Genomic DNA, 265,304 nt, shown 5'->3' with positions numbered 1-265,304 from the left:
ACTCTAAGACAGAAGGTCAAGGGCTAGGCAATGGGGGTTAAGTGACTTGCCCAGGGTCACACAGCTAGGAAGTGTCTGAGTCCAGATTTGAACCCAGGTCCTCCTGACTCCAGGCCTGGAGCTCCATCCACTGAATCCCCAAGTTGCCCCTCAGTGTTCTTTCCCAGGGATAGTTTATCCCATCACCTAAGCTTGTGACTACTACAAGGTATATTAATCCCATCTATTCTGCATGTGTTTGAGATTCTAGGACTCTTTTCTATATATATGCCACAAGTTCATTCCTATCAGTGTCAAGTCTTGGATTTTAAGTCCTGGGCTCTTAACTGTTGTGTTTTTTGTTGTTGTTGTTGTTGTTGTTTGTTTATTTCATGGACCTCTTGAGCAATCTGGTGAAGACTATAGACTCCTTTTCAGAATAATATAATAAACAAAATAAAATATGTAGGAGTATAAAAGAATCCAATTATCTTGAAATACAATTATCAAAGATTTGTTTGGGTTTTTTTTTTTAAGTTCAAGGACCCCAGGTTGAAAACTCCTGCGGGGATAGCTGGGTGGCTCTGTGGATTGAGAGCCAGGCCTAGAGACAGGAGGTCCTGGGTTCAAACCTGACCTCAGACACTTCCTAGCTGGGTGACCCTGGGCGAGTCACTTAACCCCCATTGCCTGGACCTTGCTGCTCTTCTACCTTGGAACCAATGCACAGTATTGATTCCAAGACAGAAGGTAAGGGTTTCAAAACAAATATTCAATCTCCTTTGTACAGCATCTTCTGAACCATGCCCAGCACAGTGTCCAATGTAAATGAGTTCTTCATCTATTCTGTTTTTGGGTGGTGGTGATGATCTCATGGTTACCTCCCTGACACTCACTGGTTTCTTTTTCCCCCCTCTTATATCACTCCTTCATCCCTGCCTCAGATCCTGGGCTACTTTGACATCGCCTTCACTACGGTCTTTACTATTGAAATTGTGCTCAAGGTGAGTGCTCTGGAAGAGCTCTGGGGGTTGGGCCCTCATCTGCCTGCATGACTTTTTAGGCTAAGTCAACTAGGTGCCTCTCCCTGGCTAAGGTTTTAGAGAAGCTTGGGGGGTGGGGGGTGGGAATGAAAGGTAGAGACTATGCTTCTGACCACTTTCCCATACAATCATAGATTTAAACTTCAGAGGGACCTTAGATGAGCATGAAATCTAATATTCCCCCATTTTACAGATCAAGAAACTGAGGCACAAAAAGATTTAAGTAACTTTACCCAGAGTCATACAGCTACTAAAGGAGGCAATCCATATCTTGAAGGAAAGATTAAATCAGCCCAAAGGCAATAAACTAGACTTTCCAAATTAAAAAGTCTTGAGTCCCACAGGGGAAAGAGTTCTTATCCAGTTGCCTAACCAGCTAATAGAAGCAGGCTGTAACAGAGCTACCGTGACCCTTTCCTCTTTCACCTTGCCAGGTCACCTACTCCAGGTAGCTTCTCCAGGGGTGCTTATACCCAAACCTTGGTGCTTTCCATTTTCTCTGCTTTCTACTTCCCTAGTCCCTTGGCCTGCTAAACTTTTCCCTAGTCCCTTGGCCTGCTAAACTTTCCTGACTCCTGAACCTGCTTGGTTCCCTGGGCTCAGGAGTCTATTAAATCCAGCCCCTAATTATCTTGTTCCTTGCTTTTGCCATTGGCAGCATAATTAGATGCCTTAGTGTGGTATCTACTCCCTCCTTCCTCATCTGCCATATATTCCAAACCCCAAGAATGGGTTTTCCAGGGTTTATACATGAAAGAAATAGAAATATATTAATTCATAAATTGTAATGCCAGAGGAAGTACAAATAAAATTACTCAACTCCTGCCTAGGGGACACTTAAATTTTCTTCCTGGCTATAGTTCCCAGGGTCTAACCTGGCCTATCATTATTCTCTCTTGTCCTAGAATACCATCTTCCTTGCCCATCCCCAGACAAAAATGGCCTCTCTCTGAATTGAGATTCCGATCCCATGTCCCAAGGTCATTGGTTCCTCTCTAATCCCAGGCCCACACTTAGCTAAGGCTATTAACCAGGAAGTCCCCAAAAAGGGAGAGGACAGAAATAACCATCCCATGGGATTAAAATTTGCATTCAGAAACAGAAAACAACCACCCTACAAAAGTATAGGAGGCAAGGCCCCGTTTGTCCCATGAGTGCCTCAACTAAAACAATACCCTACCATCTCCCCTCTGAGTGGGATGCAAAATGACCACCAGCCCCTTATTGCAAATTATGAATCAAGAGTCAGAAAATGAGAGTAAAAGAGGCAGTCGTTTACTCCTTTCATGAAAGGGACATTTCGGTGGGTTATAGAAGGCCAAATTGACCAGGCACAAGCAGGCAATATGTAGGTTCATAACACAAAGCAAGACCCCTCCTCTCCTCTTCCCCTGTCAGGCATCCACACTGAGCCTTGGTTTACAATCTAAAACACATGCTCTCTAGCCTAATTCAGGTGAGATATAAAAGCATTACTTTAACACTCAAGGGATAAGGGGAGCAACTGAGTGACTTATTGTCCTTGAATCAGGGGTCTTTGGTCTCTTATCGGTCCCTTTCCTAGGCTTGTCCCAGAGGCTTTTAGATAAACGGTCCAGAAAGGGTCCTGGAAATTTAAATCAGAGTAACCTTCCCCTGCCAGATGTTTTCCTTTGAGTATCACACACTTTTATTTCACTCACCTCCCTTTCTTATTATATAGGAGACTACTTGAGGGCAGGACCTACATCTGGTTTGTATTCACAACAGTGCTTAACAAAGGATGTTGTATAATGATAGAGAGTCAGGTCTAGAGTGGAGAGTTCAAATCTAGCCTCAGGCACTTCCTAGCTGTGTGACCCTGGACAAGTCACTTAACCCACATTGCCTAACCCTTGCCACTCTTCTGCCTTAGAACTGATACTTAGTGTTGCTTCTATGACCAAAGGTAAGAAGGGTTTTTTGTTTTTCTTAAAAAAAAAAAGACATTGTGTTTATTGAGCACATAATGAATGAAAAATAAATGGATGATGGATAAGATCTGCATCTCTATTCCCATAATCCAAGAGACAGGAATAGAGTGGATGTATAGAGCCTTTGTTGCCCCTGTAAGTTGCTGTCCAATTTTAGCATACTGGGCAATCTTCAGTTGTACTCTCTCAGTATTCCCAACCTATTATAGGCTAATTGTCCTTGGAGTAGCTCCTGGTATCTATACTGGGCCCTTGACCTTTGTTAGTCACAATTGGGAAAGCTTCTCTTTCCATCAGAATGGCCCATGTGGTCAGGTCTGAGCTTCCAAAAGTTCACATCTGTACAACTCTTCTCTAACCCACCATCTGCTAAATGTCATTCATTCTTTCATTCAGTAAACATTTATGTGCAAGGTACAAAGATAAACAAGGCAACATCTAACCTCAGGGAGCTTGGAATCTAGTAGGAAGGAAAAGCACATCTACAAGTGACAACTGTACAAGAAATAATGCGAGTCCTTGTCACTCCTCCAACTTGCAATTGAGACTAAGACAGAAAGTAAGAGTTGTTGGGGTGGGGGGAGGTTAATTTTCTTAAGGAACTAACTCCTTTCTTCCTAAGGCAATCCATTCCATTTATGGATTGTTGTTTGATCATTCAGTTTGCCATCTCCTTGTCCAGTGGATTAAGGCAAATAGGGTTGAGTGGCTTGCTCAGGGTCACATAGCTAGTGTCTGAGGCTGGATTTGAATTCAAGACTTCCTGACTCCAGGTCCACTACTCTATCTACTGAGCCACTGGCTGCCTGTATATGGATTACTCTATTAGGAACCTTTTCTTTAAATCAAGTCTTATAATTTCCTGTTGGCTCCCAAGTAAAGTACAGACTTCTTAGCCTAGCACTCAAGGCCCTCTGCCATTTGACTCAACCTATTTTATTTCTCACTACTACTTTATAAATATTCTGTGCTTCAAGGGGACAGCTAGGTGACTGGAGGTCCTTAGATTAAATCTGGCCTCAAACACTTCCTATCTGTTGTAAGATTTAAAAGAGTGGATGCCATAAACTGTAGTAATTAAAATAGTTGAAGGTCTTAAACTGTAGTGATTAAATAGTGGAAGACTTAAATTGTAGTAGATATAAGAGTGGGTGAGTAAATTGTGACTGCAGAAAATATGTTTTCACTACAGTGTCTTGTTTTAAATCAAATATAAGGTGGTCGCCAGGGAAATATTCCCAATTATGAATATACCCAAGTCAACTGGGTTTTATAGAGATTTTTAATTAATAATACAATGAGGAATTAAAGAAAGAGAGAAAGAGAGGAAAAGGAAATAAATGAGAAAAGAATAGACCGGCCCAGGCAGCCCTGGCCAACCCAGGCCTAAGCCCTAAAAGAAAAAATCAGTCAGTCCTATTCACTCACCATAAGATCTGTTCAAGTGAGGATTCAAGGGGACAGAGTCTCCCCAGAGGGAGTTCCAGCCAGAGTCAGCCTCCTTTGAAAGACCTCCTTAGAGATTGTCTCTCAAGAGCCTGTGTATCTCCAGAGATTTTCTCAACAGTCTGTCCTTTTTCTTATATAGCGGGTTTTCTCCTATGTTACCTCCCCTAAGTTCTTCCATCTACCAATCACAGTAGATGTTTTCCAAAGGACAGCCCATTCTGAATTCACACCTGAGTAGATTAATCCTTTTAGTAATCCACACCTGAGTAGGTTAGAATCTCTGTGTAAGTTTTTTTCCTCTTTGCTCCTTTTAAGTTCACAAGTTGCCTGACCTTTATAGGTACTTAGCACCCCTTTGTAATTAATTCTAAAAATAGGCATGGCTTAAGTATAGGTTTAAATACTTTTCATTGTTCATCAAGGAGTTTTCTCCCCTAAAGCAGGCTTAAGTATGGGTGGAGTAGAGGTCTTCCCATTTCTGATCTAAGTAGAGTTCTCACTTTCCAAATGGGGAATGGTCCAAGTAGGGAATTGTTCCAATGGAGAATTCCCCAATGGGGAAGTTTTTTAACATTCACAAGTCTGAGAAATTTCAAGACTCACACTGTGTGACCCTAGACAAGTCATTTATCTGCCATTGCCTAGCTCAGTGATGGAGAATCTATGGCATGCATGACAAAAAGAGCCCTCTCTATGGGCATGCCTGCAATCACCCACCAGGGTTCATTACTTGAAAGCTAAAGGACTTGGGGTGGTACTGTTCCCTTCCCCCACTCCATGAGCCTCAGGATATTCCTCACTTCCCTAGCCCCTCTGCCCAGCAGCCCAATGGGAATGATTCTTCCCTCCCCAATCTGGAGTAAGGGGGGAGTTGAGGTGGGGCTCACATGCTTCATGAGGGTGCAGCACAGACTCTGTGGAGAATGTGGTGAAGGTGTGGTAAGTGTGTGGTGAAGGTGATTCCTGTGGTAGGGTTGGAGAGGAGCTAGGTTTGAAGGGATAATAGCTCATAGAGTGGCACATAGCTGGAGAGGAGCAGAGTGCTGGGACCATTCTTCTCCCCCTCTCCACACACCTCTCATCATCTGCCCCTCTACCCAGCAGCCCAGTGGGAGTGCTTTCTCCACACAACCAACCATCTGGGATAAGGGGTAGCTGGGGGGCCAAGTGGAGGGGCAGGATGTAGCACTCAGTCAGGGTGGGGATGGGCCCCTGCATAAAAAGGTTCACCATCACTGACCTAGCCATTATTACTACTCTTATGTCTTGGAACCAATGCATAGTATTAATTCTAAGACAGAAGGTAAAGGTTCAAAAAAGTATTCAAAAAATATATTCAAACAAAAACAATTTTGTCAATGCAGTTTCCTCTACCCAAGATGCCTTCCCTTTTCTTTCTACCAGTTTATCTCCTCTTGTTATTGCTGTTTAGTCATTTCAAATTCCACATGATCCCATTTGGGGTTATTTTAGCAAAGGCCCTAAATTAGTTTGTCATTTGCTTCTTCAGATAGTTTTACATTAGAGGAAACTGAGGTAACCAGGTTAAGTGAATTGCTCAGGATCACACAGTTTATAGGCATCTGAGGCTGAATCTGAATTCAGGTCTATCCACTGTGCTACCTAGCTGTCCCAATTTATATCCTCCCTATCCTGCCAAGTTCAGCTAAAAAGCCACCTCTTTTATGGTAATTAACTTGGTAATAAATGATCTCCCCCTCTTCAACATTCATCTGGTACTTTGTACCATTTGGGGCATACTTCATGCCCTGATTTATGTTATAATTAGTTGTTTGCCCTTACAAGTTTCCCAGCATCCTCGGGGCTCAGTTTCCATCTATAAAAGAACTTCCCAGTAGAAAGAGAAGTTGATTCATAGGTGGGCAGTCTGGAGAGAGATGGCAGCATCGACAAGAAACTTCTTCAAGTCCCTTCCATCCCCTTAGAATCCACTTTTTTTTTTCTCCACAGATGACAACTTACGGTGCCATTCTTCACAAAGGCTCTTTCTGTCGCAACTACTTCAATATCCTGGACCTGCTGGTCGTGGCTGTGTCCCTCATCTCCACAGGCATTGAGTGAGTGATGATTAGGGACAAGGCCTGGGGAAGGAGACTCCAGGGGGTCTACAACACTGACCCACAGAGTAGGCAATTCCTGAAGCTCCTGGTGCCTCTCCTGTAGCCCAGGATACATGAGCTTCATGCAATAACAACAGCTTCTCATTATATAGTATCTTTCTTTAAACTTTTACCTTCTGTCTTGGAATCATTACGGAGTTCCGGTTCCAGAGTAGGGTGGCTCAGCAGATTGAGAACGAGTTCTAGAGATGGGATGTCTTGAGTTCAAATTTGACCTCACCTACTTCCTAGCTGTGTGACCTTGGACAAATCACTTAACCCCCATTGCCTAGCCCTTGTCATTCTTCTGCCTTGCAGCCAATATACAGTACTGTTTCTAAGATGGAAGGTAAGGGTTTTTAAAAAAAGTGATCACAACCTAGAAGAAACAAGATGGGATGGAACTTGAAGGAGAGAGAGGAGTGGACTTAGGGGAAGGGGGCTACTAACCTACTTGAATTCTTAGAAGGAACAAGCCTTGCATGGTTACCCAGACAGAGCACAGAGTTACAGCAAAGGTCTCACTCCCCCTCCCCACCTAATGCTCTGTTCCCCACTTCACTCCCTCAGATCCAGTGCCATCTCTGTGGTGAAGATCCTCAGGGTGCTAAGGGTGCTCCGACCTCTCCGAGCCATCAACAGGGCAAAAGGGTTGAAGGTGAATCCTGAGTGGGCCCTGGACCCTCTTCCCCAGGGGAGGGGAAGTAACACAGAGCTAGTTGGGGATGGATGGCCTAGCTCAAAAACAGTCCCCACCAAAGCTCAGGTGGATACACTGATTCACCAGTGCAACTGGTCATTGCATCTACTCTGGATTCTTATCTCAAGTTCTTCCTGGGACCTTTGAAGTGTCCACTGTCCATTGCTCTCCTTCCAGCAACGGGATCCCCTCTCAGGTCACTCAGCTTTGTTCTTAGGACTCCCTTAATAGCTAGGCAGCTGTGAGGCTGTCCTTACCCTGACCCATTCTCCATTACTCAGCACGTGGTTCAGTGTGTGTTTGTGGCCATCCGCACCATTGGGAACATTGTTTTGGTCACCACCCTCCTGCAGTTCATGTTTGCCTGCATTGGAGTCCAGCTCTTCAAGGTAAGGGACCCCCATTACATCCAGATGCCATAATGGTTTACTTGTTTCCCAACTGATAGGCATCCCCCTTAGTTTCTAGGTTTTTACTATCGCAAAAAAAAGAGCTGCCATCAACATTTTTATATTTGCATGGATCCACTTGCTAAGAGGATTTTTTTTTCAGGGAGTAGGTATAAGAATGAGATAAACTACTTATTTATTGGGAAAAGACAATTTTTTTTAAAGTAAGAGATGCTTCTCTATGATCCAACCCTTAAACACAGGGCAATTAGCCTTTCCTTGTAGAATAGGCCAATCTGATCCAAGGAATATTTAGGGAAGAAGGCAGCAACAGACTCTCTGAAGACAGTGGAGCATTTGTTCCTCCAGGAACCCATATCATTTGCCCTTTTATAGAGGGAGAAGGAACAATAGGACCTAAGTCCTTTGATGTTTTCCTCTGGGGCTAGGGGGGTGCCCAATCTCTGGGAAGCCCATCCTGTTCTGTGAGAGGCACAGTAGTGGAGTAGAAAAATATCTGGATTTGAAGTCATGGAACTTGGGTTCAGATCCTCCCTCTGCCATTTATTACCTATTATTTGGGGGCAAGTCATTTTACTCCTCTAGAGCTCAGACTCCTTACCTGTAAACTGTACAGGTAGGAAATACAGCCTTCAAAAAGAGAAATCAGACTAGATGATATTTGATGGACTTTTGAGACTTCAGATGTATAATTGATATCACGTAGCTTGCCTTCTCAATAGGTGGAGAACGGTCTAAAGACAGGAAGAGAATTTGGAACTTCATTTTTTTAATGTTTTTTTTAAATCAATAAAAAGGAGGCAGCTAAGTAGTACAGTGGATAGAGCACCAGGCCTGGAGTCAGGAGGACATGAGTTCAAATTTGACCTCAGACACTTCCTACTCATGTGACCCAGGGCAAATCACTTAACCCCATTTGCCTGTTTGCCTAGCCCTCATCCTTCTGTCTTAGAGTAGTTACTAAGAGAAAAAAGCAAGGTTAAAAAAAAAGAGGAATCAGATTAGATGATATTTAATGACACTTTACATGTATAATTGACATGTTACTTGTCTTTTCAGCGAGTGGGGGAGGAGCTAGAGGGAGGAAGGGAATCTGGAACTCAAAATGTAAAAAACGAATGTTAAAAAGCCATAAACGAGGTACCTTCATTCCCACAATCCTGTGAGTTATTAGTGCTGTCCCAATGTTATTAAGAACAATGTATATTATATGTAACAATTAGCTCTTAGATTATACATGATATTATGTTACATTGCATTCTAATAGATTGTCATATCATTAACAATGTAATTATTCACTGTAACAATGTTATTTTTAAGCTGTTATTATAATGATCAACTTCATCCCATCCTACTTTCTTCAAAGGCTTTGAGCTTTCCCTTTCTTGAATGTGATAGAGGCAAGAAGACTTGCTGCTCTCAGAATCAGTAATTCTGCACTATTATGATGCCCTTCTCATCCTGTTTTTTAATTCAGTTTCCATGACAAGACCTCTCTCTCTCCTCCTCTGTCTCTGTCTCTTTTTTTTTTCCTCTCTCTCTCTCCCACCTTATCTTTCTTCCCTCTCCCCACCCTTCCTCAGGGGAAGTTCTACAGCTGTAATGACTTATCTAAGATGACAGAACCTGAGTGCAAGTAAGTTGCTTCCCCTAAAACTTCTGAAGGAACCTCCTCACCTGGGCATGATCAAGTGAGGGTTCCCCAGCTCTCCCCCTGGAGCTGCCCAGGAATGTGACTTCAGTGTCAGCAAAGAGGATGTTGGCCTAATGGGTGATGGAAAAGAAAGATCTGATAGCATTTAAAGCCCGGAGGACTGGGGAAATTGGGAAGAAATGAGAGGCAATGTGGTACTGGGAGAAGAATCCTAAATCTGAATGAAGGGATCTTGACTTTTAATTCTGACTGTTTATGTGCATGACCTTGGTCAATCCACTTAACTACCCCAGTCACAGTTTCTTCATCTGGAAAATGGGAATATTAAACAAGATGTCCTCTGAGGTCCCTTCCAACCTTGAATCTATGATCCCACAATCTTATGCAAGAATAAGACCAGGGGAGGGTCAATTAGAACACTCCACCTCCTCTTCCTCACCTAGGCTCTTCCATTTACTAACTCTTTAACCTTGGGTAAGTCATTCCCTTCTTGAGATGTCAGTTGCCTCCGGGTCAAACTAAATCATCTCTAAGGTTCTTTCTGATTCTAAATCTTTTGATCATATAGAAAGCCCGCCCCCTCCATAGTCTCCCTCCAGAATGAGATATGGCATCTGCAACTTCTTTATCATCATTAATTTTGCTGTTATTTTCCAAACCCTCCCCTCTCCCTCAGAGAACTCCCTTGTTACAAAGAAGTACAATCATTGGGGGAGACAGAAGATTATGCATTTGGGAGATTCCTGTGGGCTATAAGCCCTCCCACCACTTTCTGAAGATGGGATATCTGAGGTTCCCTGGGGTGAAGGGAGGCTCCAAAAGAGGACTTTCAGCTAAGCCATTCAAATGACTGAAATTCTCTCTACTCAGGGGCTATTACTATGTGTACAAAGATGGGGACCCTAACCAGATGCAAGTATATCCCCGAGAGTGGCTACACAATGACTTCAACTTCGACAATGTGCTGTCTGCCATGTTGGCACTCTTCACTGTCTCTACCTTCGAGGGATGGCCCCAGTGAGTGTGGGGAGTGGGAAAGGTGGGGTAGGATACAATATGAAAATGGCAATGGCTACATTAGAAGGGTACTAGGTGACTCCGTGGATAAAGAGCCAGGCTTGGAGAAAGGAGGTCTTGGGTTCAAATTTGGCCGTAGACACTTCCTAGATATGTAATCCTGGGCAAGTCACTTACCTCCAATTGCCTAGCCCTTACCCCACTTCAATACTTAGTATTGATCCTAAGACAGAAGGGAAGTAGAAGGAGGAGGAGGAGGAGGAGGTGAAGGAGAAGGAGAAGGAGGAGAAATCCCCTTCCCAAAGCAAGTTGGTAGGATACCTGGGCTACCTAGCCACCAAGCAGAGTGGCCAAGGATTAGTGGCAAAATAAATTGGTTTCCCCTGGGAATCATATGCCACAGGAAGCATTTTATAATTGCTACAGGCCATAAGTGGTGGCATAGAGCTTCATTGCACAAACCTTATAGAATAGTAGGAATATTCCTTACCAGCTACTATTTAGCACAAAGAGCCAGCAGCCCACTAGGGGTGGAGCCAAGAACACCTGAGTTGGAATCCTGCCTCTAACACTCACTAACTCCGTAGCCATAGGCAAGGCAGATAGCCTTGCTAACTCTGAGGTTCCTTATCTGTTTTTTGGAGGTTGTCTTACACTCTAGTACCCACCTCACAGGATAATTGCTTTAGGGGATTTTTTTTTAATCCTTACCTTCTGTGTTAGCATTAGTTCTAAGCCAGAAAAGTAGCAAGGGCTAGGCAATGGGAGTTAAGTGACTTGCCCAGGTTCATATAGCTGTCTGAGGCCAGATTTGAACCCAGGGCCTCCCAACTCCAGACTTGCACTCTAGCCATTGTGCTACATAGCTGGTTCCCTCACAGAATAATTGTGATGTTCAGTGGGCTAATGTATGTGAAGGTTTTGCAAGCCTGAAAGCACTATCTAAATGTTGGTTATTATTATTTTACAAATGTCAATCCCATCACATCATTACCATTCTCACAAACCTCCAATATAGCCCTTTAGTGCCTATGGAAGTACCATTTCTGGAGCACTTTAATGGTTTTCCCTACAATAACCCTGTGATTTTTCAGACATGGCTAAAATGGCAATTTATTTTGTTTTAATATGCATATTTGTTAGAAGGCTTTTTTGTTTTAAACAGAAGACAGGAGGGAGAGGAGCTAGGTGTTGCACTAGATAGAGCCCTGGGCCCAGAGTCAGGAACCTGAGTGCAAATCTGGCTTCAGACACTTACCAGCTGTGTGACCCTGAGCAAGTCATTTAACAATGCCTCAGTTTCCTCAACTATAAAATAAGATCATAATAGCATCTACCTCCCAGAGTTGTTGTGAGGATTAAGAGATAATATCAGTAAAGAACTTAGCACAGTGCCTGGCACATAGTAGATATTTTAAAAATGCAAATAAGTAGTGAAGTGGATAGAGTGCTAGGCCTAGAATCAGAAAGACCTGACTTCAAATCCAACCTCAGACACATACAAGCTGTAGCTTAATCTTGTTTGCCTCACTTTCCTCAACTATAAAATGAGCTGAAGAAAGAAATGGCAAATCATTCCAGTATCTTTACCAAGAAAATGCCAGAAGGGGTCACTAAGAGTCAAACACAACTGAAAACAACTGCAGATGTTTATTCCCTTTCCCCTAAATTTAAGTTGAATAACTTGTTCATTTAAAAGAAATTTAAATATTTAAAACAATCATAGCCTGAATCTTATTGCTATCATTAAGTCCAAAATCAGTCTGGCAATCAAGACTCTTCCCAACTTTGCCTTAGTTTTCCCCATTCCCTCACTTCCCTTCATTCATCCATAGGCTACTCTACAAAGCTATTGACACACATGCTGAGGACATGGGCCCCATCTACAACAACCATGTGGAGATGGCCATCTTCTTCATCGTTTACATCATCCTCATCGCCTTCTTCATGATGAATATCTTTGTGGGCTTTATCATAGTCACCTTCCAGGAGCAGGGTGAGACTGAATACAAGAACTGTGAGCTCGACAAGAACCAGGTACCCTCAATGCCCTTAAAGATGGGATGGAGGGAAAAGGGGGTGGCTTCTCATTACCCATAACCCCAAAGGAGATTAGGTGGGATTAGAGTATGGGACAGATCTAGCAAGAAGATAAAAAGAGCCCATCTAGACAAAGAAGGTGATACAACTAACTACCCCCTCTTGGGATAGCATCAAAGGCTTCATTTGCCCGTAGTGCCCAATCTCCAACTGACTTGTATCCATTGAGATGTGTGGTTAGAAAACCTGGGATGGAACACTATAAATGGCCCAAGATAGAGATCGGGAGGTATTTGGGGAGTTCACCAGCTGGGTGAGAGCCAGAATAACAAATGGGGTGAGACTTCCAATGAAGGCTTCAAAGCCCTCACCAAGATGGCATAACTCCCCCTGAGCAGACTGGGCACCTCCTCAAGCTATCAGACCACAAGACCACAGTTGCCATCATGTAGTTTCCCCCACAAGTATATGCCTATCCCTCACTGCCTCCGGGGGATTTCTTGTCTCTGATGCCTCTGGGCATGATGTATCTCAGCGCCAGTGTGTGCAGTATGCCCTGAAAGCCCGCCCACTGAGATGCTACATCCCTAAGAACCCCTATCAGTACAAGGTGTGGTACATCGTCACTTCCTCCTACTTTGAGTACCTGATGTTTGCCCTCATCATGCTCAACACCATCTGCCTGGGCATGCAGGTAAGAGGCCCCCTGAGGCCAGCTCACTAGCTCTAATCTAACCAGGGGGACCCGCACCACTGGACAAGGCAAAGGGGACATCTGAACGGAGAAGGCTCCCCAAAGGCTTCTAACTTATAGACTGGGGTTCTGGCTTTAGCATGATTGGGTTGGCATCAGGGTATCACTCCAGTTAGGAATGGATTTGATATTCACAGAACATGTATATCTCTAAAGACCCCAAAGTTAGAGACTTCATTATCATGCTCATTTTGAAGCCTTGATTAATCAACTCATTGCTTAAATAATCCTACAATTGTCTGAGGATCCTCAGAGGTCATTTAGCCCATTGCCCTACCTGAACTCTCCTCTGTGCCATCTCTAACAAGTGGCTCTTTTCTACTCTTTTCTACTCCCTTTGTGTTATGTTGGCATAGGATTTTATATCTGAGGAGGCAGGGGATGAAAGGGGAAGGACTATGGGGATTTACTTAAATAGTCACTTGTATTCCCCCAACTTAAGGAGGGGAGGAGGAGGAAGGAGGAAGGGCTTGGACAGAAGTGGATGAGAAGGTTCACACTGGCAATCTTTGGAAAATGGGCTCAGGGCCACCAGATTGCCTCACTTCCTCTTCCCAATCTCTCTCCCCTCCTTTCCATTTTCCCAGCATTACAACCAGTCAGAGGAAATGAACCACATTTCAGACATCCTCAACGTGGCCTTCACAATCATCTTTACTTTGGAGATGATCCTTAAGCTCATAGCCTTCAAGGCCAAGGTGAGTATTGGAGGTTGTAGTCATGGTTGGGAAGCAGCAAGGTTTGAACTGAAAAGGGATCCCTCTCAACTTGGAGAACTGGACTCTACGTTGTAGAATCCAAAGTCTTCTGTCTTAGAGCCCTGGTGCTCTATCCACTGAGACACCTAGCTATCCCCTTTCATATTCCTCCTTCTTAATACTACCAACTAACTAGCAGGAAGCAGATGTCCCTTCTTCGCCCATTGCTTTTCCTCCTGACTCCCTGCCCTATCACTTTTCTTTCACCTTCAGATCATGGGAGTCAAGAAGTCACTCAAACCAGGTCTGGAGTCAGGAGGATCTGGGTTCAAATCTAAATTTAGAAATTTCCTAGCTGAGTTACCCTGGGCAAATCATTTAACCCTGACTGCTTAACACTCACCATTCTTCTAACTTGGAACCAATGCATGTATTGATTCTAAGATAGAAAGTAAGAGTTTTAAAAAAAAAAGTTGGGGATAGCTAGGTGACTCAGGGGATTGAGAGTCAGGCCTGGCCTCAGACACTTCCTAGTTGTATGACCCTGGACAAGTCACTTAATCCCCTTTGCCTAGCCCTTACTTCTCTTCTGCCTTGAAACCAATGCACTGGAGTGATTCTAAGATAGGAGGTAAGATGGGTTTATTAAGTCTCTCAAAATGACCTTTAGGACAGAACAGGACAAATACAAAAACCAAGTATTCCTGCTGTGTGACTCTTTCCTCCTCTTTCTGGAACCAGAGTCTCTTTCCACTTCTTGTTCTCCAATCCTGACTGCCAACCCTCCACCTACCCCTTTGGACTCAGAGGAAAGAAAAGAGAAAACTTGAGGAGATAGGAAAAGAGCAGGATGGCCATGGGAACTCGTGTTTCTTATGGTTGGCAAAGTGCTTTCCTCACAACAACATTGTGAGGGGGTAGTACAAGTATTATAATTCCCATTTTCCAGGTGAAGCAACTGAGGCTCAGAAAATTAAATAGCCTGTCCATTTCTCCATGGGAGCTGAGATTCTCACTTGGGTATCTTTGCTCCAAACCTTTCCTAATACAGATGTGAGGAAGCATCTTAGAGTGCCTGATTTTTTTTAAACCCTTACCTTCCAATCTAGAATCAATACTAAGTATTGATTATTGATATGATTGATAATCCAATACTAAGCATTGATTCTAAGACAGAAAAGCAGTCAGGGCTAGGCAATGGGGACTAAGTGATTTGCCCATGGTCAAATAGCTAGGTAGTGTCTGAGACTGAATTTGAATCCAGGTCCTCCCATCTCCAAGCTTGGCACTCTATCCTACCTTCAAGTCACCTAGCTGCCCTTGGAGTATCTGGTTTAAAATAGGATGATAGAGTAAAAGCCAGTGAAATTGCTCGTTGGCTATGGGAAGGGGAGGAGGGGAGGGAAAGAATGTAAATCATGTCACCATGGAAAAATATTCTAAATTAATTAATTAAAAATTTTCCATTTAAAAAATAAATTAAGTAAATAAAGTAGGTTAGGATGATAGGGGTGAAACTACTAGGAAAAAAAACTGGTCCACAACTCCCCCTCAAGCCCTGGACCCTTGACAATTCTGCTAAGCCATAGCAGGGGGTCTCTGTCACTTCCCTTGGCCCCAGAGGATGCTCTCCTCCTAAGCTGCCTTCCCCTCCTGTTCTTCTTTCCCTTTCCCTCCCTCCTAATGCCTCTCTTTCTCAGGGCTACTTTGGAGACCCCTGGAACGTGTTTGACTTCCTGATCGTCATTGGAAGCATCATCGACGTCATCCTAAGCGAGATTGATGTGAGTTTCAGGAGACTGTAGGTACCCAAAAGGAGGGCAACGTTTCCCAATGAGCAGATTCTTGGGTTTAGCAAGTGAGATCATTGCAGGAATTTCTTTCCATTTTTGATTCAGTCAATGTTTAGTGGACAGCTACTAGGTCAAGAATGCTGGGTGGTTAAGCACAATGGAGATATTTTAAAATGTCAGAGGCAAGTTCCCTGCACTGAAGGATATTACAGTCTTGGAGAGGAGAAGAGACATATTCACAAATAAATATGGCTTCAAACTTCACTAAGGGGGTGACTGGGTTGCTCAGGGGATTGAGAGCCAGGTAGCCTAGAAACCTGGAAGTCCTGGGTTCAAATTTGGCCTTAGATACTTCCTAACTCTGTGACCCTGGGCAAATCACTTAATTCCCATTGCCTCACCCTTACTGCTCTCCTGCCTAAGATGGAAGGTAAGTATTTGCTTGGGTTTTTTAACTGAACTAAGACTTTTGGGACACCCTCTCTCTGATAAGGCAGGATATAGCAACCCCTGACAGAATATTACAGAGTAAAAACTAATTTCTGCAGAATTAAAATATCACCCCAAGGAAAATACACCTCCCTCCCTTCATACAGGAAAGGAGGCTCTGGAAATTGACTATTGAATATACTGTCACACTTGAGTAAAATGTATTGAGTTTGATTTTGCTGAACTGCTTTTCCTTCTTTTGTTAATTACCTGTTAACAGGGATATGTTTTGGGGAAATTAGGTAGTACAGTGGATAGAGTGCCAGGCTTAGATACTGGATGTTCTGGGTTCAAATCTGGCCTCAGATATTTCCTAGCTCTGTGACCTTGGGCAAGCCACTTAACCCCAGTTTGTCTAGCCCTTACTGATTTTCTGACTTGGAACTGAGACTTAGTATTGATTCTAAGATGTTTCAAAAATAAGGTTGTTTTTTTAAAGGATATATTTTTCTCAAATATCAGCTCCTAATGGAATAAAGCTGGAACAAAACTCAGAAGCTATCTGACCAATCTCCTCATTTTGCAGATAAGGAAACTGAACCCTGGGAAGATTAAATGATTTGTCTAAGTAGAAAGCATCAAAGATGAAATTGGAACCCTAGGTCCTTTGACTCTTTGGCAGCTAAGTGACTCAGAGGATAGAGAGCTGGACCTGGAGTCCAGAAGACCTGAGTTCATATCTAGCCTCAGACACTTACTAGCCCTGTGATCCCAGGCAAGTCATTAAACCCTATTTGCCTCAGTTTCCTCACCTATAAAATGAGCTGCAGGAGGAAATGATAAACCACTCCAGTGTCTTTGCCAAGAAAACCCAAATGGGGTCACAGAGAGTGGGACACATCTGAAATGACTGAACAACAAAGGGTTTACTAAGCAAGGGAATGACATGATCGGATCTAGGCTTGAGGAAATTCCAGTGTGGGAAAAGATTCAAATAGGGAGGGGGAAAGAGACCAAATAATAAAGCCAGCATTGAGGAGACAAGGGGAGGAAGAAGAAACAGTAAACCTGAGGAGTAGTCAGAGAGATCCAGGAAGAGAACCAGGATGATACCATATCACAGAATGCACAGCAGGATAATTGTCATTGTTGTTTTAATAAGAGTTTTCCAGAAAAAAAGGCATAGTTGACAATGTCAATAGTATACAGAGGCCAAGAAGGATGCGAACTGACAAATTCTTGGGTTTGGCAAACAAAAGACCATTGCAGAAGTTTCTTTCTTTTTTAAACCCTTTCCTTCCATCTTAGAATCAATACTGTGTATTGGTTCTAAGACAGAAGAGCAGTAAGGGCTAGGCAATGAATGTTAAAGGTCTTGCCCAGGGTCACACAGCTAGAAAGTGTCTGAGGTCAAATTTGAACCCAGGACCTCCTGTCTCTGTCTCTAGGCCTGGCTCTCCATCCACTGGGCTACCTAAGCTGCCGCCCCCCCATTGCAAAAGTTTCAATAGGGATGGAAAGGACATTTCAAAGGTTTATAGAGTAATGAATAATGAAGAAACAGAAATGGAGGTTACAGATATATCCTTTTGAGGCTTTTGGTGTCAAGAGGAAGGAGATAGGATGCCATGTATGAAAGAAGGCTTGAAGGAACATTTTTCAGCATCGGGGAAGCCTGAGCCTGTCTGTAGACACAGGAAGAAACCAATTTATGAAACTGGGATGCAGATGAGATAGGGCGTGATTTGTGGCAACTCAACAGCAACTAGAACCCTGGTCCTGGAGTCAGGAAAAGCTGAGTTCAAATGTGGCCTCAGACACTTACCAGCTCTGAAACCCACAGGCAAGTGGATTAACTTCTGCTTTCCTTGGTCTCCTCAAGTATAAATTAGAGATAATAATACCCTACCTTCCAGAGTTGTAAAAAAAAAATACTTAGCGCAGTCCCTAGTACATAGTAGGCACAATATAAATGGTTCCTTCCTTCCTTATGAAGCCCAGTCCTAGTGGAAAGAGGACAGCTTCTAAGGGAAACGCCTTTGCAGAAGTTGAAGTCCACAGATGTAGAGCATTACTTATGATGTCAGATTGTTTTTCAATGTGTGGATCCATTTTGCTGATTTTTTCTCTTTAAAAAAACATTTCAATCAAAAAATAAATTCAAATTCTCTATTATGAGAGATGGCTTGAGGAATGGGGAAAAAATAGGACTATAGGGGGAAATCTGAGTAATATAAAAATAGTAATAATCTTCCTCCATTTTCTCTTAATATATTTTAATTTGTTTTGTTAAATATTTCCCAATAACATGTAATTAAAAATGTTAGTTCCAAATTCTCTCCCTCAATAACATCCAGACTCATTGGGGTATAGAATCCTGTCTTAGCCTATAGAGAAGCAGGAGGGGAATAAGGAGGATAGTGGTGGAAAGGGGAGTAGTATAAGGAAGGGAGAATGGAGAGAATTAAAACCAAATTTTCTCCCTCATTCCCCCACCCATAGAGAAGAGCAATATAATATTGAATAATCATCTATTTTTTAAAAAGTTGGGAAAGTTGGATGACTTGGTAGCTAGAAAGCCAGGCACAGAGAAAGGAGATCCTGGGTTCAAATTTGGCCTCAGACACTTCCTAGCTCTGTGACCCTGGACAAGTCACTTAACCCCCATTACCTAGCCTTTAGAACCAACACTTAGTACTGAATGAAAGACAGTAGGTAAGGGTTTAAAAAAAGAAGAGTACAAGATGGAAGGATTGCCCTTGAAAGGAAGAAAGGTACTTCCTCCAAAACTGAAGATAAGATGAAAATTGGGCAAAGCTACAGCAAAGTTTTGAAATGGCGCTGTGATAACAGAGAGGTTTTGAGGTAGAGAAAAGGGAAGGTGAGGGACCTCTTGTTAGATAACCCTGCCCTGTGTAGGACAAGTTAGATCTTCTGCAAAGAGTAAGGAAGTCAGGAGTAGATTTAGAAGAGGAGAGCAAGATAGATTTGTCTGGAACTGCTGTTGGAAATGTAGACAGTGAGTCGAATAAATAGATTGTCAAGCAACAGTGAGAACCCAACCGAACCGAGGACAGCAAGTCTGAATTTAGAATGATTCCAGTAGTTCCAGGACTGTCACTGGCAACACGTTACAGTCTAGAAGGGAAATTAAAGAACATGGGTAGCCACCTATGTGTTAACAGAAGGTCAGAGGAATGAGGAATGCTAGGGCCAACTGGCTAACCAAGGCAGGCTGGTAGGGAGGTAAGTGAATCCTGAAGGAGATGAATGCACCAAGAGAGTAGGGAGGGACTGGGAAACTAGAGGTGACATTGAGGGTGAAAGTCAACTTCAGCAGGAAGAAAGAGTAGATATGGGACATGCTCAGGAAGTTGGGGGGGGGAGCAGAGAACAGCAGATCAAAGTAGCAATGAGGCTGACTGAACTGAAGAAGAACCTCTGGGTTGGGAGTTGGGCGTGTTCTTGGTGGGATTGTAACAGGGTATATCTAGTTTGACCATGAAGTCAAGGAAGAGGCCCGAAGGCTTTAAAAATAGACAGGGATTCCCTCTGAACTTACCACTGCCTGGTTGAAAATTGTTTCAACTGCTTGACTCCAAGGGGTAGAGGTCCTGAGCTTTTAAGTTGGAAGTTCCAGTGGAGCTGGGTGAGAACAAAGCCACGATTAGAATGGGGAACTGACCCTTTTCCTTAGAGTTCCGAAATTCCTCAGGGTGCTAAAGCACCTGCAGTCCTTTGAGAGCGATGGGACAAACAGGCGTGCACACACACACACTTACCATCACCTATACACACTCACACACACTCATACACATATACTCATACACAGCATACACACTTACACATACAGACACACACATTCCCCACACACAGACTCCCACAGACTCACATTCACACATTCTCACACACAGTCATATACATTCACACACAGACATACACATTCATAGACATACATACTCACACAGATACACTCACATTCACATTCACACATATGCACTCACACACGTACACACACTCTCACATACATATAATTCACACACGCTCTCACATACATGTACTTCACACACACTCACACATACAGACATACACATAGACACATTCACACACACATACTCACATACACTCACATATACATATACTCACACATACACGCTTACATTCATATACACTCACACACAGACATTCACACACATATACATTCATACATACTCTCACATACACTCACATATACATATACTCACACACAGACACACACATTCACACATACACACTTACATTCACATACACTCGCACACAGACATTCACACACATATACATTCACACATACTCTCACATACACTCACATATACTCACACATACACGCTTACATTCATATACACTCACACACAGACATTCACACACATATACATTCATACATACTCTCACATACACTCACATATACATATACTCACACACAGACACACACATTCACACATACACACTTACATTCACATACACTCGCACACAGACATTCACACACATATACATTCACACATACTCTCACATACACTCACATATACTCACACATATACGCTTACATTCACATACACTCGCACACAGACATTCACACACATATACATTCACACATACTCTCACATACACTCACATATACATATACTCACACACAGACACACACATTCACACATACACACTTACATTCACATACACTTGCACACAGACATTCACACACATATACACTCACACATACTCTCATAGACACATATACTTCACACACACAGACACACTCACACACATTCATATATACACTTCCTCCCTCAGGGGAGCTCCTCCTTGACCTATCCCTGGTCATTATACCTTCCCCCAACCTCCTGGTGACAGTTTCCAGATAGCCTGAGGTCTCCATCACTAGCCTCACTTAACTGAAATGAAGGTGGGAATCGTGCTGAGTGCCCCGGGCACAAAAGTTGTTAGTTATGACTCTGTGTGAGAGAAAATCAGTAAGATGAGTAGACATTCTGCCACAGACTCTAGAATATGTAGATCTGGCCCTGGGCCATGGATGGAGGGCACAAGGTCAGGCAGGTAAGGGACTGGTGGATGGTGGGAGAGAGAGAGGAAGCTTCTAGGGTCTTGACTGCTGGGATGTTCTGTTGTTCACCAGACCCATGCTGAGGTTCCAGTTGAACTGAGCATGTGTAGAATGGACACTGGCAGCAGAGTGGCAGATGGAATCCACCGATGAAGGGGGCTGCCAAAGGGTATAAGAAAGCTTGGATTCTGGGCAGGACGTGTATACGATATGATTGCAGACTTGGACTTTTCTGGTGTTGTATCTTCTCTGAGGGCAGTGAGACTGGGAAGGAGACTTTGGTGGGGCAGAGGAGGGAAAGGTTCGTGTCTGAATACATTTTTCTACACATGGGAATTATTATATACAGCTTCCAGGGGAAATAGAATCCCAGAATAATCCTCTAGCTTGACTATCCACAGACCTCCTGGAGAGCAACAGTCTGAATAAAATCTCAAAGTCCTTCTTGGTTCTGCAACAACTATAATCATGCCTTGCCTTTTTATTTTTTTTAAGCATCAAAAAAGGACACTGGCTTGGATATTCTACAAGTTATTTACTTGGTTTTTTAAAGATCTGTTAGATGGCTTTTATTTTTTATTTTTACTTTTATTTTTTAGCAACAGCAGATTTCACTTCCTAACAATGCTTTCTTCAGCTCATGTGAACATTCATTTTAATTCCTTGAGCACAAGCCAGCTGAGTATAGAGGGAGGCAGCCTAGTCCTATACCATATGGCAGAAGGAAACCAAACTGGTCTGGAGTAATAATAGCTAACATTTACATAGCACTTTAAGGTTTTTAAAGTGCTTTACAGATGCTATCTTACTTTATCCTCACAACAACCCCAGGAAGTGAGTCCTGTTATCCCCATTTTATAGATGAGGAAACTGAGGCTGAGAGAATTTGACAGGCCCAGGGTCATATAGTAAATGTCTGAGGTCATATTTGAAGGCCACATCTTCCTGATTCCAGGTCCAGCACTCTATCCATTGCACCAATAATTACAATAGCAGTAACAATGCCTGGCTCTTTCCAAGGGTCTATGATTTCACTGGCATGTCCCCCACACCTGATCTTAATCCTCTTCCTGAGCTGTAACCAAAAGACTTCCTCTCCAATAGCTGCTGACCTTTTGGTGATTAGCCTCACCAAATTCAGCCAGGTTGATCCCATACAAGCCCTCTGGGTCTCCCAGCTAGTAGGGACTATTCAATTTATTGCAGTTCTATACCCAGCACACCCAGTGCCTAGCATACAGTAGGCATTTAATGAACGCTTGTTGGTTGATAGTCTTTGAAAATTCAAAATCACCACTGTGCCAGGAAGAGCAGGATTTGGGCAAAAGTATAATAATAATAAAATAATGAGAATCCCATGTAATATGCCTTAGGGTCCAGACAGTCTTCCCTCTGGCAGCCTGCCTTGGAGGACTGCTTATATGTAATAGCAGCTTTCATTTGTATAATATTTTATGGTTTACATAGGTTACAGGTTTCATAGACAAATATAAACTTCCCTTTAAAAGAAACCTTATTTTCTATCCTAGTTACAACTCTAGGACAGAAGAGAAAGGGCTAGGCAAATGGCAATTAAGTGACTTGCCCAGGGTCCCCCAGCTAGGAAGTGTCTGAGGTCAAATTTGAACCCGGGACCTCTCTTCGAAAGGCCTGGCTGTCTGATCCAGATTCACTGAATCATCTAGATAACCCCTCCTAGATCCATTTTCAAATGAAAAATCAGGCTCTCCCTGAAGCACCCACATCAAGAATGTAATTTGCACCAAAGCAGCCTCTTATTAGGTGAAGAATTCAGATTGAGAGGTATAAATATGTCTGAGAGAAAGCAGAAGCATCCAACTCTTCTCCCACCTCGTCTGTTGATTGCCCAAACCCTGTCCCTCGGCCAGTCCTGCCACACTTCTCCCTTTTGAGCTTTATTCTTTGCCATTTAGAAACAGATTTGGAATCATCTGGTCCTACTGGTTTAGAACCCAAACTGAGTTAGCTGTACCTTGTCTTTATCTCTCTCTTACCCCATCACAAGCCCCAGGTCTTTCCCTCATCTCTTCCTTCCTCCCTGCTCTGTCCCATCTCTCTGATTTGTTCCCTTTCCCTCATCTCTTCTCTCCACAGACTTTCCTGGCTTCCAGTGGGGGACTATACTGCCTGGGAGGAGGCTGCGCCAACACTGTAATATGCCCAGCTGCATTAGCTTGCCCTATGCCCTGCATGATATTTTCTTCCTTATCCTTCCCCATCCTGCTCTCCTTGGGTCTTGCTGGATACAGTGGATGGGGGTGGGTCCTGGAACCCAAGAGGCAGCCAGGCAAGGAAGCACAATGGTAGAAGCTGGTGATGATGTTAAAAATGTGCCTGGCTTTTTCTCAGTGCACACAATAACCCTCACTGGAGAAGCCCTTCCCTCCCACCAACCCCTAATTTTATAGATAGGGAAACTGATACACAAATAAATGTGCCTGTCAGTAGCCAAATGCGAAATAGAATCCAAAACCCCTGACTCCCAGGCTATTTTTTTATCTCTACACATGCATTTCATAGAGTAAGAGCATTGGGACACAGGCAGCAGGGAAGAGGTATCTCATGACAGAAGCCATAGAAACTTGGAGCCTGACACTGGTTGGGGGATATGGGTTCCCCATAGAGGAAGGGAAGAAATCCCCATGAAGCAGAATCAGATCAGCCTTCCTCCAAGGGGGGTGCTCCAAAAGTCCTACATCAGAGCCCAAGGAGAAAGGCTTATTCCTTGGAATAATTTCTGGGACTGCTGCCCTGGCAGGACCCCGATGAGAGTGCACGAATATCCAGTGCCTTTTTCCGCCTGTTCCGAGTAATGAGACTAATTAAGCTGTTGAGCCGGGGTGAGGGTGTCCGAACATTGCTGTGGACCTTCATCAAGTCCTTCCAGGTAAGTTTCTTTCAGCCCCACAAAATGCCCTCAGAGGGCCTATGACTAGGGCGGGGTAAGAGACTCCCATTACCTGGCTAGCTCATCACAGCCAAGTGAGGGGCAAGGCAGCTAGATGGGTCAGTGGATAGAGAGCCAAGCCTAGAGACGGAGGTCCTGGGTTCAAATCTGGCCTCAGATACTTCCTACCTGTGTGACCCTGGGCAAGTCACTTGATCTCCATTGCCTAGCTCTTCTGCTTACTTATACAAGTTGATTCTAAGACAGAAGGTAAGGGTTAAAAACACTAGTCAAATGAGGGGCATCAATTCTGTGTCCCCCAAACTTGAAACCCCACTTCCATCAGGAAGTCTCCCTTAAAGGAGAGAGGGAGGAATAGGCATTATGGTAATGTAACATAGTAGATATGCTGGTCTTGGAGCCAAGAAGACCTAAATCTCTGACTGATGTATCTTAGCTGGGTAACAATGAGAACTATCACCTACCCTCTCAGAGCTTTCAAGCAACTAAGTTATTCCAGGAGTTACCCATCTGTATCAGTGGAATGAGTTTCCACATTGGGAGTATAGAACCCTACTGAAATCAAGCCTGTCCAGAAAAACATTGTACACAGTAACAGCAATATTGTGAAATGATCAACTGTGACAGACAGCTATTATTGGCAGTACAATAACCCAAGACAATTGTGAGGGGCTTAAATAAAGAATACTACCAGTCTCCAGAGAAAGAACTGGTGGGATCGGAATGCAGATTAAAGCATACAATTTTTCAATTGTTTATTGGGTTTATGTTTGGGGGATTTCGTTTTATAAGATTACTCACAAAAATGAACAATATGGAACTATGTTGTTTTTTTTTTTTTGCGTGATACTACATGTATGACCCAAATCTAATTTCCTGCCAACACCAATATGAGGAGGTGAAGAGAGGGAGATAATTTCAGTCATATAACTTGGGAAAACTTGCATGGAAATTTGTTATTAAACATAATTGGCAAAAATAAATAAATTAATAAAGCAGGTCTATAGTGAAAAGGAGAAGGGGTAGGGAAAAAGTTTGTCCCCTGGAAGGCCCCCATTCTGGAACACAACATTTCTTTCCTAACTATTCTGTGCTTGTCCCTTAGGCTTTGCCATATGTGGCCCTGCTGATCGTCATGCTCTTTTTCATCTATGCAGTTATTGGGATGCAGGTGAGGAAGGGGCTCAGGTAGGAGCCTTGGGGATAACCAAATGACTGGGGGCCCAACTCTTAGAGTGAGGCCCCAAGCTTGTCCTGAGAAGAAAGGAGGGGGAAGAATGAGCAATTCTCTGCCAATAACCTAGGGTAGGACAGCTAGACCTTGGCAAGGGAAGGAGCAGGAGCAGGCCCTAGCGACTGTAAAGCCCAGGAGAGCATTATCAAGGTGGGACTTGTCTGCTGTGCCTCCTCCATACAAAACATGCTCAGATTCTTGACTCAAACCCAAACATCATTGCTTCCAGTTGTATTTTTTAACCGCCTGGTGATTAAATGGGTGAAGGAAGGTCTCAAAAAGGAAATTCTTCTATATCGCTTCAGATCCATACCTTCTCTGTAATTTATAGCCTTAGAGAGTGGTCTGAGGCACCAAGAGATGATGACTCACTCAGGGTGAGTGTTCAGAATCTGTTTTAAGGAGGATTTGACTCTGGGTCACTCTCTATCCACTACATGATGCCATCCAATGTTATGTAGCATAAGAATGGCCCCTTCTTCATCCTTACTCCTTCTCTCCCTGCTGCTTCCTCCTCCTCACCAGTCCCTACCATTTGAGATTCACTCTGCCCAGCTTGAGCAAACTGGGGGAGTTCTATTCAGGTTCACTTGGATTCAGGACCAACAATGACTCTGAAAGGAATCAGGAGGAAGCAAGACAAAACAATTGTCTTGGTGCCCACCCAATGCACTGTTAGAAGTCATCCATCAGCCCTTATAAATCTATCTGATCTCAAGAGGGAACCAAAAGAAATCCTGGAAGACAGACAGACAGATTGGAGACCAGAGCATCCCTTAAGAAGACCATGGAAGGCCCAAGAGGTCTGAGTTTTTTTCCATACACAAACCCCAAACAAACAAGCCTGTACCCTGAAATACTTCCCATTTTCCTGAAGTGCTGCCTCAGATTTCTATTAGGAAAAGCAGTATTTAAATAGAACATTACCCTAGGTGATGCAGTGGATAGAGAACTGGGCTTGGATTCAGGAAGACTCATCTTTTTTAGATTAAATCTGGCCTCACACTTACTAGCTGTGTGACCATTGGAAAGTCATTTTACCTTGTTTGCTTCAGCTTCCTTATCTGTAAAGTGAGCTGGAGAAGGAAATGGTAAACCATTCCAGTATTTTGGCCAAGAAAACCCCTAAATGGGGGTTCTGAAATGACTGAACAGAAACCCTTAAAGAAGCACTTCTGCATAAAGGTTAGAGAACTGGCCTCCAAGCCAGGAGGACTCCCAGTTTCAAGCGTCATCTTTGGAACATACTGGCTGTATAAGCCTGGTCAAGTCACTTAGCTGTTTTCTTCTCTGGGTAGCTCTCAAAGCCTATATGTATTATTTGAATTCCAACTGCATGTTTCCATTAGACTAGAACCAATTACCATCTTTTATCATTTCAAATAGTGCATATTTGAATGCATGAGATTCATTCACACTAATCAGAACCTAGTGATAAATCAGAGAAGGTGCCTACCTGCACTGCTATGAGTTTCCTCACCTGGTAGTTTCTTACACAGTTTCACAGGTTGAGTCCCCATCCACCTTGTCCTCTGAAGCCTTGTTCTATGAGCTTATAGGAGGAAGATATCCAAACAACTTCTCTTTGGACTTTGAGTTCTCAGGTCCTGAAAGTAAAGAAAATGAGGAGAATGGAGAAGTGGGGAGAAGTTAATGTGGGTGAGGAGGCTGGGTGGTGGGAAGCAGGAAATAAGGTTAATTGGGAGATCTTTACATGCTGAACCTGGAAACCATAGATAGCTCTTTTTGTCCTGCAGATGTTTGGGAAAATTGCCATGGTAGATGGGACACAAATCAATCGCAATAATAACTTCCAGACGTTCCCACAAGCTGTGCTTCTACTCTTCAGGTAGGAGTTGTTAGAACTTGAACTAGGATTTTTTTTTTCACCAAAAACAGGAGAATGATGGGAAGGATAGTGTTTAGGAGGGAAGGGGATTGGCTACACCACCACAGTTCTACAAATTGGGAGACTTCAAGATAGGGCAAGATAGTAGTTATAAAAAGGAAGTGAGTCTTCTGAGGAAGGAAAAATATCCCTTGTCCCTTGTTGGCATCCTGGGGCAAAGTCTCATTTGCCTAGGCTAGGTATACTTTGGGGAGTCTTCACCTTTCCATTCCTACCTACTAAAAGATCTCCCTAGGACAAGGAAGCTGCTTCCTTTGCTCCCCAGTCTTCTCCCATTTAAGCACATGGCATGTTCCTCTCTATTACTGATTAAACTCTTGTTGAGACTGGAATCCCAGCCAACCCAGCCTGGAAGTCCTTGGGACAAAGACTTCAAGCTTCCATCCTAGAAAAGGAGTGAATATCTTTAATTCTTAAAACCTGAACCTCCTTGATTATGACTCCATACAATTCATTCTCCCACAGTGTTCCTAAGTTTCCCCTTTGGTGAATTCAGTCCTGAAAAGCATAGCTTAGTTTGGCTCTTAGGACCCTCCATAATTTGAAGCCTTCCAGAATTCTCATGAGGATTAGAGGTATTGATTGACACTCCAAAGGGAAAAGGATAAACTGAAGCATAGCAGGAGAAAAGACTGTGATGAATCCTGGTTACAGGGCAGTCAGGAGTGGGATCTTAACATCTTGGCAAAGCCCATTTATTCCAGGTTTCTAAAAGCTAACATGAGCCTGTCCCCACCTAGGTGTGCAACAGGAGAGGCATGGCAGGAGATCTTGCTGGCCTGCAGCTATGGAAAGCTCTGTGACCCCAAGTCGGACGCTAGTGTTGGGGAGGAGTATACCTGTGGCACAGGCTTTGCCTATTTCTACTTCATCAGCTTCTACATGCTCTGTGCCTTCCTGGTAAGTTGTCAATTTAGGCATTGTGAATACCAGGGACAGGAATGAAAATGAGAACTGAAGACAGGGACTTACCTAGACTTTTCTTTCTTTTTAAATTTTTTCCTCTTTTTTTTGTAATTTTAAATTAAATTTTATTTTTTAATTAATAAGCATTTCTTCTCTCTCCTTCCGACATCCATCCCCTCCAAAATAAGAAAAGAAAAAAAGAAATTGTAACAAATATACATCATCAAGCATGACTTATTCTTATATTGGCCACACCCCCAAATGGGTGTCTCATTCTGCACATTGAGTCTATCACCTCTCTGTCAGAACATGACTAGTATGCTTCCTCACTGCTCCTCTGGAATCATGAGTGCTCACTGGACTGGTCACTTCCTAACCCTAGAGCTTTCTGGCTCAGTCTATATTCAATCCTAGTCCTTTTACAAACACCAGAAAAGGGAAGACAATCACCTTCCTTTTATGTAACTCGTCTCCCCGTGGGTCAATCTGGAGTTTCTATTAGATATCTATTTTCCCCTTTATATGAATCAAAAGTGTCCTGATTATTATGTGTGTGTGTGTGTGTACAAACCTATATAAAATATTCACCCATTCTCCCCCATCTCTACAAAGATGGAGAGAGGTTCGTTTTCAACATGTCTTCTCTAAGACTGTGTGGTTATTATAATTAAATAGCAGTCAGTTTTGATTTTTGTTCTTTCTATGTATTTTATTGTTGTCTCTCTATAGATATTTTATACATCTTATACATGTATATGTTCCCATGTATAAATATGCATACATATGTGCAGATAGATAGATAGATAGATAGATAGATAGATAGATAGGTAGGTAGGTAGGTAGGTAGATAGATAGTTGTTGTTCAGTCATGTCCATCCATGGGGTTTTTCTTGGCAAAGATACTAGAATGGTTTGCCATTTCTTTCTCCAGTGTATTAAGGCAAACTGTGGTTAAGTTACTTGCCCAAATCACACAGCCAGTAAATTTCTGAGGCTAAATTTGAACTCAAGTCTTCTTGACTCTAGGCCCAATGCTCTATCCACTGCCCCTATGTGTGTATGGATGGATGGATGGATGTACTTTTTTTCCTTATTTCATTGTTTCAATTCATAAAAGTCTTCTCGTGTATCCTTGAATTCTTCATCTTTTTTTAAATTTTAACAAAAAACAATATATTTCAAGCTGCATTCAGTTGAATTCTTCATCTTCATCATTTCTTATGGTCATTATCTTCATACACCACAGACAGTTTGTCTTGCTGTTGTTTTCACCGTCTATGGCCATCTACGTTGCTATCACGAAAAGTGATGCCATGAATTCTAGTGTGTGAGAGATGCTATCCTTTTTAAAAGGTTAGCCTTCAGAACATCGAACACAGGAGCAACAATACCATAAGGATGATCAGTAGTGACACACTCAGCTACTCCAATTAATATGATGATCTGAGATGATTCCAAAGGATGGGAATTTCCATGATGGAAAATGCCGTTCACCTCCAGAGAGGAATCCAATGACCTCTGAGGGTATATTGAAGCATAATTTTTTCACTTTATTTTTCTTACTTTTTTGCAACTTGGCTAATATAGAAATATGTTTTCCATGTCTTCACATGTATAATAGGCATCATGTTGTTTGCCTTCTCAAGGAGGGAAGAAGGAAGGGGCTAGAGGCAGGGAGAAAATTTGGAACTTTAATTTTTTTTTATTTTTAGATTTAAAATTATTTAATTAAATTGAATTATTAATTAAAGTAGGAAATCCAATTTAATTTAAATAATTTGTTTAATAAAAATAAAAGTAAAATAGAGGGTTCTACATAAATAAAAGGGTATTCTAGTGAAAACTGCTCTTCATAAATGTCATTATCCAGGTTTTCATTCTCTAGTTAAGTTTACAAAAAGAGGCAGCTTGGCATAGGAGATAAGAAGTGCTAGAACTGGAGGCAGGAAGACCTGGGTTCAAATCCCTTCTCTGCCACTTACTAGTTATGTGATCATGGGGCAAATCACTTGGTCACTCCAGTCTTCAGTTTCCTCCCCTATAAAATGGGCATAATAATACCTATAAAAAGTCAGGCATGATAACATCTTCTCTGTTATAGGAAGCTTGGGAGTTCTAAGAGGCTATAGAGCTAAATTGATTGAATGTCCACACTGTCTGGCACCAATATGATGAGCCTCTGGAAATGGGGATTGCCAGGCAGCCTAAAGGGAATGGAGAGGGGGGTACCTAACTACCTTTGGAAATAGAGTCAATTGGCCATGGGATCAGGTCCATGAATCATTTTACCCTTTGCCATAATCTAATTTTTTAAAAAAGGCAAACCATTCCATTATCTTTGCCAAGAAAACCCAATGGACAATATGGTCCATAGAGTTGTGAACATAGACATGACTGAACAACAGCAATATATACACATACATACGTGTGTGTATAGAAATATATATGTATATATGTGTGTGTGTGTGTATATATATATATATATATATATATATATATATATATAGAGAGAGAGAGAGAGAGAGAGAGAGAGAGAGAGTGACTACAACAAAATAAACAGAAGAAACAAAACCCCAAACTGAATGCTGTTTAATTATAATAACCAAACTTGGTCTTAAGAAGGGATGAGAAAATGTATCTTCCTCCCTTCTTTGCAGAGGTAGAGGGCTATGGATATGAAATATTTATACATATTTCATACTCACATGTCCTTCCAGCCTGAGTAAGATCAGGAGACCCAGTTAAAATTTTTTTTCAATTGTTATAGTATCTACCTCACAAGGTTTGTTAATCTCAAATAAGAAAATGTGTCAAATTTTGTCTTGTTATGAATTATTACTTTTATAGGGGATTTAATGAGACCTCACACCTGCAAAGGGAATTCCTACAAAAAAGTCTTTAAACATGATTTCACTCATCCCAAAAACACTGTTAGAAAAGTAGCAGGGGTAGCTAGGGGGCTCAGTGGAATGAGAGTCAGGTCTAGACATGGGAGGTTCTGGGTTCAAATGTGACCTCAGACATTTTCTAGCTGTGTGACCTGAGCAAGTCACTTAATCCCCATTGCCTAGCCATTAGGATCACTTTTCTGCCTTGGAACCAATAAACAGTTTTGATTCTAAGATGGAAGGCAGGGGATTAAAAAGGGGGGGGGGGGGGAGGATAACAACCCTCCCCACCACCACAACTAAAGGGATGCTGGACCTAGAGAGCTTAAGTCATTTGTCCAGAATCATAAAAGAAGTCCACCAGAAGGAAAGAGACAAAAGCTAAGTCTCCTTGACATCCGGCCCAGCTCATAGGGAAGACCAGAGGGAGCTCTTCAATACCTCAGTCTTTTTCTCTTTACCAGTGGCTCCTGTCCCAGCTTCCCCTTTCCCCTGTTACTTCTTTTGCTAGTTGTTTAATTTGTAATGCTATCTTACACTTTATATCATCTTCATTTCCAAATATCTCTCTTCCCAGAGAGCTATTTTGGTAACAAGAACTAAAAATAGAAGAAGAAAAAAAGGCAAACTAATTTAAACATCAATTGAGTCTGACAGTATATGCAAAGGGAAAAGGACATAACCATTTATGTAATACCTACTATGGGGGGTAGCTGGGTAGCAGAGGGGATAGAGTGCCAGTCCTGGGTTCAAATTTGGCCTCAAACACTTCCTAGCTGTGTGACCCTGGGCAAGTTACTGAATCCCATTTATCAAGCCCTTACTGCTTTTCTGCATTGCTACCCAATACTCGGTGTCATCAATTCTAAGACAGAAGGTAAGGGTTTTGTTTTTTTTTTTAAACCACTTACTGTATACTAGGACCTATATTAAGTGCTTTACAAATATTTTCTCATTTGATACAACCTTCCACAACTGTAGTCCACCACCTCTTCTAAGGAGTCTCCCCATCACTTCTGATTTTTCATGCTTGGGAACTTTTGGTTCTGCTCCTTGCAGATCATTAACCTTTTTGTTGCTGTCATTATGGACAACTTTGACTACCTCACCCGAGACTGGTCCATTCTGGGCCCGCATCATCTGGATGAGTTCAAGAAGATCTGGGCTGAGTACGATCCTGAAGCTAAGTGAGTACAACCAGAGCGAGGGACTTCGGTCTCAGACTAGTCCCTAAAAACTCCATCTCTAACTTCTAGTTGGCAGCCTAGTCTGTTATGGTCTATTTACTGGTCTATTTAGATTTATCCTCCTGTTGAGTTTCCATTTATCCATGCTCCCTTGTGTATGCCTACCTCTAAAATGAGTTTCTTACTCTGGAGGAAAGAACTCCTGAAGTCTAGGAAGGGAAATGTCTTAACCCCTGGATAGAGCAACTTCAGGCTACCTCAGTTCAATCATCCCCAACCCAGAGGTAGGTAGCACTTTGCCCACTGAGTCCTCTAAGGAGCACCAGTTCAGCCTCCCTCCTACCAAATCTGGACTTTAGAGAATGGTCTTTGGACCCAAGAGCAGGACACTTCCACATAGCCTGGACTTCTTCCCCATCTCCAGCTCCCTGAGGGGAGAGGGGAGTTCCAGGAGGGATGGGGAATCCAGGAAGCTGTGCTCTCATCCTCTAGGGGCAGAATCAAACATCTGGATGTTGTGACCCTGTTGAGACGAATCCAACCCCCTTTGGGCTTTGGGAAGTTCTGCCCTCACCGGGTGGCGTGCAAGGTAACCAATGTAACTTATACATTTTCATGGAGACCCAGAACTGGAAGAGAAGGCTAGAGAGTTGTAGAGATTCTCTGAGTGGGAGACATGTAGGTCAACTCTGGCCAGTTTTTTCCAAGCTTTAGAGTATCTGTGGGGAGACTTGTATGTTCTCAAGTAAGATGGAAAGTGGGCTGGACTGGTAATAGGAGACCTAGGTTATAGTCCTAGAAAAAATAGTGTGGCATAATGGATAGTTCTCGGTTTGGACTCAATGGTTCCTGGGTTTGGGTCCCAATTCTGACACTTCCCAAATGTATGCCCCTGTCTCTCTTAGTCTCAGCTTCCTTCTCTGGACTGGACTTGATGGTCTCTAAGAGCCATTCTGATTCTTGATCTAAGATCTCATTAGTCTAAATCAGTCACTAATTCTCTATGTGACATTGAGAAAGTCACTTCAAATATCCTTATTTCTCAAATCACAAAATTGAATCAAATAGTTGAAAAGGGCCCCTTCAACTCTAACTTTCTAGAATTCTCTAGCTATTTTCCCTGAAAACCATCTTTCTACCAATCCACAAAAATTTTCCTGATCAGTCTACAATGCCTGAGCCTTATCCCCATTTGCTCAGAGAGCTGAAGATAGTGTCCACCATCCAAATTTGGCTCCCAGTCCAGTCAGTTCCTGCAGTCCCATAGGCCATTTTCTTTCTCTGTGTAGCGATTAGTAGGCATGAACATGCCCCTGAACAGTGATGGCACTGTCACCTTCAATGCTACTCTCTTCGCTCTGGTCCGAACAGCTCTCAAGATCAAGACAGAAGGTGAGAAACCCTCAGCCCTTCATAGACCCCCCTTTCTCTTGCTAATAGATAGATATTTCTAGCCCATATTTTCCCTGATTCTCTGACCTTGTGGCTGAAGAAAGAGCTATCCTTTACCCTTGGCCTCCCATTGGTTTATACCATGAGAAGAGAAATAGTGGAGAGTGGGTACAGGGGAAATTCCCCAAGCCATATGGCCCTTTACTCCACAGCACTCAAAAGAAGCTGGGTCATCTTTGGAGAAAGAATAATACAGTCCCTGAGGATTCACTCATATATGTATGTGTGTAGATATATATTTAATGTACATATAATAGAATATATAATATTTATATATTTTAACTGAATCTCTCTTAAGGATGTTCTGGAAAATATCACTGATAGCAACTGTTTGGGCTCAATTTAAGAAAGGAATAGAAAGAGGGAACAGAGAGTGTGCCTAGGAGAACAACTGATGGGAAACCAACCACCTCCTCAGCTCTTTCATATACTCACATAGTCATTCCCTTAATTTCACATACTCTTGACTAATGTGTGAGCAAAGGACTTAGTGACATTCATCAGTCAGTCAACAAGCCTTTATTATATGCCAACTCTGTGCCAGGTACTGTGCTAGGTGCGTTGAATCACTCTAGTTCTGTGCCCCAGAATGCAGATGTCACCATGAATTCCTGTCTTTGGGTATCTGCTCCCTTCTTCTCAAATCCAAGAGGATTAGAAAAGTTTACAGAGAAAAGGTATTATGTTATTGTATCACACTATATGTACAGATAAAGGATAAAATCACCAACCACTCACAAAATTATATGAAGATTTAGTACAGAAGTTAAATAACCCAGAATTAGAAACCAGAGCTAGATTAGTTTGAGCCCTGATAACCAGAGCAAAAGGCAGGGATCCAAGAGATGAGCTTTAGACCCAATAGAAAGACAGTAATGTAAGAAAAATGAACTGTTCTTCCAAGAATGGCTCACTGACCCTAGAGTTTCTGGAGATAGTTGGGAAGCCATTTTGTCTGAAGGAATTGGCATGGTATGAATGGGAAGAAACTATTCCTACCTCTCATTTGCCACTAGGTAACTTTGAACAGGCCAATGAGGAACTAAGAGCCATCATCAAGAAGATTTGGAAGAGAACTAGTATGAAGCTCCTGGACCAAGTCATTCCACCTATTGGAGGTAGGTATGCCCTTAAGGAACCAGAAACCAGTGGTTACTTTTTTAAAACTTTTATTCTTAACAAGTGGCAAATAAAATATGTATTTTCCTATATGTGTGTGTGTATGTGTGTGTATCTAGGCATATATTATATTTATATATAGCTTGCTTTTCTTTTTAAGTGTGAAATAAATTCAACCTCTATTTTCCAAAGATGTCCTGCTTCTCTGTTCCCCCTTCTGGATTTCCTTATACTCTTTATCTGAATTTTAAAAGTGGCCTCAATGACTCTTCTTTCTTTTCTTTCCTTTTTTTGGCTATGCTATCCTTATTCTCCCTCACTCTCCCATACTTTCCCCTGTTAAAAGCCTTTGTAACAAATATGCATAGTTTCCCCCCCAAAAAAATCTCACATTAATTGGGGCCAAAAATATAGCTTTTATTCTCCATCTTGATTCCACCACTTCTCTGTCAAGAAGTGGTTATCAAGGAAAAGCTAGGTTGCATAGTGGTTAGATCACTGGACTTGGAATCAGAGAGATTCATCTTCCTGAATTTACATCTGGCCTCAGACACTTACTAACTGTGTGGCCCTGGGCAAGTCACTTAACTCTGTTTGCCTCAGTTTCCTTATCTGTTAAAAAGTGGGTAGCCTATTTCATTGGGGCCCTCTGGAATCAAAATTGAGACCAACATTATTGAAAGAGAGGAGGGATTGGGATTTCCAAGAGTGCCAGTCTTTTAAAATAGCTTTCCAGAATAGAATTGCCTTGCTATCAAATGCTCAGAATGCTTTTGAATTCATCAAAGTCTATTAGAACTATGACATTCAGGATAGTGTATTTTCATTGGCCCAAATAAACATGGGAAATGAAGTTTTATAATGGCTAATCCCAGTCCTTTCACTGTAATTGGGGCTCCTGGCTCTATTCGTTAACTCTCTAGATGATGAAGTGACCGTAGGAAAATTCTATGCCACCTTCCTCATCCAAGAGCATTTCCGGAAGTTTATGAAGCGCCAGGAGGAGTACTATGGATATAGACCCAAAAAAGACACTGTGCAAATCCAGGTGAGTAGCAGGATGGACCCAGAAACATCTGCACGTGCACACACTTCCCCCACTCTTCTCAGGAGGCATCTCCCCCTAAAATCCAGAGAGGAAACTCTAACTTTCATTATCATAGTATCATTATGTTAAAGCTGGAAGGAACCTTAGAGGCCATTTGTTTGAACTCCCTCATTTTATACATGGGGCAGGTAGATGGCACTGTGGATAGAATTCCTAGAATTCCTGGAAGACTTGAGTTCAAATTTAGCCTCAGACACTTACTGGTTGTGTAATTCTGGGCAAATCATTAACCCTGTGTGCCTCAGTTTCCTTATCTATAAAAGAAGCTAGAGAAGGAAATAACAGACCATTCCAATATCTTTGCCATGAAAACCCCAAATGGGTCACAAAGAGTCAGACAAGACTGAAACAAATGAACAACAACAACATTTTACAGATGAGGAGACAGACACAAAGTAATTTGCCTGTGGTACAGGTAGTGTTCCTGCAGTATCAACGATGGAGAGATGAAACCAGGAAAGGTGAATATGTCATTTTTGGATGGTCAAAGGTTAAAAAAAAACGTTGTCATCCAAAAGAAAGACCAGTTAGCTCTTCTCCATCTTAGGTCAGAGCAAATGATAATTGGCATAAATTTGAGCCAGAGAGAGTTGCATTAGACCATAACTAACTTATCAAGGGTCAAGTCCAGGGGCCAACTAGGTGACTCAGTGGATAGATAGCCAGTCCTGGAGATGGATGGTCCTGAGTTCAAATCTGCCTTCAGATACTTCCTAGCTGGGTGGCCCTGGGCAAGTCACTTAGCCCCCATTGCCTAGCTCTTACCACTTTTCTGCCTTGGAACCAATACACAGTATTGATTCTAAGATAAGGGTTAAAAAAAAAAGAGTTGGGTCCAGGCAACCCAGAAAAGATGTGGTGTATCCCCTGGACTGATTAGCGTGAGCCTAGATAAGATGAATCAGACAAGCTCTCTGAGAGCTCTAGGATTTTATGCTCAGGGAACTTGATGAGCCAAAAGGAAAGTGAGTGACATAGCAGCAAAATGAAAAGGTGACAACATTATGGAGACTTTGGCCCCCAATGTTGGAAACCCTGGCCAGAGGAAGGATGCCCCACTGGAGCTAGGAGCCCTCATCTCTTCTCCTCAGCTCCATTCATCATGGCATCTTTTGTCCTACCTAAGGCTGGGCTTCGGAGCATTGAAGAGGAAGCAGCTCCTGAGATCCACCGAGCCATCTCTGGAGACCTGACAGCTGAGGAAGAGCTAGAAAGGGCCATGGTGGAGGCTGCCATGGAGGAGGGGATCTACAGGGTAAGTGGGAATCAGACAAAGCAGATGGCTTGGGAGCAAAGGAGCAACATTGCCCCATGGAAACCAATAGGACAGAGTCTCATCGGTATCATATCTAGTAGTATCAGATTGATACATGCAAAAATAAACCTAGCCTGGGAGATAACTGGCCCCTCCTCTAATTATCCTCACCTTTTGTGGCTCCTTGGCTGGAAATCTTTGCCTTTTAACTAAGCAAGCCCATTCCTAATCCCTTACACAGCCCTTCCTGTCCCTCTTCTGAGTCCCCCCTTCTTTTCTATGCAGTCATGTCCCTCCCCTCTGCCTCCACTCCCGGAAGCCTTTATATCCATCGACCTATCCAGCTGATATCTGTGCCTTGCTTCCATGTCTCATCATTTGTGGCTTGTCTTGTCCCCCATCAGGCTAGGGCAGACACTGTGCCTCATCTTTCCCCATCTCATTTCCAGCTTCCAGGATAGCAGTCCACCCTGTCATCCCCAGGAAAAGAAACAACTCTATAAGGGCAGCCTTTGGGAGGGCTAAAACTAGATGTGTCGGGTCAGAGTAATGATGGAGCTGGCGAACCTCAGAAATATCCCACTGCCCAGTTCATTCTCCTATAAACCCATTAGATGACAGAAGAGGACCATTTATTTCCCAAGGGGTCTTTGCCTCCATGACCTACCCTCCTCTAGCCTTATCTGCCCTAGCCGGTCACTCCCAGCCTGATTCCTAGGAATTGCTTTCAGCCTTGTTGCTCTTTCTCCTCGACTCCAGAGGACAGGAGGCCTTTTTGGCCAGGTGGACACCTTCCTAGAGAGGACCGACTCCTTGCCACCCAGTGTTGCCAGCCAGAGGCCCCTGCAGTTCACAGAGATGGAAATGGAAGATATTGACTCCCCTGTCTTCCTCGATGACTTCCCTCCAGAACCACCTACCAACCCTCTGGCCAGGACTCACACCAACACAAATGCCAGCAACGCCAATACCAACAATGCCAACAGCTGTGTGCTCTCCAGGTAGTGATTGGAAACTGTTGGTCCTAGTGTTTGGGGATGGTACTCTGGGAGAGGAGAGGACAACAATAATCAGCCAGCATGGGAGGGGGAAAGTAGGACCATTCACTTCATTTTTCCCATGAAGGAAGGAAACAAAGTGGTCCAGTTGAAAAGGATATTTTTTTAATTTTATAGTATTTTATTTGATCATTTCCATGCATTATTCATTAAAGACAAAGATCATTTTCTTTTCCTCCCTCCCACCCCCTGTAGCCGACGCGTGATTCCACTGGGTATCACATGTGTTCTTGATTCGAACCCATTGCCATGTTGTTAATATTTGCATTAGAGTGTTCGTTTAGAGTCTCTCCTCTGTCATGTCCCCTCAGCCACTGTAGTCAGGCAGTTGCTTTTCCTCGGTGTTTCTACTGCCTCAGTTTGTCCTCTGCTTATGGATAGTGTTTTTTCTCCTAGATCCCTGCAGATTGTTCAGGGACATTGCATTGACACTAATGGAGAAGTCCATTACATTCGATTATACCACAGTGTGTTTGTCTCTGTGTACAATGTTCTCCTGGTTCTACTCCTCTCGCTCTGCATCACTTCCTGGAGGTCGTTCCAGTCTCCATGGAATTCCTCCAGTTTATTATTCCTTTGAGCACAATAGTATAACATCACCAACATATACCACAATTGGTTCAGCCATTCCCCAATTGATGGGCATCCCCTCGTTTTCCAATTTTTGGCCACCACAAAGAGCGCAGCTATGAATATTTTTGTACAAGTCTTTTTGTCCATTATCTCTTTGGGGTACAGACCCAGCAGTGCTATGGCTGGATCAAAGGGTAGACATTCTTTTGTCGCCCTTTGTGCATAGTTCCAAATTGCCCTCCAGAATGGCTGGATCAGTTCACAACTCCACCAGCAATGAATTAATGTCCCTACTTTGCCACATCCCCTCCAGCATTCATTACTTGAAAGGGATATTTTATTTGGAGTCAGAAGACCTGAGTTCAAATCCTAGCTCTATCATTTATCACCTGTGTGACCTTGAAAAGTCATCTAACCATTTTAGACCTCCACATACTCATCTGTAAAATGGAGATATGTGACTAAATGCCCCCTCCTGTGTCTTCCAATTCTTTCTCTAGGATCTTATGAATTCAGTTGTGACACAGTTGACTAACTTGGCCTGCAGAGACTCTTTAGACCAGGAGAGGGCATCCCCATTTCAGAAGTGATACTTTAAACCAGAATGATTTGCTCATTCCTCAGACTTTCAGACAGATGGTCTCCAGGGAGCAGTGAAGTGAATAGATGTTTATTGAGCAATTTATTGAAAATGTTATTGGTTAAAAGATAGGATCTTGTAATAACCCAGACTCAGGGGAGAGGATGGAAAGGAGTTTTGCAGCCAGGTCACTAAATACTTCAGAAAGAGGAAATCTCCAAGGAAGGAAGGAAACGAGCATTTATTTAGTACCTTTTATATGCCAAGGGCTTCACAAATATTATATTATGAAAGATAAGTTCTATTATTATCCCTATTTTGTAGTAGAAGAAACTGAGGCATTCAGAGGTTAAGTGATTTGCCCAGGTCATACAGTTAGCAAGTATCTTTGGCCAGATTTTAACTCAGGCCTTCCTGATGCCCAGCCTGGTGCTGCCTGGCTGCCTTTGAAAAATTTAGGCTGTAAGATAATGGAAGTGTGCTAGATTTTGAGACAAAGGGCCTGAGTTCAAATCCAAACTTTTCCCCTTGTTACTTTGTGTGACCTTGGGCAAATCACTTAACCTCTGCCTGCCTCTGTTTCCTTAAATACAAAAAAGGGTTAGACTAGTTTAGAGGCATCAAAAAACTGCCCTGCAGCTGCCCTGCAGCATGGTCTAACATACCCCAGTGCAGCTTGAATCAGATTAAGTATAATTGGGAAATATTTGACAAAATAAATAAAAATACAATAAAATATACTATTGACGTGTGGTTTTCTAAGGCCATATGCAGCCCTAAGAGATCATTCTGTACAGTTTAGTGGCCCCACTTCTATTTGAGAGTGATACCACTGGACTACCTATAATCCCTCTAATATCCCTTCCATCTCTAAATCTATGACTTTAAATTCAATGACAGTGGAAGCTGGACTGGTCTGCTAAAAGAGCAACAATGTCCAGTGACCCATGGAGAGAGACAAAGCCCCACACATGTCAAATATTTTCTTTCTTTTTTTTATCTTTACCTTCCATCTTGGAACCAATACTGTGCATTGTTTCCAAAGCAGAAGAGTGGTAAGGGCTAGAAAATAGGGGTTAAGTGACTTGTCCAAGGTCACCCAGCTATGAAGTGTCTGAGACTAGATTTGAACCCAGGACCTCCCATCTCTAGACCTGGCTCCCTCATTCCACTGAACCACGTGCCTATATTTTCATTGGATCATCCTAAGAATACAATGATTTTGATGTACCCTTAGCCTGAGCATCCTGAGATTGGATTGGTCTCCATTGCCTAGAAAAACTGAGTTTCTCTGCCAGAAACCCAAGATTGGTACAAGGGACAAGTAACAAGAATTTGGGCATGAGCTCAGTTTCTCAGCCCCCTCCTATGAAGAGGAATCTCTCTCCTACTTCTCTGCAGGGAGATCAATCCAATTTTTAAAATATTTACTGAGTGCCTAGTACATACTTGGTAGAAGAGAAAATGGTGTTCCAGGTGGAGGAATAATGGGAGTAAAGGTAAGGAGACAGAGGTGAGCTGTACTATGGAATTATGGGGTGACAGTGAGAAAAAACTGACCAGGTTACAGGAGAAAGTAGATGCTAATGAGTGGTGAGACATGTTGTTCTTTGACCACCATCTAGACCTCAACACTGCGGCCAGATCCATGCAACAGGTCAAGAGCCATCAGAAAAATGTATGGTGGGAGGAATAGAATCTCAAGATGGTAGGAATGGTCATGATGAGGAGCAGGTAGACCGATAATCTATTTCCTGCTTCTGTTTCAGGATCCATCATGAGAATGAGCTCCCAGGATCTCTTTCTCCAAAGAGGAATGGCCTTGGCCACCCTCATTCTCCCCCAGGTCAGTCTCCCTTTTCTTTGGGCCAATGAGAAACCCAACCTTGGCTCTGACCATCCCCATTCCCAGCTTCCCCACCCCTTCTGCTTCCACAGGTGGGCACTCTTCTGCAAAGAAGTACATTAGTCCCTGCTCCAAGGCTGCTCCTTCTTGCCTGGGGAGCAGGATCTCAGATTTCATGTGGTAGGCAAGATGAGGAGGTTGCCTTGGAGCTTGTTGCCAAGGGAACCGTGTGGGGCAGCGGGATGGTGTAGCCTCAGCCTGTCCATGTGGGCAGAGTAGGAGGCTGCCTCCTAAATGGTGTGAAAGGAGGGAAGTTTTATAAAGGAGCACCACTTGTGAAAAACAGCTCTCCTGTCTTCCCATTAGCATTAGAGAAAATGTTTGTGGTTATGCTATCTGTCTCCAGGAAGCTCTGATAAAAAATTCAATTCTTTAACCCAGTTCTTGAAGACCTTGGCTGGAATTAGTTTATAAGATTCATAAGAAGGCAGCTGTGTGGCTCAGTGGATTGAGAGCCAGACCTAGAGATGGAAGGTCCTGGGTTCAAATCTGGCCTCAGATACTTCCCAGCTATGTGACCCTGGGCAAGTCACTTAACCCCCATTGCCTAGCCCTTACAATTCTTCTGTCTTAGAACCAATACACAGTATTGCTTCCAAGACAAAAGGCATGGGTTTAAAAAAAATAAGGTTAGCTAGTTCTCAGCAAGCAAGGCTCAGAGGGAGGTGAATACAGGTAAGTGTGTGTGAAGGGAAAGCATCATGGGGCTGCTCTGAATGAAAGATCACAACATAGGGCTACAGAGTGACATGAGGACTCTGTGGGGCAAGGCTGAGGCGTGAGAGTAGAGGAGGGTGGGCTCCTTCCAAGAAGCGATTGCCAAGAACAGGTTGCCTTGGACCAGCCCTGATCCCTGATGTCTTGCCTTCCCAAACTTATAAAGGATAAGACCAGGGAAATGGGAGATGCCTGATCCTGGTGCTGAGGCCAGGGCATGTACTTTTTGGTGAATTGTCTTTGCTTGCTCTTGGTTTCCTGAAGGCTTGGCAGAGGTTGCCAAGGGCCCTACCAGGCCCTAGTGGGGTTGTTGACTTGGCTTCATATCACTGGTCTCTCCCCAGTAGAACGTCAAGGTGCCGTCTATCCAGAAAAGCAGAACATCAGAAGGACCAAGAGGCAGCCAGTCAGACTGGCGGCATCCTCAGAGGCCCAAGCTGCCTCTTCCCCTGACCAGGTAATCGAGGGCAAAGCCCAAAACAGAAACTGAGCCATGGGACAGTGTGTGTTGGCTGGGAGGGAATGAGGAGGTAGGGAAGGGGAAACACTACCGTAATGTGTCCTTCATCAAGAATGGACCAGAAGTCCTCAGCCTTTCCTTCCTGTGATGGGTGACTAAGATTCCCTCCAATGAGCTGGTCTCCAAAGAGATCTAGTGCCCCTCCTGACATCCATTCCTCTGTCCATCTGGGATCAGCCTCACAGGAAGGAAGATGGCATCTCCAGGGAGAGAGCGAGTCCCATGCCGGAGTCCCAGTGTAAAGAAACAACAGGTGACTCAGAAACTCCTGCACCTTCTACGCCAGCTACCACCCTGCTGATCCGGAAGGTGAATATGGGACTGATGACAGGTCCAGAATCAAGGGCATGAGGAGGGAAGAAAAACCTCATCTTGTGGAGGGGTTGATAGCATAAGGAAAGAAAGTAGCACTTAGTGGCTAGGGGGCTAGCCTCGGAATCAGGGCGCCTTGGGTTCAAGTTCTGCCTCTGACACTAACTGAGTGGTCCAGTGCAAATCATTTAACCCCTTAGGACTCCTAGACAGCTCTCTCAAACTTTGCAATGCAGAATAAATGCCCTATTTTCATTGGCAAAGGATGTTCCCTATGCTATTCATATGGCAGGTCTAAACCCCTGTGACATCCTGGTACAGTGAATAGAGCACTATTTCTCAAGTCAGAGTATTGTGCAGGTGTGAGTCTCTGGCTCTCTTTGCTCTGCTCACTTGACTGAAAGAATCCTTTTTCTTTTCCCTCTCTTTTTGATTATGATTAAAATCCCATATATTTTAAATACTAGGAGCATTTATTCATTTTTACTCCTATGATTTTTGGTAACCACAAAGGGAATTCAGAACTAGAAGGATCAGATTTCTTCTCCTGCCATGGTTTTCCCTTTCCCATCTCCCCTTTCCCCTTTTCCTTCTCCCTTCTCCCTCCGGGGAACCCTTCAAAGCTTTCTCAGGCTCACTGCCTACACCTGCACAGTATGTAGGCTCAAGTTAAGCCTCTGATGTTTAATAATAATAATAACTACTTTAAAGTTTACAAAGCACTTTACAAATATGTTCTCATTTGGCCTCTACCACAACCTTGGGAGGTAGATGCTATCATTATCTCCATTTTACAGATGACAAAACTGAGGCTAAGAAAGAGCTAAGTGACTTATACAGGGTCTGGAGGTGGATTTTAACTCAGATCTTCCTCATTTCAAGTTCAGTATTCCACTTAGCTTCCTGTATGATTTTTTTGAGCCCATATATTTTGTCTTACTATCATTTATAAGACAGCAGAACAGTAAAGGCTGGGCGATTGGGGTTAAGTGACTTGCCTAGAGTCACATAGCTAGGAAGTATCTAAGGTCAAATTTGAACTCAGGTCTTCCCAACTCCAGGCTTGGTTCTCTATCCACTGTGCTATTTCACTGCCTGTATGATTTTTAAAGAAGTCATTTAACCACCAGGGTCTTCAGTTTTATCATTTGGACTAGTTGACTTCTGCGGTCCCTCCCGGGTCTATATTTATCTCTTCCACATACTCTCCCAGATCTTCAATTTCTTCACCTACAAAATGAGTATGATAATAATAGCACCTTCCTCCCAGGGCTTTTGTGAAATCAAATACTATTTGTAATATACTTTGCAAACCTTAAAGTGTTGTTATTATAATGATAACAATAGTTATTATTAAATTATATATAAATTATAAATATTAAAATTATTGTTATTATTATTAAACAGAGGTTTGATTTGAACCTACATCTTCTAGCTTGAGAACTGATGCCCTGTCCACTGTGCCATAACCTGCTATTTATTTATTTGTTTGTTTGTTTGCTTATTTATTTATTGAAACCCTTTCCTTCTCTCTGAGAACCAATACTGTGCACTGATTCTAAGGCAGAAGAGTGGTCAGATCTAGGCAGTGGGGGTCAAATGACTTGCCCAGGGTCACACAGCTCATAACCTGCTATTTAAATAAGAACGAGAAGGTTATAGAGCGCCAGACATAGAGACAGGAGGTCCTGGGTTCAAATGTAACTTCAGATACTTCCTAGGTGTGTGACCCTGGCCAAATCACTTAACCCTGATTGCCTAGCCCTTGTCACTCTTCTGTCTTAGAACTGATACTAAAATAGAAGGAAAGGTTAAAAAACAAACAAACAAACCAAAAAGAATTCCCAGTAAAGGGGCAGCTAGGAAGCACAGTGGATAGAATGCCAGGTCTGGAGATGGAAAACTTGGGTGCAAATCTGGCCTCAGACATTTCCTACTTGTGTGACCCTGGTCAAGTCACTTAATCTCATTTGCTCAGCCCTTGCCGTTCTGTCTTAGAGTTGTTATTGTAACAATTAATTTAGTTTCTCTACTAAAAGTATTATATTTTAGAGGTTTATTAAAGATTATTAGAATTAAGAAATAAAGAAATACAAAATAAGGAAAGTACGTTCAACCTACATCTTGCCTGCCTGGTAGACACATGGACCTAGAAGCAGAAGCCTAGAGAGAGCAAGTAGGCAGTACAGTCAGTTTAAATACCCATTTTGTTCTCTGCCCAGGTGAAAACCTCCGGTGAGATTTTAGGGAATTCTGGGAACTACCAAGGACTTCTGGGAATTGAAGTCCAGGGTTCAAATCTCCATTTTTACATTACTAAGACAGAAAATAAAGGGTTTAAAAAATGAGAATAGGATGGATCGTTAAGGGCTGGGAAGGACAAGTGAAAACAGGGCAGTCCCAGCATCAGATGACTAAGGAGTGCCCATTCTGAGAAGGACCAGAAGTCATCGGTGCCTTTGCTTTCTCTTGTTCCCGGGCAGGCTTTGACTCGGGGTGGCCTGGGTACCCTGGCTGTCGACAGCAGCTTCGTGATGGCAACAGGGCAGGCATTAGCTGATGCCTGCCAGATGGAACCAGAGGAAGTGGAGGAAGCAGCGAATGAGCTCCTGAAAGGACAGGAGTGTCCAGAAGACAGGAACAGAAGCCCTTCACCCCTGGAGCCTCAGCCCATAGGGCCCTCCCCAGGCAGCTACAATGGGTTGTGGGGCTCCCGAGAAGCCCTCATCTCCACCCAGCTGTGAAGCTCCTCATTGAAGCACCCCTTTGGAATGGACACAATAGAGTGGCTCTGGCATGGGTTAAAGCTGGGAACAGAGCATCTTCCCACCAGGATGGCTAGCTAATTAGCTCCGTGACAGGTGGTCAAGAAACATTGTGAAAAATGATGAGGGAGCAGCTCCCAACTGGCTCCCTTCCCCTCAGGAGCCTGCTGAAGGGGAGTCCCCCCAGATCATTCACAGAGGCCTGGGCACACGTACGTCTGTGCCGGCCTGGCACGGGGTCATTACTATTGGCAGGGCATTAAAGACCCCCAAGTGGGACACCAGCACTCAGCATCTGCCTGTCTCCTTTCTTAGACCCAAATCCTCTCACTCCTTGGCCAGGAACGCCCCAGAGATCCCCACCTCCCCCCAGACCCAGAAGCCCGCTGGTTTGACATCAGGAGAATCTGTCTGTCGGACTCTAATAGAAATCTAAGGCAGTATCGCCAGATGATGCTACTTCAGCTCATTTCAGTGCCTCTAGCTTTTTCCTATTGTAAGGTCTCTGACATAAAATCCTAGAATGGAGCCAGTGCTAGGAGGAGAATTCAAGCGAGGAGAAGTACTGGGGGGGGGGGGTGCTGTTAAGGGGCCAGACAAATCTTCCCTGATTATAGAAACAGAAATGGAGACAAGCGAAGAGGCAGACTGTGGGGTGGGATTAGGCCCAGCTCCCCAGCAGGACTGTCTGACAGGGCAAGCTTAAAGGGCTCCCAAGGAGCCTCCGTCTGTCACCTGAGCAGCCCAAAGAAGGGCAGTGTCTGTCTCAGACACCCTGACATCCCTGTACCAGCCCGACTGCCAGCCACAGGAAGCCTGACTCCTGGGGTCTGAAATCCATTTAAGGGTTTAGCCAGAGAAAGGGAGGGAGTGTGTGTGTGAGTGTCTGTATGTCTGTCTGTCTGCATTTGTCTGTGTCTGTGTGTGTCTGTCTGTGTGTCTGTGCGTCTGTATCTGCATGAGTGTCTGTGTGTCTCTGTATGAGTGTCTGTCTATGTGATTGTGTGAGTGTCTGTGTCTATGTATCTGTCTGTGTGTCTGTATCTGTGTGTCTGTGTGTCTATGTGAGTGTCTGTGTCTGTCTGTGTGTCTGTATCTGCGTGTCTATGTGTCTGTGTCTGTCTGTCTGTCTGTGTGTCTGTGTCTGTGTGAGTGTCCGTGTGTTTGTGTCTGTCAGTGTCTGTGTGTGTATGCTCGCAGGCACTGAAGGGGGGGGGCATCACTATTCTGTCCTGTGCTCAGCACAGGTTTCTGGCAGCTGGTAGAGCTGATCAAGGAGATGCCTAGCAATATGCCCTGTGAGTCTTGCATGCAAAGGGCCTGAGCTCTTGTCTCCAACACAATGGTCTTCTTGAAGAGTAATTTAGATATTGTCCTCCAACTAAGGAGGGTCCCTCAATTTGCCCAGAAGGAGAGATGCTGGGAGAAGAGGCAGAGAAATACCTGGGTTCCCACCCCCCTCCCATTTCTCCTGCCTTACCCATGTGGGATTTCCATCATCAATGACTATAAACCCAAGAAGCTGTGCATTTTTGAGGAGAAATATGGGTTCATGCTACTTACTATCTGTGCAACCTTGAGCAAGTCCAATTCGTCTCTCTGGGACTCCTTTTCTCACTTCAAAACAAGGGGATTGGACAAGAAGAGCAGCTCTAAATCCTATAATCCTAAATTCTGTCTCCAATACTAACTAGCCGTGTGACCCCCAGCAAATTACTTGACTGCTGATGCCCCAGTTTTCTCATGGTCTGAAGACAGGGAAGCCTCAGAGCCCCAAAGTTCCGAGTTCATTTTCTGCCTCTTACTGAGTCACCTGGCTGAGTAACCCCTAGTAAATCACTTAACTTCAGCAGAATGCCAGGCAACTCTCCAGGACTAAATTGCAGAACAGTTGTGTAGCTGCTTCATTAAAAATTCTCTATTCTTTTTTCATAACCCTTATCTTCCATCCTAGAACCAATAGTATATATTGGTTCCAAGGTAGAAGAGTGGTAAGGGGCTAGGCAATGGGGGTTAAGTGACTTGCCTAGGGTCACATAGCTAGGAAGTGTCTGAGGCCAACTTTGAACTCAGGACCTCTCATCTCCAGGTCTGGCTCTGAACCACCTAGCTCTCCCCCTAAGAATTTCCTTTTCTGATGAAATTACAAGTCAGCTTTAAGTTTCCCTCCTCCAAAATGAAAGGAACTGTATAATTTCATTTAAGCCTGGCAACCACTGGTGAGATAGGTTCTATAAAGCAAGACACATCTACTGCATGCTTACCATATATTATGTGTGTATATATTTTTTCAACCAAAATCCAAGTTTATTAAACCAAACATCCCAAATTTAAACCTGTGGTAGTAGTAGCTAGAGATATAAAGACAAAAATGAAACAGTCCCTGTTCTCAGGGAATTTACAGTTGTACACTTTAAATTGATTATCCTACCCATTTAACCTTTGTTCATTAGAACTCTTCTTGACTGCATCAATAAGAACCTAGTGTGAACAGGGCCTGTATATCTCCCTGAATTGATCAAAGTCACTTCTGTGTAAGAGATTTGGTTATCCCCTAAAGAATTTGTGCAAAATGGAAGCACTATATCTGAAGCAGATAGAAATTGTGAGGGGTAGGCGAGGACTTATAGAACTGAGTCAAGAACCTGAAGAACCAGGACAAGCACCAAAAGGAGAAAGAGAAGTTTAGAACTGAATTTTGGCAAAGAAAGGCATTATCAATGAGAGCCATCCTACAGGCATTTCAGAGAAGATCATGCTGATGCCACCACCTATTCAAGAATTGAGTGAAGTCCTGAGAAAGATCAACTTTGTCCCCAACTTTCCCTCTAGATACCTATCTATCCATAGATGCTAACATAATCTACTATTCTTTTACACATAAATTTCAAGTTGCTTCAACTATCACAAAGCCAAAAGTTAACTGAAGATATATTTTAAAGAAAATTTAGGCAGGGAACCCAACCTCTGTTTAAATATTGGGAATTTTCCCCAATATTTATATTCTCATAGTAATTGTGATTTAACTTATAATTTTTATCTAAAATAAACTCCTAAAAGCCAAAGAGGAGGAAAATCCATGAATCTTAGAGGCAATTCTGTTGTTCCCTGGGTTTAAATTTCCATTAGTTACTTTAACAGAGGGTTACATAAGAATAAAGAAAAATCATACACTCATAATAAATATAAGGCAGGTAGAGAGAAAGGGCATGAGTAAATAGGAGGATCAGGAAAGAATCTGAGTAGAAGATGGTACTTGAACTGTACCTTAAAGGAAGTAAAAGATTCTCTGAGGTGGAGGTGAAAGAGGAGTACATTCCAGTGGGCTGGGGAGACACCCCCTGTAAAGGCTGTGAGAAGGCAGAGTATTGTGTGTGAGGAACTGAAATAAAAACAATTGATTGGACTATTGAGTTGGGGAAGAGTGTATGATGGTTCTGGAAACGTAGATTGAGGCTAATTTGTAAAGTGTTTGAAAAGCCAAATGGAAGGGGCAGCTAGGTGACAAGGTAGAGAGCCAGGACTGGAGTCAGGAGGACCTGAGTTCAAGTCTATCCTCACACACTTCCTAGTTATATATGATCCTTGGCAAGTCACTTAACCACATTTGCCCAGCCCTTGCCTTTCTGTCTTAAAGTTGTTACTAGGACAGAAGGTAAGATTTTTTAATGCCAAATGTAAGTATTTATATGTTATCCTAAAGGCAATTAGGAAGCTCTGGAGTTTATTGTTCAGGTGTTATCCCTGTTTTACCAATGAGGAAACTGAGGCTTAGAGGGCCTGAATAGTTTGTCCAAGATCCCATTGCCCGGAGATATCAGAGGTTAGATTTGAATCCAAGTGTTCCTGATGCCAAGGCTGGTACTCAGTCCCCTGTAGTCTTGCTTCCTCTCTGCAAGTATGTATGAAGCATTTCTTATCTCCAAGACCTTATGCTAGGTCTTGGGGACCTTTGGGACCTTTGGGACCTTGGGGACCTTTGGGACACCCAAAGAATTAAAGGACATTGAGTTGCACATGTTGATGCTGTTCAATCATATTCTGATTCTTTGTCATTTCCTTCTGCAGCTCACTTTACAGATGAGGAAACTGAGGCAAGCAGGGTTAAATGACTTGCCCAGGATCACATAGCTAATAAGTTTCTAACGCACTTTCTGAATTTGAACTCAGGAAAATAAGTCTTCCTGACTCCAGACCCCGTGCTTTATGTACTGATTTGTACGGAGTAAACACTTGAAAAGTGACCATTGTGGATGGGGGGAAGAACCCAGTTGCTGCTCTCAAGACATTTAAAATCTAGTTGAAGAGACTAGGCATAAGGAAAAATGAAAATGATATAAAGGTGAAGTCTAGTTAAGGAGCAACATGATAACCCAGGGTGACCCTATGCTTACTTGCCATCCAATGACTAGTAGAGACAGTTAAGTTCTAGAAGTTCAGAGAAGGGATAGATCAGTGGAAGAGCTCAGTCCACACTATGTGAGGAGTATAGCCCATGTCATTCATCAAACCAGTAGCAGGAGGTAGACAGAAAACACTACTGTGGAGGGAATCCCTGAGGTGGAAGAAGTGATTAAGTGACAATTAAGGGGATAGATGAGTCTCCCTTGTGATAACATACAATCCTGGAGGGCACAGGCTGCTGGACCCCTTTAATTCTTTAAAATGAGGAGGTTGATCTAGATGCTTCCAAGGTCCTTTCCAGCTCTAAATCCTACAGACATTTAAGAGACTGAAGTATTCCAGGAGGGGAACCAAGGTGGATGGACATCATTTCCAGAAGCATAGCATAAGGACAGATTGAAAGAATCAGATTTGTTTAGCCTGGTAATGAGAAGACTGGGGAGGAGAGGACACCTCTTTTAAAGTCCTTAATGGGTTATAATGTGGGAAAGAGAGGAGGCTAATTCTACTTGTCCCAAAAAGGCAAAAGTAGAAGTAGTGGACCGTAGTTACAGAGGTTGAATTCCCATTCAATTTAAGTCAGTTTCTTAACAATTAGAGCTTCCTCAAAGAACAGTTGGGCATTCTCATTACTTGAGGAATGTTGTTAACTGAGATTTCTGCTCAGGTGTGAGTAGGACCAGATGATAATAATTATAATAACTAAATCTATGTAATGTTTTAAAGTGGTCAAAGCACTTCCCATACATTAACTCACTGTCTTCATAAAAGCTCTGTGAGGTAGGTGTTATGATTATCTCCATTTTACAGATGAGGAAACTGAGGATGAGAGATTAACCTTTTCTTCCCATGGTCACACAGCTTCCAACTCAGGTCTTTTTGACTCTAGGTCAGACGTTTTATCATTTATCCACTGTACTACCTCTTTCCTGACTTCTAAGATCCTTTTTAATGCTGAAATTCCACAATTTTGTTCTGATTTCCTTCAACCCTTACAATTCTACCCAAGACCCAGTTTTGAAATGTTGTCAACTATTCCAGCATGATCTAATCATCCACACCTTCCCTCCACCACCCCCCAAAACCTGATACACTCATATGGAGTTTAGCCATTGCCTTACCTTTAAAAGAATTCTCTTAGGAAAGGCAGCCTGGCAGAATGGATAGGGAACTGGCCTTGGAGTGAAGACCTGGGTTCAGATCTCACCTTGGATACATAACTGTACTGTCTGTGTGACAACAGCTGAGTCCCTCACATTCTCAGTGCTCCCAGGACTATTCATTGAAGAGCAATTACTAAGCTACATTGGTAGAAGAAGTTTCCGCACCAAACAAATCTTATACTTTGTAGTCATTGAATAATAGAGTTCAAATCCAGCCTCAAAAGTTCCCTAGCTGGGTGACCTTGGGCAAGTCACTCTACTTCCCTCCCATCTGTAATATGGGGATAATAAGAGCACTTACCTTCCAGGATTGTTGTGAGGATCCAATGAGATGTAATTGTTTAGTGCTTAGCACAGTGCCCAGCACACAGTAAGGGATATACGAATGGAGGTTGTTATTGTTATCATGCCAATGAAATCATAGGTCCAGAGCAAGAAGTAATTCCTGATCCAGCCAGTCCGTGGGAGTTTCTGACAGTTAGCAGGTGGGCGGTGCATCTCAGGCAGTTTTCCCCCTCCTAGCCACCACCTCTTCCTGCATCTCCAATCCCTTGCCTAGTTCTCTTTATTTTCAAAGTGTTAAATGCTCATTAGTCTCCCTGCCAGCACTCTGCTAGGCAGGGTCTGGCTGGAATGAATATCTATTAAAATACAGAGAAATGATGCATCCCTCGAGACTGAAAATCAATAGTTCCCAGACCGGGCTGGATTGGGCTGGGCTGGGTGTTTATTTGTTAACTTAATCAAAGGGAAGTGGCTTGTGTTGGGCAACATCTGGGCTCCAGCAGCCCGGGAGTGAGAGGGTCCCCAGAGGCAATGGGGGAGGGGGCGGGAGCTCACAGGAAGACAATCTGGTGGTTCTTTTGTGGGGCCAAGGGGGCGCTCAGCCAGACAAAAGCTTCCCCTTCATTCGATTCTTCTTTCCTCTTTCCCCTCTCGATCCTTCCTTGCTGCCTTCTTATTCGTTCAAAAAACATCATTAAAAATTTACTCTGTGCAGAATGTGTCTTTTTCCCTTCTATCTTCATAACATCTCTTAAATAAATCTCCTCTCCACTCACACATTGGTGCAGGACTTCCCTTCCTCACAATCAACTATGGCAAAGCTATAGCTTTTGGACTGGTCTTCCTGCCTCAGGTCTGTCCCCCATTACATTCCAGCTTCAACTTGGCTGCCAAGGTGACTTCTCCAAAGTCCGGTTCTTCCCATGTCAGAGACATACATATAAACATCATATAAATGTACATACGCAGTCCCTAATCAATACACTCCTGTGGCTTCCTATTACCCCAGAGATCACTGATAAAAAATCCTCTATTTTATTTCTAAAGCCCTTTCCAACCTCCTCCCTTCCCACCTTTGGGGTCTTAAACTTCCCCAGCCATGAAGAGACACCCGCCTCCTTGTTGTTCCTCTTCTGGGGGGATTCATCTCCCAAACTCCCTGCCTTTTCATTGATTGCCTGTTCCCTATCCCTGGAAGACTCTCCCTCTTCTAAATTTCCTGACTTCCTTAGAGATAGAGTAGAAGATCAGTCTTCTGCAGGCATTTCCTGATTTCTATGGCTAGTGCCTTCCACTTGCACTATATATCTTATTCAGTTTCTGCATGTTGTTTCCCCAAGTAAAATGTAAGCTCCTTGAAGGCAGGGACATTGTTTAGGGCTTTCCTTGTATTTTCAGTACTCAGGACAGTTCCTGGCTCCTAAGAGTTTAATAAAGAATGGCATGAGTGGCTGTTGCACACCATACTAGGTATAGGGCAAGATCCCTACCTCAGGAAGTTTGAAATCTGGCAGGAGAAATAAGATATGCACTTCAATAAATATAAAATTAGAACATGAGCTTATTAGAGTGCCAAGAAATCAGGTGAGGGAAAGGCCACTTCTAGCTTTGTGGATCAGGAAAATGATGAGACTCAATGGGAGGCATGGAAAGATCCCTGGAATCTGGAGTCAGAAGATCTGAGCTCAATCCTGAGCTGGATGACCATGAACTTGACTTTGGCAATTTAAACTTCTCTGAGGATTAGTTTCCTCATCTGTAAAATAATGATTTTCCCTCACTGAGTTGTGGGGGGAAACATTTTGTAAAACTAAAGAGAACTCTTTGATGTCTTTCCAATCTTCAGTTTCCTCTCTTCCTCTAACAATCCTCTGCATCTCTCTCTCACCATTGTTTGCTCTTCCCTTCTCTATGCTCTTCTTTTTATCTTTCTGTATCTCTATTTATACCTCCAGCACTTTCTTTTTTCACTGTGGCTTTTTTTTCTGATAGTGAGACCTCACAGTTACATGTTTCTTTAAGATGGAGAGAGCTCTCTCCAGATGTAAGGTTTCCCCTTTTTCTGTCCCCAGACGTAGCCCCTTCAGTTGGGCAGACTCAGATTACTTCCCCTGCCCCCATCTTTAACATGCAGCTGAGTGAGGGCTGAAACCTGGCATCTCCAGCTTTGAAGTTGATAGCTTTGGTTACAAGGAGCAGAACCAGATCACCTGTCCCTGAAGAGATTGGGTGAAGTGGTTTCATGTTGTTCTGATGTTAAGTGGGTGCTAAGAGCTCTAAGTAATAACCAAGATAAGGAGCAACTAGGTGGCACAGTGGATAAAGTGCAGGCCTGGAGGCAAGAAGAGTCAAGAACAGCCCCATACACTTACTAAATGTGTGACTCTGAGCAAGTCAGTTCACCCTGGTTGCCTCAGTTTCCTCATCTGTAAAATGAGCTGGAGAAGGAAATGGCCAACCACTCCAGTATCTCTGGCAAGAAAACCCTAAATGGGGTCACATAGAGTCAGGCATGACAGAAACAACTGAATAACAACAAGCTAAGGTAAGTATCTGTCCATCTTACCCCCGCCTCCATCTTGATATAGAGGAATTATACCAGAGACAGTCAATCTGGAGTTGCTAGGCATGTTGCTATAGTAATCCCAAGAACTGGAGGCAGCTAGGTAACTCAGTGAACAGCAAGTCAGGCCCAGAGAGGGAGATAATGGGTTCAAAGCTGGCCTCAAATACTTCCTAGCTGGGTGACCCTAGGCAAATTATTTAATCCCTATTGCCTAGCCCTTACCCCTCTTCTGCCTTGGAACCAATATATAGTATTGATTCTAAGATGGAAGAAAAAGGTTTAAAAAAAAGAAGAACCAATGCCCTTCTCAACTCCTATTCCTTACACAATTGGTAGGAGAGGAAATTGGATAGTTTTTCCTAATTGTTTATTGGAGGTTATCTCAAAGATTCCCAGGCATATGTTCACCATAGTCAATCTCTTTACCATCTGGTCAGCCTAAAGGGTTAACAAGACCCCATACACACCCTCTCAGTTCCCAGGGACCATGTCAAAATCTGAGTTAAACAAAGGGGCCCTCTTTCCTGGTTTCCCAGCCTCTGGAACAGGTGGCCAAGGCTGGAGGCTGCAGAGAGCAAAAACACTGGAACTTTCTCCCCAGCAGCAAAGCATCCCAATGGGGGTTGTGGGAAGAGTCTGAAAGACCTGTAGCTCTTTCCTGTCACCTCTGGTTAACCAGGGTAGGGGTCATTACAGGGTTCCTGGTTAGTCCCTGGAGAATAGTGGGGGTAGGCAGGAAGTAAAAAAGGGACCTCTTTTGTCCTAGTCAGAAGAACTCTTTCAAGGAGATTGGGGTGAGACTGAGGGTTACAAAAACTATACAAGGCAGGAAGAAGATGAACTCTCAAAACCGCCCCTCCCCCAACTCCATCTCTTTTTTCCCCTTCTTCTACTTTGGAATAAGGTCACACACATACACAACCCAGCTAGTAAGTACCCCTTCTGTTCTTCCATTAGTCCAAGATTCTGCATACTTGGGGCCTGACCAAAGAGGAGCCACTTCAGAATTTTCCCGAGAGACTGCCCACTGCCAACACATGAGAAGGATTTTGTGGGTTTGTTTCTGAAAGGATTTGATGATACATAATAATGGTGTCCTGTCCCTGATTTGGAAAATGCTAAAATAATTTATGACTTCTTCCCAACCTTCATGGTGAAGAAAAGCCTTTAGATTGGCTGCTTAACTGGAAATGAAAGCATATACAGAAGGCTACAGACTCTAGCTCTCACTGGTGGTGAGTGAGGTAAGAATTATGATTATCCTCCAGGTAGTGATAAAAGTAGCTCCTGACTTACGTAGTCCTTTCTTTTTAATTACATTTTATCTTTTTCAATTACATGCGGAAACAATTTTTGACAATTGTTTTCTAATACTTTGCAATGCAGATTCTCTCCCTCCTCTCTCCCTTTCCCTCCCTGGAGCAGTTAATAGCCTGATATGGGTTATACAGTGCTTTCTTACAATATATATTTTTATATTCCCAATGTCATAACTGAAAAATGCATATCATGCATGCAATAAAATAGTCATGAAGGAAATGAAAGTGAAAGATAGAGTACTTTGATCTGCAATCAGATTCCAAAAGTTCCTTCTCTGACAGTGAGTAGCATTTTTTTTAGTCATGAATCCCTTGAGTTTACCTCAGAACCTTATTTTGCTGATCATAGTTTAGTACTTCACAGTTGATCATCATACAATGTTTCTGTTACTGTATACACTGTTGTCCTGGTTTTCTCCTTTCACTTTGCATCAGTTCATATTAATCTTTCCAGGTTTTTCTGAACTACAGAGAAAGTCAGCCAGAAGCTCCCAAACAATTGGAAAGGTCCTTCTCCCACAAAAGTTCCCTTCCCCCCAATCAGAGACAAGGATCCCATAGTCTTCAAGTCTCTCTGTCTGGAGGCAGCAAGAGAGAAGGGCTCTTCTAAGAAATAGCTAGAAGAGTCAAACTGCCAGAAGTTAGTGTGGGGGAGCTGCTTAATCTGCCTTCTGTTGAGGTGTTCATCTTGACAGAAAGTCCCCTTCCTCCTCTGCTATTTGGGCAAGCTGCTTTACCTCCAACATTGGTTTTTCCATCAGTAAAATAGAGATAATACCATTTGTGCTATGTATTTCATGCTGTTATTGAGAGGAAAACAACTTGCAAACTATGAAGAGTTTTATATCTATATATGGGTTATCATTATTCTCTTAGTTGCTGTTAAAGAAAAACCCAACCTTTGTTTTAAGTATTTTAAGGGGAAGAAATTAATTATACGTGTTATGGGGGCTTGGGCAGTGGGGATCTAGCCCTCAAACCATGTACAGTTATCTCTACCTACTGCCAAACTCAGAGAGATAGATTTGCTGAACCAGAGTGTCCCTAACTCAGGCCCAGAAGTTCCAAAGTCCCTAACACTTTGTCCCAAGATACTAGAGAAGGTATATTCAGCACTATGAACCTCAAAGATCCAGGGGAACCAAACCCTGAGAGGTAGAGATCAGTACAAGAACCCAGAGTATGACAAAGCAGATAGCCCAGAAGTGCAGCATTGGGACAAAGCCCAGCCTTGACACTAATCCCCAATTTAAGAAGCTGAGTAAATAAAAGGAAATACTGAACAGCATAAAAATTTACCTCAAATCAAATTCCATAGCAATTGTAAGCAAGAGATTCAAAGGAAAATAAAAATTTTCTAAAAGGACTACACAAATTAATAGAACAAATGAGGAAATAAAAGGTCTAGAGGAAAGAATTGGAAGAATAAATAGCTAAGAAAAGAAAATGTGAATTTTAACTAAGAAATGGAATCCAGAAAACTAGAATAGACCAAATAGAAATCAGTGATTTCATGAAACAGCAAAGAGTATTTAGAACAGAATCAAAAATTGAAAAAATAAGAGAAAAATGTAAGATGTTCAATATCAAAAACAATTGACCTAGAAAATAGATCAAGGAAAGGTCATTAAAGAATCACTGGACCCTCTAAATCTAAGATTTTTTTAAGCCTAGATACCATAATTCAAGGCATCATAAATGAAAAATATTTAGATCTATTAGAAGCAGAAGGCAAATTAAGATAGAAAAAATCCAACAATCACCTAATGAAACAAAACTCAAAAGGAAAAATCCTAGGAATGTCAGATAGCCAAAATCCAGTATTTCCATGTCATGGAAAAAATAGATGAGCATCAAGGAAAGACATAGTTCAGATATCAGAATCACACAAGCCCTGGAAGCTTTAACTAAAAATAATAGGGAATCTTGGAATATAATATTTCAGAAGATAACAGATATAGTCTTATAACCCAGAATAACTTATCCTGCAAAGTGGAGTATGAACCTAGGGGAAATTGGGGACAGATATGACTGGGAAACATGTGGAAATAGAAATGGAACAGAGGATTTCCAGGTGATTTGAAGAGAAGACCAGAGCCAATAAGGAACTTTGAAATACAAATATGAGTCCAGAGAAACCTAGAAAGGTGATTTGATTTGAGTAATTGTAAGGATCTTTATGATGATGTAGGCTAACATTTTAATAATGAAGAAAAAAGTGTCCCATAAGAAATTTATTATCTTCAAAAGTTATTGAAGAAACTAAATAATAAAAACAGAAGTCCTTGGAGTAGATTAATTCTGTTCTGACAGTTTGAACAGGAAAAGACAAGAGAGAAACAAAAGAGCTGATACATTAGTGTTCCTGATAATTGGGATATTTGAGAAGAGTAATAAATATTTAGTAAGAAGTAGAGGGAGCAGGAATCATATTTACCTCATTCTTATTTGAAATAGACAAAGGAATGTTGAATGGACACATATACACTAATAATTTGGTGTAGAAATACAATAAAACTCAACAGTGAAACAATTTGAGTTGGAGGAGGGATTAAAAGGGAGGAAATAGTAGCAAGCAAAATAAACTTCCTAATCTTTGGGTACAACTTAAAAGTCAAAGGGGAAAAAAAGAGCTAACATCTAAGTGGAAGTACGATTTGGGGAATGACTGAACAAATTGTGGTATATGAATGTAATGGAAAGAAAAATGAAAGAGATGATTTCAGAGTCCTGGGTGGTAGGATTTGAAGCAGAATTAAGAGAGCAAAATTAAAAGAACATTATACAAAGACAACAAAATGGTTAGGAAAAACAACTTTGAAAGGCAAGAATTCTAATCAAAGCTATGACCTACCATGTCTGCAGAGGACCAATGATGAAGTTACCCACCTTCTGACAGAGAAGTGATCAGCACAAAATACAGAGACATATATTTTGGGGTATGGCCACTATGTGAATTTGTTTTGCTTGACTATCCCTTTTTCTTCTCCTTTTTTTTTTTTAACTTCCATTGACTGGAAAGAGGAAAAGAAGGAGGGAACTAGTAATAATGATGCCAATATGATCATCAAAACTTTTTTTAATACACAGAAGGAAGTTCAAAAGGAAGTTCAGACAGGGAGGAAAGATTTGAAACTTACATGTGGAATTTATATATAATACATATATTACATATATTTTAAGAAGCAGAGCAAAATGAAGATTTATGGCTTGATTTAGAATCCCTTTTGGATTATAGAAATATTCTTTTCTGGTATTGCCAAAACACTCGTGAAGCTAATATGTCTCTTTTGCATAAGTTTACCTTTATCATACAGATACACTGGACACAGAGTGAGCTTGTTTGTAGAAAAGAACCAATCAGGAGCCTACAGTGAACCAGAAGTCTTGGTCATTACCCAGACATCTTTGCCAAAGTCTTGCTCACTCCTAGACTATTTCCCAGTGTTTACTGTTTGACCTTGCTAAACTATCCATCACAAATTCTACCTGAAGCAGCCCAAGCTGGACTGAACCAGCCTTGTGGTCAACTATTGCTACAAAACATCTTGAAACATCCTGCTTCTGTGTTCCACCTGTTCCTGAAAGAGACTGCTCATCCTTCATCCACAGCTCCTCCTCAGACCATCCCCAAGCACCCACTGTGGTCTGTGAACTTAAATTCCCGTTACCCAACCCCATCTCCCACTCCCACCCCCACCCAACCTTAAGCTCTGAGCCCCATGTTCTCAGTTCTCTGGCTGCTCCAACATGCATTATCAATCCTTTCCCCTTTTGATAAGTAATCTCTTTGCTTCTTCTGACTCGACCAGGACTCCTCCCTATTTGAAGGTCATGTTTGGAAGCCAGGAGGTTGTACCATTTGTGCTAAGTTTTCCCTTTTCCTATGTAGGAATAAATCTGTTCCATACAGAATTCATGGGGTTTTTTTGTACTCCTCTTTTGTGGGGAAACCCTAGAGAAGAACCAAATTCTTCCTGGAGTACCTGGGTATGGGGGAATGAGCCACTGAATGTAAGAACTGGAGGGACCTGATACCCTTACTGAGAAGTCAGGCTTTTCCAGCAATGAGCCAGGTATATGGTACTTGGCTGTGTACAGTATAGGGAAGGAATGCATAGCCTGAGCCTGTGCAGGTCCCAGAATATCCTCTCCCTTCTCCTTTCTCAGTAACCAAGAGCAATGTCCATTTAATAATAATAATAAAGTAATAATTACTATTATCATATCTAATACAGCATTATTTTGTATATTATTGTTATTATAACAGCAACAGCTAGCATTTATACACCTTTAAGGCTTTATTTTATTTTATGATTATTTTATTTAATTATCTCTTATATGGCTTGCTTGGTATACATTTGTTTACATATCTCCCTCATTATATGTTAAGCTCTGTGAGAACAGGTATGGTTTTCCACCTTTTTGTGCCCCCAGGGCTAAGTACAGTTCATGGCACAAAGTAAGTACTTCATAAATGTTGATTGATTGATTGATTTGCCCAGGGTCACTCAATCAGTAAGTAACTGAGGCTGCATTTTGAACTTGGGTTTTCCTGAGTACAGGATCAGAGCTTTATTTGTTTATTAAAGAGTCAGTTCTTGGAATCAGAGACTGAGTTCAAGTGCCGTGCCACCATATACAGAATATAGGGCCCTCTCAGGACCAAAGGAAACTATAAATTGCAGAACAATCTTTTCCAAAGTCCTAATACCCTTCCCTCCTCTCCCCATTCCCCCTTCTTCCAGTTTGAGAACCATGATTGAATTAATTCTGCCATGGTCCCTGGATGGAGTGAGTCAACCTATTCCCCTTTCATCTCAATCACAAGGGGAATGAATATATGCTGTGTCACTTTAATAATCATTATTGCTCTATAATCTATCCTATTCCTCAGTTTGTCAAACTCTCCCAGTCCAAACAAAAGATCTAGCTGGATAACGTGATCACTCCTCTCTTCCCTCCAGCCCCCACCATCTGCCTATAATTAATCTAACCAGGGACCATGACTTCATTTACCCTGTAAACAAAGAACCTGCCTGGCTCTCTTGTCCTTCCCTCTCCTTGTCAAAGTTCAGGGTGATTTAGTCTCCAAGGACAAGGCCAAGAACAAAGAAGGTTCTGATTACTAGAGAGGGCATAAAACAATTAGCATTCCTTAATTGTCAGAGATGGCCAGTGATCAGTAGCACTTGAATGCCAACCCCCTCCCAATCCTATCACCCCAGGATTACTCAGGTTCCCAACTAATAAGGAAGATCTGAGATAACTCTTATTACTTCCTTCCTCATTCAAAAGTTTGTCAGTCTTACCTTTTTGCCAGGGAGGTCCAAATAATGTACCATCAGGTCCATCAGAAGGAAGCTACACTTAGATTTAAAAGATCTTATCAGCCCTCCCTTGGGGTCTTTGGTCATTGGGAGAGGCCATTGACCAATTTATTGGTTATTACTAATTAATAAACTAATAAATCAGGTCCCTGGTTTTGATTAGGTGGCCAGTGACTCCCTTTGCTAATAGTCATACCAATCACTGTTAACAAACTGTTATCTTGCCTGGAAAACTTGCCTCAGTTTACCTTTGTTCCTTTTTTTTTACTTGCCACATTACCATTTCCTTCTAACTAGAGTGACTTTGATCACCTCTCTCATGGATACAGGAAACCAGCATTTATGGTGAGCACAACACTAACTGCTTTACAAATATCTCGCTCCATCCTCACAAGGAAGCTTACAACAACTCTGAGATGCTATTATTATCCTCTTTTTGCAGGTTAGGAAACTGAGGCAGATAGAGCTTAAGTGACTTTTCCAAGGTCACACATCTAGTTAAGGGTCTTTGAACTCAGGTCTTAACTGAGTCTAGACCCTGACTGTCCAGGGTGAGGGGTAAATGGAGAGAAGCGAATAGGAAAGGATGGGATGAGAGCCAGTCTTTTGCCTCCAAGGCTTGGTGTTCTGTAGTAGAAACATAGCTAGACTGAGAGTTAAAGGACTTGGGTATCAGTCCTAGGTCAATAAAAAAGTACCTGATGGACATGTACAAGTCAGACACCCTTTGGGGGCCTCCCTTTCCTCATCTGTAAAATGAGGGAATTGGGGTTAGATCAGGAGTCTGGTTTTTTGTTTGTTTGTTTCACAGACTCCTTTGCAAGGCTGTTGAAGAATTCCATGATCCCTTTTTCAGAATTTTTTTCCCTCTATTCAGAGTGGAAGGAAAGATTCAATTTCAGTTAGAGATCAGTGAAAATAAAGATGCCGTTTCTTTCCCTTATAAAGTTCAGAGACTCCTCAAAATCTCCCCCTGGATCCCCACACCTCCCAGCTGAAGAATCCTTGGGAGGAGAGTCTCTAATGTCACTTTCCTGCTCTAACATCTATGACTTTGCAGAAGGGTCATTGTCTCTGCTGTCTACCTTTCGCCAAATTTTCTGAACCTGAAAAGGGTTTGGGGGACAGGAAAGTGGTTTAAAATCCTCTTTTTGAGATTATACAGAGGGCTAATTAAACCCTCATTAACACTTAAAACTAAAAATACCCCCTGAGGCTGCTTGGATGTTTGTGATTTATCGCAGCTATTTTCTCTTCCTTGCTATTTATAACAAAGTCTGGTTTCCTTTGTGGGTGAGCCTTGCCTCCTCCTCCTGCTCTGACTGTAGCGGAAGTGGAGCTAAACTGGGGACTGAGGGGTCCAAAACTCCCGAGTCTTCACCCCAATGCTGTCAGCAATATATAGGATTATAAATCACAGAATTTTAGTGATCATCAGTTAGATCTTAGAGACCATCTAGTCCCTCCTCTCTCTCTCTCTCTCTCTCTCTCTCTCTCACTCTCTCTCTCTCTCTCTCACACACACTCTCTCTCTCTCTCTCTCTCTCTGTCTCTCTCTCTGTCTCTCTCTCTGTCTCTCTGTCTCTCCCTCTCTCTCTCTCTCTCTGTCTCTCTGTCTCTCTCTCTCTCTCTCTCTCTCTCTCTCTGTCTCTCTCTCTCTCTCTCTCTCTCTCTCTCTCTCTCTCTCTCTCTCTCTCTCTCTCTCTCTCTCTCTCTTTGTCTTTTTTCCTAAGCCCTTACCTTCCATCTTAGAATCAATCAGTTCTAAGGCAGAAGAGTGGTAAGGGCTAGGCAATTTGGAGTTAAGTGACTTGCCCAGGGTCACACATCTAGGAAGTCTGAGGTTAGATCTGAACTCAGGACCTCCTGTCTTTTGGCCTGGTTCTCTAGCTACTGAGCCACCTAGCTGCTCCCATAACAGAATTTTAATGACATGTATTTATTTATTTAATTTTTTGTTTATTTTATTATTCATATAATTTTATTTATTTTTATTTTATTCATATAATTATATATAGTATTTATTATTATTTATTTTATTTATTTATTTTTAAGCTCTTACCTTCTGTCTCAGAATCAATATTGATTCTGAGGCAGAAGAGTTGTAAGGGTTCAGTAATTGGGGATAAATTACTTGCCCGTGGTCATACAGTTAGGAGGTATCTGAGGTCAAATTTGAACTCTGGACTTCCCATCTCTGGGCCTGGTTTTCATTCCACTGAGCTACTGTCCCCTTTAGTGACCTTTAGATGGACCTTGGAGACCACCATCTAGTCCTATCCTCCCATTTTGCAGATGAGAAAACAAAAAGTACAAGTGACTTGCCCACAGTCACACAATGAATAAGCATGATTTGACTGGGGATTTAAACCTAGGTTTCTTGACTCTAAATCGAGTTCCTTTTCCATCATATTGAGACAGCTGTGCTGCATAGTCAATAGAGTGATGGACCTGGAGTCAAGAAGACTTCAAATCCTGCCTCAGACATTCAACTTAACTGTATATCACAAGGTAATGGCTTAATCTCTATCTGCCTCAGTTTCCTCATTTGGTAAAATGAGGATAAAAAAGGCACCTATTTCCCAGGGTCATTTTAAGGATAAAAATAGGATTCTATTTGCAAAGTTAATTCCAAACTTTAAGGTGCTAGCAGTTATTATTATTTCCCTGATTTTCACAGGTAAATTTGGGAGAGTTTCTAGGCATATATTTAAGGGTAGCAAAGGGGTGACCCCTGTTTAACAGAATCAGCAAATACCCATTTTCCACAACATTGAATGGAGCTTAATATGAGTAATAATAATAATACTATACTAACAGAGGAATGTGGGGAAGTTTCTGATTCTGAGGACTCAAAGCTGAGATAACCTTAAGGCAAGAGAGAGACAATCAGGTGTTCTTTTGCCACTATTTGCAAGAATAGGCTAGTTACTCTACAGAGCCCCTATTGGTCAGGGACAATTCAATTCAATAAACATTTATTAAGGAGACAGCTGGATGGCTCAGTGGATGGAGAGCTAGGTCCAGAGATGGGAGGTCCTGGTTTCTAATTTGGCCTTGGACACTTCCTAGTTGTGTGACCTTGGGCAAGTCACTTAACCCCCATTGCCTAGCCCTTGCTGCTCTTCTGCCTTGGAATCAATACACAATATTGATTGTAAGACAGAAGGTAAAGGTTTAAAAAATAAATAAATAAGATAAACATTTATTAAGTTCTCCTGAGTGCCAGGCACTGTTCCAAGTGCTGAGAATACAACTAGGAAAAAGAAACACAGTCCCTGCCCTCACTGAGCTTAGGATCATTTTTTTTAGTCCTTATGTTCTGATTTGAACTCAGGACCTCCTGCCCTGACTGGCTCTCTATCCCCTGAGCCACCTTGCTTCTCCAACAGCTAATAGGTTGTGGAGAGCAGGCTTCTCCCATGAGATCCCTTCCAGTAAGCTGTTTATCTGGAGCTGGAGCTGGGGTAGGATTAGAAATAAAACAGCAAGTGGGACCCTCCCTCCTCCATAGTCCCCACAATACTTCTGCCACTCTGCCCAGCTTCCCAGCTTCAGGAGCCCCAGTCTACTTCTTGAGCTGTCTTGAGGGTGAGATGAGAGGAGCCTCAAAAGAAAGCTGGACTCAGACCCTATTCTCCAGTCAGCTAAAGTCTCAAGTACACATTGGGGGGAGGGACATAGGGGGCTTGGTAAAGATAAAACTGGAAAGAATCAATTTAGTGGCTCCACCAGAGCTGTGGGAACTGAGAGAGAGGGAATATGAGAAAGGAGGAAGAGAGCGGGGAAAGGAGGCATAGAGATGCAAGGAGGAAGACAGAGAGTGATAAACATTCATATGTGCCAGGGATCTTAAAATTGTGCTCTCACCTGACAACAATCTTGGAAAATAGGCAGTATTGTTTTTTATTTATTGTTGAGGAAACTGAGGCAAACAGAGGTTAAATGACTTGCCCGAGGTCACACAGCTGGTAACTTTTCTGAGGTTGAATTTGAGCTCAAATGAGTAAAAACAGTAAAATTCAAATGGTCAAAATGATAGCATCTGTTCCATTTGTCTAGAGACGTCAGTAAATGACTTCTATATGGTCCAAATAAATCCTATAGTGCTTAGCAAGAACATTTCCTTTCTTTGGGAAAGAATTGTAAAAACTCTTAGTACACATAAGGTCTAAAAAAAAAATTCTCCTGGACCAGGGCTCTATCCACTGCACAACCTAGCTAGGAGAGAAGGAGAGAGATGGTGATAATGGAGGGAGGGAGATGAGGGAATGTAGGGAAGGAGAAAGAAGGCAAACTTTGGTGAAGGAGAAAGAATTTATGGTAAAGGGAGAGAGGCAGAGAAGCTGGGAGAGAGGGAGGAGAGGAGAAAGGATGGGAATAAGAATGGGGAGGAAGAAGAAAGACTTTAAAGCCCTATGTAAATATGAATGTTCAGAGGGTGACTGTTTTGTCTTAAATGGTTTTCCTCTGTTATAAGGGATGGTTCTATAGACTGACATGGGAGGAGGTGTTATCAGAAAATGATGGTCTTTAAAAAAAGGCATAAATCAATTAAAAGAAGGGATTGGAGGGAGGAAAGGAGAAAGGTGAAAAGTCAGAAGGAATAGAGGCATATGGGAGGATAGGAAATCCAGTGGAAACCAAAGTCAAAGTGGGGGGCAGCTAGGTTGCTCAGTGGGTAGAGAGCCAGGCCAGAAGACAGGAGGTCTTGGATTCAAATGTAGCCTCAGATACTTCCTAGCTATGTGGCCTTGGGTAAGTCACTTAACTCCCATTGGCTAGCTCTTACTGCTATTCTGCTTTGGAATCAATATATAGTATTGATTCTAAGATGGAAGGAGAAAAGAGAAAGAAAGAAAGAAAGAAAGAAAGAAAGAAAGAAAGAAAGAAAGAAAGAAAGAAAGAAAGAAAGAAAGAAAGAAAGAAAGAAAGAAAGAAAGAAAGAAAGAAAGAAAGAAAGAAAGAAAGAAAGAAAGAAAGAAAGAAAGAAAGAAAGAAAGAAAGAAAGAAAGAAAGAAAGAAAGAAAGAAAGAAGAAGGAAGGGAGAGAGAGAGAGAGAAGGAAACAAAGAAAGGTCTGTGGGTGTACTGTCCTTTCAGCATTTTCTTCCAAGTCTCTCTTGTTTCAATCTCAGTATTTCCCAGGATGCATTGGTCAAGTCTGACTTGGCTATCCAGGCACCTCCATTGCACCCCCTCAGAGCCCTCTACCTTCTGCCCAGCTGTAAGGACGTGTATTCGACCAGTTCCAAAGTTAGATCTCTGGTTGCTCAGGAAGGATAAGGGGCTGAGGCAACAGAAGCTTCCCAAGTCTTGACCCTGATGGGCCTTCACGTTTCCTGGGGAGTTTCTTTCCTTGAGTCTTTAGCCATTGGTGCTTCCGTTTCCTTTCTCCCGGTCCCATGCCCTAACTTACCTTCTTGTGTGCTTTAGAACTCTAAGGGATGAGGAGGCGTCGGGAGCAGTGATTTGGAGACATTTCCCAGCAAAAAAAAAAAGACATTTCCCAAGCTGACTGTGAGTCAGCTTGCGTTGGAGACTTTCACCTTCTGCCCTGTCAGAGGGGACCTTCTATGCATCGTGGGGAGCAAAAGAGCCAGGAAACCCCAGTTTGTCTTGGGTCAGAGAAGCCAAGGGAGGAAACCAGAACTCACCAGTAGCTTTAGCAGGCACTGAGCCAGATTCCTGGTAACAATATTAAAATATTTCACATCTCTACAGCGTTTTAAGGTTGCAAAGTACTTTCTTCATAGCGGCCTCTTTTCTGTGTTGTCATCTCATTAGGCAGATGAGGAAACTGAGGCTTAGCTTGCTTGAGCTTCCATAGTATCTGCAGCTGAGATGCTAAAGTTTTAACTAGCTACCCTCTCCGAAGCTCCTCGGTGTCCCTGTCCCCTAGAGGAGAGCTAGAAACAAATCTAAGGATTTGGGGAGGATGGAATAGAAGGGACTCCAGATTGTGTTTCCCTATCAGCCTGGGTGCTTCTTAGGATTGGTTAAGTGATCTGAATGACACCTTTCCATTTGGACATCTCATAGGAGTTTCTTTTACACTCCTCTAATTTAGTTATCCCATAATGTATTCTGGTTATTGTATGTCTTGTTCCTTTGTCAGGCAATGAGCAGCGTCAGGGCAGGACACTGAATCTTATTCTTAAGTCTTATATAAATGTTGTATCTTTCTCAATGGTTAACATGGTTCTTCAAGGAGATGTTCAGTACTAAAATGGTTCAGGGGATATTATAGAAGGTAGGACTTGGAATCAGGAAGATTCATGTTCAAATTCAGACTCAGTCACTTCTTAGTTGCTTAACCTAGGGTCAGTCACTTAATCCCTCTGTGCCTCAGTTCCTTCATCAGTAAAATGGGTATAATAATAGTGTCCTCCCTAAAAGCAAGGATGAAATGAGTTTTCTTATGCAAAGCACTGTATAAATGCTAACTAATACCATTGTTGTTATAATATGCTTGTCCCTTTCTGAGGAAAAGCTCCTCTTGGGAATCCTAGATCCTGAGGATATACCTGGTTTGGTGTCCTTTTTCAAGATTAAGCTAGAAACTGGAAGAATGGGCAGCCAATCCTCCCTACCCATACCTACCCCTACTTTGTAGGCAGCATAGAGCAAATTCAATCCCCCATGGAAGAGGGACTCTATAAATAAATAGTTCTTTTCTGGGTCTCAGTGATGGGCAGTATATCTAATACTAGCTGATTTCTGGGTGATTCTCTCATGCCTCCTTAGTGGGAGAGATGTGAAGACAAGTTCTTAAAGTTCTTATCATGTGGAATGATGGGCATCCCTTCAGTTTACAGTCTTACATGATTTAACTGGGGTCTTATTGCTTAAATATGCAAGTAGCAGCCTCGAATTCCATTTTGCTCTTCCTGTCTCAGAGGTTACCTTTCCTACACTGATTCATATAGCAGTCCTATCATCCCCTAGCAGAGGGTGACCTCCTTGAGGGCAAGGAGAGCATCTCAGATGAGGAAATTTCCCCTAGTAATGCTGATTGGCATCCCTTCGATTTATAGTTTTAGAGAAATGCCTATAGCACTAAAAGTTTGACATGCCCAGTCACATAGACTTTATATTTCAAAGGCAGGGCTTAAATGTAATTTTTCCAGGCTCTGAGTCCAGTTTTCTACCTGCTACACCATCCTTCTCTGTCTGTTAGCAAGAGTATATGAATTCATTTTTGTTGTTACTGTTTTTTAACATTGGATAACTATTTGGTTTTTTTTTATTTTTTATTTTAAAATTTCTTTTTATTTGTAGACCTGCACCTTTCTTCTTAAAATCAATACTGTGTCTTAGTTCTAAGAAAGACAAGCGTGGCAAAGGTTAGGCAATGAGGGTTAAATGACTTTCCCAAACTCACCCAGTTAGGAATTGTCTGAGGTCAGATTTGAACCCAGAATCTCCTGTCTCAGGACCTGGTTCTCTATCCACTGAGCCACCCAGCTGCCCCCTGATTGTATTTCAGTGTAACTGATTTCCTCTTTGATCCTATACATTTTACTTTACACTTTTAAAACATATTCTGAGATAATAAGGAAAAGTACCTGTACAAAAAAAAATTTTTATAGCTGTGCTCTTTGTGGTGGCAAAAAAAAAAAGGAAAATGAGGGAATGTCCCTTGATTGGGGAATGGCTGAACAAATTGTAATTAATTTCAGTATTTGATGACAATGGAATACTATTGTGCTGAAAGGAATAATGAACTGGAGGAATTCCATGTGAACTGGAACGACCTCCAGGAATTGATGCAGAGGGAAAGGAGCAGAACCAGGAGAACATTGTATACAGCGAGTGATACACTGTGGTACAATCAAATGTAATGAACTTCTCTACTAGCAGCAATGCAATGATCCAGGACAATTCTGAGGGACTTATGAGAAAGAACGCTATCCAAGACATATTCTGAGTAGGGACCCATAAGTTTTACTAGATTGCCAAAGAGATTCAAGACAATATAATGACCTCAGATACTTCCTAGATGTGTGACCCTGGGCAAGTCATTTAACTTCTTTTTGCCTCAGTTCTTCATCTGCAGAATATGGACACACTGGAAAAGGAAAGAGCAAATCACTTTAGTGTCTTTGCCCAGAAGATCCCATGGAGTAGAGTCAGAAATGACTGCACAACTGAATAACAACAATGCCCCAAGTACTGTGCTGTGACATTGTGACACAGAAAAGAAGGTTAAGCACCCCCAAGCAAGGCTTCCAGCTATTAAAAATAAAAGATAAAAAAACACGAACAACTCTGGTTTTGACTTTGAGCAATCTGAAGACAGAAAGTTGAGTAGGGGGGTGGGGAAGAATGCACTCCAAGTCTGTATTCTGGTCTGCAGCAGTGCTGACTGGCCAGAGAAGGGGCTGACCTCCAGAGACAGCCTGGAATTCTGCTGATGTGAATGACAGGCTGGAGTCACCCTCAGAGCCACCGAAGGCCAAGTTGTAGGTGGGCACTGAGTCTTGGGCGCTGGCCAAAGCCACTTCCTTGTTGGATGGATGGAATGACTCCAGCTTCTCTCAGGGCTGTCTTTTTTCTCTGACTCAGAACGTTGAAGAGACAGCAGAGGGGCAGAAGGAGAAGATGAGGCAACAGCTACAGGGGATAAGAGATGAGGCAGCAGAGAGTCAGCAGGAAGAGATAAGGCAACAGCTCTGGGGGATGGGAGACTTCCTTGCTTTGGTCATGCTCCTCCCTAGTGATGGTAACTGGAATCGGGGTAGGGGTAAGGGTCAGGAGGACTGTACAATGAGGAGATTGGACTCCACGATCTCAGCTGTCCCTTCTACTTCGAAATTCTACAATCCTGTCATCCTGAGAGAGGGAAGATTTAGCCTCATTTCCTAACTCGTCCCCTTGCCAAAATCTCTGACAGAATTTCATCAGCTGAGGGTGATGCAAGAGGCTCTGAAGTCAGGTCCTACAGCTGGGGGAAAGTATCTCTCTTCTCCAGCCCATCCCCACCCCCTCCAACCCACCCCGGGGAGCACTGGCTACATCTGGAACCCGCAGCTGGGTTCTTCTCTTGGTCTGGATCCAGAGCAGGGAGTCGAGTGAAGAGAGAGGCAGCTGGTTAAGAAGCCATCTGAATGACCCCAATGTGTTGGGAGATTTGGGGGTGTGGGAGAGTGGGGAGGGGAGGAGGGGGAGGAGTCCGGGCTGAAAGGAGCCAAAATGCTACCAGTCAGGCCTGGAGAAAGAGATCAGATCCCAGTGGTAGACAAGGATTCCAGCACCAGGGGCTTCCTGGGGACCCCAAACTCCATGTATACTTCCAAGGTTTCCTTTTTTCACATCCTGTGTCCTGACCTCTTCCTGGGCTCCCCTTGTCCCTCGATAGCTCATTCTAGCTGTTGCCTCCTCTTTCATTTCTGACACCTCCCTCAGCTCACTTCCTAAGCCTTGGTCCAGGTGTTGGGGCCCCTTGTTCTAAGTACAGATTGTTTCATTTTCTGCATTTGTATCACTCTGGGTCAGCACTCTTCCTGACAGAATAGGTACTTAAATGTTTGTGGAATGATTTCCTCCCTCCCTTAGGGCAGCTTCCCTCCCACAAGATGACCCCCCTTCTTTGCAACAACTTTCACCAGGTCCTACTTAGGGACAATAAGAAGAGTCATCCATAGGTTATCAAAAGAGGCAGATCTGGGCTTGAAGTTGGTGGGAAGAATAGTTTGGAGCTGTTAGAGACCCTGATGGACAAAAAGCAAAGAACTTTAAACAAGAAGGAAGAAATGAACTTTAAACTAATATGCATTGCTGGAGGGAGGAAGGGTCTCTGGAGAAGAGACAAAGAGACTGAGAGAGATTGAGAGGAGAGAGGGGGAGTCTCTAAGTTAGACTAGAAAGAACTTAGATAAAAGCTCTCGACTTTCTCTGCTTCAAGTTGTACTCTTTCCCTACATGTGAATATCTCTTGTTTTCCCTTATGGTGTGATCTCCTTCCCTTTTGTGGGATCGGTTTTCCTCTCTATGTAGATGATTCCTCAAACCTACATATACAACCCTAATTTCTCCCCTGAGCTCAAATCCTGCGTTATTTACTGTCAAACTATACATCTCACCTGGATATCTTTTTTGAACCTCAAACTTAATATGCCTCAAATTAGATTTAAAGGAAGCTAAGTGAAGTGGGTAAAATCCTGGACCTGGAGACTGAAAGGTCTGAGGTTCAATTTAGATTCACACATTTAATAACTGTGGATCTAGGGCCAATCACAACCTCAATTTCCTCTTTTGTAAAATGAAGATAGCAGCACCTTCCTCCCAAAGTTGTTGTCAGGATCAAATGAGATCATAAAGCCCAATAATAAATAAATAATAAATCAAATGAGATAATACAATTATTAACCCCTAATCATAATTCTTGGCACATAGTAGGAGCTATGTAAATGTTAGCTGTTATTATTCATCATCATCTTCCCACCCCCAACTTGTCTATTTCTGTTCATGTTCTCCATCCTCCTATGTACCTGGGTTCAAAACTGGAGACATCTCTGACTCTCCCTTCTCCCTCTACATCCAGTCAAACCCCTCACATTGAGTCTCTTTGCTCAGTGTCTTTTTCTGCAAATCCCTTCATTTGTACTTACAAGTTTTATCCTACATTAGGCCCACATGACTTTGCACCAAGAGTATTATGATGGCCTCCCTACTGACTAACCTGACTCCAGTCTTTCTCCTCTCCACCCAGTTAGCAAAAATCATCTTATACAAGAAAAAAAAAAAACACATGAAAGAGAAAGTAAAAAATAGAATGCTTCAATCTGCATTCAGCCTCCATCAGTTTCCTTCTGTGTTGTAGATAGCCTTTCCCCCCATGAGTCCCTTGGAGTTGTCCCGGATCCTTGCATGGCTGATAATAGTTAGGTCATTCACAGTTGATCATCATACTTTATTGCTATTACTGTTTACAAGGTCCTCCTGGTTCTGCTCACTTCCCTTTACATGAAGTCCAGACTCTAAGCTTATCATTAGAGACCTTCATTAGTCAGTTGCCAACCTACCTTTACATACTCCCTTCTCTCACACTCTCTATGTTCTGGCCAAAACGATCACTGTTGATCTGGCCTTGTTTCATAGACTGGATCTGCCCCCCTTAGACTTAGACTCTTGGGTCAGCATAAGCTATCCTTTATAGGATATGTCCATGAATTTCTTCCATCCCTCCATCTAGAATAGAATCACTTTCTTCCTTGGGTCCTGCCTCCTCAATGAAACCTTCCCTGATCCCTTTCCTGATTCCTCCCAGCTAGAAGTACTTTCTCTGTCCCTATATCCCCTTTGTTTTGTCAAGGCTTGAGGTTTCTTTGGGATTGGGAAATTCTAGGAAATTCACCTTTGTTTTTAGTCCTTACCTTCCTTCTTAGAATTAATACTATGTATTGGCTCTGTTAACATGGAATCTAGAAACCCCAAACTTGTAGCCTAGTACAATCTGATGAACGCCAAGTTTTAGGACTAGATTGTAAATTAGAGACCCCAAAGCTTGTACCTATTCCCTGATGGGGAGAATCCATCCTGAAGGGAATCTCAGGCTAGCAGTTTCAGACTGAATAATGGACCCTAAGGTAAATGACAATTCCAGTTAGGTAGAGCTAAGCAAATGCTAAGTACTCTTTTTGTCTTAGGTAGTCTTCCCTGTTGTATCAGAGTCCCCTTCCCAAGAAGACCCCCACCTGGGCAAGGACCATCCTTTTGGTGTCCATAGTAAGTAGCTCCTTCCCTTACACCCTAGCTTCTAGCTATGATTTTTTCCCAAGCTTGATTGTCAGTATAGTTTGAACACTCATTTTCTTTGTAGCTATAGTGATGTAAATCATCTTTTTCCTGCCCCCTGGATCTCCCCAAATGGTATATAGGTTCCCCAAATTCTTTTGTTCGTTGGAGTTGTCAATCTAGCTCAGTTGGTGTTCCCAGGGGTCAGTGACCAGAGCATCCAGATTTCCATCCTTGGACTCTGCATAGGCGTGTGGCGCACACTTAGCACTGTACCTCTTTCCTTAATTAAAGAGTAGTTTCTCTGACTATTTAATACTTCTGTGTTTTTTTTTTCCAGTCAACAGCTCTAAAGCAGAAAAGTGGTAAGGATTAGGTATGAGGGGTTAAATGACTTGCCTGGGGTTGCCCAGCTAGGAAAGTATCTGAGGTCAAATTTGAACCCTTGTCCTCAGGTCTCTAGGTCTGACTCTCTAACCATTATGCCACCTAGCTGCCCTTGCACCTAGTTTCTTAGAAAGTTGCCCGGGGCACTAAGAGGTACTAAGATATTTGTCCTGTGGAACATTGCCATTGTGAATCAGAGTACTTGTGCCCAGATCTGCTCAGCTCTCCAGCTTTCTCTCCCATGCCAACTTGTATGATAGAATGATATAGTGCTGAAAAGAAATACCATTATTTGAACCTGTCTCATTTTACAGATGAGAAGGGAGTAGGTGATTTGCTCAAGTTCATTTTAGTAGTAATTGGCAAGATCAGGATTCAAACTCCAGCCCTCTAACTTAGGGCAGTTAGGTAGCTCAGTACTAGGTCCTCCTCATATTTCTGTAGCACTTTGTCTAGCTCTCTCCTTTGCCCTATTGTACTTTCAGAAAATTGTTTGCTTGTCTTCCCTCCTCTCTTTTTAGAGGGCATAGATTGATTTTTTTTTTATCTTTGTGTCTCCACTATATACATGGTGCCTTGCACCTGGTAGCTTAATAAACATTTGTTGAATTCCCCTCAATCAGGGTTGTTGAATGCCCACTAGAATGAGAGAAAGGTTATGAAATAGCCTTGGGAAGGGAGATGAGGTGGTCTAGGCTTTAAGTAAGATTAAGTTCATCCATCTAGGTTGGGAAGATTTTATGTGCTTGTCACACAGTAAATACTTAATAAAGATTTTTCATTCAGTCAGTCATTTCTCTAGAGTTTGATCTGTGACTCTGAACTCTAGGACCGGGAGTCAGGAAAACCTGGGTTCTAATCCTGGCTCTGTCAATCAATAGATATCTATTAAGTTCTTATCTTGTGTCAGGCCCTAGGAATACACAAATGTAAAAACAAAAAGTAGTCCCTGTCTTTGAGGAGCTTACCATCTAATCAGATACTTTTGTTGTTTCTTTTTCTTTTTGTATTTATTATTTACTTAATTATTTTTTCAGCCCTTACTTTCTATTTTAGTCTCACTTCTAAGAAGAATGGCAATAGGGATTAAGTGGCCTGGGGTCCAATGACTTGCCCAGGGTCACACAGCTAGGAAGTGTCTGAGATCAGATTTGAACTGAGGTCCTCCCTGGTGCTCTATCCACTGTGCTACTTTGATACCTACTTTAGAATATTTTTCTCATTTGTAGAATAAGGGGACTAGGTTAAATGATCCTTAAGGTAACATCCAGCTAGGGGTGTGCTGGAACCAGCTCAAATAGGCTTTGGAAGAAAGAATTAAATTTTCATTGTGAGCCTTTACACCTCAGAAATCTGCAAATGCTTCAGATCATGGGTTGGTGAATTGAAGTGAATAATGCAGATAAAACAGAAGTGGGTCAGTGGTTATGCGTTCCATCTCCCATCCCTTCCCATCCCCCTTCCTCCCTCCCCCCCCCCCCCCCAATAGCTGGTCGTTAGAGACAATTACTAATCTCCCAAGATTCCTTCTAGCATTAACCGCCTGGTGGAGTGGCCGAGCCCTGGATGGAGCCTTGGGTTTGATTCAGTCAGGCATCCTTTCTAGCCACGAGACCTTGGGGAAATCGCTTGTTGTCTCCTCCCGTAAGATTGTAAGCTTCTCGAGCTCTTGGATTGTCTTTCCACACCTCCCCCAAGGTAATTTCATGATCCCTCACACTCATGGATTTGGGGAAATTTTTATTACGCTACTAGTTACCAGACCCTGTGTAGACGCTGGAGATACAAAGATTTTTTAAAGTCTCTGTTCTAAAAAATGATTTGGGGAAAATGAGCTTAGCCCAGTACCTGGCACCTAATAGAGCCTCAGTTTCCTCCTCCGTAAAATGGGATTAATAATACTGGCCCTCCCTACTCGGCTGGTTGCCGGTGGTGAAATGTGATCTGTGATTATGGTTATTAACGAGTGCCATCCGGAGAAAGGATAAATAATCCCTACGGGAGAGGCGGGGGAGGGGAAGGAAGGGGGCAACCGCCCCAGAAAGACAAGAGGAATGGAAGAAAGCCAAGAGGTCCCTTTAAAGGAGGAGGCCCCGCCCCTTCTGTTCTCTTTGGCGCCTGACTGGTCCCCGCCGGTTAAGGGGCGGGGCCTGGCGCGGGCTCTGCGAAGGAGGTGGGGGCGGGGTCTGCAGCCCGCCCGGCCCCCGCCCCCTTTGTTCCCGCTGCCGCTGGAGGTGGCTGGAGAAGGGTGGTAGGTGCGCGCGGGGGTGCGGGGTGCGTGTGAGTGTGGGAGCGAGTGAGAGGGAGTGGGAGCGGGTGAGAGGGGGTGGGAGTGGATGCGAACGCGTGCTGGAGAGGGGTGTGGATGGAGCTGGTCAGTTTCGGCCTCAGCTGTCAGGTCGATTTCACCGCAGTGCCTCAGGGCCCCTGCCACATGGAGGGCGCACGGGCGAGAGGGGAGCTCCGGGGTTCTGCTGCTGGCTCCCCATGAGCCCCGTATAAGCCGCCGCCGCTGCCGCCTCGGGGGAGCATGTCACCTCCCGCCGCAGCCACAGCAGCCGCAGCAGCAACAACAGCAGAAGCAGCAGCAGCCACCGCAGCGCACAACTCCAGGGCCACCACCGCCGCCTCCTCCTCTTCCTCCTGCATCCTCAGGCACTGGCTCTCTGATTCGATCCCCTGATCCATGCCCGAGATCCCCGGAGATCTGAAAGAGCCATGGCAAGCCAAGGTGACTGCTGTGTCAAGGTGGCCGTCAGGTAAGAGCCTGGGAGGATGGGGGGCCGTGCATGGGGGAGAAAGAAGACGTATGAGTCAGTATGTATATGTATGAGAGAGATGGGGGGGGGAGGGGGCGCCGGGGGTGCGGTTCCTCATCTCAGCTTTGTCTCAGGTGGGTAGCTTGGACCACCCATACCTTCCCCCGCTCCCCCAGTTCGATATTCTCCTTTCGTTCTGCAGCACCGGGATTCATGAATGACTCGAACCCTTAGGCTTGATGTTCATGGGGTCCCCAGAAAAGAGACTGGAGGGTGGCTTTGTTTGGGAGATAATATCCACCTCTTCTCTTGGGAGCTCTTAATGAACAGAAAATCGAATAAACAAGGAAATCCGGTATTTCACACCCAACCCTGGCCCAGGCCGGGGCATCTATGTGTTTCCTCTTCACCGCCCCACTAGTTGTCTCATTAGGGATTATTATTTTTTTTAAGAATCTTTTTTTAAATCAACAAATTCCAGGCTCTTGCCAATCTAACACTGCTGCAGCTCTTGCTGCTGCTGCTGCTGCTGCTGCTGCTCCTGGACACTGATCCTTCCTCCACCCCACCCCACCCCCATGCCTGCCCCAATGCTGCTGCACAGTTCCAGACAAAGATCCCTTTTCCTGATTGATGCTGTCTCCTTGGATGGAGTGGAGAGGGAAGAGGGAGGCTGATTTGGTTTCTAATTAGGATTGTCGCTTAGATGGGATCCAGGTCCTTGCTGGAGAGACCTGGGTTTAAGTCATTGTTATCTAAGCTGGGAGTTGGTCAAACTGACAGTTTTCATTTTCCCCAATCTTTGGGCCCATTTCAGTATTTTTTAGGACAGGGGAAGCTACCTGGGGATCCATTTTGTATGGATGATATGAGGTAAAATATTGACAGATTGGGATGGAGGTGGAGACGAAATAGTAAAGAAGGCTTGTCTCAGAGGAGAAGAGGATACATGTCTCCCTTTCTCTGAGGTGAAGACAGGAAATGCTGCAAAGTTGAACCATCTGCCTTTGTACTGCTCTCTGATGGGATAGTGAGGGGTTTGTCTGACCTTTTTTCTCTACCACTTTTTTTCCTTATCAAATCTGTTAATGGGTGTTTCCACTAAGGCTGGGAAAATCAAAGACCTGGCAGAGATGATGCTAAATTTTTTTATTTCTATTCCTCTCCCCTGCATGCCTTGCTGACCTGAACTAGAGTATCAGCCAAGCATCCTAGTATATATACTTGGAATGGGACTATCCCAAGGTCTTTTGAATCTCTCAACCAACCCCCTCCTGGTAAAGGAGATACCAGGGTCCCAAAGACTCTATCTGCCTACCTGCAGACAGAGCTGAAGCTGTGTAGTGTGAATAGGCTTCTTGCTGCCCACCCCACCCCACCCCAACCCCAAGTCTGATGGATACCTGACTTAACATGGAACCATGACTATTGGGATGGAGATGACAGTTTAGCTCAGGCTGGAGCAACTGCTAGGGACAGGGGAGAGTAAAGACCAGTTCTGTGCTTCATTGCCTCTGGGCTCCATTTCTGAGCATCACTTATACAGAGATTTCCTGACCCAGGCATAGGGCTGTGTTAGACAAAGAACATCACTGCAGGTGTCTACACACACACACACACACACACACACACCCCTGTGGGGTGGGAGTGGGGGTCATGGCTGCTGCCTGGTAAATGCTCTTGCAGCCTTAGCAATATTCTAGGGAGGTCGAAAGGGGGAAGGTCCACCAGGGAGAATAGGAAATATAAATACAGCATCTGGAGTGGGCTAGAGGCAGAGAGAAACCACCATAAAAGGAAAATGAGGCCCAGGCCTCTGCTTGGCCCCCTTCCCCTGAGGTCTTCCCCCCACCCCCCATTATGAGCTCAAGGGTCTGAAAAGAAGGGGATCTGTGAGAAGAGAGAAGCAGGGGGTGAGCTCATTCCTTATAGTCATTCCCTTAGGTACCACTTTGAAGGATGACCCTCAACAAAATCTCTTTTCCCCCTTCCTACCTCTATTCAAGCTTTCTTTTTCAAGGGGAAGGCTGAGCTCCTTTGGGGTTGCTACTCGTCTTGTAGAAGGAGGAGGATCATCCCTGCTTTGGAGTGAGATGAACAGGCTGGGGAAGAGACCCCACCCACCCAGACTCAGCTGGGGGGGGGGGGATGAAATCAGTGAGGGAGGATAGGAAGGGGCTGTGTCACATGTTAGGTACTTTGTACATGAGAGCCAAGGGCACCCCCTTTCCTTGGTAGCAGCTGGTTCTGTTCCCTAGCTGGGTATCAGTTAAAGGAGAATTCAACCGAAAGGAGTGGGTGTAGGAGGGCATGCAGGAAGATCCATAGGCACCACTTTCACTAGCCTTCAGAACACACTGGGACCTGAATGGGCAGCCAGCCGTGGAAGGCAGAAAATGCTGCCCAGAACCCAGTTTCTAATCCAAGATCTAAGAAAGGGTTGAGAGTATGAGGCTGGGACTGAAATGGAGGGGAGAAAATGACCCCATGGGGGACAAAAGAGAAGATAGGCAAGTTATTTGATTTCCTTTCCTGACAAATTGAAACTTGATACAGGAAAATCAGAATTGCTGAGTAGTCATAGCCCACCTGGGGTCATCTTGGCCATGCTCCTGCCTCTTTAAAACCAGACAGATTGGTGGCAGGGGTTGGGATAGGGAAGGCTGAAGTTTCTCAAAGGGGAATCAGACATTCAGTCATCTCTTTTATGTTCTGCAAGTGCTGGAGCTCAGATCTGGGGCTGGAGAGGCTAGGGGTTTGCCAGATATGGTTTGGCATGTGGCTCTGAGGGGTAAGTGGAAGGGGGATAAACTGATTGAGAGACACTAGACTAGGTGCTCCTGGCCCAGGATTGGCTCACGATGAGGAAGATCAAAGCTGGGTTATCTACCCAATTCCAGGATGAATTGGAGGAAGGAATGAAAAGAGAGGGGCAAGAAGAACACTTAAGAGTTCCTGGGCTGGGAGTGGGCATGAAGTGGTTTGAGCTGTCAGCAGATCCCAGGAGGTTCCTGGCTCAGAGCAGCTGCAGGGTGCCCTTCCTCTCCCTAACCTCCATCTCTCTTCTTCCCCACCCCCACTCCTAACCATACCCCCTCCCCCTATCAGTAAGGGCCCAGTCTAATCTAACTGACTGGCTGTAGTGAGGGTAAGGGAGGTGAAATGACTAGCAGCACTTGGGCAGAGAGCTCTGAGGAGAGCCCCTGAGCCCGGCCTGGGTCAGAACAGGATCATTGTACAAAAGCCCTTTTTCTCCTCTGGGGCCCCTGCCTGCTTGGCCTGGGATCATCCCTTTATCCTCTAATCTCTTCATATTATAAGGGCTCCCAAGCTGCCTTGGTCTTGCTGGTCCTTTGGGGACTAGATCTTACCCCTGGGGAAGGCAAGGAGGAAGGCCAAGCTGACCCTATGAGGACAGGATGCTGTCATAGCCCCCAGGCTTCAGAGAAAGCAGGTCTGACCAACAGAGATGGTTAAGCAGAAGGCTGGCTCTTAGAAAGCTCTGTTAGAGGCCTGAAATTGGGGAAGGAAGCTGAGTCACGTGATGAGTTTATTTAAGCCCCTTCTAAGCCCCAGGCCTCCCTGGAAACACCCCCACTGAGAAGGGGCCCCTGCTCCTGCTTTCTCCTCTGAGTCTCTGTTTGTTATCTCTGTTCACATTTCCCTGAGCTTCCTTTCTTTGCCCTGGGGATTCAAGGGACAGAAGGTTCCTCAGAGGATGTCCCCCTCATTTTACAAATGAGGAAACTGAGGCCAATAAAGGTTAAGTGATTTGTCAGGATCAGAAAACCAGTAAGGGTCCAAGGCAACAACTGAACCAAGTCTTCCTGATCCCAGGTCCAGGGAACTATACTCTCTTGGTATAGGTGGGAAAAACACTGAATTTGAGGCCAAAAGACCTTAGGTTCAGGTCCTGGTCTTCTCATTTATAATCCCAGTGACCTTGGGAAACCAGTAAGGATTGAAGTTACTAAGTGATGAAAAAAATGTCTGGAAATGGAGGTGGGGGCGCAAACCAGCATCTACCTCCTTTTCCCCTCCAATATTCCAATTTTGAGCAGCAGAAATGAGAACAACTGAGGCCAGTTCATTCATCAGGCAATACTTAAAGCACTTATTATATGTTAGGTACAGACCATAAAATCATAAGCTGAGGAATCCTTGCCCTCCAGGAGCCAGCATTCTCCTGGCATGAAAAGATACAGAATGTTCCCCCCATGTAAGGAGGAATGATGGCACTTAGAAGTGGAGGGAGACTAAAAAAGCTGTCAGTAAGGACGATGCAGGAGAAACTAAATGTGAGCCCAAGAGAGAACACCAAAGCCCAGAAGCTGATCTTCCCACCATATTCTCCCATTAGACTGTGAGCTCCATGAGGGTAAGGACTGCTCTTATCTTTCATTGTATTTGTTGCCCTTAAGAAATGCTTTTGAATTTTCATTTAAAAATATATGACATTTTAATGTGTATCAGTAATAATTTAATATATACAATGTAATAAATTATAATAAATATGCTTATCCAAGAGAAACAAACTCTCACATTAGCTATATCCATCCAAAATTATTTTTTTAAATGCTTGCTGAGGGGCAACAAGGTAGCTCAGTGAATAGAGTGCCAGACCTAAAGATGGGAGGTCTGGGCCTCAGAAACTTCCTAGCCCTGTGACCCTGTGCAAGTTACTTAACTCCCATTGCACAGCCCTTACAACTCTTCTGCCAGGAAGGATACTATTGATTCTAAAGAAGGCAAGGGTTTAAAAACAAAGAAGGAAGAGAGAGACAAAGACAGAGAGAGAGACAGAGACAGACAGAGAAAAGAAAGAGAGAAAGAAAGAGAGGAAAGAAAGAAAGAAAGAAAGAAAGAAAGAAAGAAAGAAAGAAAGAAAGAAAGAAAGAAAGAAAGAAAGAAAGAAAGAAAGAAAGAAAGAAAGAAAGAAAGAAAGAAAGAAAGAAAGAAAGAAAGAAAAAAGAAAAAGAAAGAAAGAGAGAGAGAGAGGGAGAGGGAGAGGGAGAGGGAGAGGGAGAGGGAGAGGGAGAGGGAGAGAGAGAGAGAGAGAGAGAGAGAGAGAGAGAGAGAGAGAGAGAGAGAGAGAGAGAGAGAGAGAAATGCTTGTTGATTGACATTGTCAGAGAAGTCAGGCTTGTATTTGGAGGAGGAAGTAAACCATAGTAACCACAGTGCCCCGGAAATTGCTCTGACTGAAAGGCCCAATTTGAGCCTGAATTTTCCTGCTTCTGTTTGGATCTGGGTATTTGAACACAGCAGCGGTTAAGAGAAGTCAAAATAGCTACTAAGACTCCCATTTTGCTCATCTAAGATTGGGACCAATGAATGATCCCTCTAGTAAGAGAAGCCAATACCTTCTTGGGTGTGTTAGCTTCTCCTCCACCTTCCTTCCTCACTTTTAAGTAATCTCCGGGACAAGATTCAGTACCATCGACCTCTTATGTTCTCAGATTCTAGATAGTTAAGGCTGAAACAAGACACAGGGATCAGGGCTGGGGCCAACCAGATTTTTATTTCTTTTCTGTTCTCTAAGGCAGGCTCTTCCTCTACACAATCAGGTGACCTTGGGGCAGACAAATCACTTGACTAATTTGATCCTCCTTTGCCTAGCCTGTAAAATACAGAGGTCATGTCTGATGAACTCCAAGGATTTTTCTAGTTCTAATCCAATAGGAATGCAAGTCCCTTGAAGGCAGAGATAGTTCTATTTCTGTCTTTATAACTCCAGTACCCAAAGTCTTTCTGGGCCTTAGGTGCTACATAAATGTTGAATTGAATGGAGCATTCCATAGTTCCATGTTTAAATTCTATCTTAATGAACCATGAGTTCCCTCTTTAAGTAGAGGGAACTAGAGTACATTCTTTTGAAAAGAATTCTCTTTCAATAATAACTCACAATTACAATTTATTAATTTTTATTTTATTAGTATTTATATTTACTTATTTATATGCTGCCCTTCAAGATTTGTATAGACACCATAAATTTATAAATTATATTATAGTTTCACATAAAAGTAGAGTAGACACCTAAAAATCCTGAAGTGAGAATCCAAAGCTTCCATTCTCACATTGTCTCAGTCTCAATTCAGATAGTAACTAGCTGTATGACCTTGAGTAAGTTATTTAACTTCTGGGCCCCTCTATTTTCCTATCTGTCAAATAAGGATCATCATTGCTCAGTAAGTTCAGTCATATCCAAACCCATTTGGGGTTTTCTTGGCAAAGATACTAGAACAGCTTACCATTTCCTTCTCAAAGCCCATTTTATAGATGAAGAACCTGAGGCAAACAAGGTTAAGTGACTTGCCCAGGGTCACACAGCTAGAAAGTGTCTGAAGCCTGGTTTGAACTTGGGAAGATAAGTCTTCTTGATGCCAGGCTGAGCCCTCTATCCCCTGTGCCACCCAACTGCCCTCATTAAGTCCTTTTGTTATTGACAGTCTTTTCAGTTGTTTCAGACTCTTCATGACCCCATTTGGGGTTTTCTTGGCAGAGATACTAGAGTGGTTTGCTATTTCCTTCTCCAGCTCATCTTACAGATGAGGAACTGAGGCAAACAGGGTTAAGTGATCATTAACAAGTCCCTGTTCTGGAACCTAACTCTGCCTACCTCATAGAATAATTGGGATGAGGAAATGTGTTAATGGATGTAAAAATGCTTTGAAAGATAGACAGTGTGTATATATGTGCAAGAGAACATTGGGAGTGAGTCCAAATGTTCATATATTGGAGTTCTTAAGAAGGGAGAGTACCCCTAATCAGCCAGGACCAGGACATTTGTGCTCCCTAGGCAAGATTCGGCATTTTCATCCCCTTGCAATTTGGAATTAGGTCTCTCTCCTCACACCACCTCTCTTCCCCAGAGGTGTGACCGGTGGGACTCAATGTGTCACAAAATAAACGTCCATAGCCCTCGAAGAGGAGGATTTTAGAAAAGATGTACATTTATAGTCATGTTAAAAAGGTTCCTTTACTCACAGTCCCTCTCCCACCCTCAGCACCTTCCTGTTACACGAAGGCAGCCGCTAGCCTTTGGTCTCAACCACTCTGGGTGGGAAACTTCACCTGTCCCATCTCCAGTGATATGCAGATAGATGCTCCTTTGCTGCATTGCAGTAGTCTCTAGGCCTTGTTTCCCTGGCCACACACCCAATCTTCACGAGAATATAGAGGCTAGCTGCAATGGAGCATATGTAGCCCTCTCCCTAGGGAAGGGATTGGGGGGCCATTGGGGAAAGGCCATCAATGGATCTTTGTAGTTGTCCTTCCCCTTCTCCAGCCAATTTAGAGATTCCCCTGTGAAGTGTGCTTCCTCAGCCTTTTCTTCTCCTGGACCTTAGAAAAGGAAATTGATCATGGGTCATACAGTCCAAGAGCTGGGGGGACAGCACCTTCCCTACATCCCCTTCCCGCTTTGGCCCCCTGCCTTCTGTTTTCTGTACGACTATTGGGAAGAGAAGGGAGGGGGGACTATGTGGGGAAACTGCTGGCAGCACTGGGGTTTGGAGAGAGTAAAGGTAGGGCCACCCTCTCAGAGCCCCAGCTGGTTGAATTGAGACAGGGGGCAGCAAAAATGAATGCGATGACACTCTGGCCCATGGGTAGGCAAGGGTGGGATGGGAATTTGGGTAGGAGGAGAACTTGGGGACCAGGGGAAGAGCCTACCCCTTTTGGGTGGAAAGCAAGGATCTGAGCTGTATTCTAGTCCTGGGAGGGAAAAGAGAAGAGGGATCCAGGGCTCCTCACTGCTCTCTGGGATGCCTCCATTTCCTGCCCTGTGCTCTCTTCTTGGTTGGAGGTCTGTGGCAAATGCTAGAATAGAGGCCAGCCTTTTCCTTCTCTAAGGGTCTCTTTCTTTATAGGAGCTGAGGAGCTATTAGAGATCTTCCAGTCCAACTCCCTCCTATTACAGAAAAGGCAACTGAGGCCTCAAGATCTTTGAATCTCAAAGGTGGCCTGGGGTGACTCTCAGATGCCATCTAGGCCAAGTGTGGCAGAACAAGAATCCTTTCCATTTAGCAAATGGTCTTCTAACCTCTGCTTGAAGCCATCCAGTAAAGGGAAACTCAGCACCTCTTATGGTACCATTCTTCCAGCTGCCTCTCCTCAGGCAGTAAGGAGCAGAGTCTGGCTTCAAACGAAGGTCCTCAGATTCCAAATGCAGTGCTCTTTCTACCTGACCACATTGCCTGGTCCATTCATTCTCCCCTGTAGCCACCAGTAGGGGCTGTGAACCTTGTGGGGAGCAGAGAGTTAATATACAAACATCAGAGAGATTAACATCTCCTGATCTCTTTCTGAGTCCATAGCTCCAACACTATTAGTAACTGGCCTGCAGCACTACCATCTGGGACAGCTACCCTGGTAGCTGTAGTCCAGGTTTGGGAGACAAGCAGGAAACTGGAGAGATCTAGGGGCCCATGTTCACTGCTTTCTGGGGGCTTTCTCTAAGCATACCAGGCCTGCCTGTTGCTCTGCATTCCTGAACTATGGAGCCATCCATCCCTAGGGGACCCTGGGGCAGCTCCCAGCCAGATGCTTTCACTACTCAGGGTCTCTCCCAGAACCAGACTCGGGGCTGGATCTCCAGGGAGGTCATGGGAAACCCTGGGCCAGATGCCCTTAAAGCCTAGGGACTGGTGGGATCTGTCGACACGGGGTGAAGTTAGAGACAGCTGAGCCTGGGCTTCCCCCAGAGCAGGGCCAACGGATCTGCCTAGTCCCCTTCCTTGCCTCTCTATTTTTCATAATTAGCTGCTCATAGTTTTTTGGGGAGGAGTATAGACTTTTAGGATCCCAGAGACTAAATTGAGGCGCCAATCCATTTTATAGTTTTTTCTTCATGTTCTCCCATGGTCGAAAATGGAGATGTGGGTAATAGAACTAACCTGAGTCAGGGAGACCTCAGCTCAGATTCTGCCCCAAACTCTAAAAAGATCTGTGATTCTGCAAAAGTTATTTAATCTCTTTCAGACTTAGTTTGCTCATCTGTAAGATGGGGATCATAATAGCACTTACATCACAGGGTTGTGAGAATCCAGTGGGATAAGACATGCAAAGTGCTCTGCAAACCTTCAAGTAATGTCTAATATTAGCTATTATTACTCCCTTCACCCACCTGTCCTTTATAAATACCTTGAAAGCCAGTGGCCTGGACCCTTTTTTGCCTGATTGTCTCAAAATCTTAGCGAGTTGAGGGATTGGCAAGTCCTTTTTCCTAAGGGTTTGGAGTATGGGGAAAAAATAGATGATTTGGATTTTAGGATCTCACCAGGTACCCTCCTGTGTGTGTGGTACTCTAAGATTCCCTATAAGATGCCTCTATTTCCTCCTGTTGTTGCTCAGTCTCTTTGGTCATGTCTGACCCTTCATGACTCCATTTGGGGGTTTCTTGGCAGAGATACCGGAGTAGTTTGTCATTTCCTTCTCCAGCTCATTTAACAGATGAGGAAACTGAGACAAACAGGATTAAGTGACTTGCCCAGGGTCATTCAGAACTAGTAAGTAAGTGTGAAGACAGATTTGAACTCTGATGTGGTATTCCTGACTAGGCCTGGTGCTCTCTGCACTGTACCATCTTGCTACCACTCCCTTCTGTCCTCCCCCCCTCCCCAGTTAATTTTGCAGAGAGTAAAGGGCAGAGAGCCAGGTGGGCACAAAGAGGGACCCTGAACTTGTCCTTAGTTCCTCCTCTTCCCCATGCCTTCTTCTCCTGCCTCAAAGTCTATACTGAAGCCATAAGGACCTTTTAACCCCATAGTACAAAGCCACTAGTCAGTGGGGTCAGAGCGGCTTCTTTCTTTTCTTTTTCAGAAGGCAGTCACTGTGGGATGGGTGGTGAGTGTCTGTAGGGAGGGCCTGGGGCCAGGGGACATGTTAGGGTGGGAAGAAAAAAGAAAGTCCTTAAAAGGAGAAGGCAGACTCTCATCGTGAAGACAAAGGACCAAGCACTGTCCAGACCTCAGTCCTGAGGTGTGTTGATCGCTGGGTAGAATGATGGAAGCCTTCTCCTCCCCCCTCACCCCATCTCACTCCTATAAAGAGCCACTGTTGCTCTGAAGCCCTAAGAATTTGTGCCTCCTTTAGAAGTTCTCTCTCTACCCTAGCTCCTTTGGGGCTGAGACAGCTCAGGGCCCCTGGGGTGTCTGTGAGCCAGACCCCCCTGGGAGACCAGGGCTCCTTCTCTAGCCTCTTGTGAGAGACAGAGGGGGAGGAGTAGGAGGAGGAGGAGAGAGAGAGAGAGAGAGAGAGAGAGAGAGAGAGAGAGAGAGAGAGAGAGAGAGAGAAGGAGGGAGAGAGAGAGAGAGAGAGAGAGAGAGAGAGAGAGAGGGAGAGACAGAGAAGAGAGGCAGAGAGACAGAGAGAGAGAGAGAGAGAGAGAGAGAGAGAGAGAGAGAGAGAGAGAGAGAGAGAGAGAGAGAGAGAGGGAGAGACAGAGGGAGAGACAGAGAGACAGACAGAGAGAGAGAGAGAGAGAGAGAGAGAGAGAGAGAGAGAGAGAGAGAGAGAGCGCACATTAAGCAGCTGAGCTGGCAGGAGGCCAAGGGGAGGAGTAGGACAGGATGCTCATTAGAGTGGGGGATGAAGATATACACTAGTTAGTGTGTCTGCATTGAGGGAATACTGTGTGCCACGAGTTGAAGGCTTAGACTCCTTGGATCCTTTTCTCAGCTCCTTGAGGAATCACAGGATCATAGATTTAGAAGTGAAAATGAGGCTTTTTTTTAAAAAAACCTTCTCTTAGAATCTATACTAAGTATCAATTCCAAAGCAGAAGAGCAGTAAGGGCTAGGCAACTAAGGTTAAGTGACTTGTCCAAGGTCACACAGCTAGGAAGTATCTGAGGCCACATTTGAATTCAGGACTCCCATCTCCAGGCCAAGTTTTCTATTCACTGAGCCATCTAGCTGCCCTGTGGAAGGGACTTTCAAGGTCATCTTGTCCAGAGGTAATGGCACCAACATGGTAATCAGCCCCAAAGATGTACTCTGATCCAGATTAAAATGTAATTGGGAAATATTTAACAAAATAAAATAAAATAAAACCTACATAATGTTTGCATTTTAAAACTAAGTCAAACTGTGTCCTATGGGAATCCTTATGTTCATGGCCTGGTTTCTATTAGAGTTTGACATCACTGCTGTAGTCCTACCCCTTCATTTTCTAGATGAAGAAATTGAACCCCAAAGAGGTTGAGATTTGACTAAGGTAACACAGATAGCAGTGATGGAACTGGGTTTGGAATCCCATCGAATTCCAGATCCAGGCCCTTTTTCATTGGACCATACTGTGGACTAAAGCCTGATACTTTTCCATACCATCGACTAGAGATGCCAAGCCAGATTAAAATGGAATTGGGAGTGGGGGGGGGGGTAGCTAAGTGACTCAGTGAGTTGAGAGTCAGGCCTAGAGATGGGAGGTCCTGGGTTCAAATGTGACCTCAGACACTTCTTAGTTGTGACCCTGGGCAAGTCACCTAACCCACATCACCTAGCCCTTTTGTCTTGTCTCTTTTGTCTTGGAACCAATATGCAGTATTGATTCTAAGACAGAAAATATGGGTTGGGGTTTTTCCTTAATGTAAATGGAAAATATTTAGTGAAATAAATAAAAATACAACTGAACATAGATAATGTGAATATATAGTTTTTCATGCAATCTGCAGGAATCTTTGTATCCTGTTCAGGGGGCCCCCACTTCTATTTGATTTTTATCTCACTGTTGTAGACCTCATTTCCTCCTCTATCAAATAAGGAGGAGTGTCTGTACTGCTTCCTGGGCCTGAGAAGCTTTTGGCAAGCTGGGAAGGCTCTTTGGTAGCCATTTAGTCTCATCTGATAGTTCAAGATAGGTTTTATAACTCAACCCAGCCTCTCTAGGTTATATGGAGATGGATCTCTCTCCTTGGACATCTTCAGTCTTCTCCAACCACTCCCCTCAAGGGTTAATGACCTGCCCACAGGCAGCTCTTCCTAGTACTATCTAACTTTAAGTCCCTTCCTAGCACAGTGGAAGCTGGTTTCCTTCACCCAGTAAGATAGGCAGGGTGGCCAAATAGTGAGAATGGGAGAGCAAGAGCCAATAGTGGACAATGGAACTGCCTATATCCAGGAGAATTTGTTTGCCTGGTGTTCTAGTTTGCCCTTTACAGAATTGATCATGGTTGCGGGAGAGACAGACAGAGGCAGAGAGAAGATAAGAGAAAGAGAGGGAGTTTGGAAGAGAGAGAGAGACAGACAGATAGACAGATGGAGAAAAGAAAGAAAGAAGAGAAGAGAGACAGGAGAAAGAACAGTGAAAAGTAGGAGAGAGAAAAACTAAGATTAAAAAAACCAGGAGAGAAGAAAAAAAGAGCAGAGAGAGATAGGGAGCATGAATGGGAGAGAGCCATTAAGAGACAGCAAAGCAGGCAGAAAAAGAGAGTTGAGACAGAGATAACAGAGAGAGGTAGTAGGGGGTGGGAGAGAAAACAGACCGAAGAGATTCTCAGAAGAGAGAAAGGTAGGGATGGGAGTGTGTGTGTGTGTATGTGTGTGTGTGTGTGTGTGTGTGTGTGTGTATGTGTGTGTGTGAGAGAGAGAGAGAGAGAGAAAGAGAGAGAGAGAGAGAGAGAGAGAGAGACAGAGAGAGAGAGACAGAGAGAGAGAGACAGAGAGAGAGAGAGAGAGGGAGAGACAGAGAGACAGAGAAGGAGAGAGACGAGTTGGGTGGGAGTGTATGTGTGAGAGAAAAAGGGAGAGACAGCAACAGAGAAACAGAAAGAGATAAAAAGAGAGGGTGGGGGGAGAGAGAGACAGAAAAAGATAGAGAGTGGGGTTGGGAGTGTGTGAGAGAGAAAAGGAGAGAGAGAGAAACAGACAAAGAGAAGAAAAGGAGATAGAAACAGAGAGAGGGAGGAGGAGAGGGACAGAGAGAGCAAAAGGGAGGGAGAAACAGAGAGGCAGAAAGACAGAGACAGAGAGAGCTTCAGAGAGAGCTTGTGCTCCAGGAAGGGACTTCATTGCTGGAACAGTATGGCCACAAGGGTCAGATGTTCTTAGATGGCTCTCCTGGTGGGGTTCTGTGTTCCCTCATATGTGCTCCCACAGAAGTTTTGTTTGTTGGACCTTGTTGGGAGCTGCCTGAGGCCTGGTGCACCAAAAATACTGAAAGACTTAGCAGTGATTAAAGTCTGCCAGGAGGGCAGAAATTGCTTTCGACAGTACCTCCTGAACAAAGGGGTATTCTACATCCATGACCTTGGGACCCTGGCACTCCAAGGTCAAGAGACCCTAATAAATTTCATTCTGGTCTATAATGAAGATGAGCTGGTCAGTGAACCAATTACTAGCCTTGAATGAGTGCCTATTCTGTGCAGATTAGAGGTTCTAAGATCCTATCTAATATTCATTGGTAGACCAGAAGTTTCTCCTCTGGAAAGCTTTAGTAACTAGAAAGCAGTGATTTTGATCCCTACCAAATCACTCTATGCACAAGGCCCCAGGCAGTCCCCAAGAAGTTCTGATAGGCAGAACTTTTGAGGGAGCCCAGAAAGCAACATCACCTTCACATGGTTCCATTTCTATCATTCTAGATCTTAACTCTCTAGGAAGGGAACATAGGTCTTCTGAGTAAGGATGAAATTTGAGAAGAGACTAAAAAAGGAAGGGTTTTTGGGGGGTATTCAAAGATATTTTATTTTCCCAATTACCTTTTCCAAAATTATAAGATCCAAATTGTCTCCCTCCTTTCTGTCTCTCCACTTTTCAGAGATGATAAGCAATTCGATCTGGGTTATATATGTATTAACATGTTAGCAAAACATTCTTCCATATTGGCCATTGTTGTCAAAGAATACTTATATAAAACTGAAACCTCAAAATAAAACCGTAAATAATGTGAAGGATAATATTCTTTGACCTGCATCTGACTGCCAACAGTTCTTTCTCTGGAGGTGGAAAGCATTCCCTGGCACAAGTCCTTCAGAATTGTCCCAGGTCATTGCATGGCTGTGAGTAACTAAGTCTTTCACAGTTGATCATTCCACACAGTATTGCTGTTACTGTACACAATGCTCTCCTGGTTCTGCTTATTTCATTCTGCATCAGTTCGTGTAGATCCTTCTAGCTAAAAAGAAAGGTTTTCAGCCAAGCATGGTAGCTAGCTCATAGTCTCTACAGGATCCTGAGTATCTCCACGCTAAATATGGCCCCACTGTAGTGAGGGGGTGGGCTGAGGGTGACCAGATTGCCTGAAGAAGAACAAACTGGCCAAAGTTTAAAAAACAGAACAGAATAAAGCTGCTGTGCAGACCAGGATTGGGATTGGGACAATGAATGATCACCTCACTTCTAGCTTGACCAAGATGGAATGGCCCAGTCTCAAAAAAAAAAAAGGTAAAAGGACTCCTTTCAGATTTAGTTAGGAGAATGACTTAGAAGAACACTTGAGATCCCCTCTTCAAAATTCTTGTACAGAAGGGAAAACTGAATCCTATCAGCATTCAGCAAAAGAGCTGAGCTTTCTCTCCCAACCATGGAAAATGCCCTTTGAGGGCTTCTTCAGGAATAACAGACTAGCACAAAATATAGATCTTCATGCTGTCATTCAGTGTAATAGAGAGGAAATAGCTTTGGATTTGAAGGCAGAAGAGCTGAGTATGATTCCTGGCTCTGACACTGACTGTCACGTTGGGCAAAAGTGTGATACATAAACCATTGAACTGGATGACCTCTTTGGTCTCTCTCTTCCAGCTGTACAAATCCTATGATCTATAAAATGGGGGAATACTTGCCTGCTCTAAAGAGACCCTTACAACAACCCTGTTGTTGTTGTTCTCCATCATTTCAGTCATTTCTGACTTTTTGAGACCCCATTGTTTTTGTTTGTTTGTTTTTAGTAGAGATAACCCTTCTCTAGCTCAATTCACAGATGAGGAAACTCAGGCAAACAGGGTTAAGTGACTTGTCCAAAGTCACACTTCTAGTAAGTGGCTGAGGCTGGATTTGAACTCAGGTTTTCCTGATTCCAGACCTAGCACTAGCATCTACTGTGCCACCTAGCTTCTCACAACTCTGGGAAGAGCCTAGTAAACTAAGATAATATATTAAAATCTCTTTGTAGCAGAAAGCATGTTCATGAGTATAACCTCTTATTGAGTGAGAAATCCTTTTAGCTACAGCTGACACTTTCTAGAGAGAGAGATATTGTTTGGGGGTTCACCACTCCAGGCAAGGCAGGAGAGGGAGACCTTCAAGACCTTCAAAGTGGACACCCTCTAGAGTCCTCAGATCTACCTCTACTGTTTTCTTGGGTCCCTTCTGGCTTAGCTTCAGGACTGGAATTGAAGGTGTATGATTTGGATGTGATGGCCATTGAGATCACTTAGATTCTGTGAGTCATGCTCTGCTGCCTCCCTGCCCACCTCCCATCCTCAGCTCATGCTGACACCACTCACAGTCTCCTTTTTCTCTTCTGCCCACATATTAGCTTCTCAGCTTTCAGTCCCAGAACTCAGGAAGGGCATTGACCCCTGGAGCTGGGAAGATAAATGGATTAGATCTCTCTCTGGTGGCCCTTGGGCACTTGACATTTCAATTCATCAGTTCCCCCCTTCTGCAGGAGGCCTTTCACTATCCCCTACCCCCATTTCCCTTTGAGATGACCTCCCATTGGCACTATCTATATCTATCTGTTTATCCAGCTATCTATATTTTCATAGTAGCTTCTGCATTGTCTCCCCAACTAGAAAGTGAACTCCTTGAGAACTGGCAACACAATTCTCTTTTTTGCCTGCCAGGAAAACAAAAGGTTTGTTGATTGACCAAACCTTTATTAATCACTTATAAGTCCCAGACACTGCTGAGTGCTAGGGGGTACAAAGAAGGCAAAAAAAATGGTGCCTGGGCTCCAGCAGTTTACATTCAAATGGGGGAGCCAATATGTACTTTAATAGGTATATAAAAGGGAACATGGAAGAGATGGAAGGTTGGTGGATCTCTGGAGCCAGGAAAAGGGTGCAAGGTGGGTAGGGATTTGGAGAAAATGAGGAACCACCCATGGGGCACGGATCCAGCCAGGGCTGGACTAATTAGATTGTTAGGTCCCACTGTAAGGAGCTTTTGGAAGCCAGGAATCTCTCCCTGGATGGGGGACGGAGATGGCCGCTTCCTTTCCCCTCTCCCTGCAAGGTGTCGGCTGTTTGCAGGTCCCGAGGCCCCTTTCCACATGCCAGAATTGGGATGGGGGTGGGGAAGGTTGGCCACTCATTTCAGAATGGCCTTTCATGCATTTCCTCCTGGTCCCCTTTGCCTGCTGCCCTCCCTGCCTCTGCCTCCAAGGAGCTGTGGGAGTGCTGAGCTCAGCTATTTCCCCCTCCTAAAGCTGCTGCCTTTGTCTCTGAAAGGCAGGACGCTGATGGCGCTTGCCTATTAGCCTAGGTCTGTGGTGTGTATGTGTGTTGCTGGAGGAGGAAGGGCCATTCCCACATCTGCCCCACTCCCTCTTCATTGTGGACGGAGGAAGTTTGTGAGCTCTCGCCGCCGTGCCAGATCCTGCTCCTGAAAAGACTCCGTCTCTCTCTCTCACTTCAGGCTGCCCATTGCCAAGTGAGGAATAGATCGGGCTCTGTTCTGGGAGGTTCAGGGGGCTTTCTGTGCTGGCCATCTTCTCTGAAGCCAGAGGGAAGCCTCCCAGCCCTTTGCCTGAGGGACTCACGCCTTCCTTCTCCTCTTCCATCCCTGGGTGACATGGGCTCAAGTGCAATGTGGGAGTGGGAGCCAGGGCCCCCAGATCTCCATCAGGGTGCAAGGGGGAAGGTGTATGCTTAGGGGGGCATCTCTATGCCCTCCCAGGGTACAAAGGGGAAGGTATATGCTTAGGGGGGCCTCTCTATGCCCTCCCAGGGTACAAAGGGGAAGGTATATGCTTAGGGGGACCTCTCTATGCCCTCCGCTTTGCTGGGGTGGTGGCTGAGGAGGAGGAGGAGGAGGAGAAGGAGGAGGAGGAAGAGGAGGAGAAGGAGGAGGAGAGGTCTAGGTTTCCCTTCCTCTCCTTCCAGCCAGACTTACTATGCTGACCTGCTGAATGTTTTTCTTCACCCAGACTGACTCCGGTGGGGTGGAGAGACTGGTGCTTATCTACTGGGTACCTTTCTGCTAACAAAACCTTCCCCAAGTAACCTCACCCTCGGGGGATCCCCTAGTGCAAGGGGCAGTTCAGAGAACTTCGTTGATTGTAGAAATTTAGAACTCTGAGATAATTTCATCTGACTCTCTGTCCCCTCTACCCCAGCCAACCATCCCAAAAAGTGAGGCTCAGAAATGTTGACTTTCCCAAGATGGCACCACAAAGCTAGACTATTTCCTGATTGGTGCTCTTTCCCAGGCAGGTGCCCAATGCATGAGTCTGGGATCTGGGCCTGGGTGACCTAGAGGAAGGGGCAGGTCCTAGGCTGGGTCTCAGTTTTCTCGTCTGGAGATGAGAAGTGGGAGTATGGCAGCTATCTTCCATTATTTAAAGGAATGTTACATGGAAGAGGAATCAATTTATTCTGCTTGGCCTCTGAACTGGGATCTATGGATGGAAGTTAGGTTTGGATATCCATAAGGAACAACTTCCTAAAAATTAGAGTTCTGCAAGTTATTGTCCTTTAAGCAGAGGCTGGAGGTCTCCCAAATAGGGGTGTTAGTGGGGGGTGGGCGCTGGCTCGTCTGTGCTTTGGTTTGGATGATCTCCGAGGATTCTTCTGACCCACAGTTCATTGATTCTTAGAAAGTGGAGGAAGGGAATCCAGAAGGCACATAGGTTGCCTCACTGCCAGAGAGGTGGACAAGCCTAGGTTGGGGATCAATTAGTGGCCTTTGGGGTTTCAGAACTGCTTTAGTTGCCTCATATGAGTCTATTATCTCTCCCTGGAGGACCTAGGAGGAGACAAGGAGTCCTGGCTCTGGTGGCCAGGCGCACAGACACCCAGGGATGTAATGAGTGGAAAGATAGCACTACCTTGCAGGGATATTGTGAGACCAAGTGAGATCATATTTGTCAAAGGCTTGGAAACATTAAAGTGCTGCATAAATGCTCATTATTATTGTTCTTATTGGGAAGTGGAGCCCCAGAGTGGTTCATAGATATGCCCAAAGCACAATGCAAGTAATAAGCCTATCTAGAATAAGATTTAAGACAAGGCCTTTGCTCTAGAACCAGAAGAGGCTTAGTTCAACCTCTTCAACTTTACAGATGAGGAAACTGGTCCAGAGAAGTGAAGTGACTTGCTTAAGCTCACTCGGGTAGCAAATGTCAGAGTTGAGAATGAGAGGAGTCCCCTGGGAAAGAGCCAATACTCCATCCACTGTACCTTACTGTCTTCTTTTCTTGAACAACTGAGTGGCTCAATGGATAGAGTGTCAGGCCTAGAGATGGAAGGTCTTGGGTTCAAATCTGGATTCAGGCACTTTTCTAGCTGTTTGGACCTAGGCAAGTCACTTAACTCCCATTGCCCTTACCCTTACCATTGCCCATAACCCTTACCACTTTTATGCCTTGGAACCAAAACTTAGTATTGATTCTAAAACAGAAGTAAAGGGTCTAATTTTTTTTTAACTGTCTGCTGAGAGCTAAGGATTGGGAATCTGAATACAAGCAAGCAAGATTGGCCCCACTGCCTTCAAAGAGCTTACATTCTTTTTTTTTTTTTAAGATTCTTACCCTCTGTCTTAGAATCAATACTAAGTATTGGTTCCAAGGCAGAAGATAGGTAAGGTCTGGACAGTGGGGGAAAAGTGACTTGCCCAGAGTCACCCAGCTAGGAAGTGTCTGAGGCCAAATTTGAACTCAGGGCCTCACATCTCCAGACCTGGCTATCTATCCATTGAACCACCAAGATGCCCCAAAGAGTTTTCCTTCTAACAGAGGAAGATACCTTTGAAATTGATTAGAAATGATCATGAGTGAGTGGCTGGGAGTTGAAACCCAGAGTCTTGAGTGGGTGGGATCTGGGACCCAGAATCTTGAGTGGCTGGGAGCTGGGACCCAAAGTCTTGAGTGGCTGGGAGCTGGGACCCAAAGTCTTGAGTGGGTGGGAGCTGGGACCCAAAATCTAGGTAGAGGAATGGTGGTCTGAGCCCTGGTAAGTAAGACAAAAGCCCTGACTTGTCAGATCCCAAGGGCCCAGGGCCTGAGTTATTCATGGGGAGGAGGTTTAATAACATGAACATGGCATCCTTTCCCCCTAATGACATTGCCTGATCTAGGCAAGTAGAATTCTGTAGGGTTGAGCTCTCACCAGAATGGGGCACTTGGAGGGGAGACGTCACATGAATTCTTGTTCCTAGCTGGGGGCGAGGCAGAGGGGATGGTTTGAATTAGGGACCCCTGGGATCATGGAGGGCCCCAAAGCTATCTGAGCAATTGCTGAGCAGAGCTGGCCCTGAACACAGGACGTTCAAAGCCTCTAAGAGCCTGACTCCTTTGTATTTATCTTCCTCTTCTCGGACAGGTGGGCCTCTTGGGGGTGGTCAAAGTAAACTCAGCAGTTTATAACCAGTCAGGAAGGCTGCGTTGATCTCCCACCCCCACCCGAGCAGCCTGTCCTCAGGGAACCTGATTTGATTTCCTCCAATCGTTAGAGCTGCCATTTGCTAGTGGTAATTAAATGGTATTTGAATTGGATCCAGAAAATCTTAGCATGAAAGGAAGAAAGCCTGGGAGGGAGGGAAGTGCATTTTTTTGAAGCTCGGGGGTTGCTGTCCACAGTCCTAAGGAGGGATGGGAGCCCCCTTTCTTCTTTGGAACAGAGAGAGGATCGCCAGACTTTGTGAGGCCAAAGGATCCTGAACCATGTTTGCTCACCCAGCTCTCATCTCTGATAGTTCAAGGTTGTTGAAGTATTAGGTCTATGCTCTCTCTCTCTCTCTCTCTCTCTCTCTCTCTCTCTCTCTCTCTCTCTCTCTCTCTCTCTCTCTCTCTCTTTCTCTGTCTCTCTGTCTCTCCCTCTCTCTCTCTCTCTTTCTCTCTGTCTCTCTGTCTCTCTCTGTCTCTGTCTCTCTCTCTCTGTCTCTCTCTGTCTCTCTGTCTCTCTGTCTCTCTCTGTCTCTCTCTCTGTCTCTCTCTCTCTGTCTCTCTCTGTCTCTCTCTCTCTCTCTCAACCCTTACCTTGCAATACTAAATATGGGTTCCAAGGCACAAGAGTGGGAAGGGCTAGGCAATGGGGGCTAGGAGACTTGCCCAGGGTCACACAGCCAGGAAAGTTGAATGACTTGGCCCAAGGCCAAAAAGTAAGTGGGGTAGTCCTGAGTGGAATCTCTAAGTCTTGTGACTATGAGTCAGAGTTTGTCCCAGTACACTCCATTGCCTCTCTGGTCACTACCTTATCTCATCTCAGTAAGAGTGTGACCCCTGGCAGCCTGTGAATAAGAATGATCTGGAGTTTTATTGTATTGAGGCCCACATCATAGACTTAGAGCTGGAAGGGAACTTGGATGTGTTCCTTCTTACAATGCAATGGCAGCCCTTCTGTGTCTGCCCATGCTGTGCCGCTCTTCCCTTACCTGAGAGTAGGAGCCAGAGATAAGACATTCAATGACCAAAGAGCCTTCCTCTCTTACAGTTTTGTTTTATTTTTAAATTCTAACCTTCTGTCTTAGAATCTTGGTTCTTAGGCAGAAGAGTGGTCAGGGCTAGGCAACTGGGGTCAAGTGACTTGCCCAGTCACACAGCTGGGAAGTGTCTGAGGCCAGTTTTGAACCCAGGATCTCCAGTCTTCAAGCCTGGATCGCTATCCACTGAGCCACCTAGCTGCTTCTCCCTGTCTCCCCTTCTTCTTAATATCCTTAGGATACTAGTAAAGCCATTGGGCTCCCAGCATCTGGCCATGTGGCCAGCCCATTTTCTTTGTTGATCATGCATTGCTCTGTTGACATCTTTCATTACCAAATCCTAATTTTGTTTGTGTGGAATTAAAAGATGAGCCTGCATTTCAGGGAGAAGTTAACGTTGAAGGTCGTTAAGGGAGCCCAGTAATTTCCCATTCCCATTTCCTAAAAGGGAAGTGATCTTTGTTGAAAAAATCCTAGTGATTCATAGTGCTGGCTTTTCTTCTCTTTTGTTTGGGTTATTTGTCAATAAGAATCATTTTATGAGTTCCAGCTAAGTGTGAATGGTATCTGAGCCAGCCAAGGTGATAGTCCTGTTCTTGTAACCTTTGGGCACCACCTTCCCCAATATGGTTACCAGTAAGTTTCTTTTCTTCTGAGCCCATCTGGCCCATCTTTATCTTCCTGACACCCCTGGTCCATTCTACCCTAATTTTGCAAGCTTTTTAAACGTCAGAGGTCCTGGGTCAGAGAGAAGAGAGGTGCTGGCTTGTCTTCCAAAGCCCTGAAGCTCTAAGTTCAGGCTCCACTGGGCTCTGACTCTGGTTCCTCTCAGTCTTTTCATCTCTAAATGTTGGCTTAGGATGAGAAGTCTGACAGGCAGTTCATTGTGAGGGACCGGAGCAGGCAGGAGGGGTTTACATGAGCTGATGGGTGGCAGAGCCCAACTTCCCCCTCCCTCAATTTATTTGGTGGGGGGGGTGCTTCCTCCTACCCACCCCAGACACCTCAGCAGGCACTCCGTTGCCATGGGGATATCACCATGGTGCCAGCTGCTTTGGTGCCAATAAAAAGGGAGGGAGTGGGACCTAAGAGGGAAAGGCCTTGTTGATGGCTCTCTCCCTGCTCATGCCAGATGGATGCTTGTTTCTCCATTCCATCCCCTTGCTTTAGGGTTCATGCTGCTAGCCCCTTGGACTTGGGCCCAGCTTTGTATGTCTAGCCTATGGTCCCTTTCAGAGAACCCTGCCCTTCTCTGAGACTTCTTGAACATTTCTTGGCTCATAAGACTTTCTCTCTCCTTGGCCCATCTCTCATGTCAGAGATAGAGCCCTGAGATGCCTGGCTGCCTCCCAGGGCTTGTGCCTCAGAAAGTCCCACCAGCTCCAGGGGCCTGGGTTGAGGGCTTCTGGGAAAGAGAGAACATTTGATGCCTAGAGGAAGTGAAATGCAGCTGGGAGGCATGATAGACAGATGGTAATGCCTCTTGGCCTTTGTTGCTGGTTCCCTTCCTAGCACTGTGACCTACTAGAGAATGAGATTTCATTTATGCTTTCTTTCTGAGAGTCTTAGCCTACCCAAGGGGCTTCCCTTCTCTCCTGAACCAAGGAGATGAAGGGGACATAGTAATTCTAAGAAAGTTTGGAGGGAAAGGGAATACAAGGAATTCTTTATTTCTGGACTAGAAACCTAATTAAAATTCTCCCTCTCCTCTTCCTCATCTTCCTCCTCCTCCCTTCTTCTTTTTCTTCGTCTTTTCTTTTTCTCTTCTTCTTCTTCTTCTTCTTCTTCTTCTGCTTCTTCTTCTTCTTCTTCTTCTTCTTCTTCTTCTTCTGCTTCTTCTTCTGCTTCTTCTTCTTCTTCTTCTTCTTCTTCTTCTTCTTCTTCTTCTTCTTCTTCTTCTTCTTCTTCTTCTTCTTCTTCTTCTTCTTCTTCTTCTTCTTCTTCTTCTTCTTCCTCCTCCTCCTCTCCTCTCCCTCTCTCCCTCTCCCACCTCTGTCTCTGTCTGTCTCCCTGAACAGGATCCGGCCCCAGCTATCCAAGGAGAAGATTGAAGGCTGTCACATCTGCACCTCAGTCACTCCTGGGGAGCCCCAGGTGCTATTGGGGAAGGACAAGGCCTTCACCTATGACTTTGTCTTTGACCTGGACACTTGGCAAGAGCAGATCTACACAGCTTGTGTGGGCAAGCTTATTGAAGGCTGCTTTGAGGGCTACAATGCCACAGTTTTGGCCTATGGACAGGTAAAGTCTCCCTTCATCCCCAAGTCAGCTCCTACTTTGATAAGAGATACACAAGACAATGAATCTCAGTAGCAAGTGCCAGTCACAAAGTTATGCTGTCTAAGGATGCTAGCATGAAAGGAATTCTCTGGAGAATGTGAAATGACTTGAAAAAGCCTTTCTGGGAGAGATGAGAATCTTGAAGGAGTGGGGAACCATGATGAACAGAGAGGAAGAGGATGTATTGACTGGTTTGGGGAAGGCTTCAGATTCTTGCCTTTTGGCCCACTAGCTCAGGTTCCTCCTAGAACAGGATGCTTTCAAAGTGGCTCACAGTCCTGTCCCATCTCTCCCTCCACAGACAGGAGCTGGGAAGACATACACCATGGGCACTGGCTTCGACATAAACACATCAGAAGAGGAGCATGGTATCATCCCAAGGGCCATAGCCCACCTCTTCAGGGGCATTGCCCAACGCAAGAGACAGGCCCAGGAGCAGGGAGTACCTGGGCCTGAGTTCAAAGTCAGTGCACAGTTTCTGGAGGTAAGACCAAGAAGGCAAGTAGAGGATCCAAGGGGAGACCCAGAGCTGGCTAGGGGCTGGCTGCTTTGTTTGGGGAAGCAGGTGGGCATGGCAGGCAGAACATTGGACTTGGAATCAGAGAACCTTGGTTTGGATCCTGACACTTCTACTTACTTCCTGAGTCACCTTGGGCAAATTGCTTCATGTCTCACATCCTCATTTATAAAACATGGGTGAGGGAGAAGCTGGCCTAAATGGCCTTTAAATTCCCTTCTAGCTCTAATTCTCTAATCTGATTGCCCAATAGGGGACATTTGGGCCTTGTGCACTGGGGCCTGCACAGAGAACCTGTCCTATTTGCCTTATTTTGGAGGAGGGGGTGGGCATAGAAGAGAAGGGGGAAGAAGAAAGGGTGCCCCAGAGCCCTGAGCCTGGATTTCTGAGTTTGGGCCTGTCCTACTCTGGCAAGGTTGTTCTACCACCCCTCTTGGTGGCAGAGGATGGCTGATACCTGAGTTTACTGGCCTTGCTATGAATGGGATTGTGGTTATTGGGAGAGAGGAAGGTTGAGGCTCATGAGTAGATTATCCCTAGCCCAGCTAGGGCTGAGGGAGGAAAAGGAGATAGAGAGACAAGGGTTGCTGGATACAGTCAAGCTTGCCATCTTGTTGCAATGGGCCATTGATCCTGAGGAACATTTTGTCTGGGCTTAAGATCAGAAGGCCAGAAAGATGCTTTGAACCCAACATCTGTTCCCTCTAGGCCAGAACTAAACTTCCCATGGATGGGAAAAATAAAGCTAGTACTGGGCTGGGTCAGGAGTCCTAGCTCAGGAGAAAAGCCACGTCTGGAGCCAAATCCTGGTAAAACTTAGACTGGGGAGTTAAGAGGTTTATGTTTGAATCCTCACTCTCTTATGACACCTTTTAATTTCTCCAATGAGCTTCTGTTGTAGTCTTTGAAGGTACCTAGGATTTAAGAGGTGAGGGAACAGTACAAAGGAGAAATGTGAATCACAACCTTCCCAGGAGTCAAAAAACAGATTAGGTGATCTTGATGGGTGAAAAACAACAGCTCATCCTCTTTACAGAAGAGGGCAAGCCATTTAACTTCAGTTCCCCCATATCTGACTTCCCTTGTCCCTTTGCTTTTGGCCATTTGCTTAATCTGCCTCACTTTCCTTAGATTTGACATGGGGGAATTTCCCTTTCTCTGGAATAAGACTTCTTTAGGCTCCTGTCAGCGGCTGCCCTTTCGGACCTTATCCTGCCTAAGATCAGTTATTGTCTGTCCATCTAATCCTGGTCTGAAGAAGGCAGATGTCTGGACAGGAAGCAAGACATTAGAGTTTCCTGGTGGAAGCAGAAGTGTGACCTTTCTATGGCACTGATGAGTAACTCCCACAAGAAACCCCAGGACCCTGGAGAGACCATTCCCAATCAGAGGGGGGGGGACTCTAGAGGGGTCTAGAAGGGTAGATCTAGGTTCATATAATATTTTGACACAAGTCTGTATGACCTTAGTTGATGAAACTTCTGACCTCAGTTTCCTTATCTGTAAAAAATAGTTCAGAAGGAAATTGGCTTAGATCAGTGGTGTCAACTTCAAATAGAAAAACCATAGGTAAGGATCTCAGTCAACCCCATATTCACTTAGAAAACCACATATTGCATTACCTATGTTCCTATTATACTTTTTAATATTTCCCAATGACATTTTAGTCTGGTTCTGACCTCATTTGACAGGTCTGGTCTAGGTGATCTCCAAGGTGTCTTCCTATCTGGAATTTGTACCCTGGTTGAGAGAGAATGACTTAGGAAGTCCCCTTCTGCCTCTTCTCCCCCAAGCCTTATCCCCCCTGCCCACAGAATGTCCTCTCTCCTTCCCTTCCCATCAAAGAAAGGGCTTGAAACCTGTAAACCGCCCCCCCCAGCTCTGTCTGCTTGGATTTCTGTCTGAGAGAGGAACAGAAAGCTGGGGAAACCAGAGCAGCCAGGAAAACAACTCTGCCAGCCTTTGGCCCTTCTCCCCAGGGGCTGTTGGTTAATTGCTCCCTCCTGGGTCTGCTGCTGTCTCCTTGGTGTCCTTAGACCAGAGTGTGGTTCCTTTGCCCTTCAGGGACTCTGGGCTCCTTTCAGATTCAATGGATTTGTCTTTGTTTTATTGTCCCTTTGCTTTTCCTTCTCCAGCCTGTTGCCAGGGAAATAAGATCCAAAGGGAGGGGAACTAGTTGCCTCCTGGAAAGGCTGTGCCAAAGACAGAGCCACTGGTTAGAATAGTGCCCTCAGAGTGAAAAGGGTTAAAAGAGTCCAGGTTGTCTGTTTATAAGACAGACAGATGTGGGAGGACAGGGGCATTAATGGCACCCAAATCCCAGTCAGTCTTTTCCTGTTCTTCTTCCCTTTCCTGCCTTGATATTTCCGTCCTTTTGAGGCTCATCAAAGCCTCGGATGTCCAGGCTATCAGAATTCCCAGAGGCAGGAACCCAGTGGCTGCAACCCTCAGCTGTCTCCTTCCGTATTGTCCTCTAGGGTCCACCTGTCCATCTTCTGGGTTCCTGGCTCCCAGATCCTGGTTGGGGAATGTCCCTGCCCCTTAGCAGGTGGTACTTTCCCTGGCGGTGACTATAGAGGAGAACTTACCCTGAGCTTTGGGAAATATTCTAGACTGGGTTGAACTATTCTAGAAAGCAGGACGCTACAGGATCCCTACATAGAAGCAGACACAAACCTGGGACATCAGACCAGTGATGGTTCACCTATTGCCACACAAAGCAAGCCCTAGTTTCTCCTAGTTCTAATTCCCACCTCTATCCTCCAGTCAGGGCCATGTAAAGAGGAAGAACAGAACCTGCCCAAATGTACTTAGAGAATATCTGAACTTTTGCCCTTAAAGGTAAAGGGTGCTAAATTAAAAAATAAATAAAATGTTATTGATATCTTTTGTGTTCATATCACCTCTATTATTTAACATGTCCCTCCTTTCTGCCTTTCCTATAGAGTCATCCCTTAAACCAAGAATAAAAAAAGAGGGAAACAACAGATTGGCAAAACTGACATAGGGACAGCTAGCAAGCACAGTGAATAGAGTGCCAGACCTGGAGGAGCAAGAACTTGGGTTCAAATCTGGCGTTGGATACTTCCCAGATGTTTGACCTTGGGCAAGCCTCTTAGCCTTGATTGCCTAGTCCTTGCCACTCTTAGAAGTGATATAAGACAGAAAATAAGGGTTTAAAAAACAAAACAAGAAAAATATCTGACATATAGAAAGTCTCATATCATGCTCAAACTCAGTCACCTTCCTCTACAAAGAAGCATGAAGAGATGCATCCTTATGCCATTTGGGGGCAGGGGGCTAAGCTTGGTCATTATAGTTTCCCAGATTTCAGATTTTATTGTTTTGTGGTCATTCTTTCATTTACATCATTGCAATCATTATATAGATATAAAGATAGATAGGTGGATGGGTAGATAGATAGATGGACGGATGGATGGATGGATGGATGGATGGATGGATGGATGGATGGATGGATAGATGGATAGATTATTAGATTCTGCTTACTTCACTTTGTGTCAGTCTACAAAAGTCTTCCTAAGTTCCCATCTGAGCTCATCTCCACATAAGAAGCTTTGCCCAGTAGTCTGATATCTTGGTACTGGCTCCGCCTGAAGTGGAAATCCCATCCTATTCTATAACCTGAATGGAGCCTGTTGTAAAGTCTCTGGATTCTCAGCCCTTTGACCCTCTTGGGAACCCTGCTCAAGTAGGACACTGAAGTCCTACCAGAAGAATATACAGTGCTATGAAAGAGAAAAGTTGGCATGGGAGGGGTCATTGAGTCCCTTCTTGTCCTCTAGGGAATAACCCACTCTTTCCTTCTTTTCTACTCTTCTTACATTCAGCTTTACAATGAGGAGATCCTGGACCTGTTCGACAGCACCCGAGATCTTGACTCCCGCCATCGAAAATCCAACATTAAGATCCATGAGGATGCCAATGGGGGTATCTACACCACAGGCGTCACCTCCCGTCTCATCAATTCCCAAGAAGAGGTGGGAGTTTATTAGGACAGACAGCTAGGTAGCATAATGGATGGATCACTGAACCCATGTCAGAAAGATCCGAATTCAAATCCAGCCTCAGTCACTTAACTAATTTTGTGGTCCTGGGCAAGTCATTTCATCTGTCTGCATCAGTTTCCTTATCTGTCAAATGGAGATGATAGTAGCACTTACTTCCCAGGGGTGTCATGAGGATCAAGTGACATCGGTTCTCCTGAGTGATGCCTGATTGGCATGAGCATAGGAATACTAGGGCCATTAAACAAAGTGTCTCTGCTTGTGGACAGTTTTCATTTCTGCCAGATATAGCTCCCTGGAAGGACCCCTGTATACACTATCCCCTTTCTCTGCAGCTGATCCAGTGTTTGAAGCAAGGAGCTCTGTCCCGGACAACAGCCAGCACACAAATGAATGTGCAGAGCTCCCGTTCTCATGCCATCTTCACCATCCACCTGTGCCAGATGCGAGTCTGTGCCCAGCCTGAACTGGTAAGCAGCCCCAAGACAGGCATAAGGAGTGTGCTATGGTGAGAACCAGTCTGGTGCTTCTAAAAGTCCCAGGGAGGGCAGGAGATGAAGCAGGTGATGGTGAAAGAAACAATGCTGGGTTTTAATCCTGCTTCTGCCCTTTGCCATCTGGGGGGATCTTGGGCAAACCACTTAACTTTGTTGAGCTTCAGTTTCCTCCTATATAAATTAAGAGGATTGGAGAACATGATCTCTGAGATCCTTAAAACTCCATCTCTGTGACTCTATAGCCTTAGTGACCATATGTTCCGTGCCTGCCTCATCTCTTTACCCAGACATCCCAGGGAACTGAAGCCCATGATCTAGGAGTGACTCTTGGGCACAGGGAAGGGATTGGGGCTTTCAGTAATGCCCGCTTCATCTCCTTACCCAGACATCCCAGGGAATGGAAGCCCATGATCTAGGAGTGACTCTTGGGCACAGGGAAGGGATTGGGGCTTTCAGTAATGCCCGCTTCATCTCCTTACCCAGACATCCCAGGGAACTGAAGCCCATGATCTAGGAGTGACTCTTGGGCACAGGGAAGGGATTGGGGCTTTCAGTAATGCCCGCTTCTCCCACAGGTGAATGATGAGGTGCCCGGCCTTACTGATGGTACAGCCCCTACCAATGAGTATGAGACACTCACGGCCAAGTTTCATTTCGTCGATCTGGCAGGTTCTGAGCGGCTGAAACGGACAGGGGCCACAGGCGAGAGGGCCAAGGAGGGCATCTCGATCAACTGTGGCCTGGTACGGAAGCCCTTACCCGCTCTAGCAGCAGAGGTTGCTCCTGTGACCTAGATCTCCTTTCCCCACACCACGCTTCTGTTTCTGTACCCTTCTCCTGTGTTTCTTTCTGTTATCCTCTTGCCTTAGTTTTCAATAGAGTCATGGTGCCCAGCCTGCCCTCTACTCTTGGAGCGTGGGGGCAGCCAAGGACAGTAGAGAACGAGAAGGCTCGGGGACCTGGCTCTGCGGGGTGCCCTGCTGAAGGTCAGGGTCTCTTTCTTGCAGCTGGCGTTGGGCAACGTGATCAGTGCCCTTGGAGACCAGAGCAAAAAGGCAGTACACGTGCCCTACCGGGACTCCAAACTCACTCGACTCCTTCAGGACTCACTCGGGGGTAACAGGTAACCGGAGCAACCATTTTGGGGAAAGGGTTCCCATAGAGACCAGTGCACCCATTTACTGCGAGCTCCTATCCAGCACAACTGGTTGTAATTGAGCATAGTTTGATAGAAAGAGCCCTAGGCATGGCCAGGTGTCAGAAAACCCAGGGCTTTCAGTGATCTTGGACAAGTCATTTATTGTGTTCTATTGGCTCGGCCTCTCCATGAGCAATGAATGTTTTCCCAATCGTTTAAGTCTGACTTTATCTGTGTGAAAAGCGTTTTGTAATTGTTTTCCTGGGTTTGTCTTGGCAGGAAGACCCCCAGGTATTTTAGATTGTCTCAAAGTTATTTTAAATGGAATTTCTCTTTCTGTCCTTGCTGCTGGACTTTGTTGGTAATACAAAGCAATGCTGATGATTTTTGTGGACAATCATGTATTCTGGCCCAGTGTCAGTTTCTCATGTGTATTTCGTCATCACCATCATCATTATTACCCAGTGGCAATAATAATAATTAGAGCCAACACTGATATGATGCTTTAGGGTTTACAAAAGACTTTACATCTATATGATCACATCTGAGCTTCACAACAACCCTGTGAGGTAGGTGCTATTCTCATCCCCACTTAACAGAATAGATAACTGAGGCATTGGGAGATTAAATGACTTGCCCAGATTCGTGCAGCTAGTGCCTGTCTGAAGCACGATTCAAACTCAGTTCTTCCTGACTCTTAAGTCCAGGGTTCTAGTTTCCACACTTTCCAGCCGTCTCATTGTGTATATGTACAATGGAGAAAATAGATCCTTTCCCCTTTTTTAACTCACAAGGCATCTGTAATGCTAAAACTAGATATTAAGACTAGCAATATAAAGTCTTGCTATTATTTATTTCTTAGATTGATCTCTAAACAAATGAGCCATAACCTCACTGACCCCATTAGCTAAGTAAATTGTAAACATAAACTGTTGGAATAGAAGTCTCATGGTCATCTGAGTCTTGGAATTTGTGGCCAGTGGCTTTCAGATGGCATCGGGAAAGAAGACTTGGCTCAAATGTGATGTTTCCTGTGGGGCTGTCTGTCTCTGCCCCATCTCTTCTCCATCCCTACCAGCCAGACAATCATGATTGCCTGTGTGAGTCCATCAGACAGGGACTTTATGGAGACCCTGAACACGCTCAAGTATGCCAACAGGGCCCGGAACATCAAGAACAAGGTGATCGTGAACCAGGATAAGACCAGCCAGCAGATCAGTGCCCTTCGGGCAGAGATTGCCCGCCTGCAAATGGAGTTGATGGAATACAAAGCGGTGAGTGTGTTGGGGGGTGATAGCCCTTGCCTACGGGCTAGAATGAGCCCTGCTTCTCTAGACTGGGCCCTGAGAGTTTAACTTAGCAGTGCCCATAATTCACTACTTGGTCCATGCCATCCTGCTGGCTGCAGTTCTGCCTTCATTCCAAGCTGTAGCCAGGTGGGGTCCAGTTTCTCCCTTTGACTTTTCAGCTTGCTCCTCACCTTTTCTTTCCTCCCCAGGCAGAGCAGGAGAGGAAGCAGGCAAAAGTGAAAGAAAGAGTGCTTGGTGGCATGTGGTGTGCCAGCTGCATGCAAGCAGGACATAAAAATGAGCACTTGCCTCTGCCCTCAAGGAAGGAGCTAGAGAGAGAGAGAGAGAGAAAGAGAGAGAGAGAGAGAGAGAGAGAGAGAGAGAGAGAGAGAGAGAGAGAGAGAGAGACTGAGAGAGAGAGAGAGACTGAGAGAGAGAGAGAGACTGAGAGAGAGAGAGAGAGAGAGAGAGAGAGAAGACTGAGAGAGAGAGGGAGAGAGAGAGAGAGAGACTGAGCTAGAGAGAGAGAGAGAGAGAGAGAGAGGGGGGGGGGGGAGAGAGTAGGAAGCACGCAATATGGATGAGCATCACCCAGTGATGAAAACAACATGCCACATGAGTCCAGAACCAAGAAAGACCCTTGTGTTTGGGGCGGTCGAGAGGCTTCCATGTAGGAAGCAGAATTAGTGTTGGTATGAAAAATCACGTAGGATCGTGAGAGATGGAGATGCCCAGGGGCCAAAGGTGGACTGGGGCGATTAGACATTTCATGAAGACAAAATAAATAGAAACAAGAAAGTGATTTGGAGTCTAGTGTAACAGGAGTGATGAGGGTTGGTAAGAGGATAAGATAAGACTCAAAAGGAAAAAGAAAAATATAAAAAGCCTTGAATATAAGGATAAAGAATTTGGACTGAAAAAAATGTTTTCTGTTGTTGAATTTAACAAACCTGAATATTCTATAGTCAAAGAACAACATATATATATATATATGTATATATTATATACATCTATACATACACAAAACCTCAAATCTCACTGTGTACAACTTGTTTTTTTCCTTTTAAAATCTGTGCTAAATTTAGCACATTAGTTCCCAGAGCTGTCCTATTTGCCTGTGTTGACTTCTAAAGTGCCTTCTGGCTTCTTCTGTGCATTTTTTCTGTTTTCAAAAAGGGAGAGAGTAGGGTCATCAGCAGGCTTTAAGCAGTTTAATCTGAGAGTGGTGGTCAAGGAGGCCATTTATGAAAAAAGGGCAATCCTTCCAGTGAGAGATGGGCTCCTCAGGCCTTTCCCTTTCTTTTGAGCCAGACTGCTGACCAATTCCCATCTGCCTCCTCTTCCTCCTCGTCCTCCCAGGGTAAGCGAGTGATCGGCGAGGATGGCTCAGAGGGCTACAGTGACCTGTACCGGGAGAATGCCATGCTGCAGAAAGAGAATGGCACACTGCGAATGCGGGTGAAAGCCATGCAGGAGGCCATTGATGCCATCAACAATCGAGTCACCCATCTCATGAGCCAGGAGGCCAGCCTGCTCCTGGCTAAAGCTGGTGAGTACAGGGGGAATGGACTGAGCCCAAGAGAGAGAACACGGCTGCTGTCCTCCTTCCCTCCCTCCCTAACCACGTTGTATTGACTCTTGATATTTTTCTAGGCACTTCTTGTCTCCCTTGACAAATGTAAAGCCCTCAAGAGTAGAAACTCTTCCATTTTTGGTCTTTCCATTCCCAGTACCTACCACAGTTCTCAGCACAGAGTAGGTGCTCTTGAATGACTAGAGAGATCTTGCCCGCCCCAGATGGCATTGTCTAAGCACTGAAATGCCTATTCTTTCCTCCTTTTGCCCCTGCACAATCAGGTTAGTTTGGCCCAAGTGGTAAAAACACTCCTGGTTGCTAGTTTGTTGGCAAAAGCCTAATGTCCATTGCTAACCCTTGGCAGACCCTGAGAACCTAAAACCTCCCTTAGGCTGGCTCCAGCCTTCCATTTGGGCTTCTTTCAGATTTTTCTCCTTTAGACTTTCTTCCAGCCAAATCTCCTTTCTTTCCTTCAGTTTCAACATCCTGTCCACTGTTACTGAACCTTTTCACAGGTTCTCCCCTATGCTTAGGACATACTCCTTCTTCACCTTCACCTCCCACCTCCCATCTTCCCTAGAATTTGAGCATCAGCATATGTGTCAACCCTTAGGAGATCTTTTTAGTTTGTTTTGGGGGTTTCTTTGTTTGTTTGTTTGTTTTTGTTAAGCCCTTACTCCTTTCCTGTTATTAATTCTAAGAAAGAAGAGCTGCAAAGTCTGGGCAATTGGGCCACACAGCTAGGAAGTATCTGAGGACAGATTTGAACCCAAAATCTCCTCTCTCTAAGCTTGGCACTATCTACTGAGACACCTAGCTACCCCCCTCCTTAGTTCTTAATGCTCTTTCCCTACTTTATATCCATAAATCAACAGATAGAGGATTTGTTGTTTTTCTATCCCCAGCATTTAGCACTGTGCCTATTGTATTAAAAAAAAAAAAAGATCCTTAAATAGTTTGTTGAACCAGATAGGAGCATAGTGTGTTTAAGTCATCCAGAACAGACTGACAACCAACCTAAGGCAGGAAGAGGGCTGAGAATCAAGAAACCTTGGGCTCTAGTTCTACCTCTCTTTCTCATGATCTGGGCAATCTTGGACAAGTCCCCCAGTTATTGTGTTTGTTTCTTCAGTAATGACCTCTGCCTTACCCATCACACTGATTCATTCTGAAAATCAAACAAGATAATGGTTCTTAAAGTGCAAAATGACAGTAAGATGACTACTTGAGTCCCCCTTGGAGGCTTCAGGCCCCCGCACAGATTCTTAAAGTCAGAAAGACATTCAGAGGCCATCCACCCATACCTGAAAAGGAATCTCTTTTCTAGAATCCCTGACAAGTGGTCATCCAGGTTCTGTTTGGAAATCTCCAGTGAGTGAAGCCCCCATGTGCCCAGGCAGCCCTGTCCACTCTGGGTTAGCTCTAATTTTTAGGGAGTTGTCCCCCAACCGAGATGTTGCTGCAGCCTCTGTCCTTCGTTCTATCTCTCCTGGCTCCTCCAGCTAAATAGAACAAATCCAGGCATCTTTCCACTTGTTGGCCTTTCAAATCCTTAGAGACAGTGATCACATTCCCTTCAGTCTTCTCTTCTTTCAGGCTAAATAGTTGCAGAGGCTCAGGTTTAGAAGAGACTTGAGAGTCTCACCTAAGCCTGGAAAAGGATCTCATTTATGAGCTGCCCCTTACAGACATCCATTGAGTGAGGGAAAACATCCCAGCTTCCTTCAGCCAATTTGATCCTTCATGTGCCTCGTCATTCTGTTTAGACAGAGTGTGTGATGGCCAATGGTTTGTTAGATATGGTATGACAAGCGGATAGTAAGGTAGCAGCTACTTTCTTCAAATTCAACACTGGACTAGTGGATTTTGTTTTAGTTTTTATTCCCCCCCCCATTTTCTTTATACCTCCAGTGTCTAGCATCTAGTAGGTGCTTAATAAATGCTTGTTGACTTGTCCATGACATGACTCAATGCAAATTTAGTTTCATCCTAAAGAGTATCCACTTCCTCCTCCGGACTGTGATTTCTTTCACTAGTCATTGCTACCATGTGAGTAGCACCGCCTTGCCCCCTCCTTGGGTAAGGCAGTTTAGGCAACAGCTCGGTTTGGGGCCTGGAAAACTACAGTCCTTGAGTATATGCCACTGGACATTGATTGACCAGTCTTTATAAAGATTGTGATATTGGCCTTTATGATAACAAAACACATTTTTACCTCCTCTTTAAGTATAAATAAATAATCCATGTAGCACCAAATGGGACAAAGAAGAGAAAGGATGAGGAAAAAAACCCTCTAAGGTATAACAAGTCACTTCTTAACTTTGAATGATCCTAGCCATAAGTTTCATTGGGCATTTCGTTATTTTTAAGCCGTTATCTTCTGTCTTAGAATTGATACTAAGTATTGGTTCCAAGACAGGAGACAGGTAAGGACTAGGCGATGGAGACTCAGGGACCATGCCCAGGATCACTCACACAGCTAGAAAGTGTTTGAGACCAAATTTGAACCCTGGTCCTCTACCCACTGTGCTGCCTAGCTGCCCCTGACCTTCTGTTTCTTTTCCTTTTAGAGCAGAGGCATATAATGTCATTATGTCCTACTTGTTTCTTAGCCCACTCGAGCTATCTCTGAATCGCTGGATCGCCCCTTTTTTTGAAGGTGCCACTCTATATATGAAATAAAGTGACCCACCTCACAGTATTATTGTTGTTGGGAGTGTCACCAATGTCTTGAGACATCTCTTTCCTGTTCCCCGCCAGGAGATGGCAATGAGGCCATTGGTACTCTGATCCAGAACTATATCCGAGAGATTGAGGAGCTTCGGTGAGCACTTGGGATGGGGAAGACCCCAGGGGGGCATCTGGGACTCTAGCAATGGCTGGGCTAAGGGATAGCCCTTCCAGTGGACTTCATTTCCCTACCCTCCCTTCCGCTTCAGAACAAAGCTTCTGGAGAGTGAAGCAATGAATGAATCTCTGCGCCGTACTCTCTCACGGTCCGCCATGAGGCCCCCCTACTCCACAAGCAATCCCACTCCCCAAACCCAAGGAGGCTATATGAGTAGCCCATCAACTTCCATGGAAACAGAAGCCTTTGAGGTGATCCGCAAAGCCAAACAAGACCTGGAACGACTAAAGAAAAAGGAGACCAGACAAAGAAGAAAAAGGTAAAGGAGAGTCCACCACCACCACCATCTGACAACGGGGCATTGGTGAGAGGTGCAGGGCAACTGAAAGACCAGGCAGGTGTCACTTCTTTCCTGTGGGGGTGGGGGTTCTTCCCCTGGAGACATTCACTCCTTCTTGGACTTGGGTCTGAAAGGAGGGAGACTAATAGTGGCTGTTTACCAAGCTCCATCTCTGTACCAGCCCAGGCCAACGCCCTGGTGACTTCATGCCCAATGGCACCAGGCTCTAGAAATCTCTTTCTCTGGTGGCCTGCTGTCTCAGGGAGTTATTCAACTGCATATGGTCAAAGGTTACGTTGCCCTGTCTCATGATCTCAGGTGTGGAGGAAAAAACAGAGATTCATTAACTGTTTATTTTGGGCTTCTTGGGTTAAAGTTTAAAAACCAATTCACTGGTAAATGAAGATTACTGGCTGACCTCACCACCGTGTCTACTACGATTTAGAGGGAAATCATCCCTTCTCCCAAACTCAAGAATAGAAGTTTTCCCTACTTCTCCTCCCCCTAACTTTCTTCACTATGAACCGTACCCCTGGAGCAGGAAGATGAAGGAATAAATAGAGTGTTGACCTGGAGGTGGTTGGACCTTGGATGTGGGTTCAGATCTCCTCTCCAATATTATACTAGCTGTGTGTCCAGGGACGAGTTACTTAGTATCTCCAAGCTTTACTTTCCTCAACTATAAACAAGGAGTTTAGGTACAATGGCCCCTAAGATCCATAACCTAGGATTCTGGGCACCATATTTTAATACCCTTATCCCCCTCTCCATCTCCATCCTGTGGGCAGCCCAGAGAAAGAGGCATTTAAAAAGAGAGCAAAGTTACATCAAGAGAATGGAGAAGAGACAGATGAGAATGAAGCTGAGGAGGTAAGGGTGGCCCCCTCACATTTCCTCATCCCCCACATATATATGTGCATATGTATATATACATTTTATACCCATATTTACATAGATATTCCTTCCTGGGGTTCACCAGACATCAGTCTCTTGAAAAAGGGGTGGAGAAGGGCCATAGATGGAAGTCTCTGGAATATCCCCAGCCTCAATCAGAGCCAAAAAATGGTCCCTGTTTTTGTATTTGCCCCCTCCCCCCAATCTCACCCACAAAGAAGGGGTTCCATGAGTGCATAAAGGGCCCTTGACCTCTGGAGGCAGCTCTAATTTTTTCAGAATGGGGAAGGGTCACAAAGATCCAGCCACAGTTCTGTGTATCAACCTCTTCCCCTATTGATTGCCTTCCTCACGGAATATGTGTGTTTATGCACGTAAGCACAACCATGAATGAACATCCTCTCATCCCTCAGTCTCAGAGTACCTCTCCCATCCTGGTCTGGCCTCATGGGAACTCACTCAGTCCTTTGGGGGGAGCCTTCTGACCCTGGGTCAGAGCTAGCAGCTGGGTGGGGGTGGGGGGGACTATCATGGTGTTACATGCCCAGGAGGAAGAGGAAGATCGCGATGAAAGCGGTTGTGAAGAAGAAGAAGGACGAGAAGATGAAGATGAAGATTCAGGCAGCGAGGAGAGCGTGGTAGACTCAGACTCAGATCCTGAAGAGAAGGGTTAGTTGACCCCCGGGCTGGGAATGGGAAGGTCTGTGGGAAGATTGAAGAGATAGATTTATTTAGAACTGGAAGGGTCCGAAGAGGCCACTGGTGAGAAATGGTCATGCCAGGAAGGGAAGCTCAGCTTTCCAGCCTTCCAGGTCATGAAATCAAAGACTAAAGAACCCCTTATTCTACCCAGGAACTCTTCATTCTTATCAAGAAGAAATCAGGAATGGGGCAACTAGATGGCTCAATGGAAAGAGAGTCAAGTCTAGAGATGGAAGGTCCCAGGTTCAAATGTGGCCTCAGACACTTCCTAACTGTATGACCATGGGCAAGTCACTTAACTCCAGGTTAACTCCAGCCCTTATCAGTCCAATACTTAGTATTGATTCTAAGATGGAAGGTAAGGGCTTTAAAAAAAAAGATGAAATCAGGTTGAGAGTCATACCTAGTCTTGCCAATGAGAACCCCATAGTCAGGAAACATATATTGAGCACCTACTATGTGCCAAGAGGAGAAGAAGGCATCACTCCATTATGATGGGCTTTGAATGCAAACAGAATTTTGGATTTGATCCTGAAAGTAATAGGGAGCCACTGGAGTTTATTGAGTTAGAGTATGACAAGACCAGACCTACGATTTGGGAAAAGCACTTTGGTGACTGAATAGAGGGGAGTGAGGAGAGACTTGTGGCAGGCAGACCTACCAAGCAGGGTTATAGATCATAAATTTAATTCTGGAAGGGACCACCAAATCCAAACCCCTCATTTTTTAAACTCTTTATCTTCCATTTTAGAATCAATACTGTATATTGGCATAAAGGCAGAAGAGCAGTAAGGGCTAGGCAATGAGGGTTAAATGAATTGCCTAGGTCACATAGCTAGGAAATATCTGTGGTCACATTTGAACCCAGAACCTAGCTTTCAATCCACTGAGTCACCTAACTACTCTCAGATCCTACATTTCTAATAATAATAGCTATCATTTATATAACACTTTTAGGATTTGCAAAGCTCTTTACAGATATCTCATTTCATCCTTGCAACAACCCTGGGAGGTAGATACTATTATTATCCCCATTTTACAGCTGAAGAAACTAAGGCAGACAGCTAGGAAGTATTTGAGGGCCAATTTGAGCCCAGTTTTGCCCGAGTCCTGCTTCAAGACCTTTATCCAATATTGCCTTCTTCTCTTTTGTCTCTCTCTCTCCCCCTCTCCCCAAATTCCCATCTCTCCCCCAATACCCTCCCACAGAGGTGAACTTCCAAGCTGACCTGGCTGACTTGACCTGTGAGATTGAGATCAAGCAGAAGCTGATCGATGAGCTGGAGAATAGCCAGCGACGACTGCAGACTCTGAAGCACCAGTATGAGGAGAAACTGATCCTGTTACAGAACAAGATCCGGGATACCCAGCTTGAGCGGGACCGAGTACTACAGAACCTCAGTATGTACACACACCCCTACAATTTCATACACACGCACACACTTGTCCCTAGCCATACAACACACATACACTCCCATTTATAATACACATTTATGTACAACTACACACACATACAATGCACATGTACTTACATGCGCATACACACTCACAAGTCCGAACTCTGCCCGCCTGCCTGAGACCCTGGCACTGCTCTCTATAAGAGCCTCATCCCTCAAGACCTTTACCCAGAGAGCTGCCCCCCTCCCCCTGGAATTGGCTCATTCTCCTTGTCCAAGTCCCCCAGCTACTACTCTGCCCTCAGTCCTTCTTCCTGGTCCTCCCACCTGGAGCCAGCCAGCTACCCAGAATCTCCGTGTGCTGAGGGCTGTGCAGGGTATTCTCATCATGCCAATGTGGATTTAGCACAGTGCTGGGGACACAGTGGGTGCTAATAAATATTTATTGATTTAAAAAAAACTCTTACTTTAGAACCAATACTAAGTATCGGTTCCAAAGCAGAACAGTTAGTAAGGTCTGGGCAAACAGGGGTTAGGTGACTTGCTCAGGGTCACACATCTAGGAAGTGCTTGAGGCCACATTTGAACTGAGGACCTCCCTCTCCAAACCTGGTTCTCTTATCCACAGAATCACCTTGTTGCCCCTTGATAATTGGTTGATCAATTGATGTGCAACAGGCAGACTTGTCCAGCCCTGTAACTTCCATTCCAAATAAGTGGGGTCATATCTTCAGGCTTCCAGATCCTATGCAACATCCTTTGGTTCGTTTCCTTTGGCTTCCCTATATTACTCCTCAATTCCCTCTGTTTTGCTCATTTCTGGACCTATGCATTCCCGAGTTCTTCCCTTAGCCCTCCCTTTCACACCATGGTGCCCAGCACATACACACATCATACATCTCCCACGTATTTCCCACATGAAGGTACATTTTAGCATTACATTAACACCTCGAGTTAGTGCCTGGGGTGTGGAAGCTCCCTCAGGATGCCCCTGCCCCCTTTCTTCATATTTACTTGGAATTCTATTGGAGAAAGGGAAGGGAATAAGTAATATATATACACATATATATGCATATATATATATATATTTGTGTTTGTATATGCCACGCACCATGTCAAGCACTTTACAATGACCTCATTTGATCTTCATGACAACCCTGTGAGGGAGGTGCTGTTATTATCCCCATTTTATGGCTGAGGAAACTAAGGCAAATGGAAGATAAGTGGCTTACCCAGGGTCACTTGGCTAGTAAATGTCTGAGGCCAAATGTCAGTTTGGGTCTTCCTAATTCCAGGTCTCACAAGGCTCTAGCCATTGAGCCACCAAGCTATTAGAGATAGAAGAGGAAGCATTTGTCTAGTCCAATTTGAGAAAAGCACCCACTGTGTGCCAGGCACTGTGCTACATCCACGTTGGCATGATGAGAATACCCTGCACAGCCCCTGGCACATGGAGATTCTGGGTAGCTGGCTGGCTCCAGGTAGGAGGACCAGGAAGAAGGACTGAGGGCAGAGTAGCAGCAGGGGGGATTCAGACAAGGAGAATGGGCCAATTCCAAGGAGGGCAGCTCTCTGTGTAAAGCTCCTGAGGGACCGGGCTCATATAGAGGGCGTTGCCAGGGTCTCAGGCAGATGGGAGAAGTTCAGGTGTGTATATGTGTGTGTGTATTTGTATATAAGTATGTATGGATGTGGATGTGTATATGTGTTGCCATAGTGGATAGAATACTGGACCTGCAGTCAGAAAGACTCATCTTCTTGGGCTCAAATCTAGCCTCACTGACTATCTGTGTAAAGTCATTTATCCTGGTTTGCCTCAGTTTTCTCACCTATAAAATGATCTGGAGAAGGAAACAGCAAACCATTCTAGTGTCTTTGCCAAGAAAACCCCAAATGGGGTCACAAAAAGTCAGGCATGACTTGAAAACAAATGTTTGGGTGCGTATAGGGGGCACGAAATGCTCGACTTCACCAAATTCACAGAGTCAATTACAGAATGGAAGTGTGTGTCTGTGGTCCTCCCATCACTGCCCATCACCTGGCCCTAATTCTGAGCACCCTCTCTCCTGGCCCAGGCACCATGGAGTGCTACACCGAGGAGAAAGCCAACAAGATCAGGGCTGATTACGAGAAGCGCCTGCGGGAGATGAATCGGGACCTTCAGAAGTTGCAGGCAGCCCAGAAGGAGCACGCCCGGCTGCTCAAGAACCAGTCCCGTTACGAGCGGGAGCTGAAGAAGCTTCAGGCTGAGGTGGCAGAGATGAAGAAGGCCAAGGTAACTGGGGGGGGGGGGGGCGCAGGGAAGGAGGCAGGGATGCGCTCCAAATGGAAGCTGGGAACAGCAAATGGAGCCTACTTCCATGCTGTTTGGCATTTCACCAGAAGAGTATTTGCCTGTCAGTTTCTGACCTTTCCCACAGTGGGAACTGAACTGGGCTGGGTTGGTCCAGCCTGGGGAAGCCGCTGCTGGGGCTCTGGGCTCAATGGTCACCCCAGTCCTTGGGGCCTAACCACCTCAGGGGTGACTGTCCTAGGTTGTTGCTCATTGGCTCTTGTTGCAAAGAGAGGCGTCCTCTCCAAAGTACATTTTGTCTCAGTTTCAAAATCTTCTGATCTCTGGTGTCTGACTTGGCCCACGCCTTCTACCTGAACTTTAGCCACCAATTCTTAAGAACTTTGTGTTTCTTATTCTTTCATCTTTGACTATTGTCCCCACAACCCCACCCCACCCATCTGAGACTGGGTTTTCTTATCTTGAATAAGCTGGCAGTACAGTGTGACCACTCATGGGTCCAAACCTTCTCCCAATGGGCATAAGAGCTTTGATTCCATGCTGTCTCTGACCTGGATCCCCCTTCGGCAGCCCCCTCCTCGCAGTGGCTCAGCATACTGGTGCTGGGATTTGGGGAGAACCTCCCTTTGACTTAGCCAACTGCGACTCAGTGCTCCCAAGCCCAGGCGTGCCCCCCCCCAACCTCCTCCTTCCCCAGTCCTTCTAAGGCTCCTCAATCCTGCGGACAAACAAAGGAACTCCTTGGATTAGCAGCAGCTCTCTTTCTCAGTGGTCTTCTGACCAACCTTGGCTGAATTTGAGTGGGGGCAGCCCTCGCTTGGACTCTTGGTTCTCTGCTTTAGAACAGATGGCGACATGCTTGATAATAATAATGACTTCCCAGGGCACAATCAGACTAAATAGATGCTGTGTTCCAGCAGGGGGGGTCTCTGCTTAGCTCCTCTCTCTGGTGACTCACCTGGAATGGACAACGATTCAGTTTTCTGCCTGGTCCCAAGATCCCAAGGATAAATTCTGCTGGTCTAAGCAGCTAGTTGCTGCTAAGATATAAGGCAACAGAATGAGCCTGAAAGAGACAAGGCAAAAGTCTCCACAGTGGAGACTTCTGGCCCAAGATTCCTTGCCCTGTTACTACTGTACTCCCTCCTTTCATGGCGGTCGACAATCTTACAAATATGGAGATATGTCTTTTCTGTGTCATGGGATACCTTCTATATTGAAGACAGCAAGAAAAGTCTTCAGTAGGGTGTCTAGATAAGCACTGGGCTCATAAGAAGATCACTTCCTTAGGGCAGTTCGGTGGCTGCTAGGTGATAGAGACCCATATGGAAGATGGGTTCAAATCTGGCCTCAGAGACTTTCTAGCTGTGTGGCCCTCAGCAAGTCATTTAACCCCCATTGCCTAGCCCTTACCATTCTTCTGCCTTGGAAGCAATACTTAGTATTGATTCTAAGATGGAAGGCGAGGATTAAAAAAGAATAAATCATTCCCAGTTGAGCAGTGTTACAATATTGCTGCTACTGTGTACAATGTTCTCCTGGTTCTGTTGATTTCACTTTGTATCATTTTGTAAAAACTTCCCATGTTTTTCTGAAATCCTCCTACTTTAGATATCCAAATACTCCAAGGATTTTTCTGTCCCAGTAGAGGAGGCCTGTGATGAGCAAGAGACCCTTGTATTGATTAATTGATTACAGAGTCCACAGGGATGCCCCACCTTTATCATCCTCCATTGAATTGAACCAACTTCTTTCCCATCTAGTTATGACTTCATCTCTTTCCAGGACCTTCCATCTCTAGGCATGACTCTCAGTCCATTGAGCCATCTAGTTGTTCCCAAGTTGGCTTCATTCTTTTTAATTAAATTTTTTCAGTTACATGTAGAAATAATTTTTTATAATTATTTAATGGCATTTTATGATTCAGATTTTTTCCATCTCTCCCTTTTCTCTGCTCCCCTAAGTGGTAAATAGTTCAATATTGATCATAATTTTAAGGTGGAAGGTACAGGCTTAAAATAAATAAAATTTAAAAAATATTGGTTATACCAGTGCTTTCATGAAATACACATTTCCATATTGGTCATGTTGAGATAGAAGACACAGATCACACATAGAATAGAAATCTCATGAAGGAAATGAAATGGAAGATGGCATGCTTTGATCTGGAATCATATTCCAACAGTTCCTTCTTTGGCTGTAGCATTTCTCATCATGAGTCCCTTGTGCTTACCTTGGAAACTTGCTTTGCTAACAATGGTTTAGCCCCTCACAGCTGATCATCATACAATATTTCTATTACTATGTACATTGTTCTCCTGCTGTTGCTCACTTCACTTTGCATCAGTTCACATAAGTCCAGGTTTTTCTGAACTCTTCTTGTTTATCATTTCTTATAGTGTTGTAGTATTCTATTACAACCATGGACCATAACTTGTTTATTCATTCCCCAAGTGATTCACAACTCCTCACTTTCCAATTCTTTGCCACTACAAAAAAAGGCTGCTAAAAATATTTTGGAATGGAAGTGTCCTTTTCCCTTATCTCCAATCTTTTTGAGACACAGACCTAGTAGAGGTATTACTGAATCAAAGGGTATGCATAGTTTTATGACTCTTTGAGCATAGTTCCATATTATTCTCTAGAATTATTGTATCAATACACAATTCCACCAACAGTGTATGAGTGTCCTAATTTTCCCACATCCCATCCAACATTTATCATTTTCCTTTATGGTCATGTCAGAGTTGGCTTCATTCTTAACCTGACTTGAGTTAGCCCTTTGGTAGTTACATTTCTGGCCAGGCCGCCGAGGCATTCCTATCATAATAGGACTGAACTAGGTCTTATGGATGTATATTGCAAAGAGAAAGATTTTGGCTTATTAAAAAAAGAACTTCCTAAAAATTAAAGCTATCCAAAAGTACAATGGAGTGCCTTAGGACCCTATCACCAGAAGTCTTGAAGGCATTTGAAGATTTGCTTTGATATAATTGAGAGGAACCCTGCTTAAGGGATGCTTAAGATTGTATTTGATGATTTTGGAGATTTCTTACAACCGTGAGATTCTACATTTATGGATACTAGTGATTTAGCAACTTTCTCTAACCTTGTACCCCTCTTTTCCCAATGGCTAAGCTAACTATCTGGATAACTATGTTGCCTGGGAATCCCTCCCCCATTCAAATGACACCCAAAAGGCCATGAAGGATGTATCTAGTCTCTTCTTAGACAGTCCACCTGTAGGTCTGTCTTTCTCCATTAGACCAATGCTTCATGCTAATGCCCTTCCACAGGTGGCTTTGATGAAGCAAATGAGGGAGGAGCAGCAACGGAGGCGGCTGATCGAAACCAAGAGGAACCGAGAGATAGCACAGCTCAAGAAGGAGCAACGGCGGCAGGAGGTGAGGGGAATTCCACTTTCCTTCCCCCTTCCACCTGCCCCGATTCATATATACATATAATCCTTCTTGAGTTCTACCTGCTCATCCCCTAGTCCTTTCGGTCACTGAAAGTTCAGAAGGAACAAGTACTTAGAACTGACCCTGGTAGATGGGAACATCTCTGCTTTTGAACTGAAATAGGTAGGAAAATAAATGAACAAGTTTTCAATATTGGGTGTGAGTGCAGCCAGAGAGAAATGCCCAAGAATGACCCAGTTAGCTAGTTTATCACTGAGCAGAAATAACCCAATTCATAGCATTGAGTAATGGAACTATATTTAGGGTCAGGGAATCAAGTCCTGTGTTTAAGTCCTGGCTTTGCTACTTTAGGTCATGTGACCTTGGCCAAGTAGCCACTTACTTATTGCCTCTCTGAGATTTGGTTTGCTCATTTGTATTTTAGCAAGGTGAACTCTTTGGTCTTTATTAGCCTTAAAATGCACTCCCGCCCTGTTCCATAGGGTAGCGGTGAGCATTAGATGATATATATGAAAACATTTTGTAAACTAAAGCACTAGACAAAGTATAAGAAAGTGGTCATTGTGGTTTCAGTTTTCTCATTTGTAAAATGAGAGTGCAACTTTATTGATCAACTGAGTTTCCTCTCAATCCTGATTGGTAAAGGAAAGGATATTCAGAGGTGGGCAACCAGGATGCCACATGAGAACTAATTAAAGGCCCTGGAGATGTCTAGCTTGGAGAGGAGAAGTTGGGTGAGCCATCTTGGAGTATCTGAAGGGCTGTCACATGCAGGAGGGATTGGCATGTTCTGTTTGGTCCCAGTGGGCAGAATGAAGAGTGGGAGGGATGAAAGTCACCGAGATACAGATTTCGTTTTGCTATGATACTTGATATTCCTATTATTAGAGCTTTTCCAAAGTGCAATGGATTGACTTCAAACAAAATCTGGGTTATAGCTCTCTTATAAGGGAAATTCCCATTCAGGCCTCCGAGGCTCCCTTCCGCCTTATTTCTAGTGTGCCCTCACTATAGTATGACCGCTGTCCTGAAGCCCTAAGGCTCCCCCTGCTGACCAAGGACAGCCATCCTTTCACCAAAAGTTCCCAGGAATAACACTTGGAGAAGATGTTTGGGCTGTTGGAAAGAAGTAAAAAGTAAGCTCCTGGAAGGCAGATGATTGTTTTCCCCAGCCTAAGGTTCAACATGTAATTGGTACTTAAATGCTTGGACGAATGAAGGGATTTCAGAGAGAATGCTGGATGATAGAGCTGCAGAAAATGTGAAGCTAGACGTACCTTTAGAGATCCCCTCATCTTACAGAAGAGGAAACTTTAATCCAAAGAACTACAATGGCTTTGCCATGATCATATAGCTAGTTAGTAGTGCCTTCAAAGTCAGTAAGGCTTCATCATGGGCAAATCAAAGCTTATGAGTCTTAGATCCCAGAAAAAGTTGGGGATGTGCTTCTCTCTCCTTGAGGTCTTCTTGTGCACAGGTACAAGCTGGGTGATGGATGTGCTTTCCAACAGAAAGCAATTTTCTAAATGAATGTGATGGGAAGGAGTAACAGTTCTATGGAAGAAGACCCATGTCAGAGCAATCCAGTGGATATAAGAGTGCTTTGAGATCCTAAATGCAGGTTCTTTCTCATCTGATCCCATTCCTCCCTACAGTTTCAGATCCGGGCTTTGGAATCTCAGAAGCGCCAGCAGGAGATAGTGTTGAGGAGGAAAACCCAGGAGGTGAGCTCATCCCAGTAGGGCTGGGTAGGAATGCTACCAAAGATCACCCCCTTTTCCTCTTCTCTCTTACCTACCACTACCCTCACCACCACCCCTTTGATTGCATCATTGGCCATTTTGACAGTTGCCAAAGAAGGCTATTCCCAGTTTTTTTTTAGAGTTTTGGAAAGGAAATTCCTTGTGTTAGAGACTGTTTACTCTCAAGACAATTCTGCCCTATTCTGGAGTCCATAGACATCCTGGACAGGACTGCAGGTCTCTTATCCAATAGTGATGGAGCTGTTGACTCAAAGATAATAGATATTCATTTCCATGTTGTGGCAAAAATCATTTGCACATCTATTTTTCACTTGGTATCAAAATGGAAATTCCATGAGTTCCTTCTTTGTCCTCAGCCTTAGATCTAATCTGGGAAAATGGTTTCGGTAGGCCCTCAGGAAAGGTATATTGATTGACTTATTATTCTAGATACCCCTGGGACACAGTAGGAAAACCTTGAGTTTGCTGGACTGGCTCTGTCCCCTTTCCTGAGATCTATGTCCCCAAGGGTGGGCTTTCCAGGAGGCCAAGGAATATAAAGAATCCATGGTGTTTCCTCTCTCCCTCAGGTGTCGGCACTGCGGCGCCTGACCAAGCCCATGTCAGAACGAGCAGCAGGACGGGTCGGGATGAAGCCTCCCATGATGGACTCTGGAGCAGAGATATCAGCCAGCACCACATCATCTGAGGCAGAGTCTGGGGCCCGGTCCGTCTCAAGTATTGTGCGCCAATGGAATCGAAAGATCAACCATTTTCTGGGGGATCCAGCAACTCCAGTCAACGGCACTCGTCCTGCCAGGTCAGAGTGGGTGTCCCTGAACGTTAGAGCTAGGAGAATAGGGAGCCTTTCCATTCAAGGGGCCCAGGACCTTTCCATGAGGTCTGAGTAGAACCCATCGGAACTACATCAGCCTCTCTTCTTTTCTTTTTTAAATAAAATCTCAGCTTCCTGAGATCAGGTACAATTTTATTTTTGTCTTTGCATCCCCATTGGCCGGAACATAGTAGGTGCTCAATAAATTATTTTTTGGATTATTGATTCTTTTTTCCCTTCCCCTTTTCCTAACCCTAAACCCCACCCCAACACACACACACACACACACACACACTGTGCACACTTGAACCACTCAGAAGAAACATGGTTGTTTGGCGTGGGTAGAGTCAGCAGTAGCTGAGCACTGGATAGTGATGAGCCCCTCATCCCTTCTCTCTTCAGGAAGAAGTTTCAGAAGAAGGGGGTCAGCCAGACCTTCAGCAAAGCTGCCCGGTTAAAGTGGCAATCCCTAGAAAGACGTATCATCGACATCGTCATGCAAAGGATGACCATTATCAACCTAGAGGCTGATATGGAGAGGCTCATCAAGGTAAAAGGGAATGAGGTCCTGGTAGTGAGGTTGGGATAAAATGCCCACCCTCACTGGGAGTTTGATAAGGGCAGGGATCATCATATCTTAATTGTTAGTCTATCCTAATACCTAGCACAGTACTAGACACATAGTAGGGCTACAATTTTGTCTGGAGAATTTAATTGAAGCAGACATTTATTCATTAGAAAAAAAGAGTGGCTTTTCTCCTTTCTTTGGCTATGCTCTTTCTTTTATTTTAACTTTCTTTCTTTCCTGTTCTCCATCCCCTCTGATATCCAAGTTCTGACTTTCCTTTCTTTCCAGAGTAGTTATTTCAACTTTTCTTTGTTTTCCTTTTCCTCTTCTTTTCTCTCTTTTTCCTTTGGGTGGGTTCTAATGATGCTGAGGAGTATCTGAAAGATTTACCCTTAGTCTCCTAGTTAAGAGAGGAGAGACAGGAAGGGACCGGCTTGTAACTTTTGGCTCAACATGGCTATATAGAACCAGTGTGGCACAGTGGATAGAACTCTTGACTCATTAGGCAGAGCTAGGTTCAATTTCTGCCTCAGGTACTTACTTAAAGTGCTATACACAATGCTTAGAACAATGCCTAGTACATAATAGATACTTAAATGTTGGTTGATTGATTGATGCAAATATTGATGGTGATGATGACCAACATCACCATTATTTACGGTCTTTGAAGGTTAGGGAAGATTCTTTTTTTTTTTTTAGTACTTACCTTCTACCCTTTTATCAATTCTAAGACAGAAGAGCAGCAAGGGCTAGGCAATTAGGGTTAAGTGACTTGTCCAGGGTCACACAGCTATAAAGGTAAAATTTTAATAAAAGTAAAAATGTGTAAAAGCTCATGGGGGGATATTTGAGGCAGAAATGAGTGATGATGGTGATGAAGATGAAGTAGGTGAAGATGGTGATGATGGTGGTTAAGATGGTAACATCATGGTAATGCTGTTAGTGGTGATGATAATGATGTCGATACCTGACCTTCTCTCATCCACAGAAAAGGGAGGAGCTATTTCTCCTTCAGGAAACACTGAGAAGAAAGAAGGAAAAGCTTCAGGAAGAGAGCCCAGAGGAGGAAAAGGGACTACAGGAATTGAGTGAAGAAATTGAGGTGCTAGCAGCCAACATTGACTACATCAATGACAGTATTTCTGATTGTCAGGCCACCATTGTACAGCTGGAGGAGACCAAGGTGACTACCAGGCGGGCAATCTGAGGAAACTGGAAAGGAAACTAACCGCATATCTTTCTTTCCTTCTGCCTCTGGGACTGACTTGGGCAATACCATCTGCCTTTCATTCCCCTATCCTAGGAAGAACTAGATTCCACAGACACCTCAGTGGTCATCAGCTCCTGCTCACTGGCTGAAGCCCGACTGCTGTTGGACAACTTTCTCAAGGCCTCCATTGAAAAGGTAATAATCTTCATCTTGTGTGCAGGGATCCTGGGACGAGGTGCTTGGGAGGTGCAGTCATAGTAGTACCATCTCCTAAATGATGAGAGTGGGAAGGTGGGGAAGTGGCTATTTTTTTATCCTATGATTCAATTCTTAATTCTTCTACTTTGGCCTGGAGGATAAGATAGTAGGGCTAAGCCTCAAGGGTACTTGGGCTAAGAATGAGGTAGATGGGGATACAGCAAGGGGAAGGGATGTGTTTGTGAATCCATTTCAGATATAAGCAATCTGAACCCCAAAGAAGTCACTGAGTCGTAGATTTAGAATAGAAAAGGATCTCACTGATCATAATCCAATCCCTTCATTTTATAGATGAGGAACCTGAAGGCTAGAGAAGTTAAGGGGTAATTGGCAAAGCTAGATTTGGACACAGGTCCTATGAATCCCAAACTAGCCTATTCCATAGTACTGCACTGCCATTTTGGAATCATTAATTATCCAGTATTGTCCATACCTCCCTTCCCTTCTCCTTATAGACTGGCATTCCTGTATAAAGGGCCTCTGTGGGGTTCAAATCTAATAGGGGAAGTATGACACACTGTAAAATCTCTTACAAGAAGGGGAAAAGTGGCCCTAAAGACTATTTCAAGGTAGAACTTAGCTATCAGAGGATCGACGTGACCCTTAGAGAGACCTTGGGTTTCATGGTCTCCCATGTGAGGGCCCTATACCAAGGGGCTAGAGCAGAAGGATTCCCACCTTTATGTATTTGTTTGTTTTTTGGTAGGAATGGTCTATCTTTCCTCCTTCCCTGTTGGTTGACCCCATGGTATCTAGAAAGACAAAGGAGAAAGGACCACTTCTAGGGAGATGGGTTGGGGAGAGAGTCTTAGAGGAAAGGACAATGCATAGCACAAGCCATTCCCAGGCAGGGATAGGTGACCCCTGGCTGCTCCTTCCTCCCTAGGGTCTACAGGTAGCCCAGAAAGAGGCCCAGATTCGACTGCTGGAGGGACGACTGAGGCAAACAGATATGAACAACTCCTCTCAGAACCACCTGATCCTGGATGCCCTTCGAGAGAAGGCTGAGACCCACCCCGAACTGCAGGCCCTGATTCACAATGTACAGCAAGGTAAGGAGGGCTCCCCAATAACCCATCAGCTCCATCAATGTTTTTCCAGACCTGGACATATCAGGAGCTGGAGGAGCTACTTAGCCTCACCTTCCCCAGATGCTCAGCCCAGTTTCATAGAATTACCAGTCAAGATTGCCAATTTGGTCTTGGTTTGGGAGGCAAGGAGAGTATGAAAGAGGAAATAACTCTCATGTAAGATATAGTCCCTCTTCCTCCTACCTTCACCAGAGCCCTCTCTAGGGCAAAGGCAACAACTTCAAGGAATGGGGGCAGCCCTGCTTCTCCTCCTCACATCCCCATTCCCCCTCCCCCAGGACTCACTATAACTGAACCTTTCATCTTCCTTCTCATAGAGAATGGATATGCCAGCACAGATGAGGAGATCTCAGAGTTCTCAGAGGGGAGGTGAGTTTCCGTACTGGAAATAGCAAGGATCCAGCTGGCAGAGCATGCTGGAGGCTGGGCACAGGGACTCGGGTGGGAGCCACGAGAAACAGCCCTGGGCCAGGGTTGGGAGTGATCTCGAGTTCAATAGGCTGTGCCCACTGCCAGTGTGAATGTGGCAAATAAATGGAATGGCCCTGAGCATCTTCTTTGTCTCCTCCAGCTTCTCCCAGTCCTTCACTATGAAGGGTTCCACCAGCCATGATGATTTCAAGTTCAAGGTGAGTGACTAGAAGCCTTATGTCTGCTCAGCTCTTCCCACACTTTGCCAGGGGCCTGCCCTGTTCCCTCCTCCATGTCCAACCAAGCATTACTTCTGTCTTCTTTTCCCAGGGGAAAGTTGGCCTTAGTAGCAGCTATTCAAATAGGTGCTGATGAGTTTGGGAAGATCATCCACATAATAGCAGTAATAATGATAATAGTAGCTCAGTAATTCATAGAGTACTTGCAAAACACTTGACATCCATTGTCCGTTTGAACCATATTCCAACCCAGGGAGGGAGATAATACAGAGACTCTTATGCCCATATTACAAATGGGGAAACTGAGGCCCGGAGAGGTTGTGACCTTCACACTCAGGTAGCTGGCATTTAGAGATGAGCTTCAGAAGTGTGTCTTCTTGACTCCAATTCAATGTTCTCATCACTCTGCCCTGCTGCTGCAGTGGTAGCCACAGTCATAGCCTGGAGATGTTCTGTGACCCATCTCCAGAAACTGGACCCTGGGAGTTCTCACCTTTAACTCTGTGACCATCCCACTAAGCAGACCCACTCTCCCCCTCTTCCTCTCCAGGGGGAGCCCAAGCTGTCTGCTCAGATGAAGGCAGTGTCCGCCGAGTGCCTGGGTCCCCCACTGGACATCTCCACCAAGAACATCACTAAATCCCTGGCCTCACTTGTGGAGATCAAAGAGGACGGGGTGGGCTTCTCCATCCGAGACCCCTACTACCGAGACAAGGTCTCACGTACCATCAGCCTGCCCACCCGTGGCAGCACCTTGTAAGGACGAGAGCAAGAGCAGGGGAGGGAAGGTCAGGGTGGAGGGAGGTTCCTGACCATCTAGGAATCCTCCTGGGCCCATTATACATTTTTTATCTGTTCCAGCCCACGGCAATCCCGAGGCTCTGACACCTCGCCTGTGACACGGAGGAAATCCTATGACCGAGGGCAGCCTATCAGGTAGGTGCATAGCATCGTAGCCAGTACGAAATCCACATCCCTGGTGCATTTCCAAGTCCCAGATCAGCTTCCCTCTGCTACTAGCTGCCTTGGAAGGCAACGGGTCCTCCCTCCCTTGGGGGAATTTTTGAGCAAAGACCGGATAGCAACTTCTCCAGTATGTGGCCAATGGGTTTCATATCCAGGAATGAGTCGAAGCAGACAACTTCTGAAGGCCCCTTTCAGTTCTTCAGATTCTGTGATAGCCCCAGTATGTCTTCCTATCCTTCCCAGGAATGGACTCGGAGAAGGAAAATTGACTTTCATATTGACTTAGCCTAACCCTAATTTCAAATGTAAGCCTACTTCTTAAAAGTCATTTCACAGGGGCATCTAGGTGGCTCAGTGGATTGAGAGCCAAGCCTGGAGATGGGAGGGTCTGGGTTCAAATGTAGTCTCAGACACTTTCTAGCTAGGCAAGTCACTTAACATCCATTGCCTAGCCCTTTTCTACCTTGGAACCAGTAACATAGTTGAACCCTACTGTCTTTCTTGTCTACTATTTACATGGGCCAGGAGTGAGAAAAGATGGCTCAGCATCCCCACTTTTCCCTCCCAACATAAACACAAAGGTCCAGGTGCCCTGGGCATTAACCCCAAGAGGTGAGCTGGATATATATTCAAAGGAATATTCTACTTTCATTGGTGTTTTCAAGAAAGAACCAAGAGAATATATTTAAAATGTTGTCTGACACTTCAGAGCTGTGTGACCCTGGGCAAGTCACTGGACCCCCACTGCCCGGCCCTTACCACTTTTCTACCTTAGAACCAATCCACAGTATTGATGCTAAGACAGAAGGTAAGGAGTTTAAAAAAAATAAAGCAAACTGTAATCTGAGAGGTTTGGTTTAGACAATGGGCTCTTTTATTGGTTTTTTTTTTTGTCCAGACCTGAGATTTTATCATTATAGAGTACTCCAGAAGAGAAAGGCCACTTAATCACTGCAGCTCAACAGCTCATCTGTAGCTTCTTTTCTTTTTTTTAAACCCTTATCTTCCATCTCTCACCTATGGCTCTCGAGACCCCAAGTCACAGAGTTGTCCAGTAGCTTTAGGAGAGGGAGTCCTAGACACCAGGGAGAGAAAACACAGGTCTGGCCCAAACAGAAAAATTCAGTTTGTGTTGAGCCGCCCTTCCTAACAATTAGAGCTATTCAGAATGGAACGGGATGTCTTGTAAGCTAGTGAGTTCCCCTGTTCTGCTCCTGGCCCCTCTCCAGGTCCTCGGACATGGCCTTCACACCCCCTTCGTCCCCCCCTACACGGCCCCGCAATGACCGCAACGTCTTCTCTCGCCTCACCAGCAATCAGAGCCAGGGGTCAGCACTGGACAAGTAAGAATGGGGGCCTTAGGGGCTCCAGGGGGAGGAGGGGATGCCAGTGGGGGAGGAGGGGAGAGGAAGTCTGGGCTAGAACCCAGGGATAAACAAGGAGTTCAATCCCCTCTCTCCCCCTTCCTTTCCCTCCCTCCCTTTCCTCTAGGTTCCCAGGGCCCCTTCTGAAGCATAAGGTCCTGATGTCCCTCCTAATGTCATCCGTCCTCTCTGGAGACTATTCAGGTCCTACTCTCGTCCTCTGGTAGATAGGATGGTGGTGGGGGGAGAGAAGAAAATGTGAGAGCAGTACCTCAGCCTGCTCTGGGTCTGGCCCACAATGAGGGTGCCCCGTTGATACTGCTGCTCTTCAGTGCAGGCTTTGGGCCCCCCTCTCCTGTGCTTCAGTATCGGGGGACCACAGCCATGGTCCCTAGTGTTCAGTACTGGGACTTTAAGTATTCCCTTTTGCCTCTAAGATAAATGTTTCAGACAGACTTCCTTGGCCCTTGGTGACGCATTCCATAGGTTGCTAGTAGGAAAGAAGGCTCTTTTGGTGGGTGCCATTGCAGGGCACCATCAGCTCTACCTTCTTGGTTATCCTCCATCCATTGTCTAGTGGGTCTGTCTCACAGACCTAGAAGTAAGAAATGAAGGCATCTGCAACCACAATCGGTTCTGCTGGCCTTGGGGGTGTTGTTTCTTCTAGCTTCTTCTCCCAAACCCCCTAGCTCTGATAGGTTTCCCCCCTTCTGGGCTCCCTGCAGCTTAATGGCCTCAGGTGTCTCCACTCAGCCAGTATAGGGACTTAGGGCCCTAATCCAGGGCAGCCTCTTCTGCTAGATAGGGGCAGATGGCTCTTCCTTTTGGATGGGGGTCCAGGTTTGCAAAGGAACTAACTGGATGTCTTCGTGTGTCTATTCCATGGTGTCAGGATTGCCCCACACCCAGCGCTAACCATCTCGCTGGCAGAATCCTCCACCTTGGACTTGAAAAATCCCTCAGTGAACACTGAGCTTCCTCATCAAATCATGAAGCTGATCCCCTAATTCCCTTGACTCCTCCCCCCACCTCTGACCACCACTTCTGGAGTCAGAGAAGTAAGGGTGAGAAGCGTGGCCCAGAGACTGCCCTCCACAATTCAGAGTGCTCCTTCATAAAGGAACAGAGTGGGAAGCTCAGCCCCTGACCTTTTCCCAGCTACCATGAGAGGGTCCCCTGGGAAGTGGAGATGGCAGAGGATGGGAATCTTTGGCCAAGCAGGAAAAGTCTAAGCACAGAGGGCATAGGTGCCCACATGCTTTGGCACAAATAAACCTGTGAGACAGATGTAGGGGCCCCAGAGGAACCTCCAGAACCTGAATGGGCTCAGCAAATCCATTCCATGAGGGTTTCTGAGAACTAAGACTTAGTTGCTGTGTACTGAAGGGTGGCCAGCTCAGGAATTGCTCTTGCTGAGTCCATTGTGGCTGATCTGCTGCTAGCTCCCAGCTCTTGCCCAGTATGGTTGCTCCATCTGGTTTAGGTGCCAGGAGGGTGGGGAGAGCACCTGGGAGAGAAGGTGGCTGCCTCCTTTTGGTCTGTGCAGAATCATCATGGCTCTCACTGGATGAGATTTGGGTGCTACTGGCTTGAGGGCAGGGTGCCCTCCAGCTTAGGCTGTGAAGCATCTGGAGAGCTTGGAAATGGACAAACAGGGCCCAGGAACCATCACTATCTCCTACCCCTAATCGAGGGCTGGCCCTTTCCCATCTCTTCCCAATAGCCCTCTTCCTCTAATTCCTACCTTCCTAGACCAGTTAGTCAGGAGGGTCCCCCTGACTCTGAACCTCACAAAGAGTCTTCCCTGGCACCCTAGCTTCTAGGCCTGGCCCTAATCTCTTCCCCTGTGCCCTCCTCTCTTCCCCTCCTTCTGCAGCCCTCTCCAATCCTACCCACTCCCCTCAGTTTTCTGCCTCTCTCTGGAAGAAAATAACCCTCTGACCTTCCCCATTCTTCTGCTGCCTCTTCTCCTTTTGTTGTTGGTTTGTTTTTCCTCTCTCCCCACCCCCTAATCCAGCTAATTTTCTGCCCTCCCCAGGTCTGATGACAGCGACTCCTCTATCTCGGAGGTCCTGAGGTACAGCGCTCATGTTTGGTTTCCCCGTCTCTCTCTTCCTTTCTCTCTCTGTTTCTCCCCATCAATGATGTCTCTCTCTTCTGCCTGCCCAGCCTCTCTCTCTCCCTCCTTCCCTTTGTCCTTCTGCATGCTGCCCATCCTGTGTCATCCCTCGATCCTGCATCCTGTTCCTCTCCCCGAGCCCTGAGTGACTGGTTCTCTGTAGACCCTGTTCCTGCTGCCCCCACCCACAGAGGTGGTTCCTCCCTCTCAGGTTTGCTGAATGGCATCGGTTGAGCTCCAAGCTTCTTGGCTGCATTGGGGGATGAAAGGAATTATGGGAATAGGGTGGGATGAGGGGCACGCTATTTTAGCTCTTGCTTTCTCCTCCATTTAACTTATACTTTTGGAGAGGGTGAGGGAATTTCTTCCAGAGGAATGAGGTCTGCTATGGAGCATGAACCCCCCCTTTCCCCGCAATATCATGATGGGGGTAGAGGAAGAGCTGATACAAAGCTCCTCCTGCCTCCTGCTTTCAGTGATTCGCTCAGCTCCTCATTTTGTCTGGGGTCCAGAGCCGCAGAGGTGACCTCCCATGTGCCAATAGAGTGGCACCCAGTGGACATGCTGGGGCCAAGTGAAGCTGCTTCCCAGTCCTAGCCATTGACAGAGCATTCCTGCAAAGAGTCCTTCTCTCCTTGGCCCATAGGTCTCCAGCCTTACAGTCACTGGCTCAGCCAGAAAGCACTGTCTTAGTGCATAGGCTGTGCCAGGCATTGGGCTGGGCTGGGGGGCAGGTGGGGAGGGGAGTAGCAGTAATCACTAGCATTTATATAGTGCGGGCATCACAGCCTTGCTATATCATAGGTCAGCATAAGAGATTAAATGGAAATTGGGACAGAATTTTGCAGAAGCCACAGAAGAGAACATGAAGGCTGGCAGTCGACTCAGAAAAAGTTTAGAAACTCATAAATAAGGGCAGCATGGCTTAGTGGATAGAGAGCTGGCCTTGAAAACAGGAAGGCCTCAGTTTAAGTCCTACCTCTGACACCCGCTGTATGATCATCTACACTTCCTAGTTGTGTGACCCTGGGCAAGTCACTTAACCTCCATTGCCTAGCCCTTACTGCTCTTCTGCCTTGGAACCCATACACAGCATAGATTCCAAGACAGAAGGTAAGAGTTTAAAAAAAAAGAAAGAAAGAAAATCTCAGAAATACATAAAATATATGTATAGTATTATATAATGTCAATTATACATACATATTTCATTTCTCAATACCATAAATATAGTTACAAATTTCTTTTTTATAGTTAAAATAAGTTTAAAAAATTATAGTTTTCAAAAGGAATGGGAAAACCAAAAAAATTTTACAAATTTTCCAGATTGTGGGGCCACCATCCCCCGCCCCAACCTCCATAATGTGGAAGGTTTGCAAAGTACTTTACAAATAATCATATTATTTGATTCTCACAACCCTGAGAGGTAGGTGCTATTATTTTCCCCATTTTATAGATGAGGACTCTGAGGCTCAGCGAATGGTTAAGGGACTTGGTCAGAGTTATCTGGCTACTAAATGCCTAGGTCTGGATTTGAACTCAGGTCTTCCTGATTTCAGGTCTTAAGCAGTCTTATCTACTACACCACCTCTCAAATACAGACAAAAGCTTGCCCTCAAGGATGTTACAGTCTAACTGGGGACAACACATACAAAGCATACAAAATAAGGTCAAGATAATTTACATGAAGGAAGAATCAGCTGCTGGAGGATACAGAAAGGCCTCATGTAGAAGGTGGGAGCTGAGCTGAGCTGAGCCTAGAAGAAAACTCGGGCTTCTGAGAGATGAAGGGGAGGAAGGAGAGCACTCCAGACACCAGGAGGTAGAGGATCATGTATGGGGATCAACAGGAAGGCTAATTTGACTGGACTGCCCTCTTCATGCACTCCACCTTGGAAATCCAGACTCAAACATAGGATCATAACACTAAGAGCTTGAAGGGACCCCAGACACTGCCCAATCCAGTCTTCTTTTACAAATGAGGAATCTGGAGCCCAGAGAGGTCAGAAGATTTGCCAATCCCACATGCATCTTGTAGTTAACATAGAAAATGAATAACCAAAACAGAGCCAGGACTTGATCCCCAACCCCTTATGCCAGGGTCTCATAGCAAAACTCATTGTAAAAACATCCATACTTCTAGTCTTTGGGCATCATGTATTCAGGCTCCAAGTCAGAACAGTCTGATGTGTTGGCCAAGAGTGCCTTTAGCTGGGAGGAGAGCTCTAGTGAGGCTTTTTTTTTTTTCTAGTGAAGCATCTTCTGCTTCATTGTCCAGCCTTTATCCATGAACCTGCTTGGGTAAAGGAAGGTGGATCATCCCACTAGGCTATCAGTTCTCACTTTTTCTTCTTTCCTTTCTCTTTCTTTGTTTTTTCTTCCTTTCTCTTTTTCTTTCTTCTTTCCTTCTTTTCTTTCTTTCCTCCTCTCTTCTTTCTTTACCTTTCATCCTTTCTTTTCTTTCTTTCTTTCATAGAATTGGTGCTACATATCAGTTCTAAAGCAGAAGAGCAGTAATGGCTAAGCAGTGGAGGTTAAGTGACTTGCCCAGAGTCACACAGCTGGGAAGTGTCCGAGGCCAGATTTGAAATGAACCCAGGACCTCCCATCTCTAAGTCTGGCTCTCAATCCACTGAGCAACCTAGTTGCTCCAGATGGGTTCTATTTCCAAATTATCTTTGGCAGTGCTGGCCCTCCTCCATCATTGCCCAGGTCCTGAGAGTAGAGCTGAGCCAAGGTTAAGTAGATGGTGGCAAAAAAGGAGTAAGGGGCAGAGAGAAGAGGCACAATTTTAGATAACTAGAAGTCAGATTCTTTTACCATTAAGAATAGCTGAGGTTTTTTTTTTAATCATTTTCTTGTTATATTGTATCATCTGTACCTTTTCTCCACTAGTGTGGAAAATTGAGAGGGTATGGAACTGGGAATTCTTCTAGGTCATGAATAGCAGCAATCCATGGAAAGATAACTGTCCCTCAAGACAATGGGGAATGAATTACAGGTTGTGTTTATGTGATTTCAGCTACATATGCCCACATATTCAATAGGATCTTCTCCTTGAAAGGACTATCACAAGAATACATTTTAGTGATTGTGCTCTGTCTTTGTCTCTGTCTGTCTGTCTGTCTGTCTGTCTGTCTCTCTCTCTCTCTCTCTCTCATTCCCATCTCATTTTCTTTCTTTGACTCTCATTTTCTCTTGCTCTTTCTCACATTCTCTCTCATTATTTTTTGTGCTATATGAAAGATGCTTGTGGGAATGGATAAATCATTTGACCTCATTCTCTTGTGATCTCTCTTGTTCTCTCTATCCCTTATTCTCTTTTTCTTCTCATTTTCACATTCTTCCTCACTTTCTCTTGTTTTCCCATTCTCATTCTTTCTGTCTCTTGCTATCTCTCATTCTCCCTATTTCTCATCCTCTTTTGTTCTTTAGCTCTCTTATTTTCTGTCTCTGTCTCTGTCTGCCCCTCCAATGGCTATATGTGTATGTGTGTACTTACATGCATGTGAATATAGATATGTTGTACACATACATAGATATACACATATACACACATATAAAAATAATTTCTAATGAGTTTAAGCCCTTTTATGGAACTATTTACCATAGCACTGTTATTTTCGCTCTTCCATGCTTTCATGTGTGTGGGGATTTCCATGTTAAAAGATTACATATGTGAACCTCATAATAGATTTGGTCCACATTTGTAATTTCATTGATGTTATCCTGGTTTGTAAAACTCCCTCTATCGATGGAAACTGGTAACTAATGTGTAACTTTGAGGGTTGCCTGGGTCACCTAGCTAGTTATGTGTCAGAGATTAAGACCTACAGAACCTGAACACAGGTCTTCCAGCTCCAATTCAGTTTCTCTACTCACTATGCCATAATGTCCTCCAAATGCTTTCTCTTTTTCTCTCTCTATATATATGTAGATTGATAGATAGATCAATAGATAGGTGATAGACAGCTAGACAGATGGATGGATAAATAGATGATAGATACATAGATGGATACATAGATACATAGACAGATGGATACATACATAGATTAGTTACTAGATAGACAGATACATAGATGGCTAGATACATAGATAGGTGGATAGATACATAGATCAGTAGATAGATAGATAAATGGATGGATGGATGGATAGATACATAGACGGATAGAAAGATTAGTGAATAGACAGATAGATAAAAGGAAGGATGGATGGATGGATAGATACATAGATTAGTGATTACATAGATAGATAGATAGATAGATAGATAGATAGATAGATAGATTAGTGAGATAGAGAGGTAGATAGGTAGAGAGAGATATCAATATATATATACATATATATATATATATACTATCTTTCCTATATTTGAGACACTTTTACTTTATTTAAGGAATGGATCTTTATTCTTAGAATCTACTTCAGTCAATAGACATCTCTTGAGTGTCAATCATATTTAGACAAGAGGCTAAAACTTTTGAGATTCAGCAAATGCCTAATAAAGCTGATCTCCGTTTCCTAGGAGATCTGAATAAGAAATAGAGTAACAAGAATTTAGTTTTAATATTTCAGAGCTCTAACGCCTAACCCAACTAAATCTGTGTGAAATGAGACACAATCTGAGATTTCTAAAAAGTATTTGGCATGTTGTGACAACTGATTGCACTGACCCAATAGAAGGTAGATGTGTATGTGTCTTCATTCACATGTGTTTGTGTGTGAGTGTGCAGTAGGCTCATTACTTAGCATATTTAAGCCATTAAAAACTGAGTAATAATACCTAGTTACTGAGAGCTAAATAGAGGAAAGAGCATGGTGACGAGGAGTTGTCAGACAATCTGTCTGTACTTCTCTCCTATTTCCCCACATGGATTAATGAAGGGAATCAGACATCAGATGAGCTATTTTAACCAAGAAGGAACCATTTTGGAAGAGAAATCTAGTAGTTAAGTTTCTAATTTTAATTGCTTTTGAATTCTGTTCTTGTTTCTCTGTCTTAGTTTTTATCTTATTGTTCCTGTTAGAGTAGGCATCATGTCTTTCCTATCAAACTGGGAGTTTCAAGAAGTCAGAGGCTATGTCTCCTCCCTCTTATCTCTTCTCATAGTGCCCCTCTTTAGTTTAGGCCAACATAGATAATTGCCATAGAAACTGGCCTTTATAAAACTGATATTTTCCTCCTCTTACACACACACACACACACACACACACACACACACACACACACACGTTTGGAATTTTTTTGTGAAACTGTGCCATTGGTCTCTGGTTTTCCCTTCTTCATTCTTTCCTCATCATTCTTCCTTTGAACTGTAGCTCAGGCCTATGGTTGCCTTTCTGCCCAGCTAATTTCTTTTCCTCTCTCTCCCTGGAAAGGGGAATCATCAGCCCCATCGGTGGAGCAAAGAGTGCCCGGACTGCTCCTTTGCAATGTGTCTCAGTGGCTGAGGGTCACACCAAACCCATTCTTTGCTTGGATGCCACTGATGAGCTGCTCTTCACAGGATCAAAAGGTATGTGAGATACAGCCAAAAGGGAGAGAAGGGAGGGGCTTCTGGGATGGGGGTCTCCTTACTGTGTCTCTTAAGTGCCATCTATCTTGGCCAGTTATTGAGAGTTCACTAGGGAGGTCTGGATTAAGGGGCCCCCTTAATGGGCCTTCCTTATATGTATTATAGGTGTGTGTGTGTGTGTGTGTATACAATTTCTCGTATCTCTCCAGTTTAGCCTCTCTGCTTTTCATAGAACTCCTTGCCCCTAGGTATACCTTCTATCTCCAAATCTTCACTTAAGCCCTTCCCCCTGCCTAGGAACTCCTTCTTTTCTGTTAACTTTATTCCTTTATCCCTTTATTCCTTCAAACAACTAGTCAACATTAACTATTTCCAGGAAACCTTTTTTTAAACCCCTAACTTCCATCTTAGAATCAATACTATGTGTTAGTTACAAAGCAAAACACCAGTAAGGCCTAGGCAATTGGGGTTAAGAGACTTCCCCAGGGTCACATAGCTAGAACTAGAAGTATCTGAAGCCAGATTTGAGCCCAGGACCCTCCCAGCTCCAGGCCTGGTCCTCAGTCCACTGAGCCACATGGCTGTCCCCAGGAAACCTTCCTTGACTAAGCTCACCTGACTTTTGTCACCTTTGGCTCCTTTCCTTTGCCCAATCCCAGTATTTAATGCCCAAAACCCTTTCTAGTCGCTACTAGTTTTGTTTGTTTGTGTCTTGTGTCATTTACATGAATGTCTATGTGTGAGAACTGGGATTACAGATTCTTCTATTCTATTAAATTCCTGGTGCCCAGTACCATACCCTTCCTATACACAAAGTGGTGGGAAGTCTTGTGCCTGGGGAGGGGAGAGGGGGAGCACTGATCCTACTGGCTGGAACCCTGACAAATGAACCCATGCCTGCCCTGGGGTCTCTTCCCCTACAGACAGAAGCTGCAAAATGTGGAACCTGGTTACGGGGCAGGAGATTGCCTCTCTGAAGGGTCATCCCAATAATGTTGTTTCTATCAAGTACTGTGGCCATTTGGGTCTGGTGTTCTCCGTCTCTACTTCTTATATCAAGGTGTGGGACATCCGGGATTCCGCCAAGTGCATCCGCACCCTCACGTAGGTACCTCCCCATCCTAGCCCCAGACCTACTGAAGGCTGCTCCCAATAGCCCCAGAGGGATTGGATTCTAATTGCTCCCCCCTCAGAAGGACTCTCCACATGCCCATCCAGGGTCATGCATGTAGAAATGCTTTAGAAGAGCTGAGATCAATTTGGCTTGACTTAGTGGAATGGTGAGCAAAGGGGTCACCCAGCCAGATGGCACAGTTTCCCAGGTCAGGATCCCTCAGTGGGAGAGGATCCAGGAACAGGGCACTGTGTAGCTGCCACCAGCTAGTATAACCCCTTTTTTTTTTTAACTGAATTATCTCTTTTCAATTACATGTAGAAACAATTTGTGACAGTTGTCTTCTGACCTTTTGAGATTCAAATTCCCTCCCTCCCCTTCCCCTTGAGGCACGACATAATCTGAAATGGGTTACATCAGTGCTTTGATGAAATTCATATTTCTGTGTTCCCCAAATCACACATATAATTAAAAAAAAACTTGTGAAAGATGGCCTGCTTTGGTCTGCAATCAGATTCCAACAGTCCCTTCCTTGGATAGCAGTTTTTTCATCATGAGTCTCTTGGGGTTCCCTTGGAACTTTGTTTTCACCTAACCCTTTGATGTCACTAGAACAGGGGAGGTTGGTTCCATCAGCTGGCCTGTTCGCTTCCTGCATCCCTTGGGGAATTACGGAAGGGTTAGGTGACACACTAAACAGCTATCCTCATCCAAGGGTTTGCTAGGAAGGGGCAGAGATGGACAGGTCTTCATCATGAGCCCATGCACAGCACTCATCTGCATGCAGTGTGAAGAGCGATCTCCCCAGACGTAGTCCCTGCCCTCCCGTAACCTCCTCCACTTCAGGCTTACAATCTGAGTAGAGCCCAAGATGCAGACAGTTAAAGGATGTGATAGTAGCAGACTAAAGCTGGGGATCCAAAATCTAGGTCAGCTCTGGAAGGTACCTGCACCATAAATCCAGAGATGAGTGGGTTTGAGGATGGGGAGATCCAGGGAAGTAGCTGCTATCAATGAAGTTGGGCAGGTTTCCTGAAAAGGGGAGATAGTAGGAGATGTTTATGAGAGGCTGGAGGTGGCCCACTGGGCTACAGCTGGGTCTAACTGTGCTCCTTAATGGGCTGGCAGGTCCTCAGGCCAAGTGATCTCCGGAGACGCCTGCGCAAGCACCACCAATCGAACCATCACCAGTGCTCAAGGGGAACACCAGATCAACCAGATTGCCCTCAACCCCACCGGCACCATTCTCTATGCTGCCTCTGGCAACTCAGTCCGTGTCTGGGAACTCAACAGGTCAGGGGTGGAGATGGATGGATTGGGAGCCAGGGTCAGGGATTCCTCTGGGTATGTGTAGGGGTGAGGGGGACCTGGGGAAGCATCTGGGTATTTAGAGTCGTTATTCTCCCTGGATCAGGCTAGGCACCTGCCTTTTACTCATTCTCTTCTGCTTTCGGACGTTAGCCTCTTCTGAGTAATCTGGCCCCTTCACAATCATTTTGGGATATCTGAAGATTAGTGTCTCCTGTTCTTCATCTGAAACTGGGTTTGGAGTCATCCAGCCATGCTGCTTTGTTTATCAGACTGGTCCTTGTCCCCAGTCCTTATTTACATCCCAAGCCAGAGGATTGGTTCTGCCCAATGTCCCACTCAGGCACTTTTCTCCCCAAGCAGGTTCCAGCCCATTGGGAAGCTGACTGGCCACATTGGTCCCGTGATGTGCTTGACGGTCAACCAGACCTCCAATCACCATGATCTTGTGGTGACTGGCTCCAAAGATCACTATGTGAAGGTACTGGCTATACGTGAATTCCAGGGATTTAAGCAAGAAGCAATAAGCATCTATTTATTAGGCACTGTGCTAAATGTTTTTACATATGGTATCTTATTTGATCCTCACAATAATTCTGCAGGATAGATATTATTATTATTGTCCCCATTTTACAGTTGAGGAAACATAAGGCAAATAGGTTAAGTGATTTGCTTAGAGTCACCCAGCTAGTAAGCATCTGAGGGCCATATTTGGACTCAGGTCTTCTTGACTCCAGGCCCAGCCTTCTATCCAGCGGTAGCCTTCCAATCACAGAGAATAGCCAATGCAAAGATGCGGCAAGAGGAGATAAAATATGTGACAGGGACAGCAAGCAGGCCATGATGATCCAGACTGTAGATAGAGAGTGGAAGGGAGCAAAATAAAGGAAGACCAGAAAGAGAGGAAGAGTTTTAAATGACAAACAAAGGACCTTATCTTGGATGATGGAGGTAAGAAGGAGCCTCTGGAGCTTATTGAGGGCAGAGGCAGGGTAACATGATCAGATTTGTATGTTTGGAAAACCCCTTTAGCAGGCATGAAGCAAGGGGAGAAAAGACTTGGGGCAGACTGACCAATTAGGAGGCTATTATGATCATCCAGGAAAGTGGTCTTCAGATGAGACCAGTTGTTCTATCAGAAGGGGACGCATGCCAGAGACATTGTAGGGGGGGGAAATGGCAAGACAAACAATTAGATACATGACTTAAGTTAGAAAGAGGAGTTGAGGGTGATGTTGGGCTTATAACCTTGGATTCCTGGGAGGAAGGGCATAACTTTGACAGCAATAACAGAATTCAGAAGATGGGAGGGTTTCAGGGGAAAGTAAGTCATTTGAAAGTAGAAGAGATACAGACTTTGAATGTTCATGGAGGAGGTCAGCTTTGGAACTCTGGAAGGGAGAAGGGTGTGTAGCCAGAGCAGGTGTGATGCCCTAGATAGTCCTGAGTTAATGGAGAGCCTGCAGGGTCTGATGAAGACAAAGAGTAGGTTTAGGAGAAGGGAGTCCAAAAGAGAGATAGAAAGAGAAAATATTCAGATCAGATAAAGGAAATTCAGGCTTCTGGAACACAACAGTGGAAGACTTGAGGTAATGGCAAAATCAAGGTTATGACAAATTCTATGTATAGTTGAAGTGGCATGAAGGAGTAGGTCATGAGGAACTGGGAACTTAGGACACTTAAGGGAACATCGGCATAGATGTTAAAGTCCCTTAGAGGGAGGGAAGAAGTTGGGGTGCAGAAGAAGACTTTTTGAGCCAAGCACAAAGCTCATTTATTTGTTTATTTAAACCTTTACCTTCCATCTTAGAATTAATGTTAAGTATTGGTTCCAAGGCAGAAGGGCAGTAAGGTCTAGGCAATGGGTGTTGTAACTTGCCCAGGGTCACTCAGCTAAGAAATGTCTGAGGCCAGCTTTGTACCTCCCATCTCCAGGCCTGGCTCTCTATCCACTTAGCCACCCAGCTGTCCCCTAAGCACAAACCTCTTTGAGAAAGGAAGGAGATTGATAGATAACAGCTACTGGGATCTAGTAATAATAAATAATAATAAATTTGAATTGACTTAACCTTAGAAAAGCAAAGATGGCTACTGTGATGGCAGTAGGAGAGTCTGAAAGTGGTAGTAGAAAGTAAGTGTTCCAATTCCCCCAACACAACTTGTGAGTGGGAGGGAGAAATGAAAAGTGGAAGCATTATTAATACTAGAAAGGCTTACCAGGGGTACAGTTTCTTCTTAGGAAAAGAGTCTCCTTCAATGGGAGCTGTCCTTAAAATTCCGGTAGACTACAATCATGGCAAGATTAATAATAATGCTGACCTGATCCATCACTTAATTCCCCATCTGCAAGTAGAAATCCATGCATCAATCGCATCATGAACCTTAGGTAAGTCACAGCAATCAAAAGAAGGCACTGATTGATGGGAAAAAAGCCACCTGGAATGTCCTGCCAAACTAAGAGAGACAGCAACTAAGAGTAGCACCAGTTTAGAGTATGAACTCATTTGCATAACATTGCAGAAGAGGATGATGAAATATTTGGAGCAGTATCACCCCACTAAATGATGAGAACCAGCTTCAGGAAAAATGAAATGCAGCAAAGTCATGGGATGCCAAGATCATTTGTAGGTGAAATTAGGAAGACAACATGTAGATGTGAAATAAAACATCCCCCATCATTCCTATGGACATCTTTGGAGGTATAGATGTGTTTTCTTCATAGGCTAATCTCACTATAATGTAGTACAACACATTTGTACGTTAGTACATAAATGTATTTTGTTAGGAAGTTAAAGTGGCAGGTAAAATGAAAATGGAAAGCACCATTGAGCCTGATCAAATACTTAACAGAAGTAATACACTCTAGAAACAAGACTACTTCATTTAATTTTTTAAACCCTTACTTTCTGTCTTAGTAACAACTCTAAGGCAAAAGGGCAAGGGTTAGGCAGTCAGGGTTAAATGGCTTGCCCAGGGACACACAACCAAGGAGTGTTTGAGGTCAAATTTGAACCCAAGTCCTCTCAACTCCAAACCTGGCACTTTATCCACTACGTCCCCTAGTTATCCCAACAATGCCATTTTATTTTTTCATAATAATTTTTATTTTTAAATATTTTTCCCTATTTACATGATTCATTTTCTCTCCCTCCTCTCTTCCCTCTCCCCTCCCAGCACCAAAAAGCAATTCCACTGGGTTGTGCAAATGTTGTCACTTGATACCTATTTCCATAATATTCATTTTTGGTATAGAGCGATCTTTTAAAGCCAAAACTCCAAATCACACACCCATATATACATGTGATGTTTTTCTTTTGCACCTCTACTCCCATAGTTCTTTCTCTCAATGTGGTTAGCATTCTTTCCCATAAGTCCTTCAGGAGTGTCCTGGCTCTAACAATGCCATTTTTTAAAATACAGGAATCAGTTTTTGAGATGTCTCACAGAAGACAAGAATGATACTTTTACACCCCCCAAAAAAAGAAACCAAAACCCACTAGCGATTCCAATCCCACACGCCTATTTTCTTTTCTTCATAAAATCAATAGGAGAGTGGTCTATGCATGCATCAAAGAAAAAAGCATGAGGGAAGAAAAAGCATTCTTTCACGCATTATTTTCTGCTATGGATCAAATCTTCAGTCACCAAACAGACTAAATTGTATAGAGAATGCAAGATTTTACTATCATATGCTGATTTTTTTTAATTGGCTCTGTGGAAAAAAAATGCAGCTTAAAAGTCTTGAAATAGGGTTCTTCCTAAGCAAATGTTAAAATCAGGTAGAATTCTATGACAGATGTCATCATAGGGACAACTTTGTTCTATGACCTACTGAGTTTCAAGACATAAGCTCGGGAGAGAGGTGTTTTTTGCTATCCCAGCCACAAGATGGCCTGTGCATACATAATTTAGCTGATGGGAAGCTCTTACAAATGCTTCTATCCACAGATAACATAAAGCACTTCTTCATGTCATGTAAACAACCAAAAGTCTCAGCAGAATCCATAGTCATTTGAAAGAGGTGGGTTTGGCCATTTATAGAAGAAAAACAAAGTAGATGGAAAAGATATTGCCCAGATGCCATATAGTTTCCAGCTGCCATAGATGGGCAATAAACTGCACACAGAATTACTAGGAGCCACTGGGGCTAGATTACATCTGGTGAATTGGACAATAATTTTAATGATGTCAGGTAACTTATAACATTTAACATTGCCAAAGCTCCTCATTACCCTTCATGTAGTCCTTTATGACTGAGAATCGTGGAACCCTGCAATCTCAGAAGGATCAAGTGCAAGTTGACCCAAAGGGCAATGGGAGGATGTGTACTTGATGGTTTAAAGTAGAGGGGGGTAGGGGGCAGCTGGGTGGCGCAGTGGATTGAGAGTCAGGCCTAGAGACGGGAGGTCCTAGGTTCAAATCTGGCCTCAGACACTTCCCAGCCGTGTGACCCTGGGCAAGTCACTTAACCCCCATTGCCTAGCCCTTACCACTCTTCTGCCTTGGAACCAATACACAGTATTGACTCCAAGACAGTAAGGGTTTAAAAAATAAAATAAAATAAAGTAGGGGGTAACATATTAGCACGGATAACATGTTGTCCACCAGCACTGACTATGTACTAGGCAATGGAGACACAAGAACAAAGAATGAAATTACCCCTGCATGCAGGTAGCTTAAAAGGGGGGGGGGTTGATCATCATGGCACACATGAGAAATAACAGAAAACCCCCACCAGGTGCTGCTCTGGTATCTCTGAAACACTAAGGGAATGAGAAGATGCTAAGATCAGTGCCAAGATCAGCCCCTCTGAGGAGTGTTTCAAAGCCAGCTGGACAGCATTGGCCTCCTTTACAACTTCCTAGGGAGACCTGGGACTCTCATAGCATGCTATACCCAAGATCTAGCATTAGCTTCACCTGAGGGTCTCCTCTTCTGCACTTCAGAGGGGCAGACAGAGCTACATTTTTTGTGTCTCCTGATTGTTGCCTCCACAGCCTTTCCCTAATCTGGCTTGGATTTCCCATAGTTTACCTGAGGCAGAGAAGGCCCATTCAGCAAAACTTTCTTAGTTAAGTTCAAGGAAAATAAAACAAGTTCAAAAGGTTCAGAATTGTCAAGTTGTGGAGCAGAATCTCTAGTCAAGTCCCAAACACCTTCCTTCCTTCCTTCCTTCCTTCCTTCCTTCCTTCCTTCCTTCCTTCCTTCCTTCCTTCCTTCCTTCCTTCCTTCCTTTCTTCCTTCCTTCCTTCCTTCCTTCCTTCCTTCCTTCCTTCCTTCCTTCCGTCTTTCTCCTTCCATCTTTCTCCTTCCATCTTAGAACCAATACTGTATATTGGTTCCAAGACAAAGAGCAGTAAGAGCAATTGGGGTTAAGTGACTTGCCCAGGATCACATAGCTAGGAAGTGTCCATGATCATATTTGAACCCAGGATCTCCCATCTCCAGGCCTGACTCTCAATTCCCTGAGCCACCCAGCTGCCCCAGACATTCAAAGTTCTGATGGTTAATTCCTGACCTCTTTCTTCTAATTTCTGGAAACAAGGCTCCCAACAACCATTGAACATCCCTTCTCCCCAACTTTAGTAAGGATTCACTTAGACTGCAGTTAGGTGTCAAGAAAAACCCAAGTCTAGAGTTTGTCCTGGGCAAGTCACATAATCTGCCTAACTCCGTTTCTCATCTGTAAAATGGGGTAATAACACCTTCCTTCAAGAGTTGTTGTGAGAGATAATAATTAAAAAGAACTTAACGCAGTGCCTAGCACATAGTAAGTACTATATGATTAGTTATTATTATAATTACTTTGTGTCAGGGACTCTACTAAGCACTTTTAAATTATTTTCTCATTTGATCCTTACAATAATCCGTGGAGGTAGGAGCTATGATTACCCCCATTTTACAGATGAGGAAACTGAGGTCGACAGATTGAGTTGCCTGGAAGACACACACACACATACTTTTGAATATGATTTCATTTAAGACTGAGAAGACCCAAGTTCAAGTCCCATTTCTGACACATGCTGTGACTTTGGAATAAGACACTTTATCTCTCGACGTCCTGAGCCAGAAGTGTCTTAACACTCGATCTGGTACATACGTTCCCTCCAGTGCATTCAGTCTCTCATTAGGCCCATGTAATTGGGAAATACTGAACAAAATAAATAAAACTACACTAGAATATAGATAATGTTGATATGTGGTTTTGCCAGGGGGCAAGGGGGGCATATGTAATGGCCCAGTTTCTCTTTGAGTTTGTCACCCCTGATCTCAGCAGCTCTAGTGAGACCATAAGTTACAGAGAAGGTGCCAGCCTGCATTGTTAGAGGGGACTTCCTCGACTACAAGTTCCCTGTACCAGTTTAAATCACAGCTCCAGATCCTATCTCTGTCCTTGTATATATTATATCTCTCCACCGAGATGGAACTTCATCAGGGCAGGAATTGTGTCTTGAACTTCCTTCTCTTGCTCCCTTTTTTTAAGCCCTTCCTTTCCATTTTAGGAGTCACAAGGACCTGGGCAAGTCACTGAACCCTGATTTTCTAGCCCTTGCCATTCTTGTCTTAGAACTGATACTAAAACAGAAAGCAAGGGTTAAAAAAAATCCAAGTCCAAAAAAAACCATTCCCCCCCATTCACTCTCAAAGTATTATTTCTTCTGGTCCCCCAAAAAGATATGGTGGGGTGAGAAGACAGGGGAGGTTTGATATGGTCCAGGAAAAGATTTGAACCCAAGGTCTAGGGGAAGAATCTGGCTTCTCTGGACTTGTTGGAAGGAGGTGGCAAATCTCTCCCACACATGACCCCATGAGCTTCAAGACCTACGCCTGAATCCTGCATCCTTCCCACTACCTGATATACAGGTACTTGCTTCTCCTCAACAGATGTTTGAACTGGCAGAGAGTATAATGGGCAACATCAGCCCCACCCACAACTTTGAGCCCCCACACTATGACGGCATCGAGTGCCTAGCCATCCAGGGCGATGTACTCTTCAGTGGTTCCCGGGACAATGGAATTAAGAAGTGGGATCTGGAGCAGCAGGAGCTCATTCAGGTTGGGACAACAAAGGGAGGGCAATGAGGAGCATGCCAAATGTGAAATCAGCTAAGTTTGCCAACAGCACCTCCAGTTTTCCCCTTCTGTAGTCCCTTGTACCACCCTCTGCCCCCAGCTTCTGATGCCCAGCATCACTTACTGTCTTCTCTCCCCATCTCTCCAGGCTCTCAAACCCTGCTTGAGAAGGACCCGCTATCCATTAAAACTCTCTGGAATGTTTTAAGTTACTCCTGCTTCCTCTTCTCAGAGGCAATTGCAACTGAGGTCTGATCACTGTGCAATGAAACCTATTTGCCCTGCTTTGCGGATTTGCAAAACTTGGGCTCCCAGCTAAATGTTGGGGAGAACAAAGATCCATTCCCCAGGGCCTCTGAAATCAGCTACCAAAGAGGCAATCTCTAAAGGGAAAAGTCAAGCCTATCCAGATAGGGCAATCAGCGTTCTGTTTCCTGGCTTTTCCCCACCTTTCTTAGCATCTGTGATGCCTTTTGTGATGGTGGAATGGAGTGAAAGGCAGAGTAATTTAGGACTAGAGCTTGCCTCCCATCTCATACTCAACCCCTCCTTCTCCTCTTCCCCTAATACTTCAAAAAATGCTAGTTCCCCCAAACTCCTTGTCTGAAAAATTTATGAGTCCCCATTGCCAAGGTAGGTAATCCTTACTGTCCATGACTCTCCTTCCACAGCAAATTCCAAATGCCCACAAGGACTGGGTATGTGCCCTGGCCTTTGTCCCTGGCCGACCCATGCTGCTGAGTGCTTGCCGAGGGGGCTTCATCAAGGTCTGGAATGTGGAAAACTTCACACCCATTGGAGAGATCAAAGGTCACGACAGCCCCATCAATGCCATCTGTACCAATTCCAAGCACATTTTTACGGCCTCCAGGTAAGCTTGAAGGACCCACCATGCTGACCCTCCCTGGAATATCTGCCCTCACTTCCCATTCAAATTGCACTAGAACCAGGACAGGATAGGAACAAGCAGAATTCTAGAAGGTCCAGTCATGGGTTCTGACCTTCCATAGGAAATGGCACAGCAGAGCCCCCCCCCCCAACAAGTAGCCTTTCCACCCACCCTGCAATACGGAGAGGAAGGGAGGAATCCAGGAAAGGAAACAGCCAGGGCCTGGGGGACAAGCTGAATAGGTAGGGAGGAGAAGAACAGAAGAGCTACTGTGGTCCTGCTCAGCTCTCTTTTCTCCCAGCCTTCTCTGGTCACCTCTAGTTAATCAATATAAGCATTATTGTTACCATGAAGTGCTTCCCATGAGCCATAGCACAGGTTTGCCCATCTCCCTGCAGAATAGTGCCTCCCAGGAGGGGCACAGCAGCTCCCCCCACCCCCAGATTCCCTCCCACCTCTCACCCTCACCCCGGGCCCATCCATCTATTTATCTCCCTAGTCTCCCATGGAGGGGCCCTCCAGACTGCCTCATCCTTCAACTGGGACTGATTTCTTCTTATTCCTTCTCTTCTGACCATATTGCCCCTTCCTGTCTCTGGTCTCTCTCTATCTCTGTGTGTGTGTGTGTGTGTCTCTCTCTCTCCACCTTTCTATCTCTCCCCCCACCCTACCCCTGTTTCCCTGTCACAGTGACTGCCGGGTAAAGTTGTGGAGTTACGTCCCTGGACTCACCCCCTGCCTTCCACGCCGCGTCCTGGCTATAAAGGGCCGTGCTACTAGCCTGCCTTGACCCCTCCTCTCCTCCCTCTTCCCTCATCTTTCCTCTCAGTCCTCCTTTCTCTCCTCTTATTCTCCCCTTCTTCCCTCTTCCCGTCTTTCTCCACTTCGATCCGAGCTGCTTCTTAACGGTATGAGATTTTTACTCCCCCGTCTCCCTGACTGTCCCTCCTGTGCCTTATCTAGAGAGAGATTCTGTCCCTCTACCCACAGAGTCACACACTCCCATCCCCACACTCTTTCCACTCCTGAGCATGAGCAATGGGGCAGTTCCTCCGGATTGGGGCATCTAGGAGAGGGTCACAGAGAACAAAGGGGGGCAGAGGGTGAGCCGGCATAGATTCCAGCTGGGCAAAGATGGTCCTGCTGGGAAGCACTAAGTCTACTTCCTCTCACATCCCAGAATCCCTCAATCCCACAGTTAGGGTTTGTCCCCTGCTCCCCAGGCTGAACTTGGGGGTTTGGGAACCTGACCCGTAACTCCCTTTAGGCCAGCTGTCTGGGCCCACTTCAAGAGTTGACCTGTGCTTCCTCCTTTCTCCCCTTCTCTGTCTCTTCCAGTGACCTGACAGTGAAATTCTGGAGCGGAAGGCGGCTACCCAGCAGCACATCTTAGGCACAGAGGTCAGAGGGGGCACTCGGATTCCATATTTCTTCTAACTGCCTGGACATCATCTAAAGCAAAGCATCTTGAGACAATTTAGGCCCCATGGGTCCAGGCCAGACAATGCTGATGGTTCTGGGCAAGAGGGTTTGGGGATTCTGTTCCCCTCACCTCTCCTAGCCTTCCTAAAGGGAAAGTATTCCCGAACTCATCTCTTAGTGGGGTGGGAGCCCCTTGTAGGAAAGGAGAGGGGAAGGATATTAAGCTGTGAAGCCAAAGGGCATTTTTGATCCCCACTCTTTCCTCTGAAGCTCCTCAGCTTCTTCCAGGTTTGGTCCCATTTTCTTCCTCCTGAACTGTCCTCTCCTCTCCCCAACCTCAGGAGCTCTCCAGCTGGCCTGTGAGGAGACCTTGGGGAAATTTTTGTTAGCCCCCTCCCACTCCCCCAGAAAGCCCTATGGTGGGAGGGAATTCTGAGCCAGGCTGAGGGGATCCCCCAGCCCCCACCAGCCATATTTTATCTTTGAAATATTTTTGCCCTTTTTCTTCTTCCATCTGAACTCTGCCTTCAGATGGGCATCTTTCCTCCAATCCTCTCCTGCCCCTCTGGTGCCCAATTCCTGCCTCTCTGAGTCCTCAGCCTTTTCCCCCAAAAGGAAGGAGGTCAAAAGAAAAAGAGTGCCTCCTTCTAGGAACCATGGAAATTTGGGGATGGTAGCTATCAGGCCCTACCCTGGGTCCACCACCATCCCATTCCATCCCATCCAATCCCATCCCATCCCATCCCACCCCACTAATCTCCTGGGCTCAGCCCACCCTGTCCCAGGGATTGGAGCAGGCCTATCCATCAGAAAGTTCCATCTGAAGAGAGAGTCACAGATTCAGCCTGGTCATTTTATTTATTTATTTATTTGTTTATTTATTTATTCTTTTTTTTTGCTGGTGCCTCCTGGAAACCAACTTGACATTTCATCTAATGTAGTCTATCCCTTGAGCCTCTCTGAGGTCAGGGAATCCTGAGGGAGGATGGGGACAGGGAGAAAGCCTGGGGAGGGGGTAAGAAGGGTCCTCAGATGGGAATGGGTGCCAGTTAGTACCCTTGAACCTCTGCTTCTGAGCCATCCAACTCACCCTAGCCTTCAACACATTTTGGGATCAATTGGGGAACAATTTCCCTTTTGACTTTTCCCCTCTCTCCCTGCTCTCACTTCTATCTACACCATCTTCCTAATCTACACACCCCCACACACACTTCCTTCCAATCCATTCTGGGCTTTTCCTGACTTTCCTGTCTGAGGGTGAGCATCCTAGCCCATAATTCCCTTCATACCATCAGATGCTCCAGTGCCTTCCATCCCCCTGGGGCTTGGCACCCACACCTGGGTGACCTCATGCCAGTGGTGCCAGCCACGTTTCTTGCTGCCTCTCCTTGCAACCTTCCATCCTGGTAACTGCTGCCTGCCCGCCCCCCCCCCTTCCCCCTCTGGATCTAACCTAAAGGAGATCCTGCTCTATACCCCAACCCCTACCCACCCCCCCTTGCCACCCCATGCTATGTTACAAACCCTATCTAGGGGGGATTCCTGCCCCACTCCCACATCACTTAAGAAGCAGCTTTTGGATCTCCTTTGTTTCATGGTACTGTGTATAGTAGGATGTCTTGAGTAGTAAGGACTAAACTTTAGGGTCTGTTCCTTTGCCCCTCCCATTCCCCCCATCAGCTGGAATAGTCATTCCAGGGACATGATGGGGAATGGACTCCGAAGGTTCTCCATGGTTTTAACTATACCATAGCCCAGTTTGTATCTCCAGCTCCTTTCTCTCTGGTTATTCAAGAGACACATTTTCAAGCCTTAAAACTGGAAGGAAACAAGGGAGAATCATTACTCATTCAAAAGACCCAGTACCCTTTGGGAATTTTGGTTTTGGTTTTTGGTCAGGGGGGAGGGTGGGGGACGGGTGTTGAATTGAAAAAGGCTCTGGGTTTTGTTTTGTTTTTTTCTTGCCCAGGGCCCACTCAGTAGTTGAATTTTGTATTAAATTAATATCTGGGGTTCCCTTCCTGGTGGGACCAATGAACTCAAAGACTACGCCAAGGACTCCCAGGGAAATGCAGAGTGGCTTCCTTCCCCATCTTATTTTTCTGCTGCCACACCAGCCCTGTGCTTCTCTGGCTTCTTCCTGCTGGCAATGGGCATAGAGAGATTTGAGATCTGAGGCCAAGCACCCAAGCTGGAGTCTCACTCGTCCTCTTCGGAGAGAGCTTATGACTTGGTGCTTCTGGAAACGGACACGAGCATCTCTCCTCCCTCATCTCACAGCACTTGGGCCACCAGGAGGATATGGACCCACTCCAGTTGGGCAGAAGCCAGGAGTAGGAAGACTTTTTTCAGCTTCTGAACAAAAAGTAGCATGGAAGAGGAGAAAGCGGTTCTTCTTTATCATGGACAAGGCTTTTACGGTGCACAAGGAGTTTCTGTGTCTGAAAGGGAGAAAACTGCCAAGGGGAAAGCTATCTTTCCCTAGCTTGTCCTCACCCTGTAAACATCAGCAGACCAACTTATCCCCCTACTGAGAAACGGCGATGCCTTGGCAGAATGATTGTGCTCCCACTTCATCCCTTTACTGGATGTGGTTTGAAATTTGGGGTGATTTTGGTTGCAGGAAGGAAAAAAATGAAGTTTTGGTCTTCGGGGAACAATAGACAGTATGACTGGTGGCTTGTTACTCTCTCTTCAGCCCCCATGCTTGGGATGGGCGGGGGGGGGGTGCGGTACAAGAGTGGAAGGTCCAATTTCCATGTCCCACAAACACCTCCCCTCCACTCCAAAGCAAGCATGTGTTTGTTTACCTGTCCTTCCTCTTCACCACACCATCTTCAACTTGGCTCTTGTGCCCTAGGAGATGGGGGAAGAGTTTCCTCCAATGGGAGCTGCTGTTTACAAACACACAAGACTGCATTCCTCATCCCCCCTTGACTTTGGGTCCCACCAGGTCAGGGGAGCCAGCCCCCAGTAGTGAGAACTGTACTGCGAGTTTTGATTTGGTTCCCACTCAAGGTTTGATCCCAAGGTCCCCTGTGTTGTGGTTGTTGTCTGATCCTTTTGTTGTTGTTGATATTGGGTAAGCTACCTCATGGCTGGGCCTGGGCTTTGCTGTATGTGAGTGTGCTGGCTTTCCAGAAACTTGAAATCCTGTTGAGCAACTTGAGGCCCTGACTAATGTGGTCACTCCATCCCACTGGGCAGCTGAGCTTGGAGAAAGTTGGGTCTCTCCGTGCTTTCTTGAAGGAGGGTTGAGAGGCACAGGCTTTGGGTCTGAGCTAGAGAGCAAGGATTGCAACTTCACAAGTATTTATAAGTGTTTGAAGTGTTATAAGCACAAAATGATTGTATTCTGAGCACAAGGGCCCTAGAGCCTGAGCACAAGCCCTAGAATGAGGAAGCTTTAACCCAGTTTTAGAACACAGGATGACCAGGCCACTAGACCTACCTCTGAGTTCCCATCCTTTTTCTGTCCTCAGTCCCTCTGGGCAGAGAAGAAGACATGTAATGGCCAACATGTCCTGCTCTAGGCAAGAGAATTTGCCAAACTTGCCCTGGCTCCCTTCCCTTAGGTCAACCCCAGGGGCTATGCCATAGGGAAGGCAGTCATCCTATCCTACTTGGTCCATTCAGTCTGTCAGTGCCCACTCTGCCCTGGAATTGGGGAGCCCTATTCCTTTGGGAATTCATCAGAGGTAGTTATATAAAGGCCAGAAAGGTGGGTCATGCCAGTAAGCCTGGGGCATGGGGACATGAGACCCTCGTCCTTGTCATCCCCTAAGAACTCAAGAGATTAGAACTCTGAGCCCATGGCTATCCCCAGACGTTGGCCTCAAAGCCTTTCCGTCTCTAGCCCAAAATGATTCATGGGCCCATCAAGTCTCCTGGGTTAGGGCTCTTAACTAGGGCAAAGATTCTCAAGCACAGTATTATTGTCCTTTATAGTATTTACTCTCTAAGCTAGTGGCAACTCTGTCCTGAGCAAGCTTTTCCACAATAGACCTTGGAGTTAGCACTGGAGAGGTGGCAGAGTCAGCAGGAGAGTGCTGATGCCAGGAGTTTTCATTTGCAGGAAATGGGACCTCCCCCTGCAATGAAGGTGAGACTTGGAAGGGACCTTCATAGCCATTTCTTCTCATACTCTAATGTGGTCCCCGCTATTTGCAAACAAAGTTGATAGTGGGGAAGCATCTGAGAAAATCTGTACCAATGGGTAGGATTTGATGAATCCCATAGGAATTTTATAAAGCCAGGTCCCTCCGTTGCCTTTCCTCGTCCCCCTGGAAGCCGGCCCTCCCCTTACACCTGGATGGGCAGGTCCCATCTCAGCCAGGTTGGCTTCCTGGGATGTTCAGGTTAATGATGCCCACAGGGCAGGAATTTTCATTGTGCTGCTGCCCTCTTATTCTATACACCTAGTGCCAGGGTTTCACCCCCTCATACACCCTCACCCAGCTGGTCTGGATCCTTTGCCAGGCTGATCTCTCCATCTTCACTGAATTGCCAAGGCTTCTCTTATCCCACTATGTCCTTGGTTTCCCTCCTGGCCAGATGCCATTCCCTAAAGACTGGTACTCTCTTCCTGCTTCCTCTGGTTCTCTGGCTCTACGCCTGGAAATCCAGGACAGGAAAGAGGCTTGTGGGGACTGAGCCCAGCAGTTTAGCGAGCATCCCTGGCTACTTTCAGTCCCCTTTTTCCCCACCCCAACATCAGCACTCATCCCTCTCCCCAGTGCACAGCTGAGGGCACAGACTCTCAGCTAGGACCCCATTCCCCCTTCTACCACTGCTTTGAGTGAGATCACAAAGTCCGCCAGCCCCAAAGGAGCAGGAGTGTATGGAGAGGAAACCACCTTCCTTGACCTGGCCACCAGCTGTTTTCTAGAGGCTCCCGGCTTAGGTCTTGCCCTTGCTCCTCTCTGTGATGTGTATAGCACAAGGTGTATATATGTTTTGTATCTTCTCGGACAACTGTACATAGTGTAAGAAAGTTATTTAAACCTCACGCTGTACATTTTTGTTTTCAACCTAGATGTGTTGGTTCCCAGGAGGTCTTCGTAAATAAAGCCAAAATGGCCATTGTTTGTGGACATTGCTGCCATGGGCGGGTAATATGTGACCTTTGCTTTGTGGCCCCAGGACCCAGGATCCAACGTCCCATGCCCCAGCTAGATGAAGCAGCTTGTGGGATATGGTGGGCTGACTCAGAAGTCAGGAAGACCCGAGTGTGAACCTCATCTCAAGATACTTGCTAGCTACGTTTATGTGACCCTGGGCAAGTCATTTCACTGCTGATCCTCAGTTTCTTCATCTGTAAAATGAGAATAATAGCAGCTAAATCCCACGATGGTTGTGAGGATCAAATGGAATGATAAGTGTAAAGCACTCTGTAAATCTTTAAGGCTGTATAAATATGAGCTCTTATTACCCTCATTTTCTTCCCCATCTGATCCCGGCCATCAGCTTCTATCTACAATATTACTAGCTTTCAGCTTAATCAGTATCTGTTTTTGTTTTTGAAACTTTTACCTTGTATCCTAGAATCGATACTAAGTATTAGTTCCAAGGCAGAAGACTGGTAAGTGCTAGGCAATCAAGGTGAAATGACTTGCCCAGGGTCACCCAGCTAGGAAGAATCAGTACAAGTATCCCTTCCATATCTCATCTTTCCCCCATGGTTTCTGTATATCTCAAGTCAGCATAAGAAGTTAAATCGGAATGGGGGGGGGGGGAGATTTTACAGAAGACACAGAAGATACTCAAAAACCAACAGACAATACAGAAGTTTAGAAATTCATTTTTACTAAACATTGACCTACCTATAGCCTATTACCAAATACTTAACCCAAATTTTAACACCTGCTAAATTTGTAAATACCCCATAAAGGAAAAAAGGAAAAATTCAGATTTTTCTGGTACAAAGGGAAGGCCAAAACATCTTACATGGATTTTTCAGATTTCTGGGGTGTTGTGCCCTTAATCCCTCAGATGTGGAAGGGATTCCTGTATTTATTAATCCACTTTACAAGGCACTGAACAAGGAACTAGGGATACAAAGAGAAGGAAAAAACAAAACCCTAAAGTCCTTTTTCTCCTGTTATTATTCTTAATTCCTTGGCAGAAATTATAACTTGGTCATCTAATCAAAATGCTAGAGAAAAGAAAAGAAAAGAAGAAACAAAAAAAGGAGAAAGAAGAAAATATAAAAATATATATAAAGAAATATAAAACAATAAAATGTAGGCTCCTTGAGGGTAGAAATGGTTTCATTTTGTATTTCCCAGGGTGCACTGTGCATGGTGCACATAGTAGGTACTTAGTAAAGGCTTACTGAATTTACATAGTACCCCCCCTTCAGGAGGCTCCCTATAACTGGGTGACCAGATATAACACAAAAGTTTAAGAATACCCTACTCTGATCCCTAAGGGCAAATCGAATGTGAAGCAGCATGTTGGTGCTCTCAGTGAGTGGATGAGGAATTGGAGAACAGAGTCTCCTTCCTTGAAACCAAACCCCGGAAGGGAAGCACCCTGGAGAGTGGGTAGGGTGAAGAGGAGAAGGCCTATTCTGCAGCAATGTCTCAGAAGCCTAGTCCTCAACCTGGGCACCTCTTCCCAGAGCAGGAGCAACCCCTAGGGGACAGTGAATCTTAGCTCAGACCTGGGATGGAGCAAGTCCACTGCAAAAGAATCCAGGTGGTGGCCACACTGTGTACTCCCCTGTGGGATTGGAGGATTCTGCATAGAAACGAAGCCCAGAAGGAACGTTTTAGACAAGAGGGAGAGAGAACTGGGGGGAAGAATCCAAGGGGCAGGGGGGGGGGTGTTGGATTCTCTTATTGGAGAAACACCCAACATTCTGCTGGTTCTGGGCTCCCCACACTGGTCATAGTATGACCAAAAACAAAAGCTTTGAAGTTAGAGTGGATTTTCTGAACTTCCTTGGGGTCAACTTGTATTTAAAGAACACAGCAAGGCCTGGACTGAAGAGGAATTAAGGAGACTCAAAGGATGGGGGGGGGGGGGGGGGATGTGTATCTTATACATGTGAAGCCTGATTTTGCTGAGTCTCCTAGGAAAAGGATGGTAATGAATTATCATAGTTGGAGTAAAAAGCCACCTCTACAACAGGAGAAAACAGAGCCCTCCTGAAGAAAAATAAAGGAGTGCTAAGTACTGATCAAATAATAATAGCTCCTTACAAAGAGGAAGGCACTCAGTCCATTACCAGCGGTAGAAATGGTAACCGACGTGTCTGTAGACTCTGAGGTTTACACTGTTAGCACGGTTATGACATTCAAGTATAAATACTAAAACTGTTTCATTATAGAGATGAGAAAGCTGACACTGCTCGTAAGTATTAAATGGGTCCTGATCTCAAAGTTTACAGTTGACAGAAGCTTAGACATGGAGGGGACCTTGGAGGTCATCAATCCATCAAGAATCAGTAAGCATTTACCAAGCACCAACTATGTGTCAAACACTGTGCTAAGGGTTTGGGGTACAAAATAAAAGGTTATCTAGTCTAATTCCCACATTTCATATATTACGAAGCCATTTTACTTTAGGCCACATGGGTAAAAATCAAAATAATCATAGCTAACATGGAGCATTTTAAACATTTATATATTTGTTTTATCTATATATCATCTATATTTGGATATTGTATAATAGCTAACATTTATATAGCCCAAATTAAACATTTATGTTATATATTATTTCAATATCTATAGGTTTATATTTATATATAATGGCTAACATATAGCATTTTAAAAATGTCATTTCAATATTTATATATTTTCTATATTCATACATAATAGCTAACATTTATATAGCATTTCAAACATTTCTATTATACATTATTTCAATATATTCATATTCATCTATAATAGCTAACATAGCATTTTAAACACAATTCATGATCATCTAACTCATATATAATAGCTAACATTTATATAGCATGTGTATATATAATTTTATTATCTATATGCATACGTTGGCAGAGTGCTTCACACATATATTATTTCATTCCAGCCTCACAACAATCCTGTGGGGCAGATGCTATTATTATCCCCATTTTGCAGATAAGAAAATGGGCCTAAATTCTTTAATCCCTGAGGCCAGGGCTCTTTCCATGAGTTTGGCAGTCACTACCTCAAACCTAGCTTAGAGCCTCCTGGTCTTGCTCCAGCAGGATGAATCTCGGGGCATGTAGTTCTCAAATCCATTTTTAAAGACATTCACTTGGCAGGAGCGTGAGAGGAACCATATTCCCAAGGATACTGGGTCCCACCAGAGAGGCGCATCCCTCTGGGACAGCATCTTGTTGAGGCCCAGAGACACTGGCCTCTTGGGCAGATGCTCTAAGGAAGATAACTTCTAGGACAACAAAGCACATCCACAGCCGGGTGTGGTAAATAATTGTGCTTGTTAATAGCCAAGTGTAGTGAATAGAGTTATTGTTCAGTCATTTTTCAGTCGTGTCTGACTCTTCATGACCCCATTTGGGGTTTTCTTGGCAAGGATACTGGAATGGTTTGTCAGTTCCCTCTCCAGACCATTTTTACAGATGAGAAAACGGAGACAAGCAGGGTTAAGTGGCTTGCCCAAGGTCCCTTATGTGTAAGCATCACCAAGTGTCTGAGGCCAGAATTGAACCCAGGAAGAGAAGTCTTCCTGACTTCAGGCCTGGCATTCTATCTGCTGTGTTACCCAGCTGCCCCGAGATTCCTTTATCTATAGCCTACCATGTTCTTCCTTCCTCCATCCCCACCCACTGCAGTGTCTGATAAAGAGGTGTTCCTTCTCTCCATGGAATACCCCCTACCTGATGTCACCCCATCCCATCTCCCCTGTCAGCTTACCCCCTGTTATGTATGGGATAGATCTGACTCAGAACAAATCAGTGGTTCCATTTTGGGATTTGGATGTAAAAATGCAATTAAACCGAGTAGCCTTTTTATTTGTTTTGCAGAATCTTTCAGTAGCATGTCAATTCACAAAGTGAGGTGCCCCTGCATGTCATATTGTTTGGTCCTTGGAACTCCCTCTAACAGGACAACCAACACAAGTGTGTGGGAAAATCAATTTTGTTTCAAAAACTTGCCTTGCGATTGAGAACAAGCAATGGGGCCCATCCCTGCTCTCTTGAGTGTCAGGGCCTGTTCACTTCCAAATCGGTCTACTTTGCAGGCCTTGATTCCTGCTGCTTAGGCTGACCCTTTGGGGATATGATACCCTCTTAAGTCATAAGATTCCAGCCAATTTCTGGGAAGTTTACCCAGGAAGAGGGCAAAATAGATTTCCTAGTCCAAGCAAGAGTTTTTACACTATGGATTTGCATTTGGAGGCAGGGAGGGCCAAGAGCATGGCACAAACATGTTCAGAAAGGGCTTGTGACCCCTAGGACTCCTTGCATGTTCTCCGCCCACACTCCCCCTGACAGCTGGTAGGCACAGGATGGAGCTGAGACTGGGGGGGGGGGGGGGTAGGTGACAACCTCTTTGCCAAGTCAGAGATTAGAGAAGGTTTTCATCTTGCTTTGGAAGTTTATTTTCAAACCCAAGCAAGTGACTGCAGCTGTATGCCATGGCTCATGGCCAGGTTAACCAGCTGCTGGGCTCAGAGGAGAGTCTGAGATAGCTGCATAGACTAGGCAGCGGGAGGGACAGACAGACAGATCAGATAATGAGAAGAAGAGAGGGAAGGAAGTGGGAACAGAGAAAGAACAGGGGGCAGGAGGGGAGGGAGAGGAGAGCTGACAAAAGGTCTTTAGTAAAGGATAGGCTTGAGAGTATGGGAGCAGATACAAATGGAGAGCCCCGCTTACCTACCTATGGCAAAATCCAGGGTCACATTCAGAGGACACTTGCTCACAGGGAGTCCTGCTATTTGGGGCATAATCTATCCCCATCAAGAGAGGGATCATCAGCTTCCAGAACTCTCCATAGGCCCATGGGCGAAGCCTTAAAGTTGGCAAATATTAGGATCAAATGTTAAGAATCAACCAAGCCATCAGCACCAGGCTAGCTTCCCTGTTTGGCTTTTCCATTAGATTCTTTTAGTCATCCAGAATCAGGGAGGTGCCATTTTGTCTTTCATTGCTCAAGGCGGAAATACCAGCTATCTATTATACAAGTCAACCGGGCCCAGGGTATGCCAAACAGTTGTGTCCCAAGATAGAACGAAAACTTGAAAGCAAGGTGGCTTTGGGTTGGGTTTGGGGGTGGGGGCAGAGGGGGATCCTTTGTATCTCTAGGGCCTAGTACAATCAGCATATAATCAATAAATGGTTAGCGGAGTCACTGATGAGAAATGAAAATGGCTTCCATTTCCTGTCACATTTGTCCTAATTCTATTCAGTTCAAGATAATATTCAAATGAATCTGTATTCTCTGGGCATCATTTTCTTTATCCAAAGTCATCAATGGTCTAAATCGAAAGGCTTTATCTCAGTTCTCCTCTTTCTTGACTTCTCTCTTGTGGTGCAATCAATCAACAATTCTATTCACTGCTGACTATGTCAGGCACCGTACTAGGTGCCGGGAAACAAAGAAAGAACGGACTATCTTTGTGTACAACTGGATGGGGAAGGAGCTCAACCTGTACACGGGTAGGTCTATCTACGAACTCTTTAGAGTAAACACAAGATTACTAGCAGCTGGGGAGGGCCTGCTACAGAAGATGGCGTTTGATTTGAGCCTTGAAGGAAATTAGAGATTCTAAGAAATGAAGGTAAGGAGATAGAGCATGGGGTGGAGATGAGAGACCGAGTGTTGTGGGGGAGGGACAGCAAGTAGTTCAGTGTGGATGAGTGTAGAAGCACGGAAAGAAAAAGAGGGGCCAGACTTTAAAGAATAGGGCATTATAGTCTAGCCTAGAGGTCATCGGGAGTGACGGGTTTATTGATGGTGCTGGGAGGGTGGGGAGGGGGTGGTGTGGTCAGAGCTATTCTTTTAGTGAAATAATTTTGGCAGCTAGATGGAGGAGGGATGGAGTGAGGAGAACAATTAGGAGGCTGCTGTAATAGTCTAGATGAGACAAGATGAGTGGCAGAGCATGGATGGTGGCTGTTAAGAGTGGAGAGAAGGGGGACAGCTAGATCACACAGACAGAGCACCAGGTCCAGAGTCAGGAGGACTTGGCCTCAGCCACTTCCTAGCTGGGTGACCTTAGGCAAGTCACTTGACCCCCACTGTCTGGCCCTCACCCCTCTTCTCCCTTGGAATCTCCTCTGCTCAAGAACCTTCAGGGATTCCCTCTGGTCTCAAGGATAAAAACAAACTGTTCAGTTTGTTAAAGCCTCTCAGACTTCTAAGCTTCCTGTGCAGTCATTACTCTCCCTCTCCCATTCATGACTTGCCCTGCTCTAGACTCAGCAGTCATGGCCTCATGGCCTTGCCTTGAGGGCCCCTTCCTTCCTCCCTTTTGCCCCTTGGAGCCTGTAGCTTCTGCCTCCTATGAAAAGGCCTTCACGACCCTCAGGTTTCTCAGTGCTTCTCTCACCCTCCTCCACCTCCCTCAGATGATCCTGTGGGGACTCTTTTATGTCCATGTCCAATCCCCCCACCTCACCCCTGTCAAAGGCAAGCTCTTTGACCCTGTATTTCCCTTTTTGTCACTGTATCCCAGGCCTAGCGCGCACAGTGCAGCAAACACAAGACACTTAATAAATGCTAGGTCATTCGGACTCTTGGTTCTGGGGCAGAGGTGGAGGAACTGTCCTGGAGGGGAAGACACAGCGTGAGGTCATCTTCACACAGCTAACAGAAACGTGATATTTCATAAACAAAATATGAAAGTGGGGGGGGATGAATAAACTCTGGACTACTTCCATTTTCTCTCATTAAATTTTGCAGAAATCAAACAGCATCAACCTCATAGATGCAAGGCTTAGAAGCCTCATTTTATTTCAAAAAGCACTTATAATAAATTAACATTTATATAGCGCTTACCAGATCTGAGCCAGGCCCTATGCTAAGTGCTTCGCAAATATTACCTTATTTGATCCTCACACAGCAACCTTATGAGGTAGGGGTTGTTATTATCCCCACTTTATAGATAAAGAAACTGAGTATGGTAGAGGTAAAGTGACTTGCCCAGGGTCACCTAGCTGGTAAGTGCCTGAGGCCAAATTTGAACTCAGGCTTTCCTGACTCCAGGCATATACACAGAGAAGCAAAGACAAGGTAATATGAGGAGGGTCAGAACAACAACATGAGAAAGGCAGGTGATCAGGGAAGCCCTCCTGGGTAGCTGAGAGGGAAGCAAGGATGCTTTGAGGCAGAGGTGAGGAGGAACGAGCATGGGGGATGGCCTGGCAGAGGCACAGGGGCAGAGACATTGTGGCTGGGCCTCTAGCTCAGAAGCACCAAACAACACGACGTATTTTACCACGATGCAGCCTCCTGGATCTCAAAATCCAGATGGTCTGTGCTGCCAAGCAGGCGACAGCTGGGTCTTCATCTTTTTTCATGCGTCTTAGGGCTGCAACACAAAGTGGCAAGTGGCTCTTTAGACTAAGGGGCAGGAGGAGGAGGGCAAGGAGAGGCCAAAGGGAAAGGAGAATGCCAAGGTTTGGATTGTGTCTTCTGAAGGCTTCCCCTGCTTGGGAAAGGGCTGCTTGGACAAGGGCTCCAGTGACCCTGGCACTATCCTGAGATAGAAATGGGCCTCAAGAGTCATCACCCCAGCTCTACTGTCAGCTGCCTTGTTTTCCCTATCATGTTCCTCCCTATTCTCTCTCCTTTTCTGCCAGGGGACTAGGAAGATTAACTAAGTGTAAAGTACTTTGAGAGTCTCGGAAACAGTCACCTGGGAGTCAACCATTGCTCAGAAGTGTAACGTCAAGGGGGACTACCAAAAAGCCCCTTTGAATTTTCCAGTAAACAGTGCTTGAGGGTCCAGGGATCCAAGGGGAAAAGAAAGGTAGAAGTAAGGAAGGAAAAGTTGTTAAATGATTTGGTCCAAACAGTATCAGAAAACCACAGACTGACTCATAACTCATGCATTACAAATGGAAAAGGGGCAGGATGCTCATGACTTCGACTTTGTTCCAAAGTAATGAAAATTTCTCTGCATGGGAGAAAGTCAAGGTTTCACCAGACCTCTTATCTGGAGCAATGTGAGTCCTTCTTGCTAGTCCACCCCAGGTAACTCAGGTGACTCAGCCTGCGTCAAATGTGTGAGGTCTGGGAACAGGTAGAGGGATGGTGGGGTATGGTTACGCGGAGAGCTTCCTTGGGTTTTGGAGGTGCCCAAAATGCCTCTCTCAGGAAATGGTCATGATTTGGGGATCATCCATACCTCTTTAGCCCTCCACCAGAGTGGACAATTCAGATTTGACTATATTATTTGAATAAAGTCAACTGTTTCCCCTACTTTATGACTCTCCCAACTGCTACCCACTGACTCACACACCTTTCCCAAGATATAAAAGGCCAGTCCTCACCTGAAGAGACTTCCTTATATTCCTCATCATATTCTAGATCCTTGATCTGGATAATCTGGCCTGTCCAAGGACACAAATTTCCATCAGTGGTCAGACAGCAGCTCCCTTGACATGCTCTGGGAGCTGGAAGCCTCCCACCCTTAAAAAAGCTGAAGTTATATAGTTGATTTAAGGTTTACAAAGAGCTTTACACATATTGTCTCATTTGATCCTTTCAACCTCCTTCTTATCTCCATTTTATAAATGAGGAGACCGAGGAGTTAGGTGGCTTGTCCAGGGTCAAACTGCTAGTATGCGAGTCAGATCTGGAGCCTAGGTCCTTTGTATCAAGATGCCTAGCAATGCCCTATCATGGGTCCACACAGCTCAGGTCCCTTAGGCAACTGCTGGGAGCATCCATTCCCCAAAAGTCAGACTCTCCCTCGAAACTTAAGTTGTTTCCCTTATGGCAATACTTGACAGTAAAGGATATGACCAGCAAGCACTTTCCTCCAGAGAGAAGGGGGCAGCAGCTAATAGACACCAGCCCTCCCCAGGATCCTCCCAAGCCCCAGGTAGGTCCCTCTGGGCAGGAAGGCAGCCTTCTGGCGGTGAAGACATTGCTCAGCCTGCTGGAAAGGCCAATAAGAAAGGAATCCCTCAGAAACAGGGCTATCCTGGAAGGGGCTCTGGGCTTTGGTCAGTGAGGCTCAGGGCCGAAGGTCTGATGAGGGCACAGCTTGGGACAGGAAGGGGCGGGATGCCAGAGGAAGGCCTTACTTGTCAACCACACGGCTATTTGGCGAATGCTTGCCTGGGAACTACTATAGTAGCTGAGGCTCTGGCTCAGGAACCAGGAGATCTTGTCCTTTTGCTCCTCCAGCTGGAAGAAGAGGTAAATAGAGAGCCAAAGGGCTGGTCATTGATTCCCTGACTTGTGATTTCATTATGGTAGGGAGTTTCCCATAGAAGGCTCCTGCCCTGCAATGAGAGTTGCTTGAGGCTCAAGACATACCTCAGATACTTACTAAGTCACTTAACATCTTTCAGCCTCAGTTTCCTCATCATCAAAATGGGAGGAGGGATAATAATAGCATCTACCTTCCAGGGTTATCATGAGGATAAAATAGGATAATGTATGTCAAATGGCTTAGAAACTATATGAAGTTATAAAATGTTTCATTATTTCAGTGTCCACATACATCAGAGTACTTCTTGTTGGAGATTCATAGACCCCCCCCCTCAGGGCAGGGGCTGAGTCTACACTGTCTTCTTGGCATTACGCCCTAAACATGCCAGATGATGCTAGTCACAAAATGGTAAAAAGGAGGAAATTGTCCCATAAGGACCATAGAATTGTAGATTTAGAACAAGAAGAAGAAAATATTGGAGGCCATTGAATTCAACCCCTTCATTTGATTTATTCATTTATTAGCCCTTATCTTTTGTCTTAGAATGGATACTAAGTATCAGTTCCAAGGCAAAAGGAGGGTAAGGGCTAAACAAAGGGAGTTAAGTGACTTGCCCAGGGTCACACAGCTAGGAAGTCATCAGATCTGAACCCAAGACTTCTTATCTCTAGGCCTGGCCACTAAGTCACCTTGCTGCTCCTTTTAAAGATGAAGAAACCGAGGCCCCTAAAGACAGAATGACTTCTCCAGACTCAAAACTGGTGTGTGAGGAGAGATTCACACTAAGTTCTTTCTGATTCCCAGCTCAGTGCCCTGGCCCCTCAGGTACCCTCCCAGCAATCCTCCATCTCTACCATGAGAGATGCCCCTGCTATCCTTGGTCTGATGGTCCAAAGAAATGGGCACTATGACTTACCAGGGTCCTCCCAATGATGAATGTGTCTTCACCAGCACACACTGACTTGAACTTTGGGCAAACCAGAATTTTGGCACAGAGGAAGAGGCTATCCCTGCTGGCCTGCAAGGACAAGAAGAGGTAGGCCAAAGAAAAGAAGCTTTCTGAAGAAATAGGGCAGAGAGGCTGTGTAATAGGGACAAGGATGAGGGGATAAAAAGGTTGGCCTCATCCTTGACCAGAAAGATCCCGGGGCACGGAGAAATGAGGGAGATGGAGAGGGAAGGAACATTCAGGGAGACAACGTCCATCCTGGGCAGCTCATCTCGTGCCTCTGTCCCTAAGTCCTATGGACCTCAACAGCAAGAGTAGGGGGTTGGCAGGAATTGGAAACTGGGAAGCTACATGAATTTCTAAATTCTAAATGGTGCCCTGGTCACCATGAACTTGTGGTGGTTACCACGCCACAATCTGGCATACTGTCAAAGTCACTATGAAACCCATGACTAGGCACAAAGCTGTAGGTCTCTTATCTGAGACTGTTGCCTCCTTCACTTTAGCTGATGGTTACAGGGGAATATTCTCTGGTTCAGTGACTGGACACCCTTCTCTCCCAAGTCATAGACTCCAACTTAACCACAAATTCAGTAAAGCCACCCCCATCCCCATGACTTGGCTCCCAGAGCCAAGGCCTGCATCGTTACCTGGGTAGCCACTGTGCTACTATTTGCCACAAATGGGAGAAAGTTAGGAGAGTTTGTGAGCCAGGACAGAAACTACCCATTCTTTGGCCTGGGGTAATCCCATGCCCTCTTCTCTTTCCTATGAACTTGCCTGTGAGGCTCACTTCCATACCATCCACCCACCTCCCTCCATCCCTCCTTCCCTACTCAGCATGGGAGCAGACAGAAAACAGTCCTGGAGAAGCCTAGAAAAATGTAGAGAGAAAGAAACTGAAGCCAATGTCCAAAGGAAAGGTTTGGGGTCAGAGTGTTTTTCTTGGTATAATGACTTCTCTCCCATAGCTGGATAGAAATCATACAGCCATAGAACTAGATGTCATTTCAGAATTCAGAGGTCATATTGTCCAGCCCCTGCTTTCAGGTATGGGAACCCTGGGGAAAGAGACCCTTCATCTAATGATGTGGCATCGCCTGTCCCATCTCTCTATAGCCAACTCCAGTGTGTGCTTATTTCCTGAAGGGAGCAGAGGTAGTGGGGAGAGGAGGGAAAGGTCCAGGATCTGGGGCGCTAGGTCTCACACTTGCCACACTGCTGCTCTCATCCTGCAGGTGGAACAACAAGGGAATCAGGCTGCAATGGATCTGGTACCTGAAGGAAACCATCAGGAACCTCCGTTTCACCTTGGACAAGAGGATACCAAACATATCGATTGAATTATAGCGATGTTCCTCTGAGTCCTAGAAGCAATAGGAGGGGACACACAAATGAGCATATGCGGAAGTATTTCCCAGTAGCCAACACCTTTTGGATCACAGATCTCAAACTGGAGGAGGCCTCAGAGGCCATCTAGCTCAGTTCCCTCCTTTTACAGATGAAGAAACAAAAGGCCTAAGGAAGTTAAGTGACTTACTGACAGTCATACATCTAAGAGTCAGAAGCATGATTTGAACTCTGGTCCTCTAACTATAGCATCAGTTCCCCATATGAGATTACTTCCCTTGCATTGATACAGCTCATAATACATTCACTGTGGTCCAACCCGAGGACTGCTTTGACCTCCTCCAGCCTCAAAATATCAATGAACTATAAAAACACAAGCATCTGTCTACCACTTCCTTTCATTGAGTTGTTCCTTCCTTCTAAGGTCTTTTTGTTTTGTTTTGGTTTTTTTTACCATTCTCTTCTTGTACCTCAACCCAACCAGTCTTGCTAGAATGGCAAGGGGCATTGTGAAAATAACACAAGACCAGGAATCAAAAGACCCTCTTCTTACCCCAGCTCTGCTATTGCAGATGGTACTGTGGGACCCTGGGCAGAAAAGTCACTTTTTCTGTGACTTCTTTCCTTCAAGGCTCAACCTATAAAATGAAGGGTTTTGACTAGGGCACAGATTTTGTGTGTTATAGACCCCTTTGAAAATCCTGGCAAAGCTTATAGAGTCCTCCAGAATCGTGTTCTTAAGTAATTGAAAGAAATGTTAAGTTTAAGTTAAAAATTAGTGAAAGCAATAATGTAATTTTTACCCCATCCAAGTTCAGGAACCCTCTGAAATCTAACCATCGATCTGGGGGGAGATGTGGATTGTTAGGGGCTTCTTGGAACCCCTGGATTAGAAACTAGAATTGGCTGTAATACCTTCCAGGGATGTTGTGAAGATTAAATGAGATGTTTATAAGTACTTTGTAAACCTTATAGCCCTATGTATATGAATGTCTTATTCTAGTCTCAAAATATGTTCCTATGGCTAGATGGATTTTAATGTTCTCTCTATCTCTAAAATTCTATGGTTAGAAGTAAATACAATACCATTCCCTGCCCCCATTACACAAAGCTAGAAACTTCTGCTGGCCAAAAGAATAGATAAAAAGAAATATGGTACACTTCATCTAGGGCTATGCCAGGTTTTTTACAAATCTAATACCCCAATTCAGATGCCTCTACAGCAGGAAGCCTTCGCTGATTCCCCTCCTTCCTCAAGTATTCCTAGAAACTGGGGCTGATCTTTCCTCATGTCCCCATCACTCTTTCTAGTATTAGTTGAATGCCAACTTTGTTTAGAATGACTAATGGATCTCTAGTCTCAGTATTCCACTTTCCTTTAAAAAAAAATCCTTAACTTTCATCTTAGAATACTGTGTATTGGTTCCAAGGCAGAGGAGTGGCTAGGGCTAGGCAATGGAAGTTAAGTGTCTTGCCCAGGGTCACACAGCCAGGAAGTATCTGAGGCAAGATTTGAACCCAGGACCCTCCAAATCCAGGCCTAGTTCTCAATCCACTGAACTACCTAGATGCCCCTCCACCTCTCTTCTTGATCATTTCTCACAAGGCATTTCTCCTCAACTTCATTGTTCTTCAAGGTTTAACCCCTATGGATGACTTCCCCATGACAACCTCCTGGGTCTCCTAGATACTGGTGTTTTCTCCCTCCTCAAATCCCCTTGTACTCCCTGTATGTAACTTGCAGGGGACAGGGATGTCTGGCCCTATGATTTCATTGATGGTATGGACTTCCAGGTTAGAAAATTCCCTCTGCCAGTGCACCCCTGCAATTGCTTTTCAATTTAAAGTCTTAATCAGAGACAGGATTTAAATGAGTTTTCTTGACCCAAGCCTAGTTCTGTATCTATTATGCCATACCTTAGGCATATATATTTTTTATTATTGATAATAATAGACAGCTATTTCTATAGCTCTTTACATATTATCTCATTTAAACCTCATGACGCTCTGCTCACTACAAATGTAAGTACCATTGTTGATCCCCATTTGAGAGATGAGGAAACTGAGGCTAAGCTTCAATAAGTTAAATAACTTGCCCAAGGTTGAGGCAAAATACTCCATATCCAATTGTAATCATGATACCAGCTCTTAGGTATGCATGTTGGATCCTCCTCCTCCCAGCAGATAAAAGTCAACTTTAGGACAGGTATTCTTCTTGTTGCCTTTGTTTTCCCAGCAGCCAGAATAATGCTGTACCCCTAGTGGGTGCTTAATAAATGCTTTTATGAGTTGAATAAACATTGAATTCATTTCTCTGGGATTTCTAACAAATATGGCAGCTGGGCATAGGCAAGGCAACCCTCAGTTCTCTGTCCACACCCCCCTCCTCTCTCCTGGCCACCACCAAAATCTCACATCATCAAAGAAGGGCCGCAGAATGCAAGAGATCTCGATGAGCAGGATGATTGAGTCGGTCCAGTTTAGGTTGCAGATGATGCACCTCAGAGCTAAGAAGGCTTCTGTCACAATCACGGAGTTCGTGGAGAAGCAGCTATTCAGTACATAGGGCTGCAGGGATCGGAGGAACTTGCCCTGCACAGTCCTGCAGAGGGTTAGAAACTTGGAAGGCGACCCCAATCCACTGGCAGTTCCCAGCCCAGAGTTGGTGATGTCACCCAGCTAGTCCAGCCTCCCATATCCTAGGTCTGAGCTAAAGGTGACCAACCCAGGAGGTGACGGGCCAGGGCACAGGGAGGAGCCTTTCCCAAGGGGCCTCTGAGCACCTTTCCATATTGTCCCCAGGGGGCCAAGGACTGCTGGGGTCTCCCCATCTATATTGCCTTTATCCTTAACTCTTGAGGATGCTATCAGCTTCCAGCAGTATCTATCTGACTATGTGGTATCATGGATTTTTCTTTTTTTTTTCCCTTTTTTAAAACCCTCACTTTCCATCTTACAATCAATACTGTGTACTGACTCCAAGAAGAAGAGCAGTAAGGGCTAGGCAATGGGGGTTAAGTGACTTGCCCAGGGTCACACAGGTAGTAAATGTCTGAGGACAGGTTTGAACCCAGGACCTCCCATCTCTGGGCCTGGCTCTCCATCCACTGAGCTACCCAGCTGCCCTGTGTCATTGATTTTTCAATCCTACTTGACTACCAATTCTCTAAGGACACTGGAAATGTGCCAAGGGAGCTGGCAGTTGAGGAACTTGCTCTGTGCACCCTTTCCCTGTAGGGCAGGGAGAAAGGAAAGTTCAGGTCTTTAAACAGATGCCTTTGGCTGACAACCTTCCTAGATGGCCAAGTCTGCAGAGAGCATGCCTTAGGACACAATGCTCACCTACTCCTACTGTGACTTACCCCCCCCCCGCCCTTTCTGCCCCAGCCATCCCACCCCCAAAGCTTCACCGTATTCTTATGGACCCCAAGGTTCCCCGCTGACTTTAGCACCAGCTTTTGGGTCACCGGATCATTCTTTTTTATAGTGCTTATGAGGAATTCGATGATGTTTTCATCCACCATGGCTGCCACCTCTGCGCTCTGAAAAAGCTGCCAAAAACAAAGGCAAAAGGTACCGGAGAGACAGGTGAGCATTTTTGTGGCCTTCAGGGACTCAGTCGAACACACTAGCAATTCTCCAGAGGATTCCAGACTGCCCACATGGGAATGCAGAATCGCCCCCTCCTTCATTCGTCCATTTGGAGGAATGGTTGTCATTAGGGTACTGCTACATTCCCAAGCCAGGGATTGTGAAGGAGATAAAAAATCAAGAAGATGCGGCTCCTGCCTTTAGAGAAGCTTCTAACTGAACTGAAATACTTGGCATGATGCAATTCAAGATGCTATTAACATTATGGATGTTTGTATCTGTCTTTTTCACATCACAATATTCCCCTAATGATGGTGGTGGCTGATCTTGGAACACCATCATCTCCAAAGGATCCCAACTTCAACTGACCCAAATGGTAACAGTGAGAATATACGGTAAAACATAAGTAGTTGGCAGTAGGTTGCTTATGATGACTTGGGATAAGGACGTGATATAAGAGATGTCATCTAAGAAAAGCTATGAAGGGGCAAAGCTAGGTGGCTCTGTGGATATTCAAGCCTAGGGTTCAAATCTGACCTCAGACCCTTCCTAGTTGGGTGATCCTGGGCAAATCACTTAACCCCCATTGCCTAGCCCTTACTGTTCTTCTGTCTTAGAACCAATATACTTCAATGACTCTAAGAAGGAAGGTGATAAAGAAAAGGGGTAGGAGGACAAGGAGAATGGCCTATTGTGTGGTTCAAGTGTAGTTTACAAGCCCAGGTGCTTGACTAGTGCCCACTTGCTTACCAAACACTTTTAGGAAGGTGCCCAGAGATGGGCAGATCTGTATATTCTAGCTCTATCCTTCATTTTAGAAATGAAAACATCTTAGTATTATTCTACAAATGGTTTTGACATCACAGACCACCTCCCAGAGGAGAGCGGCTCCTCTGGTTAGCCCCTCATTTGCAATGGGCCAGGGCCCACCATCTCTGTTAGGTCAGAATGAGATAGTAGCCTTTTGTTTGTTTGTTCCTTGTTTATGGCAGATAAATAAAATCACTGAGGCTTATTTTATTATGATTAACCTCTATCTTGACAAAAACCAAGAACCAAAAAACAGTGGTTCATCCCTAGTGCCTAGTTTTCATGCACTGGGCCTTGAGGTTGAAGGTCAAAGAAGAAGCACCATCAACCACCTGCTTTACGTGATTTATCTTGTGAGGTAGACAGGCCAAGGATATTATTTTTTTCACTTTACAGATGAGGAAATTAAGACTCAAAGAAGGAACGTGATTTGCTCACGGTCAAGCAGATTGTGAGTAAGAGCCAGAACTTGACTCTTTTGCCCTTTCTGTGTATCCCCAGAGCTTAGCCCAGTGCCTAGTACTTTGAATGTACTTGATAACTACTCACTGAATTACTAAACCAGGCCTACTGATTCTATGTCCAGGGTGGTTTCCATCATCCCAAGCTATTTTGACCTATGCTCTCTCCCTGAAAAATGTGCCAAGCCCCAAGCCAATGGCAAATATCCTGGGTTTTTCCCGGGTCCCAAGCCTTGGTGCTCCCACATCTCAACCAATGATAGAGAATCATATACATCAACACAGACCTCCTGACCAATAACCTAATGAGAAAACATTGAACTGAGAATGTTGAGATAGAAATGGAGATACTGCTGAGAATATACCAGTGTATGTTACTAGATGTCACAACTGGCATGGATACGAAGAATAATTCACATTAAAAAAAAACTGGTGTGTGCTCTGGACAAGAGTTTCTCACTGAATTTTAAATGCAAAGCTTGTAAATCCTGATCAGTCTTTTCCCAGTTTTTCCATCTTTAAATGCTTTTATTGTTGTTCAGTCATTTCAGCTGTGTCTGACTCTTCATGACTCCAATTTGGGGTTTTCTTGGCAAAGATACTGGAGTGGTCTACCATTTTCTTCTCTAGCTCTTTTTACCAATGAGGAGACTGAGTAAAATAGGGTTAAATTTCTTGCTCAAGTTCCCACAGCTAGTAAGTATCTGAGGCCAGATTTGAGCTCGGATCTTCCAGGCCTGATGCTCTATCCACTGAACCACCTATTTGCCTCCTCCAAATACTAATTATTATTATTATTATTATTCTATCATGTCTCTAGCTACCTCTAGCTCTCTCTTTCCCATCTCAATAAGTCAAGAGAAGAAAAATATCTCAAGGAAACAGAGCTAAAGATCACTGCCTCTTCTACCATTAAAACTATACAGCAAGGGAAAGTTAGGCTTGCTGCCTGATTTTTGTTAGACCCACTGGTTCATTTCATCTGTGTCCCAAGATTATTTATTTTTATGTCTCCTGACCCAGAACATTCCCCAATTGCTCAGAGAAAAACTTGGGAGTCCTTGGCCTTAATCAATGGGAATAACCCTCATAAGACCAACCCAGCTCAAATGTCATGTCATCCATGAAGTTTTCTCCAGTCTCTCTAGCTAGAAGGGAACACAGTATTTCATACTTGTATATCAAGTCTCCATTGTAAGAGCACCTTATGTGCTGGCTATTTGTGTCCTGGTCTTATCTACCCCTTAGACTAGGGGCTCTTAAAGGGCAGGGATCCTGCCTTGGCCCCCACAGTGCCCAGCAAACTTAATTAAGCAGTATAGTATTGTGAAAGTAGTGATGGATTTAAAGGCAGAGGATTTGAGTATAAGTCAACCCCTGAATCTCTCTAGGCCTCAGATATTTTATCTGCAAAATGAAGAACCTAGACTAGAATTTTAAGGCTCCTTTAAGCTCTTATCCTAGTATCTCTTGGCATCTCTCAGTCTCAGTTTCCTCATTTGTAAAACTTCCCAGAGTTGTTTTAAGAACCAAATGTGATGACATATGCAAAGTGCTTGGCAAATATTAAAGTACAATATAAATAAAAGCTATTATCATTATTATTGTCATTCTTTAAATAAGGAAAAGCTTTCTCACCAGTGCAGCACCATCCAAAAATTTCTACCCTTCCCAGAAACCCAGGCCCCCCTTCCTCCTATCTCTGGCCCCTCCAAAACAATCCCTTCCTGAGTCTCACAGACCTCAGCAAGGACAGCCAAGGCGGTAACAGAACTCCCATCTTCATGCCCATAGAGGATGTGGAAGATGAGGCTAACAATGGGGCGAATATGCCAGAAGTTCCTTATGGTCATAGACCTGTCATGGAAAACAAAGAACAGGATCCAGGCTTGCAGTCCTGAAGGAGAGCAGCCCGAGATGCCAGCCCCAGAGAGAATGCTTACTTAGCTATCAGGGAGATTCCCTCTAGGTATCCCTCTGGATCAGTGAGCAGCTCCCAGGTGCGGTGATTCTGCAGGAAAGATACCTGGTAATCATATCCAGCCGAACAGATCAAGGTCTTCAGGCACTCAATGGAATGGCTGTGAAAATAGTAAACAGGGGGAAGATCACCTACCAACTAGTCCTTAATAAGAATAATAATTCCTTACATTGGTAGAGTGTTTTATAGTTTTCAAAGTGTTTTTACCCACATTCATTAGGTTTGGGTTTTTTAATTAAATAAATAATTTTAAATAAAAAATTTAAAACCCTTACCTTCTGTCTTGGAGTTGACAGTAAGTATTGGTTCCAAGGCAGAAGAGTAGTAAGGGCTAGGTAATTGGGGTTAAGTGACTTGTCCAGGGTCACCCAGCTAGGAAGAGTCTGAAGTCACATTTGAACCCAGGACCTCCTGTCTCCAATCCACTGAGCTACCTAGCTGATCCCATTCTTTTAATTTTGACCCACAACACCCAAGCAAAATAGACAGTATTGTATCTCAGAAGTTTTTTCTTTGCTCCGTCACCCAAACCACATACCCATAAATGAGTTAATATATGTAAAGGGATTTGGAAATGTTAAAAACACTACATAAATTGTGGCTATTATTATTATATCCAAATAGAGCAATCTCCTAGGTTTCCTAGAAGCAAAGACTATTGGGACTATAAAGGGCTACAGAGATTTATTAAAGGTGTCTCGAGACACTCTAGGCGGTACTGGTAACAACCTATATTGCTATACTTTGTGGCTTATAAAACACATGGCTAATTTTTCAAATAATCATTTTGCAGAGGAGGAAACTGAGGCCTATAGAAGTCATGTGACTTGCCCAAGGTCACACAGTAAACCACTGGCAGAGCTGGGACCAGAGCTCAGGTCTCCTGACTCCCAGTTCAGTATTCTTTTGCCAAAGGCTGCTCTCTGATGCAGACTCTTTCTATGGCCAGGTGATTTGTGTGAGGAGTCAAACTCCTACTTGTCACAAGCTGCAGGTTGAACTCCCAAGGGCAGCTGGAACCAGAATAAAATGTAATTCAGAAATGGCTAACAAAAATAAATAAAAATATGGCACAACATAAAAAACCCTTATGTTCTGTCTTTAGAATCAATACTAAGGACAATATGTACATGCAGAAATTCATTTCCATTTAAGTTTGACACCACTGGTGTAAGGGATTGGAATCATGAAAGACCAGAGTTCAAATCCTGCCTATCACACCAGCTGTAGGACCTTGGGCAAAGGACTTAACCTAGCTAAGAAAGCTAGCTAGCCTCCAGAGCCTCATCTATAGAATGGGGATAACAGATCTCACAGGGCTGCTGTAAGGATCAAATGTTATATCACAGGTAATTGGCAAACCTTAAAGTCCTATCTATGTGATTGCTATTATTCACCATCTGGGAACCTAAGAGGGAATGGAAAGCCAGGTGGTGCTGTGGGCAGAGGGCCTGAGCCCGCCCCCCCAAGTCCCATCTCCCTGTGTTCACATCTCCTCTCAGACCCTTATGAGCCTGGCGAAGTCACTTAACCCAGTTCCTTGCCTGTCAAATGAGCTGGAGAAGACAATAGTCAATTACTCCAACATCTTTGCCAAGAAACCCCCCAGGAGGAAACGGGGCTCTGCGAGACTGTGCTGCGGACACTGTCCGCTCACACTGAGGCTGGGGCCAGGGACCAAGCTTTATTGTAAGAGAGCACAGAGACTTCCAGTGAGCTCGCCCAGGGAGGGTGTGAGGAAGGGAAGCTTTTTATCTGGATTTTTCCCAAGGAAGGGGTCCCTGTTTGGGCAGCCGTGTCTCCAGGGAACTGATGTCATTTTCCCATGGTTCACTCTGCCCACTGGGAGAGGGGAGGAGCAAACCACAATGTAAATGAGATGCTATTGATGGGTGCAATCCCCTGGGGCAGCTTTCTACCCAGACCCCTGAAGGAGGCCGGGAAAGCAGAACTGAACTGGATGTCCGAGGCCCCACTAAAGACTGACTGAAAGAGTTTCCTTCCCTCTAGGATGGAGGCGTGGCCCCATTCTAATCAGCTAGTTCTAGTTTCGGTGGGCCTGCACAGGGTGTGGGAGACGTTTCAGCCCACTTCAGCTCCCAGAAGAAAAGTGCTCTGGGTACCACCGGTATAGACTGGAAGAAGAGAAGGAGGATGTTCAGTCCCAGAGGGGCAGAGGACACAACCAAGGGAGGGCTGCTCTGGGTACTACAAAAGCAGAAAAAGGAGCCGAGGATGGTCCCAGGGACTGAGGACTGCTGTTGGCAAAAAACAAACCCCAACATCTGAAAGAGTTTAGAAAAAAGTGTTTCCCCCCAAAAAATCTTTGTGAGGTTACATTCCGTGCATTCAGATAAGGGCACAAGGACATTTGCCTGATTGGTCTCACATAGGCAGCAGGTAATCTGTGAGAGAAGAGCAGTTTGAGATGTATATCAGCAGGTAAATCAATCTATTTTGGGGAAGGGTGGACCAAAACAAGACCTGAGGGGACCCAAAATAAGTCAATATTAAGTCTTCCTTATAACTTTCAGCTTTCTTAGAGCATCTCTGAGGTCAGCCTGACCTCTACAGTACGATTTGGGGGTTAATTTTTTAGCTAGGTTCAAATATCAATAAATGACAAATAATAATCCCCATGGGAAAAGATCAGTAGAGACTAGTAATCCTTAAGAGACAGTGTCTAGGGGGCAGCTGGGTGGCTCAGTGGATGGAGAGCCCAGGCCTAGAGATGGGAGGTCCTGGATTCAAATTTGACCTCAGGTCCTTCCTAGCTGGGTGACCCTGGGCAAGTCACTTGACCCATTGTCTACTCCTTACTGCTCTTCTGCCTTAGAGAACCAATACACAATATTGATTCTAAGATGGAAGCTAAGGGTTTAAAAAAAAATAGTCATGTGAACAAAGCCTTATCACCTTTTTTGACAGCATTATCTTACAGGTATCCAAGAAATGCCATAGGGAAAGGATGCCTGGATTTTAGATAGGTATGTGACAGTCTCACATTCTGTGCTTGGGAACAAGATGGTGAAATGTGTACTAAATGAGAGTAAAATTAGGTCAATTTGTAATCGATGGAATGACTAAATTTAAAGTAGATGACTACTGAATCCAGGCCAGTAAACTGTTCCTGGGAATCTGTCATCAGCTCAGTTCTGCTCAATGTCATTATTAATAACTTGAATGAAGACAAAGATAGCATGCTAATCAGATTTGTAAATGCCACAAAGCATACTGGATGACAGAATTAGGCATTAAAAAAATTTACAGGTTAGAGTGATGTATTGAATCTACTAATGAATGAACTGCCATTTATTAAGAGTTTGTGTTGCAAAAAGATGTTCAATTAGGATAAATGAAAAAAGCCTTATATTTGGGGTTAAGAAAATCAATCATGTATATATGGCAATGGGGAGGCTTTTCTAGACAATATTTCATGTGAAAAAAGCCTGGAGGTTTTGTGAAATAAGAGCTTCCTACAAGTCAATAATGTGATCTTAGGCTAGAAGGAAGACAAGAGGCTGGTTGTTTTCTGGGGTCCTGGTCATAATATATCTGAAGGACTGAATTCAGTTCTGGATATCACATAGGAAAGATGCAAAAAAGAGTGGCCTAGATGGTAAACAGACACACAAACATGACAAGAACTAGTGGAAGGGACTCTGGATGTTTAGCTTGAAAAAAATAAAATTTAAGGGGAGTTGATAGTTATTTTCAAATATTTGAAGAGATGCAATAGGGAAAGGGCATTAAAATTATTCTGCTTGGCCCCAAAGGACAATACCTATAGATATATAAGGAAGAACTTGTTAACAATTTGGAGCCAATCTCCAAGTGGCTTGGGCAGTCTCCTATTACTGGAGGTTTTTTTTTCTATAGAGGGTTGTGGGCCACTTGTCAGGGATGCTGTAGAGGGGATGCCTGTTAAGGGATGGTTGCACTTAATGACTTCCAAGGTCTCATCTAACTCTGAGATCCTGTGATTCTATGGAGAGTACCTCACAGGGTTTAGCCATTCAGGCACCCCTGGCAGATTGTGGAGGTTCTTGATGCCCCCTTCAAACACCAGGAAGGAGATCAGGGTCAGGAGTGCCATGTACAGCCAAGGGTAGAGGGTCTCCACGTTTAACTTAGAATTGGATTCCAAAAGAAGGGCATTGAGAGCCCTGCTGGCCTGGAAGAGCAGAGAGAAATCAGTGTGATCACTTTTATTTGGCCTACTCTCATCAAATCCCCTGGGGAGTTCTATCCCACTAAAGCCATTCAGTACAGTGAATAGAGACCATGTGTATGTGAGTGTTGAAGGCCTTCTCTAGTTTTTCATTTTCTGCCCTTCAAAGCATTTTCCCAGGTGCCAATCCTCCTTATCCCTGGGGGGATGGGGGGGGAGTAGGGAGGAACAAGGATCATAGTCCACAAGGAAGAAAATGAAGTCCCAGAGATCAGTGTCTTACTGGAGCTTACACAGCTGGTCTCCTTACTTCCAGCCTAGTACCATCACACTAGAATATTAATAAAAATAAATGATAACATAAAAAAAGAAGAATGTTGATGAGACCCAACTTGTGTCATTTCCTCCCTCCTAGCATCCTCCAAGTCTTTTTGTGTCCTGGGACTGCAGACAAAGCAAGATCAGCCAAAGGAGGTTGGGAGTCCCCATGGAGTTCAGGGGTTCTGCTTTCCCAAGTCCTCATCCCAGTAGCCTGACCTATTGTCTTTCCATTCACAGTCACTATACCAGCAGAGGATTTATCTTCAAAGACTTCAAGAGCTCTGCAGGCTCCAGAAAATTGAAGGATTTCATTCTCTTCAGCAGAACACTCAGGATCATAGCAATGCCTTTTGGGGATGCTGCCAAGATCTTCCACATCTCTCTATCTCTGTGGGATTGGAAACCTAGCATTAATTAGATCACCTCAGCAGGTTCCACAAAACATTAGGAGAAAAAAATGTTTTGCCTGGATCTCTCTCCTCCCTGGGAGTCTCACTATTCTTCTTTCTATTTTGTTCTTTCCTCTTGTTTCCTTCTTTACCCTTTTGTCTCACCATCCTTCCTGTTCTTCAGTTCAATGCAATCTATTAAGTTCCACTACAGATGGACAAGACACTATCCCAAGTACTGGTTACCTTCCCAGGATCACACACCTAGTATGGAGGGACTTGAACCCAGGTCTTTCTAACTCAGAAACCAGATTTCTATTCACTATGCCCTGCTACTTCTCAGGTACTTGGAATATAAAATTTAAAAACAAAACAATCCCTGCCTGCAAGAGAGTTATATTCTACTTTCATTCTTTTCTCCTTTTCACCTTTCTCTTTCCCTTCCTTTTCTTCCTTTTTCTCTTCTTCCTTCATCCCTTCTCCTTGCCTCCTTCCCTTCCTTTCACTTCATCCCTTACACCATCCCTCACTGGCTATATTTTTTAAACCATTTTCTTACTTATATTTACAATAAATATCAGTTATACAAGAACAATTTAAGTAAAAAAGATATGAACAGCAGTTTAAAAAAAAAGAAATCCCAGATATCAACAACCAGATGGAAAAATGCTCCAAATCACTAATAATTAGAGGAATGAATATTAAACGACTCCGAGGCTCTACCTCTACTTATTAAATTACGAAAAGTGACTAAAAGGGCTGGAGGGGAAAAGGAACATTAATGCATTTTTTGGCCAAGATGTAAAATGTACCAGCCATTCTTGTAAGCAATTTTGAACTATACCCCAAAAGTCCTTAAAATGTACATACTCTAATCCAATGAATGTCCCATACCATAAAGAGAGCAAAGAAAGAAAGAAAAGGTCCACTGGTACAAAAAAATCATAGCAGCTCTTTTTATAGTGGCAAAATACCAGAAATTGAAGCTAGGACCATTAATGGGAGAGCAGCTGAACAAATCATGATATATAAATTAATGGAATACTACTGTCCTATAACAGATGAAAGGGATGCTTTCAGAGAAACTTGGGAAGATTTGTATACATTGATACAAAGTGAAGTGAGCAGAACCAGAACAATTTATACAGTGACAACATTATAAAAACATATAATTTTGAATGACTTAAGAACTCTAATCTATGCAATAACCAGCTGCAATTTCAGAGGACTGATGTTGGTGAAGAGGCCCAGCAAGTTTGAGTGATCTGCCCATGACCCCACAGCTAGTAAATACAAAGATAGAATTCAAAATCAAATTTTCTTCACTCCAGGTCTATCACGGTTTACGATATTATATTGCCTCTCTAGTCCTAGGGTCTATGGCACAGAGTGACAATGTTTAGCTCTGGAAGCAGAGGTAAGAGGTTAGAAATGGCAGACAAGACAGAAAGATATTAGTTCGGTTTTGTATTAGGTTTAGAGAAAGCTTAAATTGGGAGATGGAAGACAAATGATTCTTAGCTGTGAGAAGACGAGTCTAGGAGGGAAGAGGAAAAGGACAGAAAAGGAACCAAAATCTAGTCATGTGAGCTGATTGCAGGAGCTGAACATAGCTGAGCCTGCAATTGCAGCTCAGCTCTACCCTGATCCACCTGTCCAGGCAACTGTAACATAGTAAATGGAGGACCCTCAGGGCATCATGGTCCCCTGGCCAGATACCAGGTGAGGCCCAGGGAGGCAAAGAAAGGACAAGGACAGTGCCTTCCCTCAGGGCGCTCACCATCCAATAGGAGGGTATTCTAACAACTATGAAGGAACAAACTCCCAGAGATACGGTCCAGAGAGGGTGAGTGCTAGTTAGGAATTGTGAGGGGCTGCCTGAAAGTGGTGAGATTTAGCTAGGATTGGAAGCAAAGCAGGGAAGCCAAGAGAAAGAGCTGGGGAGGGGGCACCTTCCAGGCACCAGGATAGCCAGCACGAGAGGAGAGATGGGATAAGAGGACTGGAAAGCTGGTGGTTGAGCTAGATGGTGAAGGGCTTTGAACACCAAACTGTTCTCTATTTGCTCCTGGAAGTGACAGTCATTGGAGCTTACTGAGGTGGGGGAGAGCTTTCCTTTAAGGAAATCCCTCTGGCGGTGGCTCATGGCCCAAAAGGTCTTTTTGGTGACCCAGGCCTGAGACGACGTGGGGAGAGATGCTGGGACACCAGCGGCCCCAGTAGAGGCTGGGAAGAGAGGATGAGCACTGGCTTGGGCCCTTGAGACACAATAACTAGGAGGAAGCATGCTGGGCACGCTGCAATAAAGGGCCAGGGCTGACTTACTGCTCCTTGTCCTGGATGTCCACCAGCTTCAGCATGACCTCATCGGGGTACTTCCAGGCCAGCTTCTGGAGCAGGTTCTGTATGACTGTCATTGCGCCAGTATCCTTGATGCTGCTCAGATGGCTGTGAATGGTCTGGATCAGGCCTGGCACCTGCAGGGAGGCGGGATACAGGAGAGCCAGAAGCAGATCAATGGCCAGCACCCGAAGATCTCAGAGCCATTCTGAGGAATGTCTGCATCCAAGGCAAGCAAGGTGGACAAAGGACCCTGGGGGGTGGGGTGGGGAAGATGAGAGTTCTGTCACCTGTCCCGGGGCCCTTTGATAGTGGGGGAGCCTCTGCACCCTCCTCTTTTGAAAAACACACAAATTATAACACAATCAGAAAGGAAAGCTATTATGATCCCTTCTACATCACAGCAGACAGGAACTCAGTGTCTGGAAAATCCTAGTAAAAATTTTTGGCCTTCCCTTCATCCCAGAGAAGAAGTCTAAATATTTTCTTCTTTAATGGGCTGTTTACCCAAAATTTGGGTTCAATATTTGGTCCTAGGTTGTCCCTAAGTTAATATGAAATAAAAATATTGTATGAAAAAATCTTAAAAATATGAATAGGAACAATTTTAAAACTAAGCAGATTTGAGGAGAATAACATTCTGCATGTATAACAAAAGACATTTTAAAATAACATAACAGCACATATATTTTATAAATTTATGAGTTACTCAACTTTTAAAGATATCTCCAACATCTATAGCCTTTGTTGTCAACTGGCTTAAGTGTGTATATTTATGGTACTAGAAGATAAAATACGTTGATATTTTACAATATTATATCTTATGCATTTCTGAATTTCTAAACTTTTGCTGGCCTTTTTATGGCCATCAAGTGTCATCTGAAGCATTTGCTAAACTTCCCCCAAATTCCCATTTAATTTCCTATGCTGACCCATGATCTACTGAAAGTGCAATGGACAAAGTCGCCATGTGGAAGGGATCCCTGTACATCAAAATACAGATATCAATTGAGGCAGCTAAGTGGCACTGTGCATAGAGCACTGGGCCTAGAGTCAAGAAGACTCATCTTCCCAGTTCACAACTCAACAACAATAGATAAAAACAAATTCATAGAGCCCAGGTCTGTGCTGCACCCTTGTTAGGGGAGAAGAGAAACCTCTGGATGCTATGAGGCTGCAGATGTGAAAGCTGGAGCAACCTCCTCACCCCACACCCATCAAACAAGGATTTACTAAGCTGAATTTGTGCCGTGCAGTGGGCATACAGGTACAAAGAGTGAAACGATCCCTACTTGAAAGGAATTTCCCTTCGAGTGGGGAAGACAAGTATATAGGTAAGTACAAATGGCCCAAGCAGTGAACAAGTTTGAACTTATATGAAATAGTTCAATGGAGTGCACTAGCATCTGCGGGGTCCATGGGGCTCCCTGCAGACGATGGCACCCGAGCCAAGTCTGAGGAAGTGAGAGCCTTTGCAACATAGTGGTGAGGAGGGGAGAACACATCAGGGATGGGGAACAGCTACACAGACAGTGCCCCTCCTTGTGTGAGGCACAGATGGCTGTTCTGTTTGACCAAATCACAGCAATGCAGGACAGGAGTAATGTCTAGTGAAGCCTGAATGGTTGAGGACAGGTTTGAAGGACATTTTTTCCCATAGGCAAAAGGAAGCCACTGCAATTGGTTGAGTAGAGAAATCACATGGTCCAATTTGTGCTGAAGGAAAATCACACAGGGAACAAAGTACAAGACAGACTGGAGTCAGGGAGAGCAGTTGGTTGGTTGATGCACTCATTTGGGTCAAAGGAATCAACCATGTAGGCTACCAGCAACACTCCCTAGTGTATCTAGTCCAGATTAAAATGTCAATGAGATGGGGCAGTGAGCAGAATTGGTGGATAGAGAGCCAGGTCTGGAGACAGGAGGTCCTGGGTTCAAATGTGGCCTCAAATATTTCCTGGACAAGTCATTTAACCCCTATTGCCTAGTCCTGACCTCTCTTCTGTCTTAGAACCAAGTTAATATCACTTCTAAGGAAGAAAGTAAAGGTTATGAAAAAATTTAATTGGGAGACATTTAGTAAAATAAATAAAAATATAATAAAACATGGTAACATTACCTTTGGTGTTGCATGCTGGAAGCCAAGATGGCAAAGTAAAGAACACTCCGTTCCTCTAGAACACACACACACACACACAGAGACATATACACATTCTCACACACTCATGCACACAGACACACTCAATCTCACATATTCTCACTCACACACACACTGACACATACACACAGACACCCTCACAGTCAACATTCTCAATCTCAAACACTGACACACACACAGTCACACACATTCTCACTCACACACACACTCTTACACACACAAAATAAGTCACACCTAAAAAAAAAAAGGAAAGCAGGAGGAATAAGTGTCCCTGGGGTAAGAAGAGAGTAGCCCAGGCAGCATGGCGTCCATAGGAAGGGGCAGAACTCAGACCAGGGGCAATGCATTTGCCACAGAAAGCAGAGAGGACAGGGTTGGGCACTGGCAGCAGAGCAGCTGAGGTAGCAGAGCTTCCAAGTGGGGGGCCCTTACCCTTTGCCTTAGAATCAGTCCTAAGGCAGAAGAGCTGCAAGGGCTAGCGAGTCAGAGTTAAATGACTTGCCCAGGTCCCACCCCTCTTTCTGAGGCCAGGATGGAACTGACACCAGGCTTAGCACTCTCTCCTCGCTATGTGCTATCTAGACTTCTTAATAACATTGCATTTTTAAGCTAAGTCAACATATGGCCAGCAAAGATCCTAATATGTGGATTAGTCCATGCCCCACCCTACCTTTCTATTTGAGTTGGATAGCACTGATCTAGCAAGAAGTAATGAGGACCTGATTTAAGGCGATAGCTATGTGAATGGAGAAAAGGTATGGAATGTGAGAGATGTGCCTGCTGAAATAGCAAAATAAGGCAATTAATTAGGGAAAATAAGGAGACCAGGATAATGCTCAGATTATGAACCTATACGCTGGAAGAAGGTCTTGTCTTTAACAGAAATAAGGAAGTTTGGAAAAGAAGGAAAAGGAGGATAAACATTTATACAGTACCTATCATGTGCCAGGCATTAAAGTGTTTCACAAATATTATCTCAATTGATTCTCACAATAATCCTGCAAGGCAGATGCTGCTATTATCCCCACTTAACAGTTGAGGAAACTGAGGCATAGGATATATTACTTAAGCCAAGGTCATATACATAGAATTATCTAAGGAGTCAACTAAGTAGCACAGTGGATGGAGAGCTAGGCCTGGAGTCAAGAGGACTTGTATTAAAAATCTAGCCTCAGACACTTTGTAGCTATGTGACCCTTAGCAAGTCAATTAACCCCAACTGCCTTGCCCTTACAGTTCTTCTACTGTGGAAAGGAAAGGAAACTAGACTAACAGTTTGTGTGGGGGAAGGGGCAACTGGGAGTGGCGGTTGGGTCTTGTGACTAGCACTTCCTTCCTGCCGGGAGAGGTCTGGCTTCCAGGTATTGGAGGAGAGAGGAGCTTGTTCAGCCCAGTCTGGAGTGGCATGCTCTTCTTGGTTCAGACCAAAGACACAGGCTTCAAAAGGTTAGAACTGTTCTTGTTTGCTTTCTGTGTACTGCTAAGATTCTGAATTAGAACAACGAGAGTAGACGGGAGTGGGACAAACTCTCCGCCAGCCTCTAGGGCCTGGCCCTATACTCTGAAGCTAAGGAAAAACTCCAATCCCAACTAGTTATTAAACATTATATTATTTGAATTTGCAGTCAGATAAGTGGACTATCTTTACTGGTCATAGAGGGAGCTGAACTTCAGTTTCAGTCATTCAAAGACAAACCGTCCTTATTGGACCCCTGCTATTTCCTCTCAGCAGGGGGCATCTCCCTCCCTTGCCTCGCCAAGCTATATACCCTCTCTCCCCTTAACTCCTCCTTACTCCATACAAACCTCCCATTTATTCCCCTTTTTTCCAATTCCCTATTTCCTTTCCCAATAAATATTACACTACTTAGAATCAATACTTAATATCAATTCTAAGACAAAAGGTAAGGGTTTAAAAAAAGTATCTGAGACTGCACATAAACTTGGCTCTTCCTAACCTAGTGCTTTATCCACCAACATCTAACTGCCTATAGAGGAGGGTTTAGGGGAAAAGAGTCTAGTCAAAGAGAGGCATGTTGAATTAAAGATGTTTCCAGGACAACCCCCAAAAGGTCATTTTCGATTTATGCTGTAGATATTGATTTATGTCCTTGTTATCTCTCCTCCAGTTACATATCAGACTCCTAGGACTTGGTCACTATGTCCCTATCAAAGTACCTTCTCATCTTGCCTGACTCTTTGGCTTCTTCTTATGTGCTTACTTCTGCCATTAGAATGGAAATTGATGGAAATTGCTTCAGAGAAAGAACAGTCTTTTCTTTCTGATTATATTGGTATCCCCAGTGCTTGATATATAGTATGTGCTTAATAAAAGCTTGTTGAAAGCCTGCTATCCATTAGAATATAAACACATTGTAGATAAAAGCCCAGAGGCGGAGTCAAGATGGCCACTTAGACACAGCAAAATTCCAGACCTCTCTGAAAACCCTTCTACACCAATAAAAAAAAGGACTTTGAGGGGAAAGAAAACTAAATCTAACAACAGGACAGAGCTGGGGACCCCTCCTGCTGGATTCAACTTAAAAGGAATGCCCCAAAAAGCCTCAATTTTTGAACTCTTGGGTTTAAGGAAAAGGAAGAAGGAAGGTCCAAGGAACCCTCCCCCACGTACTGCTGAGTCTCCAGTGGTCCCTGGAATCTCTGGGCAAGCAAGGACTCTAGTCCAGAGGGAGTACCTTACTGCCACAGCTGTGCTGGGCTCAGGGCACTGACCAAAGTTGGCAGGGAAGCAACTAGAGAAGAAGTACAGAGAGGGCAGCCTAATAGTAGCCAAAATGTTCCATCTTATCCCCCCTTTCCTTTTCTCAAGGTTTTGGCCTTAAAGCACATCCAGCTCCACAGATCAGCTCACCCTGGCTTAACCTTATCATTAGGGCAGATAAGAAGCCTTCAGAGGGCAGGGAAGCTCAATCTCCAACACCCCTTCCCCACTGACTCCACTAAAAGCCTTGCTGACTAAGCTCCAAGGGTGAAAGCTGCAACCACTACAGAATACCTTGATAACAGGGCTGAAAGCACAGCTCTCTTCAGCCTCCACACCTTCACCTATACCTTCAGCTTCTGCTGCCAGCTGGGGAAGATCTGACCTCAGGGCTCATTAATACTCCATCAGCCTAATCTAGTCAATCAGCAGAGCAGAGAAGAAGCCCCATCAGGACAGAATAACCCAAACCCACAGATCCAGCAAATAAAAAGGGGAGCAAGATTACAGCCAAATTGGACACAGGCTTTGGAAGAACTCAAAACACAATTCAAAAAACAACTAAGAGAAGCTGAAGACAATTGGGAAAATAATTTAAAAAGCAAAATAAGTCATCTGGAAAACAGAGGCACATGAACTAAAACAAGAAAAATAGTGTCTTGAAAGCCAGAATTGATCAGCTTGAAAATGAGGCAAAAATAATGAAAGATGACCTACAAAGAAAATCAGACCAGAAGGAGGATGACCAAAAAGCCAGAGATGAAATTCAGTCTTTAAAAATTAGAATCCAACAACTATAAACAAATGACTTCAAAAGGCAGCAAGATCCTATAAAACAAAATCAAAAGAATGAAAAAATTGATGAGAATATGAAACACTTTATTGACAGACCTAGAAAATAGATCCAGGAGAGACAATTTAAGAATTATTGGACTATCAGAAGATTATGACAAAAGAAAAAGTCTGAACATCATTCTACAGGAAATTATCCAAGAAAACTGCCCCAACATTCTCAAACAAAAGGGAAAAGTGGAAATTGAAAGAATCCAAAGATCACCTCCCACATTTAATTTCCAATTGGCAATGCCCAGGAATGTTATAGCCAAATTCAAGAACTACCAGACCAAGTAAAAAATATTGCAAGCTGATAAGAAGAAGGCATTCAGATATCATGGAATCACAGTTAGGATAACACAGGATCTGGCTGCATCTACACCAAAGGCCTGGAAGGCATGGAATATGATAATCCAGAAAGGAAAGGAAATGGGTCTAGAACCAAGAATCAACTAACCAGGAAAACTGACTATATTCTTGTAGGGGAAAGTATGGTCATTTAATAAAATAGAAGACTTCCAAGCATTCATAAAGAAAAGACCAGACTTAAACAGAAATTTTAATGCACAAACATAGAACTCAAGAGAATCACCAAAAGGTAATTAAGAAAGGGGCAAAAAAACTTTTTTAAGGCACCCAATAAGTTCAAATGATTTGTATTCCTATAAGAAAAGATGATATTGATAATTCTTAAAAATTGTTATTATCAACAGGGTAGCTAGAAGAAGTATTCTTAGAGAGAACAGTGACAAACCAAATAGGATGAAATATATATATATATATATATGTATATATATGTATACATATTATGAAATGAGGTTGGGAAAAAAGGAGGGAAAGGAAGGGAAAGAGGGTAGCTGGGTATCCCCACCTTGCTCAGTAAGGAAATTGACCAAGGTTTTCTTGTAGGTAGGCTAGGGAGTAAATCAAATCAGGCTAAACTCCAAAGAAAAGTAGGTAGGTTTATTTGGAGTTAGGAAAGGAAAGTTAGGGAAAGTTTGATCTGCAGCAGCTAGGAAGGGACCAAAGCAAGGCACCAAAACCCAAGCTTTTCTCCTCTTTTATCTCCCTCTGACACTTCCCCCAAAGTAAGTGTGATGTTTCAGAAGAAGTTGCAGTAGAGAGACCTGGGAGATAAGAGTCTCCCATGGCTTAGGTCCACTTCAAAACACTATACACACACACACACACACACACACACACACACACACACACACAACTAGAGGTTTAAAAAGAGGACAATACTAAGGGAAATTAGAAAAAAGACAAAATGGGATAAATTTATATTTCATAAAGAATCATATGACAGGAGCAGGGGAGAAGACCAATATAATAGAAGGGTGAAAGAGGTTGGAAACTAGTAATACTTAATTCTTACACTCATTGAAACTGACTCAAAGAGGGAAGAACAATCAGATCCATTGGGACAAAGAATTGATTTGTGCCCTATTGAGAAGCAGAAGGGTGCCCTATAGAGAAGTAGAAGAGTAACGAACTGGTGGGGAGGGAAGAAATACAAAGAAGGAAGAGGGAGGGGGCAGTTTAAAAGGCCATAATCAATAAGAAGGGAGGTGCTAGAAAGGGAAGCAACATCAGGGAAGGGAAAGGGAGAAAACTGACCAAAAGGGAAAAGTTGGAGGGGAGGGTAAGAGGGATAAGAGAAAAGGTAGAGGTAATACTTAAACTTGACTCTCAGTGAAATCAATTCTGAGAGGGAAGAGCATCTAGACCCATTGGAGTATCAAATTCTATCACCCTACAAGGAAGTTGAGAGGGAAAAACCAAGGGGGGGAGTGGGGCAGGGAGTACAAAAAAGAAAGGAAAGAGAGGGGGAGAGGGAATTTAATAGACTCTAAAGAAGAATAAGAAGGGAGGGATGGAAAGGGAAATAAAATAAGGGTAGGGATTAGGGGTACTGATTAAAAGCAAAACACTGGTATAGAAAGAAATAGTGAAAGAAGAAAGGGCAGGACTAGGAGAGGAAATCAAAATGATGGAGAAGACACAGGTGGTAATCATAACTCTGAATGTGAATGGGATGAACTCACCCATAAAATGGAAGCAAATAGCATAATGGATTAGAAACCAAAATCCTACCCATATGTTGTGTAACTGGGAAATTTGCAAAGTTGATTGACAGCCCTTAAGCCAAGATTCTACAGAGCTGGCTGGGTCAGGATTCTAAGACAGTTAGGCAGCTGGGAAACTCTCTGAAGTTGGGATTCAGATACAGAGACTGTGTGTCTGATAGTCTCCCTGGAGAAATCACCTTTGAAGCTGCCTGACTTGGACTATCCTCAAGAAAAAGGTTAAGTATGGGTTCCCCATTCACTCTGGTGGACAGATGTGATTTGGGTGTGAATTTCCTCCCTTCCTGGATCTTGTAAGGACCCTACATCTGGATTCTCCAGTCTGACCCTACCAAGGACTCTGGAGTTTGTGAGAATCTGGGCCCCTTTTGGACTTCATCATTTATTTATCCTTTAGTCAGTTAGGTTAAGCTTAGATTAGAAACTCTAGTGTGTTAAGCTCTGGGTGGTTAGAGATAAGTCACTCCATGATTCCCTTTCCAACTTCCTTATCCTTTTTGTTAATAAACCTGTTTTTATATATTTTGGTAGTGATCCATTCTGTTTTCCTTTCCTCAAAATCTCCTTATAACATTTTGGTTGGGCCAGCTAGGTAAACCTGAAAATAATTGAATTTAGATAGAAAAATCCTGTTAGAGAGCAGATAGGCAGTGAGAAGACTCCATTTTTCACTCCCAGGACTTGATACCTTCCCGGGGGGTGGCAATGGAATTCTGTGACTCTGGCTGAACTATGAAGGGTATTTAAATATTTAAATCCAACCAACACATATGCTAGGTGGCCATTTTTTAAAAAAAATTTTCCTTCTGTTCTTTACTGTTAAGTATTATAAATAAAAGTGGATAGTAATACATCTTATCCAGTGTCATATAGTGGATATATGTTGAATGTGAACATGTCAGGGGACATGATGAATGATTTATTCTACTTGTGGGATTGTGTTTCACACAGCCCTTACATAATTTTTAATTTATTTCCACAATGCTGTTATGTAATGCTTGGATATCAATGGATGAAACCCTCTATGTGTTTGACCATGCAAACTGTATTGTCATATGTGCCTTTGATGTGTATATGTTTCTTTGTGGTATATAAGTATAAATTTGTGGTGATAAGTATTGGTTATAGATTTAAATCAGTTGTGTTGTGAATTACTAAGGACTCAGAGTTGAAGCAAATTATTATGTTTATGAAGGAAAAGTTAGATGAAATGGAGTTATTCATGAAAGAAAGAATGATTGCTACAAATGATTTTGGAAATGATCTGAAGGATAATGATGGCGATAGTAAAAGTTTAACTGGATTACAAAAGGAAGAGGAGGAGTGCATTAAAAACAAAGTATCCTTGTTTCCTCTAAGGGAAATCCCTGTGGTATCCAGAGATTAAATATTTAAAGTAAAAACACACAAATTATTTACAACAGAAAATTTAGAATCGATAAAACATAGAACTCCATCATCTGTAGAAAAACCAAACAAGGTGGTTAGAGAATTTCATAGAGCTATTGATATTTTTGACCCAGATTATGGTGATTTCTATTTATTGATGAAGGAATTGTTGACAAAAAGGGAAAGGAATAAATTTACAGCTGAGACAAAAATGGATCCATTATTGACTCCATGGCCTGAAAATTTCCAGGATGTGGACCTGAATAACAAAGTTGAATATGAACTTATGAAAGAGGTCAGACAATCAATAATGGATTTAATGAAAAGACACACAAAAAGGCCTAATGCATGGTCTAAATTTGAGGATATTAAGCAAAAAATAAATGAATCACCTACAAACTTCCTAGAACGTATTACAGAGGCTGCAGAAACATATTTACACATGGATGTTTTAGAGGAAGGGACAATTGCACACATAAAAACAATTTTTGTAAGGAATGCAATCCCAAAAATCAAACTGTTTTTTTCAAAAATATCTGCCCAGATTGGAAGGAAATGGGATTAGAGGAATTAAGAAGGAAGGCAACATATTTGTGTTGTGATACTGAGGAAAAATATGAGGACAGGGATACTGTGATAGAAGATTTAAAAAGGAAACTAAGGGAAACAGAAAACAAAGCTAAGGACAGCGAAATAAAAGAAGTGAAGGCTATGGCAGCTCTAAGATTCATGCAACCTAGCAATCAACATAAGCCCAGGGAAAGGAGATCTTATCCCCAAGGGTGTTTCATGTGCAATCATATTGGGCATTTTGTTAAGGAATACAGATTTAGAGGTCAACTTTCAAGACAATTGAATGGAAATGGAGGATTCAATAGACAAAACAATTAAACAATAATTGGAATAATAATAATTGGAACAATTACCAAAGGAGAAATAATGTTAACCCATGCCAAAATGCTTGCCGTCAGGGGGGCTCAAGCACCAGACTTAAACACCATGCAGGAGTGGGTTAAATCTGGGGCAAGGTCCAAATACAGTCAAGTAGTTAAGGGTGATCAAAACAAAGGGTCATGTTCCTTATGAATGTGTACCCAGAGTTCTTCTATATTTGAATAAAGAGGAAATGATTTGGAAATAAATGAAATTGATTATAATGATGACAAGGTTAATGAAGTTACAAGTGATGTGATTGAAACAAATGATAATGTAATTAGTGTTGATAATTATAAGGAAAAAGGATACTATAATGTAAAATTAGTGGAAAATTCTAGTGATTGTGTAATAATGGAAAATAGTAAAGATTGTAAATTAAATAAAGATAATGTGATTGTAAATGAGAACAATGATAGAGATTATAAGGACCAATGGGAATAGTAAAAAAGCTGATGATGGTGTTAAAGATGTTAAATCATGGGAGTATCATGCAATTCAAGCAGATGTAAATGTGGATGGACAGGAAATGACTGAGCTTTGTATTGATGTTACTGTGTTTGCACCAATTTGGGAAACATTCCAACCACCAAATAGTACAGAACCATATGTGTCTGTCACTATAAGAAACCAAATTTATGACCTTCTGGTTGATACTGGAGCCAATAAATCAGTTTTGCAGTCTTCCTAAGAATTATAGAGCTGTTGGTACAATAAAAGTAATAGGAGCTACAGGTAAACCAGAGAGAGTATCAAAATTACCACCAAAAATGATTACGTTAGCTCCCTTATCTGTGGAACATGCATTCCTTTGTATGCCAGACAGTCCAATGAATATTGTAGGTAGAGATTTATTATGCAAATTAAGAGCAACAAACCAATATACTGATACTGGTGATATTTCATTACATCTACCAGAAGAATCTCTAAAAGCTTTTCCATTGTTGTTTTTAGATTCAGTAGAACAGAGGATGATTTAGATTCAATCTATCCTATACCTGATGATATCCCTGAAGATCTTTGGTCAAAGTCTTCCACAGATGTAGGTCTATTGAAATCAGCTACTCCATGAAGGGTGAGGACTAAGTAAGGACCAGTTCCTTGTGTATCTTAATATCCCTTGACTAAAGAAGTAATAGAAGGTATAAGATTAATCATTGAATCTTTAATCCAACAAGGGATCATTATACCTTGCTTCTCAGAATTTATTACTCCTATTCTTCCAATCAAAAAGCCAAAGTTAGATCAAAATGGCAAAGTGGTATTTCGATTCATAAAGGATTTAAGAGCGGTAAATGATTATGTAATAAAGACACACCCTATTGTACCAAGTCTAGCTGCTATAAGTTCTTCCATTCCAAGCCAGGCAAGATATTTCACCATGGTAGATTTACGCTCAGCTTTTTTCTCAATTCCAATTCATGAGGATTCTCAAAATATCTTTGCTTTTACCTGGGAAAAAAATGAGGAGACCTGGACTTGGTTGCCCCAAGGTTATATGGACTCACCAAGTAAATTTTCATAAATTTAAAATAGAGATCTAAAAACTATAACATTCAAAGAAAGTAAATTAGTGCATTTTGTGGATGATATTCTCATTGCATCCCCAAATGTTAAAGTGTGTCTCAGAGATAGCAAGATTCTTTTGTTAGAATTGTATAAGCATGGGAATAAAATATCCAAGGTAAAATTACAGTGGGTTTTGCCTCAAGTGCAATATCTTGGATTTGTGTTATTAGAGAATTCCAGAAGTATCACACAGAAAAGAATAGCAGATATCCAGAAACTGAGTGCTCCTAAGACCAAAAAGCAACTCAGAGCTGTTCTTGGAACAACTAGTTTCTGTAGACAATGGATACCTGGATATAGTGAATTAAAATGTTTAACAGATTTAAACAAGAATACAGAACCAAAACCTATGAAACTAAAGCCTGAACATCTATAAGCTTTAAGTAAACTTAAAGAAGCCTTTTTATCTGCTCCAGCTTTGGGTATCCCAGCCTATACAAAACCATTCCAACTGTTTGTTAATGAGACTAAAGGTATTGCTTCTGGTATACTTATACAGACTTTAGGACAAAGTTGTCATTCAATTTGATATTAAAGGTGTCTGCTTGATTCAATAGCTACTGGTTCAGTTCCTTGTCTAAGGAGTGTAGCAGCTACAGCTGTGTTAGTCCAGAAGACAGCAGATTTAGTTTTGGGATGTCCGTTGGCTGTATATTGTTCACATCAAATAGAAGCACTAATGAGAAAATTTCATACTCAAGCTCATTCAGATCAAAGAATTTCTAAGTATGAAATTATTCTCCTAGGTAGTAAGAACATCCAGTTGAGGAGAGTTTTAAATCCAGCTACACTTCTTCCTGATTTGCCAAAGAACAATGAACCATTACATGAGTTTATAGAAGTAGTAGATCTAGTGGATATGCCTAGAATGGATTTAAAAGTCACTCCTATTGAAAATCCAGACTTAGTGTTATTCACTGATGGTTCTTCATATTTATGTAATGGAATTAGATGTACAGGTGATTCAGTGGTCACAGAATTTGAGACACTGTGGTATGGTTCATTACCTAGTAACCTTAGTGCTCAAGGGGCAGAGTTGGTGACTTTGAAGAAAGCATGTCTTCTAGCTAGATGGTAAAAGTGAAAATATTTATACAGACTCCTGTTATGCATTTTCTATATGTCATGCTATAGGGAAGATCTGGAAACAAAGAGGTTTTGTTACTTGGGAAAGCAATTGGGAAAATCAATTGCTCATGCATAAATAATAACTGAGTTGTTGGATGCTATGCAAAAACCTAAACAGCTAGTGGTAATCCGTTGTAGAACTCATACTTGCGGCAGAGATTCAGTCTCTAAAGGAAATAATGGAGCTGATATAACTGCAAAATTTGCAGTCAGGAATAATCCAGTGTATGTAATGAATTTGTCAACTACTGAATCTGATGATCTAGAAAGAACTTGTGTAGACTCAGAAATTTAGAAGTGGAAGGAGAAATTTGGAGCAAGGAAAGAACATGGAATATGGGTTGCAGACAGTGGAAAACCACTGTTATCAAAAGATTTATATATCTATTTGTGTCAAGCCATTCACACTAAAGGTCATTTTGGTACTCAAGCTATAGTAGACTCTGTAAGAAGGCAAAGGGAAGCACTGGGAATAAGTACTGTAGCAAATAAGTTCTGTACAAGTTGTTGTTTGCCAAAAATTCAATCAAGGTGCATTCAGAAAGAAAGGTTTGGGTGGTAGACCTTTAGCATGTTGTCCATTTGAGAGTTTGCAAATTGATTATATCAGCATGCCAAAAGCTGGAAGATGCAAGTTTTGTCTGGTAATTGTGGACAGGTTAACAAAATGGCCTGTAGCTTTTCCATCAAATACAAATACAGCCAACTTTGTGGTAAAAGTGTTAAGGAAATTATTCCTAGGTTTGGTGTACCACTTACCATAGTCTCTGATAAAGGATCTCATTTCACCCAAGATATCCTGAAAAGAGTCTATGAAAATCTAGGAACAACACCTAAATATCATGTTCCTTATCACCTACAAAGTTTAGGTTAAGTGGAGCATGTAAATAGGGAACTCAAGACTATGGTGGGAAAAATCTGAGCTGAAACTCATCTAAAATGGCCAGATATTCTTCTCATAGCTTTGTTATACCGACATACAAGACCAAGAGCAGATTTACATATATCATCTTATGAAATGCTCTTTGGACATACTCTATTACAGGCAGAAACTTGTAAGACATCTCTCCTAGGAGGAGATTGTCAAATCGCTTCATATTTAAGTGCATTGCAACAACGGCTTAGAGAACTGCATGATATGGGAGCACTGATCCAATCTGGTCCATTGGATTATTCTCTTCATGATTTTCAACCAGGAGATATGTTACATATGATACATATGGTATATGTAAAAATTTTTGCTAAAACATCAGCAACACAAGAAAGTTGGGTAGGTCCTTATACAATTATGTTAGTTTCTCCATCTTCAGTAAAAGTATTAGGTAGAGATTCATGGTACCATTGTTCACATAATAAATTAGCTCATGGTATTAATAATAAAAGTGTACAGATTATTGAAGAAGAAAATGAAGAAGAATAAATTGTGGAAAGCTGAGAATCATCAGGCAAATAGAGTCTGCAGTCAAAAAGATCAGTAAGAAGAGGACCATTCCAGTGGAAGAGAAAATTTGGATGGAAGAGGACAATGCAGATGAAGAGAATAATTCAAAAATTAATGGACATTGTAAAAGACTGAAAGACTTATAAATATTAAAAAGATAAAGACTGCAGGAAATTTGCAATGAAGAGGATCAAGTAATTAATGGATTAATGGATTAAAAATTTTGGGTAATGTAATATAACACAAAACAACATAACATAAATTCACATAAGCATTCATAAATACATTTTACTACCATGGATTGTGGAGAGGAAGAATTCTTCAAACAAGTTGAGATGAGAAGGAAAATCTGAAGTTGTGTTAAGTATATTGCATGCAACAGTAACAACACTAACACAACAGTAATACTGACATAACACTAGCAAAACAATATAACATAGCGTGAATAACAACATAATAAACACATATACACAAAAACATAAACATGGTTAGGATACATTAAATCACTACTTCAATATGTGAAACAATGTATAGCTACATACTAACAATATTATAATTAGTTATACAGTAGTTAGTTACTATAAAATTAGCTACTTAGTTTAGTATAGGAATAAAGGTAGGTACGATAAGTTTTAGGAGATTTTGGGAGATAGGACTTTAGTTAGATGAGATTAGAATTTAAGACAGATAATATAAGGTAAGATATTGAACTACACTATAAAATACATTGCAACATATATGATAACATACATTACATAGTACATGTGACATAACATCACATTACACAAAATTGTAAATATGTATGTAAATATATGTAAATAATATGTATAATAGGATTTAAAAATCAATTGTATTATTGTGTATGTATATGTATATATAACATGAATAAATATAATAAATATAAAGTGCATATATGTGTGTTTATGTAAATAGATCACATGTTTAATTTTTATCTATTGTTAAATGTATTTTGCATAAATGAGTTCGATGGTTTGATTTAATTTTTTTGTAAAACTTGTGCAATGTTGAATTTATTGTATTTTTCAAAAGTTTTTCTCTAAGTTTGATGTTTATGCATTGCAATAGTAGTGGAATTTTCTGTATTAGTTGATAAGAGTAGTATTTTATGATTTTAATGTTTTGCATAAAATTTGTGTTTATCTTTTGATTTTGATGTTATTTGCTTTTTATGTTCTTGCATATGTTTGACCTGTTTTTTGAAATTTGCAATTGTTCATTATTTAATTCCCTTTTTCCTTTCCTTGATTAAATCCCTAGAATATGATAGTATTAGGTAGGATAAGATAGTTGAGTGTAGGTTGTTTTGTTATTTTGGATATATATTTTAGGTTAAGTAATATGTAAATCAAATAGTGCAAAAATGCCAAAATAGTGTTTTCAACATAATTTTGGTTTTGTGCAAAGGGGGAACTGTAACTAGAGAATTTGCAAAGTTGATTGACAGCCCTCAAGCCAAGATTCTGCAGAGCTGGCTGGGTCAGGATTCTATGACAGTTAGGCAGCTGGGAAACTCTGAAGTTGGAATTCAGATACAGAGGCTGTGTGTCTGATAGTCTCCTTGGAGAAATCACCTTTGAAGCTGCCTGACTTGGATTATCCTCAAGAAAAAGGTTGATTGTGAGTTCCCCAATCACTCTGGTGGACAGATATGATATGGGTGTGAACTTCCTCCCTTCCTGGATCTTGTAAGGACCCTACATCTGGATTCTCCAGTCTGACCCTACCAAGGACTCTGGAGTTTGTGAGAATCTGGGCCCCTTTTGGACTTCATCATTTATTTACTCTTTAGTCAGTTAGGTTAAGCTTAGATTAGAAACCCTAGTGTGTTAAGCTCTGGGTGGTTAGAGATAAGTCACTCCCTGATTCCCCTTCCAACTTCCTAATCCTTTTTGTTAATAAACCTATTTTTATATGTTTTGGTAGTGATCCCTTCTGTTTTCCTTACCCCCAAATCTCCTTATAACAATTGTCTACAAGAAACATACATGAAGCAGGTAGACATACACAGGGTAAAGGTAAAAGGCTGGAGCAAAATCTATTGGGCATCAACTGAGAAAAAGAAGGCAGGAGTCTAAATCATGATATCTGACAAAGACAAATTAAAATATATCTGATTAAAAGAGAAAGGGGTAATTACATCCTGATAAAAGGCAGTATAGACAATAAGGAAGTATTTGTACTCAACATGTATGCCCCAAATGGTATAGCATTCAATTTTTTAAAGGAGAAACTATTGGAATTTAAGGAGGAAATAGACAGGAAAACTATACTAGTGGAAGACCTGAACCTTCCCCTATCAGATCTAGATAAATTAAACCAAAAAGTAAATAAGAAAGAGGTAGGAGATGTGAATGAAATATTAGGAAAATTAGAGTTAATAGATATATGGAGAAAAATAAATAGGAACAAAAAGGAATACACCTTTTCAGCAGCACATGGTATATTCACAAAGACTGACCATGTTCTTGACAGCAATGGAAAGTAAAGAATGCTGGAGGGGATGTGGCAAAGTTGGGACATTAATGCATTGCTGGTGGAGTTGTGAATTGATCCAACCATTCTGGAGGGCAATTTGGAACTATGTCCAAAGGGCACTAAAAGACTGTCTGCCTTTTGATCGAGCCATAGCACTGCTGGGTTTGTACCCCAAAGAGATGATAAGGAAAAAAGACATGTACAAGAATATTCATAGCTGTACTCTTTGTGGTGGCAAAAAATTCGAAAATGAGGGGATGCCCTTCAATTGGGGAATGGCTGAACAAATTATGGTATCTGATGGTGATGGATATCTATTGTGCTCAAAGGAATAATAAAGTAGAGGAATTCCATGGAGACTGGAACAACCTCCAGGAATTGATGCAGAGTGAGAGGAGCAGAACCAGGAGAACATTGTACACAGAGACTGATACACTGTGGCACAATCAAATGTGATGAACTTCTCCATTAGTGGCAATGCAGTGATCCTGAACAACTTGGAGGGATCTATGAGAAAAAACACTATCCACATTCAGAGGAAAAACTGTGGGAGTAGAAACACCAAAGAAAAACAACTGCTTGATTACATGGGCTCAGGGGGATATGATTGGGGATATAGACCCTAAATGAACAACCTAGTGCAAACATCAACAACATGGAAATAAGTTCTGTTCAAGGTCACATGTAATACCCAGTGGGATTGCTCATCAGCTATGGGAAGGGCAGGGGGAGGGGAGGGAGGAATAGAATATGATTTTTGTAACTAAGGAATAATGTTTGAAATTGACCACATTTTTAAAAAAAGATTGACCGTGTACTACAGCATAAAAACATGACAAACAAATGCAAAAAAGCAGAAATAATAAACGCAACATTTTCAGATCATAATGAAATAAAAATTAGTAAGGCACATGGAGAGGCAAACCAAAAATTAATTGGAAATTAAATAATATGATTCTCCAAAATTGGTTGGTTAAAGAACAAATCATAAAAACAATTAATAATTTCACTGAAGAGAATGACAATCATGAGACATCATATCAAAATTTATGGGATACAGCCAAAGCAGTAGTCAGTGGAAAATTCATATCCCTGAGTGCATATATAAACAAATTACAGAGGGAAAAGGTCAATGAATTGGGCATGCAAATTAAAAAACTAGAAAGAGAACAAATTAAAAATCCCCAGATAAAAACTAAATTAGAAATCCTAAAAATTAAAGGAAAAAATAAAATTGAAAGTGAAAGAACTATTGATTTAATAAATAAGGCTAGAAGCTTGTATTTTGAAAAAAACAAACAAAATAGATAAAGTACTGGTTAATCTAGTAAAAAAAAAGGAAAGAAGAAAACCAAATTAATAGTATCAAAGATGAAAGGGCAACCACCTCATCTCTAATAAAGAGGTAATCATCAAGAACTACTTTGCCCAATTATGTGGCAATAAATACAGTAATCTAGGCCATATGGATGAATATTTACAAAAATATAAATTGCCTAGACTAAAAGAAGAAATAGAATACTTAAATAATCCCATATCAGAAATTGAACAAGCCATCAAAGAACTCCCTACACAAAAATCCCCAGGGCCAGATGGATTCACAAGTGAATTCTATCAAAAATTTAAAGAACAACTAGTCCCAATACTATAAAAACTATTTGACAAAATAAGCAAAGAAGTTTTACTAAATTCCTTTTATGACACAAATATGGTACTCATTCCAAAGCCAGGCAGATCAAAAACAGAAAAAGAAAACTACAGACCAATCTCCTTAATGAACATAGATGCAAAAATCTTAAATAGAATACTAGAAAAAAGGCTACAGCAAGTGATCATGAGGGTTATTCATCATGACCAGGTAGGATTTATACCAGGAATGCAAGGGTGGTTCAATATTAGGGAAACCATTCACATAACTGACCATATTAACAAGCAAACCAACAAAAATCACATGATTATTTCAATAGATACACAAAAAAGCCTCTGAGAAAATACAATACTCATTCCTATTGAAAAAAAACTAGAAAGCATAGGAATAGAAAGGCCATTCCTAAAAATAATAAACAGTATATATTTAAAACTATCAGCAAGCATCATCTTCAATGGGGATAAATTAGAAGCCTTCCCAATATGATCAGGAGTGAAACAAGGATGCCCATTACCACCTCTATTACTTAACATTGTACTAGAAACACTAGCAGCAGCAATCAGAGAAGAAAAAGAAATTGAAGGTATTAAAATAGGTAAAGAGGAGACCAAGCTATCACTCTTTGTAGATGATATGATGGTCTACTTAAAGAATCTTAGAGAATCAGCTAAAAAGCTAGTGGAAATAATCAACAACTTTAGTAAAATTGCAGGATATAAAATAAACCCACATAAATCATCAGCATTTCTATATATTTCCAACACATTCCGGCAGCAAGAGTTAGAAAGAGAAAATCCATTTAAAATCACCCTAGATGATATAAAATATTTAGGAATCTATTTGCCAAGACAAACACTGGAATTATATGAGCACAACTACAAAACACTTTCCACACAATTAAAACTAGATCTAAACAATTGGAAAAACTTTAATTGCTCATAGGTAGCACAAGCTAACATAATAAAAGTGACAACTCTACCCAAATTAATTTACTTATTAAGTGCCATAGCTATCAAACTATCAGGAAACTTTTTTACTGAATTAGAAAAAACTATTAAAAAGTTCATTTGGAAGAACAAAAGATCAATAATATTAAGGAAAATAAAGAAAAAAATGTGAAGGAAGGGGGTCTAGTATTACCAGATCTTAAACTGTACTTTAAAGCAGTTATCATCAAAACAATATGGTACTGGCTAAGAGACAGAAGGGAGGATCAGTGGAACAGACTTAGGGTAAATGACCTCAGCAAGACACAGTGTATGATAAACCCAAAGATCCCAGCTTTTGGGACAAAAACCCACTATTTGACAAAAACTTCTAGGAAAATTGGAAAACAATATGAGAGAGATTAGGTTTAGATCAATATCTCACACCCTACACCAAGACAAATTAAGAATAGGTGAATGACTTGATTATGAAAAAGAAAAGTATAAGTAAATTAGGTGAAAATAGAATAGTATATTTGTCAGATCTATGGAAAAAGAAAGATTTTAAGATCAAGCAAGAAAGAGTTAGAAAATATTACAAAATGTAAAATGAATAATTTTGATTACATTAAATTAAAGACATTTTGTACAAACAAAACCAATGGAACCAAAATTAGAAGGGAAGCAACAAATTGGGGAGAAAATCTTTATAACAAAAATCTCTGACAAAGGCCTAATTATTCAAATTTATAAGGAGCTAAATTAATTGTACAAAAAAAATGAGCCATTCCAAATTGATAAATAGGCAAGGGACATGAATAGGCAATTTTCAGATAAAGGAATAAAACCTATTAATAAGCACATGAAAAAGTGTTCTAAATCTCTTATAATTAGAGAAATGCAAATCAAAACAACTCTGAGATATCACCTCACACCTAGCAGATTGGCTAATATGACAGCAAAGGAAAGTAATAAATATTGGAGGGGATGTGGCAAAATTGGGACATTAATGCATTGCTGGTGGAGTTATGAATTGATCCATCCATTCTGGATGACAATTTGGAACTATGCCCAAAGGGCACTAAAAGACTGCCTGCCCTTTTATCCAGTCATACCACTGCTGGGTTTATATCCCCAAAAGATAATAAAGAAAAAAACCTGCACAAAAATATTTATAGCTGTGCTCTTTTTGGTGGCAAAAAAAAAAAAGGAAAATGAGGGGATGCCCTTCATTTGGAGAATGGCTGAACAAATTGTGGTATCTGTTGGTGATGGAATACTATTTTTCTGAAAGGAATAATGAACTGGAGGAATTCCATGTGAACTGGAATGACCTCCAGGAATTGAAGCAGAGTTTTAAAGGAGCAGAACCAGGAGAATATTGCACACAGAGAAAGATACACTGTGGTACAATTGAATGTAAAGGACTTCTCTACTAGCAGCAATGCAATGATCCAGGATAATTCTGATGGACTTATGAGAAAGAATGCTATCCACATTCAGAGGAAGAACTGAGGGAGTAGAAACATAGAAGAAAAACAATTAGTTGATCACATAGTTCGATGGGGATATGATTGGGGATGCAGACTCTAAACAATCACCCTAATGCAAATATTAATAATATGGAAATGGGTCTTGATCAATGACACATGTAAAGCCCAGTGGAATTGCTCCTTGACTAAGGGAGGGGGCTGGGAGGACAGAAAGAACATGAATCATGGAACCATAGAAAAATATTCTAAATTAATTAATTAAATAAAATTTTTCTAAAACAAAAAAGATCCAAATTGTTTCCCTCCCTCTCTTCTATCCCCACTCCTATAGATGATAAGCAATTTGATAGGGATTATACATGTATTATCATGAAAAATGTTTCCATATTGTTGTAAGAGAATACTTATATAAAACCAAAACCCCTAAATAAAAATGCAAATAAACTAAACCAAAAAAGGAACATAAACACATTGTAAATAGGAATTGTTTCATTCTTTGTACTTTTATTCCCAATTCCTAGCTGGGTGGGCAGAAGATTGATTAATGGGAATTGCAGGTGAAGTGATAAACTTTAGAGCAAATGTGCTTTTGAAAGAAGAGCTGAAAGAAGGCTGGAAACTCCCTACTACTATTCTTCCCCCAATACACACAGAAGCTCTCAAAGTATCATTTTAGAGCTGGAAGGGCCTTGGGTGATCAACAAGTCCAATTCCTTGGTTTTATGAAGGAGAAACGGTACCTTCCCTTACTTCACAGACAAGTGACTTGCTCCCAGTCACTGAGACAAGCTCATTCACCTCTTACTGAACATGAAGTTGAGCTGAGGTGGCATCAAATGGAGTCCAACATACTCTCAGGACTAGAAGAAAGACTTTAGGAGCTACCTGGTTCAATCCCATTTTACAGTGAAGGAAACAGAATCCCATTCAGTATTGTTAGAGCAAGATTAGAACCCAATTCTCTGGTGAAAGTAGACTTCTCCCTGGGAAAACTAAAAGAATGGGCACCACTCCTCCCAGAGAAACATTTCAGTTCAATATAATTATAATGACAGCATATGACACTTTATATATATCATCTCATTTTCCCTCAAAACAATTCTGTAAAGTAGGTCCTATTTTAATCCCTATTTTTCAGACCAGGAAACTTAGGCAAAAAATGTTTATGTGAGTTGCTCAAGGTCACAAAGTTCATGTGTCTGAGAAAAGATTCAAATTCAGGTCTTTCTGACCTGACAAAGCTAATAGTCTATTGACTGTATCATGTAGATCTCTTTTTAGGGAAGAATTTTAGAACTAGTAGGGTCCTAGAAGAGTGGGCTACAGTGGAATTGTTTATCAGGTCTGGAGGAGGGAAGAGGGGAGGTAAAGAAAACGAATCATGTAAACATGGAAAATAATTTAATAAATAAATAAAATTTAAAAAAAGAAGAAGAGTGGGCTATACTTAAAAGTATGAGAAATACCAAACATCCAGGTAAGGTCTTTGGGAATGTTTTCTATCTGACTTAATTCCTTGCTATTATTGTTTTTCATCAAATGTCTTTTGCTTTGAGTTGATGCATCATCTGGCATGGTCTAGCAGAAAGATGCATTGGTGGGAGCTCAGAGCTTTGGCTTTAAATAGTTACTAACTCCCTAAAATACTATGAGGTCCCAGAGTCATTTGGAAGATTGGTAGAAAGCTTTTGTTACATGCAAAATGAGATTGGGCTAAATTTAAAGTTCTTTTCAGGTTTAACATTTTAGTGTTTTAAACTTTCAGCTGTAGGTATGTGACATCCTCTTCCTCTACCTGGCTGTAGAGTATTTCAAGGAGCTTATAAGAAAAGGATAGCTATCTTTGTCATCTGTAAAGTTTAGTTCATGGAGACCAAAAGAGTAACAAGATGACTAGGAGTCAATGGCAAACCTTTCCTTCTTCAGATTCTACTAATTTCATTTTTCTCTATCCTGGTAGAGATAAAGAACAATTGGTCACCAGCCTTCATTTAACCCGCATTTATTTGTAATTATAACCAACTCCCTAGAGCCTTCTCTACTCCCAAATAGGTAAAAACTGAGGTCTTAAAGCAGGAATTTTTAACTTCTTTTATGTCATGGATCACTTTGGTAGTCTGGTGTAGCCTATGAATATTTTCTCACAATAATTTTTTTAGGGTTAGGGTTAGGTCTCTCCCCCTCCCCCCACAACCCTACCACCCCACCACCCCACTGTGACCTGCTCTATTTCCAACTTAGGCCAATGTACCCTTTTTTTGACAGCCTGATGATCTTATTTTTTTGAGGGGCTCACTGTATTGCTTCCAGACTTCCTGTGGATATCTGATCAACATTAGCCCTACTGCAGCTTAGAACTCTTAAGTCCAAGTGATCCACTAGTATCAGCCTTCCCTATAAGCAGGAATTCACAGGCATGTGCCACCACACTGCCATCAACATTCTTTTATTTTTTTAATTCAATGATATTTTCCCAATTACATGTAAATATAATTTTCAACATTAATTTTCCAAAATTATAAGATCCAAGGCATCTCCCTCCCTCCCTTCCCTTTCCACACTCAAAGATGGCAAGCAATTTGATCTGGGCCATACATGAATTATCATGCAAAACATACTTCCATACTGGTCAATGATCAACATTCTTTTAAAAACCAAGTTCTTGACATAATAAGCAAAGAGGGAATTCTACCAAACTCCTTTTATGACACAAACATGGTACTAATTCCAAAGCCAGGCAGGTCAAAAACAGAAAGAAAATTATAGACCAATCTCCCTAATGAATATAGATGCAAAAATCTTAAATAGGATACTAGCAAAAAGACTCCAGCAAGTGATCAGAAGGGTCATCCACCATGATCAAGTAGGATTTATACCAGGGATGCAGGGCTGGTTCAACATTAGGAAAACCATCCACATAATTGACCACATCAACAAGCAAACCAACAAGAACCACATGATTATCTCAACAGATGCAGAAAAAGCCTTTGATAAAATACAACACCCATTCCTACTAAAAACACTAGAAAGCATAGGAATAGAAGGGTCGTTCCTAAAAATAATAAACAGTATATATCTAAAACCATCAACTAATATCATCTGCAATGGGGATAAACTAAATCCATTCCCATTAAGATCAGGAGTGAAACAAGGATGCCCATTATCACCTCTATTATTTGACACTGTATTAGAAACACTAGCAGTAGCAATTAGAGAAGAAAAAGAAATTGAAGGCATTAAAATAGGCAAGGAGGAGACCAAATTATCGCTCTTTGCAGATGACATGATGGTCTACTTAAAGAATCCTAGAGATTCAACCAAAAAGCTAACTGAAATAATCAACAACTTTAGCAAAGTTGCAGGATACAAAATAAACCCACATAAGTCATCAGCATTTCTATATAATTCCAACACAGCTCAGCAGCAAGAACTAGAAAGAGAAATCCCATTCAAAATCACCTTAGACAAAATAAAATACTTAGGAATCTATCTCCCAAGACAAACACAGGAACTATATGAACACAACTACAAAACACTTTCCACACAACTAAAACTAGACTTGAACAATTGGAAGAACATTAACTGCTCATGGGTAGGACAAGCCAATATAATAAAAATGACCATCCTACCCAAACTCATCTATCTATTTTGTGCCATACCCATGGAACTTCCAAAAAAATTTTTTACTGATTTAGAAAAAACCATAACAAAGTTCATTTGGAAGAACAAAAGATCAAGGATATCCAGGGAAATAATGAAAAAAAAAACACATATGATGGGGGCCTTGCAGTCCCAGATCTCAGACTATATTATAAAGCAGTGGTCACCAAAACAATCTGGTACTGGCTAAAAGACAGAAAGGAGGATCAATGGAATGGACTGGGGGCAAGCGACCTCAGCAAAAGACAGTATATGACAAACCCAAAGATCCCAGCTTTTGGGACAAAAATCCACTATTTCATAAAAACTGCTGGGAAAATTGGAGGACAGTGTGGGAAAGATTATGTTTAGATCAACACCTCACACCCTACACCAAGATAAATTCAAAAAGGGTGAATGACTTGAACATAAAGAAGGAAACTATAAGAAAATTAGGCGAACACAGAATAGCATACATGTCAGACCTTTGGGAAGGGAAAGACTTCAAAACCAAGCAAGACTTAGAAAGAGTTACAAAATGCAAAATAAATAATCTGGAATACATCAAATTAAAAAGTTTTTGTACAAACAGAACCAATGTAACCAAAATCAGCAAGGGTATCAACAAATTGGGAAACAATCTTCATAAAAACCTCTGACAAAGGTTTAATTACTCAAATTTGCAAAGAACTAAATCAATTGTACAAAAAATCAAGCCATTCTCCAATTGATAAATGGGCAAAGGACATGAACAGGCAGTTCTCAGCCAAAGAAATCAAAACTATTAATAAGCACATGAAAAAGTGCTCTACATCTCTTATAATCAGAGAGATGCAAATCAAAACAACTCTGAGGTATCACCTCACACCTGGCAGATTGGCTAACATGACAGCTATGGAAAATAATGAATGCTGGAGGGGATTTGGCAAAGTGGGGACACTAATTCATTGCTGGTAGAGTTGTGAACTGATCCAACCATTCTGGAGGGCAATTTGGAACTATGCCCAAAGGGCGATAAAAGACTGTCTGCCCTTTGATCCAGCTATAGCACTGCTGGGTTTGTACCCCAAAGAGATAATAAGGAAAAAGACTTGTACAAGAATATTCACAGCTGCACTCTTTGTGGTGGTCAAAAATTGGAAAATGAGGGGATGCCCTTCAATTGGGGAATGGCTGAACAAATTATGGTATCCATTGGTGATGGAATACTATTGTGCTCAAAGGAATAACAAAGTAGAGGAATTCCATGGAGACTGGAACAACCTCCAGGAAGTGATGCAGAGCGAAAGGAGCAGAACCAGGAAAACATTGTACACAGAGACTGATACACTGTGGTACAATCGAAGGTAATGGACTTCTCCATTAGTGTCAATGCAATGTCCCTGAACAATCTGCAGGGATCTAAAAAATATTCACAAGCAGAGGATAAACTGTGGGAGTAAAAACACCGATGAAAAGCAACTGCTTGACTACAGGGGTTGAGGGGATATGACTGAGGAGAGACTCTAAATGAACACTATAATGCAAATACCAACAACAGGGAAATGGGTTCAAGTCAAGAACACATGTGATAACCAGTGGAATCATGCATCGGCAATGGGAGAGGGAAAGGGGGCGGGGGAGGGGCGGGGAGGAAAAGAAAATGATCTTTGTTTCCAGTGAATAATGAATGGAAATGACCAAATAAAATAATGTTTAAAATTAAAAAAAAAAAGGTCATTGATCTTAGATTAAGAAACTGCCTTATGGAGATGCTGGGCCAGAAAGTCTCTTGGTTTTCCTACCTCATTGAGTTCAGGAAAAGGCTCTTTCATTATCTTCTCCAACATCCCAACAGCTGACAAAGTGTTAAACTTGCTACCAATGGTTAAGGCATCCACACACAGTGTAATAATATCTGTCCTCTCCGCAGGGTTCAGAAATGTCCTGAAGAACTGAAGGAAGAGCAACATTAAGTATTCCCTCTGAAGGCCCTTCCTTCTCCCACCCACCCCAGAAGTGGGAATTAAGGCCCAAGTAGAAGCAACAAAAGACTAATCATTATGTAGCTTGTTCTACAGAAAAGAAAGACTCGGGCAGCAACAAATGTAAGGCCCAAATTCAACGTAAAATAGACTCCCTATTCTCTAGGCTAAAAGGAAAGATTATTCAAAATGAAAAATGATCCAAAAGGGATCTATTTCAGCTTTAGTATATTTAGTACATATAGTACATTTTAGAATGAGGAACCATTTTAATATGAAGTTAAAGTTATCCCTACAGGAATTAAGGAGCCAAAAAATGGGAAAGTTGCTAGGTTCCCCTCATTTGTGTCCCTTTTCTCCATTCATCCTTGGCCCCCTCCCTTTACAAATGACTGACAATATCATCTCTATTTATACTCAGCAGGGCACAAGCATTTAGTCTCTAAATGAGCTAGATGTCCCAGTAACCAATGGATGGGTAACCAATTAAATGTCTTAGCTACAAAGGGAGGGAGGAGACTTGTGACATTTCTTTCTCTCAACTCCTACAGTTCTGCAGACTATACAGTTCAAGCAGTGAGTCAGAAGAGAAGGGGATAAGGAGTCAAATCAATGTTATCAAAAATAACTCTCCATTTCCTCTCCCAACATTACTGCTAAGATATTAGATGGCCCTTGAAGGGAGAAATCAAGTCTTATCTGTCTGTAACCCTGACAGAATCTAAGCCAGTGCTTTAAATATGCATAGTAGGAGTTTAAAAATGGATTTAATGTGGGCATGAATGAGATGAAAAATATGTACATCTATAGATAGATGTGGAAGAGTAATTATATCTCTAATTAAAGAATTTCTTCCATGATTAACATCCCAACCCAAGAACAACTTCAGAAATGAGCCTCCCAGCTGATCGTGGGACTTTAGACTTTAGGATGGGACCTGAGACCAAGATATGCATCATAACCCACTCTGACATTCCCCCCCCCCAAATAATAGCCTAAGTTCAGGCTGTGCAGGGTTACCATAACAATATACAGCAGGTTGATGGACCATTCTGCATGAAAATCCTTCTGCAAATTTATAAGGAGTTTGCACCGTTCTTCATCACTCTTCAGATTCAAATCTAGGATGCACAAAGTTGCTATTAACAAGCACAGCTACTTCCATTGGAAGAAGAGAGAAAAGTAGGTCTCCTTTCCTACCTCCTTCTCCACTCCCACTTCTTTTCCAACCTCAGAGACAGACATAAAGGTTAGACAATTTCAGCCCAAGAGGGTGGGTTAAATTCCTATGAAACCAGGTCACTAAGAAAAACTTATAAGAAATAATGTAAGGGGCTGCTAGGTGACTCAGTGAATTAAGAGCCAGGCCTAGAGACAGGAGGTCCTAGGCTCGAATATTTCCTAATTGTATGACCCTGGCAAATCACTTAACCCCCTTGCTTAGCCCTTACTGCTCTTCTGCCTTGGAATCAATACACAGTATTGATTCTAAGATGGAAAGAGACTGACAGACAGATAGAGGGACAGAAAGAGAGGGAGAGAGGCGGGGGGGAGTGGCGGAGAGGAGGAGGGAGGGAAAAAGGAAGGAAGGAACACATATTTGGCTTCTTACCTCTGTAAACCTTAATTTCTCCATCTGTAAAATTATGGTGATATCGGGAATGCAATGAACACATATACACATGACATATTTTAAAGTTTAATCTACATCATTTAATTTTCTCCATAACTTTCTTAAGTACAGATAATCAAAAAAAATAAATCAAGCCTGCTTTGTGGCTTGCTGTTTTCTGAGGTATAAAATGCTCACACTGGAAATTCAATAGTTGGTTCTTGTGAGCTAGTTTGAGCCTCCAGCATACTCCTGCTTCCAGATCTAAATCAATGACCTTATGGTTCTCTAAATTGATCAGTGTTGTCAATTAGAAGACGCTACTCATCCAACACTGAGAAAGTATGGGCCATAAATAAATGAATGTGTAACCCAAGTGCCTTTGGGACAGGGAGAAATAGGAGTCAAACCTCCTCTGTTTTCTTAGGACTGGAACTTCTTGGAATGTGATTGCAAGAATGAACAGAGGAAGGTGGCTGAGATAAGATGCCAGTGTGGCAAATTTGAAAAGGAAGATACAGAGACAGCATGCTAGGTGGACTGTGGTTTATGATAGAGGGATAGTGATGCTCCAGCAAGCACTTTTCATGGAGCCTAAGAGAGGGGTGTAGATGTAATAAAAATTAGATTGTAAGCTCCTTAAGGGCAGGGACTATCTTTTATCTCTTTTTGTATCCCTAGAACTTAGCATAGTGCCTGATACATAGCAGGCATTTAACAAAATGCATTTACTGATTGAGAATTCTTCCCACTTGTTACTTTACCTATTTAAACCCACTGAACATTGTTATGTCTAGAATAGACTAGACCTGAGATCAGCAAATGGGAAGTGAAGATTTAATTGTCTTTTCCCCACCCCTCTCATCTGCAACCAGCAGATATTTCATTCATGGTTTATCAATTTCTTTGAACCACTGGTAATTTTTGCAGTAACTTAAAAGCTACTAAATCCTTGTCAGGTACCTTCTCCACCCCCCCACCCCTCTCCTGGCAGGACTATTTGTTCTACCATAATTGCTATAGTTTTTAATTTGTGAACAGAAGCTTAGCAACGCAATAGGCTGGCACTGGTGCAGAGAAAAAGACAAAGATCTGACCCTTCTGTTTCTAATTCTACTCACCATCTTAGGGACTAAAACACTCTACCTCTGGTCACTATTTCCCTCTATTATCTTCCCCAATTAGAATGGAAGCTCCTTGAGGGCAGGGATACTCTTCCTTTTCTATCTGTATTACCACTTGCTGGCACATAGCAAGTTATTAAGTTTTTACCATTTTCTATTCATTCTATTCTATTTTCTATTCATTACTTTACTAATTCATTCATTTATTAATTTTACAGATGAAGATTTTACATTTTACATTAAGATTTACATTTATGCATTTACAGATGAAGAAATTAAGAGATGATTAGAATCATATATTAAGCAGGAGTTAGAGTCTGGCTGGGAATCTTTGAGCCTTCTGACTCCAAGAGTGATGCTCTTTCTGCTATACCATACTGTTTCGCCTAAGTAGTATACCACATGGGTACTTTTACATTTCAATTTGCGAATTAATACTTGTGTTAAGTTAGTGTTTGTCCTGGAATCTTTCCAAGGGCAGAGATGTTCACGAATTTTTCTCTTGAGCTGTTTCTCCAAAATCTTATGACCTTAGTGGGGGTGGGAGATGAAGTGGGGAGGAGTGAATAACACTGGCATTTGATAATGTTGATAATGGGAGCAGCTATTATCTGTTCTGCTCTTCCCCAAAAGAATCTATGAAACTGGAAAAGAACCAGTGCTGTTTTTCAGGAATAACTGAACCAACTTCACAGCCTGAATCCCAGATCGCTTTCCTTCACCATAGTCCATAGTCCATAGTCCAACCAAACTGGCCTTCTTTCTGACCCTCCTTCATGACTCCCCAACTTCTTTCTTCATGCTGTTTCACAGGCTGTACCCAACATCAGGAATGAATTTCCTCCTCATTGCTGCTTCTGTCTGTCCCTAGGGCCTATCCTTGGTCCTCTTCTCTTTTCTCTCAATACTCTACTTCAGTAATCTTATTCTCTTCTACAGTTTCTACTCCTGGATTTATACAGATGATTCCCAAAAGCTTGAGGGTGGGGTAGCACTCACTCCCAGGCATGGGTATGCTGGTAAACTTGCGTGCACTTGATATACTTAAGTTTTATTTATTTTGATGTCACTTAAAATTTAGACAATCAACAAAACAATAAATCAAGCCCTATTTTGTAGCATGTGCTGATTTCTAAAGTGTAAATGCTTACATCAAAAATATATTTTATCACTCTTGCAAACCAGATCAGCTGGTTCCTTCATACCTTGGATCCTGACCTAGCCATTGAATTTCTGTCTGCCTCAATTTCTTCATCTGTAAAAAATGGGTATAATAGTACCTACCTTCCAGGATTGTTATGAGGATAAAATGAGATATTTCAAAAGTGATTTCTAAACTTTGAATCATCATATAAATATTATAACCAGGGGGCAGCTGGGTAGCTTAGTGGATTGAGAGCCAGGCCTAGAGATGGGAGGTCCTAGGTTCCAATCTGGCCTCAGACACTTCCCAGCTGTGTGACCCTGGGCAAGTCACTTGACCCCCATTGCCTAGCCCTTACAACTCTTCTGCCTTGGAGCCAATACCCATATTGACTCCAAGATGGAAGGTAAGGGTTTAAAAAATAAATACATAAATAAATGAATATTATAACCACCCCAGTCTTGACCTCTAGACACATAACAACATTGATATAGTGCTTTAAAGCTAAAGCACTTTATAAATATTTTCTCATTTTATCCTCATGACTACCTGTGAGGTGAGTGATATTAAATAGTGATAAAATGGGAATAACAGTTTACAGATGAGGAAACTGAAGCAGACAGGCATTAAGTGGCTTACCCAAAGTCCCACAAACAAGTATTTGAGGATGGATTTGAACTCAGATTTAACCTTCCTGACTTCAGATCCAACTCTCTACCCACAGCAACACCTTGCTGCCTCACATCTCTTCTGACTTCCAGAACTCCATCTACAGTTGCTTATAGGACATCTCTTCCTGGGTATCTCTACTTGTATCTCTAGATTATATATGTTTAACATTTACTTAAGCTTTTCCTCTCAACCTTCTCTTTCAGGATTCCCTGATTCTGTTTGCTACAAAATTATTCCTCTAGTCTTCCTCCCAAACTAAACACCCCTGCAATGATTCCTTCCTCTTCCCTCCCTGGTATCCAGTCAGTCACCAAGTCCTCTTGATCTTATGCCTGTAGCAACTCTCACATCTCCTCCCTATTTCCAATGCTGCCACTCTAGCATAGATCCATTTTGCCTTCTACTTGAACAATTTCAAAAATCTCCTAAAAGGTATTTTAAAATACCTTTATTCTGCCCATACCCTCCTTGCTCCAAGTAAACCAACCACTTACTCTCTGCCCCCAAACTCTCTGTATTTCCTTGCCACTGTGCTTTGACTAACCCTTCTTACACTATTTATAACATCTTTCATTCTTTGTTTAATTTCTATCAATTCAAAGGTTGCTGCCTCCTGTTTAACCATAGGCTACAAGTTTCCTACAGTATTTTTTTTTCTTTTGCTCTCCTAGAAAGAATTGATTCTATAATTTCAAGTTTTAGTTACCTATTTACGTGTACCATTTTCCTCTACTAGATCTTAAGCTCCATGGGCAGAGTTTCCATCTCAGCTAAGCTTTGTGTTGCCCCTGTACCCAGCATAGTGTTCTCTATATAGTAGCTATTTCATATTACCTATGATATTATTGGTCCTTGGTCCTCTTTGAAAACGAAGGAATGAACAACAATTAAACTGAGGAGGTGAAAAGGTTCTTCAATAGACCTTTTATTCAATGTTCAAAAAATGTAGTCAGGTAGCCACAAAATCTTATCAGGAGTAGTAAGAAAGCTTCTTGTCCCACCCTCTCCATGTAATTTAAGTAGTGGCTTTGAGGACCCTCTATACAAATGAATAAAAGATAGAGGTCTTCCTGAGCACTTTTCCATTAAATGCAAATCCTAAACTGTGAAACATACAACTCTGAATCCTGGCTCCAATGTGTGCTAGTTATGTGACCTTGGGGGAGTCACCAAACCACTTGGAATGTCAATTTGTTCATTTATAAAGTAGAGACAATACTTGAACTGCCTACTTCATAGGGTTGATATAATCAAAATATTTAGTCAACCTTAAAATGCTATAGAAAATGTGAGTTATGAAATTATTATGTTGTAATAGTAGGTGTGGGGATAGGAGCAGAAAAAGAGAGACAGAGAGGAGGAGAAGAGAGAAGAGAAACAGGGAGAGGAAAAAGGAGAGAAAAGGAGAGGAAGTGGAGAAGAGAGAGAAAGAGACAGAGAAAAAAGACAAAGACAGGGAAAGAGAGAGACGTACAGACAGAGACAGAGGGGGACAAAGAGACAGAGACAGGAAAAGAGAGACAAAGATTTCCAATGTGATACTGGGAGAAGTTACACAAAAGTCAACAACCTCCTAGAATTTTTAACTTTTTAACTAGTACAGTAATTGTTTTTTTTTTTCACAGAATAGTGGGGCTGCTAGGGAGAGTTTAAAACAATTTCTACAATGCCTCTCTCAATCATTTTTCTGTTTGAGGAAGTAGAGCTCTAGATAGATTGACCTTCAACCAGGGGGGGTATGACAAAACTTATGAAGATAAATTTGAGGGGGCTGGGGGCAGCTGGATGACTCAATGTATTGAGAGCCAGGCCTAGAGATGGGAGATCCTGGGTTCAAATCTGACCTCAGACACTTCCTAGCTATGCGATCCTGGGCAAGTCACTTAACCTCCATTTCCTAGCCCTTACTGCTCTTCTGCCTTAGAACCAAAACATAGTATTGATTCTAAGTTGGAAGGTAAGGGTTTAAAATAAATAAATAAATTTGGTTTCTTACTGTAAGTTATACAAAAGTTAAAGTGAAAGGCTCAGGGGATATAGTAGAAGACCAGGCAGTTAAAAAGAAGTTCAGAAGAAGAAAATCAAACAATAGAAAGAATTCTAATAAAAGGATAGACCTGATCTCAGCTGAGGTTTCTATACTTTTTGGTTTATCCTGACTGAAAATAAATATGTTTCATAACAAGTGACTGAGAGAAACTTTGCTGGGAAGGTTGAGTGAAAACTGCATAAAACATGGTACAATCGAACGTAATGGACTTCTCCATTAGTGTCAATACAATGTCCCTGAACATTCTGCAGGGATCTAGGAGAAAAAAACACTATCCACAAGCAAAGGACAAATTGTGGGAGTAAAAACACCAAAGAAAAGCAACTGTTTGACTACAGGAGTTGGGGGGACATGAATGAGGAGAGACTCTGAATGAACACCCTAATACAAATACCAACAACACAAGGATACATGAATCAAGGATACATGTGATACCCAGTGGAATCGTGCGTTGGCTAGGGGAGGGGTGGTGGGAGGGGGGAGGAAAAGAAAATGATCTTTGTTTCCAAGGAATAATGTTTGAAAATGACCAAATAAAATAATGTTTAAATTGGGGGAAAAAAAAGAAAACTGCATAAAACCCTTTATTTAGTGACTAAGATGATTTACAGCAAGTTGAAGAAAGCATCATAGCTACTGGATGAGAATACTAATTGAGGATACCTATAAGCTTTCCCTAGAGGAAAGGCTTCCCAATTACAGTACCTATTGTACAGTAAATCAAGGTTTCCTAATTACCTTTTTTTTGTCATAGATATATGTCATAAAAGCCTATGGATCCCTTAACAGAACAACATTTGTTGCCTGCATTTATAATGGAAGAAAATGATAAATCTCATTTAAAGGTTAGCAAAAATAAAGATGCCTTTTCTTTCCATTCAAGTTCACAGACACCCTGACATTCATCCCAACTTAAGACCACTTTGCTTTAGATGAAGATCTGAGTTTCAGGTGTATTTGAAAATAGAACCTAAACTATGGGCTATAACTGAGGTTCAGGAGGAGCCAGTTGACAGACAGGTAAGTCTCAAAGAACTCTACTTCCTCTCAGCTAATAGGGAAGAAGCTTTATTAACTATACCATCCTTCAGTGAATGGTGGAGTTGCCTAAAAAGGATCTAGCCACAGCAACTGCACTATATGATTTACCAGTGGATTAAGTGACCTTTAAAAAATAGCCAGCATTGACTACCAATTAGATTAATGAGCCTAGCAGGGAGAAGTATTTAATCAGGGTAGGTTGGGGCTACAACAAAAAAAGAGAGGTAATATCAGTAAAAGACATTGGCAGCTTTACAGTGTACGAGTCATAATTTGTCCGTCTTTGCATTTTCTGGTAACGTACATTCTTTGTGTGTGTACATTCCCACATATGTAGATGTCCATGTGCTTCCCATATGTAGATAACAAATAATAAAGGCTCTCTATCCCCACTGAGTCTATCTGTATTCTTAAGAGATTAAGTTTAAAGTTTATGGGAAAATGAAAATGCTCAGTGATTATGTAATTTCCATTGCTATTTAATTAAAATAATTTTGTTATGAACTAAATGTGTCATCTGACTGGTAAAAAGCAAAATCAGAAGGGGATTAGAGAGTTGATCTGAAGAAGATTCTGATTCAAATGCAGAACCTGGAGTAGCTAACTCAAGATCCCAGCTTCAGGAAAGCCACAAGATATATATCAATATTATAATAATATCAAAATACTGTAGACTATGGGTCAAGAAACCTGTGTTCTTGTCTCAGCTCTGCTCCTAAAGGGTCATTTAACTTGATCTATAAAATGAGGGAAAAAATAATAAAATAAAACAAAATAAAATGAGGGGGTTGTCTCAAATATATTTCAGCTTACTATGCTTTTAATATGTAAGGTACCCTTTGGGAAATATGACTCAGGAATATTGGTTTGTATGGTGAAATCTTCAATAAGCTACCCATGACTGTAGTTAGGAAGTTTCCCTGGTATGTGACACTGTGGAAACACATTTTTAAAAATTTTATTTATAGTTCAACTGAAAATACTAAAAAATTGTGTTTTAACCAATCTAAAGTCCTCTCTATATTTTCCCCATTAAGAATGAAAGGCCTCAGAAAGTGGATGAAGAGTAGTAATTAAACTTAAAAGGAGAAATATCATATGTCCAGTGAAGGTCTTTGCATTTCCCCTTCTAATGAAAGGACGAGAATATTGACCCATTGACCCATTTAAGGGCTGACTCCCTTTCCCTATTTCCTGATGGAATTAGGGTATTGAATGTTCTTTTGATTGCTTCAAGTCACTTGAGACCACTGGAGAAAGAGCTTTTGAAGGCAGTGGTCAAAGAAGAATGAGTATTTTTTAGGAGGATAATTTTCCAAGGATGTTCCCAAAAGATTAAATGACTATTGTTCCACTAAATGAAGTAGAATGCTAACTCAAACTGTATTTTATAATTTTATGACATTTTTCTTGTTCTACATTCATATAAATGTTATCTTAAGTTATCCTGGGGAGAAAGACATCCAAGGGCATGGGAGAGGGGTAAGGCTATGTCATATTGAACATTTCTCTCTCTAAAATAGAAGTACTTGGATTTTGAATAATATTAAACCAATAAAATTTATTTCTGGCAGAATTGTCCCTAAAACACAGTGTGTGATATTAACATTTTTTTTTCTTCAACACTTACATCTCTGGTTCACAAAGACTTTGAAGCAGTAATGGAGTGATTCTGAGGCTTGTGAGCTGACGTCAAAGTCAGAGTCCATACAAAACAGGCCCACGATGCCCATCAGCTTCCCACCAATCTTGAAATCATCCATGTGCTTTGTAAAAAATTGGGAACCATAGAGTTAGCTCCTCTCTCCCCAGTAATAATTTTATTCCTTTCATCCTTGACTCTCAGGATCCCTAACTCCAAGACCTTTGGTCACCAAGGACTAAGTTTCTTCACCAACCCTGTGTACACTTCCTCTTTACAGAAGCAAGGGAATTCTTTTCCAAATTCTCAATGGGGAAATCAGAACCCAGAAAAGGCTAAAATGGAGGCTTTTTGAGTTAGTGGTACAACTTTGGAACACTGGGCCAATCCTCTCCCTATCCCCAATCATAGATAGTGTTCAGAAAATCAGACCCTACCAGATAAGAGAGAAAAGAAAACTATATACTTCAAAGAAGCAGTACAAGGAATTTATAAGATTTATAGTCAACCAATCTCCTGCTTTTCCATCTATCCCTTAGGAAGCCCTAGTATTCGGGAATATGTGCTAAGAGTCCATCCCAGTGCCATATGCAGAGCATAAAAGAGGACAATGCCATGAACCAGAAACCCTAGGACACTCACTCTTAGTTGAGGAAAGCTGCTAATGAATCTTAGTTGTCGGGAAATAATGCTCAAAGCCCGGGCTTTCTCAAAGGACTTTTCCGACAAGATCCAGGGCATGATAACCTAGGAAGAGAATTGAGAATACATGGGAATCGACACCTGCTTAAAGACACAACAGCTCTTACCTAGAGGCCAAGATAGGAGTGAGAATTGTCTCTAGCCTGCTAGGTGCTGGGTTCAAAGGAACGTTTTTTAATTTTTTTTGTCTCTTACTTTAAAATCCCCAACTACCATCCCACACTTAAAGGGAGTACTACACCAAAGAGTATTTGGGCATTTTCCCAGTCTATGGAATGTCCCATATTTTCTCAAGTTCAGCATATCTTCCAAAGGTAGGGCTGGGCAGAGTAGAGACCCTGAACAATAAGCCCTTTAATACTACAGAAATCAGTCATTCCACTAAGCTAATGTCAATGCTCCAAATCCTACCTCCTCAGAGGCTCTACCTGCTAGTTTAATATCTATGAATTTGTCAAGTTGTCTAGGAACTTTTCAACATCCCTCCCACCAACATACCCATCCTAGTCAAGGCTTCTTTCATTCTTCTTTAGTCCCTAGGCTTACTCAGAGTCAGTGTGCTATAAGTTTGTAGTAGGAATAAGTCATACTTGGAATCACAGTACATGAGTTCCAATCCTGGCTTTACCACTTATGATGAACTAGGTTATATTGGGCAAGTCACTTACCTCAGTTGCAAAATGAAGGATTGTGTTAGGATAGCTGATACCTAGGGTCCCTTTCCAGTTCTAAAGCTTTATGTCTCTAAATTATATGGTGGAGAACTGATATGGAGTGAAAAGAGCAGAACCAGGAGAACACTGTACACAGAAACTGAAACACTGTGGAAAGATCATTAAGGGACTTTCTTACTAGTGGCAATGCAATGATTCAGGACATCCCTGAGGGAATTATGAGAAAGAATGCTACTCACATCCAGAGAAAGAACTGTGGGAGTAGAAACACAGAAAGCAATATGAACAAGTACACAAATACCAACAATCCTAAGGCTACTGCTCTAGGTTGGAGAAGTTTCTTCAAGAACAACATTCATTTTGATATATAAGCACTATTTAAAAATAGTGCCTCTTTATTATAACTCATTTTGAAGGAATTAAAAATCCTATGTGAATATAAGATACTAAATATTACTTCAATACTTCAGGGAATTCACTATTACATACATGTGAGCTCTTTTTTTTTGTTGTTAAACTCTTACCTTCTATTTAAGTATCATTTCTAAAATAGATAATCAACAAGGGCTAGACAACTGGGATTAAGTGACTTGCAAAGGTTCACACAGCCACATTTGAACCCAAGACTTCCTGACTCCAGGCCTAGTGCTCTATCCTCTGTGATATTTAGCCGTCACCATGTGATTACTCTTTTCAGTGGCATACATCACAGCTCATCCATGCCTTCTCATCTTATGTTGTTCTTGTCACGGTCATCATATAAATTCCTTATGGGTGATATCTCTGAAACCTATGGCTCATAGTCATTCACATGACAATTTCCTTTCAATGGAAATTGATTACTTGGTGCCCCTCACAAGAGGAGTTACATTGGTAAGATCTTGGGAAGAAAAGGGATTCATAGTCAGGAATCTGAAGAGGGTCTGGAACTATATGACTTCTTTCTTGAATCTAGAAACCAGAAGACCAGGATCTCTCTAACTCCACCCTTCAGCATAGAACACAGAGTAATCAAGCTCTAACAATAAGGAAGGTTCCATGCAAATGGGATTTGATCTATGGATAATATATTAAATGTGTTGGACTTTTTGATTTTTTGACATTAGGTAGGTACCAGTGTAGCACTAAGACTTAGCCTTGGCTCTCATCATACATGACAAGAGAACGTAATGGACTTCTCCAGTAAGGGCTTTACAATGTCCCTGAACAATCTGCAGCGATATACGAGAAAAAAAAAACCTATCCTCAAGCAGAGGACAAACTGAGGGAGTAAAAACACTGAGGAAAAGCAACTGCTTGACTACAGAGGTTGAGGGGACATGATGGAGGAGAGACACTAAATGAGCACCCTAATGCAAATACCAACAACAAGGAAATGGGTTCAGAGCAAGGACACGTGTGATACCCAGATGAATCGCGCATTGGCTAGGGAAGGGGTGGCTGGGGGCTGGGGGGGAGGGGGGGAGAAAATGATCTGTTTCCAATGAATAATGTATGAAAATGACCAAATAAAATAATGTTTAAAAATAAATTAATTAATTAATTAAAAAGAAATGTTGTTTTATATCAGGGAACAGCTTGGGATTGTTGAAAATGCAGACATTACTCAAATGTATTCTAGCTCACTCTCTTCCCTCATTCAATTCTGGCTTTAGTCTATTATCCATTTGTAGCTACTGTCCTAGACATATGTACTTATAGACAAGCCCAATGGACTGCCATCCAATTACATGTCAGTTTGGGCACTAGACATTCTTCAGCCATTTAAGAAATTAGAGACCATTTGTCCCCTATCCACATCTCAAGATATGCTGACATCATCCACTCTTCCTTTTTTCTTTATTCTGATGAAGAAGGGGGCTTTCTCCTCACCAACGACTTCATCTATAATAATTTTCTTTATTATTTTTAAATTTGTTTCTTTTACTTTATTAAAAATATTTTCTTTCTCCCACTCCCATTTTTTAAAAAAGAAAAAAGCCCTGGTAACAAATAAACAAATTTCCACATTAGATATTTCCAAAAGCAGATGTCTCACTCCATCTGTGGAATCCTTCACCTTTCTGTAACGATATAGATAGAAGACTATCACCAGTCCTCTGAAACCACTGATAGTCAATATTCAAACTCCTTTATTTGTACCTTTTATCACATTCCCTCCTGTTTCTTCTGGCAAAGTTTGCCCCTCCAAATAATCCCCTCTCTTTATGTCTAGAATCTTGCTTTTTTCCTTATCCAGTGATTCATTTTCTGATGCCTAAAAACATGTCTAGACTCTTTAACTTTAAATAATTCTTACTTAACCTTATCCCCTCAACATAATCCCCTCAAATACACACATATATATCCCCATAGACCCTAGTGGTCTGAGCAGCTAATTTTCTCCCTATGAAGAATTCTTTCCTTTCCAGAGCTCTATTTAACACTGGTTTCTTTCCCTACTGTGATCCTTCCTTCCAGTATCCCTGTTCTGTTGTAGTGATAAGTTGATTTGTATGAGTGAAGTGGTATTTTGCAGGTGAAGTTTTTAAAATCCTACCAGTCTCCTAGTTCTCAACCTCAGAGCTGGTACTTCTTAAGAACATATTATCATCAACTGCTCACTCTCTCATCCCATATATCCAGTTTTCAAGTCCATCAATTCTATGTTCTACAATCCATCCAGGAATGTGCTGAAGCCAGCTCTAACTGGCTCTTGAGAGCCAATTTTTAACATTTAAGTGTAAATGTTTCCACCTAAGAAATCAGAAATAACTACAAACCTGAGCTAGCTTTATTATTTTGTAGATTGTCTAGATTGAAGAAAGTTCTAATAGTGTATAATCAACTTACAAGTGTGTGCATATACTTTCTGGAGAGATAGCCTAGTGGTTAAACATTTACCAGTATACCCTTGTATTGTTCTATGAATATTACTTAAACTCAGGAAAGATGCAGGAGAAGGTTCAGAGAATGAGCCATCAGACTGGAGCCTTGATGACTGTAGGCAAACAATAACAGGCATTTATATAGTGTTTTAGAGTTTGTAAAGTACTTTACATCCATTATCTCACCTGCGCCTCACAAAACTCCATTCTCCACCCCATTCCCTCCACTCACATGTCCTTATCACTTCTCTCCCAGGCTGTTCTAATAATTTCCTAATTGGTCTCCCTAAGTCAAGTTTTACCCCTCCCTAATCAAACCTCCAAACAGCTGACTAGTTTGTTGTTTTTAATTTTTTCAAAATGATATTTCTAAAGCACAAATCTGACTTCGTTATCTGCAGTAAAATCTAGGAGCTCTTAATTACTTCCAGGCTTAAATAAAAACTTCTATTTAGCAGTAAAGTCCTTTATAACCTGGCTGCCAACTTCCTTTCCAGTCTTTCATATAATAGTTCCTTTCTTACAATCTAATCTGCTAATGTTATCCTTGGTGAGTATTTTCCGTGGCTTCTATGTTTCTTTACATTACATATGTATTCTTTCATGTATATATATATATATATTATATATATATGTTATATATATATATTATATATATATATATGACAGTTTTAGGACTCTTTTGCGTCCTTGTTGTAGCAAAAGCTTCTTATCAGATAAACTTCCATCTCAAGTGGCAAAAATCAAAATGTCTAATATATCTTTATCTTTACCCATTTTTCAGCAATAAAGCAAATTGGTCAAAGGATATAAATACAGTTATCAGATAAAAATCAAGGCTATCAATGATCGAATAAAAAATGTTCTAAATCACTACAGATTAAAGAAACAACTCTGAGGTAGCCCTTCATACCTATCAGATTGCTAATATGACAGTAAAGTGATAAATATTGGAGAGAATTGGGATATTAATGCATTGTTGGTGAAATTGTGAACTAATCCGACCATTCTAGAGGGCAATTTGGAACTATGCCAAAAGGCTATAAAATTGTGCATACCTTTTGATCTAGTAATGCCACTCCTAGGTCTGTATTATAAAGAGACCAAAAAAAAGTAGGGGGAAGTACCTATTTATACAAAAAATATTTATAACCGCTCTTTTGTGATGGCAAAGGCCTAGAAAATTGAGGGGATGCCCATCAATTGGGGAATAGTTGAAGAAGTTGTGGTATATGATCATGATGGAATACTACTGTGCTATAAGAAATGACCAACAGGATGGTTTCAGAAAAGCCTGGGAAGACCTACAAAGTGAAGTGAGCAGAATCAGGAGAACACTGTATACAGTAACAGCAATATTGTAATGATTATCAATGTAAAAGATTTAGATAGTCTGATCAAGACAATGATTAAAAATCATTCCAAAGGACCCATACTATTTACCTCCAGGAAGAGAACTGATGAACTCTAAATGTAGATTGAAGCATACTATTTTTAACTTTATTTTTCTTGTTTATTTTTGTCCGTGTTTTCTTTTGCAACATGACTAATATGGAAATATGTTTGCATGACTTCACATGTTTAATCAATATCAAATTGTCTTCTCAAGGAGTGGGAAGGAAAGAAAATTTGGAAATCAGCAAATTCTTAAGTGATTGTTAAATTTTTTTATTTCTAATAGGTTAATATTTAAAGAATTAATAAAATATATTTTAAAAAAGAAAACATGATCTTAAAAAAAATACTGCCTTAAGGCATCAGAAGAAGACTTTTGTAGTGTATGTGATAATGAGTCCCAAAACATGCTAGGTCGTACCCTCAAAACTAGCCATATGGCTTTCATATAATTTTTAGCTGGAAGGGACCTTAGTGGTTACATAATCCAATTTCCTCATTTTCTACAGGAGGAAACTAAATAAAGCGCAGAGCAGGCTTGACCAAGGGTCCTGAGGCAATAAATAATGGAGGCAGTATTTAAACCCAAATCCTCTGCCTCCAAACCAATACAATTTTCACTACTCACACCGCGTATTTTCTATTTTTTTTAAACCCTTAAGTCTTAGAATCAATATTGGGTATTTGTTCCAAGACAGGAGAGCAGTAAGGCTAGACAATGAGGGTAAAGTGACTTGCCCAGGATCACACAGCTAAAAAAGTGTCTGAGACCAGACTTGATCCCAGGACTTCCTGACTCCATCTTCTACCGTTTTCTATGTCTTCCTCTCAGTACCTACTTGGCAAGCACTACCTACCTTCACGATCTCAGTAAATACCAGCATGCTAGGATTCTCTGTTTCAGTCATCAGTCCTTGCAACATTTCATCCAAGGCCCGAACAGTCTAAAAGCAGAGGGGACAATGAGATATAGGAAAGGCTGTGAAGAAACCCTCCCTTCCCCTTTATTTTGGGCACTGAAATCCAGTAGGTAATCAGGTGGCAAGAGAATTAGAGACAAGCTGTAGAAATTACCTGGCTGTAGAGACTAACGATCTCCCTATTGGTGTCAGTCTCCATGCCGGGGGGCAAGGAAAACAGGCTGTTGATACCTGATTTTATCAACTTTATTCTCTGTAAGGTCGGGAACTTTGGCTTTACATTACTGAGGTGGGAGAAGAAAATAGGATTAAAAAGAGGTAAATAAGTAACATCTTGGGCTCTTAACTGAAATAGGACCAGAATGCATTCATTTGAGTAGGTGTTTAGGGACTTGTGGGAGAACCTGTTCTATTTAACTTCCAGAAGAGAATAGTCAAGGGTTAGAAGCTTAGACTTCCAAGGATATTTGTAGTTTGTTTTGAGGAGTTCATAGTAACCCTCAAACTAGAATATGCTAGACTCAGCTCAAATTGACTCTGAGAGCAGACTCTTAAATTTTCATTATGAGTACTTATACCTCAGAAATCAACAAACACTACAAATTAGAGCTTGATTTATTGCTTTGTCGACTGCTTAGATTAAGAAAGTGGAGAAAATGTTAATAAATGTTAAGCTTAAAGGCATGTCGTGTATTTTTTTAATCAGGCAGCTGTTTGTTGTACATCTACCAGCACACCCCCTGCCCATGTGAGGTCCCTAGAGCACTAGTGGCGCTATTAGTAGCTAGATGGCTGTGGAAAGCAGGGGAAATCAAGGTTCTGGGAGTTGTAGGGAAATCCACCCTCCATCCCAAATTAACAAGATCCCCTTTGACCAATGGAGCAAACCAAAGGATGGCAGGTACCTCATTTCCATGATGCAGAACATGGCTTGTTGTCTCAGAGAACTGATTAGCAGGTTGCTGGGCTCTTCAACAATCAATAACTGAAAGGCCCAAGAGGAATAGCCAGCCAAGTGCTCCCCTCCAAGAGATAGAACTCCCAAGTCCAAGCCTTGGCCCACCCTCCACATCTGTGCCTCACTCCCTTTGCTCCCAAACCTTTAATAGCTAACTCTCAGAAAGACCTATCTGGGATGGAGTGAATCTGCCCATTCTGTGATGTAGATCATGGCCTGCTGGTACAAACTTTCTCCCCACTTCACTCTCCTGCCCAGAGGGTGTGCTCACCTCCACTTTCTGGGCCAAGATGGATTTATTGCAGTAGTAGTTCATATTGGGATGCTCCTGACTTTTCACAGCACTGCACAGGATGGTCACAGAGCTCAAGAATGTCATCTTATTGGCCTCATCCTACAAAGAGATGCACACAGAGCCTTCCTCCTGCCTGGACACTACTCTCCTTCCCCCCTTATTTCCCTCTCATCCGATCTATCTTCTAATGGCCCTCTTCCAGGCTGGGTCAAAGGGGATCTCAGGCAAAACCAAGACCATGTGGATCTGGTCCATTCTTTCCCTTCACTTCTGTTTTCCCCCTTTTCCCTCATTCAAGCTGGACACTGAACAGGTAGTCCTTCATCCATAGGCAATACAAAGGAATTGTTCTGTATGAGAGGTGGCATGTGGGACTTATGTCTAGAGAGACCAGGTAGGGATCAAAGATTTAGAGTTGGAAGGGGCCTTGAGATGAAGAGGCTTGCCCAAATCAGTGTGTTAGTCTGCAATCACCATCTATGACATGCCAGGAGCTGGGCTAAGTTCAGGGATGAAGAGAAACTCAAAAGACAATCCTTGCCCTCAAGGTGCCCAGTCTAACAGAGTCACACAAATAGAAAGTGTAAGACCTGAGATTCAAACCTGGGACCTCTGATTCCAAATCTAACTCCCTTTCCACAGTACTCACCTTGGGACTCTTTAGTGAGATGGGGAAAGGGAGAGGGAAAGCTATGAGCAATTGCCTTGCCCTCAGGGAATTTGCCCAGAAAACTGAAATTCACAGAAGACAGAAGAAGAAATAAAAGGTAGCTATTCAGGTAGGCAGAAAGGATAAGGATAGCTAAGTGAATAAATCCCTTTGATCACCCTCCTCCCACCCACCACCCACATTCAGCTCTCAGAATACACAAGAAAGACATTTGTACCTGTGTCAGTATATCACAATTTAGAAATTCTAAAACGGAGTTAAATGCTTCTTTTTCTGTTTGGAGGAACCCTGGAAAAAGGAGTAGACTTGGGTAAGCTAAGAAAATGGAACCCTAAGAATACCCAGATATATAACATGTCTCTCTCCTAAACCCTCAGTTCCACAAAATATGCCTTTTCAGGACTGAAACACAGCCAGGTGGATAGAACATGAGTCTAGAGTCTGGGAGATCTCAGTTCAAACCCTAGCTCAAGCTCCTGTGTGAGTCATTTAAGTACTCTCAAGCTTCTATATTTATAAAAGGGGAATGATAATAGCACCTATCTCATGGGGTTGTTGTGAAGATCAAATGAAATTATTTCTTTAAAGTGCTTCCCAGACATTAAAGAACTATACAAATGTTAGTTACATATCATTGCTATTGTGTTTTTTAAAATTATCAGTCTAGTCCCATGGCCATCTTATTTTTTAGTCTCTGGACTCTTTTAAAAATTATCTATGAGCTCACCCTTCCTCCCCCAAGAGTTTTTATTTATGTGGGTTATGTCTTGGTTCATCAATATATATTTATTAAATACCAGCTAGGTGCCTTCATGGATAGATCATCAAGACTGGAGTCAGGAAGACCTGAATTTGAATCTTACCTCAGCCAATTTACTGTGTACCTCTAGGCAAGTCACTTAACCTGTTTGCTTCAGAAGTTCCCTCATCTATAAAATGGGGATAATAATAGTGCCTAGCTCACAGAGTTGCTGTGAGGATCCAGTGAAATAACAACTGCACTGACTTAGCACAGTGCCTGGCACCTAGTAAACACTACATCAATGTTGATTATCACTAGTAGTAGTACCACCAGTAATATATTATTATTACTTCCTGGATCATTGTGAGGCTCAAATGAGAAGATCACTGTAAAGCACTCAGCATAGTGCCTGGCACATAGTAAATGGCACATAAATGTTAGTTGTTATCATCATCATCATCATCATCATCATTATTATTGTCACCTTGCAAAGCATGAGAATCAATTGAGAATAATATTTGTAAAGTGCTTAGCACAGAGCCTGGCACAAAATAGGTACTGTAAAAGTAGGAGTAGGAGTAGGAGTAGGAGTAGCTCAAAAGGGTGTTGGGAGGCACAAATGAGGTAATACTTATTAGGTGCTCAGCCCAGGCACATAGTAGGCCTATAAAAATGTTAGTTTTCCTCATGGTCCTTCCCCACCCCCATCTTCATCCCCCAGGCTGGGGGCGGGGACACAGGGCTATACTATCATTCGCTGCCCCCTAAGGAGTTTACAGCCTGAAGGGAGCAACCACTAGCCAAAAAAATCACCCAAACATCCTACAAACAGGATAATTGGGGAATTATTAAGAGGGGGGGGAAGGTGAGCTCCCGGTCACGTGACCAACAAGATGGCGGCCTGCACGTTTTCTCTGTCTCCTCTCGAGGACAAAGGAGGCTCCAAAACAGAAATTATGCGTCAAAAATGAAGAAACTTCAGCTGTCTTCGTTGTTTAGGGTCCCTCCCCAGAATCCAATGGGAGGATTCATGGGCTCCTGGCCCACAGACCCGCCCACCCGGCCTCCCTCTCCTGAACAGCCTCGGGCCTGTCTCCCCTCCACCCCGCAACCCGTTCTCAGCGTCCAGGCCGACCCCCACCTCGGGATTTCCTCCTTTTGGCGCTTAAACCTATACTCTCCAGGCTGCGGAAGTGTGCTGGCCCTGCACAGACGGAGGATAGCCGGTGGCCTCGGGTGCTCCAGCCTACAGAAGCTCTAGGGGGCCAGCTTGGCGTCCTGGGGCAGGCAGCATTCTGGGCTGCGGAGGGGTCTGCGGTAGGGCCAGGGACAGGACGAGGGTCTCCTCCCGTCTCCCGGAGCCTCAGAGACCCGCACTACAAAAATCAACCCGGAGCCCCGGCTCTTGGGGCCAGAGAACTGAGGGACTGACGAGCCCCGCAGCAGGCTGGGACTAGGACAGCGTAGAGGGAGGGGCCGTTCAGCAGGCCTCCCCGTCCTCCTGGCGCCAGTTCTGTCGCGCCGCGTGGGAATAGGCTGAAATGCACCGAGATTTCGCCCACAAGTAAGCCAGCATCACTGGGGATGAAGTTATTTAATTAAATAAGCATTGATTAAGAACCTACTGTGTGCCAGGCAGACAAAAGAAAGTCCTTGTCTTCAAGGAGCTTACCAGTATTAGAGCCTGAGTCAGAAAGTGAATGATAGAAGAAAAGGGGGGGCCGAGGGGGGGGGACTACCAAAAATCTCAAGAGGAAGTAAACTCAAGGGCTTTGAACTTAAACAGAAAACATTAATAGCAAAAAGTGAGGGGAAGAGCAGGCAACCGGATGAGGAAGCTAGAGAACCAGGTCTAGAGATGGGAGGTCCTAGGTTCAATTTGGCCTCAGTTACTTCTTAGCTGTGTGACCCTGGGAAGTCACTTAACCTCTACTGTAGACCTTACCATTCTTCTGCCTTGGAACCGATACTCTAAAATAGAAGAGAAGGGGAAAGGAGAGAGACAGAGAAGATGTGCTGGAGCAACTCCAGCAAGTTCAAGCATCTACAAATAAATCCTGCAAAACAAAGGAAAATAATCCAGCATTTGGTGAGAAAGAATCTTCAAGAATATGAGAAAAGGGAACCACAACACACTATTCCTGAGTAGTTTAAAAGAGAAAGAATGATGAGGCCATAATCTATGGCTGGGAGAGCAAAAATAATGAACAGACTAGAAAAACTGGAATCTGCAATGGTAAGTCTCACCAAAAACACAAAAGAGAACAATAGATTAGACATCAAATATATAAAAACAAAGGACAATCTAGAGAACAAGAGAAAGAAAAAAGGTATACTTCTATGATGGGAGAAATATGTCCACTTGAGTTTGGGTGGTCAGTTACTTCTCTGGAAATAAATCTACCAAAACACAGGTGTCATAGAGGTAAAAGCCCAGGTTTTATTATACTTAAGCATAGGTTCAGGATTCAAAAAAACAGATGGCTTTTTTTTTTAAACCCTTCTCATTCATCTCACAATCAATACCTTGTATTGGTTCCAAGGCAGAAGACCAGGAAGGGCTAGAGTCTAGCTAGACACTGGGGTTAAGGCACTTGCCCAGGGTCACACAGCTAGGAAATGTTTCAGGCCAGATTTGCTGATAATCTTTAATGGAAAATTATGTCAGAATTATACAGGTTTAGCCAAACGTTTTCTGTATCTTATGCTTCCTTCAATTAAAGTTGGGCAGCCTAAATTAGAACAAAATCATAATCTCATATATCCTCTAAGGAAATAAATCTAGTTAAATACTCTATAAATCTTCCATGTTCCAGATAAAACACTGAGTTTGCAGAATCCTACACTTATAAAACTAAGAGGCTACATTTAGAAGTCACAATGGGCTAACTAACTGAAAGGAAGGAATTTGCCTATCACTAAAATAATCCCAGCCTCAGGAGCTAGGTGACACATTGTAGAGAATCCCCAGCCTGGAGTCAGCAAGATTTGAGTTCAAATATAGCCTCAGACACTAACTGTGTGATCTTGACAAAGTCACTTATCTATGTTTGCCTCAGTTTCCTCATCTATAAAATGTTCTGGAGAAGGAAGTAGCAAACCACTCCAGTATCTTTGCCAAGAAAACCCCAAATGGGGTCATGAAATGTCGAACAGGACTGAAACCACTGAAAAACAACAAAGGATAACCCTAGGCAGCTAGGTAGTACAATAAACAGAGCACCTGGCCTGGAATTAAGATCTTAATTAAAATCCAATCTCAGACACAGATTAGCTGAGTGAACCTGGAAAAGTCACCCCCTACTTGCCTCAGTTCCTCATCTGTAAAATGGGGAAACACTGGAGAAGGAAATGGCAAACCAATATCTTTGGCAAGAAAATAAAGTTCATGGGATCACATAGAAATGGACATGACTGAAGAAAATATCGCCAAAAACTCAGTAAAGACATTCTTCCACAAAATTTTTGGGGAAGGTTTAGATGCTAAATCCCCATTTTTCCTTTCTTTTGAAAGGTTTCTCATCTCAGGAATCTTAAAAGTCTTTCCTTTATACTATCATTCCATGAGTTGGGGCTTGAGATATTTTTTTAGCTAGATGAGGTTAACTGAACAGAAAACAGGTTTTAGGAGTCAGTCAGATATTCCTAAGAAATGGAATTATAAAATTGAATAAAAAGAAAATGAAAAATTGTCGATTCCTCATTTTGATCTGCAACACTTCCCTCGGATCCCACATTTATAAAATGGTGTTTCATTAGACTTTGGGCATAAACCTCAGCTAGTCAAGCATAAGGAAACATTCAAGCAAGAGGAGTGATCATCATTTTTAAAAAAATGTTTCCTTGGTCCAACTCATGCCTCATAACCAAGATTTTAAATGTCCATTTAATCAGCTCATTTCATCTTTAGGTCTTAGCTGAGCCTTGAAAACATTTTCCTTTGGAAATTATGGGATAGACCTCTCATTCCCAAGGCAGTTCAGAGGGTTATTCTTCCCAGTAGATCCACTTCTCAAGATTCTCTAGGAAATGCTGCTAAAAACCTGCTAGTGATGAGACTTAATGCAATTTAGTATCTCTTAAAACTGACCTTCCAGTAACTATTTCATGTGCTTAAAAACTAGTTCAAATCAGATGGTGCCAACCTTTTTTTTAATAAGGGGTATAAAAAATGTTAAATTAGGAACCCATAATTCACTTGAAAATTCAGAGAATTTAAGGTGTTTTTTCCCCATACCATTTGCTCCTTTTATCTTTACCTGAACCCTGTTCCTAATATGGACCTAGAGATGGGAGATCCTTCGAATCTGGCCTCAGACACTTTCTAGCCCTAGAACTCTGGACAAATCATTTAATTCCCCATTGCCTGGCCCTTACTGATCTTCTACCTTGGAGCCAATACACAGTATCAATTCTAAGACAGAAGGTAACGGTTTAAAAATTAAAAGTGGGTTTCTAGGCAACAAGGTAGCTCAGTGGATAGAGCTAGGCCTGGAGTCAGGAGAAGTTGGGTTCAAATGTACCCTCAGATATTTCCTAGCCAGGGGGCCCCTGAGGAAGTCACTTACCTGTCCTCCCCCATTGCCTCTCCTTTGCTGCTCTTCTTAGAATTGATACCAAGACAGAAGGAAAAGGTTTTGTTGTGTTTTTTTTTTTAATGGGTTTCATACTCTCCCTTTTCCAGGGACTTATACCCATACTACTTTGGCCAGAGTTCTTCCTGGAAGCTAATCTTCTCTTGCTTCATAGGCAGTGAGGTGGTGCAGTGGATAGAGCCCTCTACCTGAAGTCAGGAATACCTGAATTAAAATGCAGCCTCAGACACTTAATTAGCTGTGTGATCCTGCCTCATTTTCCCCAACTGTACACCTATTTCCCAAGGTTGTTGTGAAGATTACAGGAAATTGTAAAGTGCTTAGCAAAGTACCTCATACATAGTAGGTGCTCTGTTAGTGTTAGTAATTATTTCTGAAGTCAACCAGGGACAGAAGGCCCCTCCAGAAACATCCAGGTCTGCCTGGGTGTGCCTGCCTTCTTCCTCCTGGCCTTTGATCAAAGGGGGTGGGTGTCTGTCCCTATCCAGGAGGAGTCTGCTGGGCCACTCCACAGGTCTCATCAGCCCTGTTTCAGAAGGGCCTTCCCAGCCCCCCCTTCCACTTGCTTTGATCCTCAGAGAACCCATTCCTAGAAAGGCTTTGAGCCTAACCAATATGCTATGCAAGGACCTGATGTAGACAGAGAATGGAATGTTGTTCTTCATAGGATGCCCTCTTGTGGATGAGTTCAAGACCACATAGGGTCAGTGGCTCAGCCAATGCCTCCTAAGCAGCTCTGGGTCCAGCCCTGAAGTGTTTTCATCATCAGCATGGCAAGAAGCCCCCAGTCAGGCCCACTGAAAAGCAATGGATTTTCTCCACCCTCACCCACCATGGTTATAGGAGTCTCTGGGGGACCATCCCCAAAATGTAGGGTGTTCCTGAGGGGGTATATATTCAACCTCTGCTAGAGAGGACATCTCCTCTTCTGCCATATGGGGTCATAGTGAGGGAGCTGCATCTATTTTTTTAAAAAGCCCCCACTTTAAAAATCATCAACTTCAGGAAAGATAGAAGTGGTTGTTATCTACCCAATTCCATTTTGTTAAGTGGCTCCTCCTGCCCCTTACACCTAAGACTTGTATTCCACTAGATTATACCCGCTTCTTCACAAACACACTGAGACTCCCACTCTGTTGGAAAGACCAGCAAGGAGTAAAAAGGAAAATGGATAGGAAGAGAGATGGAGGGGATTGGGCCTCCAAAGCTCTTCCAAAAATCCTAACCTATAATCACACCTACTAACCAATTTTCAGGTACTCAGAAACTTTCCTTGAAGAATGACCATTGAGTAAAACCCAATATGGCTATATATCTGTGTCACTGAGGTCCAACCAGGATCCCTAAGGTTTCTCCAATGGGATTGGGGTAGGAGTGAGGGGGGGAAGGGGGAATATTGCCAAAAAAACTGCCAGCAGCCACGCCACACCCCCATGAGCTTGTCAGGTCCAATTCTGGGCCTATTGGGAAAAAAAGAATCTCAAATCTCTCCCACTTCACCCTTCCCACTCCCCCCCCACCACTCTGGTGTGGAAATCAGACCAGCTGGAGAGAGGCCAGTGATTTTCCCCCAGCCTGGGAGAAAACAGCCTTCAGAGTGTTAGATAGAGCTTGAGAACTCCTATCCCCACAATCTCAGCTAAGAAGATCACAAAGAGTACATTTTATTAAGAAGAATTTGACACTATACCCCATACAGTTCCGGCCCCGCAGCTGGGGACAGGACCACTTTATGATGTTGTCAGGGGCTATGCAAAACCAATAAGTTAACAAATAGCAAAGGATTCTGGGGTAGGGAGGTCCCTGAAACCTGCCTGGCTCAGCTATGGGAGCAACAGGAATGGGAAAGAAATATTTCAGGGTGAGAACAGAATAGAGCCTATGAGGTGATTTCTTTTTTTAATGAAGAATGAGCAGTGGTAAGTTTCTAAAAATGGGGAAAAGATGGAGTCTGAAGACTAGAAAAGGCCCAAAATTAAGGCTAATAATAAGAACCCAGTGAAGAGAAGCAGAGAAGGAACAAGTTGGCATCAAAATGAATTGGGAAATCATAGAGCTCATCCTTCTGGCCACTGCTTCCCCTTCCATTAGTGCAATTAGGTGGAAATCCTTTTTTTTCCTGCCCCTAATGGCCCTCTCCAATATAGCATCCAGGTCCTGGGGTCTCTAAATACATTCTTAGCTGTCTACCAAAATTCTAACAACCTGGTAGGAACCAAGGTCTGGTTGCTGCCAGATAAAAAGCATTCCTCTCCTCTCCTATCACTAAGATTTCTTTCCCAGCTCCCATGTTCTGGGAAAGGTTCCACAGCTTTTTGTTGGGAGCAGCAGCAAAGGGTGTTAGCACCGGCTTGTTCCTTTTCCCCATAGTGGTTGGAGCAATCAACACAGATCCCCTCTCCCAGCAAAGTCACCAATCATCAAAAGCCATGTGGGAATCCCTAGATTTGGATACCCAAACTTCCCTCTTCTCAATGGATAGCTCCAAATACAGTGAGTGCCCTGAAACCCAACCGCACCTACTAGCCAAAACTGAGATCTTATAGGTTGGAGAAAGTAACATCACTGAGCTCCATGGTGGGAAGTAGAGAGGGGAAGTGGGAAGTAGGAAGCTGAGTCTGGAAGGATGATTTGCCAAACACCAGCTGCATTTTATTGCCCTTTCTTCCTACCAGGTTAAATGATGAGAAGTTGTTCCTCTACATGGATCTATGGGCTAAGGAAGCCATCACTTGGGCTGTGCATCATAGAGCACATTACTAAGAGAACAAAAGCAAAGATATCATCCCTATCAGGATGAGTCCTGAAGAGACATGGAGATACTTGTAACCCCCAACCTCCCCCAGATTCCAGAGGTGTTAAGAGATCCCTGGCCTCTAACACACAGGGACACGGGCATGGTAGGTCTCTGCTGACAGTCTCTTAAACAACCATAACGTAGGGGTCTTTGGGCTGAATCCCCAATATCACTCCTGACTGAGATAACCAGACATGCTAACAAACAGACATAGGGTCAGACGGGAGAAAGCAGAACATAATGGCATCTTTGAGAATAACACAGAAGTATAAAATTTCAGACCAGGCTTCCTGAACTAAAATCAGAGAAAGTCTGAGCTTGTGCTCATCGACCTGCGATGAGAGATGGGGAGTTGGGGAGAGGTGCCAGGGTTGGGCTCAGGGTACAGGCTGAGGCTTATCCCATCTAGCCAACCCCAAAGTTCAGGGCACCCCTTTAATGAACCAAAGTCTTCCCAGCAGTGAGAGGTGGCGGCACTCCATAACCATAATAGCAGGAGCCATAGAATTACACTTGGCTGATGATCTCTCCATTCTCTGGTACATAAACTTGCATAGGGGTTCCATCAGATGTCCTCCTCAGCACATGGACCATGGGCACCTGCCAGGGTTGGGGAAAAAAGTCAGTGGGTAATCAGTTCAGGTGGGATATCACAGTTCCCTGTTGTACCACCTTCAGTCTTTTTTCCCCCCTTAAACTCTATCTTATTAATATCAAGAATGGCAATAGCTAGGTAATTAGGATTAAGTGACTTGCCCTAGGTCACACAACTAAGAAGTGTCTGAGGCTAGATTTGAGCCCAGGTTCTCATGACTCGAGCCATGGCACTCTATCCTCTGTGCTACCTAACTGCCCCTACCTTCAGTCTTTAATTGTGCTCCAAGCCATAAACCCCACCTGCTCTGGATCACATGCCCCCTATTCTAGGCACCTATCTGGCAACATTCCATCCCCTCCTACCTCTGTGTCTTTACCCAAAGTATCCCTTCTTCCCATACCTTTGATGGTTTCCCTCCTTTCTAACTCTTGGAACTCCTAACTTCCTGAGTGTCAGCTTAAGTGTCCCCTCCTATAAGAGGTCCTTTTGGATTCCCTACTTGTTATGGTCCCCTGCAATTACTTCATATTTATTACATAAATAGCTTATACATGCTTATTTGGGAGCATGCTGTTGCCTCCTGTAATATGTAAGCCCCTTGATTATTGGGACATCTTGTTTTTTGCCTTGTCTGGTTCATGTTAGTTATTTAATGATTGCTAGTGGAACTGAACCAATAACCTCTCTGAAGGGGCTCTGTGCTCCTCTCAAGGCAGATCTGTGGGAAAGGGGAGGAAGGAGCATAAAGGAATGAAGATAGGATAGATGGGGGGAATGAATGAGAAACCAGAAGTAGTGTTGGTCTTGGGTGGTGGGATGAATGAAGGAATAAAAAGCATTAAGTCCTTACCAATCTCATTTTCCAAAAATGACCACCTTGCCTACTCTAACCCACCCCCCCCCAGGTGGATTTTCACTAGCTCCCTATGTAACTCATCTGCTTTTACACTGCTCTCACTGTTAGAAAGTTTTTCTTTAAAGTGATCTTAAACTTGTCCCAGTAAAGAACCCTAACCCTAAAGAACAATCATGCCCCTTCCCCCCACCCCAAACCAATCCAAGCTATATAGTACCAGTTCCTAAATTTGATCCTCCTATAGGTTGTACCAATCCTGGTTACCCTCCCTCTGAAAATTTTCCGGTTAAAACTCTTCCTTCCCCTCCTTTCTATAGGTTTACACCCCAACACTGGAACTTCCTGAGCCAGGGTAAGACAGGCTAGGTGAGGGCCAAGAGCAGGTCCAAGCTCGCACATAAAGAGAACATGTCAGCTGGAAGGGTGCGGCCTGAGCCCCAGGCCATGGGAGCCAGTAGGGCGCCAGCTGCAACCCAAATGGTTGGTGGGTGGGGAAGTGGCTTGTAGTAGAGAACCTCAGGACCCAAACACACATCTGAGTTTATAGCTTTGGGGCCCTTCCCTACCCTCAGAAAAGAGGGGACAGGGAAAACAAAGAATCTGTGTTTGAGGGTAAGAATGTATATGAATGTTTTCAAAGGAGAAGTGTTCCCTTCCATCCCCCACCCCATCCCCATTTCAGATAGGAAACCTGATACTCAAAGAAAAAGTTTAAGAGTACAGAATACATTGGGAAGAGGTCCTTATAGGCAGCTTTTCCCTATTCCTGGTCCCAAAGTCTTCCTTTGTGGCCCCAGTCTTGTGTCCCTTAAGTCCACAGGAGTAGGGAAAGCCATCAGGTGATGAATAGGCAGGAAGATGATTCAGCTCTGGATCTGACTAATGTCTTTTTCCTGGGGTTTCCTAGGTCAGGAGGTAGATGGGTTAAGGTTTCAGAGCAGCCTAAATAAACTTAGAGGATTCAGTCAACTCTCAATTATCTGCATGTGATTCATCCACTTTCTGGGTCACCTCCTAATCCTGCCAAACTGGCATGTGGTCAAGAAATGCAGTATAAGCATCTTATGGACCAATAAGGTGGGATAAATATGATTGATAAAAGCCACAGGGTTCCTTACTAGCCTCAGAGAAATGATGTTTGAGTCATTGCCAGGTTAGAACTGCACATATCTTATATTGATGCAGACAAACTGAGACTTAGCTATATTTTCAACTCTTCCTCCAAGCCAACATGCCCACATTACTCTCAAGCCTTTGTTTTCCTATCCTACCCCATATATAACCTTCCTTGGGCAGGCAAGCACGGGCTTCACTTGTCCTTCAAGTTCTCTATTTCTACCACTCTACTGACATCCTTTCTCCCAAAGACCCCCATACCTGTGTTCGTCCCATGGGTCTCCCGAAGGCCTCTCTGCCTGGAGGGAGGCTTCTCATGCGGAAGGCCCCCTGCCGGTCTAGTGAATGTGGCCGGGCACTCCGTAACCGTGCCCGCTCGTGCCACCACTTGAGTTCCTCTGACACAGCTGCCTTGCTGAGTCCCCGACCTGCAGGGCTGTCCTTCAAGGAAGGTGTTCTCACAATCCGGCTGTGAGAGGGTACTAGTCGATGGTAGTGCAGAGGTGCTCCATCTTCATCATAGACAGTGCCAGGTCCCAGGCGGCAAAGCTCCCATCCAGGAGGCAATTGTTGCCTTTCAGCCACCATTACATACCTCCCTGCTGAGAAATATCCAGATGGGAGCAGCAGTTTAGGGTAATAAGCTGCCAGCTCACGTCCATCAGCAGAGACCCGGGTGCTCCGGGAGCAAAGCTGGTCAGATGGGGACATGGGCCGCAAGAAGATGTCTGGGCTGCTGCTTCCTGGAGATGTGGCATGAGAAATGCTGGAGACATCAGAGCTGCTGTCTTCAGAACCGGAGTGATAGGCAGGGTGGGGCAGGGGTTGCTTTGCTGAAGGAAAGCAGGAATCAGGCACAGTCACTGTATAATGTGTGGGACGCCGGCGAGGGATGGCACTCCGGCCACGGCCTTCGGGGCACACACGGAAAGAATCTACCCTGCAGGGAGCAAGAAAATACCAACTCAGCTTTAGATCTCAGAAGCAGGTGAGGGACAAATAAGAAAAAGTTAGACATTCATTTTTGGGTAGAGATGGAGAGGACCATTGTCAAGGGAACTAACTTTCAATTTCCTTCTTTCTATTATACTCCCATTCATATGGGCTCAAAAATTCAAGCATCACCTTTGAATATTTCTTCCACCTTAAACCCCATATCTAACTCTCCTCAATATTCTTTTTTAAAAAAACCTTACCTTCTGTCTTAGTATCAATTCTAAGACTAAAGAGTGGCAAAGGCTAGGCAAACAGATTTAAGTGATTTGCCCAAGGTAATACAGCTGGGAAGTATCTGAGGCCAGGCTCGAACCTGGGTCCTTCTCAACTCCAGACCTGGTATTCTATCCACTGAACCATTGAGCTACCCCCATAATACTCTCTTAAACTCATGTTTCAAGTAAAGAGAGCTATTAGCCTTTTTTGAGAACTTTGCCTATCTCCAAGGCCCAGGGATCCCCTGATTCCCGCCCCCCCACAACAACTGAAAAGTTTTCTGTCGCTACTCACATTTCCTTAGATCATTTTGTCCTGACCTTCCCTTTGCCCTTTTCATACTCTGCCTTGGAGTTTATTTGTAAATGTGACTTTCCCCTCTAGAGAGTAAGCAGGTAGATGCCATCTACACATTCCCAGAGCCTAGTACAATGCCTGCTACTTAGCCAGTGCTTAATAAATGTGACTTGTTGATGAGTGGCTTGTGCCCAGAGAGGCATAGGATTCTGCACAGATACCACCAACAAACCTGAGGCTCCCATCCCTCCACTGACTTTAGTCTCTCATCTAAAGATACTTAGAGGCAGCAATAAATAGAAAGGTGGTAGAATGCCTTGCTCTGGGCTCAGGAAGATCTGAGTTTGAATCATGCCTCAGATCCTTCCAACTGTGAGCCCTTAGAATTTCTATTTTCTCTTCTACGGAAATGCAGGTAAGACTTATCATGTCCTAACCCTCATTCTTCACAGTTTTCTGATAGTCAAAAAGTATTAAGTGGAGGCTTAAATGAAACACAGAATGTAAAGCATTTTATAAATCCCAAAGTGCTCAATTCCTAGAGACTCATTACCTTAGAGACTGAGATTGCCCCCGTCTGCCTGGAATCTCTGGGGTAGCAGGGGCACTTGCCCGGCCTTGAACTTGTCCAGGAATATTTCGTAGAGGAACCACATGATATGTGGCTGCCTCCAGCACCCAGGGGCTGATGGTGCTGGGCCCATCCTGGGGTGTCGTGGCTGGGCTGCTGCAGAGAGAAAAGCGTAAGAAGAGTTTTTTCTTAAGTGGTTTTTGAGGTTGTTTTCCCTTCAGGAGTGCAGATTTGAGATGAGGTAGCAGGTCAGAGTGGAAAGAAGCAAAAGTGAGCTTGTGCTCAGTGAGTAATATGCTGCTACTTCTGGGGAAGAGATCAAGATAGTTCAGTCACACTAAGCAAAGAGGCCGAGGTCTCTCATCCCCCCCCCCACTTTTCCATTCCCTTACCCACTTCCCAGAATACAACAGTTTCCTCCAGACCTCCAAACTCCCCATTGTCTCTACCTGGACTCGCTATCGAGTTCTGAAGGAGGTTTCTTGGGTTTCTCATAGGGATGATCCAGGCTAGTTTCTTTCCAGGGGCTATTCTGGATTGGAGAGCGCTCTGGACCCCCAGCCTCAGGGCCTGCTGGCTTCAACCCTTCAAGTCGCTGGGGTGGGAGTGACCTGGTAGGTGGTGCTGGGGACTCTGGAGCAGGTTTTGGCAACTGGATTTCTTCTGCAAATGGAAAAGAAGGACAGTGAGGGTAATTTCTGGGAGAACCAGCCCAACAGGAACCAAGCTACTTGTTCCATGCCTCTCCACTCCTCCCAAGGCCAACGCACCTAATTGCCCAGGGGTTCGGCTCTGGTCACAGAATCAGATGAATTGCCCAGATCCCTCAGGTCTCTAAGCCAGCTTCCCTCCAAGAAGTCCTCCCAGAGGAACCATCCCACATAACCCATTTCCCCACATATTCTGGGTGTATCCTTGTGTCTGCAGCACTGGCTGCCAAGCTACTAGTTATTTATTTATTTATTTTTCCATTTGAATTTATTTAGTCAATTTAGAACATTATTCCTTGGTTACAATATTCACATTGTTTCCCTCCCTCCCCTCCACCCACTCTTCCCACAACCAACATGCAATTTCATTGGGTATTACTTGTGTCCTTGATCAGAACCTGTTTCCATGCTGTTTACACTAGGATGTTCATTCTGTTAGTTATTTATTAGCCTCCTATGGACATGTTTTTCTAATCTGTGCTGTTTCTATATTCTGGGGCTCTCATCAGCATTAGGGTGCAGAAAGAAGGTTCTGTGCTACCTTCTTCCCTGAACGTTCCCTAGGCCCTCCTCAATCCCAGGCTTTCAAGCAAAGGGTGCCTCATCAGTGTTGTTTGTCTGGTCCTCTCACGGTCTAGCTAAATTAATAAGCCAAACTCCAGAGGGTAGAAAAGTTATACTCAGTTCTAATAAATAGAAAGGGCATAGATTTTGAACAGCCCGATTCTCTGTGACTCTGGTGGGCTCACTATGGGAAAATCCACAGAAAGTGTCTCCCTTTTCCCCCAAGGGTAAAAACTCTTCTCAGGGGCCTGGACTATGTCTTCCTTGCCCTCAGCTGGCAAGTCTGGAATTTGTCTCCTTATTCCATCTACTGGGGTCATCTGGCTCCCAGGCTCAGGAAACTTGAGCCCAGGGGCTTCTGTGCACTCAGCTCTTGTCCACCATTCCTCAGCATTTGTTGTGGGAAGCTGGAGCAGGGAGCACTTGCTACATTCATCCCACCTAGGTCTGTGCCAAGGCAAGAGAGGGGCTTCTCTGCTAAGAGCCAGGTCAAGAGGCTAAAATTTTAATTCAACCAACTTTTATTCATTGCGAGACCATTAAAAAATCATTATCTAAGTGGGCAGATAGGTAGCACAGTGGATAGAGAGCCAGGCCTGAAGATGGTAGGTTCCTGGGTTCAAATCTGGCCTCTGATACTTCCTAGGAGTGTGACCCAGGGCAAGTCATTTAACCCCGATTGCCTAGCTCTGGCTCTTACTGCTCTTCTGCCTTTGAACTAATACTCAGTATTGATTCTAAGATGGAAGGTAAGGGTTTTTTTTTTTTTAAAGAATTGATACTAAGACAGAAGGTAAGAGTTTAAAAAAGCATTGGTTTTGGAGTCAGAGGCTAAAATCTCACCTCTAATACCTACTGCCACTATGACCCTTGGGTCATTTGAAAATAAGAGTATTAGACCAGATGACCTTCTGGTGGTTTTCTCTTCCTGCTCCAAGTCTTATGATCTATTATGTAGAAGGCAAAAGGAATAAATGTAAAGACAAAAAGAGTCTTTGCCCTCAAGGTATTCAAAGTCTACCAATGATAATATATACAACACAAAGCCAAATGTGATGGGCACAAAGGTTCTAGGAAAACTCAAAGGGGATGAAATCACCCCCTTTGGGAAGAATTTCTGAATTAAGGAGCTCCTCCTCTCTAATATATTTTATACAATTTTCTCTACTATCTACTACTATCTTGCCTGGTCAGAAAGTGTAACCACCACTCCTAGACCCATTTCTAAAGCCCTACTGCAGCTTCAGATTCCCCTGATCCAACTGCTTCAGCTTCAGTCTCCCCCTCCGGAGCAGGAATTACAGGTTGCACCAACCACCATGCCTAGAAATTGTATACATCTTTACTTGACACAGGAGGTCAATAAAGAGGCCTTTGCTAGACTCAGCAAATGCCCTAAAGCTATGGGGAAACAGGCGCTCTGGAGTTATGGAGAACTACCCTCACTGGGGCTTCCACATCAAACTCCATTTTCCAGACAGTCCCACTTACCTTCTTCCAATAGCACTGCGTCTGACAGGGAGCTGTCGTCAGAAGTGCTCAGCTCTGGAGGAGACAAAAGAAATGGGGTTGGGAGGGGGCACAGGAGGGCATTGCAGGCAGGCCCGGGAAATCAGGGCTGTGGAAACTGGCCATCTCTCCCATCTTCTACCTCCCTCCAGGCAATCACATTTGGGACTTACAGAAAATGTTCTCTGTAAATAAGCACTAAGCTAGATAAGGAAGGGTAGTGTGGCCCAGTGGGAAAAGCCCTGAATTTGGAGTCAGAAACCTGAGTTTAAACATGGTTCTATCCCATATTACATAGGTGAGGAAATACTTTTCCTTTCTGAAAGGGCTTAGTTTCCATATCTTTAAACTAAAAGTGTTTGGAGTAGATAATGAAAACAATTATCATTTCTGTACTACTTTGAGGCATGCTAGCCCTCCCCTCACATTAACACCCCAAGAAGAGTAAGTAATACAAGCATTCTCATTCTCATTGTTTTTAAACCCTTACCTTCCATCTTGGAATCAATACTGTGTATTGGTTCCAAGGCAGAAGAGCAGTAAGGGTTAGGCAATGGGGGTTAAGTGACTTGTCCTGGGTTATACAGCTAGGAAGTATCTGAGGCCAGATTTGAACCCCAGATCCCCATCTCTGGACCTAGCTCTCCATCCACTGAGCCACCTGGTTGTCCATATCCTCCCACTCTCCCTGGCTCTCAATCCACTGAGCCACCTGGTTGTCTGAATCCTCCCACTCTCCCACATCCTCATTTTACAAATGGGGTAAACTTGGACTTTAAACAGTTAATAAATGTTTGGCTCATTAAAATCAATAAGATACCTTCTTCAAGTACCAAATCCCAAGATCCTCATTGGAACTCACCAAAGCCTTTGGGCTCTAGACATTCTCTTTCCTTATCTGAATGCACCAAAGCCTCTGGACTCTGGGTATTATCCTGGCAAGGCCCCTTCAGAGATGGCAACTAATTATGCAGGACTGATATCATTATGTTTCCAAACTGAAATGCTTGCACAGTAATGAAGTGCTTTCTTTGCTTCAAAGAACTTTCTAGCTATTAATTTCCCTACTTCCTCCTTTCCCAGGAAGCAAAGCAAAGCAGCTCAACAGATACTGCTCATTCCCAGAGGCTCTTTCCTTTAGGTTCCCTTCTCTCAGTTCTCCAAAGGCAAGTAAGGGCTTCCTTGGGATTGGAATACCAAAATCCCATCATCCAGAAACCAAGAATGAGACTGGAAGTGGAAAAAGTAGAAGAAATATTATAAGATTTAGAAGAGGCAAGAACTTGGTGATCCTCACTTAGATCTACCTCATTTTACTATAGATGAAGAATCTGACATTAAAAATAATAACTAATATTTACATAACACATTTAGGTTTACATGTTATCTCATTTCATCCTCAAAATAACCCTATGGGTTAGATGCTATTATCATCCCCATTTTATAGATAAGGAAACTGAGGCTGAGAGGCTAAATAATCACATAGCTAAGTATCTGATGCAGGATAAACTCAGGTCTTCCTGACTCCAAGTTCAGCACTATATCCATCATACCATCTTCCTTCAAGAGGCTAAATGATTTGCTCAAGATGGCAAAACTAAAAAGGATCAGAGCCAAAATATGAACCCAAGTGCTCTGAATCCAAATGTACTTTCTATCATAATGCAATTTAACTCAACCACCATTTAATAAATGCCTACTCTATGCCTCGTTCGATGCTGGTGTTGAGCAAACAAATGCCAAAAAACCAGTTCCTGTCCTCAGAGAGATTATGTTTTACTGAGGGTAGGGGGAGAAGCAAATATAATATGTCCACAGATAAGTAAATATAAGGTAGTAATATTTGTAAAGTGCTTAACACAGTGCCAGATACATTGTGGGCTCTATAGCAATGCTAGCTGTTAGTAGTAGTAGTAGTATTAATTTTAGGAGGGAGCGGGGCCTTCTGAGGAAATCTGAAAAGTTGGGTAAAAGGTGATACCTGAGCAAAAATCCAGGATTATTTCTTTTTTTTGTTGTTCATTCTTTTTTTTAACCCTTACCTCCTGTCTCAATATTAATTTTAAGACAGAACAGCAAGGTTTAGGCAACTGAGTTAAATGATTTGTCCAGTCACTCAGCTAAGAAATGTCTGAGGTCAGATCTGAACCCAGATCTTGCTTTCTTATCCAGTGTGCCACCTTGATGCTGTCCCACTGGACTGCTTTTAAGAGAGGCAGAGGTGAGGAGTGAGTGCATTCCAGGCACAGGTTTCAGCCTGCAAGAGATGGAATGTCAAGCTTGAGGAAGGGCTAGAAGGTCTGTATGATTGGAATGTAGAGCTGGCAAAGAGGAGTACTACAAAATAAGGTCAGAGGGAGATAGATTAGAACCAGACTATGAGGGGCTTTCAATGCCAAGCTGAAGAGTTTATCCTAGGAGTACTAGGGAGCCACAGAGGATTTCTGAACAGAGAGTGATGTGATCAACCATATGACTTAGAGAGATTATTTCAGCGGCTAGAGGGAGGATAGACTGAAAAAGATTGGAAGAAGAAAGACCAACTAGGAGGTTATTGAAATCATTCAGAGAGCCTGAACAAGGATAATGGCTGCCTGAGTAGAGTCATGAGAAATCCTGCTTGCCTCTAGTCCTTATCCCTGTCCTAGACATGGAATCTTTTATTCATAATATCCTTGTTCCTAATTTAATTCAAAGGTGGGAGTGTAAGTGGCCATCTTGACCCCCCCCCCACTCTCCAATCAGCACCCCAGAGACAGGTTTCTTGACAACTTTTGATTCTCACAAAGAATTAAGGGCAAACTACCACATTTGTCCACCTTGGCCATGTCTTGACTTGCCTTCCCACTCCTGAAGAGAGGACATCAGCAGGCATGGCCCCACACCATCCCCACCCCCCACTTCCACCTCCTGCTGTCCTAGCCATGTGGCCCCTGGGGTGGTGTCCAGGAGCTCTAGGAACCAGCTGGCAACAAGAGACATTCTACCCCAGCTTGAAGCTATCAGAGCCTAGAAATAAACCTGAGAAAGGGAGATAATGCTGATAAGTGAGATCTACTCCCCCAGGCCACACTCATACCCCACTCATTATTACTCTCCCTGAGTGATCTGAGGCCCAAGAGCCAGTAACTGCATTTATTTCAAGGGGGAAGATAAGTTACCAGGAATGACAGATGGGACCCAAGACGATATTTTCTTTCCTTATAGCTTGACTCCTTTTTTATCATCTGTTTCTTCAGGAAGAGTAACTTATCCCCAAAGCCTCCTTTAACTAGCTCTGTAACCTCAAGTGTGCCATTCCCATTCTTGTATCTTCAGGTTCCTTGTTTTTTATAACAAGGAAGTTGGATAAGATCTCTGAGGCCATTCCCAGTTCTAACATGCTATGATCCTATAACCTGAGAATATTGGCATTAGCTAAGCCCTGGATCATGTCCTTCCTCTTCAATCCAGTGATAATGGCCTCCTAAATATTTCATGAACAAGACACACTATCTCTCAGCTCTGGGTATTTTCTTTGGCTATCTCCCATGCCTAGAACACTCTCTTCCCTCCTCTACTCTGACTTCTGACTTCCCTGAATTCCTTTAAGTTCCAACTGAAATCCCACCTTCTACCCAAAGTCCTCCTCCATCCCTCCTAATTCCAGTGCTTTCCTACTTTTAATTATTTCCCATTTATCCTACATATAGTTTGCTTTGTATACTCTTAATTGCATTTTGTCTCATATTTCCTGATTATAATCTCTTTGAAGGCAAGGATTGTCTTTTCCTCTTTTTGTATCCCCAGCACTTAGCACAGTCTTTGGCACACAGTAGGTACTTAATAAATGTTTACTGAATGAATAAGTGAAAAGTTCTGGGTTCAGAGGTCAACTCTGGCCCCTTTCATTTAATGGGCCCAAAGTCACTTAGGTCAAGAAGTTAACTCTAACATCTTCATTTAGTGGGCCAAAAGTCACCTGTTCTCACCATCTTTCTCTGCTCTGCTTCCTAAAGTTGACTTGGGAGGAATCTGGAAACTGTCCTTCAGCTCCCAAGAAGCATTTCCAGGGAAAGCATATGGGTGAACAGTGGGCAGAGGGATGCAACAATTCAACAACCCCTTTGGGGGATGGTAGTAGACAGGACCCAAGAACAGCCTAAAATGTCCTAAAATATATTCTCACAAGACAATTCTAGTCCTTCCAGACAGAGAAGGAGGATTAGAATAGCTCAAACATGAAAGAAGTAAAGACTTCTACTCCAAACCCAGGTCCATCATCATCCTGTTTAATTAATTCCTACCCCAAAAGAGTTCTCAAGCCTAATTAAGACCAAAGCATTGCTAAACAAACTTGGTGCTTTATGAAGCCAGAATGGTAGAAGAAATCTCCTATTAGCCAGGAAGCTAAAGATTGGGCTTTCTCAGCTCAGGGTATGGGGTGGGGTGAGGGAAACAGGCCAAGGCTGGACAAAACAACCTGGCAAATCGAAGTCTCAGAGGATCAAGGATTAAAGCCACGATGGAGAGCTTCCAAGGCGGAATCTTCTACTGTGATCAGACAGGCCCTGAGTACCATCAATTTGCTGTGTGCTCTAGAGATGAATAGCAGTGCACACTTTGGCCCTTGGGAACTGAGTAACTGGGCAAAAGGCAAGAAGAGAGCACCACATAAGAATTTCACTCTCTTGATCAGGATAGCATCAGAAACTCAAAAGTTGGAGGAGGAGAAAAATCAGAATGTTCGTATTAAATATCTGGAGGAGTGGTTTCCTCTCTCCTCTCTAAGATAGTGGGGAGGTTGGGTTTTTGGTAGCTTGGTTAGTATCCCTGGGAGCCCTGTCCACCCCATAGGAAGGATGACCCAGTTGGGAACCTCAGGTCCAGCCCTCCTGGTCAGAGGTCTGCCAAGGCGTCAGGTCCACTCACCTCCCCTGAACATGGTGGCAGGGGTAAGGGGAGCACGGCCACTGCTTAGCCTCCGTTCATTGAGGCTGTGTTCTAGTTCCCGGAGCTTCTTCTCCTCCTGTAGCACCGCATGCTTCCTCCGCCGTCGGATCTGCTTGGTGAGGTTCTCCTCTTTGTACAGATGACGGGCTGCCTCTGCAATCTGCAGCTGCAGCGCCAGTTCCTGCTCCAGACTGCTCAGAGGGTCCTAGGGATGGGGCAAGAGAGACAGGAGGTCAGGAAGAAAAAGGCCTCGGGTGAGGGCAGATACAGATACCACAAGTGGGCTGGTTAATAACCCCTTTAAAGAGCAGGGATTGTGTTTCCATTAGGTTGCCAGCTCCCTGCAGGAAGAGATGTGTCACAGAATCATAGATGGAGAACTAGAAAGGACCTTAGAGACCATTAGGATAGACCAACCCCCTCATTCTACAATGAGAAATCATTTGATTAGTAACTAGCTGAGGAGGGATTTGAATTCAGGTATTCCTAACCCCAAGTCCAGCACTCTGTCCACTATAACATCCCTAAACACTTGGAGATCTTTGTGGACACTGATTGATTATGTCTCCCTTCCAAAAGGCAGGGACTATGCCTCACTGAAAATATCAAAAGTGTTCAATGGACACAGTGCTCCTGGACCAGAGGAAAAATATGACTTTAAGCTAGAAGAGGTAGAGAAAAGTCTCCCTCTCTCCCATCCTTCAAAGAGCAGGGAGAGAAGACCCACATCGACAGAGATGTAGGGCAAAGGGAGGGGTAGGTTGCCAAGACTGAACCAGAGCCACCTCCTAGAGCAAGAAAAGCCAACACCAAGACCCACCCATCAGACACACATGGGGATAGGCAATGTCAATGAGCAGGCCAGAGAGGGTGTTGTCCCAATTTCCTGCCCAGCCTGCTAACTGGGGCACTTTCTCTCTTGACTTGTTGCACCAGAGAGAATAAAACTGGGGTATCTGCCAGTAGGAACCTGCTATGGTCTATTTGAAAAGTATTAAAGGATGTAGGATGTTGGCCTGGGCATTAGGGCTCCTGGTCAGCCTCCTGGGGAACAGGCTTTTCTGTTTGTAGCAGAGGCATAGGACTTTTGCATTCAGTCTCAGGACTTTCACCCTTCACCATTTTCTTAACCTTCATGTGTCCTGGAACTACAACTCAAAGCACTGCTCCCTTCCAGTGAGACTCCCAAATCCACTACCCCTAAATCCTAATTACTTTTTCTCTCCCTTCTGCTGTCAACCTTGTCTCTGAAATCTGGTTCTATCACCCATTTCCCTCTTTCCTTTTGACCCTATTTCTACATGCTTCAGACCACTCTTGTGCATATCGGGGGACTTATTTATAAGGCAAACAAGAATGCACAAATCCAGAAATAAGACACCAGGGAAATATGGTAATTAGAAATATAAATAAAGACATCTAGCCAGATGCAGACTGAGTGGCACCAAAGCTTTCAAAATTTCCCCAGCCCTACCTTGGCCTTGATTTTCTCTAGGCAATAGAGCTTTATTTCCCTGGAGGCGAAAACTTCCAGAATGCCCTGGGAATGTTGGATTGAGCTCATTCACCCAGTCTTCAATCCCTGAATCACTTTCCACCAATTAGGAGGTCTCCTGATTGAATTTTTGGCTTTTGTTTTTCTACTTCTTTACTCTTTAATCACTTAGCCAACTAGATAAGGGAAATAGATTTTTGCAAAGCAAGGGAATACAATAAGCACAGTATTCTAGCACCTCAAAAAAATCGATATTCTACCCAATACATGGGACTTAGCCAAAGCTCACAAAAGACTTTGCATTTCCTTCAGGAATCAAGGTCCTATCCCTTTCCTCTCTGGGCCAAGGAAGAAGAGGGGCTCTGATTGAGCCACAACAAGGAGCCCACTGGTGCTACCCTGGGCCTGGGGAGCCCATTAAGAACCATGACAAATGTCTCTTACCCTTTCAGTCATGTCTCAAAGAAAAACCAGCCCCCAGTATAGTCATGCTTTCTCACCTCTCTTTGGAAGGTCTGTTCATCCAGTTTGTAAACTGCTCCAATCCTTCGACGAACCTTGGGGGCTTTTTCTCCTGGTTTGAGGGGATACTCCTGTGGCAGTGTGCCTGTCAACTCCTAAAGTAGAAAGTAATGTTAGAGCAAAGTCCTCCCTGTATTTGCCCCTACAATTAATTGTCCTCCCCTGAGGTGATCTCCTCCCTTACCACTTTCACCTCTTCCCACCCACCACCCAAACTTCCTGCCCAGCCTGCTAAGTGGGGCACTTTCTCTTTGTACAGATGATGGGCCGCTTCTGCAGTCTGCAGTTTGTTTGAGCATCCTGAGGCTGTGTGGCTCTCATTTTCAGGGGCCACCATCCAGAACGTGCTCCCCTGGAAAAGGGAGAGAACACTCACTGCTTCTCGAAGACAGAGTTTCTTTAACTCTTCCAGACATAATTCTAAACGTTCTTCCAGGGCTCTTTGCTGCTTCCGCATTGCATGGGTCAGCTCCTTCATTGGGGAAATTGGGCTGTCAGGACCTGGATGGAAAGAACAATACACAACCCACATACAAAGCTCAGTTGAAGTGGGGAAGGGAAGCGTAAGACCGCCTCAGTCTCTCCCAGACACCCACACCCGACCTCCCCTGAAGAGACCACATGCACCACTCACGGCCGCCACACACCTGGCCTGAGGTTACAGAGGTGAGCCTTGGCATCCGGGTGTTACAGCCACACAACTAGAGGGCTGCTCAAAGGAGCAGGGGCAAAGGAAGCTGCCCGTATCGCAGCCTGATCCAAAAAGCCACAGGAGGCTATGAAAACCTGAGATCTTTCCCTCTGCCTCTTCCCATCCTCTTCACAGAGGAAGAATAATAGCAGAAAGAGCACTGGATGTAGTCGGAGGATATGGGTTCAAATCCCAGTCTGGCCGCTTACTCCTTCTATGACCCTGGGCAAATCTTTAAGCTCTCTGGCCCTCAGTTCCTACGTGTCTGTAAAATGAGAGGACCTGATGGCCGAGATGGCCTCTGAAGTCCTTCCAGCTCTACCTCTGTGAGCCGCTCGCTGTCGCACAGACTGTCCTACCAAGCACACAGACCAAAGCGTATGGGACCGGTACACGCCGAGACAGAACTTTATAAACTCGAGGAATTCCTGGAGCTGGTAGTGTCTCAAGGGGTCATGAAGTCCCTTCTCCTGCCTCCAATCAGAATTCGCAACAACTCCAGTCCTCCTCAAGGAAGGAGATCCCTCCTACTCTAATTCCTGTTCTCATTCGTCTTTCCCCACTTTTCTCATCTTCTCATCTCCCTAATCATAGAGACTGGACCTTTTCCATTCCAATCATGAGGAAAGAGGACTCAGGCAGCCGGCTCATTCCTGGGGAGGGATTTCCCCAAGCCACTCACCAGACTGCAGGATGATGCCGCTGTCTGTGTCGCTGATCTCATCCTTGCTCTCCATGATGGACATCCGGGGGGGCAGGCGGGGGAGACAGAGTGGAGGAGGGGAACACAGCTCCCAGCCAGGGACTTTAGGTGGCTTGGAGTTTCCCTGGCTTGGGAAAGAACAAAGAGGCCATGTCTGGACTCACCTGGGCCTGCCTAAGGGGCCAGGACCCTTTTTCCAAGCAGAAACTAATTAACAGCAGGATGCTGTGGGGAAAGAGGGGAGTTGGGGGAAGGGGAAGGAGAGAAGGTTTAACCCCATGAGTGCCAATATAAACTTGCTTTGCTTGGAAAGCTCTGCTCTCCAACAGATATCAATCTCTTAGAAGAGAGGCAAGAGAAAGTGGTCTAGCCTATCAACAAACGAGCTCGCTTGACTCATTGTGCAGAATGAAAAATATATTTTTTGGCCATGGCCAATGTGGGAATCTGTTTTGATCGCCCAGGCATACTGATTACAAAAGTTTGGGGTTTGTTTTTTCTCAGGTGGGGGAGATGAGAAGGAAAAAAAATTATTTTTGTGAAGAGAAAAATGTAATTTTATTAAAAAATCATTTTTAAAAACCTTGTTATCTTTTCTGCCTCTAAAATGATATCCTATTTCCCCTAGGTTGCTTGCCTCTAATCTGATGTGTTCATTTTGGCCTGTGTTCTGAACTCAGACTCTGGGAACGAATGGTAGAATTCCCATAATTAAGGATAAAATGGTGCTTATTATGCTAAAGTCTAGCCTAAAGTCCAACCCTAAAATCACAGACTCTCCAAGTTAGAGGGGAGCTGAGTGGCCCCTAGGCCAACTTTACCCCAAAAGGAAGCCTATTACAACGCAGAATCCAGGGAAAGGAAATCCTCTGCTTCCCTAGGTAGCCCATTCCTCTTATGTTAGTTATTCAACAAGTATTTATATGCTAGATAATAAAGAAAAGAATCTCTGCTCTCACAGGGCTCACGTTCTAATAGAAGAGACAACATGTAAAAAATGGTGCCCACTAGCATTGAGAAAGGCCTACTGAAGAAGCTGGGATTTGAGATGAGTAGAGAGAAGCAGGAGGCTAAGGAGAGAAAGAATGAGTATACCAGGCAATCAGATAGGCAGTGAAAAAAGACAGGAGTAGGTGTGGGAGGAGCAATAAGAAGGCCAGTATTATCTGACTATTGAGTACAAGAAGGGGAATAAAGTATAAGATTTGTATCTCCCAACTGATCCTCCATGAGCTCTTCTAGTTCTCCCGGCATACTTCCACTGTCCTCAGTCCCTCCTAGACTGAAACTGATCCCCAGGTAAAGGGGATACTCAGGGATGCTTATAGGGATGGGGAAAGGATCCTTCCAAGACAAGGGTGCCAGCCTGTCATCTTTGCTGATGCTGCTGTGCTTCTGTTACAAGGGAGAAGGGAGGAGGTCAGTGTAATCCACCTTTGGGTACATGCCCCAAGGACATATGTGTCCAGTATTGCCAAAACCATGGATTGGGGCCTCTGAGTCTGGTTACTCATCCAATACAAAGTTCAATGAAGTGGTGAGGAGCAGGAATAAACCTTCCTGAATCTTTGGAAAGACTTGGAAATAGGAGACTTCCTTCCCCCCCCCCCCAGGTCTCGGTAGTTCCAAGGGGGATACAGTCTAGGATGAGCCTCACTCTGGCCTGGGCTGTACCACCACCCTAGAATCAGGGTGGGAGGTGTTGGGTGGCATATTGTGTAGTCCTAAAAGACAAGTCCTGAAACAGCCAGAGAAAGGGAAGAAAACTTCAGCAACTCACAACTTACACTTTCTCAGCTCTTAGTGCCTGCAGAACAGCAGGTGTCTAATAAATGCTTATGGACTTGACTTCTAAATCACTTTAGGGCTTAGAAAGCACTTTCTTCACAACCCTTGAGAGGAAGGTAGTACACGTGTTATTCTATCCCCATTTTACAGATGTGGAAGAGGTGGAAATGGTGGAGAGGTTGTGAGGGTCACAGATTAGTTAAATGTCAAAGCCAGGATTTAAATCTAGGTCTTTTTGGTCTATTAAATCCATGATTCTTTTCACTACATCTAAACAAAATCAGAGAATATCTGAGTAGGAAGAGACCTTAAAGGATATTTAATCCAAGTCCCTCATTTTTAATGTAAAGAAACTCAGGTCCGAAAAAAGGACAAAGATTTGCTTGCCTGCAATCAGGAGAGAAGACCAGGTCTCCCAAGGCCCTCGTTCTTTCTACTATAAGATCATAGATTTTAGAATTGGAAAGGTTTTAGTCCAACCTCTTAATTTTAAAGATGAGGAAACTGAGGCTGGGAAGGGAAGTGACTTATCCAAGATCACACAAGGAAATAAGCTTCCTTTTCTTTCTCTTTAAATCTTCAAAAAAAAAATCCTTTAGTTGAGCACATTTGGGGACCAGGATTCCCCATTAATAATTTTTGGTATTCTGACCTCTCTTTAGGATTTAAGATCCTTCAGATGTCACCAGAACACTGTGCATGTCAGTCAGTCTACGTGGAGGGCCCCATAGCCCACTAACCTTCATAAAACCCCTGAGGATAAGTCCCCAGTGGGCCCGCCTGAAGGGACAGGGTGGAGCTCCTAGCAGACTGGATCCAGGGCTCAGACACCTCCTTACTGAGTCAGCATCATTGCACAAGAGTCCAAAAGTCCTTCTGAGTTTCTGTCTGGAACCTATCCTGCCTCCTCCGGGCACTTGGGGCTGTAGGGTGGGGGGAGAAGGGCCCGCCCCTTCTGCCTTTAGCAGAATAGGTCTCAGGCAAGCTAATAAACAAACCAGGAGAGAAAGAGAGACAGAGACAGACAGAGGGACAGAAACAGAGAAAGAAAAAGACAGGGTGTGAGGGAAGGAAAAGAGGGAGCAGTCAAATCATCCTGAGTCTGGAGCCGTCACCAGATGTCACTGAGTCTCTTGAATAGTCCCACTCTTTTAACCAAGACCAAAAGCAGGAGAAAAACTATGAGAACAGCACAACCTACCCAGCCAAGGAGGCCGTGACTTTCAGAGAACTCAAGGGGCCCTGCTGAACCAAAGGGGAGACGACATTGCCAAAATTCTAACTTTGCAAAGGGAGAAAAGATGGTGTCCCCACGAGTGGACCACAAGGAATATCAGCAAAAAGGTTTCTGTAGGGCCTGTGTAAACAAAGGCAGCTACCTTTGCATGCTCAGATTTCCTTGTTTGCCAGGAACCAGGTCACTGGGGCTGGGAAGGAACTTTCTTCTCTCGGGTCCTTCCAAAATATTCCGTTTTAGTCTCCTGATCTCTGCGGGGCACCAGCATGATCACAGATCAAATACCTATTGATAGTTCTAGAACTAGAAAACTTGGATCTACTCCAAACCTCTGATTCTGAAGATGAGGAAACCGAGGGTCGGGAAGAGTAACTCGTTTGCCCAATGTCAGTCTATTAACCCACAAGCCTAGTACACACCAGCCACTGTGCTAGGCACTTGGGATACAAAGACAGAAAAGGAAATAGTCCCTGGCTGCAAGGATCTTTCATTCTCTGGGTCATAGGCGGTAAGCAGGAGAGGGACCACTTGAAGCCAGGTCCTCTGCTCCCAAGTTTGGGACATTTTATCTCACCCCCACAATCTTCTCTGACCCTCCTGCTACCCTAATTCCAAGAAGGCAGTACCAGAACTGCACAGCTAGTCCCAGACCCCATCTACCTACTCAATGTTTGACTTTGGAAAGGAAAGAGGAGATGAATGAGAAAAAGGCAGAGGAGGCCCACTAATTAGTAATAATCAGTCATTAATTACACACTTCCAACAGCGCTCCTGAGGACGTCCAGGTTGTGACTCCACCTCGCCTCTCTCCCTCCTCCTCTCCACATCTGCCTCTCTGCTTTCCTCAGAGACAAGGGAGGGCAGTGATGGAGATGGAAGAATAGAACCAAAAAGTCCAATTCCCAGGCTGAAGCCATAAATCTGCTTTTCAGCCCCCCACCCGTGTGTCCCGGCTCCTCACACTCTGCATGGTCCAGTTTCTCCGGCTCTTCGTGTCCCACGCTTTTGGATATCCAAGTGGTTATAGGAACCCTGGGGAATTGGCATTTGTCCAAATCTGATTCTGGGGCCCATATCACCACACTGTGTGGTGAGTGGCATGGCGGAGCAAGCTCCTATTCATGTAGGAGTTAGGAATCTTGGACTGGAGTCTGAGCTCTTTTTTTTTTTTAAACTTTGCTTTCTGTCTTAGAATCAATAGTCAGAAATGATTCCAAGGCAGAAGAGCCGTAAGGGCTAGGCAATGGGGATTAAGTGACTTGCCTGGGGTCACCCAGCTAGGAAATGTCTATGGCCAGATTTGAACCCAGGACCTCCCGTCTCCAGACCATCCACAGCTGAGCTCTTCTTGACAACTCATTTCATCTGTAGGACTCCATTTCCTTATCTGTAAAATGAGGGAGTTAGCCTAGATTGTCTTCTTTTTAGCTCTAACACTAAATTTTATTCCCTCTTCAAGGAAACCATCAACAAGCATTTATTTATTAAACATACTACTAAGTTCTGGAGAGACAAAAATAAAGAGAAAATTAATATTCCTGTCCTCATGGAATTTTGCATTCCAAAAGAGGTATGGAAGGTCCTGTGCTAGGTAGGACCTGTTACTTTTTCTTTAACAGTCACAAGAGAACAGAAGATATTATTCCCATCTTTTGTTTACATAACATATTGGTAAAAAAGTTCAAATTTGGGGGCAGCTGAGTAGCTCAGTGAATTGAGAATCAGACCCAGAGACAGGAGGTCCTGGGTTCAAATCTGACCTCAGACACTTACCAGCTGTGTGACCCTGGGTAAGTCACTTAACCCCCTCTTCCCCCCTTTGCCACTCTTCTGCCTTGGAACCAATACACAGCACTGATTCCAAGGAAGGTAAGGTTTTTTAAAAAATTCATATTTGAAAGACTTTCCAAGATATGTGAAAAAATGCTTTCTTCAATTCTCATCCTAAGAAAAAATATATGGAAGGAGTAGCTAGGTGGCACAGTGGACAGAGAGACAGACCTGGAAGTCTTGGATTCTAATCTAGCCTCTGATACTTTCTAGCTATGTGACCCTGGGAATGTCGCTTAGTCCCAGTTGCCTTGATACTCTTCTGTCTTAGGACTGATACAAAGAGGGTAAGGGTTTAAAAAAAAAGAAAAAAGTACATGACAATTCATCTATATTATCCCAGAATGGGAGTGGGAGAAAGGGAATGTAAATAACTAAATGTTTTAATCAGAAAATCAGTTTACTTTTTGTGTCTTTTAGAAGGTTGTTGAAAAGAAAAAAAAAGTTTAAATTAAATAACATTATCTCTATCAACATCTGGCCTTTAATTCTATACTGGACCATAGTCACCAGGGACCCATTATGGTCATTTCCTGGGTCAGTTCATTTTGTGGTTTGGGGCATCTCAAAATAGGGGCTGCCTTCTAGGAAACTCTCACTGGATAACACCTTTTTAGATGATTTATTGCTCCATCCCCCCAAATTCTTGAGTCCCTTTCCAACTCTCCCCAATCCTTAAGTTCCAGTTACTCCCATTGTTTACTGAGTACTTTCTGCCAGGAAAGAAACACTCTATCTGATCATGGGATGTTGCTTGATATAGAAAAGTGACAGAGAAGAAGAGAAAAGGGGGGGACTCTTAAACTAAGCCATTGGGGAGCTTCTTTCCTGCTCCCCACACTTCCGCAATCATAAAAACATGTATTCCATTCCTCAACCTCTGGTTCACTTGTCTCCCAACTTCTCACTAGAGGAAGAGGAGTTTTGCCTTTTCACTTAGGGAAACTGAGGCACAGAATACAACTGGGATTAAACCGAGATGGTCTCATTCTTCACTGTGCCCACCATGCCAGAGTCAGGTCTTATGCCCTCTACCTCAGTCACTGCCTTGAGCTCTCTTCTATGAGTTTACTTGTCTCCCCACCCAGAAAAACCACTGGGTTAGTATATCCAGCCCCTGCCCTTACCTGCTCTTCCTATGCCGTGATCCAGGAACTAGGGAAGAAAACCAGCCTCTTCCCGCCGAAACCCAAGTCCAGGAAATGAAGGGGGTATGAGTGCCGATCCTGCTTCTCCCAGGCTAAAGGCTTGCCATTCTGTTCCTGCTCTGGCTCTCTCTCCCTCCCTCCCTCCTCCTCTACTGGGCTAGGAGAACCAGGTTACTTACTTGTTATGACTTGAGTCAGAGGGGAGGAGCAGGTGAGCAACTCCTTCCCTGAGCTAATCCTGCAGCAGCTCTGTTCCTAGGGCCTCTGGACTTCCGGGGAAAGGGGGTTGGGGGGAGACAAGGCTCATCTGTAGGGGAGCCCCCAAGCAGAAAAAAGTTGGGCTTTTTACCCCAGGTGGCCCACGGGGCCATGGCTTTCCTGGATCAGGCTATTGTTCTAATTCTAGACTATTTGCCTTTTTGGAAAGTGGGGAGTGACGTTCCCAGGGTTGGAGGGGGATGGGGAAGGCTCAATTCTGAATAAGTAAGCCAGAGGGCTCACTAGAAAGAGGGGTTATTTTCTCCTTACCCAGAAGAAAATGAAGACAAGGAGACAGAGCTAATAATTAATAATAATAATAAACATTTATATAGCACTTTAAGGTTCCTGAAGCATTTTAAACACATGTCCTCAATTGATCCTCAAATCCTGAGTCTCATAACCACCAAAGCAAGGTCAAGAATCCAGGAATTCCCCAGAGAACAAAACTAGCAGTGACTGGCAAAAACTGCAGGGAAGAAAATTTAGGCTTGATTGATATAAGGGAAAAACTTGAGAGCTCTGAAAAAGTAGGATGAGTTGTCTCTCCAGAAGCTGTCAAGCAAAGCTGGAATTCTTTTTCAGATATGAATTGGATCAGATGCCTTCTGAAATCCCTCCCAACTATGAAATTCTGTGATTCTGAGTCCTGGCCCCCCAGGTCCCTATGGAGGTCCCTGGGGTTAAGGCAGGAAGGAACTTTTCTCCTCCTATTACAAAAACCAAACTTGAGTGAAGTAAGACTGGAGATGTCCCTTAAGAGAGATTAATTCACATCCTTCCAAGACTGCCTCATAAAATAAGAGGGGGCAAAGGACTTTAATGGGCATCAATCCCTAGAGAAGAAAGGGGGTTCCTCTGCTCATTCTCCCTCTCTCCTTCCCTCTCCCTCTCCCCCCCCCTCTCTCTCAGGATCTCTCTCTCTCTCTCCCCCTTCCCCCCTCTCTTTCTCTCTCATATCCATACACACATACCACCCATGCAAAAAACACATGGACATCTACTTCCCAGCCAAATCTATTTGGGATCCTACTCATTTCCCAAATGAGGGAAAGCCAGGCTCTTGAAAAATCCCACCCCATTCTAATTCACTCCCTCGACTCCAAGAAACAGACAGATCTCCCCTTTGCACTCTACAATTCAGAAGTGGAAGCTAGGAAAAGCCCACTTACCCTCTGCCTCAAACCTGTCTATCCAGGACTGAAAGAGGAACAATCTAAGAACACACATATGAAGTCTCTGAACAACAGTGCTCAGAGAAACCCTAGAGATTATGCCACTTAGCACAATACTTGACACACAGTAAGTACTATATAAATGCTTATTCCCTTCCCATCACATCTACTCAGAAACCTCCAGTGACTCCCCACTGCCTTCTGAATAAAACATAAATTCTTAATCCTGGCATTAGAGGCCCTAGATAATATGATTCCAACTTATCTCCCCAGCCTAATTGAATCCTACTCCCCTGCACATACTCTGATCCTGCCAAACTGGACTACTTGTTATTTACCATACCTGCCCCAACTCTCTTATCTCAATCTTTGTTTCTAGTCTTCACACCTGGAATGGACTCCTCCACAGCTCCCTGTTTAAGTCCCTCCATTTCTTCCCATTCCAAGTCAGCTGCCTCACCCTCCTTTAACTTTTTTTGACCGCTTTCTCAATGGCAAGTGATCTCTCCCATCCCCAATTTTCTCATAAGTTTGCCTGGATCTACCTTCACATATATTTTATTCTCTTGATTCATATCAGTTATTTTGGTACATATTTCTCATCCCCACCTTCCAGCACCTTTAGACTATAAACTAATTGAGGGGAGGACCTATGCTTTAGCTAAATTTTGTATTACACCCAATAATCCCTCATCACAGTGGTGAGCACCCATGGTGGCAACTGATAAACATTTGCCCCATAAGAATGATTGTATTTTGGTATCTCTGGTACCTAGAACAGTGCCTTGGGAAGATCTAGACCTAGGCTTTCATTCTCCAAATGCAAATACACAAGAATTACCTGGATCACTGAGAGAACCGACTAGCCCACAGTCACAGATAGAGGTCTTCTTGACTCCAAGACTCCTCCATGGTGCAGGAGGTTGTCAGGATATGGGAAGTTATGTCAGGATATGAATCCTGTCCCTGACACTAGCTAAGAGATGATTTAACTTTCTGGATCTCTTTCCTCATAATGAAATGTGGATCATAATAGTCATATTAACTACCTCACAAGGCTGTTGGGGCAAAATATTTTATAAAACTTTAAGTGCTACAGGAGGGTAAAATGCAGGTTAACAATGGATCTAATGTCCCTATTTTACAGGAACCCTCCCCTCCAAGGATAAAATATGGAATGCTTTAGACTAGGCACCAGCTGTTCTCCTAAGTTTTTTCATCTTGCCCCACAGGGTTCTCAAAGCTTCCCAAGAGACAAAGTTTCAAGTGGAAAACTAGTAAGACACCAGGAGCAAGTTCCAATCTTCTCTATAGAGGAGTCAAGCCCTGGTAGCTGGGTTTTGGATACAGTTCCCTGTCCCACCCCTAACTCAGCTCTAGGCCAGTTTCTGAGTTTCCCAAACCCCTCTTCCTCCATCTTCTCACCCCTTACTGCTTTCTCAGAACCCAACCTCTCCCATTTCCCCCTCCCTCCTTGCACCTAGCCTGCTCACTCACATTCCTTACCCACACCCACTCTCCAAACAATACCCTCCCCGAGGCCTTTCCAGCTGACCACCAGATTCTTCCCTCCACAGCTGACCTCAGGGTTGCTGCAAAGGGGCCCAGGCAGGGAAAATCCCCTCTCTTCCCCCAACCTCCTCTTATAGAGAGCCTGAATAGAACACAGCAATCCTTAGGGACAAATTTCCTAAGAAGTAGGGAAGCACCTTCTTCCTCCCCAAATCTGCCTGAAAGACCAGCCAAGCCAGAGGCATGGACTGGGAATAATTGAAACTTCCTACACCTCTCGAACATAATAAACGATCCATCCAGGGGAGGCAAGTGCACCCTCTACCATACTGAATGCTAAAATCTGGTTCTCACTGTATGTACCCCTGGAATTCTGGTTTACTTAAGTAGACACTCCTTTCACAGCACTTCTTTTTCCTTTGGGGGGAAATAACAGAATCCAGATTTGTTAGGGAGTATGTGTTGGGGAGGTGAGGGAAAGTTGCCTGGGGCAAAGAAGGGGGCAAGGAAACCAAACCTGAGAGGAGGGACTTTGAGTGGGTCTGGACAGTTCTGGAAGACCCCTTGAGTTTGATTTACTGTTCAGCAAAAGGTAGTGTTTGCCAGACAATGGATTTGGTAAGCACAATCTAGATTTGTCCAACTCAACTTTCTATCCATGTCATTCTCCCATAGTATGAATTGAATGAATCAAACTCTCAGGAGGGGGGAAGGCTCTTCTTTTTACTTTCTTAAAGATGCCACAGAAATTGCTTCTTAATCTAGAGGGTGAGGGTTTAGCTGATCTAGTGGACTACAGGCTTAGTGAGGGCAGAGAGTCTGTCTTACAAGCTTTGTATCATCCAAAGTCAGTATATTTCATTCATCTGTTCATTCATTCATTCCCGGGGCCAAACAGATCAAAGTAGGGGCCAGAAAAAAAGAGGGGAGAGAAATATCCCGGGCCAATTAAGAACTGCCCTCAAGCATTCACTGTTCTGCTTCCTGCCCTCCCTCGGCCCCCACCCCCCACCTCAAAAATCCGGGCAGGCCACCTACCTTGGAAAGGGTGCTGGTATGTGTAAGTGTGGGTATGCAGGGCAGGGGAACAACACGGACGCGTGCTTAGAGTGTAGTGTGTACCGAAGTCAGACCTCGCTCCACCTTCTTTAAAGAGCCCTTTTGTTCTGCTCCCCAGTTCCCGCCCCGAACCCCAGCCTTAGCTTCATGCAGGGTCCCTACTCACTTCTCCCTCTGCCCCAGATCTGGGGCCTCCAAAGTTTGTCTTTTGTTTGACTGTTTTCTGGTTCTCCTGAGTTCGATGGTGGAGGCAATTTAAGAAAGTGGGGGCTGGGGGAAGTGAGGAAGGAGATAAGTGGGTGCTGCGGGGGGAGGGTGGTAAGGAAGGAGAAAGGAGAAAAGTGGGGGCGAGAGAAAGAGTGAAAGAGAGATAGAGACAGAGAGGAGAGAGGGAGACAAGAGAGACAGAAAGTTACAGGACTGGAGAATGAAATAGTGTGTGTGTGTGTGTGTGTGTGTGTGTGTGTGTGTGTGTGTGTGTGTGTGTGTGTGTGTGTGTGTGTACACGCGCGGGGGGGGGGGGGCGGTGTCTCGGAGCACTGGGAACTGGGAACAGTAGGAATCCGCAAGCTCGTTTCGGAGCTCCACATCACCCCACCACCCCACCCCCAGTCCCACAACTACTCTGGCAAATATCCCCCAGCCTCCGCACCTCCGAGCTGGTTTTACAATGCCCCGCCCCTAGGCCGCCCCACCATCCGGTCCGCATCCCCGCCGGGACCCCGTTCTGGTCCCCTGCCCTCACCTGCCGGTCCGGTGGCTGCCTGCTTCCTGGTCCTCTCCGCACTCTCCCTCCAAAGTCCCGGAGCCCGCCTCCTAGACCATCGTTCCTTTCCCGGAAGGCGTCTGCCCCAGCTTCTCCCTCTGCAGAGGGATTCCACTTAACTCCAGCATTTGCTGCTGCATCCCAAATGTTAAAGACCCCAAGACATCTGTCCCCTGGGGCATACCAAGGCCCAGAGGGAAAGAGGGGAGGGTTCTGAATGAGGCTCGGGAATCTCGGTGCTTTGTGGGGTGACCAGTAGCCTGGGCTGTGGTCGAGGAGTCCTGGCTGGCGCTACGACCCTGTAGGCCAGGGGTTTGTGAGGGAGGGGGTCTCTCTTGGCCCCCGATTTGAGCCTGTGGGGTGACCCACCCCCTGTCTCTTCCCAGATTTCCAGGGCCCTAGCTAGCCTCAGAGAGCGCCTTTGATCCGGGAAGCGCCTGGCCCACTGCCGTTTTCATTCCATCAGACCCCAGGGTGTGTGAACGAAAGCAAAAGCCCGAGCACCCCTGTGCCCCTTCCTCCACGTTCCTTTCCCCTCAGTTCCACCCCTCCCCCTGCCTCCAAGCCAGACTTCTGAATCGTGGCTGTGGGCTCCTAGAGGGCAGAGACCGCCCTTTACCTTTCTTTGTATCTCCAGGGCTTAACTGAGTGCCTGTCACCAAGTGGGTGCTTAATCGAAGACTGACTGACTTCCTTCTTTTGGGGACCAGCTAGGATGGTAGCTTTGTGCCTCCCCAAGTCTGAGGCCTGCTTCCACCTCCCAGCTGGGAGAACTGACCCGTGAGAACCTCCCATTCCTCAAGGACTATGTGCTATAATGAAAGAAAGCATTTGGTTTGGAGTTGAAAGAAAACCTGGATTCAAATCCCATCTCTGCTCTTTATGGGCCCTTTGAGCAAATCTCTCAACCATCCTGAGCCTCGGGTCCCCTTAGCTGTAAAAGCATACTACTTTTCTATGCAGTGACACTGGCCTGGATGTTCCATGAACAAGATAAACCATCTCTAGGCTCCAGGCATTTTCGGTCCCCCAAGCCTGGAACACTCTCCTTCCTTCTCTGACTACTGAGCTCTCTGGCTTCCTTTAAGCCCCAACTAAAACTCCACCTTCTATAGGCAGCCTCTCTCTTCCCCTCTTCATTCTAATGCCTTCTCTCTTAGTTATTTCCTATTTACCCTGGAGATAGCTTCCTTTAAATAGATTTGTTTGCATGTTGTCTCTCCCCCCCTTAGAGTAAACTCCTTGAGGGCAGAACTGTTTTTTGCCTTTTGGGGACCACCAGTACTTAGCACCCTGCCTGGCACATAGTAGGCATTTAATAAATGTTTACTGAAGTGAATTAAATGTTGGGGGGTCAGACTCAGAGTCTCCGAGGATGAACCTGTGACTTGGGGAAATAGCTTGGGTACCAAAGGATGAATCTCATGCTCCCAACCTTGGGAAGGTGAAACATGTGCCTGGAATGAAGAAATTATATTTTGGACATTCTAACTCCCCAGCAGAAAAAGTCAGCCTTGACACCCACCATTCCCTCCTCCAGAAAGTACTGGAGAGGAAATGAACAAAGGAGAGAAACAGATAGGTATTTGCTTGAGAGAACACAAGTGTCCTTACTCTTCAGGGAACGGAGGAAAGAAAAGCAACTCGTGGTGGTCCTAGGAAACTGCCTGAAGACTGGCATTTTGGGGACATGCCTGGCCTGCTTTGGGGATGTTGCTCCCATCATTCTTTTCCCCTTCACGGCCTCTCCCCAAGTGCTGTCCTTTATGGCAAGTCCCTTACTTAGTTGTCCCAGTATTTGTTCCAGGCTGACCACTTTCCATTTTTTGCCCTTGTTCTAGCTAGAGAGGGAACTTCCTGGCTATTTTCTCTTGACCATCTGATTTACTACAAACCCCAGCCAGGAAGGGGAAGGTGAGCTTCAGCCAGCGAGGAGCCAGACAATGACCTGTCTCTGCCCTCTGGCAAGACATCTTCTGAAACCCCAGAATGAATCATAGCTCCACCAGCAACATTTCCTCCCTAGACCGCATCCTGAAGAACAGGGGGGCAAAGCAGCAGGTCAGAGTGGTGGTAGTTGGTATTGCCAGGGAGCAACCAGAATTCCCCTCAACCTCTCTCATTCTGCTCTCAACTAACCTAGAAGACTGGCCTGGGATAGGGCTCAGGGAGCAGTGCCAGGTTAGCTGCTGTGACAGGTAAGTGACAGAGGTCTTTTATCAGTCTTGATGGAAGACAAAAGACTATCATCTAATTTGGATCCAAGCATAAAACGCATGAGGTGAGGATTGGGAGAGGGAGTGTCAAAGGCATGGAAAGGACCTAGGATACCTGGGAAACTGAGTCATGGAAGAAAGGAAGATGGCAACCTCATAGTCATAGTGTATATCTTTCCTTCCTTCATTTCCATCTTTGTCTTTTTCTTTCTCTTCCTCTCTTTTCTTAAACTTTCTTCAACTCTGTCTCTCTTTTTTCTTAAAACTTTCTTAAACTTTTCTTAAAACTATTCTAAGAGAAGAATGGCAAAGGCTAGGCAAGTGGGGTTAAGTGACTTGCCCAGTGTCAAATAGCTAGGAAGTGTCTAAGACCAGATTTGAACCCATGTCCTCAAAATTCTAGATCTGGCACACTATCTACTATGCCGCCTAGCTGACCTATGGTGTTTGTATTTCTTTTTTTTTTAACCCTTAACTTCCATCTTAGAATCAATACTGGGTATTGGCTCTAAAGCAGAAGAGTGGTAAGGGCTAGACAATGGGGGTTAAGTGACTTGCCCAGGGTCACATAGCTGTTAAGTGTCTGAGGTCAGATTTGAACCCAGGACCTTCCATCTCTGGATCTGACTCACAATCCACTGAGCCACCCAGCTGCCCCCAGTTTGTGTATTTCTGAATGGAAACAAGAAGATCCTCTGACTAGAGGTCATCTCATCCATGTGAGATCCATTCAGATGAAATGATGTACCTAAGGTCACACAGGTAGTAAAAGAGCCAGAATTCACAAACCTGGATCCCCTGACAGGAATGGCTGTAGAATCAGTGGCTACAGGTTTGACTTCTGCCTCTACCATCAGAAAAACTTGGGCAAGTCAGTTAACCTTTCAAAGCCTCAATTTCCACATCTGTAAAATGGAAGGTTCAGAACAGCTGCCCTTTAAAGACCCTTTCAGTTATATAACTCGATGGTCCTTTGATTCCAGAGACAAGATTCTTTGTCCTACCACCCCAATGCCTCTTCAGAGGCACTTTACCCAGAGAAGTAAAGAGCCCAGGCCACCTAGCAGAATTTCCTGGGGATCTAGAAGTCTCTCTTCTTCTACTCCCTCTGCCTTCCATTTTCCTATCCTTCCTCAGTCTCATTTTCCTCTGGCTTATATCTCCCTGAACCTCTATTCTCTCTCCTTTACTCCCTATTTTCATCTTCATTTGTCCCAGTTAAAATTTTCTCATTTTATTTATTTGCTTTGTTCTCTGGGATCACAGAAAACATTCTGGTACCTGGCCCCAATGGCCATCCATCCATCTCTCTGTCTCTGTCTCTCCATCTAACCTTCAATCTTCAACATCAGTTTCCATGACCCCCTTTGGGCCAGCAGGTGGCACCATTTGCCAAGAGAACCTTCTGGTCATAGTCTGCATGCCCCCCAACCCAGACCCCACCAACCCCTATCCCCCAGAAGGTCCCTTAGTGACTTGTCTTCTAGTTCAGATGCTAGATGAATAGAAATAGGACTCTTTAAAGAAGAGATCTAAGTTTGTTGGACAAAAGACTCCCCCAAATCCTAGTCCCTCTAATTTGAGCCCCTACTCAATAACTTTCTTTTATCTTTATTTATTTTTAAATCCTTGTCTTCCATCTTAGAACCAATACTGTGTATCTGTTCCCAGTTCCAAAGAGTAGTAAGGGCTTGGCAAACAGGCGTTAGTGACAAGCTGCCCCTGAATTTCTCTTTAAAAGTTGATTGCAGGGGGCAGCTAGATGGCTCAGTGGATTGAGAACCTGGGTTCAGATTTTAACTCCTGTGTGACCCTGGGCAAATCACTTAACTCCCTTTTGTCAACGCTCTTCTGCCTTGGAACCAAAACACAGTATCAATTCTAAGACTTTTTTTGTTTTGTTTTTTGTTTATTGATTTGAGGAATAGTTTTGTGTTTCTTGGCTCTAGCACAAAATCACTCTCGGAGGAAGGAGAAAAGGAATGGGTAGTTGATAGAATAATGGATCCAGAGTTAGAAAAAGCTGAGTTCAAAGCTGTATGATTCTGGGCAAATCACTTAGCCTCTCTCCTCCTCAGATGGCTCATCTATAAAAATGGGCATAATATAATAATAACAATAATAATAATAGCACTTCCCTCCCAGGGTTGTGGTGGGAATAAAAAGAGATGATATCTTTAAAGCACTTTGCAGACTTAATAGCACTATGTAAATGCTGGCTGTCAATTATTAGTTTCTCTCCAGACTGGATTCCTGTCACAGATAACCTTGATCTGCAAATGCAGGTCTTCAAAGGGATTCAAGATAATGTTAAAGATTGACCTATAGAGCTGTGGACCGCTTTGCTTCCTTCCTGGGTTGGGTAATCCTTTGTAGTGGTTAGAAACAGTTGCATTTCTAGAATGTCAGGGTGTACTACTTTGTAAGGGCATATTTAGTTATTGCTGGGGCAACACTACCAAGTTTGTTCCAGACACAGGGTGGTGGCTTACAAAAAAAGTAGGAAATCCTGAGGATTTAAGCAATAATGGATCATAGAACTAGAAGCTGGAGACAGACTTTTAAGGTCATGGAGTCGAACCCTTTTATTTTATAGATGAAGAAATGGAAAGTCAAGGAGTTCAAGTGATTTGTCCAGGGTCCAACTTGTAGTAATTGAAATTCAAATATGAAATTTGAGCCCAAGTCCCCTGACACCAGAATCTTGGTGTTCTTTCAATAGTATCTACTTCTGGGATAGCCAGGCAGCTCAGTGGATAAAGAACCAGACCAGGAGACAATTGACCTCAGACACTTCATAGCTAAATGACCCTGGGCAAGTCACTTGACCCCCATTGCCTAGCCCTTACTGCTCTTCTGCCTTGGAACTGATATTCAATATTGGTTCTAAGACAGAAGGTAAGGGTCTTTAAAAAATTAGTATCTACTTTCTGGCATCTTCTAGTCTTCAGCTTTAGAGGTAGTGCAAAGCCAGGAAATGATTTGACCTTGGTTACTAGCAGAAAAGCAACTCAATGTATGTAAGTCCTATTCTTTTACTGCTTTGTTCGCCCTCTGAGGGTCAATATCTATAGTCTGGTATGGAAATCTCCTAAAACTGTGATAAAGGAAAAATATTCTATCACTGAATTATTTCCCCTACCCCATGAGAAAAGAGGGGAAATCTGTAGGAAGGAAGTCACTTTTCAATTTGGGAAAAGGTTTCTAATTTTTTTTTAATGATAATAACTCCAGACACCTTTTTTTTATTCAGTCATTTCCAATTCTTTGTGACTCCATTTGGGATTTTCTTGGCAGAAGTTGTGGAGTGGTTCTCCATTTCCTTCTCCAGCTCATTTTATAGATAAGGAAAGGGAGGCAAACAGGGTGAAATAACTTGCCCATGGTTATATGGATAGTAAGTGTCTAAGGCTAGGTTTCATTATTTTATTTTTTATTGGATGATTTTGATTTATTTTGTTGATTATTTTATGTATTTTAACCCTTACCTTCTTAGAATCAATACTAAAGATTGGTAACGGCTAGGCTAGGCCACAGAGCCAGGAAGTATCTGAGAGCAGATTTAAACGGAGGACCTCCCATCTCTAGGTCTGGCTTTCTATCCACTGAACCACCTAGCTATTCTTCCGATTCTAATTATTGAAACTATAGGAGTGTTTTGATGATGATAACAGCATTTTTCAATTTATCACAGAGCCACCCTGTGGCGTATAAAGTAGACTTGCCATCCCCTGCCCCACCCATTACACAGATGAGGAAACTGAATCCATTTGCCCAAGAGCACGAGGTGAGTTCCTGTTGTACCAGGCACTCCCGGGGCTAGGATTTTGGTAGCTCAGTCCTGAACTGGAAACCTAATGCATGGTGCACAGAAAGAGCATTAATGTTAGAGGACATGGGTTCAAACCTCGCCTCTCTGACTTACCATCTTGTGGCTTGGGGTCTTGTGACTTAAGTTTACGGATCTATCAAATGTGAAGGTTGTACTACATGGTCTTTGGATTCCCGCCAGATCAAGGTCTGGCATCCTAGGACCTGGGGATGCTCCTGCTCGTGCCCCCTGGGAGGCAGAAGGAAGCTACGGGATATAAGAAACATCACCCTGACAGAGGGTCGTCCAGGAGCAGGGAGGCTGCCTCAGGAGGGGGTTTCAGGGCAATGCTCTAAACGAAGCTCTTCCTTCAGAAGGGAATGAGGTGCCTCCAGCCGTCCCTTCCGCCCCCGGCCGGGATCTAGCCTGTGAGGGCTGATTCTTCTTTCAGTGCGAGCATTCACCCCCGGGAAATGGCCAAAGCTACAAATTTAGGCTTGACTTATTGATTTGTTGATCGCCCAGACTTGCAGGGAAGGAGAAAAGGCGAATAAAGCAGATTATACTTACAAGGGCCTCCAGGTTATGTTTCCCACCCCAGTCCCACTCTCCTCAGCCCATTATTAAACATCTCCCCGCTCCACACAGCTTCCCACTCCTAAGCTCGGTTCCGGTGAAATGTCATTGGAAAGAAAGACTTCCAGGAGTCTTTCCCTATCATTGAAGAAGCTCTTCCACACCCCTGGGCTTGGGAGGGGGGAGAGGAAATGGTATTAATATCTCCATCTTTCCCCCTCCTCTTCCCCCAAGCAAAGATTAACAAAAATGGGGGGGGGGGGGGGAAGAACTTGTTTTCAGGCTACTAAATTCCATTTCCTGTGGTTAAGCAGTAAAGGGTTCTAAAAGACCAACTTACAACAGCCACCGCAGCGCTAGAAGCTGCCCCTGGCATAGTTGAAAAAACAAACCAACCCCACAGATTTTTCAGTTTCTCTTAAAGTGACCAAACTGAGGGGAAAGGAAAAGGTCTGGGTGAGAAAGGAGGCAGGCTTGATGTGAAGCTAAGATGTTTCTTAAATCATTTGGGATGTTCTAGTAAACCCACTTACGTGTTACCTCTGAGCACCAAACACTGAGCCTTTCTCCCACCCTCACTAAAGCAACAAAAAAAATATCAATACTTAAGAGATTCCATTTTCAAATTATTCTTTCTTTCTTTCTTTCTTTCTTTCTTTCTTTCTTTCTTTCTTTCTTTCTTTCTTTCTTTCTTTCTTTCTTTCTTTCTTTCTTTCTTTCTTTCTTTCTTTCTTTCTTTCTTTCTTTCTTTCTTTCTTTCTTTCTTTCTTTCTTTCTTTCTTTCTTTCTTTCTTTCCTTCCTTCCTTCCTTCCTTCCTTTCTTCCTTCCTTCCTTCCTTCCTTTCTTCCTTTCTTCCTTCCTTCCTTTCTTTCTTTCTTTCCTATCCCCCTCTCCCTCCCACTCCATTACTACCACTATCTCTTTCATTGTTCAAAGATAGTCTCTGTGGATGGTACTACAGGCATGTTACTCCCATTCTCACCAAAAATAAATAAATAAATAAATATAAACTCTAGGGAAAAAAGAAATGTGGAAAACAGCTTGAGTTCACTCCAAAGGACTTTCTTTGCCTTTCTAAACCAAGGTCTTCCTTGAGCTCAAGGCAGCTGTTCCATAGGCCATCAAAAAGAAGACTTGGGGGGGCAGCTGGGTAGCTCAGTGGATTGAGAGCCAGGCCTAGAGACGGGAGGTCCTAGGTTCAAATCTGACCTCAGCCACTTCCTAGCTGTGTGACCCTGGGCAAGTCACTTGACCCCCATTGCCTACCCTTACCACTCTTCTGCCTTGGAGCCAATACACAGTATTGACTCCAAGACGGAAGGTAAGGGTTTAAAAAAAAAAAAAGAAGAAGACTTGGGATTCCAAATTTAGAATACTGAGAACTCCCAAGCCAGAAAGAAAGGGGAGGGGAGAGTATCAGGTGTTCATTTTCAGATCCTTCAGGTGGGCTACTTTGACTAAAATAGATGATGCTCTTGGCCACATGCAAAAGTAATTCATTACCTTTAATGCTTGGCATGTAGTGGGCATTTAATAAATACTTGTAGATTATGCCATTAAAGTCACCTACTTAAAAATAAATCAAAATGATGTTTTGGGTAAAAATAAATATTATTTTGAAGAAAATCAAAGGTTCTCAAATAATTTTTTTCATTTTTTTTCCCAAACATGAAGCCAACCTTTTAAATTCCCCGTA

The 265,304-nt window shown here is 43.5% G+C and overlaps 4 protein-coding genes and 1 long non-coding RNA gene across 30 annotated transcripts in view; 2 read left to right on the top strand and 3 right to left on the bottom strand.

Annotated features, from left to right (window-relative positions):
- The window catches only part of LOC103104355 (uncharacterized), a 36,967-nt gene extending 10,071 nt beyond the window's left edge, over positions 1–26,896 (bottom strand). The window contains exons 1-2 of the long non-coding RNA XR_461489.2: positions 26,774–26,896; positions 19,601–19,683 (exon numbers count right to left, since the gene is read on the bottom strand). This is a non-coding gene — a long non-coding RNA (uncharacterized LOC103104355). The remainder of the gene's footprint in view (positions 1–19,600; positions 19,684–26,773) is intronic.
- The window catches only part of CACNA1S (calcium voltage-gated channel subunit alpha1 S), a 108,886-nt gene extending 62,780 nt beyond the window's left edge, over positions 1–46,106 (top strand). The window contains exons 19-44 of one of the 2 annotated variants that reach the window (XM_007481120.3): positions 924–983; positions 6,395–6,501; positions 7,114–7,201; positions 7,525–7,632; positions 9,237–9,289; positions 10,178–10,324; positions 12,160–12,361; positions 12,900–13,058; positions 13,706–13,816; positions 15,517–15,600; positions 23,246–23,302; positions 23,910–24,038; positions 25,165–25,230; positions 27,051–27,142; positions 27,943–28,102; positions 32,056–32,183; positions 32,676–32,772; positions 33,473–33,575; positions 34,652–34,753; positions 35,678–35,802; positions 36,989–37,117; positions 37,877–38,118; positions 41,098–41,174; positions 42,299–42,408; positions 42,649–42,780; positions 45,267–46,106. In XM_007481120.3, coding sequence (XP_007481182.2) covers positions 924–983; positions 6,395–6,501; positions 7,114–7,201; positions 7,525–7,632; positions 9,237–9,289; positions 10,178–10,324; positions 12,160–12,361; positions 12,900–13,058; positions 13,706–13,816; positions 15,517–15,600; positions 23,246–23,302; positions 23,910–24,038; positions 25,165–25,230; positions 27,051–27,142; positions 27,943–28,102; positions 32,056–32,183; positions 32,676–32,772; positions 33,473–33,575; positions 34,652–34,753; positions 35,678–35,802; positions 36,989–37,117; positions 37,877–38,118; positions 41,098–41,174; positions 42,299–42,408; positions 42,649–42,780; positions 45,267–45,527 — 3,129 coding nt within the window. In that variant the 3' untranslated portion in view covers positions 45,528–46,106. Of the gene's footprint in view, positions 1–923; positions 984–6,394; positions 6,502–7,113; positions 7,202–7,524; positions 7,633–9,236; positions 9,290–10,177; positions 10,325–12,159; positions 12,362–12,899; positions 13,059–13,705; positions 13,817–15,516; positions 15,601–23,245; positions 23,303–23,909; positions 24,039–25,164; positions 25,231–27,050; positions 27,143–27,942; positions 28,103–32,055; positions 32,184–32,675; positions 32,773–33,472; positions 33,576–34,651; positions 34,754–35,677; positions 35,803–36,988; positions 37,118–37,876; positions 38,119–41,097; positions 41,175–42,295; positions 42,409–42,648; positions 42,781–45,266 lie in introns of both variants that reach the window. The other variant, XM_001368020.5, reaches the window with a different exon arrangement.
- A 29,041-nt stretch (positions 46,107–75,147) lies between these two features.
- Positions 75,148–152,512, top strand: KIF21B (kinesin family member 21B). Of its 12 annotated transcripts, none has more exons than XR_008916141.1 (37): positions 75,148–75,499; positions 98,100–98,322; positions 98,663–98,845; positions 102,727–102,876; positions 103,239–103,373; positions 103,976–104,143; positions 104,408–104,523; positions 105,617–105,812; positions 107,187–107,376; positions 110,164–110,227; positions 110,343–110,570; positions 111,380–111,461; positions 112,034–112,154; positions 113,397–113,588; positions 115,660–115,859; positions 119,174–119,281; positions 120,955–121,023; positions 121,632–121,861; positions 122,279–122,426; positions 123,433–123,627; positions 123,748–123,849; positions 124,799–124,964; positions 125,321–125,372; positions 125,575–125,632; positions 126,204–126,409; positions 126,515–126,589; positions 127,849–127,962; positions 130,022–130,060; positions 135,476–135,612; positions 136,536–136,716; positions 137,855–138,019; positions 138,398–138,515; positions 144,920–145,090; positions 145,780–145,979; positions 146,688–146,905; positions 147,336–147,398; positions 149,700–152,512. XR_008916141.1 is itself a non-coding variant. In XM_056815703.1 (36 exons), the coding sequence occupies exons 1-35, from the start codon at positions 75,459–75,461 to the stop codon at positions 147,388–147,390; spliced, it is 4,878 nt and encodes a 1,625-aa protein (XP_056671681.1). In that variant the 5' UTR covers positions 75,148–75,458; the 3' UTR covers positions 147,391–147,398; positions 149,700–152,512. The 12 variants fall into 12 exon arrangements, 7 of the variants coding, with proteins under 7 accessions (XP_056671681.1, XP_007481181.2, XP_056671685.1 ...); XR_008916140.1 differs by having other exon boundaries at positions 149,389–152,512; XM_056815703.1 differs by lacking the exon at positions 146,688–146,905.
- A 6,134-nt stretch (positions 152,513–158,646) lies between these two features.
- Positions 158,647–224,599, bottom strand: LOC103103705 (maestro heat-like repeat-containing protein family member 7). Of its 9 annotated transcripts, none has more exons than XM_056815709.1 (23): positions 224,205–224,597; positions 222,539–222,609; positions 221,628–221,750; positions 221,304–221,383; positions 220,553–220,682; positions 220,336–220,422; positions 214,483–214,587; positions 213,829–213,964; positions 206,168–206,191; positions 205,576–205,676; positions 204,376–204,525; positions 178,111–178,262; positions 175,643–175,784; positions 174,903–175,078; positions 170,867–171,004; positions 170,666–170,780; positions 167,472–167,612; positions 166,477–166,653; positions 163,920–164,078; positions 162,679–162,780; positions 161,632–161,734; positions 160,873–160,932; positions 158,647–159,908 (listed from the first exon to the last, which is right to left on the bottom strand). In XM_056815709.1, exons 3-23 carry the CDS (start codon positions 221,733–221,735, stop codon positions 159,784–159,786), a joined length of 2,511 nt encoding a protein of 836 aa, XP_056671687.1. In that variant the 5' UTR covers positions 221,736–221,750; positions 222,539–222,609; positions 224,205–224,597; the 3' UTR covers positions 158,647–159,783. The 9 variants fall into 9 exon arrangements, 3 of the variants coding, with proteins under 3 accessions (XP_056671687.1, XP_007481178.1, XP_056671688.1); XM_056815710.1 differs by having other exon boundaries at positions 159,774–159,908; positions 161,666–161,734; XR_008916145.1 differs by having other exon boundaries at positions 159,830–159,908; positions 161,632–161,832; positions 224,205–224,599.
- A 4,707-nt stretch (positions 224,600–229,306) lies between these two features.
- Positions 229,307–257,335, bottom strand: INAVA (innate immunity activator). Of its 6 annotated transcripts, none has more exons than XM_007481109.3 (10): positions 256,984–257,335; positions 246,211–246,359; positions 245,214–245,338; positions 244,816–244,932; positions 242,800–243,025; positions 237,871–237,924; positions 235,555–235,768; positions 235,088–235,261; positions 233,287–233,965; positions 229,307–231,055 (listed from the first exon to the last, which is right to left on the bottom strand). In XM_007481109.3, the coding sequence occupies exons 2-10, from the start codon at positions 246,272–246,274 to the stop codon at positions 230,963–230,965; spliced, it is 1,746 nt and encodes a 581-aa protein (XP_007481171.2). In that variant the 5' UTR covers positions 246,275–246,359; positions 256,984–257,335; the 3' UTR covers positions 229,307–230,962. The 6 variants fall into 6 exon arrangements, with proteins under 6 accessions (XP_007481171.2, XP_007481173.2, XP_007481172.2 ...); XM_007481111.3 differs by lacking the exon at positions 256,984–257,335 and adding an exon at positions 254,509–254,646; XM_007481110.3 differs by lacking the exon at positions 256,984–257,335 and adding an exon at positions 252,214–252,759.
- Between the last annotated feature and the right edge of the window lie 7,969 nt (positions 257,336–265,304).

The sequence above is a fragment of the Monodelphis domestica genome, chromosome 2 (genome assembly GCF_027887165.1).
Source record: "Monodelphis domestica isolate mMonDom1 chromosome 2, mMonDom1.pri, whole genome shotgun sequence".
In the NCBI taxonomy this organism is placed as follows: Eukaryota; Metazoa; Chordata; class Mammalia; order Didelphimorphia; family Didelphidae; genus Monodelphis; species Monodelphis domestica.
The sequence above is the reverse complement of the archived record's forward strand: the minus strand, read 5'-3'. Positions and strand labels throughout refer to the sequence as shown.

Excerpts from the sequence above, each read along its gene's own strand:
- LOC103103705 (XM_056815709.1), bottom strand. The coding sequence starts at position 221,735 with ATGACATTCTTGAGCTCTGTGACCATCCTGTGCAGTGCTGTGAAAAGT. Across the intron at positions 214,588-220,335 it reads TATTTACTGAGATCGTGAAG|GTTATCATGCCCTGGATCTT; the intron begins GTAGGTAGTGCT and ends TTCTCTTCCTAG. Across the intron at positions 205,677-206,167 it reads AGAAATTAAGGTTTACAGAG|ATTTGAATCTGAAGAGTGAT; the intron begins GTAAGAAGCCAA and ends TGTGCATCCTAG.
- INAVA (XM_007481109.3), bottom strand. The coding sequence starts at position 246,274 with ATGTCCATCATGGAGAGCAAGGATGAGATCAGCGACACAGACAGCGGC. Across the intron at positions 237,925-242,799 it reads TGCCACCATGTTCAGGGGAG|AGCTGAGCACTTCTGACGAC; the intron begins GTGAGTGGACCT and ends TGTCTCCTCCAG. Across the intron at positions 235,262-235,554 it reads GAACTCGATAGCGAGTCCAG|CAGCCCAGCCACGACACCCC; the intron begins GTAGAGACAATG and ends TTCTCTCTGCAG.
- KIF21B (XM_056815703.1), top strand. The coding sequence starts at position 75,459 with ATGGCAAGCCAAGGTGACTGCTGTGTCAAGGTGGCCGTCAG. Across the intron at positions 121,862-122,278 it reads AACGGCACTCGTCCTGCCAG|GAAGAAGTTTCAGAAGAAGG; the intron begins GTCAGAGTGGGT and ends TTCTCTCTTCAG. Across the intron at positions 124,965-125,320 it reads GATTCACAATGTACAGCAAG|AGAATGGATATGCCAGCACA; the intron begins GTAAGGAGGGCT and ends TCCTTCTCATAG.